Raw genomic sequence first — 246,076 nt, 5'->3', positions numbered from 1 at the left:
ATCATCTTTCGTCCAATTGTTAAAGTTTATGATTTGGATACACAGACAAGCCATAACGATGTGTTAATTATTAATAAAGTATTATTTTTTTTAAAGTAAATCCAAATTGAATGACATTTTTCAATGTATTTACTCAAAGCAAACAAATTAAATGATATTGATTAAATATTTTATTAACTCTTTAACCTTGAAATTTGTAGATTTTATTTAAATTTAAACAAATATTGAATAATTTTTTATTGACAAATCTTCAAAATGTAAATAACAATGTATTATTTAAAATTGAAATCATATTCAAAAATGGAATTTGTGTAATATTGAAGTTAGCTGAATGAAAGTAATATGAGTTTGAAATGACATTAAAAATTCTATGGAATGACCAAGTTTTGATGAAATTTGCTTTGCAATGCACATGCCAATGTTTTAAATGTTATCAAATTTTCTGTTTGGCACATTTAATTTTAGTCACTTTTACAATGTCAACATCGCAAAGTATGGAATTTTACAATGTCACCATCACCAAGAATGGAATTTTACAATGTCAACATTGTCAAGTATGAAATTTAACAATTTCAACATCTCCAAGTATGAAATTTAACAATGTCAACATCACCAAGTATGAAACATTTCTTTCAACATCACAAGAATAAATTTAAAAGTAACTTACCATGAAACCTAGTACCAAACGTAACTATGTCACCATTGCCTAGTATAATATGTAACTATAAAACCAGCGTTAAGTATTCAACTTGATAACTGTCACCATCATCAAATATGTAACTATGCCGCCAAGTAAAATGTAATTATATCGCCATTGCCAAGTATAAAGTTTATCTATCACTGCTCATGTATGAAACGTAACTAAGACGGTATGTCGCAATCAACAAGTACCCCCAGGGGTATAAATGTGCATTTCATAAATAAATAAATTAATCTAAAATATATTACCATCACAAAGTATAAAACAAACCGATGTCCCTATCACCAAGAATGAAACTAGGATATGTCACCATCACCAAGACTGAAACGAAACTATGTCATCATCATCCAGGCTAGAACGTAAATATGTAATGATCCCCACCAAGTATGCAATGTAGCTAAGCCATTATCACTACATTTAACACGTTACTATGTCCCCATAAGTTTTTAATGTTTATTATTGATGTATGTATGACCTATTGAGCCACTAAATCATTATTATACCGTGCAATTAGAGCCGGTAAATCTGGTGACTAATCTCGGGCAACAGAGACGCATTCAATTTTAATTTCATCAAAAGGGGATTCAGACGGGCACAAAACAACATGAACAATGTCGTTTAATTACTTTTCTCAGACGCCCACCCACCCCATCACTATTATATCTCGGATTCGCAACTAGAACAATATCCCATGAAATTTGTAGATGCACGTTCGATGGTATTTTCACACGTGGTGTTAGGCATCGTTTATAGTAGTCCTATTATAGGACTACGTTTATAGCTGTATAAAGACTATCATCACTATGCTTGCTGAAACATCTTTCTTGAACCCGTGGAAGTTCAAAATTTAGACAATCATGTATCTGTCAATTTTATTTTTCAAATATTTGCCGGAACAATCGCAAGTTGGACTGTACTGATATTTTAAAACTTGGTTCAATTATTGTAGATCTTCCTGTTAAGGATCCCACATTGGTCGTTTGAAATATATACGGACTATGGGATTATCAATGTATACACATGGAAAAAAGTATTGCAACACCTTGATTTTTTAAAACAGTTTTGTTGCAGAAAGCTCGACATAGGGATAGTGATCCGGCTGCGGCGGCGGCGTTAGCTAACTTCTTAAAAGCTTTATATTTTAGAAGGTGGAAGACCTGGATGCTTCATACTTTGTATATAGATGCCTCATGTTACGAAGTTTCCGTCAGTCACATGTCCAATGTCCTTGACCTCATTTTCATGGTTCAGTGACCACTTGAAAAAAAAGTTCAATTTGTTTGTAATGTTGAATTCTCTCTTATTATAAGTAATAGGATAACTATATTTGATATGTGCGTACCTTGCAAGGTCCTCATGTCTGTCAGACAGTTTTCACTTGACCTCGACCTCATTTCATGGATCAGTGAACAAGGTTAAGTTTTGGTGGTCAAGTCCATATCTCAGATACTATAAGCAATAGGGCTAGTATATTCGGTGTATGGAAGCACTGTAAGGTGTACATGTCCAACTGGCTGGTGTCATCTGACCTTGACCTCATTTTCATGGTTCAGTGGTTATAGTTGAATTTTTGTGTTTTGGTCTGTTGTTCTCATACTATATGCAATAGGTCTACTATATTTGTTGTATGGAATGATTGTAAGGTGTACATGTCTAGCGGGCAGATGTCATGTGACCTTGACCTCATTTTCATGGTTCAGTGGTCAAAGATAAGTTTTTGAGTTTTGGTCTTTTTATCTAATACTATATGCCATAGGTCAACTATATTTGGTGTATGGAAATATTTAATGATCTTTATGTCAGTCGCGCAGGTTTTATTTGACCGTGACCTCATTTTCACGGTTCATTGCACAGCGTTAAGTTTTTGTGTTTTGGTCTATTTTTCTTAAACTATAAGTAAAAGGTCAACTATATATGTTGTATAGAAGCATTGTTAGCTGTACATGTCTGCCTGGCATGGTTCATCTGACCTTGACCTCATTTTCAAGGTTCATTGGTCTTTGTTTAGTTATCTTGGTTAATGTTAAGTTTATGGTACAGTTGTTATAAAGCTTAGATTTTTACTTAGGACTATCAACATAATATCAATGATTAGTATAGAAGGCGAGACATTTCAGCGTGTGCACTCTTGTTTTTGGATGGAATATGATAAAATATTTGTAAAATAATATTCAAACGTAGTTAATGATATCATTGGCATTAAAACGAACAAAAAATGTATGAAAAAAAAAGTTTTATCCAACCAAATTTTTATAACAATTTCAAATGAAGTGTTTTTGTCGAGCCGTCGACCTTAGTCGAAAAAACGAGACTAAGCGATCCTACATTCCGTCGTCGTCGGCGGCGGCGTCCACAAATATTCACTCACACTTTCTTAAACTATACTGAATTTCTACCAAACTTAGACAGAAGCTTGTTTATGATCATAAGAAAGTATCAAGAAGTAAATTTTGTAAATTCCATTTTTTCCGTATTTTACTTATAAATGGACTTAGTTTTTCTGCGAGGAAACATTACATTCACTCTGTGGTTAAAGTTTTTAAAATTTTAATAACTTTCATAAACTATCCTTGATTTGTACCAAACTTGGACAGAAGCTTGTTTATGATCATAAGATAGTATCAAGAAGAAAATTTTGTAAAAATAAATTTCCACTTTTCCGTATTTTACTTATAAATGGACTTAGTTTTTTTGCCAGAAACAAAACATTCACTCTGTGGTTTAAGTTTTTAAAATTTTTATAATGTTCTTATAAACTATCCTGGATTTCTACCAAACTTAGACAAAAGCTTGTTTCTGATCATAAGATATTAGTTCAGAAGTAAATTTTGTAAAAAAAAAATCACTTTTTCCGTATTTTACTTATAAAATGGACTTTTCTTCCAGTTAGCATTACATACAGTCTGCAGTTAAAGTTTATAAAACATTTATTAGATTCATAAACTATCCTGGATTTTTTACCAAACTTGGAAGCTTCTTTCAATCAAAAGACAGTATCGAGAGGGAAATTTTTATTGATTTTTTTCCCTCATTTTTGTTGAGTCTGCGATTAACAGCAAAAGTAGGCGAGACACTGGGTTCCGTGGAACCCTTACAAATTTTTTATACAAAAAAATGCATTTTGCAACTTTTACTGTAGTCGAACTTTACAATGTTATACATTTCAAAATTAATCTTTAGATGATTGTTCACATCATGGTTGATCGTTATACGCCAAAGAATTAGTACTTTGTGCGCAGCCTCCATTCAAACGTATTTGAACCGCATCTTAAAGGGAAATCACACTATTTAAACTACTAATAATAATTCATTGAAATTTCGTATTTAGATGGATCATACTTATTTCAATATTTTAGACGAAAAAAAAATTGGGGTCACCGATGTTGTTTTCGAGGTATGACGTCATCAAAAAGTAAAGAATTGCGTTATACCGTAATTTAGAAGTAGCCATCAAAAATGCTAAAAGAAGGCAAAATTATTGAAAAATGATGTTTAACTGGTTTAACTAAAACAGTCAATTGTAAATTTTATCTTATACACATTTATTTTTCTCACTTTCCTTATTTTTTAAGGCCTTTTTACATTTCCCGCCATTTTTAATTGCCGTTTATTATAGATTTTTCTTGAAATAAAAAAAAATCTACTAATGTTTTTTCCTTCAAACTTCTGCATTAGTTGCAGCTTCAGGGGAGATTTTAAAAGCATTAATAAAAAATGGGGGTCACCGATAATTTAAATCCGCTACAGTAGAAATAATCTTATTATCAATTTTGGCGGGAATTATAACTTTTTCTCCTAACGTTATTGAACGACGTTGCTAGCATAGCAGCATTTCTTGAAATGCTTGGAACTATTGGTTTAAAAATTATATATATATTTTTTTTTATATTATAATATTTTTTAAGGTATTTTGATTATTCATTATTAAACATACAGCAGCAGTTTATTAAAAAGTAATTGGCAAAGTTGGAATCATCTAGATTTTTTAATTGCATTTGTTGTATAGGAAAAACTAATGTGTGCCTCATGCCGTATTAAAGAATGTAGATTTAGAATCTTCTACTTCGGTATCTGGGTTGAAAAGTAACATGTTCCATTTAGACTACAAACAGAATAAATTCACTAACTTGTCCATTGCACCGGGAAGATAAAACCCGAAATGCCGTGTTTAAAAAGCCACAAACTCGGCACTTTAAAAAAAAAAAAAAAAAAAAGCCCTCAATGACACCGTTTTTTGAAAGAAATTTAAAAATGGCTAACATTTCTGTTATTACACAACGCTTTATAATCGACACAAATTAAGTTCGAATATTTTCCAGTAAGATTTCTAGTTTAAGCTCGAGTTACACTAAGAAACTTCACGAGTTATACTGTTAGATAGAGTAAAAATTCTGTTGAGAGTTTAAATTTTGAGATCCGATGAAATTAAGAGTAAGTATGTGGTTTCTATTTTCTGTTGGTGCACCTCTTTTTGTTTGAATGTATATTCTTTAATCACATTTATCTTTCATTGTCACAGTGGTAAATGCACCGATGTTTGCCAATACTGATTAATGAGGGGGACAGGACCTTTTTCGGGACGTCGGGATCAAGTGTTTTTAAGCTCGGGATTTCAGAATTAACCCTTTCGGGATCCAGGAATTCTTTTTGCGATGTTCGGGATGTCAGGCGTTTCTTTTTTAATTCTGGACCTCGGGATTTCATGTTTTTAAGCCCGGGATTTCGGAATCAGGACCCCTCTCCCCACCCCTCATTAATGATAGTTAATTTGAAAATAATTAAATGAATTTGTGTGCCAATATTTAAGCAATCTCTGATATATCATGTTGGCTATTTTTGTTTAAAGAACCAATGAATAAAGAGTAAAAAAAAACTTGATGTCCTTTTCTGTCGCGGTCTCCGACAACATACCTTTATCACTGTCGACAGTGATCACATTGAGTGATCAAAACTCGAACCTTCATCTGAACTTTTATTACTATTCATTATTTTTTTACCATTGGTTTCTTGATTTTTGCAAAAACTTTCAGTGGCAAATATTACATGAACATCAGCACAAAACATTTGTCTATATGAGTGGACAGTTTAGCAGTACTCTGTCAGACATTTGTATATCTCTACATAAAGACATGTGTGTGTGTGTTGGTGTGTGTGTGTGTTAAATAGTTCTTTGTTCGAGACTGGTAAAGCCAAATGTATTGTACGTGTTGAATTATTATACGCCCGGTTACGGGACGTATTATGGTAAACATCTGTCCATCCGTCCGTCTTCAACATGTCGGACATTAACTCAAAAACGCTTTAACCGATTGGCATAAAACTTTAAAGAAATTGTTTATATCTATTGACGTGAGCTCTCTTTCTTTTTTTTTTATAAATTTTGATTTTACGTTTCCGAGTTTTCCATTAAAAGGTTTTTTTTTCCAGTTTTCGGACAATTATAACTCAATATCGCTTTCGTCAATTTTCATACAACTTTGATAAATTGTTTATAACTGTTGATGTAAATACCCATTTAATTTTCATAAATTTCTAATATGACATTAAGAAGTTATGAATCTTTCTGAAATTGTACCACAAGGTTCCATATCACAAATGAAAGGCTGAAATTGATTTAAGGGGTACATGTAATTGCTCAAAACGTTCAGGAATTAGGGGCCACAAACAAGCATTCTCATGTTGTACTGTTATACCACTGTCCCAGGTTATGGTAGGGTTTGGATCCCGCTAACATGTTGAACCCCGCCACATTATTTATGTATGTGCCTGTCCCAAGTCAGTAGCCTGTAATTCAGTGGTTGTCGCGATCGTTTGTGTATGTGTTACATATTTGTTTTTCTTTCATTTTTTACATAAATAAGGCCGTTAGTTTTCTCGTCTGAATTGTTTTACATTGTCTTATCGGGGCCTTTTATAGCTGACTATGCGGTATGGGCTTTGCTTATTGTTTAAGGCCGTACGGTGACCTATAGTTGTTAATTTTTGTGTCATTTTGGTCTTTTTGTGGGTAGTTGTGTCATTGGCAATCATACCAAATCTTCTTTTTTATGTTTTACTAAAATTACAATTTACAACAACTTGTGTTATGGATCTATCTAAAATTGTACTGCATGGTTCCATACCAAACCGAGAAGGCTGGGATTGAGTTTGGGGGTTATTACTCCAAGAGGGGAGGGGGTGGCGTTTAATTTTTTTCCCGCAAATTTTTCGAAATTTCTCAAAGGGAAATCTCCAATTGCACAATAGATTTTTAATACCTTTGACCACATTTATTTTCGGTCAGAAATCTATATTATGTCAAAAATTGTATCACAATCCAAATTTATACCGTATCAAGCTTTAGTATTGTATCAAAACTTGTCCCAACTGTTCAGGGTTCAGAGGCGTTAGATATCAAAGGAACATTTGGGAAAGATGGACGACACTTAGATCATTTCTGTGAAATAAATAACGATTTCTAATAGGACTTCACGCATTTACGTCCAGTGGCAAGGTTAATGCATATTCAGAACTAGAACTTGACTCTGCTTTATAAAAACCCGACAGGCTGAGCCGGATAAATACTTATATGCAATGAGATGATTGGTGAATTATCTATACATGTAGTATAGAAGACTATAACAGTTATGACGTTGCATGCATGTGATATGAGAACACTCTAGGTTGAAATTCATTGTTCTTATTCACAACCCTCTTTTGAACAGAAAACTACAGTTTCCGATGTTCTTATTCACAACCCTCTTTTGAACAGAAAACTACAGTTTCCGATGTTCTTATTCACAACCCTCTTTTGAACAGAAAACTACAGTTTCCGATGTTCTTATTCACAACCCTCTTTTGAACAGAAAACTACAGATTCCGATGTTCTTATTTACGACCCTCTTTTGAACAAAAAACTACAGATTCCGATTGCTATACGCTAACATGCTGTTACTCTTGGTCTGTATGTACCTCCATCCCTCACCCTCCCCCCCCCCCCCCCCCCGAAAATATACGCTGAACCCGACTTCGTTATCGAGAAAATTGGTCGGAGAGGGTACTAAGTTACATTGAATATAATTTGAAATTCCAACATTCTTATAGCTGATTATGCATGATGATTTTGTGTTTTGTATTGGTAGATCATTTTTATCATATTGGTCTGGATAGTGGGTTATTCATTTATTAATGTTTATTTAGTGTTTCCAATATTTTTTATATTTTTTTTTCTTCATATTTTAGCATCTCATCGTTCTATTTTTTTTGGCTTTTTATTCTGCAGTATTTGCCCATTATTGTGTCACGATTCCGCAGGTAAACCCTAATACAATCTCGAAACTTGCTAGTATAACATATCAGTTGTAAAAAATATGATATTTCCATTATCATTTCTCCTGCTTTAGTGGAACATCCCTTCGAGCGTTCGTTTTTTCATAAATTAGCAACCTTTACGTTTTACGGCGGAATCGAAAACGGCGACGTCATAATACAGTTACGACACTATGGCGGCGCCGAGATCGATGCGTATAAACAATAGTGTGATTTCCCTTTAACGTCTTCTGATTCCTGCCATAAGTCGACTATTTTGTTGCTAAGGTAGCAGCAACCAGTCTTGACGAAGGGTATTGTTTATTTCATGACGTGTTTGAACTGGGGTGTCCTTTCGTGCACTTTACGCCCAATAGTGTCCCATATATGCTCGATATGGTTCAAGACCGGGATACGATTGGGCCATGGAAGATAAAACAAATTCCATTGGAACAATGGATCTTCCTCCACGACGCTAATTTCCAACTTTGGAGAGCTCTGCACTACATTGGATACGGGCATCTGTGTGTCTGTTTCCTTCTGACCAACCTTCATTATGCTTGATTTTCCCTAGCAGATGTTCTTGTTCTTGATCTTGGAAGGTCTTTAACATCATTTGTTGCCTGATTTTTATTCTCTTATAGTGGAATGGTGATGACCAACAATACGTGCAATTGTCACAGCGACATACCTGTTTCCCTCATCCTGATTTTCTGCTATCTTGCTGCAGTTATGAGTTGTGGATGACCAATTACAAGGTGTCAATCACATTAATTTATAAACTTGGTTATTTTAAGTGTTGAAAACAATGAGGATAAACACATCTGTTTTAGTGTTTACGAGTACAGTAGCTGCATGTGCAGATAAGAACTGATAGAGTCGATATTTATTCATTAAACTCAGGTGATATTAAAATAATGTTTAACTAGTTCTATTTCAACAAATTATTTAACAAAAAAATTAAAAGTGTTTTTTTAATTTGAAATTCAATTTGGTGTTGCAATACTTTTTCCCATGTGTATAGTACACAGACAGTTTGAAAAATTATATTAAAATACATATGAAATGAACAACACAGCTAGGGCAATGGGTTAAACGAGTTACTTTTAACAGTCAATATATTTGACATGAGTACATAACTGAGAAGTATTTTTGGTTAATTTTACTCTTGTATGATTTTATAGGAATTTGTTTATACAATTCGTACAAAAAAAACGAAAGAAATAACTAAAAAGGACAAATGAAAGTCTTGGAAAAAAACTAATGAACTTTATTTAACATAGTTCAAAGAGAACCACAAACCGGACAGTGAAGCAAAACAATTTTATAGAATGGTGTATTCCTACCAACAAAGCAAGTTTAAACGTTAACCATGTTTACGTAATAAATATTTTTTAGTATTAATTTATATGGACATAAACATGCAAATTTCTGTTAAATATACTACAGAAATTGCATTCCTGAATTAGATATTAGAATATAACAAAAGGACAAATGCGAATGAATGATTCATTAACTTACATTCAAAAGGTTTTAAATGTAATTAGGTATACAGTTTCCTGTCTATACTCAACAAACAAAACTATTACACCACCTTATTAGAATCAATTATATAAACTGCGAAGACGTGATTTAAATATAGATATTTGACAAAATTTTCTGGTACACGAACACATTAAATGGGTTAAAACGAGGAAGAAAACTATTTGCAAGTTTCTACATACACACATAAGTTGGTTTTTTTTGTAAAGTAATTTAACGATTTACAATGTACAAAGTATTTTTCTGTCAAAATGCATTTACTAATTACATTCTCCACAGGTCATTCAGCAACGACCAATCAATGAATCAAAAAAGTGTTTTTTTTTTATCATAAAAAAAATAAATTAAAAAAAACACGCACTAAGTACATATCTGCTACTAAGGAGTAAACCGTGTGCACATGTTGTTTTGTTTGTGCGTCTATTCTCGGAAAGTTTTAGGAAGTGTAATCAAATTTTACGAAAAATAATGGCATGTTAATCAATCCGCTGAGTATAAATCTGATTGACAATAGCCAAGTTTGAATGTGTTGACAAGTTTGTATCTAAATGCACAAAGATCTTATAGTATATTTAAATCGAAGGGTGAGTCAAGGCGTAAAATCTTCACAATATGCTGCCCTGAATAATTCATCAGATCTTCACAGAATCACAACACGAAACATTTGAATTCAATCTAATAATCAATATAGTTTGCTTTAATCTAGAGTTTGGATTTTTTTATTTGTGGAAAAAAATATAGCTTTAAACAAAAATTGATGTTTATGTGTTATGGTTATAGATTCTTATGCACGGATTCGGAACTACATGACTAAAAAGGTAGGTAATAATAAGAAAATATTATGGAGGGAAAATTTTTGGATTTTATCCTAGTCTTTCGGATGAAGAGAAGAAATAGTATTTCATATATAGTGAGCACATCTAAGAAAACTGGGTTAAAATTGTGTGCATGTCATTTGTTGTGGTGTTGCTACTTTTTTATGGCTAATACATCTATTTTAAAGGTTAGTTTCATTGATAAAAAATCCCATTTTCTTGTTGTCAAATTAGCATACTGTCTTGATGGTCTCGTGCTGATTTAACCGTCTTGAGAGAGTTAAGGGCATACTATACAGTTTTGATCCTGTATTTACATTTCTATAAACATTTCCATTTAGACTATTTTTTACTTGATTAAATCAAATATGTAATAAAAAATAAACCTTCATGTGCTACTTTTTGATTAAAAGGAGTTCGAAATTTTGTATATTTGCTCAAAATTCGGATTTATGGCCGTATCTTTCGAAAGAAAGACATAACTTTTTTGTTTTAAAAGATAAAGACAAATTTTTTTTTTGTGAAATAATTTGTAATTTCTGTATTTTATAAATATCTTCAAAATTTATACATTTTTTTTGTTTAGAAATAACTCATATTTGTCAAATGTTCACGAATGTAGAAAAAAAACGTCACTTTTGGCTGTATATTTATCAAAGTGGGGCGTACGTTTGACTGCGGGATTTACAAGTATACATAGGAGATGTTAAATGCGATGCCTTGTGTAGAGAGTGCCACGCTCTCTGTACGTTAAGAACCCTTGTAAAAGAGGAACGAAAGATACCAAAGGGGCAGTCAAACTCATAAATCTAAAACAAACTGACAACGCCATGGCTAAAAATGATAAGGACAAAAAAAAAAAACAGCACACATGACACAACATAGAAAACTAAAGAATAAACAACACGAACCCCACCAAAAAACTAGGGGTGATCTCAGGTTCTCCGGAAGGGTAGGCAGATCCTGCTCCACATGTGGCACCCGTCGTGTTGCTTATGTGATAACAAATCCGGTAAATAGTCTAATTCGGTAGGTCACATTCATGAAAAGGAAGGGGATTGTAGTTACGACGAAAGGAACATATCCGATATCATTTGTGAAACGGCTATTCCATAACGGTCAACCAACTCGTGATGATTTCAACTTCACCATTTGGAACTCTTGGTTTAATAGCTTCCTTGTGAGCAGCAACCCTCTATCAAGAAAATCATGATCGGAAAAGCAAGCACGGGAATATCGTATCAATTGGGAGATATATACCCCGTAAGCAGGTTCTGCTGGAATGTTGCTACTTAGAAATGGAAAGTTCACAATTGGAAAGCTGAAATCATCTCTTTTGTCGTAAAGTTTTGTTTTCAACCGACCCTCATTGTCAATTTCTAGATGTAAGTCCAGATATGAGGCCGACTTAACTGTGTCTGTAGTATCCTTTATCTCTAGCTCGATGTAACCAGTCTTTTGGGGTTCGTATGTGGTCTGTTGCAAAGAAAATGTGTCCATATACTGATTATTTGGCACTCTAATTTTTTCAGACCTTCAACCCCTTATTAATTCTTTATTTTTTTCTCATGTTTCTGTAGTATTGGTTTATTATTATATTTTCTGTAAACCCTGACTAGACCCTTAAATACCGTTATTTAGGTTTACTATAATCGATTTAAAAATACATAAATTTGAAGTTCTTTGAATTGTTCCTAATATCATTCAAACATCCCCTTCAGCCTGTATATAATATTAGGATGTTTGTCATGTTTTTCTATCATATTTGATTTCTTTGTGGTGTTTTTCATTGAATGGAAATGTTTGTGGCATAAATGAAGGGACGTGTTTGTAGCATATTACTGTATCCATCCCGTCATGCCATGTCAAGTTCGATGCTGTATCCGCATTCTCCTTTGTGAACTTGTTCCTTTATATCTCTTGTCCTTCTCCTGCATTGTGATGGACGAAAATGACTTTTTGATTCGTCCATTTTTGCTGTTTCATCAATGTTGTAATGTGACCAAGATGCAACATTTATCACTCCCCATTTTCCTCTTTCCTGTTAAAGTGCATCTATATCTTCTTATCGTGTATGTATAATTAAAGTAAATACAGTTAAGCTTCAACGCTAAGGTCTTAAAAATAAATGCAGAATTAGGAGATACATTTTTGTCAGTATTGCTGGTCCATTTTTCTATTGTTCACAATCTTCCATGTTTTTTGTTTGACATGATATGTATTTAGATGTATTTATATATTTGTGCTAATCTATCAGTTAAATCACAAAGTTTACAGTTTATATTATTCAAAATTATTATAGATTTGGCCCCCTATCGAGGTATATGTACTTTTAAATATACCAGGTACAGAGTTTGATGTGAACCCCTCATTATGGAGTTGAGTAGAACGAACTTGTATATAAATATGAATAAAGAATATATAAAGTGAACACATGCTTGACACATTTCAATTATAATTTGAAACATGATCATTTAAATAAAATTACAAATAAATGTAAAGATATCTAAAGACCGAAACAACTTTTATGTAAATTCAAAAGATAGGCAATTCAATTGTCGGAACTAGATATATATCATTATTGTTAAACGCATAATACCACACTGCGTTAACAATATAGGCCAATAAAAAAATGTTAACGTCCAACCATTTCACCTTTTACACAAATAAGGGAAAAACAAGGCATTTTAAACTAATAAGAAAAACACAAAGGTCCCCCGCATGCATGTAATTTAAATGTTCGAGTTTTCACTATATCCATTTACGAAAAATCAAGTGCATATATATATATAGCTGAGTTGAATTTTTATTTAAAACATACACTATGATAACAAAACAAAATTACTTTTTCTTTGTTTTCCCTACTTTTCACAGTAATATATTAAATTCACTGCCTGGACTATTTGCCATTGGACGTAAAGAAAAAGCAATTACTCAATCAGTTTGAATGTGTCGAGTTACGTTAGCAAATGTACCATTGCAAAAATATTTTCTGTAACATACATTTTCTACCTGATTGCATATTAAAAGGAATCGAGAAAACATTAACAAGCTTGATTCATTTCATGACAATTTTACGATTTTTTTTTATTTGACACTGCAAGACATGCAATTAACTAGTATATCTAAATTCTATCTAACCTTCCTCGTCTTTCATAAGAAATCTTAAGACGAGTCACAAATTCGATCCTCTAAAACATATCTTGGGATAAAAACCATTTAGGTTGCTTTATTTTTACCGTTATTTGTTCGCTTAACGAATCCCGCTGTAAATAAAGGCAAGTCATAAATACTGAGATATAAGAAGATGTGGTACGAGTGCCAATGAGACAACTCTTCACCCGAGTCACAATTTGTTAAAGTAAACCATTAGGTCTTCAACACGGAGCCTTGGCTCACACTGAACAGCAAGCTATAAAAGGCCCTAAAATGACTAGTTTAAATCATGCTTTAAAACAGAACCACAGAAAAAGAAACCCTTTGCCTTAGGGTTAAAGGTGACTTGTCAGTGCATGATTGATTTGCAATCTATCAGATATTGTGACTGAACGAGGACTTCGAAAATAAGACTGTCCCTTTAAATTCTCATATATGGTTATAAGTTAATTTAAATTTTCATATGGTTTTAAACATACACAAATGAGGATTACTGCAAAGTTTCATAGTTGTATAATGTTATATCATTATTCTGGAATAAATTTATACAAATTAATGGTAAGCTTGTGTTTTGTATTCAAGATACTTTAAATTTTTTTTAATCTTTCTTACATCAGGGCTTCAATGTAATCTAACTTTTTTCTCAAAGCGCAGTCAGTTTATATATTTGAAATATAAGGAAACACGGTTTTAACTATACAGTGCATTATAAGAGAGTATGTATTCTTTAAATTAGGGCATTTGTCTTTATCTTTTAAAATAACGCTTAATCAATTAATTCTATAATCTACATAATTTTTTTCTGTAACGTGATTATTTTTTTTATTTTGTACATGTACATCGTTCATTTTTGAAAATAAGTTTTGTATTAACTAATTCTTTTTTTTCCACAGTTTTTCTTTATACTTTACACCCAATTATTCTCTATACATATTGAGTTTTTCTCTTCTAATCTGTATTCATTTCTTTTTCGTATACTCTCTTTTCTGTAACCCCAATCCAAACCGTTCTGGAATAACAAAAATCGTTCTAAATCGTGGCCAAAAGCATACTTAACAATCTATGTAATACCCGAAGTCTGTGTATGTGATGTTGGACATATTCAATACTGTCTTTTTATTACTGTTTATTATACTATCTACATGTTCAAAATTCTATTTTGTCAAAGTTATATAAATCATTTTATTTTCATGTTCTATGTTTGTAAAACTAGTCATATATATAGACAGAGAGAATATATGCTATTTTATTTTTAACAAATAGTAAACCAGGAATGAACGGTTCAACCTAGGTGCAAGAGTCGATATTTTCTTAATTCTCCACAAATTTACAAGTGGTACTTCTTTCTCCTCCGTCGGACCTATAACACAACTGCAAGACAAGACCAACTTGAAAGTAACAGTCGAAAGTACAAAGTTCTGAAAACTATTAATTTACTAGACAGTTGTGATTTTTATTTATGTATGTTCCAGACCGTATGAGTATTTGGACCGTACGCGTAGGATCCAGATATACAATTGAACAAATATTTAATTTCAATTGTTCCTTTGTTCATTTTATCCATCTATTTGTAATAATAAAAATTTGTAAATCTAAAAATTGAGATTGTGATAAACGTTTGTTTACATTTAACCAATATAATCAATAACATGTAGGGTCAGCTCAAACTGGACCATACGCGTATACTCATACGGTCCGACCGTACGCGTATGGTCGGACCGTACGAGTATACGTATACGGTCCGGACCATACGCGTACGGTCCAATTACTCATATGGTCTGGAACATGTATACATAGCATTTGTCACATATAGATATCAATATTAAAATATCATTTTAATCAAACACCATTTAATATATTATTTCAAAGGATTAATATAGTTTTATATTTATTTTTTAAACATTTACTAATGTAGTAAGTAAGTTAGTATATATGTACTAAGTGAAAAAGTAATTACAATGCATGATTTTCAATTGCTTATTATATTTATCAAGTGTTTGTATAACAAATGGAGCTAGGGTTCAAATGCATATATTCAAATTCAAGTACCGTCAAAATATAACAATATCCAAAAATCAGTGTTTGTTTTGTCATTTACTTGTAATCCTTTAAATAAGACTGAATGACGTCATGTAACAACTTGTAATAATGTGACAGATTATATAGTATTTTCTATCAACATATACAGAGGACATATGCCATCATGACTAAATGTATTTTCAAAACACTTATTTCATTTTTCAATATTTTCCCGATTTTTTGCCGGTTTGATGTTGAATGTGCATAATTGTGCTACACCAGATCGATTTTTAGGTTATGTACTTTATTAAAACTTGAATGTCAGAACACTACCGAGAAATGACTTGATGATTGGTGCCCTTAGCTGTAGCAGCAAGACCAATACTATAAATGCACATATCAATGTTGTTTTTGTTTGAGGTAATTTTTATTTGGGGGGGGGGGGGGGGGGGGGTGGGGTGGACTAACTCGTACAATTTGTTTACATCAATGTTCCACTTTACAAACATGCTCAACCATGCAAAATTCGTTATTTCAAAATATTTATCCATAACAGTTTAAATAATATCTCTATCGATGATGTATCATTCACGATTATTCTTTTGTGGGTAAATTTCAGTGTAGATTCTGGACATTTGATGTTTGTTATGAAAGCAAACAGTTCTTTTTATTGTGGCATACACCAGGAAGAAAACAAAATCACAATTGAACAATTTCAGGGCATCGTATACGGCCTCCAACAATGAGAAAAACAAATGCCGCATGGCAACCTATACCAAAAAAAAAAAATAGAAATGACAAATGTTTAAAACATTTCAATCGAGAATGAATGCAAATTGTTAGCTTTAAAATATTTAAAATTTTCACCATTTCTCTTTTTTCAGTCAGCTGGTATACCTGATGTATGATTTCGTCGACATCTGATTAGCAGATTATTGAAATAAGCTGTTTACCTGGGGAGGGATTTCATTAACACATCTAATTAGCAGATAATGCAAATGAGCTTATGGAATCTGTGAAAACACCGCACATTCTCCCAATTATTAACAGAGAAGATTTCACTAGGTCTCATACGCAGGTATTCAAGCAGACGATCGACAATCCACGTGATCATGACCTTAAAAGAAGACAGACATTGTGGTCGTTTCAAAATAGAAATCGTGGTGTTCAAAGAAATTTAAAAGGACAAGATAATAATGAATCTTTAAGTGATGCTGATTTAAACGAAAATAATACTGCCGAAGACGAAAACAAGGGAAAACTTCAAAAACGAATTAGCTTTCCCAGACTCAAACAAAGAGTCAAAGAGGCTTTTGCGTCGCCCGTTTCAGATGAAACAAGCAACGTAAAAAGGGAGTATTCTTCCGCATTACGAATAGGCACCAATTTGTATGAACAGCTGAGGATAAAACAAAAGTTAGACAAAAGGAACAGTTTTCCAAAAGACCGACCTTTACTAAAATCTGTCGATAAATTTCCAGAGGTGACTTCATCGCTAACAAAATTAAGCTACCTAAAAGCAGCAAAAAATGTAGTTCACTATGGCGGAGGATTCTTCGGACGAAGTAGTTATGCAGAGAGGAGATACATGGACTTCCGTCGTTCACAGACGATGCTTAGTCCATCAGAGTCAAGAACAGTGAACAGCGAATCTAATTTGGCTAAGAAACCTATTTATGGATCTTTAAAACAATTAAATTTGGATGATAAAAAAAGATTTAAGTGCAAGTCAGACAGTGAATCGTGTGAGGTACTGAAAGTTTGTTCACATGAAATAAGCGATAGAGGCTTGGAAGAACATCGGACGAGTCACCATTCGACACAAAAAAGAAAATTTGAGAAAGAAAATGATGATAAGTCCAAAAAATCAAAAGAAGATATCATAGAAATTGAACATTTGTCAGAAAAATATTCAATAGATTTTAGTAAAACTTACTCAGAAGATCTTCAACAAAAACCCGTTGATGTAAGTTCTGAAGAGGACTGCATTCGAAACGGAGCATGGCAAAAAGATATCGATTTAATCGTTGCCCGACACGATGTAGAAACGCTAAACGGACGAAATAATACGAAAGGAAATATTATGCTTGCCAAAGCATCTCAGACAGGAAAATCTGAAACATCCGAAGGACGACCCCAATCGAACGTCAGTTTAGATATGCCTGATGACCAGTTTGGTCCGTCTTCATATAAGCCCGATGAAGTAACACATAGGATGTTAAATGGGGCGTATTGTATAAATCCGTACAAATGGACTTCTAGGTCATCTCTTACTGCGGGTGATAGGACATGGGTTGAAAAAGCCATGGAAAGAACAGACATAATTGACACGACCATTTATGATGGCTTTGCTCGCAAGAAGTCCAAATCCATGATAAAAAATAGTGACCATATAGGAAAAGAAAAATCAACAGTTTCGTCGAAGCCACCTTAACAATTTTGTGTGAGCGTTTTTCTTGTGCAATGTTTTAACATTTTGTTACATGTATTATATATTTATTCTGATATTTTGTTACTATATAATTTCAATAACGATAGCTGAGTGTGTCACTCATGTTGAAGGCATTGGAAAATTCGATTTAAGAGGCCAATAAAGGGTCAATCATTAAAGTCAACTACTCTCAAATATATACCTTATTATATAGATATAGGAAGATGTGATATGAGTGCCAATGAGACAACTCTCCACCCAAGTAACATTTTATAAAAGTAAACCATTATAGGTTAAGGTACGACCTTCAACACGGAGCCTTGGCTCACACCGAACAGCAAGCTATAAAAGGCCCCGAAAATTACTAGTGTTAAAATTTAAACGGGGAAAAACAACGGTCTAATCTATATAAAAACGAGAAACGAAAAACCCTTTTGAACTAAATAAATAAACGACAACCACTGAACATCAGATTCCTGACTTAGGACAGGTGCAACGGGATTAAACGTTTTAATGGTACCAAACCTTCTCCCTTTTTTTAGGAAGACACATTATTGTTTATTAATATGAGTCCGTGTAATTATGAGTTTTGTTGTTCTGATTTATAAAATAAGAAGATGTGGTATGATTGCCAATGAGACAACTATCCACAAAAGACCAAATGACACAGACATTAACAACTACAGGTCACCGTACGGGCTTCAACAATGAGCAAAGCCCATACCGCATTGTCAGCTATAAAAGGCCCCGATAAGACAATGTAAAACAATTCAAACAAGAACACTAACGGCCTTATTTATGTAAAACAAATGAACGAAAAACAAATATGTAACACATAAAAAAACGACAACCACTGAATTACAGGCTCCTGACTTGGGACAGGCACATACATAAATAATGTGGCGGGGTTAAACATGTTAGCGGGATCCCAACCCTCCCCCTAACCTGGGACAGTGGTATAACAGTACAACATAAGAACGACCTATACAAATCAGTTGAAAAAGGCTTAACTCGTGAGATGGACAAAACATACAAGTGGACGTGGCCAGGTACTTATACATCCCGACACAAAAAGACACAATGAACAGATCTGAGAGTACTCGCAGTTATCGGACAGCTAGTTCAAAGTCACTAACAACTAATAATAAAAATTATGCATCTAAGACTAAACTACCAAAGCGTACACATCCAACATCTAATGGATTTAGTGTAAAGACGTCATAAACAGTCAGAGAAAAACATGACATTGTGCAATGCCAAGTAACAGGTATCGACAGATTGTAGATCCATGTATATGTATATGTATATAATATACTAGTAATATTTAGTTGGCTTTTAATTTACTGATAACAAGATCAATATTTATACCAATAAAAACAATATTCAATGATCTTATTACAGTGTTGAATAGGTAACCTTTTAGAATACTTTCTAACACACCGTATGGCAGCGACGCCGGATATAGGTTCTAGCTGAAGTTGATAAATATTTTAAAATACTATCTGCCTTACATATTAATACATAATAATAAGTGTCCGTGCACATAGAAAATTACGATATTGTGTATGTAAAGAGGGTGATAAATGAATATAAGGAATAAATATCTACCCGTAAGAAGCATAAATCAGTCTTTTTTCAGATAACAAGTAATCGATGAATCTTTTTCCCGGTACTGTATGGTAGTTTTTTTTTTTGTATCTCCAAATTTAATTTGTTATTCCTATGTGATTTGGCTCAGGTTGTCCTCATAAATGACCAAACAACAAGCCATCATATTTCATTTTCGTCTTGCAATAATTGATTTTTTTAAATAACAATAAGGGCATATCATGCGCTCTAATTGGTGCATTTGAATATTTTATTGATAATCATTCTCTTTGTTTCCAATATTAATTCAGTGCCTTTACCATAAAATTGAGAATGGAAACAGGGAATGGGTCAAAAAGACAACAACCCAACCAAAAAAGCAGACAACAGCCCAAGGCCACCAAAGTTTTTGTTTTTTTTGAAAAGCGAGAAAATCCCACATCAGGAGAACTACAATTACCAACCCTCTAAACACCTTTATTGTCATGTTTTTCTATAATTTCAATGAAGTAAGGAAGAGTTAACATGCAGATAAAAAGTACGGACAAACAAACGAAAATGGCTACCATGAATGCAATATATAATTCCGTTTCACAAAACTGAAAAATATTTCTACGAGATTTATATGGTAAGAATCAAAATATAAAAAAAGAAGATGTGGTATGATTGCCAAATGAGACAACTCTCCACAAGAGACCAAATGACACAAAAAATAACAACTATAGATCACCGTACGGCCTTCAACGATGAGCTTAGCTCATATCGCATAGTCAGCTATAAAAGGCCCTGAAATGACAATGTAAAACAATTCAAACGTGAAAACTAACGGCCTTATTTATGTACAAAAAATGAACGAAAAACAAACGACAACCACTGAACTACAGGCTCCTGACTCGGGACAGGCGCATACATACATAATGTGGCGGGGTTAAACATGTTAGCGGGACCCAACCCTCCCCTAACCTGGGACAGTGTTATAACAATACAAAAAGTTAAGCGTTTCAGAGATGAATAAATGTTTAGAATTTTACTCAAATGGGTTAAGACAGGCAAGGAATGTTTATTTTGTGGTTAATTCCAATTTCTTTTAAAACAGAAAAACGGTTTCGCTTGGTGTAAATAGTAAATAAATATAGTTGATATAAACATATGTGTACGAGTGTATATATCAAATCTTTAAATTCTTAAAAAGCGTACTATGCTTGATTTACTTGCAATAGAGAATATACTGATTTTTAACTTATTTGTGTAGTATAAAAAACAAGCATTAAATAAGCTTATGATTATGTGTGAGAACAGATACAGATCAGTATTACGATTTTGGTATTTGATTTTTATTTTGCTGTGCTACCACACAATTATATCGGTTTTAAATCCGAGTGCGGATAATAATCACACATTATAGGTTTATCTATATATTAAAAGGGAGGAAACTATACCTCTAGTCAAAATATAGAACTAATTAAAACTTTTTTTTTATATACCTGCAAAAAATATTGAGGCCAATACCGACAACGGTAAGTGATTGATTTTTTTTTATTTTAGTCTGTAAAACACAGAGGTGTGTAATTATGATATGTACAAATATTGCAATAATGTTTGTCATTGCCGGAATACAAAGTTTTAGTTGAAATCATCATTGATCCTCATTTAAATTTTCACCAGGTGAGTGACCTTATTCAATTCAACAAGATATGTATTCTGTATTTAAATGGGTCAAATGCATATCGCAAGTAGTTTCCTTTGCACTCGATTAAGACGAATGATTTTTAAATAAGGTATATTTTATTTTTATTTTAATTAGCGGAAGAGGGGGAGGGGGTAGCTATATTTGACATTTCTGATATATTCATGTCTTAATGTATAGCAATATATATATATATATATATGACGCTGTGTCAGGATTCTAAAAATATCCAGCTACTCAAAGTAAACAGACTAACATTTAAAAGTATCTTAACCGTCACACATTAGGAACTTCATGCACTATACAGATCGATTAAATTATATATTTATCGAAAATCAAATTGCCATTGAAATATACAGTTTGTTATAATACATATATTTTTTCCATTAATGTTTACAGAAGTTGCTTTAAAATAACGAATTTCTAAGTTGAAGAAAATTAAGGCATCATATATCCCATTTTGGATTAAGGACGTTTACATATGTTTTGGAAAAGAGCAACGAATGCCAAAACACTAGTGAAAACGCTGTAATAATGGAGTTATACTCGTTCCGAAATGCATATTTCCCGCTGGACATACGTTATGCCGCAGCCAAAAAAATATGCAATGGTAAAGAAATGCACAATGAGACTAGAAAGATTTCGTGCATATATATTAAAAACTAAAACCAATTATTTGACAAGTAAATAAAGTATTTCTGACTATTGGGTACATCTAACGAACTCTGTGAATTTTCACAGATGCATTGTCAGACAACCAGGAATTTAGTTGACTACCTCACTACTACATGTACTACGAGACGCATTTAATACATCTCAATACACACACCTTAAGCAATCATGTAGAACACACATGAACATCTTGGCTCCACGTACTGACAAAAAATACATATATACAATATATGTTTATTGTCGGAAATATTCGTAGCGAGCTATAGAAGAAGGACGAAGTTTAACGAACTATTCTCTTGTTTCGTATCGAATACAAATACATTTTGCGTTCCCATGTATTTATTATTTTCATCTAGCAATTTCAGCCGGCACTTAAAGGTTTAGTTTTTCAATCCAAGTTGTTCTCATAGAATTTTTAAAAGAAATCGACATGAAAAGTTTATACACGGACCGCGAAGAGGACCCCAAAATTAACTGTTGCATAAAAAGGATTATTCAAATTACCGTTTATACAATATGGAAGAGAGATAACAGGAGGCTAGATTTGTAAAAGTGTAAATAAAGAAAAACCTTATGTGTGTACCTGTTATTTGTACAAAAGCAAGCTAATTGCACGATAAATTATTACGGAAGTTGTTACAACATACTGGAATCTAGTATTAAATGGTATAAATAAATAATGCATATTGCAAACAATATTTGCCACAATTCTACGCATTTGGATAAAATCAAAATGTTATCAGATGCTTTATTTTGTCAACTTTTGCATCGAACATATTTAACCAACATGAATTAATGTCATTATGTGTTACTGAAAGATAAAACTAAGCTTATATGTCTCTGCTTTGCATGACTAGTCCACTAGTCCAAATTTCTTTCCGATATGAATTAGTTTAGTAGTCATATTGAAATATCATATAGAAAAATGTCTTAACCATACACAATTTTATATAACTACTGTTTATAAGCAATACAGTAAATTCATTGACGAATATAAGATGATAGTCATTGAATAATGTCAATAATGTTCCTTTGTGTTTCCTTTTCAGAGAACAGTTTGACAACATGGGTTCCGAATGGTTTAAGAATATGTGTGGTGTACAATTGACAGACAAACAAATGGAAAACATCCCACACACGAGAACAGAACTTGGAATTCACATATCAACAAAATTCGCACAGATGTTTGGAATTATGGGAACTTGTATCGTAGGACCTATTGCAGGGGCAGTCAATACAGACACTAGAAACTGGCCCGATATAAAAGATAAAATGACAACGATGGGTACAGGTGGAGTTGCCTTAGGATTTGTCGTGGGGCCGCTTCTTACTTATTCCTTAATGAAGAATCAAGACGACTATCGAGTGTGGGACAGGTGCTATCGAATACGTCATAGCAGAAATCAAGTTCGTGTAGATCAATTATCTCTTTTAGGATCCGCCTGTGGCGCAGGCGTAGCTGCATATACCGGAAATGGTGCTGCATTTGGCGGACTTGTTGGTATGACTAGCGGAGTCATATTAGCTGCTCTCTACAACAGCGCGACGACAAAGAAGAACAAAAAGTAAAAAAGTTGTCTCGTCAATGATAGTGTGCCATTGAATATATTTTTTAGAAAGTCAATGAATGGTTTATTTTTTTTATCTCGTTTGCTACGAATGTCACAGAATGGAGGATCTGTGGATGTTGATTCGGCGACGACGGCATAAACTTTGTATTGAGCTTGTAGAATTATATTTTAAAGGATAGAGGATTCCTTGATGTTCAAAAATCTTGTTTCTTTATGCCTTTTACCCTCCAGAGTTTACGTCTGACACCAATTATCACTGACATTTTCATCTTTCATTGAAGGAATACAAGAACTGCTAAGGTTTTTTTCGTTCCATTAACTTTTCACAAACCATGCGTAAAAGTCAGCACAGTTACTTAATTCTTTACCTATAACTTAGGGAAATAAAAAGCAACCGATAACTATTAAAGATCCATTTAAAAATTGTAAAAAATGTCAACAACACGTTATAAGTTTCATGCGTCCGAAAGAGCTTTTTGTGGATCTACCTTCATCAGGAACGTTCAAAGCCGAGGAAGTGCAAGAGACGAAACTGTTGGAAAGCTTTATGATCAAAACGTACTTAAACAAAAAAAGCCAAATTCATCTACGTACCGTAAGAAATTGGTGAAAGAAAATTATAAAGAATCTGCGTTGAAATTGTGACATTGTTTTGAGATGGGGGTTTCTTACAGCCATCAGAAAGTCTTCACGGTATTTTAATTTTAAAGTGTCATATTCTTGAGAGAAAAAAACTGCCATAGTCCTCATGTTTTGAAAGGGTTTCATTATTTAACGAGAGACTATCAACACACATAAGACAAAAAAATACAGAATTTTACAGCTTGAAGTTTCTCCTTATGTTGTGCTGCTACATCACTGCACCAGGTTGGGGGTCAAGCGCTCACAAACATGTTTAACCCCGTCACATTCTATATGTTCCTGTTCTATGTAGCCTTTAACATGTTTAATTCAGTGGTCGTCGTAGGTTGCTGTCCATCATGTTCATTTTTGTTTAATTTATTGTTTGTAAAAAAAGAAACACCCAGCAATCTATTTGCATGCATGAGTTATAGTTTACATGCTCGTATTGTGTATACGAGTATTTTTACGTTGATAGCTTCACGTAAACAGAGGTGTGTCAAGTCGTTAAGTAAGCAACTCACTGAAAAAGAGGTGTGCCGAGTCGTCTAGGAAGTAGTTTCACCTAAACAGAGTGACCTTTGATGAATAGACGTCTCATTAACAATCATATCACATCGCCTTACTTATATATTTATAAAGCTTTGACAAGTCGTAAGGGATTATCTTCATATAAACCAATAGATAAGTCGACAAGGGAGAAGCTTCACATACATAGATGTATGCTAGGTCGGTAAGGAAATAGCTTCACATAAACAAAACTATAAAATCAGGACCTGTAATTCAGTGGTTGGCGTTTGTTTATGTGTTACATATTTGTTTTTCTTTCATTTTTTTTTTATATAAATCAGGCCGTTAGTTTTCTCGTTTGAATTGTTTTACATTGTCTTATCGGGGCCTTTTATAGCTGACTATGCGGTATGGGCTTTGCTCATTGTTGAAGGCCATACGGTGACCTATAGTTGTTAATGTCTGTGTCATTTTGGTCTCTTGTGGACTGTTGTCTCATTGGCAATCATACCACATCTTCTTATTTTATATGGTAAAGTCGTTAAGGAAGTAGCTTCACATAACCAGAGGTATGCTAGGTCGTTAAGGAAGAAGCTTCACATAAACAGAGGTATGCTAAGTCGTTATGGAAATGGCTTCACATAACCAGAGGAAGAAGCTTCACATACAAAGAGGTATGCTAAGTCGTTATGGAAATAGCTACACATAAACAGAGGTATGCTAAGTCGTTATGGAAATAGCTTCACATAAACAGAGGTATGCTAAGTCGTTAGAGAAGTAATTCGGAGCTGTGGAATTTATCTTTTTCTGGAGAAGAGAGGAATGTGAAAACTGTGATTATGAAGACTTTCTACAAGTAAAATCATCAACCGTTTTTTTCTCTGCAGAGAAAGAGATAAAGAAATACAGAAAAATAAAACTCATCAAACCCATCCAAACCTCAAAATCATGATTTACTATGTCTGACAAATGTCGGAAGAAAGACAAATCATAAAAAATAACATGCTCTGTATTACTGATAAAAAGGGTCTTTTGATTTGAGGTCCTTGGTCCAAAAATACGAAAATGAGGTCACGGTCCAAGGTCAAGGTCATGTTCAAAATTTTGGTTTTGGCTTGTGATCTCTTATTTTCAGAAATCATATAAGATATCGACAAAATATTTTCACACAATTGTTAGTTGTGACATGTCGTAAGACTTAAATTTTAGTCGAAAGTGTAGGTAGACATTTGATGCAAGTTTTTCCCCTTTTGGTGTTTTGTCTGATGCTTGGTCCGTTTCTGTGTGTGTTACGTTTCGGTGTTATGTCGTTGTTCTCCTCTTATATTTAATGCGTTTCCCTCGGTTTTAGTTTGTTACCCCGATTTTGTTTTTTGTCCCTGGATTTATGAGTTTTGAACAGCGGTATACTACTGTTGCCTTTATATATCGTATAAAGTGTATAAACAAATTAAAAATGGGGAAAAGTGCAGGACCAGATAGAATTGCAAATGAAGTCATTAAATATAGCAGTTATGTTACATGTAAATCCATAACTAAACTTTTTAATCTAATTTAGAAACAGGTAAATATCCGATTCAATGGAGAAAGTCATACACAATATTAATTTTTAAATCTGGAGACTGTACTGATCTTAATAATTATAGGGGTATATCTCTCCAAAATCGTATTGCAAAACTCTTTAGCTCTGCATTAAATAATAGACTAACATTACATTATGAAAACATTTTTGCAAATCAACAGTTTGGATTTAGAGTCAATCATAGAACCACAGATAGTTTGTTTATATTAAAATCTTTAATTTCAAAATATGTTAATAAAAAGAAAGAAAAGATATTTGCCTGCTTTGTTGATTTACGCAGAGCATTTGACACTTTGTGGCATAATGGGTTACGATACAAACTCATAAAAAATGGGATAGGGAAAAAATTTTATGAGGTAATTAGTGATATGTATAACTTAACAGAATCTTCTATTAAAATTGATAATAAAATTTCTAAATCCTTCATATTGGAAAGAGGTGTTAAGCAAGGGGATAGTTTAAGCCGTACTATTTTTAATTGTTTTATTAATGATATACATCAGATTTTTTTAAACTTGTAAACCTTTAGTCCTTCAAAAATCTGAATTGTCCAGCTTGAGTTTTGCAGACGATTTGGTAATAATGTCAAGTTCACATATAGGACTGCAGAATGCAATAAATAAACTAGAGAAGTACTGCTATGACTGGCAATTAACAGTTAATACTAAAAAAACTAAAGTTATGACGTTTCAGAATAAATTTTCTCCCACCCCTGTGGTATGCTATAAAAACATCCAATTAAATGAGACTAAAGAATACAATTTTTTAGGAAACATTATTAACTATAAGGGTAATTTTAAAAATGCTATCCAAGAGTTATCAAAAAAGGGATTGAAGGTCCTATTTGCTTTAAAAAGTAGATTTTCTAACTTTCAATCCATCCCTGTTAATTTATCATGCAAACTTTTTGATGTCTTAATAAGACCTGTTTTATTATATAATAGTGAGGCATGGTTTATGGAAGATTATTTATCCATGTTTAAATCTTTGAAACGTTCAGAACAACATGGTTCTGTTTGTGATATTTTGTCGTTAGAAGATAAATTTTGCTATGAAATGATTCATAATAAATACTGTAAATCTGTCCTAGGACTTAGAAAAACTGCATGTAATATTTCAGCCAAAACAGAACTGGGCAGATTTTCTATGGCTTCATTTATTAAACCACAAGTTATGCTATATTTCTGTAGATTTCATACCAATGATATTAATCCTATGTTAAAAGAAGCCTATGAATTAAATAAGTCCCTGCATAATGATGGTTTACATAGTTGGTATACATTTGCTCTAAATATTTTTAAAGAGACTGGATTAAATGCTAAAGATTTTGAAACTTGTGATAAACCATACAATAAAATTAAATATTCCTTAAAGATGAAGTTTAAACAGGTATCACATGAATTTTATACAAAAAAAGTCTTGAATAAACTTTCTTCTATAACAGACAGTTCGAAATTATTTCTATATGGTCAAATAAAAACTGAGATAAAAATTGAAAATTATTTATTAAAAGAATCAAATTTTAAAACCAGACAATTAATTTCTAAATTAAGGGTTAGTGACCATAACCTAGAAGTTGAAATGGGAAGATATAAAAATGTACCCAGAGATCAAAGGTTATGTAAACTTTGTAATAAAATTGATGATGAATACCATTTTTTACTATACTGCAAACTAAACTCAACTTTAAGAGATTGCTTATTTTTAAAGATTAATAATTTAAATCCTGATTTTACAAATTATCAACCACTTTTAAAGCTAAAACAACTTTTAAATCCTAAATCTGAGCTTTTGACAGAAATTGGTGACTTTATAAAGCAATCATTAGAATTGCGAAAATGAGGTCCATGTTCATCAAAGGCTACATTAATTACCATTTATTACTATGTTTTTTTTTATGTTTATATTTGTAATTCTTCACTGTCTGTATTAAATGTTGTATTTGTGTTTGCTTGACCCATATGGGTGTATTTTTGCAAATAAAATTATTATTATTATATCCAATATCAGTCGTATGGTTATATAACTCATGTACAGTATAAAGTAGAGGCCTATAGTCGTTTGATTTGAGGACCTTGGTCTATGACCTTGAAATTGAGTTCAAGGTCATATGTTAATTTAACGTTCTAGATTTTGACCTTTGCTTTTTACTTCATAAGCATACATGATCAAGCCATGGGACTTTTGCATTAGGTTGCAAGCAATGTGACCTTGAAAAAGCCAACCGGAAGTGACCTGGGAGTAGCTATTTTTTGTACTAAATTAATGTAAAAGTATATATACCATACATTTTTGGAATCGGTGTCATGTTTACTGTCAAACAATACAGGAAGTAACATCTTTTAAACCGGAAGTTAAACATTATCTCCCTTATTTATATCTTTGTATAGAAACCATATATTCTTGGAATCAGCGTACAATAACCTGTCATTTGACGCTGAAACTGACATTTAAAATCAAATATTTTCATTTTGAATTGATCCTTACTTGTGGAAAGACCTTCAATTGTTCTGTGAACAATTGGTTTTCAATTTTAAATTTATCTTTCTTCCTAATATGTAATTCCCACCCATAATAAAGATTTCCTGAAAAAAATTCCGGAGTTTACCGAGATTTCAATTTTTCACCACCTCGGTAATTTTCGCCTAGTAAGCGAAAGTTAAATGTTTACCACTATACTTAAAACAAACAAGAACAACCAACGAAGTAAAAAAAGTTCACTTTTAAAATGTTCAAATATAAGTACAAAAGGCACATTTGTAAAAAGTAAAATAACACAAATACCGAACTATATGGAGATTCCCCCCCAAAAAAAAGAATGGCAAAATCAAAGGCGAAAAAAAAAAGCAAAAAAATCAAACTAATGGAAAATTCTTGACTAAGTACAGTCGTTTCCTTATGTAAAACAAATGGTGGATTAATCAATCCTAATTCTATCTTATTTTTTAGAATTAGATTTGGTCATTCAGATGTGACGTCATTTTTGTGTGCTGTTTTAGAATTTCAAATGTGACGTCATTTTTTGTGCTAATTTACAATTTCAGATGTGACATCACCTTTTGCGTTGAGGCCTTGACTAACTCGGGTGTGTCTATTTTTTGTGTTTGGATTACTAGTATGTTGGTTTATGTTTCCGTTTTTTTTTCTGTAATTAGTTAATACTTTAGTTTTATCATGTATATCTTTTATATAGTCATTTTATAAAATTTACTGTTTGCAAAAGTATAAATTATTCTAAATAATAAGGATGTTCTTATCCCAAGCAGAAAATCCTAGCCGTATTTGGCATAACTTGTTTGAACTTTTAGTCCTCAGTGCTGTTCAACTTTGTACTTGTTTTGGCTTTCGAACTTATGTATCTGGGCGTCACTAGTAAGTCTTGTGTGGACGAAATGCACTTCTGGTGTATTAAATTTTAAACCTGGTGCCTTTTGTTAGCTATTATTCGTGTGTTTCTTTGTCGAATATGTTCTCCTATTTATTTTTATTGTAGTCCTGTAATGTTATGTTGTCATTTTAATGTTATATGTATCATTGCCATTAAAGCGGGAGATTTGGCATGCCACAAAACCAGGTTTAACCCACCATTTTTTTCTTTAAAAAATGTTCTGTACCAAGTCAGGAATATGGCTATTATTATATTATAGTTCATTTCTGTATGTGTTACATTTTAACGTTGTGTTTCTGTTGTGTCGTTTGTTTCCTCTTATATTTGAGTGTGAATTCACATTACTATAAGATGTGTCACGGAAATTTTCTATCCCAAATTCATGTATTTGGTTTTGATGTTATATTTGTTATTCTCATTGTCTAGTGCTTAGTTCGTTTCTGTGTGTGTTTCATTTTAATGTTGTGTCGTTGTTCTCCTCTTATATTTAATGCATTTCCCTCAGTTTTAGTTTCTAACCGACCGGATTTGTTTTTTTTCATTGATTTGAGTTTCGAACAGCATGACAGTTATATATTACATTGTATTGAAAACGATGTTTGAGTAAATCAGACAGACATAATAAGTAAAAGAATTGGGGAACAGCAGTTAACATTATGTTACGATCTTAATCACTATAAATCAAACAGCTAGATCATATAAAAAACCAAAATGACATGTTGACAGAGCACATACTTAGTAAGCAAAAAGGAAATACAAGAATACGATAAAAGTATACAGCACAATAACACAACAAGACATAGCAATGTGATCACTAGTTTGTGATATCGAAAACCCTGGTGTAATATAAGTTTTTCAGTAATACAGATATTTCTTTTGTTGAAATCAAAAACGTTGTTACATACACAAGCGAATCGAACAAGTACAAATATGTTAACATCATAAGATGGTAACAAGGGAACGTCGCCATCTAAAAAGGACATAAGAAAGCCAAAACATTTGTTTAAGGATTTTTATGTAAACTTTAGTTCAGGAACAGTGTATGCAAGTTATGAGTAAGACATCATACATTTCACATGACTTAGTAATTGACATCCCACATGACCATTAATGGTAAAAATAACGTTAATGATAAAAAAAAATTGTTAACATTAACAATAAGCTTATCTGACGCTTATGGAAGAAAACCGTACGTTCAATGCTTGGCGATTTAAGTTTGAGACCGGATTTGTTTGAATTTCAGACATAATCTATAAATATTTACAATGTTATCATAACAATCGAACAATTTACTGGACCAGGTTGATAGTTTTCATTTCACTATCAAACGAAATATTTTATTTTAATAACTACAGTTCAACTTGACTTCACCATTTAATGGCTCATTATCATTATGCAAAGTTTAATATCCAAGTTATAATACTACAAAAAGTATTATTGTACCAGGATGTCATCAAAAGATTAAATATCTTATTTATTAAACTCGTTTAACTATTTTTTACATACACGATGATCCTGTTAATTATTTTTTGTAATAGCTTTAATAGTACAAATGTTACTGCTGCACCAGATGCGCTTTTTGACAATAAATGTACTTTTTTATTTTCAGTGATGTTTAAGAAAAGAAAATTCACAACTTATTCAACAACTGGACAACTGAAGTATAAATTAATATATTACTATTTGTTTATCATAGTTCATGTATTAATTAAGCTGACTCGTAAATTGTAATTAATCCTTAGATACAACGTTTCGATAATAAGGACAGCATGTATGCAGCTCACATGTACAAACTAATGACTAGTTACAACAGCTTTTCTGGTTGATAGTATTTTTTTCGAAATAGTATCGAATATTCGGAACTTCAATAGTTGTGTAAAAGATGTAAGTTTGTACAAATTATAATTTTTATAATTTGAATAATTTGTACAGTTTTTTTTTAATAAGTTGATATTCTAAAAGATATCAGTTAAATATTTTGTATTCTTATTGTATACGTCATCCTAACATTTAGTTCTACTCTCCTTGTCCTAAAACTGGAAATAAAGCCACCTGAATGCTTTAAATTATATTTTCATTTTTCTCCGTAATCCAAAATTATATCCATAAACAGTCTTTTTGTGTTCTTTTAAATATAAAGCTGTATTATGCAGTCATGATGGAAATATGACAGAAATGTGTGAAATAAAAGATTTTGTGCTCGTATCATCCATTTGTGTTAGCGGTTCAAAAATTCTTATAACTAGTACAAAAAAATCTGTACAAATATATAAACATTACAATTTGTACACATCATATAATATATATCTTTATTGACTTCAAATTCGAAATTGATCCCAAAAGTTTAATAAAAAAAAATACCGTACTCCGGTGAAAATTATAAACGGAACGTTCTCGGAAAAAGCTGAATGGAAGGCTCAAACACATCAAAATTGAATTTCGAACAAAGGTTATTATTGATTTTGATATAATTGCAAAAATCAAATTTAAGGACTTCTTTTCACTTTATCTCCCCAGGTAAAGTTGTTTATATAATATATATGTTTTCCCTCCTATACTTCACTTAAGAGACCTTAGGATGAAGATGAAAATAACCGTACGGCCTTTAAAAATAATCCAAAAATCTCATAGTAAAGTAGGTATAAGCGAGACAAAATGAGAAAAAAACCTGCTGTTATTTGCGAAGGGTGAAAGATTACACTAGAACTGTTAGGATCAAAATTCAAATAAACCTTCTTTAAGCAAATGTCCTGTTAAAATATTTCTGTTACAATACTGTGTATTGGCGATTAAACCGAAGAAACTATATGTTAACATGCACACGAGAACATTTGTTTTGTAATCACAAGTTATTGTGAACTTAAAAACTATGAATTTTAACAATCATATTGACCTTACTCAGAAACGGTATACAATGGAAATGCTTTATTTGTCGTCCAAAAAGCTGATAGACTTGTACAAGACAGATGAGATCTTTTATAACAGCAGAAATGTTATACATGTGATTTTAAAATGTAGCCATGCCAATAAAATATTGAAACTATCTAAAGGTATCACTGCACTTCGTTTAGAGTTAACACTATTGGTAAAATAAAAGTATTTGCCTTTTCATATGCTATCAACATTTAAAACAAATTCAATAGTTTTTTTTTAAGTTGATGGTGATGTCCGTCATACCTACATTGTTTCATACCGTCCCTTATTTAGAAAAGGAAAATTATATTTGCATGAACTTTTAAGGTCAAATGTACTTTCTTAGCTGTTTAGCATGAAAATGTAAGCAATTGATATAAATCTTGACATCAATTTATATAAATGGACAATGAAGCACTTGACATTAAACCCAAATTCATCATCTGCTTGAGTAATAATAATCTTTTTAAATAGAGAAATTTGTTTGATATTGGTAGTTTATTAATATATATTACGCATTTAGATTTCATCACAATACATAAAATCGAAGACCTACACATTAACAAAAAGTACAAATATTCAGATATACAATGGAATTGCGTTAATTTGTAAAAAAAAAAAAGATATTACGAGCTAGTACATCAGACTGATAACTTTTTTTTAAAGAAACGTTTTTCAAATATTCTATAGTAGTCTCATCTCTCAATAAGTACAATATACATTATAAATGTACAGATACTGTTATTGAAACGAGAGTCATAATATATCGTTTACTGTGAAAGAGGATCTTCAGAAATACTGTGAAACTCTTGAACTGAATTTTAATGTGCGTATTGTTATGCGTTTACTTTTCTACATTGGCTAGATGATAGGAGGAGTGTTGAGATCTCATAAGCATGTTTAACCCCGCCACATTTTTGCGCCTGTCCCAAGTCAGGAGCCTCTGGCCTTTGTTAGTCTTTTATATTTTTAAATCTTAGTTTCTTGTGTATAATTTGGAGTTTAGCATGGCGTTTATTAGCACTGAACTAGTAATATATTTGTTTAGGGGCCAGCTGAAGGACGCCTCCGGGTGCGGGAATTTCTCGCTGCATTGAAGACCTATTGGTGACCTTCTGCTGTTGTCTGTTTTATGATCGGGTTGTTGTCTCTTTGATACATTCCCCATTCCCATTTTCAATTTTACTCGTGTAGTGATATAAACCCAAAGAAAAACTCTAAATAACTTCTGGATAATTTTAAATCTCGATCTTTTTTTTAAATTAATTCTATCAAACATTTAGAGTTTTCTTCCCTGTAAACCACCATTCCCCATGTGAAATGGAAAAATCTTTTAAAAGAAATAATCCACAATACTTTTCAACATAATAATGAAAATGAATGATAGCATGCACGCTATAAATTAATTACTTTTTGATACCATACAGCATATTTCGATAGTAATGAACATTAAATACTCTACACAAAAAAAACAAGTGATCAGTATGCTGGAGTTTCGTATTGACAACACATTAGTTGAATTTGGAAAATGTTCCATTAATATATCCTACAGAACTGGAATTTATTATTTTAGACTATATATAAATCTCGAGTTTGACATACTCGCTCATTTCAATACCAGAATCTATGACAAACGAGACGATTTCATTTTGAAATTTTCAATTACATTTTCCCCCGTCCCCCACCCACCTTAGAAGCAATTTACCATCTTCACCTTTATATGGGATATCCATTTCCCAACGGTTTTTCAAAAGCTTGCAGCTGCAACTTATTCTTGTAGAAGATCAATAGTGTTTGCGCATTAAGTTGATAACCCTGGAGTATGTCAAGAATTTCTCGTCAATTTTCGTAATAAGGTCATCGGAAGATATCAAAAACCTTTTTGATGAATATTACGTATCAACTTCAGAAATAGTACACCATGGTCTTGAATGATAGATTCTATGTACCCACGTCGTTTATCATTTTAGAAACGTGTTAAAGTTTTCTTTTACTTGAATTGTCTTTATGAATATTACTGTTACTGTTAAGTTTATTTTTGTTAAAATCCATTTGACTTGGCTCGACACTTGTACATCCCGTCATGTGCATTGTGCTTAGGTATGCTTTTGTATTCTTGTCTTTCATTTTTTTTAATTGTTAATATCATACGGCTTAAGCCCCAGTCCCACTAGACCACGATCGCACTACGCTCACCGCGATCTAAAATAAATTCAGATCGTGGTGAGGTCGCTGTATGAGCGGCATGAAAATATAAATTTTCGTTGCTTTCACGATGCTACTACGTCCTCATTACGCTTCTAAAACGATCCTGCCACGATTATAACACGTTCTCACCGCGCTTAATCGGCGACCTCACTACGCTTATCAAGATCTTTCTACGCTCATCACGTTCTCACTACGACCATACCACGAGTTATCAGATTGCAACACGGATCTTACCACGCTTTTACTGCGATTATAGTATGTTCTTAACGTGATCTTACTACGTTATCAGTAATAAGTCAACATCGTGTTCCATATCAATACAATTCCATTCCTTCTATTTCTGATTAATACATAGATTTCTCGTTAACAATACAGTCATGCCACCAAAATCGTCTAAAACACATGGGCGTGGTGGTAGGGGTTGATGTAGAAGTAGATGGAGCTCTGATAGTAAGAAATCATGATCAAGCAGAGATTTCGGTCCGACCAATCCAACCTAAATTACAACCTTTTGCTGGTCTATAAAGCTCAGATGACGATATATTAGTGAACGATAGCAGAGATGACACATATGTGTCAATAGATATAGGAAGATGTGGTATGAGTGCCAATGAGACAACTCTCTATCCAAGTTACAATTTATAAAAGTAAACCATTATAGGCCAAGGTACACCCTTCAACACGGAGCATTGGCTCACACCGAACAGCAAGCTATACAGGTCCCAAAACAATACTAGTGTAAACCCATTCAAACGGGAAAACCAACGGTCTAATCTATATAAACGATAAGCATGGTTGAGCCGTTAGAGAAAATGGACAAGAACTACATACAGATAAACAAAACCTGAAGATTTATAATATATTTTATGTGAAAATGACAATGAGAATGATGGTCTTAGTATGAACGTAGTCAGGTCGTAATAAGAGCGTGTTGAGGACGACAAGGACGTGCTAGAATCGTATTATGGTCTTGAACAGCGTGGTTTAAACGTGGTATAGTCGTAGTGGAAGCGTAGTTGGGTCGCAGTGAGAACGTGATGGTCTTAGTAAGGTCGTAATAACTTGGCTGTGAGATCGTAGTGCAGTCTCTCCGAATAGAATCGCGCTTTCACTACGCTCTCGCTAAGATGGTACAGCGACCTTTGCGATCTTAATACGACCTTAGTGCGCTGTCACTACGCTTCTTCTACGACCCAATTTACCGGATTTACCGATCGCCACGATCGCACTTCGATTGTTTTGAACATGTTCAAAGTTGGCCACGCTAATCACGATCTTGAAGATCTCACCGAGACCGTGGTACGACCTTACTGCGATCTACACGCTCGTACTACAATAGTAGTGCGATCGCGGCCTAGTGGGACTGTGGTATTATTTGTCTATATGCCTTTTTGTTTTTCTTTGTTGACATATTTGTTTGTTTTTATAGTGATTAAGATTTTATCACAATGTTGACCGCTGTACCAATATTTTTGACATTTTCACCTATTATACATGTATGTTTTGTAGACACATCGTTGTCAATATTATGGAATTTTATGCATCTATCATTTCGTTTGTTGATGTTGTTCATAAATGTTTCTTGTTCTCGTTTTTTACGCACATCGTTGTAAATATAATGGAAATTTATGCAACTGTCATTTCGTTTGTTGATGTTGTTCATATATGTTTCTCGTATCGCGGTTTTTTTTTTATAGATTAACTCGTTTGTTTTTCCGGAAAAGGATTTTTTTCTCTTTTGGTTTCCTCTATTTTTACACTGTTCTCTTCAGACGAAAACTATCTTTCTTTTGCTTTTATTTCTTAGCTGTAACTATGCAGTATAACAACTAAATTTTGAGGATAAAGGAGTTAGTTCGATTAGAGCCATATTTGGCCCCGATTATAAAGTTCAATGGTACAAGATAAAAAAAAATGTTTTGAATTGTCTTAAAGTTATGTGAAAAGTTAAAATAGAACTATTCGTGTCAAAGTTTATAAATGCTTTAAACTAGTTAACTAGTACAAGGCAGATGAGATCTGTCAAAACTGCAGAAATGTTATACATGTCATGCCAATTAAGTATTTTAACTATCTGAAGGTAAATTTATTTAGGTAGGAAGATTATATTTGCATGAACTTTTAAGGTCAAATGCACTTTCGTAGCTAGTATAGCATGAAAATGTTTGTTATAAGCAATACATATAAAAGGACAATTCACAATCATTATCAACATTACCTGCTTCAGCAATATTAATTAAAAGATCTTTTGAAATAGATATTTTTTTATTTCATATTGATAGATTGTTAATATATATTACACATTTAGATTTCACCACAATATCTGATAACTTGTTTTTGGACAAATGTTTTTTAAATATTCTATGGAAGTCTCATCTCTAAACAAGTTCAATATAAAATTATAAAATGTAAATATACTGTTACATGAAACGAGAGTCATACTATATCGTTACAGTGAAAGAGGGTCTTCAGAAATTCTGTGAAACTGTTAAATACTTAATGAAGTGGTATTAACCAAATATAGATTCAGCTCTCGATTTCTGAAATTAATTCGATCAAAACTTTTGATATTTCTACCCTGTAAACCACCATTCCCCATGTGATATTGAGAAATCTTCTAAAAGACATAATTCACAATGCTTATCAGCATGCACGCTATAAATTAATTACTTTTAGATACCATACGACAAATTTTTTATAGATTAACCCGTTTGTTTTTCCAGTAAAGGATTTTTTTCTCTTTTGGTTTCCTCTATTTTTACACTGTTCTCTTCAGACGAAAACTATCTTTATTTTGCTTTTATTTCTTAGCTGTAACTATGCAGTATAACAACTAAATTTTGAGGAAAAAGGAGTAAGTTCGATTAGAGCCATATTTGGCCCCGATTATAATGTTTAATGGTACAAGATAAAAAAAAATAATTTGAATTTTCTTAAAGTTATGTGAAAAGGTTAAATAGAACTATTCGTGTCAAAGTTTATAAATGCTTTAAGCTATTTAACTAGTACAAGGCAGATGAGATCTGTCAAAACTGAAATAGATATTTTTTTTATTTTATATTGATAGATTGTTAATATATATTACACATTTAGATTTCACCACAATATCTGATAACTTGTTTTTGGACAAACGTTTTTTAAATATTCTATGGAAGTCTCATCTCTAAACAAGTTCAATATAAAATTATAAAATGTAAATATACTGTTACATGAAACGAGAGTCATACTATATCGTTACAGTGAAAGAGGGTCTTCAGAAATTCTGTAAAACTGTTAAATACTTGATGAAGTGGTATTAACCAAATATAGATTCAGAACAACTCTAAAGAACTTCTGGATAATTTTAAATCTCGATCTCTGAAATTAATTCGATCAAAACTTTTGATATTTCTACCCTGTAAACCACCATTCCCCATGTGATATTGAGAAATCTTCTAAAAGACATAATTCACAATGCTTATCAGCATGCACGCTATAAATTAATTACTTTCAGATACCATACGACAAATTTCGATAGTAGGGAACATAAAAATGAAATATGGTACACAAAGGAACATGTGATCAGTATGCTGCAGTTTCGTATTGACAAACTTTTAGTTGAAATTTGAGATGACTTTAAAAAAAATCATGTCGGCATTCCTATGGGAACGAACTCTGCATTTCTCTTTGCCCACCCTTTCTTATTTAGTTATCGTAGTTCCTTTAGACACTTGTCCAAAACAAAAATATCAAAGAAGCCAGATCATTTAATTTCACATTCAGATATTTTGATGATGTGCTTTCATTTAACAATCCAAACTTTTCTGATTTGATTCCATTTGCATATCCTACAGAAGAGGAAATTAAAGAAACAAAAGACACGGCTTCCTCTGTTTCATTTTTAGACTTATACATCGAATTTGACATAAGCGCTCATCTCAATACTAGAATCTTCGACAAACGAGACAATTTTAATTTTGAAATTATCAATTTCCCTCTCCTTAGTAGCAATTCATCAACCTCACCTGCATATGGGATATATATTTTCCAACTCATTAGGTATTCAAGAGCTTGCAGCTGCTACTTATACTTTGTAGAACGTCAGCAGTGTCTGAGCATAAGGTTGATGACCCAGGGATATGTTAAAAATATATCGTCCATTTTCTTACTAAGGTCATCGGAAACACTGAAAAAAAATTATTTTAATTCTTTTTTACTTAGAAGCTTAGAATATAATGATGCACATTTTGACACAATCGAACCTGTAATGTGTAAGAGTTTATAACAATGTACCACTCTTCGACCTATACTTAGCCTGTAACATCATAGGCGTTCGGCGTATATTATGAAAATAAGATATTCAAGAATGAACCTGTTAACTGAATGCATTATTTGATGTTACTGGTATTAAAAGAAATTATATTTTTTTTATCAAACTGCTCTCCATGCTTTATATTTGAACACCAAATTATTCTCTATTTTTTATTTGCTTAAATAAATTTCCGTTTTATTTATGTGTTTAATCACTGTTTTCTATTTTGTAAACCCCTTGCAAGATCTGCAGTCATAGGTCTCATATTGGTGATATATCTTCAATGGAGCTTTATTCATTATTTTTCTTCTAATTATTAATTATTCATGGATTGTTTAATATGTTAAGAACAGAAGAAGTCAAATCAATCTAATTGGACATTCTTGTAAAAACAAACGATATATTATCGGTCGGAAAAGTTAAAGTTGCTCATAGCTATTCTATGACGATTTATTTTTCATTTTATCAGCAATGCACTGCTGTTTATTTTTCAGAACTGCTCGATCAACATTTTTAACGTACAATTTATGATTTTGTTATCACTTTTTTTTTATATATAATTGGTTTTTTTTTTGCACAATGTTCTAAATAGTATTTGATGCGCTAATGACTGCTATAACATTTAAAATTTTCCGCTACTTTAAAATTTATAAGAATTAAAAGTGCATTCTTATTTAAAGGTATATAAGCAGATTGCTGAGTTTCATTCTTGAATATTGCTAAAAAGTACCAATAATGGAACTCCAATAGTTAAATCCGTGGCGGATTGTCTCCTATGGGTTAATGCAGTCATCGTAGATTTCAGGAATATAACGACTGAATTATTCGGGTAACCAGCAATGATGAAAAACAGAATAATTATCTTGGTTTTGATGCTTTTTCCATTGTGTTGTGTGATGTTGGAACTGAAAAACAGGAAATATTCAGTAGAAACCAATCAAGGATTTGTTTCCACAGAGACAACAATAGGGACTGGTAAAGTCGTGTCCACCACTGCATGCGCTAGTTTGTGTACCAGTGATGATGAATGTTGCACCGCGAACTATAATACATCAACACAAGATTGCAATATCAACAGCTGTTGTTTCCCTGATACAAGACCGTCGGAGAATGGAATTATTATAAAGAAAGTGGCCAAACCAGACGAGGATGGTAACTATGTCTATCTTAGATCTCGAGAAATTGATTTTGTGTTAATAAAAAAATGTAACAAGGCAACATGTTACCCTTCCGGAACACCTGAGATCACCCCTAGTTTTTGGTGGGGTTCGTGTTGTTTATTCTTTAGTTTTCTATGTTGTGTCATGTGTACTATTGTTTTTCTGTTTGTCTTTTTCATTTTTAGCCATGGCGTTTTCAGTTTGTTTTAGATTTATGAGTTTGACTGTCCCTTTGGTATCTTTCGTCCCTCTTTTAAAGAAGAAGACTATCTTTTATTTTATATTTGTACATTCAAACTCGATAGGAATAGATATATAGGCTTAAAAATCATGACTAAGTGTTTTCACGTTAAAAATAACCTTTACTTGACTCAGCTACCAAAAACAAATAAAATCAGTTAGATGTTCAGTAATAAACCTAAGAGAAATCGGAACTTGCGTAAACATAAAACTAAAGTCAAGAAAATATAACTAGTAAACGCATCAGGAAAAATTAAATTGTGCAGGAATTAAAAATAATTGATTGAAATTTATTTGATAATCTGTATCGCAATTTTTTTTAGACGTTTAATTTCCCTCTCCTTAGTAGCAATTCATCAACCTCACCTGCATATGGGATATATATTTTCCAACTCATTAGGTATTCAAGAGCTTGCAGCTGCTACTTATACTTTGTAGAACGTCAGCAGTGTCTGAGCATAAGGTTGATGACCCAGGGATATGTTAAAAATATATCGTCCATTTTCTTACTAAGGTCATCGGAAACACTGAAAAAAAATTATTTTAATTCTTTTTTACTTAGAAGCTTAGAATATAATGATGCACATTTTGACACAATCGAACCTGTAATGTGTAAGAGTTTATAACAATGTACCACTCTTCGACCTATACTTAGCCTGTAACATCATAGGCGTTCGGCGTATATTATGAAAATAAGATATTCAAGAATGAACCTGTTAACTGAATGCATTATGTGATGTTACTGGTATTAAAAGAAATTATATTTTTTTTATCAAACTGCTCTCCATGCTTTATATTTGAACACCAAATTATTCTCTATTTTTTATTTGCTTAAATAAATTTCCGTTTTATTTATGTGTTTAATCACTGTTTTCTATTTTGTAAACCCCTTGCAAGATCTGCAGTCATAGGTCTCATATTGGTGATATCTCTTCAATGGAGCTTTATTCATTATTTTTCTTCTAATTATTAATTATTCATGGATTGTTTAATATGTTAAGAACAGAAGAAGTCAAATCAATCTAATTGGACATTCTTGTAAAAACAAACGATATATTATCGGTCGGAAAAGTTAAAGTTGCTCATAGCTATTCTATGACGATTTATTTTTCATTTTATCAGCAATGCACTGCTGTTTATTTTTCAGAACTGCTCGATCAACATTTTTAACGTACAATTTATGATTTTGTTATCACTTTTTTTTTATATATAATTGGGGTTTTTTTTGCACAATGTTCTAAATAGTATTTGATGCGCTGATGACTGCTATAACATTTAAAATTTTCCGTTTAATCAAATTGAAATTTATTTGATAATCTGTATTGCAATTTTATTAAGACGTTTAATTAAATTGAAAATTTGATAATCTGTATTGATTTTTTTTTAGACGTTTGATCATATAAATTAATACGTTAGATACTAATTTTCGTACTATACGGATTTTATTAACAGGGCGGTTCTCTTACACAAAATTGCCCAATCAAAGGTGCGATGAAACAATTTTTAAATAGACAATTTATCGGTTTACTGTGACCATCATAAAATGGTCGACCAGTATGAGTCTGCGCAGTGCCTATCTAATTTTCGAATCACGCTTTGAGTTATCAGCGACGTCACAATGTTTGAGGAGAAGTAATCAATCTAGCTTTTGTCAAGCGTTAAACTGTCAAGGGGCGGGGAAAACCAGAACTAAAACAATAAACAGATTATTGAAACGTTTCAGACATAGAAATATAGCTATATATATATATATATATATATATATATATATATATATATATATATATATATATATATATATATATATATATCATTGATGGCGATCCGATGGATACATCTGTTGTAGGGTTGTCACTGACTCAGACGTACTTATAAATATAATTATTTTCTGTGACTGTATCTTACATTAATTTGTAGGATCCTTTACTATAGATAATTTAGCTGATCTGTAACAATAACATTTTCATGCGTTATATATCATGTACTGCAGTACGCCACTAGATTAAAACTGACGTGGAAAGGTAACACACGACCAGCGAAAGCTCTATATTATCCCGGCGAGGGAAGAACCAAAAATGTTAGATCTGTAAATTTGCTTTTGCAAATTTTTTGTTCTTCCCTCAATTTACAGATCTAACATTGTTGGGTTGATGTTTAGACGGGTTATATATATATATATGATGTTTAGACGAGTTATAGATGTTTAGACGAGATATATATATATATATATATATAACTCGTCTAAACATCAACCCAACAATGTTAGATCTGTAAATTTGCTTTCTCAAATTTTTTTTTCTTCCCTCGCCGGGATTCGAACCCATGCTACTGTGATATCGTGACACCAAATCGCCTGGACTGCAGCCGTCCCGCAAGACAACATGACCTCCTGGGCTCTACAAAAAATAAAGCTTTCAGTAGCCGTGTGTTACCTTTCCTCGTCAGTTTTAATCTAGCGCCTTACTATAGTACATGATATATAAGGCATGGAGGTAACAATAACATCTAATATCACTATCAGGTTTAACAAAATGTTCGGATATGTTATTTATTTGATTTTAGATGTAAAAACTAAACCAATGAATTGTGGTGATGTTTGCAAAGGATCTGATGATGGAATATACAGAATATATCCTGATGGTACTAACGAAGGAATAGAGGTTTACTGCGAGTTAGAAGATGGATGGACGGTAATGTTTTGCTAACTTTTTTGTTATGACAAATACTGAAGATCCTACTGACTTGAGACACGTTCGTAGTAAAACCAATCGAAAGACCATGACTGAATTCGCTACTAGCATGAAAGGCCGAATAGTTACGATTGGTGGTGAAACTATTATCATTAGTTCTTTATCAACCTTTAAAGATAGGAATGCTGATAATTTATCAAAAACGTATCTTACCTTCTTTTAATAGACACAAAAAATATTTCAAAAGCTCTGATGTTCTTGCTCAATGTAGAAGGTATTACCGTTGGTGTTTTTTTTTACTAAAAGGATATTGGTACTATTTATATAATAGGTCATTCAAAGAAGGGTAGATGACTCCGAAGACTTTAAGAGAAGCTGGTTGGATTATAAACACGGCTTTTGGAAATCTTTCTGCGAATTTTTGGCTTGGTAAGTATTATAATGTACTGTGAAATCATTATTATTCGTGGTACACCAATTTTTGTGGATTTCGTTGGTATACGTTGACCTGGAATCTTAATGTTCAACGATGTACAGATTTGATATTAGGTTGATTGCAGATTTTGACAAAACCTCGAAATCAAATATCCACAAAATGCAAGATTTCGTCAATACACGAAAATCGGTACCAACGAAAATAAATGAATCCACAGTACTTAAAATACCCGTGTCAATACAAGAACAAACCAAAAAACGTTATAACAATTATATTTGAGATTAAGCTAATATTGTTTTGTTATTTAATAGTTCATTGTTTTTTTTAGGACAAATGTATTTACAGTAATTATATAGGAAATTCTCAACAAACTTTTAACCTTGTATATTTAAAAAATTAGAGATTGAAAAGAAATCTTAACACTTTATCCTGTCTGACCATATCGTACGAACATATCAGTAAATAAAACAGAGAGCATAACTAGGCACACTTGTAATGTGCATTAAAATTTGTCACAATATTTCATTTCAAATTAACACGAACAATTTAGTCATTATATTATGTTGCTCTATGATAATTTATTCCTCTAAAGAGAGTTGAACACGTGGAGAAACAGATTTATTTTGGTTGCAACTTGACCGGATCCGTCTCTAGGGAGATGGTCAGACCTAAAGAGGTATACCTGCACAGTTTAACACATATAATGGATTAATTATCTTTATTATTATTACCTATTAGGCCAAATATTGATATGAATTGAAGATCAAATAAAATGCTGTGGTACTCTGGAGAAACAGAATATAGTATGGATTGAACTTAAATATTTGAAATATTACAACAAAAAGAAGGAAAAGAAAAGAAATAGTTGATATGAAAATGATATATTTATTTTTAATTATTCATATTTTTCAACCGCTTTAGGCAATGAGAACATTCACAAAATCGTTGCTGGAACGAACCATTCATTGAGAGTTGACATAGAAAACATGGATACCGGGAAGTACTTCGCTGACTATCACACTTTCAAAGTTTCGGATGAAAACAGTAATTACACATTGATAATTGTCGACCAGAGTGGCAAGGCTGGTAAGTGTTTCGTTTTTATAGAACAATAATGATAAAGAGTACGTTTGAATAACATACCCGGCAGTTAAATGTTCTTTGTTCCGTAAGTGTTCATTACCATTTGTCAACTTCACGATTGGCTGCTATAAACCAGTTAAAGATAACATGAAAGATATGTACATGATACATCGCTAGTTGATTGTTATTAAAAAAAACGGGAACCTGATGTTCAAAGTGTTACTCGTTTCTCGTTATCTATATAGATTAGATTATTGGTTTTTCTGTTTGAATGGTTTTACACTAGTCATTTCGGGGCTCTTTATAGCTTGCATTTCGTTGTGAGCCAAAGCTCCATGTTAAAGGCCGTTTATTAATGGTTTACCTTTACAATTTATGACTTGGATGAAGAGTTGTCATATATGGTCATTTTTATAAATTTACTTTTTGCAAAAGTATAAATTATTCGAAATACTACTGATATTCTTATGCCAGGCATAAACAACCGTAGTCATATTTGGCACAACGTTTTGGAATCTTGGGTCATCAATTCTCTTCAACTTTGTACTTCTTTGGCTTTCTAACTATTTGTTTATCTGAGCATCACTGATGAGTCTTATGTAGACGAAACGCGCGTCTGAAGTATTAAATTATAATCCTGGTACCTTTGATAACTATTGTCTTCTTGGCTCTCACCCACATCTTTTATATCTATGAAAAACTTAATGTTATGTTTATCTATATCACTTCGTATCTATGTTTCCGTGTTGTTCTGTTGAAAACAATAATCATGAAAATAAGGCACTAACTATTAATTTTTTGTGTCAATGATTTGTTGCTCCGAAATAAGTTGTGGTATGATGCGTCCACATGCTGTGATATCTACAACCTGATCAAAAATACTCAAGATTTATTTGGAAATCTTTTTGAATACAAGATAAGCATAATTATATTTTTTTTGTAGGCGAGGCTATTTGTAATAACCTGCAGTTTTCTACGTCCTCTGATCAGAATGGATGGTGGCATTATGCGTCCACATGCAGTGATATTTACAACCTGAACAAAAAATACTCAAGATTAATTTGGAATTATGGACAATATGAAAAATATTTGAAATTTGCATCTATGAAAATAAAACGCACATAATTCAGTTAAACCAACACCATTCCTGTTGAGAGTATGAGTATTGGCTAAAGACTGTGATAACAGAGTATGACAAAGTCTATAATTAAAGGGGCACAATTGTTATTATATTTGTTGTAAATGTTTTGTTTCTTCATTAATCTTTAACATCGGACATTTTGAAACTTTTTGTACTCTTGGGATTGTAATAAATTCTTTACAAGATGATTTGAGATAAAAAAAAAATAAAAATATGAGTGTTTGGTAAATTGTGTTTGGTATATTGTTGAACAACTTATATATCTCCGCTTACATGTGCCGAATTTCCATTTCTAAACCTGTGAATTTTCATCAATGACCAAATGAATATCCAAATGGAAATGCCGAAATATCGTCTCATTACATAGTTAAAACTAATCAAGTTAAATTCATGCCAGAAATGGATAACACGCTGCAACCATAAAAAGAATTTTTTAATTAAATATAGTACACAGTTGATACGATATTTGAGAGCTTGAATTTCCCCTCATGATTTCTTGATAGAGAATTGCTGCTTACAAGGAAGCTGTTAAATAAAGGGTTCACGGTGGTGAGGTTTAATTATCCTCATGAACATTTTACGGACGCCATTACGAAACATTACTGTTGTGAAATACCATTATTATAGAAGGCGATGGATATTTTCAACTTGTCTGACTTGATCAACACGAAGGCGCCATATATGTTAAAGGGTTCACATAATATCCAATGCTCCTGTGAACATGAGATCACACCCGTTATCTTTGGTGATATCCGTGTTGCTCAGTCTTTCTATGTTGGTTTGTAATCCGCATTTTATGTTTTGCCATGGCATTGTCCAAACGATATCGACTAAAGCAATCATGGTAACCGTATGGCTTTTAACATAGAATAAATCTCATACCTTATAGGATTTCCTCATCTGACAAAATGTTGCGCATTTCATACGAAAAGACTTACGGCCTAATTTATAACGAAATAATGTACGAATAACAGAGTTATTTGGATGGAGAGTTGTCTCGTTGGCACACTCACCACATCTTCCTATAACTATTAAACAACAATCGTCAACCTCTGAATAACTGGCTCCTGAATTTAGACCGGCATATATATAAAATGGCTATGCTAAACATGTGTGTGTTTGTGCACAGCCCTCCTTAAACACGATACAATGCATCAACAACCCATTTAATAACAAAAGATTTTAACTACTGATGTGACCTACCGATTTAAACTATTAACCTCATTTTAGCGGTTTCATGTAGGGTTTTACTATATATTTTGAATATCCAACTGGCACTTTAGATGCTCCGTAAACATGGAAGACAGTAAGTGTATCCAAATTCCTTTTTGCCACGTTTGAATCTACCTATTAACTAACTGTCTGCTACATATTGGGCAGATTGAGAGATCAGGTGGCTCTCACCATTGCTTCGTGTCCTTCGTCCTAAAATGTTGACAATTTTTAGCTGAAAAGAGACAATCTAAGCCCTCAGTAAATATAGAAGATGACATTATTCTGGGTAATCCTTTCGATAAAACCTTTATACATACGGAGTCGATGATTTCCTTGAATTTTATGGACATTGAAAGACCAGGGGGATTTCGTAGTAATTTCAGCGGTCTCCGCGGTAGTTTTTCGCTATATATTTTGTACTTCAAACTGGCAATTTTGGCCCTCCGTAAACACAGAGGACATGAAGTGTTCCCCAATTTATTTTACTCACGTTTGTATCTACCTATTAAGTAACTGTCTGCTTAATATTAGGCAGATTGAGAGATCTGGGGGCTCTCAACATTGCTTTCCTACGTATCTTTTTATTTCTTTCAACTATGAAAATCATGCGTTTAATGATATCAAATATTATATTATTTTATGATTTCCAACTAAATTTAAATATCGAATTCGAAAAACGAATAGGTTGCTAACTTCAAATACGTACAAAAAAGAAACATCGACTGAGCAAATAAATCTAATAAATTTCTTTTAAAAGCAATATAGTTAACTATTTACATCCAATTCGTTTGCACTTTTATCTCATTAGCAATAATAACACGTCTTCTTTTATATAGAGAGGTAAGAGCAAGTGCAATTTGTTTATTTTTTTTTATTTTTCAATGACTTTACGTGAATAGAATGAAAACACGTTTATTTTTTGTAGTGCATATACGATACAACTGAAGTTACCTCCCTTTATTATGTTCGTTTCAATTATTTTGAAATAGTTGAAAAACAAAACATTTTTACTTTATTATACGTTTTAATTCAATAGAGTGATAAAAATATGTATATACAAATTAAAGTAACAAAGCAACGAGTTCCTTCTCAAAATTTTTACTGCAAGAATAAGAAATAGAAAATACCGCAACTTGCATTATTTTTATTTAGATAAAAGGATTCATTTAAATTTGTTGGATGCGCTCTTACCTAATGAAGAAAACTGAAGGAAAGTGCGCTAACCTTCCAACATTCTGGTATTTAGTAGGTCACGCCAATGGACTGTCATAATGTACAGTGCCGACGGAGGAGAATCTATGACTGCTTTAGCCGTGTACCTCCACGAGGTGTATTTTCTTGTAGGTGTGAAATGGCACTGAAGAATTTATTTTGGAATGGATCTCTCCTTTTCTTTCTTCTTTTTAGTCCTCTCTCTTTATTATTCTACCAATCTGCCTTTCAATCTCTATCGCTGTTTCACTCTTTCTATCTCTTAATATTTCTTTTTTCTGAATCCTTCTTTATCTCTCAATCTTCCCTTTTTTCTCAATCTTTCTTTTTCTCTCAATCTTTCTTTTTCTCTAAATCTTTCTTTATGTCCCTTTCCCTGTTTCTGTCACTGTCTATCTCTATTTTCCTTCTGTCTTGAGAGAGCTATTGAGATTGTGAGAGAATGTTAGAGAATGTGAGAGAGGGTGAGAAAATGTGAGAGGGTAAAAGAAGGTGGGAGAAGGTTAAGAGAATGTGAGAGACGTGTGAGCGAAAGATGAGAAAATGATGAGAGAAAGATAAGAAAAGGAGAGACGAAGTGGAGAAGGTGAGAGAAGTCAGAGAAATTGTGAGAAGGGTAAGAGAAGGTGAGAGAAGGAGAGAGAGGGTGCGACATTGAGAGAGAAAGTGAGAGAAGGTGAGTGAGAGACTGTGAGAGTGAGAGAATGTGAGTCAGGGTGGGAGAATGTGAGAGAATAAGAGAATGAGGGGGAGGGCGCAAGAAGTATGAGAGAAGGAGGGAGAGAGGGTGAGAGAAGACTGAAAGAATGAGATAGAAAAGGGTGAGAGAATGTGAGAGAAGGGTGAGAGAAGGTGAGAGAAGGGTGAGAGAAAGAGACTGTGAGAGTGAAAGAAGATGAGAGAAGATGATAGAGGGAGAGAGAGAGAGAGACTGTGATAGTGAGAGAATGTGAGTGAGGATGAGAGAACGTGAAAGAGGGTGAGAGAGGATGAGAGAATGTGAGTGAGGGTGTGAGAGTGTGTGAGATGGTACTTTCTTTCTCGAAACAACAAATACAATTGTCGCAGTGACATTGTTAACGTTGAACAGGCTTTTCAGTTGTAATGGCATCGCCAAAAGTATAAAGAAAATGATGGGTTAAGTTCAGTATGAAATCACTTATAGTAATTCTTTAATTACTATTAATGCAAAAATCTACAAAATTTATATCTTCAAAAAACATTACTATAACCTGACGCGTACTGTTGCATTCCTGGGTGCAAGTAACTTCTGCTTGGATCTGCTTCATTTGAAATCTAGTGAATTCATATCAAATTGGCAATCATAAAATTGAGAATGGAAATAGGGAATGTGTCAAAGAGACAACAACCCGACCATAGAGAAGACAACAGCGGAAGGTCACCAACAGGTCTTCAATGCAGCGAGAAATTCCCGCACCCGGAGGCGTCCTTCAGCTGGCCCCTAAACAAATATATATACTAGTACAGTGATAATGAACGCCATACTAAACTCCAAATTGTACACAAGAAACTAAAATTAAAAATAATACAAGACTAACAAAGGCCAGAGGCTCCTGACTTGGGACAGGCGCAAAAATGCGGCGGGGTTAAACATGTTTATGAGATCTCAACCATCCCCCTATAACTCTCGCCAATGCAGTAAACGCATAACAATACGCACATTAAAATTCAGTTCAAGTGAAGTCCGAGTCTGATGTCAGAAGATGTAACCAAAGAAAATAAACAAAATGACAATATTACATAAACAACATCAGACTACTAGCAGTTAACTGACATACCATCTCCAGACTTCAATTAAACTGATTGAAAGATTATGTCTTCATCATATGAATATCAGGCACAATCCTTCCCGTAAGGGGTTTAGTATCAAACCATCATAACATACATGAGAAGAACATAACCCGTGTCATGCCAACACTTTATCTTATATTTATATTACATGCAATATAATAGCTAAATAAAAAGGTAGCGGTACATAAAATCTATCAAAGTACTTTTTTAACATTACTGTTTATTGTTAAAATAATTCTTTTCAATTAAACTTGTATATTAATTTACACTGAAATTTAAAAAAAAAAGGTGACGTTAGCATGTTATCAAAAACCAGCCAACCTTGTTTTAATAATTTTGATGTCGTAAAAACCTTGCTTCGTAAATGAAAATAACAAGTCATTGTTAATACTTTTTGTCTGTTTGATCGAATTAAGCCATTTTAATTGATATCTTACATTGTAATTTTCTAAGTAAAATGACAACACCAAGGCTAAGAAAGAAAAAGGAAACAGACAAACAACAGTACACAATACACATTATAGAAACTAAAGACTTCTCAACACAAACTCTACCAAAAACTGGGGTTGATCTCACGTGCTCAAGTGTTTGGAAGGGTAAACAGATCCTGTTTCACATGTGTCTCTTGTGTGTTGTTTAAGTAATTATAAAACAGTGATACGTATAACTCAGTAGGTCACATTCGGGGAAAACTGTTTTGGTTTGTAATTATGTCAATCGAAATATATTCGTTATCATATATAAACTCATCATCGGTACCAGGACTAAATTTTGTATATACTCCAAACGCGCGTTTCGTCTACAAAAGACTCACCAGTGACGCTCGAATCCTAAAGAGTTAAGGCCAAATAAAGTACGAAGTTGAAGAGCATTGAGGACCAAAATTCCGAAAAGTTTTGCCAATTACAGCTACGGTAACCTAAGCCTTAGTATTTCAAAAATTCAAAATTTTGTAAACAGTTGATTTATAAATATAACCATATCAATGATAATTCATGTCAGCACAAAAAGTGCTGGTGATACCCTCGGGGAAATAAATCTCCACCAGCAGTGGTACGACCCAGTGGTAGTAAATAAACTCATCATAGATACCAGGACTAAATTTTGTATATACGCCAGATGCGCGTTTTGTCTACAAAAGACTCATCAGTGACGATCGAAATATTTCTGAAATAGCTTTTCCATCACGATCAACCATTTCGTGATTGATTCTGAAAAATTTATGAAGCAACCCTTGATCAAGGAAATCATGATAGGAAATACACGTCATATATCGTTTAAACTTGCAGATATATGCTTTATATGTATACGCTACTAGAATGTTGCTAAACAGAAATGATTTCAACCGACCATCATTATAAATTTCTAGATGGAAGTCAAGATATGAGGTATACTTTACAATATTGGCCGTATCCTTTATCTGAACTCGCTGAATCGATATGCTTACTCAATATTTCTTTTGTATGTTTTAATTTAATTTAATTTTTGTGAGGATGCACTTTTGTTAATAATTTTCGTCGTAATCAATTTCCATAACGGACACCCCTGTATTGACTTAACTCGACTCGTTAACATACTCCTATACCATGTTCTAGTATCATCAGAGTCATTTGTTAATTCAATTAATTTTACGATATATGAGTCTCTAGGAAGATCTATCACGTTTTTGTGTCATATTGCAATAAAATCTTGGTAAGGTATAAATTGAATCTTTTGACTACTGTCTTGATTTCTTCAGGGGCGGAATCCCCTCGTTTAAAATTCGCCAAAGGTTAATAACTACATAATTTTTAAGACAATCTTCAAGGAATATTTTAATATTTTGGATTCAAACACGCTATTGTTTTATTTCGATTTTAAACCACTAATACTAAATTGCCTAATGAAAGAGGAAGATGGCAAAACGTTATGAGTGAAAACCGCTTTTGCAGTCTATGTAACAATCCATTGATAGGTGACGAATATCATAATATATTTGATTGCAATTTTTTCCATCAAGACCGAAAAGAGTATTTGATTGCATATTTTACAAAACGGCAAAATACAGTTAAATTCTCTAAACTTATGTCAAAAACAAGAAAACCAGTTCTGAAGAAGCTTTGCTTTTTGATAAAAACTATAAACACTTGTGTTTGTACTTTTGGCTTGTAACTGATGTAACCTCTCTCACTTGTTTTGTGCATATTGTAAATATTTATTGTGTATTTGTTATCTCTGTACCGATGTAATGCATTGGCTGTGTGAGAATAAAGATATATATCCAAGCACAAAAGTTAATTCTCCATAAATGAATGACTCTCTCATTGGTCAGAATTATTTACAAGCTTGCATTATCACTGTTTTGGGTAAACATGTAGGATATTTTCTGAGGGATTGGTTTTGTAATTTTAAAAGGTCATTTAGACCAACAGAAAGTCAATAAAAACAGAAATTCTAATTAGATAAATATGACTGTACTGAATACTTAATATGACTGTGTTGATTAGTCAACTTTGTGATTAAAGATAGTCGTTTTGACTTTAACGATCAGTCAATTTGACCATTTTCATTTCAGTTTGTCTGACATTTACATTTAGTTGCATACACTTTCAGGGCTATCAAAGGGATTTTCAGATTAGTTGTTGAATGGACAGTCAAGTTAACTATTTAAAAATAGTTAAATAATCGTACCAACTTATTATTTCTGTCAGTACACGTTGAATTTTAGTGTTTGATTGAAATATTCTCTATTGATTTGACTACCACAATAAGTTATTAATTTGAACAGTGGAAGTCAGTCGCAGGTGAAAGGTAAAGGGGACGTAATTTAAGACGATTAAAAATATATTAGAGGAACAACATTCAGATGATCTTATAGTAAAAATTCATATATGTAGTTAAAAAACATGAGATTTTTTTTTTGTTCGCCCTATATTTTTTTTTAATGTAAATTAAGATGAGGATCTTTATTTGAGATATAATCATTTCATATATACTCTTTTATATCAATAAAGGTACAACATCAGATTCACATTTCAACAATTAACGTCTCTTCAGTGATATATCTCTCTAACTGATCAGTATTATTTACAAGTTTGGTTCGTCACTGTTTTGGGTAAATAATGAGGCATTTTAAAAAGGATTTGTTTTGCTATTTTGAAAGGTCAGTTTCAGGGTCAGCATACCCTTTTTGATTCTATTATCATAGTATATTTTGTAATTTCTAAGTTATCAATTTGAACATTGGTTGTCAGGGGCTGATCCAAGATTTGTGAAAGGGGGACGTGATTCACTATATAAAAGAATATACACTACCGAAAAAATATTTGGACGATTTTTGGAATATAAAATAAATAATTGGAGACTACATATCGATATGATTGTAAATTTTGCGGAACATCCCTATATCAATCGTTCGGAAAAGTGAAATCTACAGATGAAAATAGTTTTCAAAGTACCAGGATTATAATTAAGTACGCCAGACGAGCGTACATTAGACTCATCAGTGACGCTCATATAAAAATATGTATAAAGCCAAACAAGTACAAAGTTGAAGAGTATTGAGGATCCAAAATTCCAAAAAGTTGTGCCAAATACGACTGAGGTAATCTATACCTGGGATAAGAACATCCTTAGTTTTTCGAAAAATCCAAAGTTTTGTAAACAGGAAATTTATAAAAATGACCACGCTATTGATATTCATGTCAATACCGAAGTGCTGACTACTGGTCTGGTGATACCCTCGGGGACGAAACGTCCATCAGTAGTGGCATCGACCCAGTGGTGTAAATAGTTATCAAGGGTATCAGAATTATTATTTAGTACGCCAGACGCGCGTTTCGTCTACATAAGACTAATCAGTGACGCTCATATCAAAATATGTATAAAGCCAAACAAGTACAAAGTTGAAGAGCATTGAGGATCCAAAATTCAAAAAAGTTGTGACAAAAGTGAAAATGATCAATGTAAATATGAAGGTAGATAAAACAACTCCTTATAGCTTTTATGTATTAGCTAGCTAGATAATACAATCAATTATCTAATTACTAACACAGTTATATCTTAGTAAAATTGTAAATGCCATATAATACATCAAATACCCTAATTACAAACCTGATTTTGAACAATATAAAAAAAAACTGGAATTACCTGTAACGTCAGTTACTCCCCACTTCGGTGTTGACATGAACATCAATTATATAGTCATTTTTATAAATTTACTGTTAGGGTACAAATTATTCTAAATACTACGGATTTTCTTGTCCCAGGTATAGATAAAATTAGCCGTGTTAAGCACAATTTTTTTGAATTTTGAGTCATCGGTGCTCTTCAACTTTGATTTTTGTTTTAGCTTTCGTTACTATTTTTATCTGGGCGTCGCTATCCGGTCTTATGTAGACGAAGCACGCGTACGGTGTATAAGATGTAGGACTGGTACAAAATAGCATGTCAAATATCTTATTGTAAATGTTTATTTGTATATTGATCTGTTCGTAATATTCTTGCATTCATGTATACTATAGTCCTTTCATGTAAGGTTATCATTTCAGGGTTATATTCAACAATGCCATAAAAACTGGAGGTTTGGCTAGCCGCAGAAGTAGATTCAACCAACTATTTTTTTTTCTTAACATGTCCTGTACCAAGTCAGGAAAATGGAAGTTGTTATCGTTTCTGTGTGTGTTGCATTTTCGTTTTTGTTTTTTGTTGCACTCCAGTGTTTTTGTTTTTTCGTTGTTTTCCTCTTATAGTTGATGTGTTTACCTCAGTTTTAGTCTGTAACCCGGATTTGTTTTCTCTCAATCGATTTATGACTTTCGAACAGTGGTATACTACTGTTGCCTTTTTTATGTGAATAATGTTTATCAATTTTTATCAGCAGTGTACTTTTCAAAACAGATCTTAATATATTGTTAACGTGTTGATTAACTACTCTGTCATTAGTAGGTGTTTTTGTAATTAAATTTTATAGCTGTTACAACCTTAAGTTCTCCATGTTATTTAATGCTTTGCTGACTTCTTTTCAAATAATTCAGAACGAGGCAAATTTTCATGTACTTTATAATTTATAATTTATTGGTAGATCTAAAAACAAAGTATAATCCTGTTTGAATGTAGATGATCGTGTTGTTGAGGCGTTATTCTTGAAACTTTGTAAAAGTACCAATTATGCTGAAAAAAAGAATTATTTTGGTGTTTTTTGATGTCTTTCCGTTATATTGTGTGACATCGGAATTGAAAAACAGGAAGTTTACAGAAGAACAAAGTAAAGAATTTGCTTCACTAGAAACAATTATAGGCATTGGAAAAGTAATTTCCACCACTGCATGCGCAAGTTTGTGTACCAGCAATGATGAATGTTGCACCGCGAACTATAATACATCAACACAACAGCTGCTGTTTTCCTGATACAAGACCGTCGGAGAATGGAATTATAATAAAGAAAGTGGCCAAACCAAACATTGATGGTAAATATGCTTATTTTAAACTTGAGAATATTGTTTTTGTAAATTACCACAGCGACATGTTTTTAATTATTTCTTATTTTTTTTTATACAAAAAAGTTTGGAAAATGCAATATCGCAACGATATCAATTTGCCATTCTATACAACATAAACCAATTTACTCCTATTTTGCATTTGTGTAACTAATATAACAGTGACTTTCAAATATATTCTGCTTTGAGCGTTCCTGATGAAGGTAAATCCAGATAAGTGTGAAATTTATAAAGTGATGTTTTTATTTATAATCATTTCTGTTACTGAGACACCAAGCAGGTTTTTTCATTCCCATAAATTGAAATTGATGTTTAAAACAAAACCTGTAGATGTTTTATATATCTAATGTGAATATGACAATGAGCATGACTAGAACTCGAAATGGTCGTAGTATGAACGTAGTCAGAACGTTAGCACAGCGAGATAGGCATAAGCGTGCTAAAATCATAACATAGTCTTAAACAGCGTAGTATAAACGTGGTATAGTCATAGTAAAAAAGTGGTTGGGTTGCATGAGATCGTAATGGACGTAGTGAGGCCGTAGTGATGTCGCTGTGAGCATTAACGTCAACATCGAGTTCAATATAAATACTGTATCATTCCTTCTATTGTTTTTTTCATTGATACGTAGAGTTTCTCGGAAACAACACGGTCATGCAACCAAAATCTACGTAAAGGTAAGGGTAAAGGTGGTGGTAGAGGGAGATCTGATATCAACGAACCATGATCCAGAAGAAATATATGACGGTCCGACCAATCAAACCTGACACACAAATATTGCTGCTCAATCAAGATCAAACGACGATGCTTTAGTGAACGATATAGGGATGACACAGATGTGTCATCATGATTTAGACGTTTGAGATAAAGGACAAGAGGTTCAAATAACATGCAGATAAACACAAGCTAGAGATCTTTTATAAATTTTATATGATAATGACAATGGGCATGATGATCGTAGTATCAATGTAGTCAGGTTGTAACAGCGTGATGAGGACGGCATGGGCGTGGTAAAATCGTATAAGGGTCTTGAACAGTAGTATAAGCATGGTATAAACGTGGAATAATCATAGTGAAAAGTGTTTGGGTCGCGGATATGAACGTGGTGAGTGTAATGAGGTAGGAGTGAAGTCGCTGTGAGATCTTATCGCAGTGACCCCGACTAGCATCGGGCTTTCGCTTTCGCTACGCTTGTCGCTACGATGGTACAGCGACCTTTGCAATCTTATCACCAGCTTACTGCGCTCTCATTACGCTTTTACTATGTAAAATTTCGTTAAAACTGCACCACGATTGTTTTCAACGTGTTAAAAGTTTATCATGCTCATCACGATCATGAAGAACTTACCGCGACCGTATTACGACCTTACTGCGATTTGCACGATTGCACTACAATCGTCAAAAGAATCGTTTGTTTCAACATCGTAGTGCGATCGTTGCCTAGTGGAACTGCGGTATTATGCTTCTAAGGTACTGGAACGAGCTTGTGTTGACAGAGGCTAGATATAAAGAATGCCATTGGAGATATGAGTTTTAGATATGAACATATATTTTGTCGTGAAACAGGCAATTTATGGAAACTTGAAGGGTTCTTTATCAGACAGAAAGAATGCCACTCAATTCACGATGCATCGGATTTAACGTTCCTTCCTATAGGACACGTCTACGTATTTATACACCCCGCACAACAGCCAAACAGAAGCCGTCTTAAGCTTTATTAGTATTTCCAAATGACCATAGTTTTATACCCCATTCAACAGAGAGACGAAAGATACCAGAAAGATATTTATATATAAAGAAAACTGACAAGGTCATGGCTAAAATGAAAAAAAAAGACAAACGGACAAGTAGTAGTACACAAGACACAAAATAGAAAACTAAAACTAAGCAACACGAACCCCACCAAAAATGGGGGTAATCTCAGGTGCTCCGAAAGGTCCTGCTTCACATGTGAAACCGGTCATGTTGCTCATGTAATTACAAATCTGGTAAAATCTAATTCAGTAGTCACATTCGTGAAAAAGGAAGGGGATTGTAGTTACGCCATGAGGAACATATCCGATATCATCTGTGAAACGGTAATTCCATAACGGTCAATCAACTCGTGATGGCATCCGAACAAATTACGAAGTGATGAATCCAGCATTTGGAACTCTTGGTTTAATAATCTCTTGTGAGCATCAACCCTATATCAAAAATATCTTGATAGGAAATACAAGCCCGGGATTGTCGTATCAATTGGGAGATATATACTCAGGTGCTGCTGGAATTTTGCAACTTAGAACTTGAAAGTTCATCATTGGGAAGGTGAAATCATCTCTTTTGTCGTAAAGTTTGGTTTGCAACTGAACCTCGTTGTCAATTTCTAGATGTTAGACAATATATTAGACAGAGAATAATTGGTCCCCATAGGAATGCCGACAGTCTGTTGAAAAACACCCATCTTCTCTACCTAGCTAGTCCTTCGCCCCTTTCACTATATATGTAAGTGTTGTTAGCTAAGCACATACCAAAATGTTAATCATACGAAAAAGGAAAAGTAGATTTTTTGCAGAAGCTTGTTTGAGATTTATTTGGCAAATTATTGGTTTTGATGTTTTATGATATCTTGTACGCATTTTGTTTAATAATATATACATAATTAATTGTTATGTTTTTAACATAAAATTCGTAATTATCATTTAGTGAAAAAAACATTATAGATTTAAAACTTCTTTTTTTTTCCATAATCAATACACAAATGAGGAGAGTTTAAATTCCTATTTCGCCTAAGTACATTTAGCTTTCGGACCTTTTCACTTGTTTAACCTAGAATATATAGTTAAGACAAATATCTATAAAATATTTATGACTATTTAATATTTCAAAAATGTGATTCAAAACACGTGTGTTTTATATTTGAATAAATATAGTATTTTTAAGGACGCTTTCAAGATTTTAAGAAAAATTGTAAGGCTATTTTTATTCCAGATATAAAAACCAAACCAATTGACTGTGATGATCTTTGCCAAGGATCTAGGGAAGGAATATATATAATATTTCCTAATGGTACTAACGAGGGAATAGACGTTTAATGCGAGTTGAAAAATGGATGGACGGTAATTGTCAGGGTTTTTTTCGGGGTTTAGACTAATGCAGTACAACGAACATGCGTCACAACAGTCAGATCAAAGATGCTCAATGACATTTCGCCAATATATGTTTTGTGTGAAGGAGTAATGAGACAGGAAATCAGGAAGAATATCAATATCACATAGTGTCGTCAACAAATATGAAGATCACATAATGCATTCAGCAATCATGAAGGTCTCACATACTGCCTTCAAAACCAAGAATTATGATTATTTTTGTTATTTTCTTGAAAGTTTTCGACAAATTAAACTTCAACTTATATTTTTGTAAATATGATACCAAATTAGTTTTATCCAATTTTATATAGTCCTGATTACACAAACAATCAAATAACATGTCGTCGGTTGTTTTTTTTATAAAAATTAAATCGGAAAAGAAATTTCCAATTGGTTTGCATTCCTATTGGAATTTGTTTCTTTTCGTATGGGGGAGAACTTATACACTAATGGGTTTCCAAAGAAGAAAGAAAAGAAACTACTTTAAAATTAACGATCAGTTTATAGACGATGAGTTCTCACTAAATAATTTAAAGATTTGTGACTGTATTAGTTGCATCTTTCCCAGCAAATTTGTATCAACGATTCCGTTCTCATTTAATCACTGATGACGTCACCAAATGCGACTTATATCAGGATAAGTACTTGCCATGGGCAATACAAGGGGTGCCACAATTGGAACAGGAACTTCCTACCCGTCCGGGTTCTGGTCCGGGTTCTGAGTAATTCCCCTATATTTGCTGGGGTTCGTGTTGCGTATTGTGTAGTGTTGTGTTTGGTGTTTGGTGTTTTGTTTTTCTTTTCGGCTTTATTTTACCAAGTTGTTAACCGTCCTTTTTTATATATGATATAGATCATCTCCGTCTTAGTTTTTCTTTATCAGACAGAATGCAATCTAGTAGTAAACATTACCTGATGGTACCCAAAGATACACGAAACAGAATTGCACAATTAACAAAACAAAAACCTAAAAACTAAAAATGTAAAAACAAAATTCAATTTTCTTTAATTATATACCAACAACAAATACAAATAAAATGTACTGTAAGTTAGGATTTATAAATCTTTTTGTATATCAAAGTAAATACGAGAAACAGAATTTATAATAAAAAGTAAGGAGAGACGTATTTGAAATGACAACATTTAAGGAACATAAAAAAATGCGATTGCGTGAGACATAATGAATGATAGGCAGTTTATAAAAATATGTGGTTGCCAATTAGAAAACTATCAATAAAACCAAAAGACAAGGATGTGATATGATTGCGAATGAGACAGCTATCCATAAAAACCAATGGCCAAACATGTTGTACAATTGTAAATGGAAAATCTATCTACCAGAGACCAAAGAACACACATATGAACAAATACGCCCGACATAAGTGAGCAATACCGAAGCTGTATGATAGTAAACACTAAAAATTTGAACCACTTTAAAAAAGAATACTAACGAACTGTTTTATAATACAATGAAGTAGAAACAATCTATGGCTGATAGCAACCAACGAAAACCACTGGATTACATGTTTTTGGCTTGTGATGGTCACATCAAGAAAAGTGCGAGTTTAGTTCAGTATAGATCCAATTACAGAAAACCATGATATTCAATTCACAAATTTACAAGATATATAACTCCAGAAAAATAACTTTAGCATGACGCATATAGCCGCCTGTTTGGCAGAAAGCAAAAATAAACTTCTTTTGCCATCCCCCTAAAAAAATAGTGTATCTAAGGTTTAAAACACAAACTTTAATCCTTTTTCTGTGTGTAGTGCTATTATTCTTAATATAATAATAATAAGTTGCATTCCTAAGTTATTATGAAAAAGTCAGATTGTTAATTATCAGTAATTGTTAATTATACGAATACAGCATGACGCGAGTGGTTTACAGATAACACATCGGCGGAACAGAATTGGCTCTATCTTTGCATGTAAAGACTTAAGTTCATAGTATTAATATTTGTGACGTACACATTTTAGAATTTTGTTGTTGGTGGAAATGACACTTATTGATAGAAGGGTATAAAAGTATTAACAAAAATGCCGAAAATTCAAAATTGAAAAATTTCATAAAATCTGACAAAATCAAACATTAAACTGTTGTATTCCATACTAGGTACAGGCATTGGCCGATGTTAAACTGTCGTATTCCTGACTAGTTACAGGCATTATCCGATGTTAAACTGTCGTATTTCTGACTAGGTACAGGCATTGGACGATGTTAAACTGTCGTATTCTTGACTAGGTACAGGCATTTTCCGATGTTAAACTGCCGTATTCCTGACTAGGTACAGGCATAGGCCGACGTTAAGCTGTCGTATTCCTAACTAGGTACAGGCATTGTCCGACGTTAAACTGTCGTATTACTGACTAGGTACAGGCATTGGCCGATGTTAAACTGTCGTATTCCTGACTAGGTACAGGCATTGGCCGATGTTAAACTGTCGTATTCTTGACTAGGTACAGGCATTGTCCGATGAAAATGGTGAATTAAACCTGGTTTTATAGCTAGCTAAAAAAAGGACGGAAGATACTAAAGTGTTCATAAGTCACCAAAAAAAAAACTGACAACCTCATGGCTTAGAAAGAAAAACAAACACAACAGACAAGCAACAGTTGACAAAACATAACGTAGAAAACTAAAGACTGAGTAACACGAACCCCACCAAAAACTGGGGGTGATCTCAGGTGCCCAGGTGATCCGGAAGGATAAACATATCCTGCTTCACATGTGACATCCGTCGTGTTGCTCATGTAAGTACAAACCCGGTAATAAGTCTAACTCGGTGGGTTATATTCGGGGGAAAGGAGACGGGATTGTAATTACGACAATTGGAACATATCCGTCGTCATCTGTAAAACAGATATTCCATAACGTTCAACTCGTGAATGCGTCCCTAAAATTTACGAAGGAGTGATTTCCACTTCATTTTTTGTAACTCTTTGTTCAATAGCTTCCTTGTGAGCAGATATGGCAAGCCTGTCTCGTCAAAACTATATTTAAACCCTTTTTTTCGAAAAAAAAAATACACACTGAGATTTAAAAACCTGAAATAACACACTGAGAAATCGAAATTACACACTGAGATTTAAAAAAATAAAAAACACACACTCAGAATTAAAAATTACACACTGAGATTTTAAAAAGACACACTGACATGAAATTAATTGAAAAACACACACTAAAAATTGTTTAATTACACACTGAGATTTCAAAAATACATACTGAGATTAATATGCAAATTACTAATGAATATTCATGAGATGAATAATTCAACAGATTAATATCTTGATCTCAAGAACTCTTGTCACTATAATGAAATGCGATTTCTTCAACCAACATTCGTTATAAATTTCAAGACTTAACATCGCTCATTTTTATAAGTTTGTTGCCTATAATTCAGATCATTACTACCAGTGTATCGGGATTTTTTTTAACTTAAAACCGTTTAAGCATGGGTCACTTTTCAAAGGTCTTCCAAATGTTACCCTGATTTCGCAAGGTTATGTTACGTGTATATGCTATAATAGACACTTGAGTTAAAATTTCACTGCATTCTTTTTTTTTTGCAGATTGTTCCAATGTTTTCTAATAATTCTAATAAAGTTTTTCACCATTTGGTTATATTTTGTAATAAGAGTAAGTAGGTATTTTTCTTGTTCTTATATTTCTTAAGTTTTTTTTATAAATAATTTGGAACCAAATCGAAGGACTAACGAGTTCTGTCCCCTAGTTGTGTTAAGCTTGTAATAGATTCAGATTAAGTATGCTAATTAGATATGTGCGCATAAAAGTGTGCACAAATCTCAGTGTGTAATTTTAAATTCTCATTGTGTAATTTCAAATTCTCAGTGTGTGTTTTCAGCTTATTTATTCTCAGTGTGTCTTTTTGAAATCTCAGTGTGTAATTTTCCATTTTCAGTGTGTAATTTTCAATTCTCAGTGTGTGTTTTTCATTTTTGTAATCTCAGTGCGTCTTTATGAAATCTCTGTGTGTAATTTTTAATTCTCAGTGTGTATTTTTTAATTCTCATTGGGTAATTTTTAATTCTCAGTGTGTGTTTTGAAGTTTTAAATGTCAGTGTGTTTTGTTGTTATTCTCAGTGTGTAAATTTTTCGAAAAATGGTTTAAACATAGTTTTGACAAGAATTAACGGCTTGCCATAAGCAGAACCTTCTATCAAGGAAATCATGATAGGAAATACACGCCCTTGAATATCGTATCAACTGGGAGATATAAATTCCGTATGCAGTCGCTGCTGGAATGATGTAACATATAAATAGAAAGTTCACAATTGGGAAGCTGAAATCATCTCTTTTGTCGTAAAGTTTCGATTTCAACCGGCCCTCATTGTTAATTTCTAGATGTAAGTCAAGATATGAGGCAGTTATACCAGTATTATCGTATCCTTTATCTCAAGTACGATGAGATAGATGCGTTTAACATAGTAACCAATTTTTGAATTATTTAGTGAGAGAACATCATCTTTATAGCGGAAACTTCTTTTTTTTCCTAAGAAGTTTCTGTATGAAGTCAGCATCATATCAATAAAGAAACATATTAGCAAGGGGAGGAACACAGTTGGTACCCATGGGAAGGTCAATTGTTTGTTGAAACACACGTCCTTCAAACGTTACAAATAGTTAGGAGATGTTACTTGTTAACCCGAGATCTACAGATTAACAATCAGTAAAGGTGTTAATCGAGCAATACACATGTTACTTAAAGAAAACTGTTAAATAAAAAATGATAGAAATGTACTCTGAATTGTAAATTAATCCTTATGAAACAAAAAAGCAAGCTATTATGATTTTTCTGTATGAGCCTATCATGAAGCGATAAATGTACATTTCATCATCAGAAGTCTGACTTTCATCAATAAACTAATTTTTCATAGACATTAAAAGGTTTAAAGTCGTAAAATTTAGGTTTTTTAAAAACGTTGAAAATGTGTAAAATCCTGTCTGTAGTTATATGTATATTCATAGTGCGTTTTGCTAATTTCAGATGTATTCTCTTGAATATATGCCCTCATCAATGTAGTCAAACCAACATTCTTTTAATTGATTTAGATAACAGTTGTTAAATTTCGTTGGACACTGAAATTCGTGTATAAAACCATCCACGAAAACCACCATAATTGATACCCCACGAATAAAAATACTTTCACAGTAATATTAGTTTCACAGAATTTTGTTTAAATCAGAGTGATTAACTACAAAGAACGATTTATCCCACCCTAAACATGATACTTGTATCTACGTTGGCCTTTCTTTTTTATGAAACAAAGCAGAAACAACGCTTTCACTTTGTCTTTTAGTTCGGAATGGGGAATACTAGTGTAATGTGTAGAAAGGTCAATTTTTTTAACACTATTGAAAGAGGATATAGTCTTCTCAATGGCAATAATACTACATATGCGGTGGCAAAACGGAAAGTCCCTAATCAAATGGCAAAATCAAAAGCTCAAACACATCAAACGAATGGATAACAACTGTCATATTCCTTACTTGGTACATGTATTTCTTTAGAAAATGGCGGATTGAACCTGGTTTTATAGCTAGCTAAACCACTCACTTGTATGACAGTCGCATAAAATTCCATTTTTTGACAACGATGTGTGAACAAAACAAACAGACATAATAGGTAAAAATGTCAAAAATAGAGGTACAGCAGTCAACATTGTGTTATAATCTTAATCACTATAAAAACAAACAAACAAAGAAGCACACGAGCAACAATTAAAGACATGAAATACAGTTTTTGAGTCAGAACAATAAAATGCTAAAATTCATGATTTTCAAGTTCACAGTTATTGCTAATCATAAAGAAAGGTGTGCACAGGTGCTAACAAACGTACAGTTTCTCAGATTGTTTCTCCAACCGACATAGCTAAATTTTGACGGGAAATTTGCCGAGAAAAATTACTTGATCCTAATAAGTTCCAGAGTAACCTATCGTCCCTTGCAAATAAAAGACGTTTCTCTTTTCAATTATTTTACATTTTTCATGCGTTTTACTAACTATACTGTATGCTTTTGGCTCATTTTGAAGGCCGAACGGTGAACTTTAGTTTTTCATCCTTGTCCTATCGGGCTCATTTCGAAAGATGTATCAATGACATGCGGTCATATCGCAGTTTCTTATAATCATATTGGTTCCAGAATTAAGACAATTTTTCATTTTCTTATGTTCAACCAAAGCATTTTTTTCTATTTATCATATTTGTTTAATTCTTTTCTTATTCATTAAAGATGTCGGATTGAGAATTATGTTATATAAAAACAATCCTTTTGCATCACGCACATACATATATCAAAATTTTGAATAAGCCGACTTTATTTTTCTTCAAGACAAACAACAAAATCAATCAGACGTAAAATATCGATCTATAAACATGGTACTGGCGGCATAGTAATATGTACTAAGACATTTTATATAAAAAAAAGATTTAATTTTTTTGCTAGAAATATAATCAGAAGAAGAACAGCATGTCTTTTGGTGAAAACGTAAACAAGTAAATCAAGATGACACTTTCATTCGCATCAAATTCTCAAAAGTATCATTAAAAGATATATAACTGAGAACTTGCTGACTTAGGACCGGGACATAGACATGTGGACAACTAAACGTTTTGTTCACCTTTCTTAATCTTGATCAATGGATGTGAGGGAAAAAGATAATAAATTACCCACATTGTATGAATTTTATTAGGATTTCGCATTTTCCCACGCTTCAAACTAACAAATGTGAGCACGGTCAACTCTTTTATATTCCGTTATAAAACTGTCTACAAGAATATCCATTGATAATCAGCTCTTTATATTTTGCAAAGAGTAAGAATATCTAGAATCATTTTTAGAATACAATGCCTTAGCAAGATTATCGTTTTGTTGTTACTACTCGACAGTTTGTTCATGTGAGTAGCACAATTGTTCTTTGCGAAGCTTTTTATTAATCGAAAATTGCAACATCATAAAGATACATTCATTTCTTAATTCCAACATTAACTACATTAAAAAATATTAATTAAAAGTAAGAAGATGTGGTATGATTACCAATGTGACAACTAAAGTGACCAAATGACAAAGGAAATTGACAACTATAGATCATCGTACGTTCTTCAAAGGTGAGCTAAGTCCATTGTGTATGTATTTAAAGGAAATAATCAACAGGATCATCGTAAATAGGAAAAGGCGGAAAACAAGTTCACTTGATTTAATCTTTTGATGTTATCCTGGTATATTATTGTATTATTATTATCTTAATATAAAATTCTGTTTAATGATGATAAACCATTCAATGTTATAGTAAACAAATGCGCAGTATACTTCGTTTGATAGTGGAATGAAAATCATCAACTTTTCCCGGTAGATTGTTCTTTAATATAATAACATTATATATATATATATATATATATATGTTTTGATTATGTCTGAAATAAGAAATCGTGTTTCAAATTATATCGAAACAAATAAGGATGATTGGACCAATCCAAATTACTGATCAAAAAGGTATCTTTAGCCAAGGATCTCACATTTGTCAATTAACATATCTCTGACTTCACTATTAAAATCAATAACTAAGAAATTACCAATGTAACTATTATAGTCAAAACATATGAAATACAAAGGGCATTTCAAGTCAAACGGCTTCGATCTAAGGTGCACTCAAAAAAAGAAAAAAAATCTAAATTAATTTGGTGAACAAATGGCTAAAAATACTATCCATTCAAGTTAAACATACTGGACAGAGAGAAATATTACTAAAACGACTGGAAAAATTAATACCTAGTCATTAATTTGTTAGTAAGTCAACTAGTTAATATTTTGGTGATTGCGAATTATAATGTTTATTATGATCATGTAGTAATTGTTAGTGTCGAATGGCAATTCATATTATTGCCATGAGTTATATTAATATATATGGTATAAATATCCGTTATTGTCAAGCATTGAACGCAACTTTCAACTTCTATTGTAAGCGTCAATGAGGCAAAATTTTACCTTTAATCGCTAGATAATATTTTTCATGTGGGATGCCCCATTTCCAACCTCATTTATCGAAATACTCTGAAGTCATGTATAATCTTTGATGCATTACGCGCAACTTATGTATACTGGGTTCCCAAAAAATAGCTGTTGCTTACGAATGTGACTTTTGTACTTGTATTTTATAGTGAACATGTTATTTTTCATGGCTATTTAAATTAGTTGATTGTTCTTATTTGTTTTACGTCCAGTGGAATCATTTAACACATAATCAGGACAATAATAGATTTACAATAATACGGCTGCAACTTTTTTTTCACATATCAAAACTTCATCATTACATGGAACGTCATTTATACATTTATTTTCTATAAATTAACTGTTTATGAAATGCTCGACAATTCAAAAAACAAGTACTCTTGTTTATTTTACTACCCACAAGCCTACACATCCTCAGCCAAATTTGGTATAACGTTTTGCAAGTTATGATTTTCAAATGCTATTCAAACTTTGTATTTGATTTTGCCTTCATATGGGTTTGATTTGAGCGCCACTGATAAGTGTTATGGCTCGTCTGGCGTACAGAATTATAAGCATGTTTTCTCTCGTGATTTTTACTTCCGACAGTTGTCAAGCACAGTAAATCATCATTTGGAGGATTTGAGTGATTTAATGAGTTTCCTTTTTCTGTATTTTTTAAAATTACTTTTTCTGTTGAGAAAAAAGTGGTAAAACCATATTATTATTATCATTATTACTATCATTAAGTGATTAAGTTCATGTTTTTCCTCGTAGAAAATCCTCATCAGCTGTCACTTCCTCCTCACGAATTCCACGTCTCTGACCTGACTATCCTCTAGCTTTGCTGATTTTTTTGGAAGAAAGAGATTTTTTTCCCTTATTCCTTTTATACTTTTCAACAAAACACATCGAATAAAAATTGTGTGGAATGATTTAATTACCGATAACGAGTTCAGTGGATACAAGCAATTACACCTAAAACCTATAAGAAGATCAACAATATTGAATGAGTAAAATTATGAAATGGCTGACATGTCCGCCAGGAAGAATTTATTTCACCTCAATTTCATAAAATTGAGAATGGAAATGGGGAAAGTGCTAAAGAGACAGCAACCCGACCACAGAAAAAAAAACAGCAGAAGGTCACCAACAGGTCTTCAATTTAGCGAAAAATTCCCGCACCCGGAGGCGTCCCTAAACAAATATATACTAGTTCAGTGATAATGAACGCAATACTAATTTCATAGTTCATTGATAACGTCGAATATCCCTAGGTAAGGTCAGTTTAGCAAGTAATATAAGTGAAAGGTCAAATATATTTGGTCTGTTGGACCATTTAAAGTGTTCGTGTTGGTTTCTTAAATACTATAAGATTAATCAAGTATATATGGTCTGAATATTGTAAAATGTAAATATAAAAATAGATGTGGTAGGATTGTTTATGAGACACCTATCGACAAAGTTCAAATGCAGAGGATGTAAGCATATATATGCAATCGTGCGGCTTCAACAATGAGAAAACTCCATACCGTATAGTACGCCATATAAGAAACCGACATCAAAAATATGGAACCATTCAAATGAGAAAACTAACAGCCTAAATCATCACAAAACAATTTGCGTAAAACAATATGACAAACATGAAATAACGGCAACCACTGAACTACAGGCTCCTGACTTGAGACAGACACAGAAAGAATGTGGCGGGTTAGATATGTTTGAAGGCGACTACCATCTCCCTAACCTGGGACAGTGGTGTAACAGCAAAACACAAGAACGAACTATGCAAAAATAAACGAAAAACAGATATGAGAACAGAAAAAAACGACAACCACTCATATACTGCAGGCTCCTGATCACTTGGGATAACCACATATTGAATATGACATTTTTAAAGGCGCCAACCCACTACTAACCTGGGACAGTGGTGTAACAGTACAACATAAGAACAAGCTATAAAGAGGGTGAAAAGGGCTCAACTCATCAGATCGATACGAAGCAGAAAAACATCTACAAAAAGCACAGACCGGACATGGCATAGTATTTATACATCCCTCACAACAATAAAGACACAGAGTACAGATCTGAGAATAGTCGCAGTTACTGACAACTAGCTCAAAGCCAATAACAACTAATACATAAATCATGAATCTAAAATATTAATCAGTACACATCATAAATTTAATCAATAGTGTAACAGTCAGAGAAAAACATGCCCTTTGTACTATGCAAGATGTAGGTTTCGACATATCGTATTACCGTGAATGTGCATTGTATTTATACCATTTAACACAATATTTTAAGATCCAATTACAGTGTTGAATTGGTAACCTTTTAGGATAAGTTTATTTAAGGGATTGATAATATCTTGTTCGTATTTAAAATTCGGACTCGTTAATTAACATCCCCGTAAAAATTAAGATGTGCTATTCCGTTTAAAATAAGGTTTTTACAGGTACAGTAAAAAAAAACAAATCTTTGTATCTATGGAAGATTTAATGTAAGGTTTTAAGTAATTTGTGGTACCGAAATCACTGAATAATTTACTAGTAATACATAGATTGTGCTCATATAAATCCAAAACGTCACTATAAACAAGGGCATAGGGAACGAGTAAGACGATGCCAAAGACAAATTACCGTCTAAAAGGCAAATTTAACAATATGGAAAGAAAAATCGTCCTTTTTTGGGTAGAGTTACTCGTGTAAAACTGGAATATCTTCATCTAGGAATGTACAGCTATTGCTGTTAATATTTGATTTATTTAAAGTAAAGTCCTTTGGGTTAATGCTGGCAGTATACTTATAGAATTGAATTTTTTTTAACTTAAAATAATCATCAAGATAACGGTAAATCTGTACAAATGTGTACAATAGTACATAAATAAGGATAAACTGACTGAGAACTTAATTCAATACAAAATACTACATGGATTCTTTATTCAACACAAACTTTAATTGAAATAAACTTAATTTGATAGACCTTGTGGCGAATGCTAAGAGCATATGGAATTCCAAAAGATATAATCGAACTTATCAAAAGTTATTACAACAATTTCACTTGCAGTGTAGGGCATAGCAACATCCAATGTTGTCATTGACTGGGTGATGAGAAAAACAACAGAAGATAGAAGATGCTCCAAGAGGAATAAGATGGAACATTTCATCAACATTAGAAGATCTCGATTTTGCTGATGATCTTGCTCTTTTATCTCATACCCACCACCATTTACAAGAGAAGACAAACCGCCTTAATTCTTTTGCCAGCCAAGTTGGACTTAAAATCAGGCAAACGAAAACAGAAGTCATGACCCTAAACATCAACAACCAAGCTCCTATCCTAGTAGATGGGAAAGATCTTCCCATCACAGAAACATTTACATGCCTAGGAAGTACAATTAAAAACGATGGAGGTGCAGGAAATGATATCATGAACAGATTAAACAAAGCCAGAAATATTTCCAGATCACTAAACAATGTATGGAAATCATCACAGTACAGTAAGAAGACTAAAACTAAAACTAAAACTGTACCAGAGTTGTGTACTAACTACTCTGTTATACGGATCAGAATGCTGGAGGATGACAGAAGTCGATCTAAACAAACTTTCAATTTTCCATACCAAAACCTTGAGAAGAATCCTGCGTATTTTCTGGCCAAACAAAATATCCAATGAAGACCTTTTAAGACAGTGTCATCAAGATAGCATGGGTACAATATTAATAAGAAGGCGTTGAAAATGGATTGGACATGTCATCAGAAGAGATAGAAATTCCATCACTAGAACAGCTCTACATTGGACTCCAGAAGGAAGGCGTAAGCGAGGTAGACCAAAGAACACATGGAGACGTACTGTAGAAGGAGAACTGAAGACCATGAATAACACATGGGGAACAGTAGAAAAGATGGCCAAACAAAGACAGAAATGGGGAACCTTTGTTGCTGCCCTACATGCCGATGGCATACCGGGCAGTAAGTAAGTAAGTAAGTTATTTGATACATAATGTACTATTTGAAAACTAAATTTTTACACAAACTGTGCTGTATGCAACCTTTTTTTTTAATTTTTTTTTTTTTTTTTTTTAATTTTTACTATTTAATGTACTGTTTAAAAACTAGTAGGAAAGCCTAATGTACTTTAGGGAAACTATATCAAACACTAATTAAACTATATTAAAACTATATTAAAAACAAAATGAACTATATACAAACTATATTTATCACAAATGTACTGTATGAAAACGCTTTGTGATACGAAATGCACTGTATGAAAACTGTCTTAAATAACAATACTAATGGGAAGTGTCATTTCAGCAACTTTTAAATGCAAAATATAATATAGGGAAATTTAATTTAAAACAAAATGTACTGTACAAAAACTTTATTTAACACAAAAAGTACTGTATTAAAACTTTATTTTATGCAAAATGCTATCTATGAAAACATTATTTTTCACACAATGTATAGTACAAAAGCTTTATTAAACATGTTAAATGCAAAATGTACTTTAGAAAAACTTTTTATTTATTTTCATCAACAAATACAAAACAAACAAAAAGTATAATGCATGTTGTTACCAATATAAAAGAGTATTCTTAATTTCTCTCTTGAAAATCATTACCATCATATATATATTTCGTGGAAAAAAAAATATAATTACAAAAAAAGAATATGCTTTTGATTTAATATTTCATTGACTTATCTAATTGTCAAAAAAGATATTGCCTAAATAGTACAGTGTATAAATATTTATGTGTTATTGAATAGTGTTACACCGAAAATTCTTGAGAGCAGATTTGTGCAAAATCTTGTTTGATGTATGCAACATTGCCTGATTTCTAAATCGAAAAGACGTGTAGTTTAAGAAGAGGTAAAAGAGGGACGAAAGATACCAAAGGGACAGCCAACTCATAAATCTAAAACAAACTGACAACGCCATGGCTAAAAATGAAAAAGACAAACAAACAACAGCACACACGACACAACATAGAAAACTAAAGAATAAACAACACGAACCCCACCAAAAAACTAGGGGTGATCTCAGGTGCTCTGGAAGGGTAAGCAGATCCTGCTCCACATGCGGCACCCGTCGTGTTGCTTATGTGATAACAAATCCGGTAAATAGTCTAATTCGGTAGGTCACATTCAGGAAAGGGAAGGGGACTGTAGTTACGACGCAAGGAACATATCCGATATCATTTGAGATACGGTTATTCCATAACGGTCAACCAACTCGTGATGGCGTCCGTAAAACTAAACGTTATGATAAGAAGAAACATTTTAAAACCAACTGTGAAGGTATTATTACTGTCCCAACACCAGAAAAGAGATCGATTATTTGATGGGTCATTAATTGCGTAAGGTGCAGGGACAAATATATTCAAGCATGCTCAATTTACAGAGAAGGACATTTGAAAAGTGAAGAAAATGAAAGGACTGAATATCTTGTGACATTAATTTTTTTGAAATATTTATTTTGACACGATTAAAACAGATATCCAGCAAACATGGCCGGAAGAAGACCAGTTTATCCGTTCAATACACTTGGCAATGTCGCTATGAGAGGGAGAGAATAACGAGGTCATGGTCTCATTTAAATATTATTTTAGGTACGTGCGACCTCTTTATCAGCAGCTTAGTTTTGACATTCTTGCCAATTTAAAGTAGTTGATAATGTCGCCTATTCGTTTATAGACCATTGTATTCCTTTTTGTATCTTCCCTCGTGCTTTCCGTTAAGCCAAGTTTAGGGAACGATTGACCTGGGTGGGTTAAATGTTTGACTAGTGTTAGGGTAAGGTATATGTTAAATTAGTAAAACCCGTCCCCCTCCTGAATTAATGTCTTGATTATATGTTGTGTTTGCATTTTATTTAAATTTGATGGAATATTTGATGGTAATAGTGATTGATTTTACTGTTTGTCCAAGGAGGTGGAGCCAGATAGAACATTGACACCTTATGAGTTTGAAGTTAATGCACTGGTCTAAGCTCCTTTGATTATTTGTTTTTCCTATGACAAACAGTCAACCGCAGGATTTGATAAAACTAAATAATTAAAAAAAACTGTCCTGTTGATGCACACTTCTAAAAATAGCAAAATAAACTCACTGGAATATCAAAGGAAACATTACCATTCATATTACAATAACCTATTTCGAATGCCTCGGATTTCGTACTCGTGAAGTCATAAAACGGTTTATTAATTTCTGTGTAATTTGGTCTCTTGTGGAGAGTTGTCTCATTGGCCATCATACCGCATCTTTTTTTTTATATACATGTATCAATAAACAAGGGAGTACTAAGGTTATATAAATAAGGGAGTAGTAAGGGTAAATTTCTTGCTTTTAAACTTGCTGTTTCCTAAACTTATCTAAACTTTTTATGTGGTTTAAACAAATTCAAAAACAATACTTATGTCCTCATTTTAAAAACATGACAATAAAAGAAAGTCAGGAATAATGTTTGTTTTACTGAATTATGGGCGTTTTATTTTCATAGATACAGATTTCAACGGTGAAATATACAGTTTTTTATCCCAGAATAAATTTGAGTATAAACCGTTAAGAATGACACGGTCACATCTGTTCACACCGTACCACCATCCACCCCTGCAAGTATTACTACTCCTTCTATCGAACGTAGAAAACTGCATGTTGTTATCATATCTCATGGCATCACCTAGAATACAAAGCAACACAACATCTAAATTTGTGGATGTACCATATACGAAATGAAGTAATATATGCCTATGGAAATCATATCCAAAATTATAAAGTTACACAGATTCTAACAATATTGAAATTTAATTCGTAACAATGATTTCTTTAAAAAAAAAAGTGTACATTATGATGTATTAAAATGTTTGTTTGTGTTTGTTTGTAAAATAAACAAAATAAGATGACAAGAGGCAATAAGAAAATCAGAACCGATAGGAAAAAATAAAAAGACAATACGACAAACTATATATAAATCCACTAATTATTACTCAGAACCTTTTTGTTTTGCTTGTACAAATGAAGCTGGTGCTAATTTTATATTAATTACGAAACAAAAGCATGTGACCATTATATTTTGCATGAAGCACTGACGTGTCTTGTTTAACATGTGATTGTTTCGTCTGTGATTTCGTTAACAAAACGAAATAATCACAGCATTTAATTCCTATATTTACAGATTTTCGAAGTTAAACCGATTATAATGCGTCCTTTAGCTGAAATTGGCAAACAATGAAAGCGCTATTCCTTTTCTTTTTGTGTGTTTTTTGCTGCGCATGTGCTATTTTTGTGTCATAGAAGGATACCACATATCCTTCGTTTTTCTATTATATGGGAATGTCAATGGTAAAGAAGATAGCTATTAAACATTAAGATAATTTCAATCATTATGGTACATTTTTATGATAAATGTAAACAACACTTTTAAACCTTCATCATGAACGCTCAAAGTCACGGATGTATTAGAATTGACACTGTTTAAGAGCAATGTTACGAAAAAATACCTTTAATTATAAAATGCCGAAACCACCTTAGGTCAGCTTTACCTGAGGGAATTGAATTGAAACCTTTCATATTGTTTAATTGAAAAATTTAAAAACGGACAATTCTAAAAAAACTGTATATTTCACCTTTGAAATATGTATCCAGGAAAATAAAACGCCCATAATTCAGTAAAACAAACATTATTCCTGACTTTCTTTTTTTTAATAAGGACGTACTTATTGTTTTTGAATGTTCAAACCACACGAGGAGGTTATATATGTTTATTATAGGATGATTATTTGCTTTTTTTTAATTTTTTATCAATTATTCATATTTCAAGATATTACCAATGATTTTTTTTCTTCAAATGAATAATGGTATGCATGAAGAACACGAACAATACAAAAAATATTGATAATTAAGTAGGTAGGCGGAGCTAATAATTCTATAATTTTGGTTGCTTTCATACAGCATGAATTATTTTCATACGATAGCATATGTCAGATTCAAATGATTCGTTTTTAGTCAGTCAATAAAAGATCAGCATTTGTATGAATTGAACTCCTACTGTAAATAATACAGATACCATACCTTTCGAAGGAAGTTAATTGATAACAACGAACGATGTATCATGTACATATCTGTCATGTAATCATTGAATATTATGCCACGTCCAATTGTGAACGTCACCAACGGCGGTGATGCATGATGGGAAAAGGGGACATATAACAGCTATTTATGATATGAATACCGTGCTAAAAATTATTTTGATCTATAAATATGATAAACTTACCCGCATTGCCACTGTAGTTGGAAATTGTCAATGTGTAATTACTGCTTTCATCCGAAATGTTAAAAATTTGGTAAAGAGCGAAGGCCGTACTGTCATCAACACTTACTTTCATATCTACTCTCAATAAATGGTTCGTTCCAGAAACGATCTTGTGAATATTGCCATTGCCTAGACGGGTTATAGAAAATAAATATTTTAGGTCTACATATATAATACATTTCTAATGTTTTAACCATAACTATTGTTTTTGTTTTCAAAAGTGAACCACTGCATTATGTTTCTTCTTAAATTCATACCTTATTTGCCCTGATAACTAACTGTCATAGATTATTAATCCATTTTATCTGTTATACCGTATAGGTGGCACCCGCTAAGTCTGCTAGTCCACCACCGACGGGTACCGATTTAGTTGTAACCCAAATAATTCAGTCCCTCTCAGTGACCGACTTTCCCACTCGCGAGGAAACATCGTAAAGCATAGGAATATAACGCATAATTTTTCCGGTCGTATTAAAATAAAAAGTGTGGAATATTTCAGTGCACGAGTAAAGTGTTTTTAGAAAAAACCAGGCACGATCGATCGAAGACTCGAAGACTCGAGAGCAAACAAATAAAAATTTTCAGAAAAAAAAGGTACAATAACACCGTCTAGATTCAACATTACATCAGCGAGTTGCAACCTTAGTTTTAGCACATATACGTATTTTGTCAACTTGTCACACGTGACGCAGGATCTGCTTACCCTTCTAGGGCACCTGAGATCACCCCCAGTTTTTCGTGGGGTTCGTGAAGCTCAGTTTGGTTTTCTATGTTGTGTTTTGTGTACTGCTGTTTGTCTGTTGTTTGTCTTTTTCCTTTTTTGAGCCATGGCGTTTTCAGTTGATTTTCGACGTATGCAATTTACACATTTAAAATGTATCATTTACATTTAACACGTATCAAAGTACTGGCTACTGGGAGGATGTAAATCTCGGGGAAATATATAACTATATATTTATAATCTAAATATATTGATGTTAATCGAGTGGGCTCAATGTTTCCAAAAAGCACATGTACATGACATCTGTAAGGAACGACCTTCTCTCTCAGATACAGATTCATATAATTTTATTAACTTATCAAGGATAGATTAACTTAGCCACGTCCACTTGTATTTTTGTCCATCTGATGAGCCAAGCCTTTTTTAACTGATTTTTATAGTTCGTTCTTATGTTGTACTGTTATACCACCGTCCTAGGTTAGGGGGGGTTGGGATCCCGGTAACATGTTTAACCCCGCCACATTATTTATGTATGTGCCTGTCCCAAGTCAGGAGCCTGTAATTCAGTGGTTGTCGTTTGTTTGTGTGTTATATATTTGTTTTTCGTTCAATTTTTTACATAAATAAGGCCGTTAGTTTTCTCGTTTGAATTGTTTTACATTGTCTTATCGGGGCCTTTTATAGCTGACTATGCGGTATGGGCTTTGCTCATTGTTGAAGGCCGTACGGTGACCTATAGTTGTTAATGTCTGTGTCATTTTCGTCTTTTGTGGATATTTGTCTCATTGTCAATCATACCACATCTTCTTTTTTATATTATCAAGGTCATTAATCATAACTAAATAACATGATAAACAAACTAAACAATATCAATAATATATTATGCAAATAATGATTCATTAGCATGATACTCGTATTGATTATTGATTGTACAAAAACTGTAAACTTAATCTTATCAAAAAATGTAAACAAGACTGCATCGTTATAATAATTCAGATGTGTGTTTGATTTAGTAACAAATCCATATTTTTTGCTTGTTCAGATACCATATGTAATTCAGATTTATAACATAACTTTCTTTAATAGTAATTAGCATAAAAAATGATAATGTACATTTCAAATGATGTTGTATAATGACGTCAATTTGATGTCGTAAAGTTTAATCTATGGCCAAGTTCGGATGGAACTAGAGTCCTGACTAGAGTTCCATATGAACGGTAAATAATTTTGAAGAGTAAGGGCTCTAGATTACCGGAAGTTCAAGGCCCCTACTCTGAATATGTTTACATTCAAATTTGATTGGATTAACGTCATAACATCCGGGATATCGAGTCGATCTCTAGGAACCCTGCCGCAACCCAGGGTTCCTCAAGTGTTAATGGCGGAAAAGCTGTATCCAATCATAACAGGTGTTATATATGACCATGTCAATTCAATCTATTCTAGATATCCATCCGAACTTGGCCTATAGTTAATTTATTATTAATTTTACAACGATAAAAGTTTGTGACGAATATCATGTTAACTTTAATATTGATACCCGTAATGCATTAACCTAGTAAAAAACTGAAAAAGCAACATTGGCTTAATCTCAAATCTAATTTCTATTCCATGTTTTCGTTCTTATATACGGGAGTTTGAAGTAACGTATAATGCTTACCCAGCCAAAAATTTGCAGAAAGAATTCCAAACCCATGCTTATATTCCGACCAGTTTCTGGTAGTAAAGTCTTCAGAGTCATCTGCTCTTCGTTGAATGACCTGTAATATAAATAATATCAATATCCTTTAAGTTAAAAATAATAAAAGACTTTGTTTAAATATAGCAAGACCATCGGATGTTCTTATATAGTTTTCAAAGGTACCAGGATTCAGACACGCGTTTCGACTACATAAGACTCATGAGTGACGCTCAGGTCAAAATAGTTATTAAGACAAACAAGTACAAAGTTGAAAAGCATTGAAAATCCAAAATTAAAAAAAAGGTGCCAATTACGTCTAAATCCTTAGTTTTTCGAAAAATTCAAAGTTTTGTTAACAGGAAATTTAAAAAAATGACTATATAATTGATATTCATGTCAACACCGAAGTGCTAACCACTGGGCTGGTGATACCCTTGGGAACGATACTAAATTTTGCTATTAAAAAGATTAATTGTATTTTTGTTAAAATATGAAAAGGATTCATTGTATTTTTTTTAAATATAAAAAGGCTTCATAGATGCAGCTTTAATTTCTGTTACGGTTGAGTACTTATAAAACTAATAATAATAGTTTTACCATCAATCGTAACTACTCGGCAATTGACGCTAGTTGCGGATTCGGCCGATGTCTGTCGATTGGTTTTACTATGTACCTGTCTCAAGTTAGGAACCTCATCACTATTTGCATTTAGTCATATCTTAATGTTCCTTGTATTTAGAAGATTTCTGATTTATTACAGATCTTTGATGGTCTCTGGTAATTTTATTCACAACTTTTCTATACTTGATTTATTACAGATCTTTGATGATCTCTGGTAATTTTATTCACAACTTTACTATACTGGGGGTGGGGGGGGGGGGGGGGGGGGTCAGAGCTTGGAATATTGTATTTACACTTTTGTTTTGTTCAAGGTAGTTTGTGAACTTTAGTGTATGTTAGATTTTCTAACTTATTTCTCCTGCTTACAAAATGGCGGAATGACAATCTATATATGAGAACTGACTGCTAACACGCATAGCGATTGCACTTAATTAGCCTCAGACCCGACGAGGTTAACTAACAATTACCGTCCATCCATCTTCTATTTCGCAGTAAACGTCTATTCCTTCGTTAGTTCTCTTAGGAAATATTCTATATATTCCATCCCTAGATCCTTGGCAAAGATCACCACAGTCAATTGGTTTAGTTTTTATATCTACAATCAAAGACATTACATGTCTTAAAATTTTTAAAAACCTGATAACGTTCTAAAAGAAAACAACAGCTATATTTCTATGAAACAGTTACATACATGTTTTAGAGATACAGTAATAAATTAACTTCTTTTTTTTAAATATTCGATGTGTTCCATTTTCGTCTTCACTGCAGATTCAAGTTTTACAAGAAAAAGGGTATTAAAGCGAGGTTAGAATTTTACTAAAGCGAAATTGGAATTAAGACTCATCTCATTGTTAAGTGAATACGGAAACAAAGAAAGAGAAATACCCAATCAATGTTTTATAGGTTCTTATTCATCATTTAAATATACATTATGAATTTTGAGTCTGAAACATAGCAGTTGAATGATGTATTTATAAAAAAAATATACAGGAGTATCCTGAAACACAACACTAAAGACTTAAAAAATAAAATAAAATTTATTTCGGCACACAAATTGTTTTGGTAAACATGAATAACATTTTGTTATATGATCAGCTAACAACGCTTAATTCCAAATACTGAACGGGGTAATATACCAGATAGGGGATAGCGATGAAAAAACAATAATGACTTAAGGCAACAATAGTTTACCGATGGTAAAATCTCATAAATCATTTCAGAAGATACAAAAAAAACACTGGAAGAATAGTATAAACCCCAAAAGGAGCGAAGAAGATACAAACAAAAACTAGAGGAATAGTATAAACCCCCAAAAGGAGCGAGGAAGATACGAACAAAAAATGGAGGAATAGTATAAACCTCAAAAGGAGCGAAGAAGATACAAACAAAAATTGGAGGAATAGTATAAACCCCCAAAAGGAGCGAAGAAGATACAAACAAAAACTAGAGGAATAGTATAAACCCCAAAAGGAGCGAAGAAGATACAAACAAAAATTGGAGGAATAGCATAAACCCCAAAGGGAGCGAAAATAGGTGCATCGACAGGGTAAGCGTCTCAGGCTATTCATGCTAAAACATGTCGCTAGTGAGTCAGGACGTATAAATTATTAGGGTTTCTTCACTTTGATATCGTTAATACATATCAACCGCAAGTCACAATTTTAACATTATTGGTGAGTGGATGTAGCGAATGAGCTAGATAGTTTTAAAGTATGTCTATCGTCTGATTCTTTACAATATCTATACGTAGGAAATTCAATAATTTGTATATCGTTCTATTACTGGTTTTCCCTCTCCCTTATAAAAGAGGGACGAAAGATACCAAAGGGACAGTCAAACTCATAAATCCAAAACAAACTGACAACGCCATGGCTAAAAATGAAAAAGACAAACAGAAAAACAATAGCACACACGACACAACATAGAAAACTAAAGAATAAACAACACGAACCCCACCAAAAACTAGGGGTGATCTCAGGTGCTCCGGAAGGGTAAGCAGATCCTGCTCCACATGTGGCACCCGTCGTGTTGCTTATGTGATTACCAATTCAGTAAATAGTCTAATTCGGTAGGTCATATTCATGAAAGAATAAAGAATGACGCTTGAAAAAAGCTTGCTTTGTTACTTCTCGTCGCATCTTGTGACGTCGCTGATAACTTCTCCTCACATATTGTGACGTCGCTAATACTGCTCATGTTTCAAAGACGTGATACAAGAATTAGTTAATGACTAAGCAGAGGTGTATAGATTAAGGGAAGTACCATGCACAGGCATATTGTACATGTACTTGTCAACTACTTCATGATGGTGACCGTAAAACCGATAAAGTGTCTATTTAAGTAGTTTTTCATCGTAGCTCTGTTGGAGTAATTTTTGTGTTAGGAGGAATCCCCAGTTAATAAAATCAGTATAGTACAAACAATTTCAATGTAACGTAATAATTGATAAATGTAAACGTCATAAATGTATGCGATTCATACCATAAAACAAATTTCAATCAATGTTGTTTTAATTCCTAGAGATTTTAAGAACGTTTTTTCGTTTGTCATAACTGAAAAATACTCACTTGACTTAAGCTTAATGTTTACAAAAGTTCCAATTTCGCTTTAGTTGAATACTGACAACCTATTTGATTTTTTTTATTGGTTTCTAAGGCAAATTGTGAATAAGACAAGTCAAGAAACTGTTTTATTTAACGACAAAAAACACTATTATATTATCTTTTCCTTTCTAGTTTGCATGCACAAAAGACAAAATACAAAATGAAAGAAAGTATATTCTTCTACTTTAACATGTCGTTTTGTTACTTTACTTTTTTAGTACAATAAGAATATTTACCATTCATATTTGGTTTGGCTACTTTCCTTATAATAATTTCATTCTCCGACGGTCTTGTATCAAGAAAACAACAGCTATTGAGATGGCATTCTTGTGTTGATTTATTATAGCTTGCGGTGCAACATTCATCCTCACTGGTACACAAACTTGCACATGCAGTAGGGGAAACTACTTTTCCAGTGCGTATTGCTGAGTCTGTCGAAACAAATGCTTGGTTGTTTTCTACTATGAACTTTCTGTTTTTCATTTCCGACGTCACACAACATAATGGGAAGAGCATAAAAACGATAAAGACTAATTTGCTTACCAGCATTGTTGGTACTTTTAAAATGTTCAGAATGAATGACCCAACAATTTGCATCTACATTTATATAGTAATATACTTTTAATTCCTTATAAATTTAAAAGTAGTGGGAAATTTTGTTGGTCTTGCATTATTGAATAGCAATCATCAAAGCATTTATTAGCATTTAGAACGATGTGCTGTCGACAGCTTTTAAAATTAATAAAAATGATAATAACAAAGCCATCAATTTACATTTAAAAATATATATTAATCCAGTTGTTTGTTTACATTGCTGCTGAAATTTGACGAATGGGAATAGTCTTCACATCAAAGCTATGAAAAAAGTAAAATCACAAAAATACTGAACTCAGAGGAAAATCAATTCGAAAAGTCCATAATCACATGGCAAAATCAAATAACAAAACGCATCAAAACGGATGGACAAGAACTGTCATATTCCTGACTTGGTACAGGCATTTTCAAATGTAGAAAATGGTGGATTGAACCTTGTTTTATAGCTAGCTAAACCTCTCACTTGTATGACAGTCGCATCAAATTCCATTATATTGTCACCGATGCGTGAACAAAACAAACAGACACAATAGGTACAAATGTCAAAAATAGGGGTACAGCAGTCAACATTGTGTTATCCTCTTAATCACTATAAAAACAACAAATGTAACGAAGAAGCAGAAAAAGGCATACATCAAATTAACATCCTCATTTCGATTATATTATACAATTTTATTTGTCTATATAAAATGCACCCATCAAGGGAGGAGGGTTTTGAGTACTGGTGTAAAATTGCGCGTTTGAAATTCGCACAGGTAGACATGAAATAATTGTGTCGTTCAAAGTATGACGTGATGCATAAATACAGTCACGCAAAATAGATATAATAAAAACTGACTTGACCGTTAAAGTAATAATGATGAATAAAAGAATAGTGTGGTTCAATGTTTGACGGGATACATAAGTACAGAGTCACGTCAAATGTATATCACAAAAAAGTGGGTGAACAGTAAAAGTAATATTGATAAATAAAATAATTTTGTCTTTCAAAGTATGACAAGATACATAGGTACAGAGTCAAAGCATAAAATAATTTTGTCGTTCAAAGTATGATGGGATACCTAAGCACAGAGTTACGTCAAAAGGATATCTAAAAAAAACCAGACTTAACAGTAAAAGTAATATTAATAAAGACAAATAAAGAATAATATAACGCGTTAATAAGATGATAAACAACGTCAGTACGCAAAATCTATACTTCAAGACCATCGTGTATTATTTGTGAAGTTGATACAAAATATTTATCAACAAGTTCTGGGTACCTTCCGATGAACTTTTTTGGAAAAAGGACGAGACGTTCTTTGACATACCCCTGGTTCATCAACTTTCTGCTAAGACACCGGTGACTTTTTACAAAGTCTGAGTAGGAGCTGCAAGCTCTTGAATACCGAATAAGTTGGGAAATGTATATTCCATATGCAGGTGAAGTTGGTATATTGCTACTAAGGTGGGGGAAATTGATAATTTCAAAATCAAAATCGTCTCGTTTGTCATAGATTCTTTTACTAAGATGACTGTGTATGTCAAATTCGAGGTATAAGTCTAAAAATGAGGCGGAGGAAGCCGTGTCTGTTGTCTCTTTAATTTCTAGTTCTGGTGGATGAACAGTTGTCTGTATCAGCTTCCACATGTACATTCAGAAAGTTTGGTGAAATATACGATTTTCACTTTTTTCTGCTGTAAATTTTACTTTTCCGATCGAAACGATATCATTATAAATTTTGTTGGTTCCAAGAAATGTTCAGTCATATCGATTTGCATTCTTCATTATACATTTTTTACATAATAAAATGCATGTACCAAGTCAGGAATATGACAGTTGTTATTCATTCGTTTGATGTTTTTTAGGTTTTGATTTTGCAATTTGCATTTTCGGTATTTTTGTTATTTTACTTTTTTCTATCCCAATATTTCAGTCATCAACTATTAAGGGTATCTTGCAAAACTGGAGAATTTCTAAGAAATGGAATAAGGCTCCATGGATCATGTTTAAACAATTTCACACCTATAAATGGTGGCTTTGATGTAGTTACTAAAGAATATGGAATAGTGCACGAGGCCGTGGTAAAATCACAAAGAATAAAGACAAAAAAAAGAGAATAATTTGGTGTTTAAATATTAAGAATGGAAAACAATATGCTAAAAATAAAACTCGATAAAGACAAGAGGAAAATTGTCTAAAACATTCAGGATACAAGAATATAGACCCTCATGAATTATTATGATCCGACTTGAAAACCAGTGACATAAAACTATGTTTTCAGAGGACAGCTTCTTTCTTGAATATAATTGTCGACGCACTAGCTTGTGATCTTTCTAGTTAAGTATGGCTTAGATGGTACCTATGGTAAGGAACATAACTCGTATACATCACAACTACATTTGTGTCAACTATTTTCAATAATATATCACAAGCGTTTAGGTAACATGGACTATTTTACTTCTCTTTCAAATGAGAGTTTGAAAAGTATTTATTTGATTAATCCTACTATTTTAAAATTAAATTTTGATTCAAGGAGGCCTTCTAACCAAAGCCTTTCCCATAAAATTGTTTAGAGAAGAGAGACGAAAGATACCAAAGGGACGTTGAAAATAAACTGACAATGCCATGGAAAAAAATAGAAAATACCAAAAAAGATGAACAGCAGTAAACAAAACACAATGTAGAAAACTGAAGACTGAGCAACACGATCCCACCAAAAACCGGTGGTAATCTCAGATGCTCCAGAAGGGTAAACAGATCTTGCTCGTGTTCCAACTAGGTGCTAATGGCGAAGCTTAAGAGAGATTTTTTTCTAAAGAGGCTTTGTTAGCAAAATAAAATAGGTCCCGAAGAGAAAAAAAATCGGCGTTCAAATACTGCATGTACCACCTAAGCGTAACCAAAGTGTTTGTTTTTTTCAAAATCAATGTATTTTTTATCAAATCGCTGCGTATCTTTTTACAAATAAATGCTTAAACATAAGAGAACGACTTGCCATAATTTACACTATGTTTGTTATCATACACAGCCTGTTTGGCGTTATTTTGAGGTCAAAGAATCCTGCGAACAATGTAACCTATGCCTTAGTGTGGTTGAAATCCAGAGATTTTGTTAACACGCTCAAATTCTCTATTTCTAGACTACACAAGGATGTCAAATCTTTTAAAAAAAAAACCCGACAAACTGAACCATTCCATTCCACTTCTTCATGTTTATACATCTATTTAAAACACACATTCATCTTAAGTAACGGAATTGATATTGAAGGGTCAACGATAGGGCCCTACAACACCTACTTCTTTAAGGGAGACATTCAATGGCAAAAAATAGTTTTATCTTCGGATGTGAATATGACGCATATGTGTGCCTACCATTTTATCTTAAGGTTTACGTGGACAAACCTGTGTAGGTAAAAAAAAATATATAAGGCCTAGCATGCCCTAGATGTATAAAATTCAAATTCATTTTATGTTTCAGAAAATGTAAAACTTTATTGGATTTTGCTGTCAACTTTTTTCATTCCTGCATAAGATGCCAAAAATAGGAAAGATTTTTGAGAACGTCTCCTTGTGTAATAATCAAGGTGAACTGTTTTGATTTTGCATTGACAATAAGATGACAATAGTTGACAGACAACAATAGGAGATTTAAACTGTGCAACTAAGTGAACCGTATCAAGTGGAACTCATGTGTTTATTTATTTCATCAACTGCTGAAGGACTACGAAAATGTGGCTGGCAAAATCTAGTGGATTTTTGATTTTCGGGTACAAAAAAAATGCATTTGAATTTTACATATCTAGGGCATGATATGCCTTAAAAATTTCCTGGATCTGATTGCACATGTTTGTCTGCAGTTTATTTTTTGGTGTAAAACAGCCATTGTGGCCAAAGGGTCCACATGATCTTTTAGACATGTTTTTAATTGCACTCCATTCAAATTGTTTTAATGTAGTATACCTATACTTTTTGATAGGCTCTTGTGATTCTATAAAGAATGACTCTCGTTTTATGTAATCTTATCTTTACATTCATAATTAGGTCTTTCCACTTTTCCGTGGAAAGACCTATTGGTTTTCTTCTGATTAATTTTTTTTTTTTTTTCTTCCGCCTAATTTTTTTCCTTCGCTGTTTTTTTGTTTCTCAAAATGTCGATTTGATATTTGGAATATGATATCGAACAGTTTATACGCTTTTGAAACCAACTCTGCTTAACTGAATACTTTCCCATATAAGAGTTATCTCCCTGAACACTGTTTTTCTTGTTATCGCTAAGGCTTTGCAACCGTATAAGAAACCGACAAATTTATTTTTCCAAATTGCTCGTTATATCCTAAGGATGTTCTGTTTTATTTTGACCGAAGCCGTATCGAGATTCCATATGAGAGTTATTTCCCCTTTTGTATTTGAAATTTTGAAATGTATTTTAAACTGGAAAACCATAAGTGATAGAGATCTAGGGTCTATTGATTTGAGATCCTTGGTCCAAAAAAAATGAAAATTAGGTCAAGGTCAAAGGTCAAGGTCATATTCTAAATTTTGATTTTGGCTTATTTTCACTCATTTTCATTAACCTTATAAGATATCGACATATTATTTTTACTAAATTGTTAGTTGCGACATGTCGTAACTTACTAATTTTGGTTGAAAGGGTGCGTAGTCAATAAATGGGAGTTTTAGCCCCTATCATATCTAAAATTATGCGAAAAGTGATATAACTTATTAACCATACATATTAGAGACCTAGGGTCTTTTGATTTTAGATCCTTGGTCCAAAAAAATGAAAATTAGGTCAAGGTCAAAGGTCAAGGTCATATTCTAAATTTTGAGTTTGGCTTATTTTCACTCATTTTCATTAACCTTATAAGATATCGACAAATTATTTTTACTAAATTGTTAGTTGCAACATGTCGTAACTTAATAATTTTGGTTAAAAGGGTGCATAGTCAATAAATGTGAGTTTTAGCCCGTATCATATCTAAAATTATGCGTAAAGTGATATAATTTATTAACCATACATATTAGAGACCTAGGGTCTTTTGATTTGAGATCCTTGGTCCAAAAAAATGAAAACTAGGTCAAGGTCAAAGGTCAAGGTCATATTCTAAATTTTGGCTTATTTTCACTCATTTTCATTAACCTTATAAGATATCAACAAATTATTTTTACTAAATTGTTAGTTGCGACATGTGGTAACTTAATAATTTTGGTTGAAATGGTGCGTAGTCAATAAACGGGAGTTTTAGCCCCTATCTTAAATTATGCGTAGAGTAATATAACTTATTTACCATACATATTAGAGATCTAGGGTCTTTTGATTTGAGATCCTCAGTTTTTGACCTTGAAATTGAGGTCAAGGTCATAGGTAAATTTGACGTTCTAGATTATGACCTTTGCTTAAAATTCATATCTATACATCACAATGCCATAGGAACTGACATTTTAGACTGATTTTTAATAATTTAATATCAAAATAGATATTTACAGGTGGAAAGACCTTCAATTGTTCTCTGAACAATTGGTTTTTAATTTTATATTGTACTTGTTGAGAAGTTATACTTTAATAGATCATTCATGACCTCATTAACGAGGTATCAATCTGCTAAACGAGCTCGTATTATCTTTTATACAAATCAACGCTTTTCCATTTTACACCCCATTACTTGTACTTTTGTTTTAATAAACATGTTTTTAATTTTGTATATAGTAATGGAATTCAAATCTATTTGTTCTAATGATATATGATAATGGATTGGTATTTAATGTCAAGTGGATAAAACAGTTCATGTGTCCATTCATATCAATTGCTTATTGCAAATATTTGCATGCTACAAAAGTTAAGATATAACATTTTACCAAAAAAGTTCCTTGAAATATTATCTTCCTCTCATAAATAAGAGGAAGTATGAATAAAACAAGGTGGGCTGTAAGGAACATCACTATCAATTTCCTAAGAGACGACATTCACTGCTAGATTAATTTGAAAATGTACAAAGCATATGAAAATGTTAATAATTTCAAATCGTCAATAGTATTCAGCCCTTAACGCAGTGGTTTTGGCATGGTTACATTTTGTAGTTATAGCATTTCTGGAATATTAAGTTATCCCATCTGCCTTATACAACATTATTATCTTTTTGACCGAATTATAAAACAAGTTGTTTATTGGTATATCAGACATTATTGCTTGGTTTTTTTTTCTATCTAATACCGTTTCTGAGTCCAGTCCCATTTTAGACTTGCAGGAATTTTAAAACAAGCGAAATAGTAATGGTTTTATGAAACACAGGGCTATCGTTTAACCAGAGGCTTTCGATCACTAGGTTTTTTTGTGTAAAATTTAATTGCTTTATGTATAACCAATAAGTTAAAGGAGTCCTAAACAATTGATCTTATGATTAAGATGGTTTATAGTCTGTTTACCTTTGTTATTAAAATATTGTTTGTGTTTGTATTTCTAATTAGAATATATTAATTTGTATCAAAATGTAATTGATTGGCTAGCCTCTTTCTACATATGTGGATCTCCACTGCTTTGAATCACCCTCTGCTCCAATTTACGAATGGATCGATCAGTTTTCATTTCGTAAACGCTGGAAATTAGGATAAAATTAAGCAAACTGGAATTTAAGGTATTGAAGCACATTTCAAAGTGACAAGTGCATTCCTATATTTGAGAAGAAAAAGCTTTCACAATACCCATGTCTTAAAAAACAGTTTCTCTTAAGGAGAGACTATAAGCACAATCAACACAAATAAACAACATCAATGTGAATTATATTTAGAAACAAGCCAAAAGAAAGGGATAACTGAAATTTTTGTATTGCGGATGGTCTAGTTGACGTTAAACCGCATCTCTTTTTCTACATATATTTTATCGCCATGGTATTATCTAAGCAGTAAATCTGTTGTAAGCAGTCTACATAAGAAAATGTCTGTACCAAGTCAGGAATATGACAGTTGTTATTCATTCGTTTGATGTGTTTGAGCTTTTGATTTTGCCATTTGATTAGGGACTTTCCGTTTTGAATTTTCCTCGAAGTTCGGTATTTTTTTGTTATTTTACTTTTTGTTCATTTGAGCACAATTGTTGTCAGCATCAACGAAAAGGTTTATCAAAGGAATAATTGCAACATACAATTCCGATTTGAATAATAAATTTCAAACAAGAAGCATCCATTTCTTAAATAAAAGTTAAAAAATATTAATTTACTCATTTTAAAAATAATAATCAGCAGGATCATTATACATATGAAAAGAAGGAAAACAAGTTCAATTAGTATAATCTTCAAGATTTTGATGACATCCTGGTATGATTATTGTATAAGTATTACTAATATCTTAATTCTGTATAATGATAATGAGCCATGGAAAGTTGTAGCAAATAAATCCACAGTAGTAATAAAAACAAAATATTTCGTTTGAAGAATAAAATGAAAATTTATCAACTTGTTCCGGTAGAGCCTTCGATTAACATAATAACTTTGTGAAATTTCAAAGATTATGTTTGAAATGAAAAGTCTTATCTAAATTTATATCAAAACAAATAAGGATGAGAGGATCACTCAAAATTTCAGATGAAATAAGAATATATAGCAAATAATCTCAATCTTGTCAATTAAATACCTTCTTACAGAATGCCATCATTCAAATTAATAACTTAGAAATGACCAAGGTAACTATTACGATAAACAAATATTAAATAAGGAGGGTCTTTCATGTCAAACGACTTAGATTTAAGGTGCACTCAAAGAAGGAAAACTTTAGAATTTAATAGGTAAATAATTAGCTTAATGGTCGTTCAAGTAAATCATTCTCGGCAGAGAGTAAAATGATTAGAAAAACTGGTAAATTGATAAATGTTCTAGCCATAGATTCCCTGTGACTAAATGAGTTAGTAAACCTACTAGTTATTGTGTAGGTCTCTAGGAGATATAATGATGATAGTCATATAGTAAGGGGTAGTGCCGAATAGCAATTCAAAATAATGGCATGAATTCTTTTAATATATGAGAGGTAGAAATAGCCAGTTTCGCCAAATAATCAATGCAACCTTCTGCTATAGTAAGCGACAAATGAGCCTTAAATGTTACCGTTATTCGCCAGATCGTATTTATTTATAGCTGCCGTTTACGATTACATTTTATTTAATAATGGACATTCCCAACCTCATATTTCTAAATTACTCTACATGTATAATGAATGATGCCTTACACGCACCTTGTACATAGTGTTCTCAAAAGGGAGGAATTGAAGCTTACAACGTTACTTTTGTACTTATAGCTTGGTATTTTACAGTGAACACGTGATTCATGGTCATTTTAATTGATTGATTGTTGTTGTGTTTACATCCAGTGGTAAACATTTAACACTTATATAGAACAATAATAAATTTACAATCATACTCTGCAAAAAAATGGAATGGCATCTATATGTTCATTGTTTTTAAATTAGTTGTTTCTAAGATGTTGAATTGATCGAAATACTAAACTTTTTCTACCCGCAAGCATATACAGCTTACTAAACTTGGCACAATGTTTTGCAATTTTTGATTTTCAATGCTTTTAATCTTCGTATTTGATTTTGCCTTCATACGGATATGATTTGAGCGCCACTGATAAGTGTTAATAGAGATTTCCAATAAAATGACATACGTACGTAACTCGATCTACGGACCTATTAGGACTGGTTATTGCTAATCCTTGAATTTGATTAAATACGTCGATCAAGTTTAAACCAATTATTCCAAGACTTTTAAAATCACACACTGGAATTTTCGTCCATATAAAATTATTTTATGATGACGAAAAATGATAAAAAAATCCCATACCTATCATGCGATTGCTTTTTTTGGTAATGAAAATTGTTTTTCAATATTCTTTGCAGAATAACTCTTTTTTGCATAAACGCCCCTTTATGGTTTTTTTCGTTATCCGATGTTTTTCTTTCTTTCTTTCTTTTTCTTTCTTTCTTTATCCATCTTGTTATTATATTTCTTTCGAGGAAAACATTAAGCAGTATATTTTCTGACAAAAAAAAGGACCTGTTTTTAACTGAATACTGAGAATTAAAGCTTTAACCAACAGTTTCATTGAAATACATGATAAAATTCAGCAAATCCATATTTATTTTCCATAGACAAGTTATTTGTGCTAGTGTGTGTGACCTATCAAGAGTATTGTCACCTGCCATCCCCCTTTGGGATGTTTCCTTATCGTTGCGGGATGTACTCCTTACAAGATTGTGTTCAACATTATAACATGTTTTTTAAAAAGGGTTGTCCGTTTGGTTGTCCGGGATGTATACATACACAGCCACGCCCAGTAGCAGTAGGGATGTCTAATCAAATCCAGTGTAGGTGCGTACATTAGTTCTACATGGAACAGGCCAGGGATCCATAAGGGTCTGTTGCAAGACAAAACGTTCGCCTCTTTGTAACATTCTTTCTTTTTCCAGGTACGATTAAAAGTTATGCTATTATCATGGTCTACCTAGTATACATATCTATGGTATTATTTTGTTTTACTTGTCCCGACTATGCATGCAGTTTTCGGTAACAGCAATTAATTAATCAATCAATCAATCAAAGAGGGACGAAAGATACCAAAGGGACAGTCAAACTCATAAATCTAAAACAAACTGACAACGCCATGGCTAAAATTAAAACAGACAAACAGAAAAACAATAGTACACATGACACAACATAGAAAACTAAAGAATAAACAACACGAACCCCACCAAAAACTAGGGGTGATCTCAGGTGCTCCGGAAGGGTAAGCAGATCCTGCTCCACACCCGTCGTGTTGCTTAGGTAGCACTCCACAGTTAGAAAATAAAATTAAAAATGAGCCACAAAATGTTTTATCATCTCCTATTCCTGGATTTTTAATACATTAAACTAACTGTTTGTGCTGTACATGTGCATATGTATGTAATCAGTATATTCCATAGATTTGATTTTCAAAAGTTAAAAGAGTGAAAATTAATTCCTTTTATGTGTATCCATGGCAACATTCTGCATTTATTTACCATAAAATATTGCAAAAAGGGGGGTGGACATATCACATATCCCCCAAATTTTTTTATCAAACTAGAATTTCAATGCCTTTGAGTGATACCTTTTTAGAAACTGTTTTCATAAATCTTCCTAATGATCAAATAAAAAATGGGTGTCTTTCGCCTCATTTTTTCGCAAAATCCAATCACAAAGTTCGTGCGATAAAAAGTTGGAAAAAAACATTGCAATAATTGCCGGACCAATGTATGGTAGGGACATGCAAATACGGACTGTCATACAGAAAACAGCCTATATTACATACATTACATAATCTTGATGTTCATATAAACCCAATACAAAGGCTATTTTAATACTCAGCTATCCAAAAATGAATTTTATTGCACACTAGCTCTCATATTTGAAAAATCCACAGGGGCCAAAATGCGAAACTACACACCTAACTGTGGAGTGCTACCTTAAGGTGAAATTTTTCCCCTCCTGCCTCAATTTTTATTATATTTTCTGTGTTCTACTAGCTGTTACGATGAAAATGGTACCTTAGTTTTTAAAATTGGTTCAGTAATAAAGATTTTATGAAGGTTAGCAGTTGATGTTGAAACGCGACAAAAAGTGATTTAAAAATAAATGCTGGATTATAGTGAAAATCTTCAAGTCTGTCTCATTTTGGGGGTAAATTTCTAAAACTTTTCCCATTATCTTATTTAAAATCATAAAATTACCTTCAAAGAGGACAAATTGTACAATTTTTAGGTATTTGAAAGCACTTATAGGTCAATTTTGCTGTAAATAGCATACCTAACCTTGGTTTAGAAGCTCTCAAGCAGGGTATAAATTTCTAGCAGTACTGGCATCATTAAATTTAATTAATGCCAAATTATAATATAAAATCCTGCTAAAAATGTTTATTTGACTTATTCGCATTCAAAAATATAAAGCGATACATTCTGAGGATATCATATAAAGCGCAATCTTTGGTTACAATGGTGAAGCTAATTGAGTACAAATTTAAGACCGCTACATGTCTAAGTGTCAAAATGTGTATATTTGGTTGCTAAGGACAGTAAACAATAAAATAAACATAAATTGCATTCCTAGCAGATTTGTTACCTTCAGAACTAAAACAAGAACATACAAGACTAAAGATTTGTGGTAAATTTTATCTTAAAAAGTGCATTTCTGTGCTTTCTAATGTGCCATAAGGTAGCACTCCACAGTTAGAAAATAAAATTAAAAATGAGCCACAAAATGTTTTATCATCTCCTATTCCTGGATTTTTAATACATTAAACTAACTGTTTGTGCTGTACATGTGCATATGTATGTAATCAGTATATTCCATAGATTTGATTTTCAAAAGTTAAAAGAGTGAAAATTAATTCCTTTTATGTGTATCCATGGCAACATTCTGCATTTATTTACCATAAAATATTGCAAAAAGGGGGGTGGACATATCACATATCCCCCAAATTTTTTTTATCAAACTAGAATTTCAATGCCTTTGAGTGATACCTTTTTAGAAACTGTTTTCATAAATCTTCCTAATGATCAAATAAAAAATGGGTGTCTTTCGCCTCATTTTTTCGCAAAATCCAATCACAAAGTTCGTGCGATAAAAAGTTGGAAAAAAACATTGCAATAATTGCCGGACCAATGTATGGTAGGGACATGCAAATACGGACTGTCATACAGAAAACAGCCTATATTACATACATTACATAATCTTGATGTTCATATAAACCCAATACAAAGGCTATTTTAATACTCAGCTATCCAAAAATGAATTTTATTGCACACTAGCTCTCATATTTGAAAAATCCACAGGGGCCAAAATGCGAAACTACACACCTAACTGTGGAGTGCTACCTTATGTGATTACAAATCCGGTAAATAGTCTAATTCGGTAGGTCACATTCATGAAAGGGAAGGGGATTGTAGTTACGACGTAAGGAACATATCCGATATCATTTGTGAAACGGTTATCCCATAACGGTCAACCAACTCGTGATGGCGTCCGTAAAATTTACGAAGGGATGATTTCAACTTCATCATTTGGAACTCTTGGTTTAATAGCTTCCTTGTGAGCAGTAACCCTCTATCAAGAAAATCATGATTGGAAATGCAAGCACGGGAATATCGTATCAATTGGGAGATATATACCCCGTATGCAGGTGCTGCTGGAATGTTGTTACTTAGAAATGGAAAGTTCAAACGTGTGATTAAAATTATGATATTTCTTGCATTTGTAAATGCTGAAATATTTTGCAATTCAGATTTTCAATTAACCGTCCAGTCCCTCCTGCCATTGACGTCTTTTAACCAAGTTGAGGCTTTGACTGCCAAGACTCAATTCATTTGCTTCACCAGAAACAAAATTGAACTTACACTACTGTCGATTGATTGATTATTGACATTATTGGTAACTTAACATCTAGCAACAAATATTTCATGCATATTTAATGTGCGCAGAGAGGGTGGCATTTTCCTACAAGAGGCATTGAATTTAACATTCCCACTATGACCGGACGTGACTGCGTACTTGTACAATCAGCACAGCCAAAATGACGGCCCACTTTAGCAATGGTTTAACAGCCGGTCGGAACCAGACCAATAGTTACCATATATATATACCCCAGTCACAGACTAGTAAATATAATATCCCCTCGCTATCATAAGTTGAACATAAAACTAAATTGATCATCTTACTTAAATAACTATTCCGTACATGTCCGTTCTTCATACATATTTGCATAAGTTAAACGCCAGACATTAAAAAAAATAATAAAGTAAATCATTATCTGATTCAGTAAAGTGTAATTATGTTTTGTCTTGAAGCTGCGTCCTCTTCAATTCCATTTGATAAAATTCTACGGAAAGGTGACAAAGTACTAACAGAAAGATGTAAAAGTTATCTGAATTTCAACCTCTGACAAAAGTATCTTGAAACAGGCGGAAACCCAGTTGAAATAGAACAAAAGAATCGAAGCTCTTTGTTAGAGAAGGCGATAAATGATTACTGTAATGTTTACTACAGTAACACAAAATTTTAAGTTAATAGAAGCAAATAAAATTAAAACTTTCTGCTCAATTACGAAGTATTCTACTTAAAAAACACCATTTGCATAAGTTTTCAATTTATCTATTACAAAGTTTAGCAGAACAATCAGATATCAAGTCGACGACATGGGTATCTATCAAGTTGGATGTAGAAAATGCATAACCTCCGATTTAAAAAATAAAATTACCACGGACGGATAACGTATCAATCTATTAGTTCAGTATTTTCGTGTCTGCCCTTCTATCATGTGATTCAAGAACAAATTCCAAAACATGGGAAACAATTGTATCGAAAAGAGAAAATCGAGTGTACCTTTTTATGTTAGGGCGTGTTTGACTTGAATATTTCGTCTTGCAAACGTATAAAGCAAGAGTTTTTGATGACATCATCTCGCTTCAGATTCTATCATTTTTATATATCAAGGCTACAGGTTGACTTTATAACATAAGAAATTCACAGTACTAAAAGATGATATATGGGTCAAGTGAAATACCTTTCTAGTGAATCCCAAAAACGGAGTAAGTGTGTTCGAATAGCTATTTTTTACTAAAAGTACTTGACGGCCGTCTTTTAAGTTGGATGGTAAAAATGCATATCTTCGAAAAAACATATTTTTTGTGTGTGATAAATAGGGTTTATAGTCTTCAATCACTGAAAACTTTTAGTCTGCCCTTCCACGAAATATTTAGCTAGAATTTTAGGGTTTGTACATGTATTAAATGTAGTAGCCATGACGCATACCAATGACATAAGACTAAGGTCAAGAAACAGATTACAGTTTCTAAAAAAAAAGTAGAATCACAAAAATACTGAACTCAGAGGAAAATCAAATCGAAAAGTCCCTAATCATGGCAAAATCAACGAATTGACAACAACTGTCATATTCCAGACTTGGTACAGGCATTTTAAAATGTAGAAAATGGTGAATTAAACCTGGTGTTAGAGCGCTAAACCTCTCACTTTGTACGACAGTATCATCAAATTCCGTTATATTTACGATGATAGGTCAACTAAACAGACATGATAAATGATAGAACATTTGTTTACAACTTTGGCACCTTCAATTGAAATTCGAACAAATAATCCCTTAAATTAACAGTATTCTTACTTAAATAAATTCATCATAGCTACCAAGCTTAAAATTTTGTATTATAGACGCTCGTTTCGTCTAGAAAAGACTCACCAGTGACAGTCCAATCTAAAAATGAAAAGGTCAAATAAAGTACGAAGGTAAAGAGCATTGACCCAAAATTGCGAAAGGTTCTGCCAAATAAACCTACAGTAATCTATTAGTGAATGAAAATCACATAAATGTTTAATACTTGTATAGAATGCATTTTCACTTTAATTATGTCAAATAATAACAGGGTATATATCAGTATATTTTAGGTCAAACTAATTTTATATATGATCAAATTCCTGCAGAGGTAAATCCTGCTTTTGCGCTACCAACTAGGTATAGCATGTTGATTAAGACACTAAAAACGAAGATTGTGAATCTATGATAATAAAAATCTTTACACGGAAATTTATATGGCAACAAAATACGTTTTTAAGAAAAATCTATGCATTAAATTTTGCGATTTTATGATTTCATGATGATTTTATTACATTTTTCTTCAATTATGTGTAGTTTCTTTACTAATGTACATTTTTGGAAAGAATTCAGTCAACAATATTTCAGAAAATGAAGGAAATAAATGCATTATTTTTTTGTCGATTTTCAGTTCAAGTTTAACACATAACTGTTGGATGACAAATTTTATAACAATCTGTGGTTTGAGTGCCAATGAAACAACCCTACATCCAAGTCACAATTTGTAAACGTAAATCTTTATAGGTCAAAGTACGCATGACCCATTCACTGCACCTTGACCTTAACATACGGACAAAAATAGCCCTTTATAGCTTGCTTTTCGTTGTGAGTCAGGGCTTTGACCTATAATGGTTTAATTTATAAATTGTTACTTGGATGGAGAGTTGTCTCATTTGCACTCATACCACATCTTCCTATATCTAAACATTGGAATTATGAAAACAGTCAGAATTAGTGAGTACTTAAACAGAGGCAGAAGATACCAAGATGACAATCAAAACTCAAATAAGAAGATGTAGTATGAGTTCCAATGAGACAATTATAGGTCAAAGTACGGCCTATTAACGGTGCTTTGACTCACATTGAATAACAAGCTATTAAGGGCCCCACAATTACTAGTGTAAAACAATTCAAACAGGAAAGCCAACGGTCTTATCTTTATGAAAACGAGAAACACTTATGAACCACACAAACAAACGACAACCACTGAACAACAGGCTCCTGACTACGATCAGGTGCATAAAAATGCAGCAGGTTTTAATGTTTTAACAGGCGCCAAGTCAAGTTAAGTGGCACCTTCATTTAGGAAAATGAAAAAAAAAACAAATGTACGACTCACATTGAACAACAAGCTATTAAGGGCCCGACAATTACTAGTGTAAAACAATTCAAACAGTAAAGCCAACGGTCTTATCTTTATAAAAACTAGAAACACTTATGAACCACACAAACAAACGACAACCACTGAACAACAGGCTCCTGACTACGATCAGGTGCATAAAAATGCATCGGGTTTTAATGTTTTAACAGGCGCCAAGTCAAGTTAAGTGGCACCTTCATTTAGGAGAATGAAGAAAAAAAACAAATGTACGAAGTTAAAAGCATTCGATAGATATCATACAGGAACGAAGTCTACTTTATTGAATTTATATAGGCATTTTATTTTTTTTATGCATATTTCAAACCCGATATTTGGTTTGATAAGACTTCGTAAATCTCCACCGTGATTTCATGTGAGTAAATAGATAATACTGTTAGTTGTTTCAATTGATGTCAGTTTCAAAATTTAAGGAAAATGTGCGACCATTAAACGTGGACCTTACCGTATTGTTGGTGGAAGTATAATGATGCAAAAATGCGTGATATTTAAAGATAATATTTATTAATAAATTACAAATAAAGTTTTGTTGAATAATGGAAGAATTGCACAGAAGTTAAAGAGAATATTTATCACTAAATTGTAAAATAAAATGATAGAAGAATAAACGTAAATAAAACTAATTAAAGAAAGTTTAACTTGTTTATAGAACAATTTCCTAAAATATAAATGTAAAGTGTTTAATCTTTTAAGCATATTTGATAAAGTTGTCTCAAAAATGTCCCCCAGCTAATTGATAAATGTGTCAGCTTCGAAGGAATAAATATAATTGTATATACCTTTGAAATTAATAGACTTGAACAATTAAGATTAAGTAATTCTGCCTTTAACGATATATAGTCCATTGTTTATTAAAAGAGATCAAAGAAAGCTATTGTATTGAGTAACAAAATAATATGTGTCAAATTAAGTCCAGTCTGCTATATAAAGTCGTGCAAAACTATTTGGTTCACTAGACTGTGTGAACCAGAATAAAATGTAGTTAGCAGACTGGATTGTCTTTTAAAGGTTAGTAAATATGTTAATGTGTTTAATAGTTTTTTTTATAAATTTAGAGGAAAAAGAATTAAAAGATGTTTCCCAGTAAAGTAATTTTAATCACATTCGCATGTAAATTCGTGGTATAGATTAAATAAATAATAGGCAAAGTTTGAAATGATGTTTAGGTAAATGATTTGTATAAAAGATTCTAAAGTAATAAAAAAAGAATTAACTTATTCGTAAAGATAACTTTTGAAAATACAATTCTTAATTTGATACTTGATTAAATATTAAAAGTCAACGAATTAAGGGGAGATAACAAATGACACGACTGTTCATTTATGGCGCGTATACTATTGTCGGGTTTTGTATTATTGTTCGATTTATATCGCGAATTATTTGATGTATAACTATGATGGAAAAGTAATGTAATCTGTAATTGTAACTGTTGTAAATATGACTAGACTGTGTGAACCAGAATAAAATGTAGTTAGCAGACTGGATTGTCTTTTAAAGGTCCCGTTGTCATGCCGAGTCCAAGCTAGTTCCCAAATAATGTAACATCAATGTGAGCAGTTCCCCGCAAAAAGAATTGATAAAACCATGAGAGAGAGACCACAACACGAGTGACAAAAACGGGACCAAGTTCCCGCATAATAGAAGGACGAGGACATGTTAGTCACTTTTGACATGACACATCGATAGAAGAGTAACCACTATTTTTATTTAGCAATTGTAGTATTTCTAGATAAGCGATTTTGAAGATTGCCTTTGAACGGGTTTGCATGGTATTTGGTATTTTTCAATTTCGCAATTTCATTTTGTTATCCGTATTTCCAATTGAAAGGAACAATATGAACCAGCACACAGGAATTGAATAAAGTAAAAAGATGAAACTGTTCGGCTAAAGACGGCATTGTATATTAAGAGAAAATGATATTCTACATGTCTAAAAAAATGTGTCAGAGATAAATAACAGATGTACAGAATAAGGAAAATTTCTTTAAAAAAAGATAAACTAAACGTCTTGATTGAACACTAAGAGGAAGAAGATACCTAAAGGTACAATCAAAATAACAATAGGTTAAACATATAACAAACAAACAAACCACAAAATGGCCTTAAGAAAAAAGACGAACAGGAAAATAACCGTTTAATATCAACTTCACAGGTACGCAGACGCTGTGGAAATGATACTTCACCAATGATGAAATGTTTGTGTCACAGATTACCACGGATATGTTTTAATTGGTGTTGCCACACTCCCGTTCTCTTCCTGGATTATATTTCTCGAATTGGAATGTGCACTTACGATTGGCAATACGATGTGGAGCAGGATTTCAGTAGTTATACTTCCGTGAGGTTGGCAATGTTAGGGTAACAAGCCGGATACTCGACCCTTGCAATGTTGTTTTTTTTTAGTTTATCACTGTAAGTGTGGTTTAAGTATAATAAAGGATTTAAACTGATCTTTGAAGAAATGATTTATTTTTATTTTAGATTTAATTTTAATTTAAGAATTGCCTTGATTCAGTAAATTGACTATTTTAAAATAATTGGTCAGTTTATATATATATGTTAAAAAAAGGACACACATTATTTCCTTTAATGCTCAAGGGTCTGAATTTGGTTTACATAAAAGAGAATAATGGGCCAAAAATATAGATATAAATATAGATATAAAAACACATAAAGAATAGAAAATAAAAGGCGAAACGAATAAGGAATGTATATAATAGTTTTCTATTAATCAATGCCTTTTTGTTTGGAGTGTTCAAATAATAAGGAAAACATAAAAATTGCAAACAAAAATAAAAAATAGAGATAAATGGCGAAAAATTAAACAAATATATAGAAATACTCTTAGATAGATACTATTCAATGCTTAAATAAATTGTATGGTAAACTTTTTATTTTATTATCCACAAAACAAACTGCAAGACATTTCATGTTAGAAGCATATATGATCTTTATTTTACTTCCATGTTATATTTTGATTTGATTTGATCTATGATACTACATGCATTAAGGTGTTGTAATAAACAATAAATATGTGAGGAATTTGTACAATTCACATATGGTATGAATAAAAATATCATTAAATTGTCAATTCTTTAAATGACTTTAAATAATATAAAAAAAAAACTCTATGAAAGGGGTTTGATCCCGGGATGTCAGACACATTATAGCATTACAGTGTAAACAAAGTAAAGTTCGTTCTATAACTTGACACGACGCGACTGGTTTTCCCCCAATAATGCTATTTGATATTTGAAAAAAATCCAGTAGCAAGTACACCTATATGCCCTATTTCCAGTTTAAGGTACGTTTTATTACGCATTTAAATTTATTTTTAATTTTAGGGAAGAAATTTATGCGAACAGAATTTGCAGTTAATTTGCTTCCTGATCAGGTAAAGCGCAAATTTTTTAAAATATTTTCCAAATATTGTTTGCTTATTTTTCTTCCGGTTGTTTAGCACAGTGCTGTTCATGTCATTTTTTTCTATGTAATTATGTCACCCGATCGACAAAGTCGGGTGACATATTGCTTTTCCTCTGTTTCTTTTTCTGTATTATTATTATTATTATACTTCCACCTTTTTTGTCCGGCATGTTTTTTGGAGTGAAATGGAATCAATCTTAATGATAGTTCACTATAAGGTGGAACAAAAAATTTTGGGGTGCAGGTGGGTCTAAGACCATAAAAAATGGCTGCGGTTTCCATGGAAACAGAATAATTGTGAAAAATTCCAGTTTTTGGTTTTGGTGAATAATTTGGAGATTCTTAAACTCAGAATCATCATATTTTGAAACAATGTAGGTGCCAGCCATATACTGGTTTTGGATGATTTTGGCAATCATTGGAACTACTATGTTGCCATGGAAACTGCACCAAAAATTTCCAAAATATCAAAATGCTCCAAATTTTTTGAAACTTCATGGTAACGATGAGCAACATTGGTAGATGTGGAATTTGGCGTTGGAATTTCAAAAATGTCTGCCGTTACCATGGAAACAGAGCATAAGTGTCAAAATGCTCTAAAAACTTCAGGGTTTGGTGAATAATTTTGATATGCTTGAACTTGAAATCAACAAATTTTTACACAATATAGTTATCCACTATATACAGGTTTTGATTGATTTTGACAATCATTGGAACTACTCTGTTACCATGGATACAGGATCAAATATCTCAAAAATTTCAAAATGCTCCAAAATTGATGAAACTTAATATGATAGTTGACTGGCAAGTCTGGATGAGACTTTTGACTTTGGAATTTCCAAAATGGCCACCGTTGCCATGGAAACTGCAAAAAAGTCAAAATTTCTCAAAATGCTTTGAACTTAATGAAACTTGATGTCATTGTTAACTGGCTAGTACAGATAAGACTTTTGACTTTGAAATTTTCAAAATGGCTGCCGTTGCCATGGAAACAGCAGAAATGTGAAATTTTTTAAAATGCTCTGAATGTACTGAAAATTTACAGAAAGATGTATTGCCATGAATATATGTGCATTCACTGTTAAACCATTTTGAAATGGCTGCCGCTTAGTGGCAATAGGGGAAGGGTGACATCCACTATTGCTTGCAATGGCAATTCTAGTTATTATTATTCTTCCAACTATTTTGTCCGCCACTTTTCTCGGAGCCAATGGAACCAATCTTATTGATAGTTAAGTATAATAGGGAACACAAAATTTCGGGTTGCAGTAGGGTCTAAGACCTTAAAAAATGGCTGCCGTTGCCATGGAAACGGAACAATTGTGAAAAATTCCACTTTTTGTTTTTTGTGGATAATTTGGAGATGCTTAAACTCAGAATCATTATATTTTGATACAATGAAGGTGCCACCCATATACTGGTTTTGGATGATTTTGGCAATCATTGGAACTACTATGTTGCCATGGAAACTACACCAAAAATTTCAAAATTATGAAAATGCTCCAAATTTTTTCAAACTTTAACATAACGATGAGCAACTTTGGTAGATGCGGAATTTGGCGTTGGAATTTCCAAAATGTCTGCCGTTTCCATGGAAACAATGCAAAAAGGTCAAAATGCTCCAAAAACTTCCGGGTTTGGTGAATAACTTTGGTATGCTTGAACTTAAAATCATCAAATTTTAATGCAATATAGATGTCCACTATATCCAGGTTTTGAATGATTTTGACAATCATTGGAACTACTATGTTACCATGGATACAGGATCAAATATTTCAAAAATTTCAAAATGCTCCAAAATTAATGAAACTTAATATGATTGTTGACTGTCAAGACTGCATCAGACTTTTGAAGTTGGAATTTCCAAAATGGCCACCGTTGCCATGGAAACTGCAAAAATGTCAAATATTTTCGAAATGCTCCAAACTTAATCAAACTTAATATTATCGTTAGCTGGCATGTATAGATGAGATTTTTGACATTGGAATTTTCAAAATGGCTGCCGTTGTCATGGAAACAGCAGAAATATGAAACTTTGTACAATGGTCTAAATGTACTGAAAATTTATAGAAAGATATATCGCAATTCATAGATCTGCATTCACTGTTAAATTGTTTTGTAATGGCTGCTGCTTAGTGGCAATGGGGGAAGGGTGACATCCGCTATTGCTTGCAATGGCAATTCTAGTTTGATTTGCGACCATTTTCTCCTTTCACAATGTACATACAGTCCCAATTCTTACCCCATTTATATATAATTGTTGTTTTCAAAGCCCCGTATATATATTACACAATATCAAACACATTTAATTTTAAAATAAATTAATAAATTAATTAGACTTTATCAGTTTATAAACTTATGCTAAGGAAACTATTTGCAAAACAACAAACAAGCTGACAGCAGAGAACATTATCATAAGTACATAGTACTGAAATACACACACATTATTTTCGCATGCGCACTAAACCGTATAAAAGTATTTCACGTTAACTGCGGTCCTACTATACATACATGCGCAGAAACGCTTCCGGACGGCAACCATTTTTCATTTATGTTTACATTGGTTACGTTCGTTATGGTTTTCAATTGTGTCGTGTTTCAGTGTTCAAACCGACAGAGAAATTTTAAATGTTGTGGTTTCCCTATAATGAGATGTATATTTCCATTAATTCAAATTATTTCCCCTTTACTTCAATACAAAAACCCATAATCTACAAAGTAAACTATTGATTTTTTTTAAAGAGAAAATTTGCTTAATTTAAGAAAATAAAGAAAGCTTACTTTTGGGAACATTTTGGACAATGTGGAAAATTGAGCAATTCAGTGAGAATTAGGGGTTCATTTTCTTGTACATGCATATGTATACAAATGTATAGTGTTTTTAAAACATAACAGAAGAAGCAATATTGTGGTATGATTTGTCACCTTTATAAAAATGAGTTTCAATATTTTAACATCCAATTACTTTTTTTTAATATAATGCTTGTTACTATACCTGTATTAGGAAAAACATTCTTTAGTTCCATTAAATGTTGTAATGTTAAGTCCAGATTTACTGTACGGTCAGCTGTATGGCGTGGATCAAAAGACTGGAATGTGGTATAACCAGTCTCGGATGTACCTGCATTCCTTTCCTCAGATGAAGAAGCCAACTTTGGTTTCTTTGATGCCATGTAACATAATGGTCTTGGTTGAACATCTTTCCTCGGAACATTCCATGTACAGGATTTAGAGGTACAGCTCTCTGCTTCTGTTATTCCGACTTTAGCTCGGCTCAATGCAAATAAGAGACTGCCAATATGGCTACATGACTGTGCTAACCTAAAAATAAAAAAATAATATAAGAAGACTGTATTGTTGATAAAAATAAACATTTTAGTTACATGTACAAATTACATAACAAATAAATAGAGTATGGTTTCTACTATACTATTATTCATTAGGCAGCAACCATTTGATTTTCTGGGGGGGCTATGGGTTTTTTTTCTGGACAAATTTTTTTCACGACAAGTCGAAAACAATTTTTTTCTTTCAATTTTAGCATTACATATAGTGGCAGCTGAGGGTGAAACAAACAATTTTTTTTTCTCAGAATCAAAAACAAATTATTTTTTTCTCCAAAAACTGGAAACAAACTTTTTTTTCCAAAAAAACCATAGCCCCCCCCCCCCCCCAAAATCAAATGGTTGCTGCCTTAGTATATTATTTTTTTTTTTATATATTTAGGGGTTAAATCCTGATGTCTAAATGATATAAAATCTAAGAAGAAAATTACAATGACAGTGTTTAAGGTAAAATCTGGTATCTGATTTAAATTTAGTTTTCTATACAGACCTAATAAAGAAAATATGGGGGAGGGCAAAATTCAACAAAATCAGAACCCAAATGAATTTTTTTTTCACCTAAGCAATAAGTTTGTCAACCTATACACCTAGATCTAAAATATAAGGCAGCCCCTTTTTTTTTAAATTGTTAGTGGCACAAGGGTTAACTTTAATTTGTTCATAAGCACAAAATAATGGTGGAATTATTTTAAGATTTTTTTTTCTTCTAATATTTACCCTATAGGACACTGACAGTATCCATATTGCACCATAAAATCCCCACTATCTGTTTTCAAAGTGCATATATACACCTGGTATCTTTGTTTCTTCATGGATGCTTGACACATTGCTCGGATATAAATTGTCTGTTCATTGATCTGAAATCACAAAGAAAGATTTAAGTTTTGTATAAATTATTTGTTTATTAACAGCAGAGACCTATATTATATGTCTCTGTCAACAGTATTTTCTTTCTTCAAAAATATAATTAATTTTCCTTTAAAAAGTGATGCTTGTCTTTACAATTGAATATACACAGTATAATTGTTTTGTTTTTAACTGTTACTTTCTGCCAAAATACTCATCTTGATGCTTTTAAATGGCAACTACAAAAAATTCTAAGTATAAATTTTATAGTCTAAATTAAAGGAATTGCTGTGATTATTTGATTTGATATGTTTTTGCAGAATGATCTTCTTTATTAACTACCACATTTAAGAATGATGCAAGTTTTCCTGACCACAAATACAAAAAAATCACATATAAATCCTATATATTGAGCTGTGCAAATTGAAAATCTAGTCAATGTATTCATTACCAAAAATTCACACATCAAAATAATGAGTTTCTATAATTAAGTTTCTTATTAATTATGATTTTTAATGATCATGGGCATAAATATATATAAATTATAATGTTTTTTGTGTCTTTATTTTCATTTAATTATCTAGTGTTACCTCTATATATCATTTCAATTTAGTGTGCCTGTCATATTCAAGCCTGTTATCTTAAATATTCTGGGTTTTATTACCTGTGCCATCCCTACTTCTTGGATATCACCAGCATCATAATGTTTGACTGCCTTGTCAAGGCCCTTGAAATTTTGAGTTGTTGTCCCTGAATACGTAGGTCTTGTCACCATAAAATCGTAAATATGTGCAAATTTGATTATTGGAAATTTGGTTTGGTCACAGATGGTGTAAGTCACTCTGTTGAAGGGCGGGAGGTTTTCATTTTCTTCACTGGGAATCATCACATCACCCACTAGGACTGCTTGCTTGATAATCGGTGTTAAGGTAGATGAAGGAACTTGTTCTGTCAGTATGTCCGAAATTATCCTTTCTTTTTTCTTCTTTTCCACTTCAATATTATGCTCCGCGGCAAGAATCTTTAAAGAACTGAGATTTAACTTATTTAAACTTTCCCGGGTCGCCATGTTGGTATCTAGTGTAAACAAGTTGCCGTCCGGAAGCGTTTATGCGCATGCTCGGGATTTATCGTGAAAGGGCTTATTTAAAGTTCTGTTATCATTGTCATTTAAATTTTTGATTTGTGTTCCGACATAACATGAGAGGTTAACATAGAAAACATGCTACTTATAAACAAGCCATTATAACAGAAATATACTTTGCCTTTCAAAATGACCACCATTTAATGTTGAAGGTGGTGTTAGTTATAATATCTAGAGTACACACGGGAGAATGATATTGAATAGGGATTTTAATTATCATTGACTTTGAGAAGCTGTTTGTTATCCGTATTTATTAACCTGAATTTATGAAAGGATGACCGAGTTTTTGCATGAATGTATTTTCATATTTATCCTAGGACTTTTCCGTAGTATGCCGTCCATTGCTGTAGACATATATGGGCGTTTTTCAATAAAAGCGTACATTTCAGACCTAAAAAAAATCAACTTGTCTAAAATTTAATTTCAAGAGTTATTTTGAATACCTCTATAATAGACCTGTTTGTAAACAAAAAGTGCAATCTTAAATATTCTTTAAAATGATATTATTTTCATAATTTGTGTACTGTTTCGTAGGGAACTTTTGTCCCCTACGAAACTTCTTCTAAACACACATATTTTTTGCAATTTTAAATGTCTCCTATAGACATTCCAGTTTGTTTACTTTAAATACTAGAATTAGAAAATCATTTTTATCGATAAAGATTAGACAGTACTTCACATATAGGTTCAACTCATGTTACGTAGTGGACATTTTGATGCGTTTCGTAGTGGACAAAACCGTTTCGTAATGGACAAAAAGTTTCGTAGTGGACATCAACCCTATTATATGTTAATAAAAACATAATAAAAATTACATGAAACTAACCCTTGTTATTTGTTTTGCACGAATATAATTGAAAAAAGATTAAAAAAAGACTCCATGGTAGTGGTAGTGTCCACTACGAAACGTTTTTCTCCCATACTTGTTTCGTAGGGGACCGTTTCGTAAGGGACGTATTCGCATGCTTTATTTTTTCCCCACAATCCCTATATTGTAATAGTAACAAGACTGATTGTATTCGTCAAAGCATTTATCAAGCTGTACACTGATATTTTTTTCATAATTTTAAAACCAGATACTGAAGGAGATTTGACCCGTTTCGTAGGGGACATTATCAAAAATACGGTATCACTCTGGTCCATTTGATGTGCTCAATTTTTCTTACCAACAATTTAATTGCCGTTATAAAAGCATCACTTCTTTTGTAAGACCCTAATGTTTATATCTCTTGCAAACAAAAATTACATTGATTTTATAAACCTGTTTATTGGCAAATTTTAATGACTTCGTTTCGTAGTGGACAATTTGTGAGGGACACACCTTCTGAAATTAAAAAACCTATATTAAAAGCTGTTTATTAGAATATGTTGGCTCTGAACATACTTTTGAATTATTAAAGAACTTATGTAAAGTCAAAAAAACATTAATTTCTTAATTTTTTTACGATATTTTAGAGTATGAATGTTGGACAGGCGGTCTAGGGACATGCCATTTTGGTTGTTTTGGACCATTCAGGAGTCAATATCTTATCAATCCCTCTAAAAAATAAACTGTTTCTTTGCTTAAAAATGTTAAATCTAATTCAATGTACTGACTGCACAAAAAATTACTTGCAAAGATCAAACACATTTTTTTTTAAAGTGGCTAGGACAAGAAAATACGTTTTTATTGAAAAACGCCCATATATAAGACATATTCAGCATGACCTATTGGATAGACAGCCGTCTAGTTTTGAATGTAATATAGAAATACCATTGAGTAGTAGGTACTCAATGCTGGTCAATGTCAGACTTGTAGACAGGTCAGACATTATGATATAGATGGGGTTTATAGAATAGAGAATAACGGACCAATGGTCAGGGTCGTAAATGTGTACCTATGTAAAAGGATGCATTTTAATTGGCGAACATCTAGGCCCCCAGAAGCTGAGCAGTTTTTCATGAGGTGTCCAGATGGAATTTACTAAATAGCGAATAATGGATCAAAAGTTATTTTTCTACAGAAAAATGGGCCAACACTTAAAGAGTAGAGAAACATAGGTAAAAAAATGGAAAGAGAATAGTGAGTTGTTAAAACATAAAGAATACAGAATGAAGAAAAAAATAAATGGATAATATGTCCATGGGACACAGATGATGCACCCGCTTCAATATAACGTTATAAAGAGGTATAACCCGAGAACGGTAAAAGTGATGCCACCCAAATTCGAACTTGATCTGTGTTTTGCGGTAATAAGCATTGTGTTTAAGTCATGCCATTTGGTTAAGGTAGCAATAAACAGTTAGGAAAAAATACTAAAGTTTGCCCTTATGAATTTTACCATCCCCTTTTCATTGCTTTCTTGCAATATCAAGCTTACTGTTTGTGTCATATATGGGCATATGTATGTAATCAGAATCTTCCATAGATTTTATATCCAGTATATAAAATGGTAAAATATAATTTCTTTTTGGTGTATCCATGGCAACAATCTGCATTTATTTGTTATAAAATATTGCAAAAAGGGGGGAAAGATGTCACATATTTCCCCAAAATTTGGCTAAAAGTAGAATTTCAATCGCTTGAAGTAATACCTTTTCTGAAACTGTGTACATATATCATTCAGCAAATCCAATGAAAATCATATGTCTTTCGTCTCATTTTTTTGTAAAATTGCGTCAAAAACTTCGTGTCGAAAAAGAGTGTTTGTAAACAGTACATTAATTTCTGGACCGATGGCCACGTCTAGCTATGAAAATACGGATTGTCAAACAGAAAACAGCCCATAAAACATGTAAAAAATAATCTTGATGCACTTATAAACCATCTTTGAAGGCTAAATTAGCACTCATCTGTCTAAAAATGAATTTTATTACACAATAACTTTCCTATTTGAAAAATCCACCGGGGCCAAAATGCGAAACTAAACTCCTAACTGTGTATTGCTACCTTAATAGTATATATTTTTTTCAAATTTTCCCTTTTAACTTATTTTCTGAGTTCTGCTAGCTAATACGAGTAAAATGGCCCTTTATTTTTGAAAATTGGTTGAGTAATGAATATTTTATGAAGGTTAGCAGTTGACACTAAAACGCGACAAAAACTGATTTTAAAGAAAGGTGCCAAGTCAAAGTGTAAAATCTTGTTTCTCCCTCAATATTTAGCCAAATCTTAAAAACTGTACCTCTTTTGTCAGTTTTTAATGTTGAATATCTTAATAAGATCTCTGATGATGCAACATTGTATAAAATTTAGCAATTTCAAGCATAAAAATGTTAATCTTTATGCTTATTGCATACCAAAGACTTGATTAAAATACTTGGTGATAGGGAATCAATTTCTTACATCTGATTTAACTATACATTTAATATATGCCAAAATGTAACATGAAATCTTGATAAAAACAATAATTTGATATATTCGCAAGGAAAAAACCAACGCGTTCAATACTTAGGCTACTACATGCAGCCCAATCCATCAGAAGCAAGAGTTAAGCCGATAGAGTACAAATATAAGCCTTGTGTCAAAATGTCTAATTTTGGTTGCTAAGGACTGTAAACAATAAAATTGACATATATTGTCATTCTTAAACACTTAGTTTACTCAGCAGGTGATTTAGAATCTAAATATCAATAGATTTGTGGCATGAAAAGTCTTAAACTATACAATTCTGAGCTTGGTAAGTATGCCATAAGGTAGCAATAAACAGTTAGGAAAAAATACTAAAGTTTGCCCTTATGAATTTTACCATCCCCTTTTCATTGCTTTCTTGCAATATCAAGCTTACTGTTTGTGTCATATATGGGCATATGTATGTAATCAGAATCTTCCATAGATTTTATATCCAGTATATAAAATGGTAAAATATAATTTCTTTTTGGTGTATCCATGGCAACAATCTGCATTTATTTGTTATAAAATATTGCAAAAAGGGGGGAAAGATGTCACATATTTCCCCAAAATTTGGCTAAAAGTAGAATTTCAATCGCTTGAAGTAATACCTTTTCTGAAACTGTGTACATATATCATTCAGCAAATCCAATGAAAATCATATGTCTTTCGTCTCATTTTTTTGTAAAATTGCGTCAAAAACTTCGTGTCGAAAAAGAGTGTTTGTAAACAGTACATTAATTTCTGGACCGATGGCCACGTCTAGCTATGAAAATACGGATTGTCAAACAGAAAACAGCCCATAAAACATGTAAAAAATAATCTTGATGCACTTATAAACCATCTTTGAAGGCTAAATTAGCACTCATCTGTCTAAAAATGAATTTTATTACACAATAACTTTCCTATTTGAAAAATCCACCGGGGCCAAAATGCGAAACTAAACTCCTAACTGTGTATTGCTACCTAAGGCAAACAAAGTTAGAGAACGGGAACCAATTTCGGGACGGACGGACGGACGGACACTGGAAACACTTACCGCCCCCTCCGGTGACGGCGGGGCATACAAATATATAAAGAATAGAGAAAAATTACCTAACATATTAGAGAATACAGATATGAAGGACTCCCATCCAGACACTCAGCATATAACCCGATATTGTGTACGTTTGTTTTTGGCGTATGATAGTTCAAGTGTTCACGATCTTTTTTTATACAGAAATGCAAATAAACTATGGGCTAAATATCTGACCTTTAGACAATATCCTATGTCTGATGCAAGGTGGCTTTATCTGGCAATTGACTATAACTTTTTCTTAACCTGTACTTTTCAATCCTCATACTGTTGTATTTTTATATTCTTTTACAGTCGTCTGGTACACTAAGAAGATGAGTCTAGAATGGGCAAAGAATTTGTGTGGTATGTCCTTGACGGACCAACAGATGGAAAAAGTTCCACATTCAACCACTGAATTGGGTGTACATGTTACAATAAAAACTGTCCAAGCCTTTGGTTTACTCGGAACAGTTTTAGTAGGTCCTATTGCTGCTATCGCGAAAAAAGAAACCAGAAACATGCGAGGAATCCAGCACAAAATGACCAGAGCAGGTCGTGGGGGTCTCATACTTGGACTTGTCACGGGACCACTCATGACATTTTTAAAAGTTAAAGATGAAGACGAATATAAAATTTGGGACAGGTGTTACCGTTTGCGACATAACCGAGGACAGGTCAGAGTTGATCAGGGGTCGATTGTTGGAGCCGTTGGTGGCGCTGGGATATGTGCAGCTACTGGAAGTGGTGCTCTTTTTGGAGGACTTGTCGGGATGAGTTCTGGCATAATAGCTATGGCCATTTATAACAACGCCTTTGTTAAGAAAAACTAGCATTTGTAATATAGATACCTTATGTGTGATGGATGTAATCAAAATGTAGTGCCATAGTTTTACTATTCGTGAATTATATACTTTGTGCTATTGATATTGTCATTTATTTAGCGTTATTTTTACATCAACAATATGAAAAGGCAAATCTTATTACATCATTTCCAAAAGTATCAGTGGCGGATCCAGAACTTTTCATGAGGGGGACTGACTGACCTAAAAAGGGGTGGCTCCAGTCATTCTTCGGTGATTCCCTATATAATCAATCAAAAGTTTCCCACAATAGGTGGCGGGCTGGATCCGCCTATGAGTATTCCTTTAATAACACGACAAATCTTATTACAGCATTAATTTATAATGGGACTACATTATAGCTTTGCAAGTTTCCTCAGTTACATTTGTCAAAATTTGGAGTAAACATGTGTCGGTGTCGTGCAAAATCTTCCGAAGTTTACCGTAGTAAGACTTAAAATCAAATCTTCTGTGATTCTTTATTCAGAATTAATACAATTCAGGTTTTTCAATAAACAACAATGCATGTTTTGGGTAGACTTATTTATAAATTTGTGTTGTTGCTGATTTTAATGGGAGCTAATATCGCTCGAAACGTTGTGATTTGAAATATTAATGCTAAATGATGTACGGAAATGACAATCATATCGAGATGAATTGCGAGATTTCGTTTTGTGCACAGTGTATTGAGGAAAACACTGGCAACACTAGTGAGATATTACCCGGTGAATGGATACTGATATCAGTTTTTTTCTAACCTTATTAATACTAGTACCCTATAACGAACAATGAGGCTTAGACTGCTCGTGGCCTTTTGTATACTTGTTGGAGTCGCGCTCCCATGGCCCAAAATAGTCATTTATACCACAAAATATGTTGGGCTTCATATTACATAAAAACACAAACTTTGGCTATACATTGAAGATTGATACATCTGAATAGCTTATCTAAAGACTAAACGCTTTTACAACCCTATAAAGTTACAAAAAAAAGCATTCAATACTTATAATTACATTTTTACCTATAGGATCATGAAAACACGCCTTTTATCAATTTTTTATTTTATTTACCTGTGCGCTTTATTGTGGGACCTCGTGTCATCATGAATGAGAAGTTTTATTGAGTGATACAACTGCTTAAGGAATAACACGTGATGTGCAGTTAGCCACTCAGAATAACGTATTGTAATGAAACATACATCTAATGTAATTATTCATACATATTTGTTTTCATATCAAGGTCGGTGACGTCATTATTTTTTTCAGCAAGCATAATACTGATAAACACTCAATACGTTGTATGTATGTATACTATCAGAAACCCATTTCTTGTAATGGACTTCTGATATTATGTAAATCAAGGCAATAAATCAGGGTAACATGTGTGCATCTAGATCTGTAAATGTGTGTGTACTAATATAATAATCAGACTTAAAAAATAAATCTATAAACATACAAACTTTTCTCTCTCAGTTTTTACATAAAGAATTTGAATGTACAGGGAGGAGGTGAACTGGATAGATACCATTGCTGTTTGAATAAATTTGCTTGTTCATTAATTGTCTGTTCAGTTCTCTGAGTTTTTTCATTTGCCATGCTTTTTATCTTCATACATTTTTTTTAAATCACCATAAAAATTATGTTCGAACTCTTTCATCAAAGGTAACCTAGATTTCTAATATAAACGGTTTTTGGTACATTTCAAGACTAGTCCGATGCAGATGTCAGTTGCGGCACCAGAATCTTGAAAAGGTTGTCCTCATACATTTTAAGAAATTTCATCATAAAAGTTTTAAAATATAAAATGACATACATACATGTAGTTAAAATTAATGTTAATTAATAGTAACTGCTAAAAATAAATTGACAACTAATCACAACTAATTACTTATCGGTTTGAGCCATACCCCCTCCCCCCCCCCCCAAAAAAAAAATAAAAAAAACAATCCTAACCATCCGTTTGTAGTATGGAAACTTGTGGTATAATTTCAGAGAGATTCATACACTTTAACACAAGTTATTGTCTAAAAACTACAAAAATGTTGATTTGGGCTCCTTTTTTGTCCCTTAATACAGTTGGGACCATTACCCCCAAAGTAAATCCCAACCTTCCTTCAATGGTTACAAATATTGTGATTAAATTTAATTGATATCTATTTATTTATACTAAATTTATTATCCGTAAACCATCTGTCTTCGGACGACACTGACGACGACGACGACGTGATACCAATATACGGCCAAATTTTTTTTAATTTTTGCGGTCGTATAAAAACTTTAAATTAACCAATGAACAACGAAAATGAGATAAAGGTAAGATTATACCTATCAGACAGACATGTTATAATTATTCCACACATATAATATAGCTGAACTTTTGCTCTTAATATTTGAAAAACAGACAAAACACCAAACTTAACATTGACCAATGAAAAATGAAAATGTTAGATGATACCGACTTGACTGACATGTACACCTTACATGTCAATAATTCCATACACCAAATTCATTAGACCTACTGCTTATAATATCTGAATACGAACAGAATCAAGCAACGTGAATTTTTGCTCAATCAGTCGTTGAACCAAGACAAGAGTGCACACGCTGAAATATCTCGCCTTCTTAACTAATCATTGATATTATGTTGATAGTCCTAAATATAAAGCTTTATAACAACTGTCACATAAACTTATTTTACCAAGAAAACTAAACATTGACCAATGAACCATGAACATGAGGTCAAGGTCAGATTAACTATGTCAGGCAGGCATGTATAGCTAACAATTCTTTCATACAACTAATATAGTTGACCTATTGCTTATAGTTCAAGAAAAACAGACCAAAATACAAAAACTTAACACTGAGCAATGAACCGTGAAAATGAGATCAAGTTCAAATAAAACCTGCGCGACTGACAAATGGATCATAAAATATTTTCATACACCAAATATAGTTGACCTATTGCAATAAGTATTAGAAAAAAAAGACCCGAACTAAAAAACTTAACTTTTACTACTGAACCATGAAAATGAGGTCAAGATCAGATGACACCAGTCCTGCCAGCTAGAAATGAACATCTTTCAATTATTCCATACACCAAATATAGTAGACCTATCGCATACAGTATAAGAAAAACAGACCAAAACACAAAAACTCAACTATAACCACTGAACCATGAAAATGAGGTCATTGTCAGATGACACCTGCCGGTTGGACATGTACACCTCACAGTCCTTCCTTACACCGAATATACTAGACCTATTGCTTAATGTATCTGAGATATGGACTTGGCCATCAAAACTTAAACTTGTTCACTGATCCATGAAATGTGGTCGAGGTCAAGTGCAAACTGTCTGACGGGCATGAGGACCTTGCAAGGTATGCACATACCAAATATAGTTATTATATCACTAAATAATAATAGAGAATTTACCTTTTTATTCTAAGTAGTCACTGAACCATCCAAATTTGGCCAAGGACATTGGACATGTGACTAACGGAAACTTCGTAACATGATGCATCCATAAAGTATGAAGCATCCAGTTCTTCTATCTTCTTAAATATAAAGTTAGGAAGTTAGCTAACACCGGATCACTATCCCTATGTCAAGCTTTCTGCAACAAAAGTTACAGGCTCGACAAAAATGAGGTAAACGACAATGGACATGACAGATTGAAACTACAAAACATAAAGTTTCTTTTTTTACATACAATGTATGAAGCATCCATGTTTTCCACCTTCTAAAATTTAAAGCTTTAAATTATACAGCTTACGGCACTATAACCAGATAGTAATCCCTAAGTGTCGCAGGCGATACAATAGTACTGTATGCCATATAGTATGCACCAATTTGTGGTTGCTTTCAGATTTCTCTTTCATTTTTTTATAAACAAAGTCAATTATTAACGATTGGTCAAAGTAGTCCATCAAGCGTATCAGAAGGACATCAATACTAGGGCCAAGCGTTCCAACCCAGCATATGGTAGGGGAGTTCAACTTCAATCTTAATTGACCACAATTCAATTATTAAACTGCCGGCCACAACTTGTAAATCACTATCTCTTGAATATCAGTCTTTGTGATCCATCTGATGAGTCAAGCCCTTCCAAAATAATTTGAAGGTTTGTAGTCATGTTGTGCTGTTAAGCCACTGTTACATTTAAGGGGGATGGTTGAGGGTTTATAAACCTGTTTTACCCACAGGCACTCGTCTCAGAATGTGTCCCCCTATATAACACTAATATATTAAAGTATATGGGAATTTTTTTTCTGAGACAAGTGCCTGTGCTGGAGCAGCCCCCCCCCCCCATAAGTTCTGGATCCGCCACGAAGTATGGTGTGGTCATTGTTGAATACTGCAAGGTGACCTATGCATGCTTGCATCCACGTCCTTTTTGTCCATTTAAAAGTGGAATCTTTCACTTCGTTAATTTATTTTAAACAAGAGTGCACACTGAAACATCCGCTTTACTGATCAGGATTGATTTTTCATACAAATGCTTTTATCATGTAACATGTCCGTCAAACATTTTCAACTTACAAGCATTCAGTGGACCTACATGTACTGCTAACAGTATCTGAATAAACAACATTTTAGTATGAAATTTAAAACTCTTATCACGGTTCCATAAAATAAAGTTATCCTATTACTCACTTATGAGTCACTGGAATATAAACACGTCAGATAAACTATTTTTTAAGCAGTTGCTGAACCATGAAAATGAGGACAAAACAATGGTCATATGTCAAACCAAAACATCATGTAAAGTAAGGCATCCAAGTACAAGGTATTCTACCCTATATAGATTAAGCTTCACACAGATAGTTTATGCTGTCACCTTGCCAGATATGCATCCCTCTCTAGCAGGCAAGACAAAAAATCAACCAGATGCTCCGCAGGGCGTAGCTTTATACGACCGCAGAGGTTGAACCCTGAACGGTTGGGGCAAGTATGGACACAACATTCAAGCTGGATTCAGCTCTAAATTTGGATTGTGATTAAATAGTTGACACAGCATAGGTTTCTGACACAGAATGAATGTGTTCTAATGAACTTAAAATTTTTGTTTTCTCTTAGAGCAATTCACTATGCTGTTGAATATTAATCCTCTCAAAAAAATGTTTGAAGAAATTTTCTTTTTTATTTATGAAATTTCAAATGAGAAAAATTGAACCCAATTTTTTTAATCACATTCCCCTTTCCCTTATTCCAAAACTAATCTCAATTAAAATTTCTAATGGAGTTTGCAACAATAACTACTCATTTGAATACATCATAAAATATTAAGATGTAAAAAAACTGCTTGTTATCACTGAATGGTAAAGATTATTTTAATTTATCAGTTGGTAGTAAAAAGTGATATACATTGTATATTGTATATAACAAAGATTTAAGTTGATTCTGGACAAAGAAAGATAACTCCAATTAAAAAAAAAATCTTCCTATTGCACAATATTTTGCAATTAGATATTTCTTGCTTACTATTCTGGACAAAGAAAGATAACTCTAATTAAAAAAAAATTTGCTATTTCACAATATTGTGCAATTAGATATTTCTTGCCATTGCGCAATACTGTACAATTGAAAAGACTTGCTATTGCACAATACTTAATATAATAATTTTAGATCCTGATTTGAACCAACTTGAAAACTGGGCCCATAATAAAAAATCTAAGTACATTTTTGGATTCAGCATATCAAAGAACCCCAAGATTTCAATTTTTGTTAAAATCAGACTAAGTTTAATTTTGGACCCTTTGGACTTTAGTGTAGACCAATTTGAAAACAGGACCAAAAATGAAGAATCTACATACACAGTTAGATTTGGTATATCAAAGAACCCCATTTATTCAATTTTTGATGAAATCAAACAAAGTTTAATTTTGGACCCCGATTTGGACCAACTTGAAAACTGGGCCAATAATCAAGAATCTAAGTACATTTTTAGATTCAGCATATCAAAGAACCTAACTGATTCATTTTTTGTCAAAATCAAACTAAGTTTGATTTTGGACCCTTTGGACCTTAATGTAGACCAATTTGAAAACAGGACCAAAAGTTAAGAATCTACATACACAGTCATGACAGTTAGATTCGGCATATCAAAGAACCCCAATTATTCAATTTTGAAAATTTCAAACAAAGTTTAATTTTGGACCCTTTGGGCCCCTTATTCTGTTGGGACCAAAACTCCCAAAATCAATACCAACCTTCCTTTTATGGTCATAAACCTTGTGTTTAAATTTCATAGATTTCTATTTACTTATACTAACGTTATGGTGCGAAAACCAAGAAAAATGCTTATTTGGGTCCCTTTTTGGCCCCTAATTCCGAAACTGTTGGGACCTAAACTCCCAATATCAATACCAACCTTCCTTTTGTAGTCATTAACATTGTGTTTAAATTTCATTGATTTCTATTTACTTAAACTAAAGTTATTGTGCGAAAACCAAGAATAATGCTTATTTGGGCCCCTAATTCCTAAACTGTTGAAACCAAAACTCCCAAAATCAATCCCAACCGTTCTTTTGTGGTCATAAACCTTGTGTCAAAATTTCATAGATTTCTATTAATTTAAACTAAAGTTATAGTGCGAAAACCAAGAAAATGCTTATTTGGGCCCTTTTTGGCCCCTAATTCCTAAAATGTTGGGACCAAAACTCCCAAAATCAATACCAACCTTCCTTTTGTGGTCATAAACCTTGTGTTAAAATTTCATAGATTTCCATTCACTTTTACTAAAGTTAGAGTGCAAAAACTAAAAGTATTCGGACGACGACGACGCCAACGTGATAGCAATATACGACGAAAAATTTTTCAAATTTTGCGGTCGTATAAAAACTGGTATCTGAAAAACAGCTTGTCAACCATTACTGAAACCCACTCTTTTATTTTAGAGTAAGGAATAATAGGTATAGCATAGCCCCTGCTTTCTAAAACTGATGATTGGTGCGAGTTCATTCATATGTTCCAGTATTTTCTGCAACTGCTCCTGCACAGCTGTACAGAAATTTATGAAACTTTCAGAGAATCTAAATGACAAGATTCAGAAGTACTTTCCTTCCACTTATTTCATTTCTTCATCACAATGATTTTTCAGGTAAACTGTATACTGTAGTACACATGTGTATCCCCTTCTCATAAACTCTATAGAGTACAAATATATAAAATTTATCACAATCTGAACCATATGATGAGGCTACTGAACAGATCCTTGTTTTTTTTGTGATTTTTTTTTCAAAATCATATAATATTGTTCTCTCTTCCTCTTGTACTGTTGTTGTTACAACCATTTTAGGGTTTCCCTTATCAAAGTATGGACTTTATTTGCAGGTACCCTGGTACCCATCATATTCTGTACTTGCCTACACTTTCCAGAGCATGTTAACTTTCAGACCCATTTTTAAACCACATTTTTTACTTTTCTTACCTAGTCCGTAGATTCCTCTGCTAGAGCTCTTGTTATAGAAAGCAAGGGTAAGATTTTATGGAATACAGATATAATTTTAAAACTAACCCTAATTACATTTTTGTATTATTTAGAATTATCGATCAATGTGTGTTCTATAAGGATCACACTAGTCTTTCCCCTTTCATATGAGCTGTGTTGGATAGAAATCAACCTTATGCAACTCAACACCAAAACATCTGTTGACCTATTTCGGTTTTGAAAAATAATCAACAGAAAGTCTGGGACTGTTTGCAAGTAGCATCATTAATCGAATGCTACAAAACGGACTAAACTTCATCTTTTGTTTCATTGTATTTTGTATAAGAATGTTCCGAGATCAATCAGGGTCTTGTATGTGTACTTTTGTTTCACGAATGGATATCCATATCCTTCGTTTATTTTATTGTATGGATAATTGTGACTACATTTTGTTTCAATTGGCCCTGCAGCTAAAAAAGATGAATTATGATTTTCTTTTACTCATGACAGCAAATGATGTGAACCCTTTGGTCCAGGTGAGCTAAAATTTTAAATAAAAACATAAATACTCTTACATCTGTATCTTTATTTGTAAGTACTTATAATTCAATTATTACTTGAAAATAAAATCATGAACAGTAGATCACAATAACAAGAAATAACTTAGAATACAAATAATGGAGGTGGTCTGATTTGCATCAAATGGTAATAAATTCATCCGACAATTGAAGGATAGTTCTCTTGTTTCCCAATGAAAAACAAACAAAGATTTTTTTCCTGTAAATATGATGACATTTCCCCCACATTTATGACATGACAAATTAAACAATATCAACTGTTAACAGTCAAAACTTTTCATTTTTGAAAACTGATGACAATGTTAATTATCTTTCCAAGACATACAACTAAATATACAAGTTTTTCGTAAATAAGATGACATTTTCCCCCATGTTTATGAGATGACAGATTAAACAACTGATTATCAACTTTGAGAACCGGTGACAATGTTTATCCCTATCCAAGCCATACAATTGATTATACAAGTCTTCTTGTTTACCTCCCACAAACGAGGAACTAAAAATATTGTCGCAATAGCTGATTTACATTGCTGGGCAATCTCCCAAGGCTTCACGAAACACTATCCGTCTTTTTTGGAGAATCTTCCTCCTTTTTCTGGTCTTTTGTGTCTGTTTTCTCTTCACTCGTTACAGTCTTCTGGTCATCAGTCTTATTATCCACTTTGTTTTCACTACTGTCTGATTTCACCGACATCTCACCCAACTTCTCAGCCACTTTATTGGCATCTTTATTATCTCCATCTCCATTTTCCAGTCTTCCTGTCAATCAAAAAGAGAATGTTATAATTACCTTCAAGAACCATGACTCTACGAATTGAAAACACCAAAAGAGTTTCCCTATGACCCTGTTCCAATGTAAGAATCATAATTTTTTGGAACCTCTTTTAGAAAGTCACCTCCTTTAAGCTGTGATATCTGATACTTCACAAGAGTGACTTTTCAATACAGGTTGACTGTAATAACATTTTAATGCTGCAACCATGAAATTAAGAGTTTAATCAATTTTTTTCTTTGTTTTTTATTTGCATTGTTTTGACATTGTTACGGATAGCACAAGTATTCTGCTACAGAAATAAATTTGATATTGAAAGTGCACATGATTGTTCTCCATCATTCAAAATTAAATTTTAATGAAACATTCCCTCCTAAAAAAAATTGTTAAATCAACTATTATTTATAATCTGGTCTGCTAAGAAATTTTTCAAACGTTTTTTAGCTTCTGTATCATACAATTTTTAGCATTCATCTTTTAATCACAGAATATTGTGAGTCCCTTTTTTTGTCTTTTTAACAGTTACATAGTTTTCCCCCTTCAAAAACTAAAACACACTGCCCCTAAAATAAAAAAAAATATCAATTCAAATTATTCAACACCAAAAGGAAATAAGGCGATTTAAAATAGATTTAAAAACCAGATGCTCCGCAGGGCGTAGCTTTATACGACCGCAGAGGTTGAACCCTGAATGGTTGGGGAAAGTATGGACACAACATTCAAGCTGGATTCAGCTCTAAATTTGGATTGTGATTAAATAGTTGACACAGCATAGGTTGGTGACACAGAATGAATGTGGTCTAATGAACTTAAAAAATAAAAATTCGCTATGCTGTTGAATATTAATCCTCTCAAAAATGTTTGAAGAAATTTTCTTTTTATTTATGAAATATGAAATGAGAAAAATTGACCCCCCCCCCCCCCCCCCAATTTTGTTTTCACATCCCCCTTTTCCTTATTCCAAAACTGATCTCAATTCAAATTTCTAATGGAGTTTGCAACAATAACTGCTCATTTAAATACATCATAAAATATTAAAATGTAAAAAAAGTGCTTTTTATCACTGAATGGTAAAGATTGTTTTAATTTATCAGTTGGTAGTAAAAGTGAAAATACATTGTATATTGTATAAAACAATGATTTAAAATGATTCAACTACTATTCTGGACAAAGAAAGATAACTCAAATTTTCAAAGAATATTGAAAATATCTTGCTACTGCACAAATATCTATTCTGGACAAAGAAAGATAACTCCAAATAACTGAAAATTGATTTGCTATTTCACAATATTGTGCAATAAGATATTTCTTGCTATTGAGCAATACTGTCAATTGAAGATTTCTTGCTATTGAACCATACTGTGCAATTGAAAATTTCTTGCTATTGCACAATACTGTACAATTGAAGATTTCTTGCTATTGCTGAATACTGTGCAATTGAAAATTTCTTGCTATTGCACAATACTTAATATAATAATTTTGAATCCTGTTTGGACCAACTTGAAAACTGGGCCCATAATCAAAAATCTAAGTACACGTTTAGATTCAGCATATCAAAGAAGCCCAAGAATTTAATTTTTGTTAAAATCAAACTTAGTTTAATTTTGGACCCTTTGGACCTTAATGAAGACCAATTTGAAAACGGGACCAAAAATTAAGAATCTACTAACACAGTTAGATTTGGCATATCAAAGAACCCCAATTATTCAATTTTTGATGAAATCAAAACAAGTTTAATTTTGGACCCCGAACTGGACCAACTTGAAAACTGGACCAATAATCAATAATCTAAGTACACGTTCAGATTCAGCATATCAAAGAACCCCAAGGATTCAATTTTTGTTAAAATCAAACTAAGTTTAATTTTGGACCCTTTGGACTTTAATGTAGACCAATTTGAAAACGGGACCAAAAATTAAGAATCTACATACACAGTTAGATTCAGCATATCAAAGAACCCCAATTATTTAATTTTTGATGAAATCAAACAAAGTTTAATTTTGGACCCTTTGGGCCCCTTATTCCTAAACTGTTAGGACCAAAACTCCAAAAATCAATACCAACCTTCCTTTTGTGGTCATACACCTTGTGTTGAAATTTTATAGATATCTATTCACTTATAAAGTTATTGTGCGAAAACCAAGAATAATGCTTATTTGGGCCCTTTTTTGGCCCCTAATTCCTAAACTGTTGGAACCAAAACTTCCAAAATCAATCCCAACCTTCCTTTTGTGGTCATAAACCTTGTGTCAACATTTCATAAGTTTCTATTAACTTAAACTAAAGTTATAGTGCGAAAACCAAGAAAAATGCTTATTTAGGCCCTTTTTGGCCCCTAATTCCTAAAATGTTGGGACCAAAACTCCCAAAATCAATCCCAACCTTCCTTTTGTGGTCATAAACCTTGTGTTAAAATTTCATAGATTTCTTTTCACTTTTACTAAAGTTAGAGTGCGAAAACTAAAAGTATTCGGACGACGACGACGACGACGCCGACGACGCCGACGTGATAGCAATATACGACGAAAATTTTTTCAAAATTTGCGGTCGTATAAAAACTTGAATAGTATGCCAATTGTGGTAAAGACATGTTTTGTCTGGCCATTGCACCTTCTTTCTTTGCAGGCAATGTTAAAGTATGACATGAACTTACCTAATTTTTCTTTCTCTAGTAGCTTTACATTGCTCGTCTTTGCTTCATTAAATTTTTCATTGAATTTCTGTGCATCTGAAAACAAAAGCATAAACTATCATAGTGACGAGATAGCACTGATGTTCATATTGTCAGTAATGACTCTACCTTTAATTTTTGTGCGTACTGAAAAGTGTGTCAATTTTCAGGTGCATTCCCTCTGAAATAGTAAACTAAAGTTTTTACTGTCACCAAATTAAACATTTCAGTATTTACTGACAGAAAATCTTGTCTTTGTAATACCTTGATCATTTAAACATCCAACTATACCAAATATTTGACAGGGGAAAAAGTTTCTTTTCAACTCAGGTCTGATTAAAAGTTGGTAAGTATTTTTTCAATGGAGTTTGTAGATAGAGCAGACCTGCCAGTAAGATTGGATATGGGTTGATATCCAGAAAAGCTTGGTAGTATTTTAATAAGTAAATGCAATTTCATATTTTAATTCTATACTGCAATACATATAATTTGATTGAACACCTGCGTGACATTGATAAAACTAAAAATAAAGTAATTTCTACTCAAAATGTGTGCCAATGGCCTAGATGCGACTTACAAAGTAGCTCTATACATTAGAGGGATTTTTTGAATGGATAAATTAAACAGGTTCCTTTATTTTCACTAACATGAGACAAGACAGTTTCAGTAACTTTATTATTTTGCAAGTCAGATATATAAGTGACACTCTACATGGGATTTCGGTCCGCCCGTCACTATACAATCATCATTCAACAAATGTAATAGGTTCACAACCAATAGAGCTTATTCTGGCAAGATGAACCCCTACATGGAAAATGTTTGTAACGAAAACTCCATTCTGTTAAAAAGTTCTAATAAAGAATAATTCAAATGTATGACTGTAACAAAGGGACTGACAAAGTCAAGCACAGTAGCTTGCTTTGCTAATTATCTTTCTGATTACTGTAGCACTTCTATTTTATCTTTTAACTATAGAACATTAAAAGAAAATTATATGGAAGCGCATTCAAAGTTGACATGAACATGTCAAAATAAGGCATTACAACCAGGAAAATAAAGAGCTGCCCAATAAGGGCATGAAACTTCCGTCTTTTTCAACGACTAAAATTCCAAACCCCTAAAAGTCATATCAGAATAAATATAAATTTTAATTTTTTAAGTTATTGTCCAAAATTACCATGACAGACAATGGTACAATGTATAGCAATATAAGTCCCATAAAAGGCATATATAACAAGAGGCTCTCAAGAGCCTGAATCGCTCACCTTAATTCTTTTGGTTAAATCTCTCATCAATGATTATTTTGGCTTTTCAATTTATTTAAATGTTTTTTGGATCTTCCTATTTTCTTCAAAAGCCAAAAAAAATAATCATTTTCTCCTATGTTCTATCTTAGCCATAGGAGCTATGTTTCTTGACATACAAGGAAATAAAATATAAAATTTATACTAGATACTCTGAAACTCATTTAGCCTAAGTTTGGCTGAAATTGATACAGCAGTTTCAAAGGAGAAGATTTTTTAAAGTAAGTCAACATGATGAACAAATTGTGAAAAAAGTCTTTAAAGGGCAATAACTCCTTAAGTGGTCAATTGACAATTTTGGTCAATTTGACTTAATTGAAGATCTAATTTGCTGAACATTATTGCTGTTTACTGTTCTCAGAGGAGAAGATTTTTGTAAAAGATAACTAAGATTTACGAAAAATGGTTAAAAATTGACTATAAAGGGCAATAACTCCTAAAGGGGTCAACTGACCATTTCCGTCATGTTGACTTATTTGTAAATCTTACTTTGCTGAACATTATTCCTGTTTACAGTTTATCTCTATCTATAATAATATTCAAGATAATAACCAAAAACAGCAAAATTTCCTTAAAATTACCAATTCAGGGGCAGCAACCCAACAACGGGTTGTCTGATTCATCTGAAAATTTCAGGGCAGATAGATCTTGATCTGATAAACAATATTACCCCATGTCAGATTTGCTCTAAATGCTTTGGTTTTTGAGTTATAAGCCAAAAACTGTATTTGACCCCTATGTTCTATTTTTAGCAATGGCGACCATGTTTGTTGATAGATCATAACTTCGGATACAATTTACAAACTAGATACCCTAAGGAACATTCAGTTAAAGTTTGGAAGTATTTGGCCCAGTAGTTTCAGAGGAGAAGATTTTTGTAAAAGATTACTAAGATTTACGAAAAATGGTTAAAAATTGACTATAAAGGGCAATAACTCCTAAAGGGGTCAACTGACCATTTCCGTCATGTTGACTTATTTGTAAATCTTACTTTGCTGAACATTATTCCTGTTTACAGTTTATCTCTATCTATAATAATATTCAAGATAATAACCAAAAACAGCAAAATTTCCTTAAAATTACCAATTCAGGGGCAGCAACCCAACAACGGGTTGTCTGTTTCATCTGAAAATTTCAGGGCAGATAGATCTTGACCTGATAAACAATATTAACCCATGTCAGATTTGCTCTAAATGCTTTGGTTTTTGAGTTATAAGCCAAAAACTGCATTTGACCCCTATGTTCTATTTTTAGCAATGGCGACCATGTTTGTTGATAGATCAAAACTTCGGATACAATTTATAAATTAGATACCCTAAGGAACATTCAGTTAAAGTTTGAAAGTATTTGGCCCAGTAGTTTCAGAGGAGAAGATTCTTGAAATAGTTTACGACGACAGACGACGGACGCCAAGTGATGGCATAAGCTCACTTGTCCCTTCGGGACAGGTGAGCTAAAAACTCTGAGATATTATATTCAGGACACAGATTTTCATAGATGAGAAGACAACATTTAAGGTTTATGCCACCCTGTACATGCAGATTTTAGTGTGCTTGTCACAATACTATATTCACTTTATATAAATGGCCAGAGTTAAGACAGTTCAGTGATTAGGTCAGATATAAGTGACACTCAACATGGAGAATTCAGTCCGCCCGTCACTATACTATCATCATACCAAATATAGACTTCCATCTGTTCTTTAATATATAATAATATATAGACTTGCATATAATCAGCTGACTTGAAGTGTTTGCCATGACCAAAGATAATAGAACCATAGTTTAACTTTTTGAAATATCAAATCAAAAAATTACTTCTTGCTGCAGAATATGTTTTTATAAAAGGCCTTGGCAGCTCTTATCTGAATAATGACAAGATGAGATTATCAAGACAATTTTTACAATTATCCCATATTTAAAACAAAAGCCAATATGTTTAAAAAGAGAATGAAGATAAAAATATTTTCTCATTTTACATATACTAGGAACTATAGCAATGACTGTAAGGAAGGGACTGACAAAGTCAAGCACACAACACTTGTTTTGCTAATTATCTTCCTGGTTACTGTTGCACTCTTCCTTTATCTTCTAACTATATCAGGTTAAAAGATAGTTATAGGAAAGTGCATTCTAAGCAAATAGATTGTTTTTAATCACTTCAGAAAATGTGCCTTCTTAATTATATTTGATTTTTGAAGCCAAGGAAAATCATAAATTTATGTCAACAACCTTAATCACAATTTTACAAATAATTGAAATCTACAAGTGACTGAACCTTGGCATATTTAAAATTGTCTAAGTAAAGACAGAATGTCAATGATTGGGTCAGATATAAGTGACACTCAACATAGAGATTTCAGTCCGCCCGTCACTATACTATCATCATACCAAATTTACAAAGACATTGAAGACATATCTGATGTCATGTTTGTATCATCAATACTTTCGTTTAAACAAAACCATTTCAATTCATGTACAATCAAAGAGCTGCTTTTAAAAGATAACTGCACTAGACTGACTAGTTATAAATAATGAAGAGATTAAGGACTATGCAGATGTGGATTTAGGGATGGTAGGGGAACTCCCCCATTGCTACTGGATACATCAGGTATTAGTTTCATTCAAAAAATATTTAGGAAGACGGAAGATATAATAAATTAACATTAAAAGATTGATTTATAATTTTAATCTTTTTCTTCACTCACTTTGAATAGTAATATACAAATCTACTGAATTACCTGAATCAATAATCTGAACAGAATGAGTGATTGGGTCAGATAATAGTGACACTCAACATGGAGATTTCAGTCCGCCCGTCACTTTTCTATCATCATACCAAATTTGAAAGATAGAACTACACTATCATTATAGAAATATAGATATAAGAAGATGGGGTATGTTGATCAGAGCCAAAATGTGTAATGCTAAGTGCTTTTGATCAATCCAATGTGACTTTAATCTTGACCTATGTTAGGGTGTTACCCTTCCTACTTTCTTTTCCATTGAAAATCCATAAAATATTTGTTTAAATATGAATAAAAAGGAGATGAAAGGTATCTGTTAAGAAGGGAGGGCCAAAAATTATTGTCAGAAAGGGACTGACAAAGTCAAGCACACACAGCTTGCTTTGCTAATTATCTATCTATTTATTATAGCACTTCTATTTTATCTTTCAACTATATGAAATTAAAAGAGAATACATGGAAGTGCTTTCAAAGCCAACATTATGTTGATGTACCAGATAAAATATCATAAAACAATCTTCCTTCATACTTTTGTTTCATTTGAAGTCCATCAAAATCATGCTTAAATGTTTGGTCAATTTATGAATGAGTCAATGTTTTGTATTAATTTATACCAAAATTTTACTAAGGAGGATATCCTAAGATCACCCTGTGAAAACAGTTTTTTAGTGTCAACAAGAACATTTATTCAACAGAATTGGCAAAAGATTTGAAAGCTAAACATATTCCTTCATGCTATATACACACTTTTGTTCTTTCCTTATACTAAACATTGTTGTTATTTTATTTTACTCTTATCTCCTACATTTAATATTACTCTTACAGGCTTTTCCTCTGTACTGTTCAAAATATTTTTTCAACCATATAGCATACACATCACTTTTCAGAATGTTTTTGTAATCAGCATTTTGATTTATTTCAAATGGTTTAGGTCAACACAGAATGACTGGGTCAGATATAAGTGACACTCAACATAGAGAATTCAGTCCGCCCGTCACTATAATATCATCATACCACATTTGATAACTTTATATTAAACCACAAAATCATTTCATCTTACTGTACCTACATTAATCATTATTCAACAATACCTTTCAATGTTTGTACATACAAAAAGCTGCGTGGTAATTTTATATTAGCATCAGATTACATGTTTTCCATTAAGTTGTATTTTTACCCAATAGTCATAAGGCAATTCCCATTTCCCTAATCCCTTTATGGAACTATGGCACTATCTGTAAGGAAGGGACTGACAAAGTCAAGCACACACAACTTGTTTTGCTAATTATCTTCCTGGTTACTGTAGCACTCTTCCTTTATCTTAACTATATCAGGTTAAAAGAGAATTATAGGAGAATGCTTGTGAAAGCCTCACTAAAGAACACACCATTTTCTATGGGATATATAGACTTCAAAATTATGCTAAAATCTGAGACAAAACTTCAACATCAAGAGTTTACATGTTGTAACAGCAACCATAAACACTATTTTTCTACAAATAGAAATCCTCAAATCATCCATTCAAAAGTGTAGACAATCTTTGATTTTAATAATAACCAAAGATTTGACATTGACATCATATTCTAAACACCTTCCTTTTTACATACACAGCATACACATCAGTTAAACTTTACATAGGGTTTTGAACAATTCTTTAAATCATTGAAACAATTTTATAAAACACATTGTTCACTCTTGCAGATGAAGATCTTTTTTTGAATTGTAACATTGAAGTGTTTGAGATGATCATAGTGTCATGTTTATGATGTTAGTAAACACAAAATGACTGATTGGGTCAGATATAAGTGACACTCCACATGATATTTCAGTCCGCCCGTCACTATACTATCATCATACCAAATTTGACAGATATCTTTACCCTCTCATCTGAATATACTTTTATACTGTAAGCCAACTTATTTTCGAGAGCAATTTATTTTCGCGATTAGAAAAAAAAACTGCGAATTTAAATCGTCATGAATATGTAAAACTTCCATTATTCCTGATTAAACTTCATCAAGTAAATCAGAAAATCGTGAAATTAAATACCTGCGAAGTGGTAAAGAAAGGGTAAAATGCGAAAATAAGTTGGTTTACAGTATCTTTATACAACATTTCAAGTCTTGTGATTAAGGTAAGTGCACTATTTTCAAACTGGAAAGAGAATTAAGACTACAGGTTTCTAGCTCAAATTGAACAAAAAACTCTCGACAGAAGACATGAAAACATCAAATGATTGATTGTGTTGAATGCCACTTTCAGCATTCTGGTTATTTTTGTGGCAGCCAGAGTGCCCTGAGAGAACCACCAACCATTAACAGAAAAATAGACAACCTGAGTTGACATGCTAGTAAAACAGTAGTTGAACCAAGGATCCGGAAATTTTTGCACCTAATTTCGGTCATTTTCATACAACTTAAAAGTTGATACCCCTTTTCAAAAGATGATTGCCAAAATCACATTACTGTATGAGACTCATTATGAGTATGCTCATACTCGATCGTCATGTTCGTAGCATCAACAAACTTGTTTCACAGTTGCATCGCATTTACTTCATGATTTGTCCTACCATTTTTCAAAAATCGATCAAGGGCAATTAAGGGAAGGCAGCAGTTTAAAAATAAAATGATTTTAATGACTCAAAACGATAATATTCTCAGTTATCGCTTACGTTTCTTTCGATTCTGAAGTCAAAATTCAAACCGGATGTACTGCAACAATACTAAAACGAACAATTCTGGACTCATTTCCGGATTAGTTTGTTTATCCAAATCACAGGAAATCATCGGCTTTTTAATATTTTATCTTTAATAGTGTAAGAATATTAATTAAAGTAGTTGCACTGGCTTTATTTAGGATGAAATTATTTAAAATTTACGATTAATTGTCTAAATCTGTGGAAGAGAATTTCAAGCATGCGTATTACTTAGTAAACAAAGCACGTGTGTTAGAAGTAAAAAAATATTTTTTTCTACAAAATTAAACCAAGTTTTAATTTGATTTCAAATCATAATTGACAATTGTCTGACTTGTTGAGTAATTAAATATTGAAGCCAGTTGGTATGGAATTTTTATTTCTTTATAATAATAGTTTGGAGCTTGTGATTAATTGCCAGGTGTGAATTACAATGAATTAAAAACACAGGTAAATAGATTAGCAATCATTAGCCAATATAGCTCCCTGAGGCATTAATATAGTTATTAGGAGGGCCCTCAGGATTATAACACTTTATTGGAGTGACAGTTTAATTACAGGAAGTCGATAATTAAACAAAAATATGTTCAAAATGGCGATTTTGAAAGTCGATCTAAACGAAATGACCGAAATTATTAATGTAGAAAAATAAAATTTGACCTAAATCCCAATTAAAAGTTTAGGACATTATAGTTTCAGTTTAGGACATGACTGGCAAATATGACCGTTTCCGGACCCTTGAGTTGAACCACTTAGACAACTCAGCCATAGAGGATCCCTGATTGTTTGATGACAGGATTTCAAACCTAAAGGGGCAATAATTGTTTTTGTTGAATGGTATTTGAAAAACAGTGATTACTCTTCAATAAAAAACGGCATATATTGTTATCATTTTAGATAAAATAAGTGTATCAAATTATTTGTACTGTCAGACTAATAGTATAGACAGAATGATTGATAAGGTCAGATATAAGTGACACTCAACATTCAAATTTCAGTCCGCCCGTCACTATACTATCATCATTCCATAGTTATTACACTGTGGATTCATTTATTTTTCATGGGTACCAATTTTTGTGGATTGAGGGAAACTTGCATTTTGGTAGATATTTGATTTTATGGTTTTGTCTATCTCTGCATACGAAGCTTATAGACAATTTGTAAATTATTGAACATTTGAATTTGTGGTTCACTTATAAGCACCAAACCAACGAAAATTTGTATCAAACGAATAAATAATAATCCACAGTACCAAATACTAAACAGAATTTAAAAGGGGAATTTCTTTTAAGGTAAACTTTCATCGCTTCCAAATTTAGGCATGTATTACCAATGTTATTTCAACTGATCGAGCGGAGCTTATGTTTCAATTTGCATAAGGACAGTCTATTTGAAGATGTGTGTGATAAGGATGATTGCTGTTATAATTATTATTGATTTTTAATCACCTATCAGAGAGACCAACGAATATACAAAAGAACTTGTGTGTATGGATACTTCTTTGATGAGTTTATCCCAATGTCTATAGATGGACTGGCATTCAATAGCGAAATTGGTTAAACCCCGCTCAGTCAAGTGAAATAAAACAAGTAATATGCAAGCTATATAAATATATATATAAAGTATCATCTATTTACATGAATATTTTTTCTGTTATTTTCTAATTATAGGTTGCCAAAGTTGTTTAAAATTTGCAGGGTCTTTTCAAGCAGGAGATGCATATCATTGAATCTTTTCTTTTTAAAGAAGTTATAAAACAGCTTAATAAACTTAATTTCACTACTTTTAAATGGATTTGTGATTTTTTTTACTAGGCAGGGAGGAAATATGTTTAAGAACGGCTTTACAGCACAATAAAATTAAGCCAATTCTGATGTTTGGTGGTATTTTTTGATTTTCAATTTTCAGTTTAGAGTTCATCAATGTGTAAGTGTGCATTGTAAATTTTTCTGATTCTTGATATCAAGTGAAGAAAGAAACGGCAGATAAGGTCAGATATATATGTGACACTCCACATGATATTTCAGTCCGCCCGTCACAATACTATCATCATACCAAATTTGATGTATTTATCAATGGTGTACAGGCCTACAAAACTTTATTATTAAAAGTGCCCAATAAGATGGCCAGTGCTATAAGTAATAAATAAAGGATTAATACCTCCTTATTCTTAACCTTGTACAACAAAGGCTTATAATGACAACAAATAGCAGAAGTTTATTTTTAGACAGTATAGCGGTTCTATAGTCCATATTTACATTACAAACTTCAATTTTGGATTTAAATAATTGATCAATGGTCATATACTCAGGAGTCAAAAGGTGAAAAAAATATAAGAATTGTCTATCAAGACCCCTTTTGGATTTAAGTTTTATTTTTGGGGGCTTTCCAAATTTCTTGAATAAAGTTTTGTGTGCACAAAAGATATATCGATCAGTTTATTTTAACTGAAACTTGAACAGGTAGAAATTTAGTTCAGCCAAACCAACTGGCATGAGGTTAATTTTGGCTTTCAAGGCTGCCACAATACAATGAATAATTAACGTCATATAAATTATGTAAACAAATCATTCCTTCAACTTAAAGGAAAAATACAAAAAATAAAAAAACATAGCCATGCATATTGTTTGTCTTGAAAATAAAGCTAGTTTTAGATGTGTTATCATGGTTATTGAAATGTTGTCAAAAAGTGACTGACAAAGTCAAGTACAAATACTTGCTTTGCTAATTAACTTTTGTTTACTGTAGCACTCACCTTTGATCTTTCAACTATGTGAAGTTAAAAGAACATTACAGGAAAGTGCACTTTTAACATAAAACATTATATAAATTTTAACTTTGGATGTCTTGGACCAGTCTTCAAATTTTCCCTTCAACACATTGTACCTAACAACAGCCCACTGAAGCAGTTAAATCTCACGTTTTATAAAAGGCTCATCCAAAAAACCATGTGACAATTACAACTTTCAGAGATAATTGAATGCACTCTTTACTGAACTTTTTAGTCAATGATCTGTGGAGAAAATTTTTTTCAATTCTCTGGTAGATACCTTCCTTTCAAAAATATTTTTCAAATCAATATTCATGACCTACTTTCAGCATTAGCAAATCGTATTGCCAATGTTTCTGGCTTGGCTTCTTCATCTGCATAATCAGCCGCCACACTCCATAACCAGGCACGATCACTGCCACAGTTTGGCTTTAATTCCATCTGGGCTGTAACTACAATAAGGAACAGAGTTAAAAAAAATATTCCAGAATGCAAACAAGAAGTGAGCACTATATATATGCAGACTAAAGATGGTTGACTCTTTTTCGTAGGAAATATGTTAATCAAATTGTCCATTTTCATTGCTTAGAACATCCCCAATTTTCAGTATTTATCAACTCTTTATGAAATAATTGAAGATTTATAAAGGAGTTAAAAGAGTCAACCTAATGATTAACTAAGTTTTTTTAATAATGGAATATGGATGATTAAAAGCACAGGCCAAAATTTCTAAAATGCTTTTCATATTAAGATTTTAAAGTAATGATTAAATAAATTCATTGAATTCTTTGATGGAAAATATGACTCAAACCTACTGAAATGATTAGCACAAACTTTCAGTGTTTTATCTCGTCTCATAAGAACACGTATCAAACCAGTTTCTTTATGCTTCAACAGCTTACAATCTCCAGTTCCACGTTCTTTCCATTCTGGAGGGTCAAAAGAATTGTCAAATCGAAATAGTTTTGCACGTCTGAAAATGTAAAATTATATATTTACTAAAACTCTGTTCAACAAAAGTCAGTGAAATAAATAATATGAAAATAATAAATTTGAAGATGTGGTATGATTGCCAAAAGACAGTTTTCCACCAGATACCAAATTTTAATGAAGTAGAAGTTACATGTACAAAAATGTAGCAACTATAGGTCATCATCAGGGTTTCCCCTGGGTCAATTATTTTTTTCGCCACCTCTTTCGCCAAAACAATATATTTTTCGCCACTTTATTATTTTTTTCGCCAAGTAGCATAAATATATTTTTCGTTTAAAATTTTACTTTTTTTCTACCCCCCCCCCCCCCCCCCCTACCTAAAATAAGATGATTTTGCCCCATTGTGTCTATTGTTATTCTCTCACACTTATTTTAGAGTCTACATTTTGATGAATAAACACTAAACATTAACTTTAAAACAACAGAATTTGTTTAACTTAAAAGGGAAAAATATTCATTGTATTTTAAACAACTTTTCTAAATGAGGGGGCCACTATACTTTTATTAATAAAGAAGATACAAGTCCTGAAATATAACAAAATTAATGGACATGTTTTGATCATATAATACCAGTATAGTTCGTAGGGAAAGTTTCTTTAAAAGAAAATTACTGATGTGCCCTTTTGTACTAAGAAGTGGTTTTTACAACAAAACAAAAGCTTTTATCACATGAAATTGATCCCTCATTTCATGTGTAGTCATTACATTGAAGGGTTACTTTCATTCGAGGGGTTCCCAACCTTTTTGATAGATTTCTTCATAACGACAGTTTTCTTTTTCTTGACCATCGTAAATGAAAAAGTTGAGACGTAAAACTATGCTTGAAACACGTGTGTCACTCAAACGACTTTAAAGTAGTCTCCCTAATCAATTACCTAGTATATTAAAGTCAAAGGATATTAAAGTTTTAAATCAGAGATATATCTTGCTTTTGAAAATTTTTCGTCACAACAACAGCTTTTCTAAACTATCTTTAAAAGGAGAGGAGACGTCAAAGTTTGCTTAAACACGTGCGTCTCAAAGTGGTAAATAAATTTTGTATGTGACATTTAGCGGAAGCCATTTAACCATATCTTTTTGTCAAACAATTCAAGCAACACCTTTATTAATTAGTCCTTTGTTGTCGGTAGCTATAAAATGCAATCAGCTGATTATTGAGTTTCTGTCCAAATCTTAATGAGGTCAAGGTGAATTCCGAGTATTGTCTGATCGAGTAAAGTCCGAGAAACTGGAAAAAAAGTAAATAAACAAGATGGAGGAAAACACATCGTTATATATATTTCTTTCGCCAAATTCTTTCGCAAATGACGAATTTTTATCGCCACAATTATAATTTTTTCGCAATTTGCGAAAATGGCGACCGCCAGCGGAAACCCTGGTCATCATTATGACATACTTTCAACTTTGAGCAAAATACATACCACATAGTGAGCTATTATACATTTATTTCCCGTGCCTGAGGGAAATATGAAGATTTGTTCACCCAAGAAATATCATATTTCGAGGGTGAACATTCGAGGGGGAAGAAATCTTCATATCTCAGGAAGCCAAGGGAAATGAATGTTTTATTCCACTGCCTAGGCTTTTTTTTACTTCTGAATATGAAATTTACATAATTGTTTTCTTATTCGTTATGTTTTATAACTAATCACAAAATACACAAAGATAATCAGTACCGGTTTCAAGTTAATTCATTATTTATTCTTTTCTATTTGTTTTAAGATTTGAAATAATTTTTAAAATAAACCCTAAATATTTTATTTAAACATTAACCGCCAGTAACGTCGCACAAGGCAATCAGACGTTCAGAGGGGAATATGATTCTCGGAAGGGAATATGATACTCAAAGGTGAAAATGATGTTTTGTTCGACGTCACGTGTGATAGTTTCAACCAATCAAATGTTGATTTCGCTATCAAAATCAACATGCTATGGAATAATATATTTTATCATCATTAGCAAGTTCAATTTTCTATAATTTTGTGAGGAAGCCTCTAGAACCATGACAAAACAAGAGGCTGTCACAACGACAGAAACCGGATTTATTAACATTTATTTGTGTGCTGGCAATATCACAAGAACCATTACTGATCAATGTGAAAGTGAAAATCGTTAATATCAAATTGACCTCCATTTTGTCATCAGTATCAACATATTAAAATTTGAAAAGCTTAGATTGAATGGTTCATGAGTAAATGCAACAACATGAATGGAAAAGCCATTTTACGATCTTTCAAGAACCATAACTCCCGAACGGTAAAAGTCAAAATCGTCATTATTAAACTTGACCTCTATTTTTTCATCAGTAACAACATATAAAAATTTCAAAAGCTTTGGTTGAATGGTTCATGAGAAAATGCACGGACACGACCGGAAACACCATTTTTCAATCTTTCAAGAACCATAACTCCAGAACAGTAAAAGTCAAAATCGTCATTATTGAACTTGACCTCCATTTTGTCATCAGTAACAACATATTTAAATTTGGGAAGCATTGGTAGAACAGTTCATGCGTAAATGCACGGACACGACTGGAAACTCCACTTTTCAATCTTTCAAGAACCATAACTCCTGAACGGTAAAAGTCAAAATCGCCATTATTGAACTTGACCTTCATTTAGTTGTCAGTAACAACATATTAAAATTTTAAAAGCTTTGGTTGAACGGTTCCTGAGTTAATGCACGGACACGACTGGAAACTCCATTTTTCAATCTTTCAAGAACCATAACTCCTGAACGGTAAAAGTCAAACTCACCATTATTGAACTTGACCTTCATTTAGTTTTCAGTAACAACATATTAAAATTTTAAAAGCTTTGGTTGAATGGTTCATGAGTTAATGCACGGACACGACTGGAAACTCCATTTTTCAATCTTTCAAGAACCATAACTCCTGAACGGTAAAAGTCAAAATCGCCATTATTGAACTTGACCTTCATTTAGTTGTCAGTAACAACATATTAAAATATTAAAAGCTTTGGTTGAACGGTTCATGAGTTAATGCACGGACAACATTTGATTGCCGACCGCCCGCCGTACATCCCCAAATCAATAACCGACATTTTTGTCACAAAAATCCGGTTAAAAAATAAATAGTCTTCAGAAAACGTTAACTTTATGTAATAATATTTGATCAATAATGATTATTTTCAAAAATTTAACATGATTATTGAAAGAAATAAAATTATAACAAATACGTTTTTAGTTTGAAATTCTACAGAACATGCTTTGATCTATTTATAGCCAAATTAGTTTACCTGTGTGATAATGTAAAATATAAATTTGTTTTCAAAACAAAAGAAAGACACAAACTATGGATGGTATATAATAATTCAAATAAATATTTTAGGACATTTAATCTATTGTAATAGATTCAGGATTTAAAAACTGCAAACAAATTTAATCATTACATAATCAGCTGATATTTTTTTTACACAAACATCGTGTTGATATAACTGTTGAAAATCACTTTATAAATCCACCAGCCCTTTCACACATTTAGCAATTGTCAGGGTTATAAACATCTCAGGATACAAATCATATAGTAGACTAATTTATTTATAGAGGTTTTAAATTCATGGCTTTTGGTTGTCTCTACAAAGGTTTGATGGGGGAAAAAAGATATGTGTACATGTATACTGTTTTAAGATCTTTTAATATTTTCATGCAAATTCTGATAAAACAAGAATGTGTCCAAAGTACACGGATGCCCCACTCGCACTATCATTTCCCATGTTCAATGGACCGCGAAATTGGATAAAAAATATAATTAGGCATTAAAATTAGAAAGATAATATCATAGGGAACATGTGTACTAAGTTTCAAGTTGATTGGACTTCAACTTCATCAAAAACTACCTTGACCAAAAACTTTAACCTACTTTAACCTGTTTAATTTTGCTTTTAAATTAGAAAGATCATATCATAAGGAACATGTGTACTAAGTTTCAAGTTGATTGGACTTCAACTTCATCGAAAACTACCTTGACCAAAAACTTTAACCTGAAGCGGGACAGACGGACGAACGAACGGACGCACAGACCAGAAAACATAATGCCCCCCTACTATCGTAGGTGGGGCAGAAAAAAGAATTTGCTTACCTACCTACCCACACCCAGTCATCATGGGTCGGGTTTGGGCAAACTGAAATATTTTTAATTGTGGCCTTGTATTCTTTTACACACATGTTTGTTTAGCCTTAAAGGAAATAGGAGGGAAGCCTAGACTTCAGATGGACAAAGTGAGCTTAAATATGCAACATTTTTAATACTAACAACTTTAATACTTCTTCTTCCTCTTCTTCCAATGATTTAACCTCTATTTCTGGTAACTTTATCACAGGTTCAAAATGGATTTCTGGAGATTCGTCAACTGAGTCATCATGCTGTAAAAATCAATTGAAAATATATTATATGTCTTAACCCTTTCGCCGATGAGTCCCGGTTTACCGGGATTCACGCTTCAGACAGCTGACGATGAGTCCCGTTTTACCGGGATCGGAATACATCTTTTATGTTTCCCGCTCAAAACAGTGCAAACATGAGTTATCTTTCTTTGATGAATACCCGTATGAAAGTGTAAACATGGCGCTTCTGTTTGTTGAAAACCGTGTCAAAATCAGACGAAATTTACGGAATTTACGAGAATTTGAAATGAGGGAACATTTTTTTTGAAAGAATATGGAAGAATTGAAGCCAAACTAGTATACTTTTTTGAAGTAAAATGTCGTTTTATGTACAAAACACTTGGAATGGACATCGTTCAGTGTGAGGAATTTGTACAACCTCATAAAAATTTTCGAAATTTTGCCGTTTTGGGTTTAAAAATTACGATTTGGGTTCGAAGAGCAGAATTTTGAGGATTTCACCTAGATAATGCCGAAAATTTGAAAATTTGAATATTTTATGAATAAAAAATTATCAAAACATGAAAAAAACTGTGAACATGGTGTTAGTGAATGAAATAAATACACAAATAACTACAAACAAGTTTTTATTGACATTTATTGTGAAGATCTCCCACTTGAGTAATAGTAGCCAGGGAAGCCATCGTCTCAGAGTAGCTTCTCTCTGGGCAGCAATCGGTGAAAGGGTTAACTTACATCAACCCCCTTTGTTTGTTGTAGGAAACAGTCAGTCTATAGGAATCCATGACAAATTGCCCCACTGGCAAATCGCACCACTCTTGTTTACCAACTAGCCCCACTTATGAAAAAGGGTAAAATCCCATTGCAAACAGGAAGGATAACATGCCCTACTTATGAAAAGGGTTAAAACCCCGCTGAAATAAGGTCTGACAACTCGCCCCACTCATGGCAAATAGATAAACCACGATGAAATTAAAAGTGCCAACTTGCCTCACAAATGAAAAAAGATGCAATCCTGTTGTATATCTATGTCCCTGCCCCACTTCAATAGGTCTATGAAAACCTAAGTGAAGTGCTCTAAAATCAAATTGCTGTTGAAATCCTTCAATACAATTAACAGGTTTCTTTTCAATTGTTGTACAAATAACTAAGCTTACAAGTTTAAAGTTATTCTCCAATAATGATACGAAAATGTATTTGCAATTATACTTAAAGAATGCTAAACATCATTTTATTTTAAAAAAATAATGGTTTAACCCTTTCAATGCTACACAAAAAAATAGAAAAATGAATGTAATTACCTGAAAATGCAGGTAACCTGATAAAAATTTTACTGAAATAACTGCCTTACATTACAGTTCATACTCTCCTGAGCATTTTTTATGCAATAACTTTCTCTGTATCTCTTATAATAAAAAAGATACAGCAGTCTGAAAAAGAATATACTGTTCTAATGAATGAACACAAAAAAAATGCAGCAGCAGCAGCCATTTTTCTATTTTATTGTGTAGCGTTGAAAGGGTTAAGTGGGGCTAGTTGGTAGACCTGAAAATTGTATATTGCAGTAGATTTTACCTTTTACAATAAGTGGGGCGAGTTGACAGGGGAGAAATTAAGTGGGGCGATTTTTAAAAAGTGGGGCGAGTTGGTGATTAAGTTGGGCGATTTGGTGTGGGCCGATTTGCCAGTGGGGCGATTTGTCCTGCTTCCGTCGATGTTTTCACACCTGTATGCATATTACATGTAGCCTCACCGGACACAATTACGAACGATTTTTGTACTGTGATTAATATTTTTTTATGTAGACTACTTTTCTTGAATTGTTTATACCATAGAATTAATGATGTATGAAGGCTTTCCATTTTGCATCATATCCCACATAATTTTTTATTCACGTTTGGATACTTTAGTACGATTTGTGTGACCTCGTTTTACGGGTCAAGAGAGCCACATATGGACGCAATTCCGAACAGCACTATATTGATATATTTTGCAGAAGAAATCAATGGCAACAGTCTAGATTGATAAAGCATACATTAATCTTTATCTCTTAACACATTTTCATGGGAAAATAAGATGCGCAAGTTTGTTTTTTACTTCAATAACTTCAGCAGTGGTTGCAGACGAAATGTCGGTCATGTGTAAAGAAAGATTTCTGATTTTTTTTTGGTTTTTGTGTAAGTTCCTCCTTTGAAGGAGCACTAAATTCAAGTTTATCCATTTCGGAGGTGTACTTATCATTCATCTATGAACTTTTTTTTATATAGGTCAACATTTTTTCGGGGTTTTCTGGACTTTTCGATAAAATTAAAATATTTTCATTTGACCATAAATAGGGTCACAAGCAGTGATATTGTTGGCTTTTTTCAAAACTACCTCTACCCTTTTTTATTGGGAAAATATGCGTCATTTTTATCAAATTGGGAAATTTATAATAAACCATGAATTTGACTGGGACTTCAATTAGCAGACCCCCTTTCAAGAGGTAAACCCCTAATTTGAAATAAGACATCTTATTGTCAGTGATGATACACAAAAATACCCTCAAATCTGCTCATATAGTCATTTTAGGAATGAAAAATGTTTAAATGAGTGTTTCTCAGTTTGTATTCATGCACAATTACTACTGAGACTGCACTGTTTGGGAAAAAAGTTGTCTTTTTGGGAAAAATTTTAAGCCATTTTTTTTTCAAATTGGGATTCTTCTCCAGGGGAAAAAGCCTTCATTCTCCAGTAATTTCAGGCAAACAATATCACTGGACAAGGGTCTAAAAAACGTCAATTGTGGGGTTATTTTGGGCAAGATAAAAGACATCACGCATATGAACAGAATCAGGAGATATTTTTCTTTCTATATATTAACAAAAGAAGGCAATATGCACTTACCTTTATGTTTTTTTTTATATAACTTGCAGGCCAAATTGCCGTTCTTATAATATTTTCAGATTGATTTTGTCATTGTCATCAACATTCACCAAGTGCACATAAATTGTAATACAGTAGACTCCGGCCAATCGGATACCCAAAATGTCAGCTAAAAATATCCGATTGTCCGATATATTCAATTAGCCGATGAACGTATATTCCTCCAAGTTTTTTTTCAAAATTGACAGACACAACCCTAAGATACCTATAGCTATTAAAGCTGCTTTATTAATGGAAATTTGTAACTAATCTTATTGTTTTTTCAGGTACAAGTTCGGATAATTCGGTTGATTGAGTAACAGATCGATTAGTTGATAATAATGTATTTTGTTTATCTGTCAGTCTATTGATTATTAATTATTAATTATGTGTTGATTACCTGAATAAAATATGTACCATTTGAATAATGTGACTTGTTTTTTGCGTGATTTGTTTCATTTGTGTGTTAAAACAGGTAAAAGCTAAAAATAGCTATGAATTCTCGGAAGTAGGCCACAGGTAAATTCTATTAATAGCTACGAATGTATGCCGACTGTAAACTTCTAGCTGTAATCGTTTTATATTTATGAAACCCTTTTCCAATTTCAAGTAATACAACTATGTTTATGATTATAAAATTGGGCAACAAGATGAGTACAATTAATTTTGCTTTTTTATCTTATCTGTCGTGGTTCAAAATAAAAGGCTGAATATTATGTAAATTAGGAAAATGGCGTACGTGTGTACAAGTTACATAATTGTATTTCACCTGGGACATGCTATTGACAGACGATTCCTTGTTTTTACACGGGACTTCTATATATATTTTAATAAATTGTTGAGAAAGAGGTACAATTCATTCATATTTAATAAACATTGATGAACATCACGCACAGTTTTAATCATTTCTGTCGTGTCATTGTTTGTGAAGTAAATGATAACGATCACATTTGGATAAACACATAACAAACACATCTTGGGCAGAATATAATATCAAATTCATAAAATAAACAAGACAATAAGAAAAAATATGTTTTATTTGACTATGAAAGATCGTTTTTATTAATAAAATAAAACATTTCTGTACTGAAGTTTTCTTAAACTTCGTAATGGCGTAACTTCCGGCTTCATTTCCTGTCCAAAAAAATATGAAATTATTTCAAAATATTCGATTGTACATGGTTTTCACACATTTTCCATGAATATTCCTATCCAATTAGCCGATATATTCTAATAACCGATATTCGATTATCCGATGTATTTTGACTGAAATGTATAGGGAATGGTTCGGTGTTTTGAAATAATATTACAATAGCCGATATATTCGATTAACCGATATCCGATTAGGTGGAGTCTACTGTATCATGAAAACAAGGGAATTTTAATAGGGTTTTTATTTATAAAAACATTTATTGATAAATATAAATAAATATGATCTCAGAGGGCAAACATTGAAAATCAATCGTAATTGTGTCCAGTCGTAATTGCGTCCTGTGAGGCTACTATTAGTTTGCAATTATGTCAAACAAGGTCCTGTAGCTACATTTGTAATACATACAATTTGATTGTTGTATGACATCAATCAAAAGTTCAAGCGGGACAGTTTCTTGGGTCAGCCGGGAATAGCGATAAGAGGTATTGTATAGGCTGTAAAATTATATGTAAAAAAAACCATAGTAAGGGAACCCTAGAATGAAATCTTGATTTTGCAAATTGTGCAACACTCAAACAGTAATCCTGTTAAACTAATGTGGCAATTTCTCCTGGAAATAAGACTTAAGCAACATATGTATCGTCCCCGTTTTGGTCTCGTCATACTTGTAGATATTTTATTTGGTGTGTGCTCTACAAATTCATCAATGTCCCAACCATCCCCCTTTTCCCATAAATTGTTCATATATTTTCCAAATCCTTTTCCTCTTCCCCAAAAATAATTACACATTTAGATAGAACAAAAGAAGGGAAATTTAAATCGGGAGTAATTTTACCTTATCATCTGCCATGTTCAGAGGATGGGGATCGATTTATTTCACGTTTTCTGGATGCTGAAAATGGCGCTTTCGAAAGCCTCTTGGCTCGCTCTGAAAAGTGTTGCAGAAATAACTGTATATTCTACAAATAATGAAAAAAATGTAGTTCGAGCTCTGTTGAAATAAGACAACCACTATTATATCGTCTGAATTTTGTCCCTTCCTTTGTCGTCGTTTTGAAAAGTCATCCCCATCTTTTTTCTAAGTACAAGATTTATCTCCCTTGAAACACGCATAAATAACGAATCGGACGCGGTAATGGGGTGAAATATCCGCAATTACGCTAAAGAAAAAAAGCTGTTAAAGAGAGGGCCAAGGGGTTTAATTAATTGTAATGACAAAATGCCAATATGCTAAATATGCTGTTTTGTGGAAATCTAATTCTTCGTTTATATCTGTTATTCTGGAAATATGTTTTTTAAACATGTTAAAGTAAAGTAATCTTTATTTAAAGTCTGGTTGCCTATACACAAAAACAATGAACATGATCTCTTAGAGCTCTTTAAACCGTCTGAAACCTGTTGTTACCTGTTATTGGAATATTAGTTTTTTTGTTATCTGTTCTTGTATTTGCTGTTAACTGTTATTGGAAATTGTAATAGTAGCACTTTGACAGCTAATCTTAGGTAGAAATTGAAGAGCATCATGAACATTGGGGTCCGAAGTTTTCACTATAAATATGGTGGTCATAAATTGGCTAATTTGGTAGGATTTCACGAACATATGTGATCATAGGTCATATGTCTTTTTTTTTTAAATTTTGTATTAGCTCAGGAACATATATATTCAATTGACATACTGTTCCCAGATCAGCTGCTTTATATATCTGCTGTTCTAAGTATTTTATCTGTCACCCTATGTTTAAGAATTCGATTCGATCTCCGATCCGATCCGATCCGATCCGATTCGATGCGATGCGATTCAATTCAATTCAATTCAATTCAATTCAATTCAATTCAATTCAATTCAATTCAATTCAATTCAATTCAAATTTCTATTCAATTCAATTCAACAATTCAATTCAAAAATTCAATATTCAACAATTCAATTCAACAATTCAATTCAATTATATTCAATTCTATTCAATTATATTCAATTTTCAATTCAATTCAATTCAGTTCATTTTATTCAACACGTTATTTTGAAATTGCCTCTTTGTTTAAAGTATGATAAATACTTTGGAAATTGGTCCCCATTCAAATTCAGAAGACATTTTGATAAACGGCTTAAACTGAATGGAACATGCACTGAAAAGGTAAATATTCAAAAGCTAGATAAGAATATAGACGAAACAAAAACGGGTCCAACTCGAGTCGGGATAAAGGGACTGAGAGGGGGGGAGGGTTCAAACCATGTGTCCCCATTCAAAAGCATTGATCGTAAAAAAAAGTTGTTCCAACCCACTTTACCTTACCCTCTGGATCCGCCACTGCTACACATGTTGTTCTTGTGGAGAGTTGTCTTATTGACAATCATACCATGTCCTCTTATTTTTATATAATAGCTCTTTGTTTTTCTTGTATATATGTATATATGTTCGTCCTGAATATGCATGAAGTATTTGCCACTGGACGTTAAGCAACCAACAATCAATCAATCAATATAAACAAGTGCCATCTGCCACTTTTCTCGATTTTTTTAACCCCACTCGGTTCAACGAGTCTACATAAGTTTTAGTCACGTCAGTAAATGTTAAAATATTAGCAGATTTATCTTGACATGTTTCAATGTATAAAATGTTTAGGCCATATTCAGTACATTTTTTAAAAACATCTATTTCTATTATATAGTGTAGACTATTATAGAGAGGGGATATGACCTTTATCGGGACTCCTGGATCGGGCGTTTTAAGCTCGTGATTTCGGGACTGACCCTTTCGGGATCTGGCAATTCTTTTTTGGAATTTCGGGATGTCGGGATTTAAATTTATTTAAACTTTCGGGACCTCTGGATTTCGTGTTTTTAATCCCGGGATTTCGGGATCCCCTCCTACCCCCCGCCCCCTTTCCACATCCCCATTTAAACTTTCGAGGTCGGATTGTCAGACCGTCATACAGAGTCAGCGGTTCCGTCTCATAGTTCAGACTTAATGTATATATAAAGTCCCTGCAGAGAACAGCACCCAAAGCTGAGCTGAACAATAACATTATTTTTTTTATACAATGATAATGATGATTGCAATGATTGTTTGAAACAATTGCAGATGAAAAAAAAAGTTTAAAAAAAAGACACAATATGATTTCGACGTGGTTTTCACATGATTACAGAGTGTCCTCTTCTCATGATAGCTGCTGCTAATATGAAACAAAAGTTCCAAACTGAAGAAATTTTCGATTATGTTATAATTTCCACTGGGAGAAATGATACAGAATGTGTTCCTTACAAAATAAATGGTAAAGAATATTTGTTACAATAGGAACTGATTTCACGGCATCATTTGCTAATAACCAAAATTTTCAGTGAAACTTCTGTTAGGCAAACAAATATATGTTGACTGGCTATATATATACAGCCCTCGGCCGCATGCGCATGCATGCATCAGCGGCACGGTCGGATATGTTTGTGTTACTTGTTTTTGGCTTTGTCTCGATCCGACGAATTAGGTCTTTTTTTAACTGTTTTTATAGTTTGATCATATTTTGTACTGTTACACCAATGTTCCAGATTTAACACTGCCACAGGTACCTATTAAATGTAATGAATCTGAAATTAAGTGGTTGTCGTTTTTAATATTTTGTATTTCGTTTTTTTCACTGTACGAAAATCACGGCGTTAGTTTTCTCGTTTGAATTAATTTTTTGTAAAACATTTGTCATTTCGAGACCTTTCATAATTGACTATGCGGTATGGGTTTTACTCATTGTTGAAGGCCATATAATCTTCGAATTCGCTATAGCCAAGGGTTACAATATTACAGTATTGGCTGTGGTAAATCATGTAAATCAAGGACAATCTGTCCAAATTACAAACAGTCATGCCATAAATGTGGCAAACAAATTCATTTCAGTTATGTACGTCGAGTAAGGGAAATAAAAGTGTGTCACAAGTGAATACACAATAGGGATTCGATCCTTCTTTAGTCTATAGAGTTGGCACAAGGATGATAAAAATCAAAATAATGAAAATTACAAACAACCTACAAATAAGGAAGTATGTACAATTATTTCTTTGTAGGTTCAGACAAATATAGATAAAAATTAATAGACCGGTGGTTTTCCCGTTTGAATGGTTTCACACTAGTATTTGTTTTTTGGGCCCTTTATAGCTTGCTGTTCGGTATGAGTGAAGACCGTACCTTTATTGGCATAATGGTTTACTTTTATAAATTGTGACTTGGATTGAGAGTTGTCTCATTGGCACTCACACCACATCTTCTTATCACTAAATACACAGCTTACGTCATGTGCAACACTAAAACTAAGCTGTGATAGATACAGATGCAAATATTTCTGTCATATATAGAAATCTCTTGAATCAAAATTCATATGATAAAGTGCCATTGTAACCTAAGAAAATGAAGCCAATAGAAATTTTGTGTCAGTTCGGGGCAAACTACAAATTACCAGGCAATAAGGGGCAGCTACCATTTGATTTAAAAAGGGAGGGGCTATGATGAAATTTTTAAAAGACAAGACATGAGTTTTGAGTACGAAAAGCAGGATGAGAAATTGGCAAAAAAAAAGGCAGGATGTCAATTTAATTTAAAAAATTCATGATAAACTTATAAAAGAGGCAGGACCGAATAGAGTGAAAATAAATGTAGGACAGAGATTACAGACTCATTACAAATACAAAAAAATGCATTTCGATATTTTAATCTATATAGGTGTTGATTTCATGAGTAAAAACGGAGCTTTCGTTAATTTTCAAGATTACACTTAAGGGTACGGGTTGAAAGACAATCCAAATGTTGTTGTCAGTTCTATTACTTTAAACTCATGGGTTTTCAGTTTTTCGAATCAAAAAGGTGGTTACGCTTCCTTGCATCTTTGCGGAGAGGGGGAATGGATCATAGTGGGGCCTTACGGTGACAGTTATAGTTGTTAATTTCTTTTTTCATTTTGAGATTTTGTCACTTTAATATGGAAAATCAAACCACATTGTCTTATTTTTTTTATTGAAACAGGGGTTAAAGCTACGAGATATATAATAAAAAAAAATGATTTGTTTTGGTTCGATCATTACCGGTAATGAAAGTTAAATAATGAAATAATAATTCGCTGTTAGCAGCCAGTACGGTTCAATTTTGTCAAAATTTAGCTAAGAAACATTGATGATGTTTTGTTCACTTGCTAACCCCTTAGATATAGATATAAATAGATTAAGCAATTAACTCATTCAATTGGATTTTTATAGGTGCATTAAATTTTGTGTTATAGATTAAAAATGTATTTTTATCGTGTTTTTTTTTTCCTTTACAAGAAATTCTTTTTGTGGATCGAATCAGTCAATCAAATTATTTACCTTTGTTTCACTTTCAATGTTGACATTTTTTCCTTTTAAAAACAACCGTACAGAGGTCGAATTATTCAATTGCAAGTGAATAATTCATTATCAATGTTTATTAGCCTTTTAGCTTAATTTGACAAAAATTTAACCATTTAAGCTGTTAAAAGCAAATTATTATTTCACTATTTCACTGTCATTATAAATGATTGAACAAAAAAAATCATACTTTAGATTTTTTAAATATCTTGTAGCTAGTGTCCCTTTAAATGTGTACATATCATATAGATATATTGAACTTTGAACTTTATTGAGAATTGTTAGCGGTTATACGTCAATGAAATTGATATAGTTTCCAGTATGCGTCACAAGTTGAAAACAGAATTCAGAAATATTAATTTTCAAAAATCCGCGGGAAATTACTTTTTTTAACCTGTCCGATCCCTTACTTTTTCTCGCGAGACTTGTGTCAACATCGCGTGATGTAATATGGATGACGATCGGCTGAATTTTGACACTTTTGACAGTTTAGAGTGATTGTTTTGGATTATTGATAAATTACAAACGCTAGAATGGGAGGAAAAGAATCAAAATTATCTTATATTCCTTACGAGGAAGCTGTCAGACGATGTAAGAAAACAGTTTGATTGAAACACACCTTATAAATATTGCAAATTTATGTTGACATTTTTTCGTCTGTAAAATTAATACATCCTGTTGATCAAGAAACACATGTAGTTGCAATCTTTTACTTGTCTACATATTCAGACTCAACATACAACATTAAAAATGACATGAGTTTGAAAATATTTTGCACGTAAACATGATTTTACGTTATGTGCTTGATAACTGACACTAAACTGAATCATTAAATTACAGGGAGGAAAATTCCTTCAGTCATTCAGTGAATTAATACACGTTATCGCTTTTTGTCAGCCATTACTGGATATCACACAGGTTCCCGTATAATTTCGACTTCTTAAACTGTTAAAACAAAATATCTGGCCCCACAATAGACGTACAGTACGCAGGGGTGTGGACATATTTGTTGTGAGCACTTGTCCCAATGGGACAGAAACCTAACAGCAAACCAACCAATGAAATGACATGTAAAGGACAATTTTACAGCAGTTTTTGAATAAAAATTGTAGCCAGTAGGTACATATACTAAATTTGAGGACAGTGATCGAAGAAATGTACACTAAATAATAGATAAACTATTGATTTTGTGGTGTTTCTCTCAACTGACACACCTGTTTTATTCTCGATTATTTATTATTGCCTTGATAGGCAATTAAAGCGTCCCTTCTATTTTCCACTTTGACAACACATAAAGTTGACCTTTCATCTATAAATCATTTGTAAATAAGACAAAAACTTAATTTATTTTCCGAATTTTCATAGATAGCCAGGGGCAATCTGATATCCACGATGTCTGAAATTCTCGCTTCTGTTTTTTTTTTTAAATACTCTGTGTCCTCCATTTGCATTTAAGGTTTTCTACTCGACTTATGACTATTTTTGTCTTGCTTGCCCACCTTTTTATAAATCTGTATCTCGATAAAAAATTTAAAGAAATGACACTTCCGGTAAATGATGGATAAAACCTAATCGACGATCCTGTGTCAACGGATAAAGCCAATGCAATAATATGCGACTCGGGTTCGCACACTTATTTTTATTTATTTTGGTAATCGATCTATTTCCGGTATCATGTTATATTTAAATTATCATGAACATTATGTTTTTACTTGCTGAACATTGGTTTCTTTTACATAAATTAAACATCTTTATACGTTTTGAAATTAATTTTATGTTTTTGTTGGATTTGAACTTTGTTTTGTATATTTTATTACTTGTCCAAGGGCAACCAAGACAAAAATAATTACTTGTCCGGTTGTTCAAATGTACGAGTCGGGCGAGTCGGGCATAGCATTTCCACACCCCTGGTACGGGTAGAGACTTATTTCTATGGATGTCTTAATCCGTCTAGTTGTCAGACTAGTCGGACAGTTGTCCCAGTGTAATAAACACCTGCTGTGCAATATCCAAGTGGAAGGTCGTAAATCAATCTGTACCAGCTTGATTAGAATTAAATTTTACCTGTACAGATATATTAGTATTTATGGAGGATAGATAAATGTGAAATATTGTTTTGTATTCAAAGAGAAAAAATTAAAATTAAAATTAAAATTAAATATCGTGAACATGGGATTTTTTTTTATTACTTGAAAATGAAATAAAGACGATTTTTAACAATGTATTGTGTTGCCAATTATTGTAATAGTTTTGTGCCAGAAACATTTTTTGTATTTGTATTTGTAAACCGTAAATATTTCATCTAATTCAAAATTATAACAACCAGGACTGTTTTCAATCGAAGTTTTAAATCAAATAGTTGAGACATCAATCCTGTAACTTATATGAGTTTTCGTTGATGGTTATAGTATTTCCCCCTTTTAACGTCCTATTCCTTTATATATGTTATTATTAGAAACACAATTTTAAGTATAAGGCCAACATATCGTATTTATAAAATATGTATACATGTAGGCATTGTGAATAAACTGTTCTTTCCCTTTTGATACAACTTTCCCCGTCGGAGCCTCTACGTCTATTCACACCTGTCAATCATTTGTCGCAAGTAAAACATTTTGGTCAGACAGATCACTCATGCTTTTATTTTGACATATTTCTCGTTAATCTCTTTGAAACTAGTGTTTTTTTTTAATACAATATTTATAACGCCGTGATTATATTTCGATTCCTATTTTTTATTTAAAAAAAAATTGTTGACACTCGTTGTATTATAACAAAGATATTGCCTTTCTATTTTCATGTTTGAAATTTTTATGAAAATCGCCGGAGTTTTTTATTATAAATATATTTTACGAATTGTGTCAATCGATACACGAAAATCAAAGTTTTACACTGGTCATGATCAGCTGTCTTTACTTTTTGGTCGTACTTCTAGTCATTCTGCAGCTCATGCAGTCAGTAAGATTTTTTAAATCGATGTATTATTTCCGAATGAGGAGGTCTCCAAATAAATCATTTAAATGGGAATCCGGAAAATGACTGATAAATATAATACATAAAATAGTAAAAGAAGACTAAATCATGTTTTGATTATACATGTATATAAATCGATTAAATTTCTATTCTGGTAAATCAATTGCAAATGGATCTCGATTAAGAGCCTCAAAACTATAAAAGCACAATACTGTCAATCATTCCACATCAAATTAAATCATGAATGGATTTTCCTACAGTGGTTCAGTAAGGTCACCTGTGTTTACTGTTAAGATATTTCCCGCCATATAAAAATCTCGTGCAGTGGACAAAATCGATCTTTAAATATCTTTTATTAGCATTCAATATTGTGAGTGAAGTCAAGTTAAAGTTCAACCACGTGCACACGCTGTTGATCACTAATATGTGTATCACGAAATTGTCTTTTCACGGCAAATATTTTTTTTTAGATTGCTGTCAAAAATATAAAATACAAGTTTCCAAGTTAACATGGATTGTGCCTAAATTAATATTATGCAATTAAGTTCGGGATTTCGGGATCTTTTTTCTAATTTCGGAATGTTGGGATTTTTTTAATTTAAATTCAGGATTTCGAGATCCGGACCCCTCCTACCCCCCGATACAGCTCGGGCAAATATTTTCTTCAATATCTTCTTCTAGTGTTATTATTTGCGTTCTATTTTGGGGGTTTCTTTCTATTTTAGTGATACATCTCCAACTTTCGGAAATATTTGTAAATTCACAACTATAAAGAATCGTCAAGCTACTAGTATACAAGTATTGCTCACTGTAATTATTTTTTATCTCGGAAACGTATGCAGCAGCACTTGAGACAGCATTCTGTCAATCAATGGATTTACGTGGAAAATAAATCAGTAAAACAAAAATAACTTTCCAGATATAGAATAAAATTATGTTTAAAAATTTTATGCAAACAAATAAGAAAAAGATATATACAAAAAAAACCCCAAAAAACCCCAATAACATAAAATAAAAATAATTTTGAGGAACAAAGAAAATAAATAGCAGTTGAAATATAAAAACCATAATTAAAAAAGTTAGGTTATTTTTGTTAAAACAAAATTTTCTGCAGTACTTCATCTGTAAAAATATTTTATGTCAAATACGATGTAGAACTAATATAATCAATAAAGTGACTGAGAGGTTAAAACTACAGGTAACCTGATTCTGAAATCAGTGAACCGTAATTCTAGTAGCACGGATTAAGATGAAAGGACAAATATATTACCATTCACACCTGGATCTGTTAATTAATGACCATACTACCTACCATAAAAATGTCGGATTATTCATATCCGACTAGACGGATTAAGACATCCATAAAAATAAGTCTCTACCCGTACTGTATTTACACTTGTATGCAAATTTGTCCGCCATTACGTAAAATCACACAGGTTCCCGTAAACTTTGACATCATAATTTAAATTATTTGACGTCACAATTTAAAAGTGATTGTTGCTTGACGTCAAAAGGTGATTTGGAGCAGATCTAAGGTCATTCGGAGGCAAGATCCAGCTAAATACCAAAAGTGTAAATACGTTTATGGAAAAGTGATTGTGTATGACGTCAAAAGTTCAAGCGGCCAGGTCAACTAGGATTTAGCGATAAGGTGTATTGGAATTTAGGATTCAGATAAAGGCTTGTACAAAAAACATGTTGTATGCAACAATTGACAAAACCACAATATAAAATATCCACTAACATAAGTGTTTCTCGATCAACGAAAATAAGTTAAACGAAAACAAATGAATCTACAGTTTACAAAGTTAATAGAGCTAGTTGAATATGAGTGTTCAAATTTTGAATATCCCTTCAGTTAATTGACAAAAAGAAATAATTGAAGATTTATTTTTTCAGTAAGGGACTTGGAACAGAAACGTCTGAAAGATGCTTTTAAGAGATCATCGACCTTTGGTGGTTCAATGACAGAAGCAATGTTCTTAAGAGAAGTTCTTGGAGATGGTGTACCAGCCCCAGTTTCGAAAGTAAGTAACGAGTTCAGGGGAAAAGATGAGCAGGGAACCAGTAGGCAATGCCACTGAAATTTTGGTTGGGCCTCTAAAACTTCATGAAAATACCCATAGTGCTTATCCTTATCTTAGTATTGTGGAAGGTTGGGCAACTAGTTGGGAAATGTTTGTCTATTTATGGTGGTACCAAACACTTTGACTAAAATTAATTAGGCTAGTTTAATTGTCATAAAATTTTGACAAAATATATTAACCCTTTCACCGATTGCTGCCCAGACTGAAGCTACTCTGAGACGATGGCTTCCCTGGCTACTATTACTCAAGTGGGAGATCTTCATAATAAATGTCAATAAAAACTTGTTTGTAGTTATTTGTGTATTTATTTCATTCACTAACATCATGTTCACAGTTTTGTTCATGTTTTGATAATTTATTCTTCATAAAATATTCAAATTTTCAAATTTTCGGCATTATCTAGGTGAAATTCTCAAAATTCTGGTCTTTGACCCCAAATCGTAATTTTTTAACCCAAAACGGCATAATTTTGAAAATTTTTATGAGGCTGTACAAATTCCTCGCACTGAACGATGTCCATTCCAAGTGTTTTGTACATAAAACGACATTTTATGACAAAAAAGTATACTAGTTTGGCTTCAATTCTTCCATATTCTTTCAAAAAAAATGTTCCCTCATTTCAAATTCTCGTAAATTCCGTAAATTTCGTCTGATTTTGACACGGTTTTCAACAAACGGAAGCGCCATTGTTTACACTTTCATCCGGGTATTCATCAAAGAAAGATAACTCATGTTTGCACTGTTTTGAGCGGGAAATATAAAAGAGGTATTCCGATCCCGGTAAAACGGGACTCATCGTCAGCTGTCTGAAGCGTAAATCCCGGTAAACCGGGACTCATCGGCGAAAGGGTTAATGTTTGACTCTTTGACAAAAATATAAAAATTAAAAAAAAACTTGAATCAAACACATTATCAGAAAAAAATGATTGGATATATAGCTGTTTGACAAACACTAATTTTGATTATTGAGAATTCGAAGCTTAATACTTTCTTAACAATAGAATAATTGAAACGTTCAACTGATTTTAAAGAGTTATCTCCCTTAACTGTTATACCTAAATATAAAGTCAAGCTTATGTTTTTTGTTGGACCATTGATTTTTTTCTGATTGATTTATGACTGGATTTTTTTAATGGAAAATTCAGTTTCATGTTATGTATGTCTGGTATTCTAATGCAGAGCTTTAGATTTTAAATTAGTAAAACTGAATACCTGAAATTTTGTAACTCAAACCTACATGTATAATTAATATTACATAGAGTGGGGTGCTCATTTTCGCCACATCTTTCCATGTTTTCTACAGTTTATGTTCAGGTCTAAATGTTTTTGAAGTATACTGATATTTCTATATGAAGATAACTTCAAATGCAAAATATACTTAAGCTTGAAAACCGGTTTGTTTTAAGAAAATCATCTGAAAAGTTAGATTAAAGGGTGTTTGAAATTTCCGGATGTTTTGTCAATGGGGGACACATATTCGCCGTTTTTACACATCTATTTAAAACCAAATAACCGCAGCTTTTAACAATTTTTATCAAATCAATTGCATTATAGATGAATAGCAGACATTTCAAAGGTATAAAGAATTCAAAATTAGGGCATTCAGTCAAATATTTACTTAGAAATACTTCTTTGAATCAAGTTTTTTATTCAGGAAATTGTCCGAAAATCGTTGTCCGTTTTTCGGTCATTTTTGGTAGGAGCCGCAATTTTGTCTCAGTTTAAAAAAATATTATATTTGTTATAAAAATATAATTTACGGGTACATTTCTTCCATTTCAGCCATCCTTTGAAGTTTTTACACCTCAAAATCCTTAAATGGCGAAATTGTGTCCCCGGCGAAAATGAGCACCCCACTCTAGACGTTTTGTAACTCAATATTATAAAACCTGTACAATGTAATTAATAAAACTTAGAATTTTCATACTACAAACAGTACTTTTCTGTCCTTGGCTTATAAGTTATGTTCTTTATCTTCATTGACCATGTTGAATTGACAATACTCATGATACTTTAATTTAAAAAAGGAATTTCCAAAATAATATTTAGTATGTGCATGCAGTTCTAGTAAAGATTTTAAAGTCATATGAAACGAGTGAGTGGTGACAAATAATGTTTATCCAATTCTTGAACCAATGCATGTATATATCATAAACTTAGTCCCCTGTGCATGAATTTCTCATTTTTTACGCATATATATTGTTTAATCGTCATTTTTTTTTCACTCTGTCTGTTATGATTTAACAAATATGGCTACTCATTAAATGCCGTGTTTTGAAGCCGAAGTTTACCGATTGTCACCTTATAGTAAACAAATAACAAAAAGTATGGTTATTGAGCACGTGTTTAACATGAACAATCAGATAATTGTTTATTTTAATGACAGATCCATGCATATTGCGACCACCAGATTTTTACGAGGAGGGTTACGCTCAGGTCACTATGCATACGGAAAATATGTCTGCAAATTACTTCCGGGAAGGAAGCAATTAAAAAAAATTAAATTCTTCTAAATGTGAACAAATTAAAGAATTTTCCTCAGAAAAAAAGTATATGTACATAAGTTGTATAATGAAAACTATCCATTTAGTTATAACAAACATGTGCATCATTTTTTTTTAATTTGAGGTTTCTTATGACTTTAAGGCAACAAATATTTGACACTTTTGGGCAAAAGTATTTTCATCTAATTTTTAGAATTTGAAGAAGCCCAGGGAATTTAAACCAGAAATACATGTAGGTTAACAGGTGCATTTATATTCATTTTCATTAGGTTGATATATACGACACAGCTCAATGTTATGACTTATAGCTATATCTTGAGGCTTTGGTGACTCAGTATAATATAAATTTGTTGATTTTTACAGCTAATATTTAAAGGCTTTGGTGGCTCATCTAAAGGACTCAATTACAAGGATTTAATTAGTGGACTTGTAGTTCTGACCAAGGGAACCAAAGAAGAGAGAATTAAATGTTAGTAGACAGAATTTTTTTAAAGTAAATTTTATACTGTTGAAATAATTTAAGTATTGTTTGATAACTCTACAGTTACATGTAGCTTAAAATTGTGTTTTCCTTTATATTACATGCTTTAAAAATCATATGAAAAAGATTGAAGATTTTGAAGAATATGATATATATAATAGGAAATATAAAAAAAGAAGATGTGGTATGATTGCCAATGAGACAACTCTCCACAAGAGACCCTGCAAAGTTCTTTTGGAAGTACACCACTAATTCATGGTCCCATTGCTTTCTATGTTAAATTCCTCCATTTCAAGCAGATACACCTCTTTCATTTTAAGTTCAAATAAAGTGGCAATCATTGCATTTCAAAGCAACACTTTATGGTGTCTTGTACTGAAAAAATCAACATACCTTTAATGGCATATAAGAAAGAACTGGTTCCCAGAACTTCGGATGTACCAAAACAGGTACTTCAGATCTGACAAACAGACAAAATGTACCCTCTTTTAAAATTTGGTGCATTTATTTTAATATTCAAAATCAAAAGTCCAAAAGTGTTCTACAATGATCACCAGTCCTTCAGCTTTCATTTGATACCAAAAATACCTAAATATTCTATATATTTTGAAAGTTACACTGATGCGTAGGAACTATTTTGTGTTAAATATGTACTACTTTCTGGTATGTGCTTTCTGGCCGGGCCCAAATTAGTGGTGTTACACCTATAATTTTGGTCATAAATTGATTTTTAGGCTTTTATCAGATTAAAAAATGTAAAATATTAAAAACAAATAATTTTTAACTGTTGTTTCATTTAAGTTACGACATGAGGAGCATTTACAAAAATAGATCAACATTGATTGAAAATACTTGGCCCATTAAAGGGAAACAACTCTTAGTGACATACTGAAAGTACAAAAAATGAGGAATAGGTCAATATAAAAATAAGAAGATGTGTGGTATGATTGCCAATGAGACAACTCTCCACTAACATGTCTAAAGACCAAATGACAAAGCATTTACCAACTATAGGTCTCCTTACACATGTTACAGCTTTTCTTGTTAGCTAGGAAAAAAATCTGACTTGTTTCTATATCATGTTTGGGCATTTTCGTGGATTTTTTATACATGGTTTTGCCAATCTCTGCATTTAAAGCTTATAGAAAATTTGAAATTCGTTGAACATTTGTTTTCGTGGTTCACCCTGCTCACAAAACCAACAAAAATTGGTATCCAACCAATATTAATAAATCTACAGTATATAATTATATTTTTTTCACTTTTTTCAGTGATATTTGGAATGTATGCCGATGACAGTTATACTATGGTACAGAAGGATGAGATGGATCGACGTATTATTGAAACAGAGGGCCAGGTCTCTCATGCTGTATCAGAATTATTCTCAGATGTATGTTATTTACTTCTACTCAGTCTCTTATTGTAGTTTCCCATTGTCTGTCTATTCATCATTCCGTCCCACACTGAACTGCATGGTTTTTAGTTGTAACTTGTGTGCACTTTCAGATTTTTTAGATTCCTACTTCCATTTTGTAAAAAAAGTGGTTTATTTTCTCAAAGAATCATCAGTATACATTTTTTTATGGAACAAATAAACAGTTGTGGAAATAAAGATTTTTAATGATAGATAATAAATTTTTCAAATAATAATCTTTTTCTGATTTCAGAGAGACCAAGTTACCTTTGAACAGTTCAGATTATGGATTTTTCAGCACCCTGGTGCAACAATTATTACAAAATGGCTTCTGATGGAGGACATTACAATCAGTCTGTCAAATGATACAGACACGCCCACATTCTACCAGACACTGGCTGGTGTAACTCACTGTAAGTTTCAACATCATGGTAATCATATATTTCAAAATTTCTGTATTTTTGGTAGAAAACCTTTTACTGCTAAATTTGAAATTAGCTCTACACAATTACATAAATATTTCACTGTTCAATCTTATGCAGGGTTAAAAGTTTTGAACAGCATAAAATGATCTAAGCAAAAATAATGTACTTTTGAAAATTAAATTTGTGGTTCACCTGTAGACAGGAAATCAATGAAAATTGGTACCATCCAAAAATAATGAATCTACATTATAAATGTATAAAAACAGAGTTTTGATTAATTTTTCATTGTTGTGCTATTTTATTATGTTTTATATTAAGAGTTTTATTAAAAAGTCGACTGAATCTGTTTGTTTACCACTTTACAATATATAATTCCGTATCTTTCAGTGGAAGAAACTGACATCAGTGAACTAGAGAAGCGCTACTGGATGTTGAAATCCCAGTCAAAGACAGGGAAGTTTGATCTAGAAACATTTCAGAGTATGGTGTGTCCACCAATACCACAGGATATATCAGAAGGTTTGTTGTGGGTGTAAAAAAATATATAATTGGGCTCATCCAGAAAAATATGTAGGGATGGGGGAGGAGGTTGTGGGTTGAAGGTTGGAAGGCAGTTTGATTAAGCACTTGTCAACCAAACAATTGTTAGGTTTGTTGTGGATGTAAAAATAAAGGAGAGAAAAGGGGTATAAGGGCTATTCCAGAACAATATTTAAGGGGGAAAATGGGGGTGGGTGGAGGTTGCAAGGCAGTTTGTTTAAGCACCTGCTACCTAAACAAGTGTAATTGAGAATCTCAATCATAATGCATTATAGTGTAAAAAATTGCTCTAATAACCATCACCCATGTAGAATTTTAAGTGCCCTTCCATTTTATACATCAACTCATATTTATAGAGATGTATAAAATGTGTGCAGCATATAATTACTGAAGAAAGTAGAGAAAAAAAATTAAAACATGTTGCACTAGGAAAACAAATTTGATGTACTGTTTGTTTGCAAATATATAACTAGACCATAAATATGTCTGTGCAGATATATTTACCCCATTTTCATAATATATGTATGTATGGATTTTTAGTAAAGTTTTATTTTGAGCATAATTATTGTACTCAGATTTAGAAATCTAGAGAACAATGCTAACTGTAGTTTAATTGTATGTGATTTCAGTTTTATTTAAAGCAATCACTTCATTTTAATTTTATGCCATTTCAGGTTTATTTAAAGCTTTTGATGAGAACTGTGATAATCACATAGACTTTAAAGAAATGGCTTGTGGAATATCTGCTTGTTGTAGAGGTCCTAGTATGGAAAGACAAAAATGTAAGTTTACTCCTTCATTTCTGTTCTGATACATGTAATTAAGATTAATATTTCAAGCCTAAAAAGCTGAAATAGCTTAGAAAGTTGTGATCCATTTAATGTTTTTTGATGTGTTTGAACTTTTATTTTGCGGGAAAATAACCTAAATTTCTTCAATGTATTTTGTAAGATCTCAGATCTTAGATCTGTATGGTTATCCAATAACTTGAAATTTTATATTGCATTTGTTAATAATGGCTAGCAATATGTTCAGTAGTCTAAATCTACGTAGTCCTAGATAGCAGCTATGAAATTGAACGCACCCCAGTTATATATATATATGTTTAAAAGATACCTACACAATGCACCAATTTATTCTGTAAGAGGGTGAACATTTTGTATTTTTCAGTTTGTTTTAAAGTATTTTGTAAAAAGAAAGATGGAAAGTTGAGTAAAGAAGATTTGATACAAATGCTGACAGCCATGTTAGCTGTACGGTCAGAGAATAGAGCAAGCCATGAATTAGTAAGTACTTTTGGCATATAGGGTGTTATTGTTTATGACATTACTTTTGTCAACATATATGTACCTTTCAGTTTATATGTCATGTTCTATTCAAAGAAATCAAGGCAATCAGGAATTTCAGGAAAAGGATACAGAATTTATAAAATATTAAAATGATTTTTGAAATATAGTTTGACTAACAACAGATCTGGTATGATGTACTTTAATTCATAAGGGTTGTTCTATTTGAACATGTTTACTTAACAACCTTGGAAGACACTTTGATATTGGGGTTACTACCTATAGATGCAATTTAAGAATGTCTCATTTATTGTACAGAAAAAAATCTATAGCATAGCCCAGCACAACGACATATTCTTTCTTGTTTCAAAGTGTAATACTGTGGATTGATTATTTAAGGAATGACTGTAATATTTTTATGCCCCACCTACGATAGTAGAGGGGCATTATGTTTTCTGGTCTGTGCCTCCGTTCGTCCGTCCCGTTAAAGTTTTTGGTCGAGGTAGTTTTTGATGAAGCTGAATTCCAATCAACTTGAAACTTAATACACATGTTCCCCATGATATGATCTTTCTAATTTTCATGCCAAATTATAGTTTTGACCCCAATTTCATGGTCCACTGAACATAGAAAATGATAGTGCAAAGTTCAGGTTAAAGTTTTTGGTCAAGGTAGTTTTTGATGAAGTTAAAGTTACATCAACTTGAAACTTAGTACACATGTTCCCTATGACATGATCTTTCTAATTTTAATTCCAAATTAAAGTTTTGACCCCAATTTCACGGTCCACTAAACATAGAAAATGATAGTGGGAGTGGGGCATCCGGTTACTATGGACACATTCTTGTTTCTGTCTGTGAAGAAATAACATAAAAAATGTGGTGCACACTGAATAACGCGCGTAGCGGGTTATTTAACAGTGTGCACCACATTTTTTATGTTATTTCGAATAGACAGAAAAAATATTACAGTCATTTGTTATAATTTAATTCTAAATTCCATTTTAAACCGTAGAAAACAATGAAAAAACATTGATGACGTCACGGTCACATGACTAAATTATGTCTATGGGCTCATAACAAAATAATGTCAGCCAATCAGAAGACGTGTTACATCCAAAATTAAATTAGGGCTATTCCAGAAAAAAAAATGTATGGAGGGGTTGGAAGGCAGTTTTTGTCAGCACCCGCCACCCAGACAATTGTAATTGAGTATTATAGTGCATTAAAGTGTGAAAAGTTGCTCTGATTCCCATCACCCATGTATTATTAATATAATGTGCCTTCCAACCCCCCAACCCCATACATTTTTTTTTGGAATAGCCCTTATTATTAGTTGGTAACCAACTTTCCTGGATTTAGTGGGTCAATGTGAATCATGAACTTATATGTTCAACAAATGACAAATTTCCTATAGACTTATATGCAGACTTTGGCAAAACCACAAAATATCCACAAACATGTGAGTTTTCCTTAATTCACATTGGTACCCCCGAAAAATAAATGAATCCTCACAGTAACAATTATGACCAGCTTTCTCTGAAAAAAAAATCAGAATTTTCTTGTATGTACTGTTTTTATGGCCACAGTATGTGTAATCATGACATGATGCCCTCCATATTACTTCTTCCTACTGTCTTATAACTAGCTGCCATTGTTTGATTTACAGGAATCTGATGTGTTCCATAATTTATATCCAGAAACAGTTGCTATGGAAATTTTAGCATGCCATGATGCCGATAAGGTAAACAATGGATTCCTACATAATAATGTGTTTTATGGATTGAAATTACATATAAAGAAAATCAATAAAGTAAAACCTGTTTTCCTGTGTAAACACTAACCGTTTCTAAACATATCTGATATCTCTTGTAAATACAAAATACAATCTTTTGAATTTTAATGTTTGTAAACCAATTTTTGAGAAATTCAGTATATTCTGAATAAAATTGCTAGAATGGTATAAAAGATTTCAATGCAGGAAATAATATTGATGGACATTATATTAATTAATCAAAAATTTTACCAATTAAAAAATATTATGAAAACAATGAACGTAATAAAAAACAAAGGTCATGGAGTCTCTATCCATGACACAAAATCAGTACATTGTAAAATAAAAATGCACAAAAGCAAAGGAACAACGCTTTTATTGCTGTTTTAATCTCAAAGTCACAACGAGGCCTTCAACATAGAGCAAACAAGAATGTGTCCTCAGTACACGAATGCCCCACTCGCACATCATTTTCTATGTTCAGTGGACCGTGAAATTATGGTAAAATCTCTAATTTGGCATTAAAATTAGAAAGATCATATCATAGGGAACATGTGTACCAAGTTTGAAGTCGATTGGACTTCAACTTCATCAAAAACTACCTTGACCAAAAACTTTAACCTGAAGCGGGACAGACGGACGACTGAACGGACAGACGGACAAACGAATGGACGGACGGATGAACGGACGCACAGACCAGAAAACATAATGCCTCTCTACTATCGTAGGTGGGACATAAAAAAAAGCCTTAGATCTTGTTCCATAAAGTTGTTAATACATCCATTTGTAAGAATAACAGCCTATGGAGGACAATGTATTTTATATGCAATATCTTCAGAAAGCTTTTTTGATCTGAATATTGTACAAAATGAATAGTTAGTGTATTTATTCTTTTTTATATTAAAACTTTAGGATGACAGTATTACACAAGAAGAATATTTAGTATGGACAGTTAACAACACTTTAGCTGATGACTTTCTTAATCTACTAAGTCAGGTAGGAATTATACAAAATATTTTTATAAAATCCATTAACTTACTTTCATCATGTTCATGTGATTTTGGAACTTTATTGCATATTATGAATATTCACAGTAACCAAATTTCTAAACCTTATACATAAAAAGTGTAAATTTATTGTAACCTTTCCACATCGTAAAAGCAATGTCAAGTTGTGAAATACTGTAGAGTCATCATAGTTGCCACCATTGCATTATATAAATGATATGGGGTTGATTGCATGAATATTGACAAAAGTCTCTAGAAGATTTTTATACTACAAACCTTGTGAGTGCAGTATATATATTCTACACAAGTTATTATTTACCAATATTCATCCTACAACCCTGTTTTGGAATAGTTAAACTTGAGAAAACTTAAAAAAAAACATATTTTTGCAACTGTTGACCTCTCTTATTTTAAGCTTTATTTGCACTAGTGCAATATTAAAGGGTTATTGCATGAATATTTGGGAATATTGTCCTGAGTAGAATTTTATATTGCACGAGCTTGCAAGTGCAATATATGTTCTACAAGGGACATATTCCCCAATATTCATGCAATAACCCTGTTATTGTATAGCAATATAATAGTTGAAAGTAAAAATTGGTTTAAACTAAGATTTTGTCGTTGAGGATGTCATGAATTTTGAAGATTTATTGCACCAGTGCAATATTGGAATTTATTGCACGCTAATTTTTGGTTACTTTCTGTGGGAAATATTATATTGCTATGCAATAAAATAAGTTACTGCACACTAACTTTTGGTTCTGTATGAAATGTGCTGTTGTATTACAATACTATAATAGCCAGTATTTTGTAGATTTGTCATATCGTGTTAGGACTGAAACCTCAGTCGACTGAAGAAGAAGGCAACATCGTAAAGTAAGTTTAAAAATACACCTAGCAATTATTTGTCATTTTAGAAATGAACATTGATTAATACTTGCAAGTGACCTTAGTAAATAACTCAGCTACTCTACTGATTAACAATATTGATTTCCCCATGCCAATTATGTAAAAGGTTAGTTTCTTAGGAAAATGACATTGTTTACATACCAAAGGCAAATTTGTATTGCCTCAGTAAATATGGAAAATTTTATGATCTACCTCTATTATACTTACAATCAGGGTAGAGATATCACTTTGCTGTGTATGAACTTTAAGAATCAAATTGTTGATTCAGCCGATTGATAATCAGGTGGCAATTGCCTCATCTCAGTTCTGAATTGATCAACATTTAATTATGACATCAAACTTTCTTGCATTCATCTGATTTTGCAATTGTAATCTCACGAAAAATGTAAAGTTTGACATCTCACTGACATGAAACATGAGCTCTTGTAGATCATTTAAAAAATTAAGATAAGGTTTGGCTTTATTTGATGTGATTTATTAATTCTCCACTTTCAACAGTTGGAATAATATATACAAATATTAATCTGTCTTCAGGGGAGAATTTTTGTTTCACAGTCAATGCCATAGTAATGTTTATTATACCCCCGCTTTGAAAAAGGGGGTATACTGTTTCACCTCTGTCTGTCTGTCTGTCTGTCAATCCGTCCGTCCCAGGATTATTTTCGTCGAATTTTTCTCAGGAATCACAATGCCAAGATTTCTGAAATTTGGTTTCAGGGTTTATATAAGTCAGCTATACCGTGTGATGAGTTTCAGATTCATGACTTTACAACTTCCTGTTTACCGAACACTTACATATTTTTACACTATTGACATTATCCACTTGCAGCGGGGTATCATCAGTGAGCAGTAGCTCACAGTTATACTTGTTTTAATTGTAATTACCTATTATACATTGTTATAAGAATGTTCAACATTTTTTAGAAGTGAAAGTTTAAAAAGTAATGTTGATATTTTATTTCACAGCCAGTGGTTGAGTAGAGAGTCGAGGAAATCATTTCAAGTAGGACAGATTTGGTATCTTATTTCTATGCAATGGTGGAACTGTTGGAATGAATATGTCAGCTTTAAGGTAAGATCACAAATTGATAAAATTGAAAATAGAAATGGGGAATGTGTCAAAGAGACAACAACCTGATCAGAGAGCAAAAAACAGGCAAAGGCAACCAATGGGTCCACATTAATTTGAAATTAAGCCAGCAACAATCATTTAATCATAAACTGAGAATGTCATTTTATTTAGTATTGATATTTACTCAAGAAATGTTTACTCTTTCAATTTCATGTCTGGAAAATAAGAAATGGGTTGTATAGATATAATGTTGATCTGTCTGTATGTCCTGAGAAAAGTGCTGCTTTTTCAACTGTTTCTCAGGAAACCTTTGGTATTATTTCATGCATATCTAAATGGACATATTCAATACTTGTATACCCTGGAGTTTTCTTGTATAAAACAAAGGTGTTCTTAACTTTTGGTCAGTATTTTTCTCGGGTTGGAAAATAAAATAAAAATTTTATAGAACTTACAAACATAGTAAATTTTACAACGCAATTAGCTTGTCCTACAATTTAATTTGTCTTTTGTTTGTCTGCCTGTGTATGAATGTATGTTCATCTGTGCTGAACACCAACAATCAATCAACCAAAAGTTATAAAAGAATGATTTTATTTTGTAGAATGTGACAGAAATGAATGGAGACATCAATGGTGCAGTATCTATAAATGACAAAGTTATCAATGAGGAAACACAACATAGAATAACTAAAAATAAACATCCTGGGAAAGCCATACCGTGGGAGGACGACAGTGTTATCATGGTCAATGCCAAGACATCTAGTTACAACATGTCTCAGTCCTACAGTGGAGCTAGTCTAACACATAACCACTCAAACAGTGCAATCAAAACACAGAACTGTGCAAGTCCTCTTAAAACATGCCTTAATACACCGGACCAGACTTTAGTGAACCGCAGTCCAAGTCCATCGCCAAAGTTCAGGAAGAAAACGCTACAGACGAATAATTCTCTCCCTTTAAAACCTGCTGCAGTAGACAATAGTCCTTTGTTGGTATCTAGTCAATCTAAAGTAAGTATAGTGGTCCAATAAAAATAATTCTCCCCCTTTAAAACCTGGTGCAGTAGACAATAGTCCTATGTTGATTTCTAGTTAATCTAAAGTATGTAAGAATGTATTTGCACTCAACTGAGCGAAACTCAATGTTTAATATAAAATATTATGATAATTTATATCTATAATTTTGCAGTTAAGACAAAAAGATTTATTCTCTTATTTTACTCATATTTATCAACTAAGAAACAGATGTCTTGGAAAGTAAACAAAGTATTTGTTTGCCTTCTTGATATTTTTTATATTTTATAATTTGTAGGTGATCTCATTAACAAATGAAGGTGGTAGATTAAAAAGAGATATAATGTTGGTCAGAGGGAAAGATTTTGAGATAGTTCCTGAGGCTATATGGAGAGCTCTGTCTACATGGTATGGGGCCAACACAGCACTCCCAAGAACTGTAAGTCATTGAAAACTCATGAAAAACATGAAGCATTAGTACACCAATTATTTTAACTTTCTGAAGGGTTGTGTCCATCAATTTCTTACATAACTAATATGTTTACTCATTAGATAAAAGTCAGTTTAATCTGTAACTTCTAAAGTCAACCATTAAAATAACAGACATATGCAGAGACACAATCATTGACATAAAGTAGAATTTGTTTTGAATGACAGTTGAATTACTTTAACTGGACCTTTTTAAAGCCTTGACATAACCTGACGCAATTTGTTTCTATAATACAGTAAAGAATTAAAACCTATTAAGACTAGAAAAGAGTAATTAGTTTAGCCTTACATAATTTTTTATTAAACTGCCCTAGTTATTGTGGAATTTAGGATAAAAACATTTGAGATATCAAGACATTTATAACCTATGATAATATTTTTTCATATACTTGTCTGACAACAAAAGATGTTTAAAATATTTTTGGAAAATGACGCAGTCATTGTTCCATTACTGGCGACCTGAACTTCATTACATTTCTCTGCCTACCGCGCTTGGTTTCGTATTTACTATTTTCTATACAAACTGGAATTTGCTTGTGTTATCATTATGCATGAGAGGTCATTGTGTAGTAATCAGCCAGGAACCAGTTTACAAACTAACTGGTTTCTGCTTGTATTCCACTACACTCGAACAAAGTGTTGTAGTTTGTTGGGAACCAGTTTAGAACTACAAAACGTAATCGGTTATTGTTCATTCCGTTTTGGTGTTTCATACCGACTTTTATGGTTTGAATAAGCTTAAGACCCTTCAAACATTAATGTGATAGGTATATTAAAGACTGTTTTACAAAAGGATGGAACTGTTTTGCTTTCAAAGTCGTACTATAGTGATATCTGTTATGTACGGATTTCCACTCTCACCAGTTAATTTCTTCTTTTACACGTGCTTTTGAAATTTCCTGTTTAAACATCGCAAGTTTTAAAATTGTTTTTTGAGTGAATTTAACTTATTTTAACAATCATGAAGCGTTCCAGAATCATTTTCAAGCAGTTTCTTCTTCTCTTTGATGATGGAAAATAGGTCTTTCTCAAGAAAATACCGCAAACGATCGCATTATTATAATTTTTAACAATACGCTATCTAAAACATGATTAAGATTTATTCAACTAAAAAAAAAATGCTGTCTCACTTTATTTTGAGACAATGACAACAATTATATTGATAAGAAAACACTTGCTTACAGAGTTATTAAACACAAAACCAATTAAGATTGGGTGCGAACATGTAGGGTGTGAAAGTGAAAGGGGCGAACATGAGTGGGCGCGAATGGACCCGGATTCAGACTATGTACCAGTGAGAAATATACAAGCCTTTCTATATGGTATTTATTTGTACAATTCAGGTAGTCTTGACCTATTCATTTGTCTTAAAAAACAGCCAGTTGTCACCTTCACTTCACACACACACACACATACGAATATCAATTATATGCTTACGAGACATGTTGCATTGTTAAACTAATACGGTATGTGAAAATCAAGACTTGCATAAAAACTATCCCAATATTAGAGACAGTGGCGTCATTTTTCTTCAGAGCTTTCAGCTCTTTGATTAATGAGAAACAATAGAAAGCATTTATATATTTTAGGTGATATCTTCATCTACAAATGATGGACAACCAGAACTAGAACTGTATCCTATTACTGTCAAGTTGTTAAGGCACCAGTTTGTAACCAATAGACCAGTTCCCATGACAACTTTTACAGGAATGATGTCAGGTATTGGTGGAATGGCTCTGTGTAAGATATTTAACTTCTAAAACAATGCTAGGTTAAGATATTTAGTCTGCTTGTTTCTGCTTCATATGGATGCAATAAGCTTAATTAAGTGCCTTATTTCAGCATTTTGGAAGGCTTAACACAGTTAATCTTTTACCATCCCTTTGTTAGATAATTACACCTGTCTAGAAAATAGTGTTAGGATTAAGATAACTTTTTAATCTATTGCTCTATATTTTTATGATCAGACTTTAAAATTCAAAACACACATTAGATAAACTTTTCATATTTTGTTTGGAAATCCAGTTTTCACATTTATAATGAGCACAAAGTATTCCATATATTTAAATATATATATATATATATATAATAAAAAAAATTAAATTTGCAAACTACATTTCACATCAAATATATATATATCTAAAGCACATTCACAGCATACCCGAACTAAAATAGTTGTCAGCTAATTGTGCTACAACTGGTCATTTAAAAACCCTTGTTTTACTTAGAGTGATTATACACTTGTCTGTTTCAAATGCATTGCCCTTAGATTTACATGCTTTTAAAATAATTGAAAGAATTTACAGGCTGCAAGAAAAAAAGTTAACACTTGAAATTTGATTGAATAGAACTGCTTTTATATTCATTACAGCTTGTTATGCATAATTTGATATTAAACGATTTTTTTTCATTTAGAAACCTAGTCTTAAAATGGGATTTTTGTTGTATAACGCTGGACCTTTATTTAATTATGCCCAAAAGGAAAAAAAATCTTTATTTTGAGAATGTTAAGTTGAAGGTCATATGGTCACACTTACTCTGAAATATCCCACGATAGAAAAAAAGCCAGATGTTCTGATTCCAGTATTTGATTTTAATGTCATTGAGTTGAAAATCAAGCTCATTTTCAATAATGTCTAATATGGTAGTTAGTGAAAATTCCCTTTGCATTTGATGCATTTATTGTGGAACAAAGGTATTTTTTTTTAGTCCCCCTACTAATGAAGTTGAAGGGGACTTAAGGTTTACACTCTGTCTGTCTTTCCATCCGTCAGTCCAGCAAAACAGTTTTCAATACTTAATTTTGTGCTGAGTTATGGGCTTTGACCTTGAGAACTCACTAAAATATTCAGTTTTCCGCACGTTTTTTCATACTTTAAAAAAAAAAGAATTAACCTTTTCAATGTTTTTTTTTACAGCAATGTCAAACATGGTAGCTAGCAATACACAGACACCAAGACGTTATGTTGCGTACACAGCCACATTCAGTCGGCAACACACAGTACAACAGATCTATGAATTCCTTTGTACTAAGCTCAGATTTTCCAGAGAAGACACCAGACTGTGGAAAATAGGTTCTAAAGAAGATGTAAGTACAACAGATTTTAAAAGTGTTCATTGCTTCAAATAACTTTCAAGATTTAACATGCAATATACTCATTGATGGAGTTGGCTGTAAACTTCAATGACTTGTCCATAAATAATTTTCATTACTCATTTACAGCTCTTGTTCTTAAAGTCTGAGCAATATGTAACGAAATCATGAATGATAATATTTTTCTTAAACTTTCATAATTGTGAAATTTCCAGGTTATTTTTTATTTAAGATCAGAGTGTTGCTTCTTGTTTCATGATTGGCAATACTTCTAAATTTTGATGATCCTATTAAAGCCTGAGAGTACATGCGAGAACTTCAGGAATTCATCCCTCCCTCAATATATAAATATCAAAATGGCAATAGGACGAAATTCACTACCATACAAATAATTTATAATTATATTTTTTTTTACAGTGTATGACATTACTAGAGGATGAAAATCAGACTTTAGAAGATTGTAGTGTTGAAGAAAATCAACAGATGCTTATTGAAAGTAAGTTCAATTTATTCATATTATTTTATCAAATGAGGATATATAAACTTGAATTCAACATCTTTTTTAATCCAAAGAATTTTCTTTATTGAGAAGGACAACTTTGAACTTTTCTGATTAAGGTAAATCAAGAAAAGCTGTTCAGATGCATATAATTTAGGCCGAGAAAAAAAAGATCCGTGTTTCCGGTAACCCGACCGACCCTGTTTTTTAGCCCCTGACCCTAACTTTTTTATTGGATCTTCCAAAAAAAAAAAAAAAAAAATTTATCAACAACCCTGTTTTTGACGCAGGCTTCTGATAGATGACATAATATTTTTTCTCTCTTGCTTCCTCTTGCATAGAAAGCCAGTAAAACATTTTATTAATGTCAAAAGGTATTCCAAATAGGTTAAAATCCAAGAAATTTGCACAGCAGGTGCTTCAAAAACATTGCAAATGGCACACTTCCGGTTTTTGAAACTAATTACGGATCCGGACTTGGAAAAAACATGATAATTTTCCGGATTTCATTTACGATGTCAAAAAAAAAGAATTCCGACCTACCGACCCTATTTTTCAAAATGATGTTACCGGAAACACATATCTTTTTTTTTTAGGCCTTATAAAGAATTGTTATTGATTTTTTTTCAATGTGATAATTTAAAAAGAAAGTGACAATTTTTCTTAATCTATTTTGACCTGACAATATATTGTTGAAGAATATTGTCTTTCCCCCACAAGTTTGTTCTACATATATAACTGACACTGAAGTTTTCAAATGTTTTGAAGCTGAAGTTAAACTCCATTCAAAAACTTATTGTCTAGCTAGGGAAACCGCAAGACTTTTATTTAATTTATTGATGTAACTAAACCATCATTTTGTATGAATGGAACAATGAAACCCTTTATTACACTTTATTTTTACAGTACGGAATAAGGATTTGACATGGCCAGAAGAAATGTCTCAGTTGGCTAAAAATAAAACTCTCAGGAAGGAGGCAGGTTCAGGTAGGTATATAAATAAACAATAGATGGGCAGTAATGGTTTACTTTTATAAAGTGTGACTTGGATGGATAGTTGTCTCATTGGCACTCATACCCCATCTTCTTATATCTAGAAGGAGAGAAAGCTATATCCGTTATTTAGAAAAAGCAATACAATATTAATCACAAGTTTTTAATTCTAATTTTAAACATTTTTATATTGGTATTTCTCAACACAGCTGATTTTTTTTTATGTAGAAATGAGATTGAAAATGGTGTTATGTTTGCTCTTTAACACTGTCTGATTCTTATAAATTGTTAAACTTTAATCAGTCCCTACTCTGCATAGGTATTGCTTCCAATAAAATGTTTGGAAGAATAAGTATATATCAAAAAAGAATTTGTAGGTTAAAGTTAGTCGGAAAAACATAAAATGAATGGAAAATTTTGTGTTGATACCTTTGAAAAATAAGACAAACCAAAGTTTTAAATGCAATACAATATATAAATTGTTTTTTTTATAATCTCCAACAAAAATGTACCAAATAAGTAATATATGATATGGTTTTAATTAAATTTATAACAACGATTATTATGATTTTCTGGAACATGCATTAAATATTTGAGACTCGAATTTAAGCAACCAACAATCAATCAATTTATTATAATGATAATTATATTTCAGGTCAAACACACAAAGGTGCTACAGGATTAAACAATCTTGGTAATACATGTTTTATGAACGCTGCAGTACAGTGTGTGTCTAACACATGGCCACTTACTCAATATTTCATTGGAGGACTGTATAGATTTGAATTAAATAGGTTAGTATATACAAAATGCAGAGAAACTTTTTGAAACTGCAGTGGTTGATTCAGGGGGATGGGTGCAGATAAAGTATGCTTTTTACCATTTGGAACATTTCCCGCGCTTTTCCAGTAGACCCTGGATTGGCTTCTTGTGAAAGCTGTTAAAAATAAACCTTTTCACTCTGACAGGACATACTGTTATTTAATCAGATTAACATATACTTGCAATAATTGGTAATCAATGTAAAGTCTACAATCCCAAAGACCATAATACTTATGCAGTATTCCAAAAAAAACAAAAGAAAAAAAAAAAACCTGAATGTGAGTAAGATGAAATTGAGTAGAAGTTAATTGATTAATATATTTATTGAAAGAATATTAGTATGTGAATTTAATTTTTCTAAAAAACTTTAGAATGATTATTTCTTAAAGTGGAAGATGAAAAATAATTCTGTTCATTTTAAAAATTGATATTATAAAAGGGAAATAGGAATATGCTATTTGTACTAATTTTAATAATATGAATATATAACCTTTTGTTTTAAGATCCAATCCTTTAGGCATGAGAGGCCATATTGCTCAGAGATATGGAGAACTTGTCAAAGATTTATGGAGTGGAACATCAAGAACTTTAGCCCCTCTTAGATTAAGGGTAAGTACTACAGATCTTGGTTTGTGTCCTTGTATGGAAACCACCTCCTCTGTTGTCTCGTAGAAGTAACCACCTCCTCTGTTGTCTCGTGGACGTGGGTTTGTATGGAAACCACCTCCTCTGTTGTCTCGTGGAAGTGTGTTTGTATGGAAACCACCTCCTCTGTTGTCTCGTGGAAGTGTGTTTGTATGGAAACCACCTCCTCTGTTGTCTCGTGGAAGTGTGTCCTTGTATGGAAACCACCTCCTCTGTTGTCTCGTGGAAGTGTGTTTGTATGGAAACCACCTCCTCTGTTGTCTCGTGGAAGTGTGTTTGTATGGAAACCACCTCCTCTGTTGTCTCGTGGAAGTGTGTTTGTATGGAAACCACCTCCTCTGTTGTCTCGTGGAAGTGTGTTTGTATGGAAACCACCTCCTCTGTTGTCTCGTAGAAGTGTGTTTGTATGGAAACCACCTCCTCTGTTGTCTCGTGGAAGTGTGTTTGTGTCCTTGTATGGAAACCACCTCCTCTGTTGTCTCCTGGAAGTGTGTTTGTGTCCTTGTATGGAAACCACCTCCTCTGTTGTCTCGTGGAAGTGTGTTTGTATGGAAACCACCTCCTCTGTTGTCTCGTGGAAGTGTGTCCTTGTATGGAAACCACCTCCTCTGTTGTCTCGTGGAAGTGTGTTTGTATGGAAACCACCTCCTCTGTTGTCTCGTGGAAGTGTGTTTGTATGGAAACCACCTCCTCTGTTGTCTCGTGGAAGTGTGTTTGTATGGAAACCACCTCCTCTGTTGTCTCGTGGAAGTGTGTTTGTATGGAAACCACCTCCTCTGTTGTCTCGTAGAAGTGTGTTTGTATGGAAACCACCTCCTCTGTTGTCTCCTGGAAGTGTGTTTGTGTCCTTGTATGGAAACCACCTCCTCTGTTGTCTCCTGGAAGTGTGTTTGTGTCCTTGTATGGAAACCACCTCCTCTGTTGTCTCCTGGAAGTGTGTTTGTATGGAAACCACCTCCTCTGTTGTCTCGTGGAAGTGTGTTTGTATGGAAACCACCTCCTCTGTTGTCTCGTGGAAGTGTGTTTGTATGGAAACCACCTCCTCTGTTGTCTCGTGGAAGTGTGTTTGTATGGAAACCACCTCCTCTGTTGTCTCGTGGAAGTGTGTTTGTATGGAAACCACCTCCTCTGTTGTCTCGTAGAAGTGTGTTTGTATGGAAACCACCTCCTCTGTTGTCTCGTGGAAGTGTGCTTGTATGGAAACCACCTCCTCTGTTGTCTCGTGGAAGTGTCCTTGTATGGAAACCACCTCCTCTGTTGTCTCGTAGAAGTGTGTTTGTATGGAAACCACCTCCTCTGTTGTCTCGTTGAAGTGTGTTTGTATGGAAACCACCTCCTCTGTTGTCTCATGGAAGTGTGTTTGTATGGAAACCACCTCCTCTGTTGTCTCATGGAAGTGTGTTTGCCTTTAAGTGCAAGTTGTTGTGGGTTGTAACTCAATTTAGTCAAACCAAAGACTTAAAATTGGTATTTTCTACTTCTCCCCTAAGCAGTAAGGAGTAAGAGCCAAGACTGGTCGGCAGGGAGTCATAACGTGTTAATGAAGGTGACGAGTCTTCCTGCGAACTGTTGTTACCTTGTGAACTAGCACTGCAGGTAAAATTTTGTCAGGTTGTACAAAGCAGCATCAATATTTCAGGGGTTAAGAAATTTTGTTATAGCGCACTAGCCCAGGGCTAATTGGTAGCAGGATTTTACTAGCCCTGATGAAAAAACAACTAGTCCAACAAAACTGACCTACTAGCCCGAGTATGCCTTACAAATTCAGAGTTTGCTGCAAAATACAATGAATTCTATAAACTTAACAAATGTTATCTGTTGAACAGTAGATGTTTGCAAATTGGATACCCAAAACTTATGTCAGCAAAAAAATATCCGATTATCAGATATATTTAATTAATCGATAATTGAATATTCATTGAAAATACTGTTCCGAGATGGTACAAGTCTTACCCACTGCTATGCATGGTTATATAAAAGGATTGGAGTAATTTTTATGAGATATGTACATCATCACGTTTGTGTAAAAGAAATATCAACTGGTTATATGTAATGCTCATATTTGTTTTCAGTTTTAAAATTCTATTTATAAGAATAAAGCAAATATTTATGTGAATAAATATCACCATCCATAGTTTGTGTCTTCTTTAATTGTTTTATAAATGAAGTACAGTAATATTCATATTCACAATTATCACAGGTAAGCTAATTGTGGGCTATAAATAGATTACAAACTGAGCACAGTCTCTAAACTGAAGTTGTATTTGTTATAAATTTTATTTCTTTAAAAATTGAATTCATTTGAATATCAATGAAGATAATCATTATTGATGAGATATTATTGCATCAAGTTTAATTTTTCTTAAGACTGTTAATGTTCAAGTCATGGTTCTGGAGGCTTCTTCACAGTATGTAAACAAAAACAAAATGGCGTCCATAACATGTGCATATGTTACAAATTTATATCTGACAAAAGTCAGGTTTCTGCTGTCAAAAGGGATTCACATTTATATTGCAATAAATTATTCAGAAGGAGGTACAATCAGGTTACATTATATTTTTCTGGATGCATAAGCAATGCACAATACCCCCTGTACTGACAAATCGATATTGAAAGTAAGGGTTATTTGTTCTATTTTAAAACTTGTACAAAATCAGTTCAAATTCCGGGAATCCCGGATGACGTAGTCGAATCTGATTGGCTTAGATAGAATAGTGATGAGGGGATTTTCTACTTTCTATTTTGGATGTGCCAAGAATTTTTTGTTACTAGTCCGTCGGGCATATTGGGTTACAAGTTTTGGTTGCCCGAGGCCTAAATGATGTAGTGTCGGGCTAGTGGATTTTTTAACCCCTGTATTTATATAACTTTCATCCTGTGAATTTAGAAATTATTGCTTACATTTATTATTGAGATTTTCCAACATGTGCAAATTGGAATTTTTATGTTATATGTTTTCAGTGGACGATAGGAAAGTATGCTCCTAGATTTAATGGATTCCAGCAGCATGACTCTCAAGAATTACTTAGTTTTCTTTTAGATGGCCTTCATGAAGATCTGAATAGGTAATACAATATTTAAATTTTTAGAATTTAGAATTTTGAGCTTAGAATTGTTATTGCTCTAATAAATTGTCCTTGGAATATTTATTGCTTTAATAAAGTGACCTTAAGAATATTTATTGCCCCCAAATTAGTGTCCTTAGAATAATTATTGCTCCCAATTATGTGTTCTTCATTGGCAATATGACTATATATTTTTTTTTAAAGTCTCACCTGCAATAGTTTATATTCACTTGTCTGTCTGTCTTGAATACTTTTTGGTGCATATCAGATTGAAGTTTCTGGTCAAATTACTAAATCATGAAGTTTTGCACTCTTTAGCATGAAATTTCCAAATTGTCAGTCATGAGCAACTCTTACATCATTTTTAAATAAATCAAAACTGTTGGGAAACTTTTAATCAACAATTTAATTATTTATTGCATTGTTTTATTATTTTCAGAGTCCATGACAAACCATATGTAGAATTAAAGGATAGTGATGGTCGACCTGATGATGTGGTTGCTGAAGAGGTAAGAGACATTTCACACTTTTTTTTTTTAACGATAACAAATATTTTATTCAATCATTTCCTGATATATAAATACCTAAGTAGCCCAGGTCGCATACTTAGGGGCCCCTGTATTTTAACAGCCTCACTTGACCAGAGAAAATATCAAATGAGTTTATACAATAGTTTTACATACATAATTATATTTAAATAACCAATACAATTGATTTTCACACCTGATAAGCATCACTGTATAAAATCACTATCGTATATCCGGTTCACTGAACAAACATGTGTTGATTTAAACTGGAAATACTTTAAAATTTGATTGCGAAAAAAAGTTATAGTTTGAATTTAAATTTCACACTTTATTAATATCCATCTGTTGAACAAACTTGTTGTTATTAAGTCAAAACTTGGTCATTTGTAAACAAAACATTGTTATCAGGATACTATATTCCAAATATTCTGTTTTGAGCACACGTTTCAACAGAAAGTTTAATATTCAGTCATTTAGTGGGGAAAAAACACAGCAATAATTAGTAAAATCATTTGACTAGAAACATTCGTCTCCCCTTAAAGGTATGTTAAATGTTTTTTCATTGTTGTTTTTCTAAGTTGAGAGGTAAAAACATTCTTTTACTTTAGAGGGAAACAACATGTGAGGATAAGGGGTCTGTAATTAAAAAAAAAACACTATGTGAAATCTCTCCATGCTCTCAGGCAAACTATTTTCCAGTAAATTGCTATTTATTTAAACTTGTTCTAATATGATTGAATTACTTGTCACTGGATGCTTATCTTTCAAAAATCAAGCTTACCATAATAATGCTTATAGATACTTTAAATTTCAGGCATGGGAAAATCATCTCCTAAGAAACCAGTCAATTATTGTTGATTTGTTCCATGGTCAGCTGAAGTCACAGGTCAAATGCCAAGAATGTGGTCATACTAGTGTACGATTTGACCCCTTTAACTATTTATCCTTACCATTACCAATGGATAGTTGTATACACCTTGAATTAACTGGTAAGTGTAGATTTATCTCATTAGTAACGTGCCTGCTCTGAAGGGAAAAAGGTAGGAGATATTGGTTTAGCTGCCTGTTTGTACAATGATTTTTTTTCTGGAGCTACAATTCACAGCTTCCTGAAATTTGGTAACACTCTTTATGTATTCAAAATTAATGCCATAGAAAATTCTTTTAACTAAATCAATAAAAATAAAAATGAATAAAAATGAATTAAAAGATGTGAGGTGTTCAACTCAATAATATAATGCATGTAAAAAAAAATTATATATCTAAACTGTAAAAAGTAGGTGTAAAAAGTAAAAACACAAAAATACTGAACTCCGAGGAAAACCAAAAGGGAAAGTCCAAAATCAAAAGGTAAAATCAAAAGTCCAAACACATCAAACGAATAGATTACAACTGTCATATTCCTGACTTGGTACAGGCATTTTCTAATGTAGAAAATGGTGGATTGAACCTGGTTTTATAGCTAGCTAAACCTCTCACTTGTATGACAGTCACATCAAATTCCATTACATTGTCAACGATGCGTGAACAAAACAAACATACTCAAAGAGTAAAAATGTCAAAAATAGGGGTACAGCAGTCAACATTGTGTTATCATCTTAATCACTATAAAAACAACAAATGTAACGAAGAAGCACAAAAAGTCATACAGCAAATTAAACATCCTCATTTTGCTTATCTTATACGACTTTATTTATCTATGTAAAGTCTACCCTTAAAGGATGATAGGTTTTCAGTACTGGTGTAAAATTACGCGTTTGAAATTCGCACACTACAGGTAGACATAAAATAATTTTGTGGTTCAAAGTATGACGGCATACATAAATGCAGAGTCACGTAAACTGTTTGTCTTCTTATTTCAACTTCAACTTCATAATTGTCAAATCCATATTACAAAGCTAATGGGAAGAGACATCTGATTAAAGGCTTTTGTTAAAATTGAAATAAAAAATGGGAAAGATAAAATCTGAAATAAAATAAAACTTATTGAACATAGACCTCAAAACATTTGCTAAATTGAAGTTTATTTGATTTCACCTGCAAAAATTAAACCAGAACCCCCTCCCCCTTTATTTATCTAGACCACATGTCTTAAGGCTAAGATTAAAACACATAAATATCCTTCAACAGGATGACATGATTTTCAAGAATTTTTTGTTTTTGTTTCCAGTGATAAGATTAGATGGTTCTGTACCAGTGAAGTATGGATTACGTCTCAACATGGACGAGAAGTACAGAGCACTGAAGAAGGAATTAGAAAACTTAACAAGCATCCCTAGTAACCAGATCTTATTTGTGGAAGTCAATGGCCCCATAGTCAAAGTAAGTCAAACCTAATCGTACATGTCTCTATGGTAGGGTTCATCTAACATTGACCTCATTTTCATGGTTCATTGGCCAATGTGAAAATTTTCCTGGTTAAGTGTGTTTCTCAGATTTTATAAGCAAAAGTTCAACTATATTTGGTGTTAGGAATGATTGTAACTGCACTTGTCTGTCGGGCAGCGCTCATTTTCATGGTCACTGCTCGGTCATAGTTTCAGATTAATTGGTCATCAACTTCTTCTTTATACAGAAGCTTTCTTAAATTTGTTATCAGACTTCATGGTAGCATGTTTTGATATGTTATATGTTATCTCATCATGGGTCTTCAACTTCCTCTTTACCGAATACTTTAGGCTCACAGTTTTATGATTTTATGTTATGTTTATTTGAAACTTATACCTAAATAAACTATTAATTTGAAAATTTCCACATAAAATCATTAATAATCAGTAAGGCAAGCAAGACATTTCAGTGTGTCCACTCTTGTTTAATACTTTTGTTATAATCATTTGTAATTCTGGCCATGTTCACATAAACTTGGTGTGGTGTTGGTGTCATCAACACATAAACTTTGCCTTACTACCCTAATATTGATATTGATTAATATATTACATATATTGTGCATTCATTATAATGTTTGAGGATTTGGTGGGTAAAGGTGAACCAGGAATTTCAATGTTGAAAAAGTACAAAATTTTAAAAATATATAAAAAAAAATATCATTTATCCTCAAAATCCAAATAATTTGTACCAACAAAAATAAAGCAATATAATTTAAATCAGGTTACATGCAGTGGATAGGCAATTTAGGCCATGTTTGGGATAAGTGTACATGAAACTAGGTATTCTGTAAGTGAGTTTTATTAGAAATATTTATGAAAGAGATGTGAATTTATATGGGGCACTTTGTGCGAAACTGTTTTTGAGTTTGTTTGATTGGAAAAAGAAAGGAGTAGGGGCAATAAGGCCCTTATTTGGGCCAAAAATTACTGCAAATTTAAAAGTTATCATACATATTTTAAAATTACTGAAAAGTATCTCAGGTAGAAGGTATTCAGCAAAAACAAAATAGTTTTGGACATTAAACAAGTTAACATGGCAACAAATCATGCCTTAATTTGCATATTTTGTAAAATTTTGTGATTTTCCTTGTTTTTCATCAAATTTTTAAGTATATTTTCGATTGGAAAAGTATGTGCGCACGCAAGAAACAACTTTATATTTGGTGAGATTTTGTCAATAGTAATGATAAAGCTTCAGTTAAATTATTTTGTTGTTTCTTGGCTGCGCAATAGAAGAAAAGTGCATAAATTCTGAATTTTCATCGTTTTTGTGAAAACAGTATATATTATGACGTAATTGTGACGTCATCACATAAGAATCTTAATGTTTTTCATTTATATTTCTTGACCCTATGCATTTCTAAAGATTATGTTCCAATTTGAAAAAGTTATCAAACATTTTATTTTCTTGGGCCAAAACCAGGCCTTAATGCCCCTACTCCTTTGACCTTTTCTTCTATAAAAAATCTAAATATTTCTGTCTGTCTGAAAGGAATTTTTGTCTGACATTTTGTCAGTCAGGCAGAGTTTGGGATACACCAATTTGAGATATCAAATTTCAATGCATTTTGTTAATATATTCACTAATTTAAATTTTCTACAAAAGTACAAATGATCTATAGGGTTATATACAAACTATGGCAAAACCAAAAAATCATATAACCACTAAAATACAGTTTTTGTTCCATCAAAACAAATGTTGCCCAGGATAATAAAGGAATTCACAGCATTGGTTTAAAATGGTTCTTGTCTTTAATTAAGTTACATACCAATGTATGTGTCCAACACTTACAGACTCAAATAAATTATACACATCATTCACTGAAATGTTTTCTGTAGATGCAGTCTGAAACTGGATCATTAAGTAACATGATAAAGATGATAAAAGACAAGGTATGATAAGGGCCATTTTGTGCCTCAGCCTGAGGTTGGTGGTTTTCTCCTGGCATTCCAACATCCTCCACCAGTAAAACCTGACTGCCATAATCATGTGATTATACCTAGCCAAATGTTTTAACAGTGGTGCTAAGCACAATTAACCAATCAATTAATTTTATACTTAATTGAATGTCATGGTTGTTACACTATTGTTTGTATAATTTCACATATTTCCTAAGGGCTGTGAATTTATTCATACCCTATTTTCTCATGCCTCTTTTTAATCAATTTACACATTGAATAATTGAAAAAAAAAGAATCAATAAAAGGCTTTAAAATGGAAATGTAGATTTGTTGGTATTCCACTGTTTCAAATTTAAGATTTTATTATCCGATGACCCATTGGAATAGATTTATGTTACAATTAGGTCATTCCAAATCAAATCACGATTTTCCAAAACATGACTTTCATGTTTGTTTGTCAAGCATCTGACATTTGACACAAAGTAAATACAAATATTGGTGTCAAATCCCATTCTAGTTTTGTATTTATCATTGTTAATATTAGATTCATAGCATATTGTCTGTTGTATTCTTGTTTAGATGGTCACTCCTGTTAGTGATAGATAAAGCTTAGCATCAGTGACTGACATCATAAAATTCAAAATGTACTTAATTATAAGTATATGTGTTGAGTGTGTGTGCAAGGGTAGACATAAAAGATTTTTGGTTGCCAGTTTTTATACCCCACCTACGATAGTAGAGGGGCATTATGTTTTCTGGTCTGTGCCTCCGTTCGTCCGTGCGTCCGTCCGTTCGCTTCAGGTTAAGTTTAAACTTAGTACACATGTTCCCCATGATATGATCTTTCTAATTTTAATGCCAAATTATAGTTTTGACTCCAATTTCATGGTCCACTGAACATAGAAAATGATAGTGCGAAGTTCAGGTTAAAGTTTTTGGTCAAGGTAGTTTTTGATGAAGTTAAAGTTACATCAACTTGAAACTTAGTACACATGTTCCCTATGATATGATCTTTCTAATTATAATTCCAAATTATAATTTTGACCCCAATTTCACGGTCCACTGAACATAGAAAATGATAGTGTGAGTGGGGCATCCGTGTACTATGGACACATTCTTGTTTTTTCCTAAATAAATAAATTGTGGGTGTTTCAATTCTGTAGTGTAAACATATGAAGATATACTGTGGATTCATTAACATTCGTTGGATACTAATTTTTATGGATTTTGTGGCTACAGAGGAACTATGAATTTTTAAAAATGTTCAACGAATTACCAATTTTGTAAAGGAATGTATGAAGAATTTGCCAAAACCAACAAAATTAAATCCACGAATATGCAAGTTATCCTCAATCCATGAAAATTAGTATCCAAGACAATAACTGAATCCACAGTAGTATGATTGTCAATGTCTTTATGAAACAAATCTCAAAATCATTTCCATTACTTTTTCTCTCATGATTATTAGGACATGCTAAATTTTGAACATGCATTGTATGCCTCTGTGTATTAGTCAGAATTGTAAAAGTTTGAATAAAGCAGGTGAGTTTTCATCTGCAAGGAGGTTCTTACATAGCTTAAGAATAAAAGCATGGCTGATTGGCAAAATTCTATGATGCAGTAGTTAACCATATAGATAATAAATAGTTCACTAAATTATTGACATTACACTCAATGCTGTAACATATCATACAAAACAGTTGTCATTTTTGTATTAAATCAAATTACCAAATCATTTTAAGTACAATTTACGATTTTTCATTTTTCACAAGGACCAAGTTAATGTCTTTTTTTGTGCATAATTTTAAATTGGAAAATCCAACAATAATTTATTATTCTTACACAAGAAAATAAATCCTGGTAATCTAGCTACATGTTCATTTACTATATAATAACTAGACTCATGGGAATAAACAGAAGAAAAAGGCTTGTAAGCTCATCATACAAATATGACACTTTTTCTAGACCACAAAACAGCATGCACAAAAATGCAGCCAAAAATTTTAACCTTGGAAATTGTTGTCGCACACTAAAACCTTCATGAAAATTTTCAAAATATAAAAAAGAAGATGTGGTATGATTGCCAATGAGACAACTATCCACAAAAGACCAAAATGACACAGACATTAACAACTATAGGTCATCGTACAGCCTTCAACAATGAGCAAAGCCCATAACGCATAGTCAGCTATAATAGGCCCCGATAAGACAATGTAAAACAATTCAAACGAGAAAACTAACGACCATATTTATGTAAAAAAATGAACGAAAAACAAATATGTAACACATAAACAAACGACAACCACTGAATTACAGGCTCCTGAATTGGGACAGGCACATGCTTAAATAATGTGGCGGGGTTAGACATGTTAGCAGGATCCCAACCCTCCCCTAACCTGGGATAGTGGTATAACAGTACAACATAATAACGAACTATAAAAATCAGTTGAAAAAGGCTTAACTCATCAGATGGAAAAAAGTTGACAGGTATGATTGTTGAAGGCTGTACGGTGACCTCTAGTTGTTAACTTCTATTTCATTTTGACTCCTGTGGATAGTGTCAGTTTCATTGGCTATCATACCACATCTTAATTTTATGTGGTTAAGAATATCTTCAGAAAGAAAAAAATAAACTGTAAAGTATCCATGTCCAAATTGTTTTGGTGAATGAAAATACTCAAGAGCAAGTATAGTATGAGGGGTTCAAATTTTTATTGTAATAGCCTACATTATGAAATGATAGTAAGATTCACCTTAAACAGATTACTTATATATGTTATACAGTATGTACACATTTCAATACAAAGTTTAAGTTTTCATACATTTGCAATAAAGTCTTCTAGCCTCTTCACGGAACCTGGCATTCATGAACGAATAGATGATAGGATTAGCAGCATTGTTTACAAAATAGATGTAAGTCAGGTATTTGTTGCTTTCAAGGACTTCATTGGTCTCCAGAAAAGTTGGCAGGAAAGAGAAAATGTAAACAAGTGTTACGATGAATAGAACTTGTGTTGTTTTAACATGAACCGATCTTTTACGTATGTCTGACAAAGTTTTAATATTAGAACTGCTAGATTTAGTGTCCATTTGCTGTTTGGAGTTACGTGTTGTGAGAGTTTTGGAACTAGTTTCTGAAGGTAGTGGTTGAATATTTTTGCTGTTGACCACTGAGGTTGATGATTGGTTATTGTTGATACCAGAAGTTGATGGTTGATTTTCTGATTGCTCTGATATTGATGAGATAGTTGAAATATGTAATATCTTTGTTACTGATGTTCTATGGTTACTCATGGTCGATTCAATATGTATTTTCCCATGTAGTGTTCCTGCAGTGTTTCGTCTTTCGGGAAAGATTTTTGGTCTTCGGTTTTTCCACATTCTAGAGCGCTGAATGACTTTCTTTAATATTAGCAGATACAGAATAAAAATGATAACAATCATTGTTCCAAATAAAGTTGTGACAAAATACCAGTAATGATACTGACCATTTATACCGATAAATTGTTCCGTTTTTACACAGTACTCCCAGTTGTAATAAGTCCCATCGTCTTCTGGGACGTAAACACTTATGAAAAGTAAGGGTGGTACCCCTAAACCCATTCCGAGTAGCATAATCACTAATATGACCATTTTTGTCACAAAGGGGGTCATTATAATCTTAGTGCTCATGCAGATCAGAAAGAATCTGTCGAATGCTATAGCAATCAGGATAAGCGCTGACACAGGAATCATAAGAGAACGCATAAACTCTATGACTTTACACAAAACATCGTAATAGTACTTCATCATCCATTCTCTGGCGACAATGCCAGGTATGACTATCGTACAGACCATAAAATCTATAATGGCGAGGGTCAACATGAAATAGGTAGAACTTTTCTTGATTCTGTTCCTGATAAAAACCATTATAACGATTATATTGCCGATTGCTCCGATAAAACTGATAAAGCCAAGCATCAGTGACATATTGAACAGTTCATTGTAGTTGTCATGGCGATATCGCTTGACCATGATGCAATCCAATGTCTCACAAGAGTTCTCATCCATCCCGAAATAATGATATGAATGGTGGTAATGGTGTGTTTGATTTGGTTTAGGACTGGTCCAGTTCATTGGGAAAGTGGTATTTGTTCCGTTCATTGTGTTGCTTTTATTTAAGGAAACTTGATGATGATTTGGTGTCTAGTTTTACGTGCTAAAGTAAACACTCAGTCTGCTTTGCCACAAACTTCATACTTGGTACTTTTTGAGTGAAAATTCAAATGCTTGTTGTCATTTTTAAAGATGGTTGCTAAATAATAGAATTATTTCTACCTCTATTTAGTTCTTGCACAATCAATTCTGCTAGATAGCTTGAATTGGAGAATGTGTTTTTCAGAATCTGTGTAAGAAAAAATAAATACTATTTTAATTACTTGTCAAATTATCAATTTCAAATAAAACCACTAAAAGTTGCTTTATTGCCAGGATAGCTTTACCGACAGTGTGAGGGCTGTATAGCCAATCAAAGTCGTTAAAACTTCCATGTGAACTGAAATTTTTTAATCCTGTATATAGTTAAAGATACATGAGGTTATCACCAAAAATTATTAGAGAAAATATAGGTAATATAAATAAATAATTTTTAAATGGTAACATTGAATGGCCAATATTACAGCTATATTAATAGAAATATAAACAAGACTAATTTAAAGTGATATATAATTGAAACCAAACTATATTTTGTCAATTGCAATATGCCATCATAAATGAAAGTAGGCTCATGTAACTCGCAATTAAATTCACTGCATTGTAGCCTTGTGTTTTGTTTTAGACGTCTAATAGAAAACACCAATGAATTACAACTGAATGTCAGTTTTAATTTCTTGCAATTTTATTCAATGAATTGTATATTTTATTTGAAAAACAGATATTCAGTTTATTATCCAAATATTTTGATTTAAAAAAAAGTAAATATAAGTTATTTTAATTTCAACACTTAATTTTAAACATATTTACCTGAAAATCATAATTTCACAGTTATCCATATTTTTTTTCTCATGTAGAACCAACAAAATGTTAACAGCTTGTTTTTATATGACATATCTCTCCTGATATTTACATAGATATTATAAACACTTCAGAAACCATATGGTATTGTGGAACTGTAGATTACCCAATAACAACTGTAATCTACAGCTTCCGACAGCTGACTTTCACTAAACATGCCATTAAGTCTTTAATACTGATATCAAGATGAAGAATAAGTCTATTTAATGGAGCTTAAATCTATGTTGTCTTCTAGCTGTTCTTAAATCTGACGTATTTGAACAAGAATAAATAAAGTTTCCACAATTCTGTATTAAGACTGACACTTTGGTAAATATTACAATATGTTACAGAAAAGACAGATGAATAGGTGTTCATGATCATCTAAAGTAATCTTTCCAAGTCTGCGGCCTTTTATTTTAATGATTAAGCCAATATTAAGACTCTGATAACATTTAGTGTTAGTGCAATTCTTTTACTTAGATTTGAAGTAACTATTCCTTATGAAGGTCTAGTACACTACATTCTATAGAATATATGAACATTTCAACATTCAGTAGAAATATGAAGAAAAAATAATTCTAAGTTCTAAATGAACATTTAGTTGCTTTTCAAATGATGAAAATTCTGGTTTTAAAATACTGTGGAAGTTATGTAGTTCCTGAATATCACTTTTCAAATTTGTGAGAGAGAAAAAAAAAAATTAAAATTTTGAAATATGTATCTTGTTTAGGACTAATTTTCTTTGTTGGGCTACCTTGAAAATAAGTATCTCACAAATAATAATACTCAGTATACTTATATCAGACCATTACTTCAATGACTGAAATTAGGTACAGGGTCTGTTTTTGCAATGGGGATGACCATTTTATTTTCTTGAAAAAAGGGGGGGGATTTTGAAATGAATATCTTGGTTACCTGTATCCTAGCCTGGTTAGAGCTAAAAAAAAGATAACATTGCATATGAACAGACACAAATGAATATTCTGCAACACATAATGCAGAAAACAGTTGTGTACAACAATGAAAATATTTTTTTGCAAAGATGAAGCTGTCAAAAAATAAGCAACAGATAGAAAAGATTAGTGAGGTAAATCGACAAAAATCCCTCCTTTAACGTTTGATCATAGGGATTGTTTAATGATTTGCCTGTTTTTCCAATGTCATGTAATTCATTTCTTTTGTTTTGTTGTTTCAGAGAGAATTTTAAATGATTTGCTTCTTATTTTCTGTCAGTCATTACAATAACTGCCTGCCATTTATTTTTCCCTGTCTTATGTCAATATGTACATGTATGTTGTTTTTCTTGTTAATTGTTTACTTAGATCTTTATCAATAACCATCTGTAAGCATGGTAAGTGTATACATTGTGTAATGGTACATACCTGCGTGTTTTAAACAAGCCTCTTCAAATTTATTGATAATACTGATAAATTTAATCCTTAATTTATTTTTATCAAAGTTGAATGACCTGGAGTTCACTATATTCAACTCTTGGTTAACAAGATCTGATAAGTTAAAAAAATGTCAATACTTCATCTGTTGCCCTTTGATTCATGAGAATCAACTTATCCTTTATCTTGAAAATTGAAAAAAAATGCTGTGTCAAACAAATAAATGGATCCACAGTATGCTGTTTCTTGATCAGTCAGCCAGGGAAACAAATATTTAAGTTTGTGATTAGGTCTGGTTTACCACTTATATATAAATGGTAATTCAGTGATATTTGGTATGCAAATGTATTTCCTTTAGCACATTTTCCTTTTCATATATGGGCCTCGGTGACAGAGTGGTTTGAGAAGTTATTACTGTAATCACTAGCCAGTCAACACTGAGATTGTGAGTTTGAACCCTGCTTGTGTGTGTGCACTCGATTCCAATCTTAATCGACTAGGTAGTTTTCTCAGTGCACTCTGACTTTGTCCACTAATAAAAACTGCCCTCCATGAAAAAAAGCTCAAAAGCTGTGCTTAAAAGTGGCATTGAAACACATCAAATCGCATCAAAACCTTTTCATGGAGATTATTTTATATGCCAAACCCTCGTTAATGAGGGTGGTAAAGGGTTATTTTCTTGCAACATGTTTTGCCCCTCATTAATGGTCTATTGACAAAGTTTACAGGTTGAACAAGATTTTAGTTGTCCTAATGATTCTTCTGTTGCCTATTAAAAACTTAATTAATTTTATTTCAGACATTACCTCAGGATGGCCAGAAGGTACGGACTTTACTTGGTGGAACTTTATATGCATATGAGTTACCTCCCCCTGAAGACATCAAACCACTGTCATTGGAGGAAGAAAAAGGGTCCAAGGGAAGTTTAGGCCTAAGTGATATACAGAGAGGACTAGCAGCAAGTAAGTGTATGTCTATACTCAGGAGAAAGGGATCCACAAAAATGTTTTAACCCCACTATATGTGCCTGTCCCAAGTCAGGAACCAGGGGTTGTTGTTTGTTGCTGTATATTATAAATGTCTTTTGTTTGTTGTTTTGTACATAATATACTCATAATTACTCATTGATTGGTTTTCCTATTTGAATTGCTTAATATATTGCCATGGTAAGGCCTTTCATCATGTTTATAGCTTTATATATTGCCATGGTAAGGCCTTTTATCATGTTTATAGCTTAGTAAGCTGTATTGGTTTTGCTTATTTCAGAAGGCTGTAGGGTGACCCTATAGTTGCGTACATCTACTTCATTTGGTCTCTGGTGGATTGTTTCTCGTTTGCAATCCTAACACATCATCTTATTTGATGAAATCATTTAACATGTAGCCTCCTTTTTATACAACCGCAAAAATTTTAAATTTTTGGTCGTATATTGCTATCACGTTGGCGTTGTCGTCCTGCGTCGTCGTCGTCGTCGTCCGAATACTTTTAGTTTTCGCACTCTAACTTTAGTAACAGTGAATAGAAATCAATGAAATTTTAACACAAGGTTTATGACCACAAAAGGAAGGTTGGGATTGATTTTGGGAGTTTTGGTTCCAACAGTTTAGGAATTAAGGGCCAAAAAAGGGCCCAAATAAGCATTATTCTTGGTTTTCGCACAATAACTTTAGTATAAGTAAATAGAAATCAATGAAATTTTAACACAAGGTTTATGACACAAAAGGAAGGTTGGGATTGATTTTTAGAGTTGAGGTCACAACAGTTTATGAATTAGGGGCCAAAAAGGGGCCCAAATAAGCATTATTTTTGGTTTTCGCACCATAACTTTAGTATAAGTAAATAGAAATCTATGAAATTTAAACACAAGGTTTATGACCATAAAAGGAAGGTTGGGTTTGATTTTGGGAGTTTTGGTCCTAACAGTTTAGGAATAAGGGGTCCAAAGGGTCCAAAATTGAACTTTGTGTGATTTCATCAAAAATTGAATAATTGGGGTTCTTTGATATGCCGAATCTAACTATGTATGTAGATTCTTAATTTTTGGTCCCGTTTTAAAATTGGTCTACATTAAGGTCCAAAGGGTCAAAAATTAAACTTAGTTTGATTTTAACAAAAATTGAATCCTTGGGGTTCTTTGATATGCTGAATTTAAAAATGTTCTTAGATTTTTAATTATTGGCCTAGTTTTCAAGTTGGTCCAAATGGGGGTCCAAAATTAAACTTTGTTTGATTTCATCAAAAATTGAATAGATGGGTTCTTTGATATGTCAAATCTTACTGTGTATGTAGATTCTTAATTTTTGGTCCAGTTTTCAAATTGGTCTACATTAAGGTCCAAAGGGTCCAAAATTAAACTAAGTTTGATTTTAACAAAAATTAAATTCTTGGGCTTATTTGATATGTTTTATCTAAATATGTACTTTGATTTTTGATTATGGGCCCAGTTTTCAAGTTGGTCCAAATCAGGATTCCATATCAAGTATTGTGCAATAGCAAGAAATTTTCAATTGCACAGTATTGCACAATAGCAAGAAATATCTAATTGCACAATATTGTGCAATAGCAATTAATTTTCAATTGGAGTTATCTTTCTTTGTATAGAATAGTAGTTGATAATATATGTTGGAAATTTGCCAGACATGACTATGATGTCATTTTCTATTTTTATTTGCCAATAACTTTATGTAAATAACTTCATTGGAAATTTGCCAATATATAATGTTGCTGATGAAGCTTTTTTTCCTTATCTTATCTAAAATGTTTTTAGATAATGTATGTTGGACATTTGCCAGACATGACTATGATGTCATTTTCTATTTTTATTTGCCAATAACTTTATGTAAATAACTTCATTGGAAATTTGCCAATATAAAATGTTGCTGATGAAGTTTTTTTTATTGTTTTATACAATAAACAATGTATATTCACTTTTACTACCAACTAATCTTTACCATTCAGTGATAAGAAGCACTTTATTTTACATTTTAATATTTTATGATGTATTTAAAAGAGTAGTTATTGTTGCAAACTCCATTAGAAATTTGAATTGATATCAGTTTTGGAAAAAGGGAAATTGGGATGTGAAAAAAGGGGGGGGGGGGGGGGGGGGGTTTAAATTTTTCTCATTTCAGATTTCATAAATAAAAAGAAAATTTCTTCAAACCTTTTTTTGAGAGGATTAATATTCAACAGCATAGTGAATTGCTCAAAGGCAAAAAAAACCTTTTAAGTTCATTAGACCACATTCATTCTGTGTCAGAAACCTATGCTGTGTCAACTATTTAATTTTAGATTTAAAAAGTTTGAAGAAGAAATCTTTAATTGATTTGTAAAATCTTGACATTTGTTTTGTGTAAAAAAAAACCATGTAATGTCAAAAATTTGATCACAATCCAAATTCAGAGCTGTATCACGCTTGAATGTTTTGTCCATACTTGCCCCAACTGTTCAGGGTTCGACCTCTGCGGTCGTATAAAGCTGTGCCCTGCGGAGCACCTGGTTGGATATTGCTATACATTTTAAATCTTACAGCAAGAAGAAATGAAATAAAATTTAGAATGGAAATTGGAAATGTGTCAAAGAGACTACAACCCTATCAAGGACACAAAACAAAGCCACCATGGGTCTTCATCACAGTGAGAAAATACCCCACCTGGAGGCAGGTTTCAGCAAGCCTCTAAACAAAATGAGTACAACTAGTAGTACACTAAACTCCAAATCATATATATGAATAAACTAAAATAAAAAAACCATACAAGACTAATAAGAATTTATTAAGTCTTTGAAATTGTGGTAGCTTATGAATTGTAAATGTTTTTACATATCCTTTGTCAAAATGTTTCAATTGTATTAAGAATTATTGTTTGTGATCTTTATTTAAATAATTTATCTTTTTCATAAACAGGAAAAATTCCTCAAGAGAATGGTAGTATAGAGAATGGTCAGAAGTCCTCAGACAATGGTTCCAGTTCTAACAGTAGTACTCCAACACATTCCAGAAATCCCAGTGATCTGACTACCATGGGCAGCCTAGCTAGTCCTGATTCTATGTCTAAATCTGTGGGCGATGTCTTCAATGGTTTTGTTATTGCAGTCCATCGGAAAATGGTATGATGTTTATATAGATAAGAAGATGTGGTATGAGTGCCAATGAAACAACTCTCCATCCAAGTAACAATGTATTAAAAGTAAACAATTATATGTCAAAGTATGGCCTTCAAGACAGCAAGCTATAAAGGGCCCTAAAATGACTAGTGTAAAACAATTTTGTTGTATATGGCCTTACTACCTTGGTAGAGTAACTAGAGCATATCAGGGATATTTTATAGTGTTATAATAAATTGCTACTGTGTTTTTGGGATACGATTGTTTTCAAGCAATCTGTAGACTTATACCGGTGGCTCAGAGCATTGCCCTCACGTCAATCGTTTTATTCTAAACATTAAGGAACATCTCAGATTCTAATGATTGTCTTTGCTTTAAAAGGTAAAAACAAACAAAAGGGTTGAACTTAAACAACTTTCCTATAATGTTCTTTTCATAATCTTCATGTTTGATCATTCCCTTGACTTATATTCGTGTTTTAAACAACACGGAAAATCAGAAGTAAGCAGTATTTATATTTAGTATTTTTATAAATTTAGAAACACGTCAGAGGGAATTCCCAGTTTTGATAAAATGCGAGAGTTCTCTGAATTCCGATAAATCTATTTCTGTCATTTAAGAATTGAAGTAGAGTTTTTCTTATATGTTACCTTTATGAAACTGATATTTGAGATTGTACTTCCATAAAGAAATAGAGAACCATCTAGGTCGTTTAATAAACATTTAAAATACGTTCTTGCTTTGTTTTGGAAATTATGCGCATGCGTATAGCTTTCTTGACTTCAAGGGGTTCTTAGATTGAATGATTGCTCTGGATTCTCCACTCAATTAATTAATTTATAACTCATGGGATCTTTTCTATGTATGTCTGCTATTGAAGGTTATTGTTGTTGCATAATTTTAAATCATATGCATCATTTAAATTAAAATAAATATAGTCCTCATCGTAGAACACCCCTTCAGGCGAAATGGAGTCTTCCCTATTATCGTTTCGAGTGGTCTCCCTTCCGGAAATAACTTCTGTGAATTCTGAATCAAACAACACGTCGAGTATTAGCTCGTTCTGTCAATAAACGTCGTATTATCTTAAAATTGTTTGAGTTCGTGGTCTATAGTGGTTAAGACCGATGGCTACAGTGCTGAAGGTCCGGAGTTCGATTCTCACTGTGGGTGCTAAAAATATTAGTACAGCAGAAGGGTAACTTTCACCTTCTCACACAGGACATCTCTGGTACCCATGCAGACCGGAGTTTAAACTAGAATGGGTACGTAGGGGGCCTCGGTTGGTCAAAGTTGTCCCCTACTTTGACCTGGAGATCAATCTTCTGATATCTCTCTGGTTTGTCTGTTTCCACCGAGTGGCCCGGTGGTCAGTCTTTCCGAGTACTTCGGCTTCCTCCACCATAATAACAGACTTCCCGGTGTCCTAGCACTCCCTTTGTGTTGGGTGGGGATTGATTGTCCTTGTAAAAATAATTGTCGTATAAATATACGTTAGTGACACATCCCGTTAGGGAGTGTACATGGATGCCACTGTACCCTCGCAGCTTTCGAGGGGTTCTTCAGATATCGAGGGCATTTACCAGAACATACATACATACATTAAAAACGATCGCATTTTAAACCGATAAATGTGTACGGAAAGGAGTCATGATCACTGACCCAAAGGATATTAAATATTTAAAGAGTTAGGAATGGGGTTGCTCCTAGAATTAACGTAGAAAATAGGTGATAAGATACGAAGTGAAATACCTTCTCTCACTCTGAGTCTCAGTGACTGCTGTGGAAAGTAAACATGGAATTGATAGTACAAAAATAAAACATAGGCCTGATTACATTGTTTATACACTTTTTATCCGTGATTGGCTATTTTGTAACTATTTTAAATGTGCAGTTGAATTAGTTTTGAAAATAATATTATCCAGCTACATGTATACATGTGTCAATGAAACAACGGCAATCGTATCCCTCAGAGCAATCTGCTCTTTGATTATCATTTTGTCATTGGTCACATATTACTGTTTTCTGTTATTGATAAACACATTATTCCATGTGAAATATTGCTCTATTACTGATTGAAAATTAAAAAGAACAATTACATTTCACATTTTTGCCAAAGGTCAAGAATTAGCTTAAATGTCTGTTTCTAGCTTAAAATTTACTTCACATTAGAATACCAAACTAACAATGACTAATAAGAATAGTTTTTCTTACTTTTCAGACATTGATGGATGTGTATTTTCTATCGGTACAAAAGACCAGGCCATGTTTATTTGGTACACCAATCATTCTACCCTGTGTGGACACAACAACCAATCAGTGTGTATACCAGTTTGTGTGGACCCAGGTCTCCAGACTAGTCAGCCCTCTACCTCCCTCAGAAGCCAAAACTACAAACCATGCACAAGATTGGTAAGTGAGGCTTAATATGAACCTTAGTCTCTTAAAAACGTATACACAATGCTTATAACCACAAAGCACAGATCAAGTTCGAATTTTGCCAGAGTCAATTTTACTGTTTGAGAGTTATTCCCCTTTATATATAAGTGGGGCATCATTGTGTCCCATGGACACATTCTACATTTATTGTTCAATATGTTTAGGTTTAAATGTGTAAGGGTCTATAAAAGTTGTGAATAAATTTAACAGAAATAAACACCCAGCTCTATAAATAACTTAAAACATTGCGATATGACATAGAACAAGATCGAAAAGGTTCCTGACTTGGGACAGCACATGGAAATGTGGCAGGTTTAAACTAGTTTTTTGAGACCTCATCCTTCCACGTTTTTTCTGATTGTGGTCTGCATAAGTGGTATTTTATGACAGGAGTAATTTTGATCATAAAATGAAACTGTTCAGAAATTTTCCATCTACAATATGTGTGGTTATGAGTATGAATCATATTTAAAATAAGATGTTTGTAATATTTAAGTTATGTATAAACTGTATGTTCTCTATATTATTAATCTATTTTGTATGTTTCAGTGATGATAGTCTTGGTTATGAGTATCCCTTTACATTAAAAGTTGTACAAAAAGATGGCTTATCATGTGCATGGTGTCCTTGGCACAGGTACGTATAATGTGTATAACAAAGGTCACCAGGTCAACAAAAAAAGAACATGGCCCTGTTTTCTTTTTTAATCAGAATTTCAAAAGTCAAGATCAACAGCATCTATAAATAGGCTAAATATTTTACTTGATTTTGTTTCTGAACAATATCTTTTATAGTGATATAATTAACTAGATATTTATTAATCTTTTAGTGCCATGCGGTGTCAAAGATGTGTATTAATTTTGTTTAATTGGTCAAAGGTCGAGGTAAATTTTTAAACTGAAATTATGTGAAAGTGTTTAGTTTTCAGATTATACATCAATTCTTTACCAAAGTGTTGATAGTTTTGGACATTTGTTACTTGTAGGCAATCTCTTTTTTTTGCATTTTGGTTCAATAAGTTGAAGGTCAAGATCACAGCAGCTATTAATAGACTTACATTTTGTGGGTTTTAACCTTAGTTTTTGTTTTGTAGGTTCTGTCGAGGATGCAAGTTAAGCTGCAACAGTGACAGTTTTAACTTTGGTTCGTCTTTCATTGCTATTGACTGGGATCCTACAGCATTACATCTCAGGTATCAGACATCTCTTGAACGGGTAAGTTAACATTGGGATCCTACAGCATTACATCTCAGGTATCAGACATCTCTTGAACGGGTAAGTTAACATTGGGATCCTACAGCATTACATCTCAGGTATCAGACATCTCTTGAATTGGTAAGTTAACATTGGGATCCTACAGCATTTCATCTCAGGTATCAGACATCTCTTGAACGGGTAAGTTAACATTGGGATCCTACAGCATTACATCTCAGGTATCAGACATCTCTAGAACGGGTAAGTTAACATTGGGATCCTACAGCATTTCATCTCAGGTATCAGACATCTCTTGAACGGGTAAGTTAACAAGATATGTCAATAATTCACTATTTTTATCATTATTCATAGACAATTTTAAACCACTTAATACTTGTTTGCCTTCCATTTAACAATTAACCTATTATTTTTATAATTTACTTAAAAAAGAAATTTGTATAGAATGCACTGTCAATCAAACAGGTTATGGGAGACAACTTGTATATATCTGAAAATTTACTGTCTTTCCAATGCAATTTAGCTAACAAATTAGGGTAGGAAGGTATGCAAAATACTTAAATTATAAAAAGTTTTTGACTGGTTTAAATAGGAAAAACAGTCGACTTAAAAAGTGCTCGTTTAAAAATGACCCAAAAAATTCTTTTGGTAGGTATTGTAAGTGGAAACAAGTATTTTTTTAATTCCGTGTGGGAAGTTTTTGTCGAGCCTGCAACTTTTGTTGCAGAAAGCTCGACATAGGGATAGTGATCCGGCGGCGGCGGCTACGGCGGCGGTGTTAGCTAACTTCTTAAAAGGTTTATATTTTAGAAGGTGAAAGACCTGGATGCTTCATACTTTGTATATAGATGCCTCATGTTACGAAGTTTCCGTCAGTCAAATGTCCAATGTCCTTGACCTCATTTTCATGGTTCAGTGACCACTTGAAAAAAAAGTTCAGAATTTTTGTAATGTTGAATTCTCTCTTATTATAAGTAATAGGATAACTATATTTGGTATGTGCGTACCTTGCAAGGTCCTCATGCCCGTCAGACAGTTTTCACTTGACCTCGACCTCATTTCATGGATCAGTGAACAAGGTTAAGTTTTGGTGGTCAAGTCCATATCTCAGATACCATAAGCAATAGGGCTAGTATATTTGGTGTATGGAAGGACTGGAAGGTGTACATGTCCAACTGGCAGGTGTCATCTGACCTTGACCTCATTTTCATGGTTCAGTGGTTATAGTTAAGTTTTTGTGTTTTGGTCTGTTTTTCTCATACTTTATGCAATAGGTCTACTATATTTGTTGTATGGAATGATTGTAAGGTGTACATCTCTAGCGGGCAGATGTCATCTGACCTTGACCTCATTTTCATGGTTCAGTGATCAAAGGTAAGTTTTTAAGTTTTGGTCTTTTTATCTAATATTATATGCCAAAGGTCAACTATATTTGGTGTATGGAAATATATTATAATCTATATGTCAGTCCCACAGGTTTTATTTGACCATGACCTCAATTGCACGGTTCATTGCACAGTGTTAAGTTTTTGTGTTTTGGTCTATTTTTCTTAAACTATAAGTCATTTTTGTAAGTAGTAGGTCAACTGTATTTGTTGTATGGAAGCTTTGTTAGCTGTACATATCTGCCTGGCATGGTTCATCTGACCTTGACCTCATTTTTATGGTTCATTGGTCTTTGTTTAACTATCTTGGTTAATGTTAAGTTTATATGACAGTTGTAATAAAGCTTTATACTTAGGACTATCAACATAATATCAATGATTAGTAAAGAAGGCGAGACATTTCAGTGTGTGCACTCTTGTTTTGTAAAAATATGAAACAAATTTTTATGTTAAACTTTGAACTCCATATTAATAGAAAGACTTTTTAGTTTTTAATTTTTAAACATATTTAACAAAGGGAATTTATTCATATTGTATTCTTCAGTTGTGTGAAGAACATGAAAGTGTAGAAGATAGTCGGCGGAAACAGAAGGAACCAATTAACCTGGATACCTGTCTACAGGCCTTCACTAAAGAGGAGGAGTTAGGAGAGGATGAACTGTACTATTGCTCAAAATGTAAAAAACATTGTCTGGCCTCTAAAAAACTGGACATATGGAGGCTACCACCAATACTGGTAAGTTTTTATCTAATTAACTTAAATTAAGTCGTGTTAGAAACTATTTGTTGTGAAGTAAATGGCATAGAGTGTTTGAGTTAGACTAGTAATTCTACATTTTAGAAGGAGGGAGGTGGAGAAATACTGTTTAACCTCTGTCTGTCTTTCCCATTAAATTTTAAATTGCATATTTCTTGTAAAAATCAAACAAATTTACATGTATCTCTATTACAAACTTGTTTCATTGGAAACTTACTTAATACTAAACCTGTATTTACCTTATTTAGAACAGATTTTATGTTTGAGAGTAAAGTTATACAAGGAATATTCATTTTGATTTTTCCTGTTTGATACATCTGTGCTTGTGGTGTTAGTTTCAATAAAATCCTTAGGATATGCTTAAATTTCATATAAAACAAAAATACCTATACTGCTCTGATGATGTGATAAGTTTTCAGTTGTTTTGTTGCCTTCAAAAATGCAAGTTTTATAAGTAAAAATGTGAAGTTATTGATACACAATATTTTAAATTTCTGTACTTAGTAAATGTAATTTATAGAATTTTATAAGAGATCAGATATTTATAGGGACATTAGCTACGAAATATATAAAAAATCTTATATAATTATTATTTTTTTGGCTCCATCATTACTGAAATGCAAATAGTTAAATACTAATTCATTTTTAGCAGCCAGTATGGTTCATTTTTTGTCAAAATAAGCTAAAAAAAATACCCATTGATTATGAATTATTAACTTGCAAGTGAATAATTCAACCTCATTGAATCCGAATTCATGTGGAGTTCCCTTAACTTGAATTGGATAACACATGAATTGTATGCGTAAAATTATTTAAAGGAAAAGAATGTCAACCTTGAAAGTGAAACAAAGGTAAATCATTTGACTGATTCGTTCCAAATAAAATCATTCATATACATGATTTAAGGTCAAAACAATGATAAACTTATAATTTTTATCTATTATACATGTATAAAATTATATAGACCTAGAAAAATCCAACAGCAAGAGTTAGCTTAATCTATTTATATTTATGTTTATATCACGTATATGGTCATCAGATGACTTTAGAGGTCAACTCGATGGTTAATTAGATGGCGTCTAAACTAAAATACACTCAAAACGAATTGACGCATTTTCGTGCCCTGTTTATTGTTTATTTTAGACTTTTAATAGTTTGGATAATTTTTTTACAATATTATAAATCAAATATGATTATTGTTTATTTTAGACTTTTAATAGTTTGGATAATTTTTTTACAATATTATAAATCAAATATTATCACTGGACTAGTATATATTTGTTTAGGGGCCAGCTGAAGGACGCCTCCTGGTGCGGGAATTTCTCGCTACATTGAAGACCTGTTGGTGACCCTCTGCTGTTGTTTTTTATTTGGGCGGGTTGTTGTCTCTTTGACACATTCCCCATTTCCATTCTCAATTTTATTGACTAAAATCAATGAACATGAATTTGACAGCTAGTGACCCTTTAAGTTATAAGATTTTTTTCTTCTTAATTTTTTTTTTTTGGCATAAAATTTTCCCCTATATGACATTTATTATCAATTTTATTTCAGATTATTAATTTAAAAAGATTCCAGTTCTTGAATGGTCGATGGGTGAAGTCACATAAAATTGTTAATTTTCCATATGAGGAATTTGATCCATCAAGATATGTTGTGCCCAGATCGTGTGAAAAACATAAAAACATTTATGATGCAAATTGTAACCAATCAAAAGACACTTTACAAACTAGTGATTCTATTGTGCCAAATGGTAATATTCCAACCTTGTGTGATAAAGACAAATCAGATTCAGGTAGGTGTTTGAAATACAATATCAGCATATACATATGATTGCTAAAAAGATACTGAAATCCAAGGAAAATTACAAAAGGAAAATCCCTTAACAGATGGCAAAATCAAAAACTCATATACATCAAAGAATGGAAAACAACTGTAATGTCAATGACTTGGGACAGGCATTTTGTTTTCCAATCTTTCCATCCTTTATTCTTCAGTTCCCTAACAGCTACAAGTTTTGGTTTATCCTGAATTTGCAGAAGGTTCAACTTGAAATTCATAGTTTCTTAATAATGTGAACTTTAAAAAATGTATGCCAAAATAAAATTTTGCAATGTGAAATTTAAATAATGCCATTGTGAAAGTTATATGCAAGTAAATCACTACTAAAATAATGAATGGAAGTATGTACATGTATTATATAGTAGCTGATACTGATAGACATTGTGAAAATTAATCAATTTGCACTTATTTGCCCTCAGATCATTGTATTTTCATATTGTGTTTTTTTCTTCAGAGTATGATTAAAGTTCATGATTTGATGAATAGTTAAAAAGTTGTTTGAATGATTTGTTGATGATAAGTCTTTATGTTTTTTTAAGAGAAACAAATTAGCACAGATGACTGCAAAAGTTGTAACAACAACCGTAATATAGATGAATTAGATTACACAGATGTCCGGTACCACCTCAACTCTATGTCAGTAAGTAATATAATTGAACTATATAACTTAGATATACAATTATAATGAATACCACCCCATTTTGATATTTGTATAATGATGACATACAATACTTGCAAAATTTATCAGAAACGTAAGACCCACAAATATATGTCAAAATAGCCTACTTAACCAGTCAACTCTTATAGAAGCTCTTGCCCTTGAATAAAGATTTCCTGTCAAAAATCATTTTTCTATTTTTTGCAATTTTTATTATAACTGTAGGAGACAGGGAGAAATTTCAGTAAACAACAGAAAGGATGAAAAAGATCTGCAAATGTAAATAATGACTGACATCTTCAGATAATTCTGTTTACTGTGGATTTATTATTATTCGTTGGATACCAATTTTCATTGATTTCGTGGTTACAGGTGAACCATGAAATTAAATGTTCATCAAATACTAAATTTTCTAAAGTCTTGTATTTAGACTTCAGCAAACCACGAAATTATATATCCTTGAACATGCAAGTTTTATCTTAATCCATGGAAATAACCAAATCCACAGTAAACGATTTACAACCACACCTAATAAAAGTCAATATGATTGAAATTGTCAATTTGTTCCTCCCAGGCATTATTTCAAGGTTCACAATGATGGGATGAAAATTTAACTGACATGTTTACAGCGATTTGAAAAATAATAATGACTATGTTTTTCTTTTATATTACAGTGTCACACAGGAATTCTTGGTGGAGGACATTATGTTTGCTATGCTAAAAATCCAAACCACAAATGGTATTTGTACAATGACAGTAGTTGTAAGGTGAGAATTATATTGGAAATATATTATATTCTGCGGTTATTTAAGTGGAAACAGGAAGGTGAATATCAATCAAAAGCATTCTTGATAATACACTTACATACCGGCCAACTTTTCAAAATGCCCATGGGGGTTTTACGTGAAAGACATACATGTGACAGAGTTGTCAAGCCACAACTGGAGATTTGGAAATTTTCAGCTGGAGTTTAGGTCTCAAAACTGGAGATTTATTATCGAACGTTTATCGACGTACACAATGATTTTTTTGTGTGTTTAAACTGCATATCTTCCTTTTTTTTTTTGGTTAAAGGAACAATAATTCCATACCTTTCAACACCTGATACTTGATAAAAATAGAAGATAAGGGGTTTTCAAAAATTTATTCATTATGTATAATAATTCAAAATAAAGTGATCAGCCATCATACATAGTTGGCAAAAAGTATCTCTGATAAAGCTAAATTGTCAACTTTGGTACCACTACTGGCTTGTAACAGAAGGTGTTAAATTGATAGATATGTAGGCTTGGTGGTTGGTAGCTGTCTCCATAAGTGTGGTCAAGTCATTGGGGCCATCATAGTCAGCTTTGCATGAAGTGTAGTAAGCATGGTCTTGACCCTTGGTACTGGATCTGCACCATTTGAAATCAAATCTCAAGACAGAGTTGAATTGGGCTAGATACTTGGTCTTCTTTTATTTGCTGCTGGGATTTGGTGATAAAAAACAGTTTGTATTTTGTCAAATTCTAAAATTTCCAAGACAACTATACTTATATAGGTATTCCATTGGCTTGGATAGAGAACTAGCCATAAATATCATATTTGAGTTGATTTCATTTGTCTTTGAGGTTCAGTAAATGTTCCATGTTTTCAACAGCATCACATAGTGAATTGCATCGTTGTTTATACAACTTGTACAATTAGTCAATTTAATCCTTTGTCAGTATTTCACTTTTAATCAACCAGGCTTGTGTCTTAAACTAGCTAGTTGTCACCAGGTAATTGCCTATTATCTTTAATTTATTGCTGTATAAACAGTTTAATCCTAAACACCTTAGGCTGATTTTACCTATTTTATACCCTCATGTTATGTTTTGACACAACAGGAAATTTCCGTTTTTCTCGGACTTTTCCCATATCAATTTCGAGTTTCTCGGACTTTTTCTCTGTCCCTATCGATTTTGTAAACAAAAAATGTGTATTGAAAATTTTACGAGGTTGACATTTTCAAAAGCGGAAGATTTCAAATTTTAACGGGAGGGACGGAAGAGGGTCTGAAAAGCGGGAGATTTTGACTCCCGCCGGAAGAATCACATGTATGGTGAAAGATGGTTCTTATAGTCCTACAAAACCTTTAAGGGGCCTTCAAATATATTCTAATGTGTTTTTTTGGTTTCTTCATGCTTTAACAAGCTCATAGCCATTGTTTAATTAATTGTTTTCTTTAAAATAGTGGACAAAATTGCTCTTACAAAGGAGTAAGTTCGGTAAGGGTCATATTTGGCCCAAATTATAAAGTTCATAATTACAAGACAATAAATGCTTTAAGTTGCTTTAAAGACATGTGAGAAAGTTAAACAGAACTGTTTTTGTCAAAGTTTAATTCTAACACGTTGATTTTTACATCACAAAAAGGTCAAGATAAGGGATTTTTGTGAAATTTGACAAAATCAGCTGGATTTCAACCAAATAAAGGACCAGGAAACATAGAGCGCAGGCGTCGACAAGCTTAATATTCAAATAAGACATGTGAAATGTCTTCACAAACATTATTTTAAAAGATCTTTGTTGTCGACGTATGCGCTCTATGTTTCCTGTCCAATAATCTATGGAAATTTACCCATTTTCATTGATTTTTTCGTGTAAAATCAATATGAGTACAACTTGTGACGTCATAATGAAACGCAGAAACGTGAAATCTTCAATAAAATGGCTTACATCCTATCTAGTCAATATATTAGCTATAATTTATCGTGATATTGGTAAATAAATCCGAATTTGAAATTTACGCTAAAAAAGGGGGCCATTTTAGGACCTTATCGAACATACTCCTTTCCACTTGGGAGCCTTCATTGGGGAAATCCCCCGCATATAGTGACAGTTCGCGGGTATGCACTTAGAAGTTGCATAGACTTGCATTATTATACTCATTTCTAGAAGTGTATGTTGAATTGATATCATCTTATTTGTTCATCCTTTTGTCTCTGTTAAAAGTAAGATAGATGTGGTATTATTGCCCATGAGACAACTCAGATACTAAATGGCGTAGAATGTCATTGATATTCGTTGGGTACTAATTTTTGTGGATTTCATGGGTAAAGGGGAACAACTATTTCAAAAGTTCAATGAATAAGAATTTTTCAAAAAGAATGTATGTAGACTTAGCAAATATAATGAAATTAAATATCCACTTAAAGGCAAATTTTTCCACAATCTACAAAAATTGGTACCTACGAAAAAAATAAATGAATCCACAGTATCATATACTTATTAATTCCTCAATTTCTTTTTTTACAGGAGATATCTAATGACCAAGTGGACACCAATTCTGCTTATATATTATTTTACGAACAACAAAACGTAGACTTCAGTAAATTTATGCCAGATTTGGAAGGAAAAGAACCAGACTTGTCAGAGATTGAAGATGAATTCGAATCAGATTTTAAGAAAGCTTGTGTTATACAATAATGGAACAAATTGGAAACCTTTAAGTTCATTCCAAACAACTTTTTAAAACTTTTTTTTAACTTCTGCTCAACCATTGGGGGTTCAATTTATTTCTTTAAGTTTCTGAGTTTGAAATTTTACAAATTCTAGCTTTGTTGTAAAGTTGAACACCAAGAACATTAAAGGGGATAGACCTTGGTTCAGGGAAATACCCTTTACATCAGTTATGCGTTTGTAAAAGTCTAATTTCATCAATGTATTTTAAGCATTTACCTGAAACAGATTGGAAATAATCTATGTAACCTAAAGCTTAGAATATATTTACGAAAATGGTTGACACAAACGTACTGATGATTTTAAGAGTTATTTCCTTTCACCTAGGTCTACCTACTTTAAACACTGTATAACTTTAACATAATAAATATACATCTTCATTTTTTGCTTCATGTTAAAAAATCTCTGTGCACATGGTTTTCATTTCATACTTTTCTCTTATATTTTGTGTGCTAATATATAGACTTGTTTAATTTTGCACAGCTAAATTTTTAAGTATAACCTGCTTCGGAAATAAAATGCCTTGAATGTTTCCCGGTAAAAATTATGCAGCTGACATTAAGGCTTTGAAAGATAAACTGCTGATCTAAACTGAAGCTTGAGAAATTCCATAGAGCTGAATTCTTTTAAGTATGATAGTGCCTTAAGTTATTAGTAGTCATTGGCATAAAACAATAAATAAACTTGTTACAGAGCTATAATTTCTCTGTTGTCTATTTCACTATAAAATTAGGAATTTGGATAAATTCTTATCTCTGCTACATTTTTTGAAATCATAAAAGAGTAATATGTTGTATGAAATTTAACCCTCAATTTTGAAACTTGAAACAGCATGTAATTGAACCCCTGTCTTTTTCTAACCAGTTTTCAAACCCTGAAGGACTTTGAACATTTTGCAAATCGCAGTCAAAGTAAGTTTAGATTAGTGATAATCCGCTCTTTGCCGGGGTCAATTTTTAAACAATATAAGAATGCTGTAGACTCTTTTATTTGTGTCGGTGCTATTTCTTTGATTTCCTTAGTAAATTTTATCCACAAATTTAAGTGTTGAACAAAATACATAACACCTATAGTTTAAAATGAAGATTTTTTAAAACAAAAAATAAAAGATCGACAAAAAGACAAGCGTTGTTTCACATTCAACAAAAAATTAGTGCATTGAAAAATAAATTCACAGTACCTATAAAAAATATTTTGTTAGTATGTTAGTACTTTTAAATCCCAATTTGTACTAATTATTTTCTTATCCAATTTGTACTAATTATTTTCTAATCCAATTAGTTTTGACTATTTTCTGAACCATATGTATTGTAAAACTCTTGAGACCTTCAGATAAACTGAGACTAACAGAGTTTCTTTTGTACTACATTGTATGTTATTGACACTGAATGATGTTTTAAGGTTGTTTTTGTCTTTATAAGAAAATGTTATTGTTAGAGCATGATACAGTTTATTACCATGACTTAGTAGTAAATAATAATAGACACTTGTTATCAGTTGAAAAGAAAGACAATCTAGTCTAATTATTAATGTATTAATTACTGTTGTTCTAGAAATGTGGTCAAAAGGAGGTCAAAGGGCATCTCATACTTTATCCCACCATTCACAAATTGCATTTTATAATTCTTTTATTCTTTAGGCTATTTAGATTTAGAAATTATTGCTTGTATTTGCTATTGCAATTTTTGAAGAATTAACAAAAGTACGAGATTAATTATGCGCTTTCAGGAAAATTTCTATACAGATAACAAAATGCAAGTTTTTTTTTATTGCGATACTTTCACAATCGCATTATTCGCAGTAATATAAACCTAGCAATAATTTCTGAATTTACAGTACTCAAAATATGCATTACCCATCAAATTAGATTTAACTGCCCTCTGACCCCTTTTTATGTATTTATACTTTGGAAGATATAAATAGATTTTGTTACTGACATAGAAGCAATGAAAATGTTTTGAATGTTGATAATTGATAAATATTTTGAAGTGGTCACTACTATTTTTGATGATTTTTTTCATGGCATCATCTAGACTATGATTAGAAATTTCTTTTTAAGTTAGCATTTCAGATCTCCAACACATATCACAGTACCTGGTATATTCAATGATGAAAAATCATTAAACTGCAATTTTAATTAGTAGTTCTTTGGAAAACCCGCACCTAAATTGCCGAAATTAAAATAAAAAAATAAAAATAAATTTCCCGCACCTCACCTGCCAAAACCAAAAAATAAAAATAAAAATAAAATTCCCGCACGTCGAAAATAAATCCGCATTTTCGACGAACTCGATTCCGGTATTATAAAAAAATCTTTATCAATTAAGCGTTTGAAAATATGCAGTGTTTGTCATTTGTCAAGCATATTTTTGATTCTGATCAAAAAAGTTGCAAAGATGGAAAACGTGCTGATTGTTTCTGTGGTGAAACATTCAGACAAAAATAACAACAAGGCATACATATTAAAAAATACGGCAACACAAACAAAATGTCGGACATTCAGGGAACTATATCAAGAAGCCATTGAACGATGTAGCGATGCACAAAGTGAGATTATTAATATTAAAACCATACAAAAAGTTCCATTTATTCTGATTAAAAAGGTGACATGTAGAAATTTAATTGTTTGTTGCTTGGCATTTGGTGGATGGCTGTCTCATTGGCAATCATTCCAAATCTCATACTTTTTATACTTCTTGTCTTTTTCTAATTCCCTTCAGCTCAGCTCACTGGACATTCTATATATTTGCTTTGAATAAATATGGTTTTTTTAAAGAAAGCAAAAAGTAAAGTTTCCACTGTGCTTGGATTGACTGGTTAGTGATCCATATGCATAAACACAAAACACACACCATGCAGTTATGTTACAAGAAGCTAGCTAGCATACTACAGAGAGTGTCTAAGGACCAGAAGGTGCATATACTACAGATGAAAGCAGTGCATATTAAAAGCAGATAGCCATATAAAGTTCATGCATAAAAAAATATGTTCAAAAGTGTATATTTGTGCAGTGTTAATTATACAAACAACAAAACAAAATGAAAAAGAATGCAGAAAGTTGAAATACATATAAAAAGGGAGATAATTTAATTATATCAAATTATGTCCCCTTTCAATTAAGTGAGTTGAAAATTCAGTTGCTTCTTTTAGGTAAAAGATATAAAAATTGAGAGAAAAAAAATATCGCTCGCTCTATATTTCTTCAAAATTTGAGGCGAAGAATTTAAAAATATAAATTTAAATTTCGCTCGCTCGCCCCATTTTTTTTGGGTAAAATCTCAAAGAACTATTAATTAATTTGGTGTGGCCTAAAGTTATATAATACTAAGGGAGATAAGCCTGGAAAAATCCAAAAATTATGAATTTACTTTTTAGTAAGCAGCACCTTGAACTTAAGTGTGCCAAATATCCCACATTACCTTTTATCCATAGATCATAAAACATATCACTCACATCTACGTTTATCAAATGAGAATATGGCTTATTTGCCATATTTTGTGTAGATATGATAGAAAAATATTTCCTGTAATGCATCCATGCTTTTTAATTTGGATTCAGGTTAATTCTAATGTTAGTGCTATCAATGTTTACTTAAAGCTGAAAAAAGTGTGAGCTCATTTCTATATAACTGCTAAAATTGACTTCATTCCATAATGCTATTTGCATTTTAATGTATAAAACCATAAAACTACTGCTTATGTCTGAATTGGGTGAACAAAACAAAGAAAAATTCTGCTCTTTTCAAAATAAAACATACAGAAAATAGGGAGGGGGGGGGGAACGACCTTTAGCAGGACTCTGGGAATCGGGTGTTTTTAAGCTCAGGATTTTGGGATTGATCCTTTCAGGATCTGGGAATTCTTTTTTTGAATTTTGGGATGTCTGGATTTAAATTTCTTTGAATTTGGGACCTCCGGATTTCATGTTTTAAGCCCAGGGTTTGGGAATCAGGAGCCTTCCAAACCCCTTCAGAAAAGATCAAACTTGTGGTGTTAAAATATGAAGGATAGAGAATATTGGGCAAATAAACAAAGAATACAGAAAAATGGAGCAACCATCCCCCCTCTATTAAGGCACGCTCATCTGCATGATATGTATACAGATTGTGAGAATTTTGTTATTTTTAGAATAGTTAAAGTATATGTTAGTGTATCAGTTTTGTTTAATTTATGTCCATAATATATTCTACCTCAGATCATAAAGTTCTTACAGCCTTACAGCCTGGGAATGAATGTTTTCGATTTATTGCTAATTAAGTTTTAATTGGGAGGGATACAATTACTATTAAGAGAAACTGAAAGATTAAGTGCAGCATAAAATCAAGAGTAACAAATGATTTTATCTCGATTTAGTACTTTTCAAAATTAATTGTGATTAATGATAAACAAAAACAAAAAGCGAAAAGCGAAAACTCATCTGAACAGTAGCTTTTTTTTAAACATATTTGTATTTACTATATTAAGCCTTAGAACATAAAGTTTATGGTTTTACAGTCGCTGATCTAGAAAAAAGGGAGTGGGGGTGTCACCAAGGCAATGTTAGAAGTTGAAATTAATCCCTACGTCGTCCTCATTTACCAAATGTCCATTCATTCCTTATTCTTATTTAAGGTCTACAGATAGCAAAAGTACACATTGAACAAATCATTTAATATTTGCAGGAAATTACATTATGTGACGAAATTAACATTTAAATTTATTTCATTATCTTCCCATTTCAAATGAAGAGTGGGATGCCCTTTTTACATTTTGAGACGACCCCTGGTTAAGCTAAGTAAACTTTTGAAATGTCCCTTTATTTTGTTACTATATAATTCTGTTGTAGATTAGAAACATTATAACCAGTGATTATTGAGTATATTATAAAGATTTTTAAACAGAGCTCTTATTGTGTATTGGTTCAAGTTGAATTTTGTACTTATCTGAAATGCTCTTTGTTTTGGATTGAAGGGATATTGTACTTATATAAATATCAATCTTTTTCATAAGCTGTTAAACAATGTGACTGCTTTTAATCATGAATTATTTTTAATATAACTTACTAGGATATATTATTTCATCTTTGAACATGAAAAATTATTATCACTAAAAATTTAACACCCAATATTAAACAAGCTAAGCAATTACTGTGGATATTGGCTCATTTTCTGGATACCAAATTTAATGTATTTGGAGTCAAAGAAATTGTACTTAAAAAATTATGTACTTGGTTATTACTCATTGAATATTAAATCTGTGCTTTACTGATAATGAAACAAAATTTGGTATAAAATGAATTCATAGTTTTAAGCTGGAAAGTTGTTTACAGGCTCTAAACAGAACCCAAACATTCATACTGATTTTAAAATCATTATAAATCTCCTTTACAGGTATTTTTCCCTTTAGCTTCCCCTGTTTAATCCGATTTTAAATTTTCCTTCTTAAAATAATGTGAATTGATCAAACAATATAAATTAAATACAAATTGAAAAAAGAATCATAAAAAGATGGCAATTAGATGATTTTGTATGCATAAGGACAAAAAAATAATTATATTTTAAAAATCACTTAAAAGAATTATACTTCTATTCAATGTAAGACATGTATTGAATTCAAATTAATAAAATCCAAACAGATTATGCACCATTATTGATGAACGCTTGAAACAGTGATATTACCTTGAAATAGCTGACATTGTGGAATGGCATTGTCTAATATGATGAATAAGGAAAGAAACTATCAACACACCTCTTAAACATGTTACCGGCTATAACCATATTAAAGAAATAAAGTATATCTGTTAACTCTTATATGTATTTTGTAGATAAATAAATAAACAGGTTACATATTTCACTTGAAAATGTCGTTTGCAACAAAAACTCCCACTCAGCTGTCATAGCTGAGCATGAGATCTCCCTCTTTGTAGGTTTCGGAGGTTGGCAGGTATGTTTTAAGTAAGCTTTTTTTTTTTTAAATAATCCAAAACATATTAGTATTACAGAAAGTTATAAATATTTCTCAGGTTTCAGAAAGGTGATGGTATATAAAAGCTCGCCTGCTTTATTAATTATTTCTTATTAATATTCATTACTGCTGGTCATGTGTTGAATGTTCATGATCTCTTAGAAACAATAGGCATCAACAGACTTAATTCAATCTATTTTACATATATAAAATGGACATAAAACCATTGATAACCCATGACTAATGTCTAAAGTTAAACTTCCATTCAACCCCTCCACTTATTAATGGAATAGTCCTAAGGGAAAATGAGTGAATTCTGCTGTACAAGCCAGGTTTAATGAATTTGATAAATTGAAAGTAAGGACAAATCAGAAAGTTGTGCTAAAGCATTGCATTGGTAACATTCACAAATCTTAAATATATGTGCTAAGTTATTTGGATAAAAACATGAGATTGCTTCACTTTGCACTTAAAAATCATAGTTTACTTCCCCATTTAAACTTTTTAAAAAACCTATGTGGTTGAATATAAGTTTTAAACTTTTATACCATTACCGTGTGAATTAAGTGTTTAATCAGAGTGCTATCATTAAATTTTTAATAATTTTTTTTTCATTGTAAAAAAAATAGAAGTGGTGTCATCCTTGAGGTTTATTTATTTGTTTTCACCTTTACTAACAAAATCCAGGCAAAAGTTGGTATCGCACATGATAATGATTCAGCACTTTTGTTTCATGGGCTGGCAGAACATTGAGATAACTCATTTATTGTTTCAGAATACTTTAAGTATGTTCGCACCAACAAAATAACCTTAAATACACATTAAAGGTTTATAATAAAAGTTTTCAGGAGATTTGTTGAAATTTATCTGTTGATTTTATTTAGTTTTGATGTGTTAAAATCCAAAAATTTGTAGAAAGATTTAAAAATGATTTATTTTATTTCAAAAATTTTGAGTAGACCTGTATTTTCCAAGGTTTAATTTTAGAGAGTAAATTTGTTAAAAGATGACAAAGTATTAAATGTTTGAAAATAATTGTCCACCGATAGATTTAGATATTGTTTATTGCCAACCAAATTAATTGGTTATTATCATGCAAAATTGATTTCAATATTTACCAAGAAATCTTCAATAATGATGCTTTGAATATAAAGTATTTGTACTGTTTATGACTATGTTAGATATCATATTCTACCACACGTGAGTTTTGTAACTACTTTTGTTTCTAAATTAACTTCACAAAGATGATATAATTGTCAAACTGTTTTAAATTACTGAGAAAAGAATGATAATTTTTGAAGCCTATCTCAATTGTAAAACATTAAAGTTTTATTAAAACATGAAATAACAAAACTATTTATAACTTTTAATGATGTGGTTACAAGATTATAATATAGTTGATAAAACCCAGAAAAACCTATATTGACCTCAGACTTTGCCCTCGGTAAACATAATATTATAATATAGATATATGGCGAAGTAATTGAATATGATGATTTGTACAAAATAAATGACTACAAAATGTTAAATATTATATAGAGGTTGGTTGCTAAAAATGTTGTGTTTTTATAATCGGTGATATAAATGTGTGTTCTTTACCTTCTGTGTTTATTTCTGTCCACATCAGATTGTTGACATTCGTGTGTCCTTGTTTATCAGACATGTTGTTTCTTTAGATGTTTATATAGATATCTGTGATATAATTTTGTATTTATTATTATTATTATTGTTCAGAAAGAAATGTCAATATCATTCCTTAATTAAAACTAATTCATAACATTGTCAATTGTTTTGTTTATTATTATGCTTAATATTATTTCAGGTTCTGTTTTTATTATAGCATCTGTATACACAGAAAGGAAAGGTTTGACTATTATTAGATTGATAAGTGTTTAACTCCACTTCAGCACTATTATGCCATTCCCTGATTGTCAGTTTTTGTTTCGCCTTGACAGAGTAAAATAGCGAGACATAGGTATGCTGTTTCCAATGTCGACAGCGTCAACAATGTATTAGTGTTGTGATTATTTCTAGTTTATGATGAACCACTAGTGGTAGGTCAATGATATCTGGTATGCAGTTGTATTAACATTGTCACATCTTATTACCATGGAGATTATTTGGCATGGTTCCCTCAGTCATGGTATATTGACTTTGAAATTTTGCTAAGATTGCTTGTATAAGTTTGTAATTAGTTCAGTTTATAAGGGAACCACTAGTGGTAGGTCTGATATTTCCAAATAGATTTTATAACCCCACACCCTAATTATGGTTCATTGACTTTTTACATAGTTTACAAGTTAATGTTTGTGTTTAGATTGGTTTAAAGGGATTAACCTATGAGATTTCAGTGGTATTTGGTATACAGCTGTATTATATATTAAAAAAAAGAAGATGTGGTATGATTTTGAATGAGACATAGTATTAGTATTGGCACATATCATTTGCGTGGAGATTGTTTGGCCCTGTACTTTCAATCATGGTTCATTGGCTTAAAATATTTGCAAAACTTACATACTTGTATTAAAGTAATGCTATTTTAATTTCAACATTTGCATTATCAAAATATCAAATAGACCAGACATATCTCTGTGTTAACAGATTATCATTGGTTGAGGTAGTCAGAGTTCCAAGAGAGAACCATGAGCTTCAGTAGAAAAACTGACAATCCTAGCTGATTAGGATTGGAGTCTAGGGCACCTACCATCTGTGTGCTTCACTCTCACAACTTCAGAGTTGACAGACAATATGTATGAAAAAACGAGATGAAATTACATGGAAAAAGTATATCAATTATACAAGAAATACCCTGAAGGTTGCAGATCTTGTCAGTGCAACAAATTCCTCATACCTCAGTTATTAGCATGATTATACAAGATGTTTATTTCAAATCTAATTTAAAAGATTATTTTGTCTCACCTTCACGGAGTCAAATAGCGAGACATAGGTATGCTGTTTCCGGCGTAGGCGAATGTATTAGTTTGTGATTAGGTCTAGTTTATGGTGAACCACAAGTGGTAGGTCAATCATATTTGGTATGCAGTTGTATAATCATTGGCACATCTCATTTCCATGGAGATTATATGGCCCTACCCCCTCAGTCATGGTCTAATGACTTCGAAACTTTTGCTTATTTTACATGTATTAGTTCGTGATTAGGTCAGATTTATGGGGAACCACAAGTGGTTGGTCAATGATATTTGGTATGTAGTTGTGTAAGCATTGGTAGAGTCTATATCTTATTTCCATGGAGATCATTTGGCTCCGCCCCTTAGTCATGGTCCATTGACTTTGAAAAAAATTCTGAGTTCTTATGTATTAGTTTGTGATTAGGTCAATTCAAGGGCAACAATTAGTGCTAGGCCAATGTTAATTGGTATTCAGTTGTATAAGCATTGGCACATCTCATTTCCATGGAGAATATTTGGCCTCGCCCCTCAGTGACAGTCTAATGACTGAAACTTATCTTAGTTTAAATATATTAGTTTGTGATTAGATCAGTTTAGGATGAACTGCTAATGTTAAGTCAATGATATTTGGTATGCAAATTTATTGGCATTTGCAAGTATCGTTTCCATGGAGATAATATAGCCACACGCCCTCTTATTGATTTTGAAACTTTTCTATAGTTTACTTGTTAAATGTTTGTATTTAGATTTGGGAACGACTTATAATAAGTCAATGGTTATGATGGTATTTGGCATGCAGTTGTATAAGCATTGGCACATTTCATGTACATGGCTATTGTTTAGCCATGTAACTGAGTCATGGTTCATTGACTTGAATATTTTCATAACTTATGTAAGATGTTAAAGTATTGCTATTTTGATTTCAACATTTGCATAATCAACATAACAAAAAGGCGAGACATATGTCTGTGATAACAGTTTATGATACTTTTAAAACAAAACAATAATAAACAATGCTATATCCAAAGACGGTCACAGTTACTGAAGATAAGCTCAAAATAATCAATCTTTTATTATGAAATCTTATATTCCAACTCTCTAATATCGGTAGCTGAACATGTAGGTAACCTCAAATTAAGCAATCAATCAGTTGTAACTACTCTTAATAGCTGTGGCTGTAATGTTAGGCAAGCCAAAATATCCAAGCTTTTATTATGACCCACCATAACCGAGGGGGCATTAAGTTTTAACCTTGTTCGTACGTACGTAAGTACGTCCCAATTTTGGTTTCCATTCTCTAACTTAAGTTTGCCTCAACCAAATGTTATGAAACTTATACACAATGCTTATTACCACAATATACAGATCAATTTTGAATTTTAGTGCCGTCACTTTTACTGTTCTAGAGTGATGCTCTTCACAAATGGAAAAAATGCTAAATTTTCATTTTTTTCTTAAAATATCAATCGGGTAATTTTTTTAAATTTGAGGTATCTTCCTGTGTCCATGATTATAGTGGAATCAACTACAATCAAAAGCTTTTTACAATGCTATGTTATATTTTTCCTCCCACTGATAAATTAAAGCAATTTCCCCTTCATTTCTAAAAATGAGTCTTCTTTGAAAACTGGAGTTATCTTCCTTTGTCCAGAATGGTAGTTGAATCAACTACAACCAATGCTTTATTCAATGCAATATCCAATTTTACTTCCTACTGATAAATTGAAGCAATCTTTACAATTCAGTGCTTACAAGGACTTTGATTATCGTTCTAGGGTTATGCCCCTTTACAAATGAAAAAAATAATTTTTCGTTTCAGTTCTCTTACTTGAGTTTGTCTTAACTAAATATAATGAAATATTGATATAATGCTTTTTAATACAAAACTCAGTCTAAGCTCAATTTTTGGAAGCATCACTTTTACAGTTCTTGAGTTATGTCCCTTTATAGCGTTATATTCTAGGAGGGGCATCGTCTGTGTCCCTATGGACACATTCCCCATTTATTATGAAATCATATAGGCCTACTCTCTAATATATGTGGCTGTAACAGGATGCAAACTCAACATAATGATTCTGCGGTTATGTAATCATTATGTTCTTTCTAATATTTGTGACTGTAACTGAAGGCAAACTCAAAATGCTATTACATTTTGTTATGCAATCGTACATACTTTATCTAATATTGGTGACTGTTACTGAGGGCAACCACAAAAAAGATGTTCTTGAAAGTAACCTCAAGTTCAACATTCAAGCTTTTGCTATGAATTCACTGTTCTCTCAAATAGTTATGGCTGTAACTGAAGCGATCTCAAAATACTCTTATCTTTTGATATGAATTCATACTGTCATACTCTCATACAGGAAGTTCATAGTATTTAATCGCTTGTAAATCGTATATACTAGGATCTTTCTAATATTGGTGGCTGCAACTAACAGGAAGTTCAAAATCGCAAACAATAGTCATACTATCTACTCGGTGACTGTTACTGAAGGCAACTCAGATTAAGTACTAAACCCTTTTGTAATCATAGTCCTATTCTCAAATATTGTTAGCTGTACTTGAAGTAAACCTCAAATTTAGCATTCAATAGGTTGTTCAGAATTAATTCTGTCCTACTCTCTAATATATGTAGCTGAAACTGAAGACAACCACATAATACTCAATTTTTTGTTATAAAACTGTCCTATTCTCTAATATTGATAACTGTACACATACTTTGAAGCGACCTCAAGTTTATCATTTATTAAGTTGATATGAATGTATTCTGTCCTACTCTCTAATTCATGTGGCTGTAACTGAAGGCAACCACATAATACTCAATCTTTTGTTATGAAATTATACTGTCCTATTCTCTAATATTGGTAACTGTATACTTTGAAGCGACCTCAAGTTTATCATTTATTAAGTTGATATGAATGTATTATGTCCTACTCTCATATATATGTGGCTGTAACTGAAGACAACCACATAATACTCAATCTTTTGTTATGAAATCATACTGTCCTATTCTCTAATATTGGTAACTGTATACTTTGAAGCGACCTCAAGTTTATCATTTATTAAGTTGATATGAATGTATTATGTCCTACTCTCATATATATGTGGCTGTAACTGAAGGCAAGCTCAAAATACTCAATATTTTGTTATGAAACCATACTGTCCTATTCTCTAATATTGGTAACTGTATACTTTGAAGCGACCTCAAGTTTAGCATTCAATAAGTTGATATGAATGTATTATGTCCTACTCTCATATATATGTGGCTGTAACTGAAGGCAACCACATAATACTCAATCTTTTGTTATGAAATTATACCGTCCTATTCTCTAATATTGGTAACTGTATACTTTGAAGCGACCTCAAATTTAACATTCAATAAGTTGATATGAATGTATTCTGTCCCACTGTCATATATATGTGGCTGTAACTGAAGGCAAGCTTAAAATACTCAATGTTTTGTTATGTAATCATACTTTCCTATTACCTAATATCTTTGACTATAATAACTGAAGACAATCACGAAAACCCCATTCTTTTGTTATGAAATCATACTGTCATACTCTCTAATATCTGCTACTGTAACTAAAGGCTTCCACAAAATATTCAATCTTTTTTTTATGAATTAACTCTGTCCTCTATAATATTGTTGGCTAAATCTGACAGCAAACTCAAAATACCCAATCTTTTGCTGTGCATTCGTACTGTCCCACTCTCTAATATTGGTGGCTGTCACCGAAGGCAAGCTCAAAATACTCAATCTGTTCTTTAGAGTATTTTTAAATAATTATATACAGCGATATGTTACAGTGGAAGTATCTTTGTTTATAATGTTGCTGTGCAGGTATTTATTATATCTTTTAAGTGTACAAAGATTACCAAACCTAATTTAATCCCATAGTGATTGACACTTACAAAGGGTGAACTACCATCCACGCAGATAAGAGACCAGAAGGGCTACATATACGGGAATATAAATATGGACTGAGACTACCATCTAAATAATAGTCCACAATATGGGTTGATATAACGATATGTAGTTTTGTTCAGTGTAATTTGGATTCAGTGAAAATCAGTAATACTCTGAATGTGAATTTTATTTCACTAATAAAACAAGAAGACTATTTCAGAACAAAATAATTTATTTTGGAACTGTTTCAAAATATACGGAGACAGGGACAACACACACCGAAACATCACACACATAACTAAACACCACAGTGGTTTAGTAGTTGTAGTTGAAGCCTAAAAAAAGAAAGAAAAAGATTAATTTAAAAATCACACCTATTTGCTTTATGTCATCAATACAAAGGGTTACTTAAAAGACTAAATGTAACATTACAATACATAGAATTTGATTTCGTGAGCAATTTTATAGACTGTTATTGCTTTATGTATAAACATCTGTCTTTTATAAATTTAGAATGTTATAACGCGATATGGTTTTTTTTCTTCTTCATGTTTGGTCGTCATTGGTTTCTGTATGAAAAAAAGAAGACAAAGATGTAAATTTTAATATAAAAAAACGAAAGTTTATTTGGAAATTGTTGGAAAATAAGAGATAACAGGAAAGCCACGCACATGTCTGAAGCCCGAGTGTTAAGTTAAAAACCTGCAGGGATACAACATAAGTCATGGAATTCTAGTGAGAAAGTTGTTATTTTCATGAGATTATTTATATCAGTCGGACGAGGAATATATATATCCTACTGGAGCAGGATCTGCTTACCCTTCCGGAGCACATGAGATCACCCCCAGTTTTTTGGTGGGGTTCGTGTTGTTTATTCTTTAGTTTTCTATGTTGTGTCATGTGTGCTGTTGTTTGTTTGTCTTTTTCATTTTTAGCCATGGCGTTGTCAGTTTGTTTTAGATTTATGAGTTTGACTGTCCCTTTGGTATCTTTCGTCCCTCTTTTAAAGATAAACATACTTGCACTTCTTCTGTATCCTGAGAAAGAAAAACAACAGTAAACCATTATTAATTGTCCACTGTAGAAAATTTTATATATTGTCCACTATGGAAAGTTGATATGTTATTTGCAAAGCATGCATTGACATTTTGAACAATCCGTTTTTCATGATAAAAAAGTAGCAAAATGTGTCTTCTCTCTCCATTTGTTAAGATACAGTTTAATTGAAATATAGAACTCTGGTTTCGGTATAGTACGGAGACTGGTTATTAATAAGTTACATACTATCGACGAGTAACAAACTTTCCGGAATACTAGTAGGATATTTCAAATAGCTTCAACTTCAACTTCAATTTCATATAATTTTTAGAAGATTTACATATTGGTAATCCAATACGAATAAATATTTGAAAGTTCACTGATAAACAGCCAACGACTTATACTTCTTTCAAATCCGAAAAAGCGAAATGATGTATTATAAAAAAATCCACTTACTCCTTTTGCCAAATCCAGCATCAACACCAACTCCTCCGCCGATTCTTCCTCCGAATCCACCTCCAACACCGCCACGGAATCCACCACCGAGACCGCCGCCAAATCCACCACCACGACCACCACTTGAAAGGGCTAGACGAGCAGCAAGACTGGCACTGAGGGATGCACTGCTTCCTATTCCACCACCTAAACCTCCACCTAATCCGCCTAATCCACCCCCGAATCCTCCTCCTAGTCTACCGCCAAATCCGCCACCGCCTAGTCCTCCGCCAAACCCACCAAGACCGCCGCCTAGGCCACCCCCTGTAATGTTAACGAAGAAAATAATAGATCTTTGTTTGGTTGACATTTTGTTTTCAATTATCCTTAGATAGACGTTTTCACCACATGATATTTTAGTCAGCTGTATATAAATGACAACCCGTTCTTTAAAGCTATTTATCTACTGTGTGTGTGTTTGTTAGGTATTGCTTTTTTTCTTTTCGTTTTTCTTCTTTGTCCTTTTGCACATGCGTGTTTGTGTTGTGTAGATTTTATTTTTATAGCTTGTTATTCGTGCAACCAACCTATACTTTCGTTTCACTAGCTATAAAACGCAGTTGTATAGAACAATCAGTAGACTAGTATTCCCCCTTACAGTTCCATAAATATATCTACTTTTTTTTTTTTTTTTTTTGAATGTTTCATTATACTTTTTACTAGACCAGCATTTTGAATCGAAAATTTAACGTGCCAGATTTTGTGATTTTTTACAGAAAAAACAGAAAAATAACATGTGGTTGTTCGGACTTAGTGGATGACGATATAACGGGTGTTGAAATATCGGAACGACCCTGTCCAAATATCTTATTCGAATTCTGAGACGGTCAAACGTTTCTTTTAATTGACTATTCAATATACTGTTTTTTTTTACTTTTTTGTTTGGCCGACAGCGATAAAAATCAAGAGGAGCACGTCTACAATGAAACCATCGAGCCAGTTGATTACAACTTTTGAAGTATGTCGTCTAAATAGTCTACATAGTTGCGATGTAAATATTGTCCCCTGTAGATTATTATTTACATTGTCAAGTTGCTACGATGTAATTTTCTACAGGTGAGAATATTCCGAAATGTATGCGCAGTAGGTTGAGTTATATCGTCTGCTTACCTCCGATGCTGCCACTAATACCACCTCCGATACTGCCACTAATACCACCTGCTCCACCACCCCAGCCTCCACGTCTGCCATATCCATTGGCATTAGCAGCAACAACCATTACTGCCATTACCATAGACATACATTGAAGGCGATTCATTTTTATCTACAAATTAACAAGTACACTTTATTTAAGAAGATTAAGAACCGATTAACACTGCATTTTACCTAGAAACTGTACTTTATTTCCCAATTTACAAATTGATGTCTGTATTATGAGGTTCTAACATTGTATCACATTTTTGGAACCTATATATATAGTTAAGTTACACAAAGGCATATCTAACGATGCCTCTAAATTGTGATCATAATAGTACCTCGCATATTTTCGGGTTTTTTTTTACAACAAAGACTAATAAAAGTCATTTCAACGCAAACCCAGAAGTCTATCGGAATCAAAATACTGTTTTATTAATTTCATTACAGATCTTTTCTATGTAAATTTTACAATTTTGAATTCACAGTATTGTACTCGACATTGGTCTATAGCTTTGAAAAACATAACAATTGTATAGATTTTAACGAATTGATAATTTTTCTTTAGTATATCATTTACGTTTAAAAAACATTCAAAAATCTACGAGGTTTCATGAACTTGACGTTTTTTTTTTTTATACATATCTGTATTTCAATTTCATAGGGATATAATACGTTATTTTATTCTGTATTTCTGTAGGTTTACTGAAATGTCAAAAACGTAGACACAGCAGATATTCGTGTAATCCAATGAGAATAAAACCCACTGACTGCACCAAAGGATCTAGTGGTCAATATGATAATGAGTAACTGGTCATTTTTAAATATGCCTAACTTATAAGAAAAAATACAACTCCCGCAATAGGAAAAAAAAACTACGTTGCTTAGATACCAAGTTGATGCAGTTGTGGGAGAATTGTGGGTACATTCGTATTAGACCAGATCACATGATCTCGAATAGAAAAAAGTTGCTATTTGGAATGTATGTAGTAAAAAATTGAACCAATTGAAGCGTTCCATGGCCGACAACGATTCTAGTCAACAAAAGTAACAGTAGGCTCAAAATCAAATGTAATTTCTTATCTATCTAAAATTGTAATAGATAAGGAAAACAGTTAAACTATCTTATGAAATACTTTCGTTGCAAAGCAAATGCATACGATTCTGAAAACCTCACCTAGTAGGAAAGTAAGACAAATATCATATAACAAAGAGGTGTTTGGAAGTTCTTTACTGCAGAAAATGATAACAGAGAAATGATGAAAAAGAAAGGAATTTTGAGGATGATGTTTATATGCTTTCAAATAATTACGAAGATATTCATTTTAATCTGAACGCGTAAAATTGCCATTAAAAGTTTCTCGTTTTGGATTTGAAGCAATGGTTTTGATAAGAAAGCAACTCATTGTAAATAGTACTCAAATAAGGCTTTTATTTAAAACTTGGTACCTTGTATCCAATTTCATTATCTATGAAAAATGCATAGCATTCAATCATTTTTTTTATGATTTACTAGTATATTGAAAGCCACTTACCCTGAGTGCTGGACTTGGTTCTGAAGAAGAAAATCGGGATGTACTACTCTTTTTGTCTCCTCCCTTTATATACAATACATTTTTAAAAGGAAATATCAAATGACTTGTTCAACAAACGATATATAATTAAATTTGTTAAATCAACTCAAAAGTTTTGACCTGCATGTTAAATAAATAAATATTTATTATTGTTTTACGATGAAATGGACATATACTACATCTTTTACATTTTGAAAACATTATAATTGTCATAAACATCAAAGAAGGACATCGCATGAATCATTAAAATTAAAACATGAAAAATTAAATAAAAAAACATATATAATACGTAGTGAATAGTGCATATGTTGAAAAAAGGAAGTTTCAAGGCTAACATAATTATAAGTTACCATAAAAAAAATAATAACGAGAAGACATTGCATAGTACTAAAGAGGTCACGTCTATCAAATAACATGTACACATGTTCTGTGTGTTACAAGTATGTTAAAAATATTGAATTTGTAAAATGAATACAATAAATACGTACAGATTTAGAAACTTTTTGAATCGATAGATAGAAGCACGCATTTGAGTTATATAAAACTATGGTTGGAGATATGATACGAGTGCCAATGAGACAAATATCCACCATAGGACATTTTTCAAAGGACGTGGATTGCTAACTAACTATAGGGCACCGCTCGGCCTTCATCGATGTGCAAGCCTATACACCATGAGCTTAATGAAATTTTTACTTGAAAGAAATGAGTCAATCTTTATTTTGGCTTTAATATTAATAAATGATATTATCTATAGAATTATCTTACTTTAACAATTATCTCGAAAATTTTAAAGCTTTTAATACGTTCTGTACTAGAGATTTTAAGTGGGTACAGATCACTAGCGGGGAATTAATGCTTTCAAATTCAGCTGAACGTTTAAATCACATACTATTAAATTATATAAAATAAAGAAGAACCAACTTTTCAATGATCCAAATTAGTTACGTTTGTCAAACTGTTATCATGACCGATATTCCTTGAAATTAATTCTGTAGATTGTGGGATTCAAAGTTCTCCAAATTTTTACCAATAGTTCAGTCATTTTAAAACAAAAATAATTTATGAATATAAAATGAGCCAAATCTATCTCAGTCAAAGTGTTGGTTATCGCTTTAAAAAGGGAACTTGAGGGACTGTACCTTTGATTGCACTTAAATATAATTGAAATATCTTCAAATGATTATACGACGAAAGACCTATCTATATCAACAAATTAGTCAACACAGGTAAGTTCTGCGGTCTAAATCATATTGTCATCTATACATGCATATTACATTTCCAATAATAATATACGACCTTTTTTAGTTGGAGAAATAAACCTTTTTCATTCACTGGCAAACATGAAACACCAAGATGTAGAAGAAATATATCCCATTCCATAAACTTTTTATTATGTGCTTCACTTTTTACCTTTCAAGAAATTGTATGTCAGTATTCATGGTATTGTTCGTCTTGTTCTTGCAAATATCTATTCTTTAACGTCTATAATTTTTTATGAGTTCATATATAGGCAAATGATAACTATACAGCAATTTAATTAAAATATTGATCTTTGATTTCGTTGCTCATACGAGTACGTGAGTTCCGATTGATCTGAATTTTCATCAAATTGGCTAAACAGAAAAACAACACATACTACATACCATTGGCGACATCATGTCCTCATGCAAGTAATAATTGGTTATTCTATAAATTCTACTTCTTACCAAAAAAGGTATTTCAATAATTTTCTCGCAGTGTTGAAGACCCATTCGGCTGTTTTCTGCTGTTTTCTGATCTTTGGTCGGGTTGTTGTCTCTTTGACACAATCCGCATTTCCATTTCCATTCTCAATTTTATTAATTTTACCCGATAGAAAATTTCCTTTTACTGTTGGCATTTCATGAGCAAACTCAGTAGCCTTCTCTATAGATCAAATGGTATTTGCAAAACTTTTAGGAATTTTGGACCTCAGTGCTCTTCAACTTCGTACGTTATTTGGCCTTTTAAACTTTTTTGGATACGAGCGTCACTGATTAGTCTTTTGTATAGACGAAACGCGCGTCTGGCGTATATACAAAATTTAGTCCTGGTATCTATGATGAGTTTATTGTACTCTCAGAAAATAACCATTCACTTACAATTTAAGATAGATAGGAATTAACATTAAAGAAGTTGATATAGGATATAGTTGGCGGTTCCAGAAATTTTCATAAATGGGGCCCACTGACAGCCTAATAAGGGACCACGCTACAGTCATGCTTCCTTATTATTCAACAAAAAAATCCAACAAAAGGGGGGGGGGCTTGGACCCTGCTGCCCCCTTAATTCGCCTCTGAGTTTCCATGACTGGGTGATTTGGTTGACTATTTTACTAACAAGCTTAAGTGTAATCAAGTTGACATAAGACCTATTCTAATCAGTTCCTATTGGCTTCAATATTTACCCAATCTAACAAATTATAACTGTGTCTTGAATGAGATCAAGGATATGCTCATATAACCTTCCGGTCTGTGCACCAGACATTACTCCCGATTTCAATTTTTATAATCATGATTGCATGACAATATAGTGTAAATTAAGAAATTAATGCGTGCATTTATTATTGTGACAAAATATGGACAACAATACGAGATTAATTTATGATAATTCAATTGATTGATTGGTTGTCGGTTAACGTTACTTTCAACACTAACTTAGTGTTCTTTCGTGACGGTATTTTTTGTGTGTGGATAAAGTCGGAGTGCCAGAGAGAACACTTCCAAACTTCGGTAAGAAATTGCGAATCTGAGAAACTCTGCATATCTGAATGCGAAATATTATTATTGCGAAACTATCCTCGTCATTTTATTCGCAGTTATAAAAACCAGCCAAAATTTTCTGAATTTTCAGTATTGTAAACTGTGTGATATATTTTTTTTAAGATTGTCTTTTTAAATCGTTTTCATTTATATGAAAATCAGTAATATATTATGATTGACGATATAAATGAGACACCTATCTACCAGAGACCAAAAGAATATGTTGCCAAGCTGTATAGTTCACCGTTCGGCCTTCAACGATGAGCTAAAACCATACCTTATAGTAAGATATAATAAAATCAGTATCAACATGAGGAAAAATTCAAAAAGAAAACAAAAACCTGATTTATACTGAAACAAATAGAAAATAAAAAAAAATCTGCAGACAGCAACGAACGACAACCACTGAATAAGAGGCTCTTGACCTGGCACAAGCATAAAACTGAACGTGGCGTGGTTACAAAATAAGTAAGCGCCAAAATGCTCTTGACTCATCAGATAGTTTTTTAGCCTACTAAAAACCCACAAAAAAGAGTACCCGCTATTGTACCGAAGCAAACTCAAAGCCCAATTCCAACTAATAAATAAACCATGTCTTTCTAGACAAATGTAGCAATCAGTACACATCCAATGGATTTAAGATAAAGGCGACATTAAGTTGTTTTTCTACAATTTTATTTATCCTTTATTTTACAAACACATAATTATTCTAGTCCACTAATAAACATACAATATATAAAATACCAGAAATAGAAAGCATAAAATCTGGATGCATGGGAACTTAAAAAAGTCGAGTAAAACGAAATTCAAAACTTGATGACTTTTGTAATCACTTAAATCTATAAAACACGACAGACTTGTGACTGTTATTTAAAACGACAAGTTTACAGAAATCCCTACTAAATGTCACACCATAAGGATAGGAGACACCATCGTCTTTTCTTAAGACAGTGTCGTGAAATTTGCCGTCTGGAGAAAGTCTCAGTATACTATGCGTATTATACCCCGCCAAGTACACGTTTTCGTGCTTATCCATTGTTATACCGGCTACTCCGGAAATTTTGTTATACCGGTATACCGGCGTCCCATCTAATTTTACACAACGTAAATCACCTCTGCTGCGAACAAGCAATTGATTGTTAAGTGTGTTATATACAATGAAATAAATAGGCGATCTGCAACATGGTATTTTAGACTGGTACAGTCCGTTTGTATCTAATACATGAATGCTTCCCTGTTCGTCGCCACAAAATATTTTATCTTCGGTCGCCGCAACGCCATTAAAAGCATACCAAACGTGTATTTGATTTCCTGCAATTGTCATGGAAGCGGTGTCGACAAATTGTATGGATTTGGACAGTGGCATTGTCACAATCGCTTTACTCGAGTGTGGAATCAATGCTATACCAAATGGATCACTCGGGAATGTAATTTCCTTCTCAAAATACTTGCACTCACTGTATACATACACTTTTGGATATGACGGGTTATAATTGCAAAGAAGTAGTTTATTATCGCGAGTTACGACTAAATCTGTCAAATAATAATTTTCACCGGATTTTAGATTTAATTTTACACCACTCTTAAATTCAATCAATGGCTTTGCTGCATATGGCTGCGCTTGCGCGTTCTTATTTCTCAGTGGTCTGTACTGGACACTACAGGAACGGCTCCTATCGAGGACCGAACCTATGGAACCCATATTAATATTTTTTCTTTCATAAAACTTTATTTCAACTTGTTTTGTGGACGAAATTATGTAGTCAAGTTTGCTCTCAGCTTTTTGAATTTCAGAAACGTTTTCGCGTAAAGCTAGAAAAAGTTGGTTGTTTGAGCCATGATTTTTCAGAAACTCAAGTTCGTTTTTACTGTCACAGAGAGCAGTTGACAACTTTAATATGTCATTTTTTTGTTTCTGGATCTCAGCTTCATTTTTCTCTTGCATGGTTACAAACTTCGCTACCAGATCGCACTCTAAGTCATCAATGTGTTTTATCAGCCGAATTTTCAGCATGCGTATTTGCTCTGTAATTGTTATTTTATTCTGTTCAAGCAATTGCAGGTTTTGTTCCCTATTCGCAAGAAGGTGATCCAAAGTTTCTACAATGTGCGTAATATCTTTAAAGATGTCCGCAAATAAAGATGAGTTTTTGACATCCTTTGCCGCTTGGTCTAAAGGTAACACCTTTTCGCATGTTCTGTGACAGTCTGGAATGCATGCACGACAACACACAGACTCGTGATCAGTGCAGTAATAATCCAATAATATATCAACATGAATGTTACAATATTTCTTCGCAGACTCAGGAACATGAATTGTGGAGCCAATTGCCGACAAATTAATCACATGGTGTGATTTGAACGCTTTGAAACGCAGGTGAGATTCGGCGCAATCTTTACAAAGTTGTTCTTCACAGTCTGCACAATATCTCGTCGCAAATGAAGACTTGTCTTCTTCGGAACACGGGTCACAGAAAGCTTGAGACGCCATATTGTTCTTCGCCTGTAAATAATAAGACTATATATCTTTATCATTATTTCGTTATTTACGTCATGAAAAAGTATTAAATTTCATACAAACAAATGTACTATACTTAAAGAAGAAGATGTGGTGTGCTTGTAAATGAGACAACTTAACTATATTGAAATAAGATGTGATATGCTTGCAAATGAAACAATTCTTACCTAAAGACCTTATTACGTAGAAGTTAGCCACTGCAGATCACTGGAGCGGAATTCAACAATGAGCGAAACCATCAAAGCAACCATCAAGCTGGATATAATGTGTTGCAGAGGTGGATTTAGATCATGGTTTTCCATGGGGGCTCCTCCCCATTTTGTAGACAAATTTGGTTGATAATTTAGGTAATTAATGAAGCATGACTATATCGGGCCCCCTCTTAGCCTTGCAGTCATTGCCTCTACCTTTTCATGAACATTTCTGGACCCACCACTGTGTTGTAAGTCATAAGATGACTTTTAGTTATGAATCATTTACTTTCTTTGTTGACTCCTGTAGACATATATAACTATTTATTAATAAAGTGTCCTGATTCATTTTAAAAAGTAAACGAAAAACAATTATTATGGAAGACAGCAATTAATGTGACTGGGTTAAACATGTTTGAGAGCGTTAACTTATATCGAATTGTAATGCCAAATTAGAGACATTAGAGTGTTGACACCAATTTCACGGTCCATTGAAAATGGAAATGATAGTGCGAGTAGAGGGCATCAGTGTACTATGGACACATTCTTGTTTTAGAATTTGACGAAATCAAAAGTTTTCACTGAGAACATAATAGGAGGTGCAGAGTTGCATTGTACATTCTATAATATGTTGTTTTGCTTTCAATTGGTTAAGAAGGACATTTTTGACCTTATTTTTTAAAGTTTCAATTTTATCACGGATGTAGCCTGTTGCAAGGTTCTCGGCTTATCCAATATACCGTCATTAACACAGGACTTGCGTAGTGTCTTAATTGTGAATTTGTTACACTCCTGATCATGCACGAACTTTTACCATTGGACGTAAAGCAAACTCAAATAAACCAAGCAATATTATTCTACTTTGTAGATCGAGTAATTCGAGTAAACACCAATTTCATAAACCAAGTCATTACACAACTGACTCTCGTGTTTGATTTTAATCAGAATGGATGACAATGATAATGAATTCCTAAGTAATAAAATAGAGAATGAAAATACGGACTGTGCCAAAGAGACCACAACCTGGCAAAAGAGTAAAACACAACAAAAGACCAACAACAGCGATAAAATACCGCACCCGGAGGCGGACTTCAGCTGGCCCCTAATTATAAATGTGTGCTAGTTCAGTGAAAATGAACGTCATACTAAACTCATACTAGGCTAAAAAAAAAAATGAATGACTTAAAATTAAAAAAAAACCCCATACAAATGAAGACTAACAAAAGATCAGAATACTTACTGAAATCAATGGTTTGGTTTCTTCATATAGCCTTAAGTAAAGATCGAAGACGCCATTTATTTCACAATAACAACAAAATATTTATCATACGTTTATTTACTATGCTTTAAATACTGATCGATCGAGTACTTATAAAGTATATACGTTAAAGGTCCCCACTGAAAGGTAAATATTTGAAATAATTGTACATTTTCTACGCTACGATGGTTACTACCATTGATATTGTATTTTTTTTAAATCTTGATTAAAGAGGTACGCTAGGGGGATATCTAACTTTTAAGTACATGTATAGCATGCCAAAGCAAACTTTGTAATCATGTCGTTTGGTGTTATAATGCATATAAAGTTCGTTGCAGAAAATTGATAATTATTATATTTTTCTGTCTATGAAGAAATAACATTGCATACATGGGAACCATTGAAATTGGACGACAAAAACAAGCATTTGCTTATATTTGAAACATACGGGTCAACAGATGAGTTCTGTAAAAGTAAAAAAAATATGAGCTGTCACAATTTTTGACAAGATTAAAAAAAAAAATACGTATACATATATTTCAAATTTTCATTCATAAATTAAGATTATTAAGGTATAAAGATTCCAACTTATTCAGACAATATTGACTTTAGATGAATTCGTTTTGATCCTTTCAGTCATGTATCTTAGTGTTTTACAGCGCTGGCTTTTAAATGTAACTGAGGACTAGGACAATGCTGTTGATTAAAAAATACTCCATTCCTGGATAGCCAGGACCTTTTGTTTTCCAAATAATTAATATTTCCAATAACTGATAAGTTCAAGATCGACGGGTTCAAACAGAAAGATTTGAAAGCAGATAAAACTGTGTATCTTATAATCGACATGACTTATCAGATGACAATACCAATTACTAAAATAAGGCTTAGGCATAGTTATATACTTTAATTCAGTCACGGACCCGCGATATCACGGGTGTGTACTTGTTCCTTGTATATATGCATACAAACTATGGAAAGCCAACGGATTCAAAATTATGAATTCGTCAATTTGTAACTGTAATGTGTACATTTGTGATATGTTTATTTGTAATTCTTTTAAGTTCATGATTTGTCAATTCAATCTTTGTTTATTGATCATTATGTGCTTCATTTGTGATATGTTTATTTGAAATTTGTAAATTTGTAGATGTCAATTAGGATCTTTGCTTTAATGTTAGTGTGAACAAAACAAACACAATAAGTAAACATGTAAAAAATAGTGGTACAACAGTCAACATTGTGTTATCATTTTATTCACTATAAAAACAAACAATTGTAACTAAGAAGCACAAAAAGGCAAACATCAAATTTAACAACCTAATTTGGGTTCTTGCCATTCTTATTTGTATATCTGCGCCCCAAAATGTATACCCTGTTCAAGTATATGTAAAAGGTTCCAGGCTTATAATTTGATACGTCGGACGCGCGTTTCGTCTACAAAAGAACCAGCAGTGACGCTCCGATAAAAATAGTTAGAAAGCTAAACAAGTATAAAGTTGAAGAGAATAAACTCGCTCAAAATTTATTATTCATGGTGGCCATGTTGGTTGGATGGCAGGGATATCAAATACATAACAAGATATCCTACTGAAAATTGTGTCTAAGTTTAATTCTATTTGCCCTAGTAGTCCAGTCGAAATGTGAAACAATTGCTCAGAAGGTGGTAAAAGCATCAAACTTTGCAGAGTGTTAGTTGGGGTCATAACTAACATTTATAGCTATGGACCCAATTCAGAAAATCAAAATGGCGGCTCTGGGCGGCCATTTTGAAATCATGTCCAAAAAGTCAATAAAAGTTATTAGAAAAAATATGAAAAATATGTTACTTAACTAATTATGATAAACTTTCGTATTTCTTATGACAAAGAATATAAACTGAGGACTATTGAAGTATTTAGTGGTCATCTTGAATGGTGGCCATTTTTAAAACGTAAATTTGCAATATATTATTATTCGCTATCCTAAATTGTTTTTTGAATTAATACTAAGTTTTATATGCATTTCCAACTAGTTTTGCTAATCATTTATTAATGACTGTTGCTTTTCATATAAGATATATTCGCCAAGTGCTCAAATAAGGTATGCTTATGTTAAAAAATAAATGTATTTAAAGAAATACGTAAATTCTTTTAATTGCAGTTTAGTATGTAGGGCTTAGGTAATTTTTTACCATTAAAAAAATCCGTATATAAAATATGAGCACTGTATGTTAAACAAGAACAATACGTAAGTATCAAAATCACTAGAGTTGAACAAATCTAATAAATAAATAAAGAATTCCGCAACGGGAAGAGAGATCAAGAGAGGGCACGTGATGATTTACAATGCCAAGCAAATACAAAAAGAGCAGACATAGACATTTGAGCTGGTAATCAGTCATTTTTTGTACATAAAACTAAGCATACAACTGTTCAACGTTGATGAAGGCCATACAATGGAAGAATCACAAGGCAAAAGGTACTAATCCTGTCAAAGCAAATCTTAATATATATAGTCAGGAAAAACAAAATGAGTCAAGGATTGAAAAACCCAGTAGAATAACCAGCCATAGTTGTGATGAATCAACAAGAACAATGATTGCAGATATTTCTTTATTTCTTTGTGATGAGGTATCTGACTATCATTATGAAGCATCAACAATTGTGATTGACAATAGGGTATGTGACTGTCACTTGAACTACTAACCATTGTTCTTTAAGCCAGAAGTGCTGAAGATTAACATTTCAGGAGCCGATCTCATATATGTGTTAAAACTGCACAACAAGTCAATAAGACAGAATTAGAGACACAGAAAGAAAGTCAAAAATCTGTTATCCATTGCAATGGGGCTGGCCAAAATAATAGAAAACAGTGACGGCTCACAGTCTGACACAGATATTGTTTTAATATTTGAAATTGATGATATGGATAGTAAACGTCCTAAGTAAATATTAGTTGTCATGGAAGGAATGATTAATACAACATTTATGAAAAATTGAATACAAGCTACCATAGATGATATGCACGCACACATGAAAGGTTGCGTCTTTCTCTGGATTCTCAATGAATATGTTGGGGAAGTTCTGAAACAGGCCATGTCTTTTACAAAATGTTTAAGTCGTGATGGGGAATGCCTCTTCATAGTCAAAGTAACTAGAATAGTTTGAAGGGTTAGCATGGTTAGGCTTGCTACTATAGAAAGGTTTACAGGGACATTCATTGAAGCCTTTCAAAATGAATCCGTTCCACAATCTTTGAGACATCTTAATCTCTATCGGAGGACTGATCAGTTGCAGTTGCATCCCTTCGATGACGAGTTGCACAATTGAACTAGTATAGCTGAGAAATGATGAGTGTTGTCTTCCACTCATCGATATTACTGGATTGTGTCTCGATGGTTGGCCATCCTGTATCATTCATACTTAGGAACCTTGTATGCTTGCAGATATCCTTTGTTAGTTACATTCCTATTTTGTTAGATGCGTTGCATCAGTCCTTCTTCCATGATAACTACAAGTTGTTCAAGACGTTTATTGTACAATTTAGCGTGATCTGCAAGCTTGGAGATTGGTACAATATCTCTGCCAGACCGTGTGTCGTCAATCTATTTTATTATTTTGAAAAGCACAACTCTAAGGATAAAAGATTCTTGGCTTTCTTTCTATGTCTTTTATTCTGCCTATTTGCTATGTCAAGTTTTATCAATCATTAAGCAAGATACTGGTGATTTGACATCTCCAGCTTTTATTTTGGCTAAGGAAACATGTCTTGTAGTACAGGTGTACAGTCATGTCCCATTTTTGTCGATTTTTAAATTTCGAAGTATCATGGAGATCCTTAGATACATCACCACAAAAAAAAAAACATTGCAGTCATTGTTTATGTTGATTCAGTATCACTTAACAGTGTCTAGTTACTTTCAACTGGAAATTTATCTTCAACATCAGAAGTATGTTTTCCCTTTTACTGATGAAATATTTTGAGGTTTGAAAATTTGTTTGACAGGATTTGTGCCGTCTGGAGTGCTTCTGCAGTTCATTAACCCTCATTCAACTGTTTCAAATTGAGAGGAAGAAAAACAAATTCAAGACCCAACATTGTTGTATGCCTGCATCAAAAAGTGTAATTGCCAGCTCAAATGTCTATGTCTGTTCTGTTTGGATCTGCTTGCCATTACATACAAACCCTCACATGTCCTCTCTTGCCGTTTCACAAATTCCTTCTAGTCTAAACGCTCATTGTTTTCTTCTGATATCTAGCTCCAGTGTTTTGGAAATCTACAATTTTGATATTTTCCAACAACAACGTTCAGTCAAAAATTTCTGTTTTACAAAGTTACTTAGGCAAACGTGTAAGTAACAGTTAGAAATTCTTATACTGATATCTTTATTTTGTAAACATGTGCATGCCTTATCTGACCATTTTATAAATATCTAATGCATATTAGTAAAAAAAAGTGTGAATGCAAACAGTGAATAAATAAAATTTAGCGAATAATGTTATATTGGAAATTCATGTTTTCAAAATGGCCATCATTCAAAATGGCTACCAAAAAATCAATACATATGAAGTCCTCAGATGACAGTCCTTGTCATCTGAGATGAATATACCATATGACTTTATAATAACTTCCTGCAGCAAGCGCTTCACTGATAAGTCAAAGTGATCACGGTTACTAAGGAAATGCAAATGTGTATTACGTATGTAAATGTGAAGGACAAGGTGATAGAACATGATCGACAGAGTGAGGTTTGACAAATCATGTACATTTTATTTTTGTTAAATATAATTGAGAACATTTGAGCAGTTGGTCTTCCTATAACATTAATTACTTGTATGATACGAAATTCATTATGTCTGCAATCAAGGTTTTTGAAAGTTGTTTCAAATGAACAATATCAACAAAACGAATTATCCTGTAATCAGCCAACTATTATAAATGACAGGTATACATATATTTTCTTGCTTTATTTACACTTGTAAAATAAAATTCTCCTGTTAATCTATGTTGAACAAGCGGTGGCAGGAATATTGCTTTTAGAGTTATAGTTCTTTTTATGAACTTCTTCGTGGTCGCGTTTTAACAATGTCGATAACTTTTGAACATTAGAGACATGCACATTGTCGGAAAATATAAAGTAATTTGTACCCTCTACGAAACAGAAGAAAAACTCGGGGAGGGGGGTTTATATGTTCGCTTTTCGTCCTGTTTATATAGCTCAAACAAATACATTTGTATATCTTCGACATTGGTTTTTTTTTTAAATTTTCATCGAATAATGACTACTTTTTTGGCTTAAAAAACAAAGATTTTTTTAAGATGGCCGCCATTCAATATGGGTAATATTTCCAAAAACTTTGTTCAACAAGACAATTTGAATCAGCACTGTTATTATATTACCCAGGTTTCATGTCAATATCTTCTCCAATATTTTTTTTAGATTTTTATTTATAAATCTATAGAGATCAAACGGCCGCCATTTTAAAATGGCCGCTTCTTCCGCAAATTTTGACTTTCAGAGTGGGTCCATAGCTTAAAATGTTGTCCATGACAAATACTACCACTATTCCAAATTTCATGCTTTTACCACAATCTGAGCAATTTTGTCAAAAATCTGCACAAATCGACTGGACTATAGTAGATTAAGTGGAGAAGATATTTTTAAAAGATCACAAAGAATTGTTAAAAATTTACTATAAAATGGGCAATAACTCCTGAAGGGGTCAATTTGCCATCTTTGATCATGTTGATTTACTTGTAGATCTTACTTTGATTAACATTATTGCTGCTGACAGTTTTATGACAATATTCAGAATAATAACCAAAAAACTGCAAATGTTCTTAAAATTACTTATTCAGGTGCAGCAACCCAACAACATGTTGGCTGATTCATCTGAACATTTCAGGGACCGATAGATCTTAACCGGATAAATTTGTATCCCATGTCAAATTTACTCTAAATACTTTAGTTTCAGAGATACAAACCAAAAACTGCATTTACCCCTTATTTTCTAATTAAGGCTAAGTTTGTTCAAATATAAGGGCAATAACCCCTGAAGGGGTAGTTTCTGGGGAGAAGATTTTTGTAAAAGTTAACGGACGACTACGACAACGACGACGACGGACTACAGACGGACTACAGACGCAAAGTGATGAGAAAAGCTTGACCTTTCAGCTCAGGTGAACCGACACGTCTTCTTTATTTAGGGGCGCAAATAGTGCTCACTGAATTACCTACAATCTGTCGAAAAACTTTGTTGCCAAAACGTACATAAATATTATAATGGAGAAAATTAACATCCTCGATCATCTCATCACATCTCCAGTAGTATATCTAGCATATTTACTTTCCTTATTGGAGAAGAAGGCTTTAAACGAGTTTCAGCACATATATGTGCATTCAGATTTACCAAACGACCATTAATTAATTAGGAAAACTTTTGTTTGGTAGGATTGTGTTGAAGTGTAGTGTAAGGAGAGGAAAAGTCAAAACTATCAATTGCATCAAAAGGACGTAATTTATCTGAAACATCCAAAGAATTTTTTACACTCCAAAAATTGATAACTCCACTACTTTCATATGTTTTATTACAATAGTTTATGATAAGTTTTTTGAAAGAAGTTAAAGCACTTGACAAAAGCACAACAGCAGAGGGTCACCAACAGGTCTTCAATGTAGCGAGAAATTCCCGCACCCGGAGGCGTCCTTCAGCTGGCCCCTAAACAAATATATACTAGTCCAGTGATAATGAACGCCATACTAATTTTCAAATTTGATGTCTACCGTATAGTTAAAAATTAAACTTCTGCTGTTTTGTTTGTATGTGTACACAATAATAGGGGGTTCTGTGTTTTCAAATTAGGGAGATACAAAGGTTTGAACGGTAGAGTCATTTAATATACTCGATAAGTTGATAAACTCAATATCTCTGTCAATATATTTGAATTTCAGAAAGTGGCTTTAATGATCTTCAGTTTTGTCGATACACAGGAATAGCTTATGGTGGCAAAAAGCTGTAATTATACGCTAATATCCATAGAGTGGGCTGAGGAAAGAAATGGTGTCCCATCCATTGCAAATATCATGTAATTTAATACTAGTAATTGGTATTTGACACAGTTTACATGATAATTGATGCCTACCACTGTTTTTAAATATAAATAGGAGATTACCAAGTGTATAATTTATACGATGTTTAATTCGTTGATTTCGATTGATACGTTTGCCATGAGACCAATTATTACGTTGTCTGTTATCCATAATATTCATGATTTCAATAGAAGAAGTTGTAGATATGTTCCCTTATACAAGTATATTGTCATTTAGACCCGTGTTTAAGCTGTATAAAGTCCTTTAATCCAAGACAGTTCGATAATTTTTCGGGAATCTTTAAATTGTTTATTCGATTATCTATTGTTTCTGGATCGTTTTGAGCGGTTGAAATTTAATATAATATAATCTTGGTTGTGTTAACCTAAAAGATGGTAAATTATACTTTTAAATATCTAATCAAGTCCTTCTTGTCCTACACATTGCATACCAAACTTTGGCTTTGTTCATGAAACCAAATTGATGAGGCTTTGAGTTTTTCATGTAATGTTACAGGAAAAGAAAAGCGAAAAAGCTCTCCCGTTCACTGCTGACCTAACAGTATTATCAGAAGATAATCTAGATCAGGTTTGTCATTCTCTGTCATTGCACGGGAATATGTGTGGATGTCCACGTGCATTTTTATTTAATAACCTGGCTACAGCAGCATTGGCACTTTTTGACACAATTGTAAACAGGTTCTATATTTAGGAGGAGGATTTTGATTGACGGCGGTTGAATTTATATTTGGAATTTATCACGTAAAAATCCTTGAAGGATTGGTGTATAATGCAAGAGATAAATTCTTGATTTTGAGTAGGCACTATTCACGACACTGCGAGAGGTTATATTCTTGCTTTGGTATAGGCACTATTCACAGAATGTGAGAGTTTATATTCTTGAACTGATATCAGCACTATTTACGGGAATACGAGAGGTTATAATCTTGAGTAGGTATAAGCACTTTTTCCGTAAATGTGAGAGGTTATATTCCTGCGTTGGTATAGACACTTTTCACGGGAATGCGACGTAATATTCTTTAGTTGGCGCCGTATAGGATTTTCAAGGTAATGCGAGAGGTTATATTCCTGAGTAGGTATACACTACCAAGAATTTACCCACGTTTTTTGGGTACATTTATACCCTCTTCATATCAGTACTGTTCGGCAAGAGTAAAAACTTGTTTTATAATACTTTCTATTATTTCAGTACTGTTTCTTTAGGTATAGCTGTAGCAGTTGATTTGGTGTGGTTTATCTGTCAATTTGAAGGCATATTGTTTCAAAAAAGTATTTGGAACTGCTCATAAAAACTAATAAACTAGAGTAGTATAGTATGGTATATTGTGACATGTTAATGCCTCTTTCTTATCTATTTTTTCATATTTTGTATCTTTCGTAGACATCTCTGATTCAGTGTTGGCCTCTATAGTCAGAGAAATTTTGACACATATGCATCCGAGTACAGTTGTTATCCAGTATAGGTTTGATAATTTTCTGACAATAGAGCTATTATCCATGTTTTGATGGTTATATATTAAAACTTATGTTTTTCTCTTCGACTTTATCACCCTGCTGAGTATGATTTCTTAGCGACGTGAAATGACTAAAGAAAAGTATAAAGCTTACTTACATCAATGAGAATACTATTCAAGTGAAGGGGAAAACAGCACACATGTAGCAAAATACGCAGTTCATCAGATTATCTAATGGGAATTGTTCGCTCTTTCGGGAAAGCTAATTTCACTCAAGGTTTTTATAAATAACACAAGTCAATCATGTCAATGTTTCATTTACTTTTTTTTATATCATAAATTGAATTTCTTTTATTTATTATAACCGTTGTTTTCATATGATAATCGTGATTGTCAAATAAACATATGAAGTTTGTGACAAAAAATCAGTTATTTTCATGCCGTTAATTTTGTAAAGTTGCAAATGATTTTATTTCATATTTTCCCTTCAGGGCAAGAGTACTTGAAATACTGGGATGATTATTGTGAGAAAGTTAAGAAAACACCTGTACCAAGTAAGAAATATGACGATGGTTTTCCAGTCGTTCTGTTATTTGGTGTGCTTTAGCGTTTGATTCTGCCAGATGTTTATGAACTTAAAAATAAATCCAAGATCAGTATTTTTGAAAACTGCATAATTTGTAATCTTGATTTGTGGCAACAGCAGAATCTTTTTTTTTTTTTTTTTTTTTTTTTTTTTTTTATATCAGTGACTTTTATTTATTTATACAATTTTCACGGAATGTCAGAGGTTATATTCCTGCGTTGGTATAGGCAATTTTCACATGAGTGCGAGAGGATATATTCTTGAGTTCACATAGGCATGTTTTACGGGAATGCGAGAGGTTATACATGTTGTTTTTAAGTTGATGTAGGCTCTTTTGATGGGAATGAGAGAGATTATAGGCTAAAGTTAAATTCCCGAATAGAATGTTAATAAATTGTTCGTTTAAATCATTTTTAAAAATAGATATTGTGGTTTAAATTACAAATGTATTGTATTCAAGTTTACCCGTATGCCAACTAACACAACAAGATAAATACCTTTAAAATTGACATATTTATTACAACTAGTCACATGTACATTAATACAAAATGGTTGCCTTCCAAAGTCGATCAAATAATGGTAACCGAATGATTTGGGTTATGCTGATTGTATATCACTGATTAGAATCGAAAGTAAAAGATATACATGGAATTTTCCGCAGTAAGCAGGTAAGATTATTATCAAAACGAACATATACTAGTGAAAGTCACATTCAGGAGACATTTTAAGACAATGCATATTAATAGTGGTTGACCCAGAGGACTGTACTCATTTCATAAAGAAACACATGTTCTTCGTCTGTCGATACTATCAATCCTACAGTATAATTATTGTTGCAAAAACCCCTCCATATCTTCCGAGTCCACGATTCATGACTATCTATAGATTGTTAAGAATACGTCAGGGTCATTCTATGACATCATTTTAATCAATTTATGCTGACCAATTAATATAAAAAATGTATAATGTAAAATATATCTTTATAAACATAAAAGTGTCAGAAAACAAAGTTCGATTATTCATGTGTCCTTCAAAACCATTTTGATTGGCATTTTTGTTCAAATACCTCAGAGTCAAATACATTAAATTAAATGTATAAGATGTAAACCGTCAGACGACAAAGTATAATTTGTTTTGAAACTTTAAATTATAATCAGATATATCTATTTTAAGAAATGAGCAGTTTTCACTGTTTACAATTTTAAATATATTAACACAGGTGAGGTACTTTAATAATTATTTCGTATAAAAACTCAGGAACAGCTGAATAATTTGGGTCACGACACCACTATTTACCTGGTAAATAGTCCAGTCAATCTAGCATAAATTTGATCCTAACATGAAAGTAATTGCAGAAGATTTTTAAGTTTTAATCTTTAGCATTATACCCCAAATATACCCAGAAAAAAGTCCCCTTAAAATCTAACTTGAGGAAGACTTAAAAAATCACCATTTAAATTCCTATGGAGATTTGTATTGAAAAGGGAGATAACTCTTGCAAAAAAGGCAGAAATATCAATAAAAACTGATACAAAATTATAACTTTACCGCTTCTATTTATCAGAATGTATTGATTCTTGATTTTTTAACGGTCTTTACAGTATAACAAACAACTCTAAGGTGTTTTCATATATTTTATCAAGCTATAATCTAGGTTTCGTAATTCATTTGTTGACCATTTATTGAATTTTTCAACATGTCAAGGTAAAGAATCTCGAATTTAATAAAACTAATTAAGCATGTATTCTTCTTTTTGTGGTTTAAAGTTTCTTTAGATAAGTAATTTGCTGAAATAATATAATATACAGTTATAAACATTACCAAATTTTCACATTATTTTTTCAAAATGGTTACAAAGCTTCAAATTTGCAATTTCTTTAATGAAAAATGCACGAAAAAAATAAAACTACCCATAACACTTCGGTTTTGTACATTTCACGAGCAGAAGATTATATAATTCAGTCAAATACAAACTTATAACCCCATCAAAGTATCATACTGTACATAAATTTCAAGAAATATAACAAAAAACTGACTAAAAAAAACCTCATTTTTATAAGAGTTATCTCCCCTTCCAATGTTAATTTCCATAGGAAATTAAAAGTGCTGATTTTTGAGTTTTCCTCAAGTTTGATTTTATGGGACTTTTTTCGGTGTATATAAAGGGCATAATGCTGTAGATTAGAACTAAAGCATTTTCTGCTGCAATTAGTTTGAGGTTAAATCTTAGTTTGACTGACTAAAAACAAGTTAACAGATTTTATGCATTCCTCAATTATAATATCATAAGTCTAAGACTCTCGTCCTCGAATATAAACCCTTATCAATGCTTAAGTAAGTTGCATATTTGTGTTTTTGATATATAAGTTTGATAAATAAAAAATGTAAAACGACAACAAAAATGTTATTGTATATCTAATATTTCTAAAAACAAAAACAACTAGTATCTCAATTGTTTGTAAAACAATTGAAAGGTCTTTCCTGTAAAAGTGATGTTTTTGTAATGTACTTTGTACGACCTTTCGTTTGATATACGACAAGCATACCTTCTGAAACTTTTCGCTTTTAATACTTAATGACCTCGTCCACCTACATTTTTGAGATGAGCTTTCATTTGATATGCAACAAAGCCATGTTCTAGAAAGTTTGATTTTTGCACTTAATAACCCTATCCAACTAATTTTTGGAGGTCGGGAATTTGATATTTCAAATGTACACATCATGACTTTTCATTTGATATACAACAACCTTATCTTAAAAAAATTTTTTTTTTGCACTCAATGACCCCATCCAGCCCATTTTCGGGAGACGTCAATTTGAAATTTGAAATTGACGCTTTATGTTCTTTCATTTGACATGCGATAACCTTACCATCTGAGAAATTTGAATGTTTGCACTAAATGACCCAACCCGTCCGCCTCGGATGAAAAGGGGGTTTAAAATTTTCATTTTTAAGTAGAGTTTATTAAGACCTTCAATTTGATATATCAGATGACCCCATTTGACAAAGTGCAAATAATGATGCAATATCAACTATATAAATAGAAGTTATGAAACTTACAAAGTCAATGCAAAACTTGAAAATTTCAAATTGATTTTTTGGTGTTCTTCTCCATGGAATGTTTTTGGTAATTTGGCAAACATATAACTATGTTAACCTCTTCAATTTCTAAAACATTTTAAGTGGTAAGCTCTTGTTGATTCAGAAATACATGCCTCCCCTCGCAAAACTGCATTATCTCTAAAACGACAATAGATATCTCAAATCTGTTAAATGATAAATGATCTACAATTGAAGGACAACATTAGTAAAAAAGAATTGGGACAATTTCAAAGTTCACCAAGGTCACAATTAATCATCAAATATATGAAGCAATACCAAACTTAAGAAGCGGAAGTCGTAGAGATATAGGACTATCACCATTCAACTTAGGACCACTTGACCTTTCAAATATCACAAGGTCAAAGTCATTGTATACTGTGAAGGTCAAGGTGAAATTTCATCATGACCTGACATTGACCTCAAATTGAAGGTCTTGAATTACTGATCATCTTTGCAGTTTATAGTAGGTTGATATCTGTTACCTTTAAAAAGATATATACACAATACTATACTTTTAAGAATCATCCCGTCAGACGGTTGGACATTTTTGGGCTTATTGTATAAAATGTAGAACTTGTCGAGAGGAACATTTTATACGCCGTATGTATGCAGCTAAGTCTTATCGTTTTCCTAATATGTAAGCTTGAAATTGCAGCGTAAATTGTTTGCACTCGGTGACCTTTAACCTTGGGTGCAAATTAAAGGTCACATGAACTTAAGATTATTGGTGTAGGTCCCAAGTCATTACGACTTCCGGTTCTCGAGATACAATTTTTCAAAAATTGTGTATATTTTGTCAACGGAAATAACTCCTTATAAGGGTTAACAACAAAATGATTGTATATGTTTATTATCATTGCCATCTGGTCTTGTGCATGTTGTCGGTTTCAAATCGATTCTATCTTGAATACTTTTTGGGAAAAATGTAGAAGAAAGAAATTGCTTCAAGGGGTCGTAACTCTCATAGGGAATGATGAAATTCTTAGCAGCCTCATATGTTAACACATCATGATGAGATCTAACTTTTGTCCAAATAAGGTCATGATATCTTTAAAAACAACGAGGGGGGGGGCCATGTCGAAAAAAACCAATAAAAGGGAGATAACTTCTAAAGGGGAAGATGAAATCCTACACAGCCTCATCTGGTAATACTTCATGATGAGGTCTACCGATGGTCCATATTTGGTCTTGATAACTCCAATAGAAACGAGAGGAGGCCATGTCAAAGAAATGCTGGATGAAAAAAAAAATAACTAGTATCTCAATTGTTTGTAAAACAATTGAAAGGTCTTTCCTGTAAAAGTGATGTTTTCGTAATGTTCTTTGTACGACCTTTCGTTTGATATACGACAAGCATACCTTCTGAAACTTTTTGCTTTTTACACTTAATGACCTCATCCGCCTACATTTTTGAGATCCGAAGTATGATATATGTAACACAGGGTAGATGAGCTTTCATTTGATATGCGACAACGCCATGTTCTAAAAAGATTGATTTTTGCACTTAATAACCAACATCCAACTAATTTTTGGAGGTCGGGAATTTGATATTTCAAATGTACACATCATGACCTTTCATTTGATATACAACAACCGTACCTTAAAAGAACATTTATTTTTTTCACTCAATGACCCCATCCAACCATTTTTTGGGGGACGTCAATTTGAAATGTACGCTTTATGTTCTTTCATTTGATATGCGACAACCTTACCATCTGAGAAATTTGAATGTTTGCATTAAATGACCCTACCGTCCCCCTGGGATGAAAAGGGGGTTTAAAATTTTCATTTTTAAGTAGAGTTTATTGAGACCGTCAATTTGATATATCAGATGACCCCATTTGACAAAGTGCCAAAAATGATGCAATATCAACGATATAAATAGACGTTATGAAACTTACAAAGTCAATGCAAAACTTGAAAATATCAAATTGATTTTTTTGGTGTTTTTTTTCCATGGAATGTTTTTGGTATTTGGTCAAACATATAACTATGTCAACCTCTTCAATTTCTAAAACATTTTAAGTGGTAAGCTCTTGATGACTCAGAAATACATGCCTCCTGCCTCCGCTCCCAAAACTTCAAACTGCATTATCTCTAAATCGACAATAAGTATCTCAAATCTGTTAAATGATAAATGATCTATAGTTTAAGGACAACATTATAGAAAAAGAATTGGGACAATTTCAAAGTTCACCAAGGTCATTATTAATCATCAAATATATGATGCAATACCAAACTTAAGAACCGGAAGTCGTAGAGACATGTGACTACCACCATTCAACTCAGGACCACTTAACCTTTCAACTATCACAAGGTCAAGGTCATTGTATACTGTGAAGGTCAAGGTGAAATTTCATCATGACCTGACATTGACCTCAAATTGAAGGTCTTAAATTACTGATTATCTTTGCAGTTTATAGTAGGTTGATATATGTTACCTTTAAAAAGATATACACACAATACTATACTTTTAAGAATCATCCCGTTATAAGTTTTAAACAGACGGTTGGACATGTTTGGACTTATCATATAAAATGTAGAGCTCATGGAGAGGAACATTTTATACGCTGTATGTATTCAGCAAAGTCTTATCGTTTTCCTAATATGTACGCTTGAAATTGCAACGTAATATTTTTTTTGCACTCAGTGACCTTTGACCTTGACTGCATAGTAAAGGTCACATGAATTAAAGATTATTGATGAAGGTCCCAAGTCTCTACGACTTCTGGTTCTCGAAATACAATTTTTTTTATCAGCCTCATATGGTAACACATCATGATGAGATCTAACTTTTGTCCAAATAAGGTCATGGTATCTTTAAAAACAACGAGGGGGGGGGGGGGCATATCGAAAAAAACCAATAAAAGGGAGATAACTTCTAAAGGGGATGATGAAATCCTACACAACCTCATCTGGTAATACTTCATGATGAGGTCTACCAATGGTCCATATTTGGTCTTGATAACTCCAATAGAAACGAGGGGAGGCCATGTGAAACAAATGCTGGATGAAAAAAAAAAAAAAAACAGGAGAAAAACAATAAGGTCTTTCCTCGCGGAGAGGAAAAACCTTAAAAAAAACATGAGAAAAACAATAAGGTCTTTCCTCGCGGAGAGGAAAGACCTTAAAAACAGGAGAAAAACAATAAGGTCTTTCCTAGCAGAGAGGAAAGACCTTAAAAATAAAAACAGGAGAAAAAAAAACCAATAAGGTCTTTCCCATGTAGAGGAAAGACCTTAACAATAAGGTCTTTGGAAGACCTTAAAAAAAATATGAGAAAAACAATAAGGTCTTTCCTCGCGTAGAGGAAAGACCTTAATAACCGATCACTCTAGAAACATATAGAACTATAAATAGAAATAAATATGGAAAGCCTAGCCTAAAAACAGAAATATATAGTGAAAACCTACCTGAGACCGCTTATATGAAGGTGAAACCCACCTGGTCTTTCAAAGTCTATAAAATTCAACCAAATCATCGACTATGTATATATAAATAGTTATCAAAGGTACCAGGATTATAATTTAGTACGCCAGACGCGCGTTTCGTCTACATAAGATTAAAGGTTGTATGTATCAAAAAGATTTCCGAAATAATTTCTTCTTCGATATCTACGGAGGGCTTTGATTGTAACTTTTCAGCTAAAAATTGTCAAAATATCAGGATAAAGGGCACAGGGAACTCGTGAGAACCCCATGATCTCTCAAGCTTTCTTATATTATGCAGACATTTAGATAATAGGTAGATACAAACGTGACTAAACGGAATTTGGGTACACTTCCTGGCTTCCATGTTTACGGAGCGCCAAAAGCGCCAGTTGGGTATTCAAATTATGTAGTGAATACCTACAGAGACCGCTAAAATGAGGGTGAAATCCACCACTTGGTCTTTTAAAGTCCATAAAATTCAACTAAATCATAGACTCTGTATATATAAAAGAGGGCTTTTATTGTCATTTCAGCTAAAATTGTCAAAATTTTAGGACAAATGGCACAGGGCACTGAATTTTTGTACACTTCCTGACTTCCATGTTTACGGAGCGCCCAAAATGCCAGTTGGATATTCAAATTATATAGTGAAAATCTACCTAATACCGCTTAAATGAGGGTGAAATCAACCTGGTCTTTCAAAGTCTATAAAATTCAAGTGAATCATAGACTCTGTAATATATATTATGGTTGTATCAAAAGTATAAATTTTTAGCTAAAAAGTGACAATCTAAGCCCTCCGTAGATATCAAAGATGACATTATTCTGCGAAATCCTTCTGATACAACCTTTATTCATACAGAGTCTATGATTTATTTAATTTATGGACATTGAAAGAACAGGGGGGTCTCACCTTCATTTAAGCCGTCAGGTAGATTTTCTCTATATATTTCTCTTTTTGGCTTTCCATAAATATTTCTATTTATATTTCAGAATGTTTCTAGCAATTGGTTTTACTTTTTGTTTGGAGAACTATCATATGTAAGGGTACATCTTTTATTTTAAGTTCTTTTATCGTCAAAAAACATATTATATAAAGACAAATATGCCAGTTAGAAAAGGGTTTATATTCGAGAACAAGAGAGTTTACGGTAGTTAGAAGAGGTCATAAAACGATTTTCTACGTATCTTTTTAGTCCTTTTTTTTTAACGATGAAAGTCATGCTTTAATGTTATTAAGTATTTCTTTTTTGATGATTTTCAACTAAATTTTTAATATCCAACTGACTGCTAGCAGCCGGTCGTGGCGGATCCAGAACTTTTCATAAGGGGGGCCCGCTCCAGTCATGCTTCAATGATTCCCTATATAATCAACCAAATTTTTCCCATGAAAAGGGGGGGGGGGGGCGGGCCCCCTCAGCCCCCCTGGATCCGCCTATGCGGTGTTGGATATTGAATATCGAATATCGAATAACGAACCAGCTGCTAACTTCACAAACATCTGTCTTATTCATACGTACATTGATTTTGGTTTTTGTGAAATTATTAAAGTCATATGAAACGAGTGACTGGTGAAAAATTATGCTTATCCAATTCTTGAACCAATACATGTACAATGTATATAATATAATAAGTTTTCTGTGCACGATTTTATAATTTTTTACGCATTCATATTGTATAATCGTCAATTGTTTTTTTTTTTATCGGTGTGATGTGAAAATATGTCAGCTAATTAATTGTTGTGTTTTGAAACCGTGGTTTATTGATTGTCACTTTAAAGTAAACAACCGACAAAGAAGCATGGATATTGATCACGTGTATAACATGTACAATACGATGATAGCTTATTTCAATGACAGATCTATGCGTTTTGTGATTACCTGGATTTACGAGAAAGGTCACGTTCAGTTCACTGCATCAAAAACATATCGGCTAATTGTTTACTGCGAGCAAACAATTAAAAAAAGGTAAATCTCTTCTAAATTTGGAAAAATCATTGAATTTTCCTGAGAAAAAGTATATGTACATAAGTTTTATAATAACAACTAGCCATTTAGTTATAAAATACATAAGCATTTTTTTTTTATTTGAAGTACATATGACTTGAACTGTTATATACTCAAGAGATAGTTCTAGACAATGTATAATTCAACAAATGCGTTATAGATGGAACTAGCGGTGGATCTGTAGGACGCACTAGAATGATATATAATAGAAACGAACTATTAGTTTTCTATGTTGTGGCTTGTGAACTATTATGTCAGTGTTTTTTTTTCATTTTTAGCAATTTTGATTTATGAGTTTGACTGTCCATCTTTTTTAACGTACGTTTCCCGAAATTGTGGTGTAATGAATCCTAAGCTTGTTCTTTAAATTTGTTGATTGAGTTGTTTTCATAATTGTAATTAGTTAGAGTCAAGATACGCAACCGGTAATAAATCGATGCTTTTCTTCGGGGTTTGTAAAATGTTTTAATCAATAAAGGCAACAGTAGTATACCGCTGTTCAAAACTCATAAATCCATGGACAAAAAATCAAAATCGGGGTAACAAACTAAAACCGAGGGAAACGCATTAAATATAAGAGGATAACAACGACACAACCCTTAAATGTAACACATACAGAAACGGACCAAGCATCAGACAAAATCCCACGAGAATAACAAATATTACATCAAAACCGAATACATGAATTTGGGATAGACAAGTACCGTGACACGTCTTATCGCAATGTGAATTTACACTCAAAAATAATAGAAAACAAACGACGCAACGTTAAAATGTAACACACACAGAAACGAACAATAATATAACAATGGCCATATTCCTGACTTGGTACAGGACATTTTTAAAGGAAAAAATGTTGGGTTGAACCTGGTTTTGTGGCATGCCAAACCTCGGACTTTAATGGAAATGTTAAATATAATATTGAAATGACAACTTAATCAAAACGGATAGTCAATTCCTTAACGCTTAGAATATATCACACAGGTTAAAGTGACATGCATCATGTCAAGTTATAACCCATCCTTATCTTGAACGTTGAAAATTCAGCTAGGCATATATGTGTAGCTCATTTAAGACAGGATTCCATCTGTCCATCGGATTTATGATATTATCTTGACATTGTGTACAAAATATATCAGTTAAACATTTAATCGAAATCAAAATACCCATAAGTTTTATGTGATAATAATAGCAGTTATGTAATCTTCCACTTGAAATTCAAGGATTTCCAAACGAGAAGCAAAAGATACAAATTGAAGAAAAACTAAAAACGCCAAAGCAAAAAAACGAAAATGACAAAAACACATGCAACAGTCTACAGAATACAACATTGAAAAACTGATAAAACAACACAACCATATATTAAAGTCAAAATGATCTCATGTGTTCTAAAAGGGTTAGCTAATCCTGCTTCATGTATGATACATGTAGTGTCGCTCATACACTTACGAATTTTAACAATCTAAAATATAAAGGTCAGTGTTGTCTTGAAAGATAGTTATCAAAGGTACCAGGATTACAATTTAATACGCCAGACGAGCGTTTCGTCTACATAAGACTCATCAGTGAAGCTCATATCAAAAAAGTTGTAAAGCCAAACAAGTATTAATTTGAATGGCATTGAGGACTCAAAATTCAAAAAAAAGTTATGACAAATATGGCCAAGGTAATCTATGCCTGGGATAAGAAAATCCGAAGTGCTGACTACTGGGCTGGTGATACCCTAGGGGACAAAACGTCCACCAGCAGTTGCATCGACCCACTGATGTAGATGGTTATCAAAGATACCAGGATTATAATTTGATACGACAGACGCGCGTTTCGTCTACATAAGACTCATCAGTGACGCTCAGATCAAAATAGGTCACAGATCAAAGCTCGAAGCTATTAAAAGAAAAACTGAACATTACAATCAATTTTCAAACTTATAAACTCTTATTTGCAATCAAACCACATTTGTTAATTGTATCAACAAAGAAAAAAACCCCACTTTAAACAATAATGACAGATGCACATTTACTGAAGTTGTGATGAAGCTACGTGGTGTAAAATTATACATAAAACGTAGTTACAGGAATTTACAGCTGCAACCACTAACACCAAACAAACACCTAACGGGAGGGAATGTGCTTGATATGAATATGATGAAAACATAATTTTTTAATCTAATTAATTGAGGTCTGGAGCTGCATGTCAGTAACTGCTAGTAGTACTTTCTTAATGTATGTATCGTATCATTTTCATTTTGTTTAGTTTCTTTTGTTACCTAGTCTGACATCGGACTCGGACATTTTTAAACTGAATTTTATTGTGAGTATTACTGTGTGTTTGTTTTTCTACATCAGCTGGAGATGTAGGGGGAGGATTGAAATATAAAAAAAAAACATGTTTATCCCCGCCGCACATTTGCATCGATCCAAAGTCAGGAGCCTCTGGCTTTTGTTAGTCTTATATAATTTTTAATTTCAATTCATTAATATATATTTCGGAGTTTTGTATGACTTCCATCATCACTGAACCGGTACACATTTTTGTCTAGGGGCAAACTGAAGCACGGCTCCGGGTGCGAGATATCGCGCTGTTTTGAAGACCCATTGATGGCCTTCGGCTGTTTTCTGCTTTTTGATCGGGTTGTTGTCTCCTTGACACATTCCCCATTTCCTTTCTCAATTTTATTAACGAATGAACACATGGTTCCGAAAGCCCAACTCGGTGCTGTCGCATAAAATGGTCGGATCAGACTAATTCGTCATGCGTGCATCCCCTATTAAAGTTACTTGTAAGTTATTGTTGGGATACGGTAAATAAATCCAGCGTTATTAGAACATATTTTATCAATTGATACAAAGTGTGATATATGGATAAACACGGCATGGAAGGTAACAAGAAAGATATCGTCATTTAAAAAAATGACATACTTTGTTGAAATCGTCTCTTTTGTAGAATATTTAGGCACCTGAAATATTAAATTGTGTACCATTTAAGTCTGATAATAAACAAAAATTGTTATTTTGGCGATACAGAAGAACGACTTGTAAGAGAGACGAAAGATACCAATACTAATAGATAAAAGCACAACAATGCACAAAACACAGTATAGAAAACTAAAGACTGAGCACAAAGAACCCCACCACAAATCTGAAGGGTAAGCGTATCCTGCTCCAAAATGTGACACCCGTAGTGTTGCACATGTTAATATAAAATGTAGTTTGAACCCGGTAATAAGTCGAATTCGGTAGGTCACATTCAGGGAAAAGGGGACTGTATTGTAGTTCCGCTAATTAGAACATTTTAGATATCATCAGTGAAACGGATATTCCATCACGGTCAACCAACTCGTGATGACGTCAATAAAATTTACGAACCGATGATTTCGGCTCAGCCTCTTGGAATTCTTGGTTTAATTGTTTCCGTGTGAGCAGCAACCCTTTATAAAAAAAATCAGGATAGGAAATACAAGCTGGAAGATAAATACTCGGTATTCATGCACTGCTGGAATTTTGCTAAAAAGAAATTGGATGTTGAGAAATGTGAAGGTGAAATCAACACTTTTGTCGTACTATTTTGTTTCACCCGACCTAATGATGTCAATTTCTAGATGTATGTCAAGATATGAAGCAGATTTAACCGTAATTGGTGTATCCTTTATCTCTAGTTCGATGGAAAAGATGCATTCTAACGCGCGTCTGGCGTATACTAAATATAGTCCTGGTATCTATGATGAGTTTATTTACAACCACTGGGTTGATGCTACTGCTGGTGGAGATTTATTTCCCCGAGGGTATCACAAGGCCAGTAGTCAGCACTTTTTGTGCTGACATGAATTGTCATTGATATTGTTATATTTATAAATCTACTGTTTACAAATTTTTGAATTTTTTGAAATACTAAGGCTTTTCTACCTCAGGCATAGATTACCTTAGCTGTATTTGGCAAAACTTTTAGGAATTTTGGTCCTCAATGCTCTTCAACTTTGTACTTGTTTGGCTTTATAAATATTTTGATATGAGCTTCACTGATGAG

The 246,076-nt window shown here is 32.5% G+C and overlaps 7 protein-coding genes and 4 long non-coding RNA genes across 12 annotated transcripts; 5 read left to right on the top strand and 6 right to left on the bottom strand.

The window, feature by feature from the left end:
* The first annotated feature begins 10,092 nt into the window (after nt 1-10,092).
* On the top strand, nt 10,093-18,024 carry LOC139527112 (uncharacterized). 2 transcript variants are annotated; one of them, XM_071322385.1, is made up of 2 exons: nt 10,093-10,347; nt 16,404-18,024. In XM_071322385.1, exon 2 carries the CDS (start codon nt 16,526-16,528, stop codon nt 17,951-17,953), a length of 1,428 nt encoding a protein of 475 aa, XP_071178486.1. In that variant the 5' UTR covers nt 10,093-10,347; nt 16,404-16,525; the 3' UTR covers nt 17,954-18,024. The 2 variants fall into 2 exon arrangements, with proteins under 2 accessions (XP_071178486.1, XP_071178487.1); XM_071322386.1 differs by lacking the exon at nt 10,093-10,347 and adding an exon at nt 13,870-14,058.
* A 2,931-nt stretch (nt 18,025-20,955) lies between these two features.
* On the top strand, nt 20,956-23,668 carry LOC139527110 (uncharacterized). Its single transcript, XR_011665268.1, has 2 exons — nt 20,956-21,054; nt 22,946-23,668. It is a non-coding gene; the product is annotated as an uncharacterized lncRNA (long non-coding RNA).
* A 19,226-nt stretch (nt 23,669-42,894) lies between these two features.
* On the top strand, nt 42,895-44,587 carry LOC139527109 (uncharacterized). Its single transcript, XR_011665267.1, has 3 exons — nt 42,895-43,070; nt 43,402-43,499; nt 44,428-44,587. It is a non-coding gene; the product is annotated as an uncharacterized lncRNA (long non-coding RNA).
* Nucleotides 44,588-73,066: 28,479 nt separating this feature from the next.
* On the bottom strand, nt 73,067-81,010 carry LOC139526199 (fibrinogen C domain-containing protein 1-like). Its single transcript, XM_071321325.1, has 4 exons — nt 80,764-81,010; nt 78,392-78,519; nt 77,283-77,382; nt 73,067-73,269 (listed from the first exon to the last, which is right to left on the bottom strand). The coding sequence occupies exons 1-4, from the start codon at nt 81,008-81,010 to the stop codon at nt 73,067-73,069; spliced, it is 678 nt and encodes a 225-aa protein (XP_071177426.1).
* Nucleotides 81,011-99,824: 18,814 nt separating this feature from the next.
* Nucleotides 99,825-112,133, top strand: LOC139527108 (uncharacterized). The gene is made up of 2 exons (XR_011665266.1): nt 99,825-99,953; nt 110,149-112,133. It is a non-coding gene; the product is annotated as an uncharacterized lncRNA (long non-coding RNA).
* LOC139528936 (uncharacterized) lies at nt 102,025-105,399 on the bottom strand. Its single transcript, XM_071325183.1, has 4 exons — nt 104,930-105,399; nt 104,137-104,276; nt 103,071-103,396; nt 102,025-102,131 (listed from the first exon to the last, which is right to left on the bottom strand). Exons 1-4 carry the CDS (start codon nt 105,332-105,334, stop codon nt 102,025-102,027), a joined length of 978 nt encoding a protein of 325 aa, XP_071181284.1. The 5' UTR covers nt 105,335-105,399.
* Nucleotides 112,134-118,675: 6,542 nt separating the features above from the next.
* LOC139527111 (ran-specific GTPase-activating protein-like) lies at nt 118,676-142,189 on the bottom strand. Its single transcript, XM_071322383.1, has 6 exons — nt 141,891-142,189; nt 136,907-137,016; nt 132,456-132,613; nt 131,964-132,092; nt 122,108-122,182; nt 118,676-119,441 (listed from the first exon to the last, which is right to left on the bottom strand). The coding sequence occupies exons 1-6, from the start codon at nt 141,903-141,905 to the stop codon at nt 119,233-119,235; spliced, it is 696 nt and encodes a 231-aa protein (XP_071178484.1). The 5' UTR covers nt 141,906-142,189; the 3' UTR covers nt 118,676-119,232.
* A 4,643-nt stretch (nt 142,190-146,832) lies between these two features.
* LOC139527132 (ubiquitin carboxyl-terminal hydrolase 32-like) lies at nt 146,833-202,624 on the top strand. Its single transcript, XM_071322405.1, has 34 exons — nt 146,833-147,008; nt 151,290-151,417; nt 154,345-154,450; nt 155,734-155,852; nt 156,130-156,289; nt 156,689-156,820; nt 157,516-157,623; nt 158,012-158,127; nt 159,796-159,870; nt 160,813-160,896; nt 161,722-161,783; nt 162,783-162,888; nt 163,493-163,900; nt 164,202-164,342; nt 165,982-166,132; nt 167,311-167,480; nt 167,904-167,982; nt 168,892-168,972; nt 169,634-169,772; nt 170,304-170,409; nt 173,408-173,511; nt 173,951-174,020; nt 174,853-175,027; nt 176,209-176,360; nt 185,552-185,714; nt 188,657-188,859; nt 191,078-191,268; nt 191,845-191,931; nt 192,389-192,509; nt 194,436-194,627; nt 196,203-196,443; nt 197,030-197,130; nt 197,823-197,915; nt 200,428-202,624. The coding sequence occupies exons 1-34, from the start codon at nt 146,951-146,953 to the stop codon at nt 200,596-200,598; spliced, it is 4,593 nt and encodes a 1,530-aa protein (XP_071178506.1). The 5' UTR covers nt 146,833-146,950; the 3' UTR covers nt 200,599-202,624.
* LOC139527134 (alpha-2C adrenergic receptor-like) lies at nt 181,065-182,577 on the bottom strand. The gene has a single exon (XM_071322411.1). It carries the CDS (start codon nt 182,468-182,470, stop codon nt 181,136-181,138), a length of 1,335 nt encoding a protein of 444 aa, XP_071178512.1. The 5' UTR covers nt 182,471-182,577; the 3' UTR covers nt 181,065-181,135.
* Nucleotides 202,625-213,606: 10,982 nt separating the features above from the next.
* Nucleotides 213,607-217,698, bottom strand: LOC139527136 (uncharacterized). Its single transcript, XM_071322414.1, has 5 exons — nt 217,595-217,698; nt 216,036-216,189; nt 214,887-215,189; nt 214,412-214,429; nt 213,607-213,727 (listed from the first exon to the last, which is right to left on the bottom strand). Exons 2-5 carry the CDS (start codon nt 216,181-216,183, stop codon nt 213,708-213,710), a joined length of 489 nt encoding a protein of 162 aa, XP_071178515.1. The 5' UTR covers nt 216,184-216,189; nt 217,595-217,698; the 3' UTR covers nt 213,607-213,707.
* A 3,379-nt stretch (nt 217,699-221,077) lies between these two features.
* LOC139527137 (uncharacterized) lies at nt 221,078-224,481 on the bottom strand. Its single transcript, XR_011665279.1, has 2 exons — nt 224,366-224,481; nt 221,078-222,919 (listed from the first exon to the last, which is right to left on the bottom strand). It is a non-coding gene; the product is annotated as an uncharacterized lncRNA (long non-coding RNA).
* Nucleotides 224,482-246,076: the final 21,595 nt, after the last annotated feature.

This window comes from Mytilus edulis, chromosome 6, assembly GCF_963676685.1.
Source record: "Mytilus edulis chromosome 6, xbMytEdul2.2, whole genome shotgun sequence".
NCBI classification, from domain to species: domain Eukaryota; kingdom Metazoa; phylum Mollusca; class Bivalvia; order Mytilida; family Mytilidae; genus Mytilus; species Mytilus edulis.
This window is presented reverse-complemented; position numbering and strand designations above follow the sequence as displayed.

Coding starts and splice junctions, on each gene's coding strand:
- LOC139527111 (XM_071322383.1), bottom strand. Junction 132,093..132,455: donor AGTTTGTGCTAATCATTTCA/GTAGGTTTGAGT, acceptor TCCTTATTGTAG/TTACAGCCCAGATGGAATTA. Junction 122,183..131,963: donor ACGATTTGCTAATGCTGAAA/GTAGGTCATGAA, acceptor TTTTGTTTTCAG/ATGCACAGAAATTCAATGAA.
- LOC139527134 (XM_071322411.1), bottom strand. CDS start 182,470: ATGAACGGAACAAATACCACTTTCCCAATGAACTGGACCAGTCCTAAA.
- LOC139527132 (XM_071322405.1), top strand. CDS start 146,951: ATGGGAGGAAAAGAATCAAAATTATCTTATATTCCTTACGAGGAAGCT. Junction 166,133..167,310: donor TATTGGTGGAATGGCTCTGT/GTAAGATATTTA, acceptor TTTTTTTTACAG/CAATGTCAAACATGGTAGCT. Junction 176,361..185,551: donor TCAATGGCCCCATAGTCAAA/GTAAGTCAAACC, acceptor ATTTTATTTCAG/ACATTACCTCAGGATGGCCA.
- LOC139528936 (XM_071325183.1), bottom strand. CDS start 105,334: ATGGCGACCCGGGAAAGTTTAAATAAGTTAAATCTCAGTTCTTTAAAG. Junction 103,397..104,136: donor TACTGTCAGTGTCCTATAGG/GTAAATATTAGA, acceptor TTTTATTTTTAG/GTTAGCACAGTCATGTAGCC. Junction 102,132..103,070: donor GAATGTTTTTCCTAATACAG/GTATAGTAACAA, acceptor ATAAATTTTCAG/TACATTTAGACCATTGTACA.
- LOC139526199 (XM_071321325.1), bottom strand. CDS start 81,010: ATGAAAAACAGAAAGTTCATAGTAGAAAACAACCAAGCATTTGTTTCG. Junction 78,520..80,763: donor AGCCAAACCAAATATGAATG/GTAAATATTCTT, acceptor CTTTGATTGTAG/ATATAAAAACTAAACCAATT. Junction 73,270..77,282: donor TTCTGCAAATTTTTGGCTGG/GTAAGCATTATA, acceptor TTTGTATTCTAG/GTGATGCCATGAGATATGAT.
- LOC139527136 (XM_071322414.1), bottom strand. CDS start 216,183: ATGAATCGCCTTCAATGTATGTCTATGGTAATGGCAGTAATGGTTGTT. Junction 215,190..216,035: donor TATTAGTGGCAGCATCGGAG/GTAAGCAGACGA, acceptor TTAACATTACAG/GGGGTGGCCTAGGCGGCGGT.
- LOC139527112 (XM_071322385.1), top strand. CDS start 16,526: ATGGAATCTGTGAAAACACCGCACATTCTCCCAATTATTAACAGAGAA.